Here is a 288,358-nt window from a genome sequence, read left to right as displayed (position 1 = left end):
ATAGTCCAAAACAGGCTACAAAGATCCCCAAAACTATGCACAAACATCAAAAATCATCAATTTCTAGATTTATCCTATTTTAAGGTAAGTATTTGTCTTCTATTTATTTCAGATTTCAAGTACTTACTTCTCAAATAGTAAGACCATAGGTTTTCCTTTCTCCCTATTCTCCATCTTATTCAACCTTTACTCATGAACATGATAAATAATCACCTCCAATAGAAGCTTTACACGATATGTACACTAAGGATATAATATGATAACTAAACAAGGTTATAAAAGTTTAGGGCTTGGAGTTAATGAACATGTTATTAAGTATCTAGTTCATTTACCCTCTAAACTAGATTTGCATGGTGTTGGTTGTTTGAAATCTCAAGTTAAGATAGGTGATGTTATCCATCATTCTCCTCTTCATAAACTTATTCCTATACCTACTTTATATAACTATGATATTCATCAAGAGGTGGCTAAATAGGTGTATATTGAATTATGAATTCCAATAAAGAAATCTTTGAACCTATACTAAAATATGTCTTATCCAAGTACAAAGTACTTTTCATTACCATAATACACATTTACTTGTTGATTGTAGACATTTCAAATTATATGTTCATGGAAGAACTACTTTAGGAATTATATCTTACTCTTGCAGTTTTACAATTCCTTCATAGTTTTGATATAGGGGATTCCCCTCCTTCTAATATAATATAGATCTCTTCTCCTCTTGTCTCTAGACTAGGGGGCAAGACGGGTATTTTCATCTAGTCTCCTAGGATCCATTAGGCCTTTTCTTGGGCTTAATTGATAATCTTTCCTCCTTTTTTTCTATGATTTTGTATTTATACTCATTCATAGAATCTATTCAAGATAACTTTTCTGAGATATTTGTTTTGCAAAGGTATTCCTTGCCTTCCTCCTTGGGGGGCAAGGTTCTTTCTTCTTTCACTTTGACTAGGGAACTTCTTTCCTTAGCTTAGTGGCATTTGTTTATATTGCAATATTATTTCTTCATATTGACGGATGTTTTGACTATGGACAATCTTTTTATATGAGAGATTGTTGTCCTACATCATCACCTCTTCTTTATGTTGAAAATTATGTTTATTAATAAACTCTTACCCTTGCTTTGGTGTTAGAGTTTTTTCCTCAATCCAAAGATTCCTCTTCTTTATAGGGGGCTTGATAATTGAATCTTTGTTCCCACTTGGTTTATCTTTGAAAGATGGTATTTTATCTAAAAGTAATCCTTTATGGTGGGGGTCTTGTTGATAAGATCTCTTTCTTTGAGGATTCTTTTTCCATAAGTGACATATCTTTCTCATATTTATCTATGCTCTTGGATGTAGGGGTCAATATCCCTCATTAAGAATATGGTATACATTATTGTTAAATAGGATATCTCCTTGCCTTGTGAAGTAGGTATCCTCCTCCTCTTCCTTATCCTGACTAGTAGACAACTATGATATGGAGGGGGGCATATATAGGGTCTCCCTTATACTATAGTTTTTAATTTATATGTTAAATCTCGGAGGGCAAGGCACATAAGTTGCTAAATATTGAAGAGACATATTTTTCAATTTTTATATGCTAAATCCTCTAAAGGTAACGCACATAAGTTGCTAAATCTTGAAGAGATGCATTTTTTAATTTCTATATGCTAAATCTTGTAAAGGTAAACACACAAGTTGCTAAACCCTGAAGAGACACACATTGCTAAATCCTCTAAAGGTAACAACATAAGTTGCTAAATCATAAAGAGACATACATTGCTAAATCCTTTGAAGGTAACACACATAAGTTGCTAAATCCTAAAGAGATACACATTTTTCATATTTTCAATATGCTAAATCTTTCGAAGGTAACGCACATAAGTTGCTAAATCTTGAGAAGACACGCATTTCATATTCATAGTGGTACAAGAAGGTGGATCTATGGGTATTCCAGAAGCCATTAGAAGATAAATCATAATTGCAAACACAATTGTTGGTTGAACTATTAGATTTTGCCACCTATTTTTCTCTCCCTCTATCTCTTGGTGATTCATGGTAAGGTGGGGGTCTTACTAGGTGAGGTAATCACTTCTTTTCTTTCTTTTTCACTTTCATGTTAGCAGGACTGGATCATGAAGCTATGTTATTTATAGTGTTGCTCCTATCTTTCTTATGTAATCACTTATTCTCTTATGATATCTTTCCAAATATGATATTAGTATGAGAAATATTTCTTATCAAGTTTTCTTGTGCTAGTTGATGTGGGTTTGTTTAGTACTAACCCTCTCTTTTATGGCATTTTAGTTTTTGTACCCTTGTACATGTATGTCGAGTTAGAATCCTTAGCTTGGGGGCTTGTGTCCGTAGATAATTTTTATTTTATCTCATTAGGAATCCACTTTGATCTATTCTTTCTTCTCCTTTACCAAGAGTTTGCATTGAGTTCATACTCTTGCTAAAGTGGGGGGCTAAATGTACCATCTAAAAATATAAGAAATTCCATGTTGAGAGTGTTTAGCCCTCTGAGTAAGTGGTTTGGGGTCATTTCAAGTGCCTTGAATAGGTTTTTGCATGGATTTGGTTGTTTTCCTCTTGTTTTGCTTCTCTCTCTTTATTAACAGCCTATTTTTAACAACTTTCTCTATGAAACTGAGGACTTTGACTTTCTGGGTCGAGGATGACCTTTTAGGTTAGGGTTGATCTCAACCTTGACCTAAGTCAAGGATGACCTAGACCCTAACTCCAAGTCCAAATTTGAAGTTCAAGGAGTTTCAGGATATCAAGCTTCATAAAGTTTCATTTTCTCACTTTCAGGTCAGTTATTTCGAGTTTCGAAATGGTAGACTCTTGAATTACAATTAATCTAGGTCCATTTCTAAGGGTTAGGATTAATTGGGATTTAATGCTCCCATGTCAGCCTTCTCTAAAAGTTTGTGCCCTAGATATCTATATAAGGAAGCCTTCTTCCCTCATTTTGACATCCATTTATTCATGAGCACATACACTATTTTGGAGCAAAGTTATTATCTACTTTTTATGAAGAGCATCTATGATCCATTATCAAACATTCATTTTCAAGTGAGCAAGCATTTTATCATTCAATAATCCAAGTTTTCCATTGAAGATCAAGGATTGAAGCATTCAAGCCTTTGAAGGGATTTGGTTCAAGCATTTAAGATTCATTATTTAAAACCCTAGATCTAGCCATCATGATGGTGTGATCTTCCTTCAAGATCCTTTGTTCATCTTCAAGATTTATTCATTCTTCTATCAAGGTGGATTCTAAGCATAAAATCATGGAGGTTTTGATTACATTTTCTAATATTATGTTCAAGCTTTCATATCAATATACTTATTTGCATTTTGAATACAATTGCATATTTATTGAGTATCATAGATTCTTTGTTAGATTTGCTTCTACTACTTGCTAGCATTCCTTATTACCAAGGAAAACCCCTCATCCAAACAACAAAATCATTTTTCTTGTAGATACAAGTGTGGAACAACGAATTGAAGAGCAAATTTGGATCCCCTCTTCATCGAACTTGTGGGATCATGAACAGAAATTCTATCAAAGAAGTGCAGGTCAAGGTCAACTTTTTAGGGTACAATTGTGCCCTCTGGTAAGATTGTGCCCCCTCTATCCAGGTCAAAGTCAACCTGCCTTCAAAAGGACAAATTTGTTTGGGTTTTCTCTATCTCAATGTTTCTAGTCTAGAATATGTTGCAAAGATCCTTGAAACTATACACAAACATCAAAAATCATCATTTTCCAGATTTATCCTACTTCAAGGTAAGTATTTGTCTTTTATTTATTTCAAATTTCAAGTACTTAGTTCTCAAATAGTAAGACCATAGGATCTCCTTTCTCCCTATTCTCCATTACATGATCCATTTATGCATTGATCACTTTCTTTTGTTTAATTGATTTGGATCATTCCTTTTGGGAATTTGGATTGAGGATAGGTCCCATTTTCTTCCTATTCACCAGTATATATGAGATCTATGTAAGAAAATAATGAGATTAAAAGGAAGATCTACAAGAACTGATTCATAAGGGGTATATTCTTCCAAGTGCATCTCCTTGCAGTAGCCCAATTATACTTGCAAAGAAAAAGGATGCAACATGGAGACTTTGTATTGGCTATAGAGCATTGAATAAGATGGTTATACAAAAAAGCTATCCAATTTCTTAGATAGATGATCTATTGAACCAACTTAGAGGGGAAAACTTATTTTGTAGAATTGGTTTAAAATTAGGGAACCATCAAATGCCAAATGATCTAGCACATGCATGGAAGACTACTTTTAAATCTAAGGAGGGATTGTTTGAACGGTTGGTAATGCATCCTAGCCTAAAAAATTCTCTAGCCACATTTATGAGGATGATGAATGATGTACTCAGGTCATTCACTTGTTCTTTTGTAGTGGTGAATCTAGATGACATTCTCATTTTTAGTAAAACTTGGGAAGAGCATCTGCAACATGTGGAACATGTATTTTCTACCTTGCAAGACCATGGACTCTATGCTAACAAGGGAAAATGCTCTTTTGATATGTAGAGTATTAAATATTTGGTCTATTTCATGTTGATCTTGAAAAGATACAAGTAATTAAAGACTAGCCTTCTCTAATGAATCTCACTATGTTGCATAGGTTCTTGGGGTTGGCTAACTTTAATCATAGATTTGTACTTGGGTTTTCATAGTTTTTTATGAAGGATGGTCCCTTTAATACCTTAAATACATAACATAAAAAAAGAAATAAAAATCAATTTGCGAGAATAAAATATGGGGTTCTCATTATCATTGCAAATGTAAGATTACAGAATTTAGAATTACATTATATTAACCCACATGGGAACCTTCATTATAGAAATCTTTAAGAAAAAGATGTCATTAATGACCTACAGATGTCTTAGACAATGTAATGTTATCTCTAAAATAGGCAATTTTATGCTACCCATAAATGTTCTAGACACTCAAACTTAATACCTGGGGCTAAAAAACCATAACAATAGATATAGAGTCAGCCAAATACACCTTTGAAATTATTTAGAAGTTTTGGTTGGCCCAACTTCGGAAGGCCATAACTTTCAAACTGTTTCTTTGTCAAGTTTTTGGGCTTCATCCAGGCATGTTTAGGCCTTTAATGGTGAGCCTGAAGTTTTTATACCAAAATTGCACACCAAAAATCTGTAATAAATCCATGAATACTCATGATATGATATTGAGCCTCAACTAGTAGGCTGATATATCCAAGATGACATCCACCTTTGAAATTAGTACATACTAACTTTGTATGACTTACTTACTAAGTAGTAACCCTTCAAAAACAACAACTCTACACTGAGACAACCCATACTCGAGAAACAAAAAGGAAATATTTTTGGGTGATGCAAGATTTCTCTGACACATAGGATGTTTCTACATCATTTTTGTTGGCCTCTAAATAAGTCACTACAAGGAGAAATGCAAGAAAAATTCAAATGGCCAGGTGCTCATCAACAAGAATTTGAGGAGTTAGAACAAAGGTTATGCTCTACACTAGTTTTATCTCTTTTTGATTTACAATAGTCTTTTGAAATACAAATAGATGCATTAGAATATGTGCTAGGAGAAGTCCCCATGGAACATGGACATCCAGTTGCCTACCATAGTGAAACATTCTTTGATATAGTACATAGTTATCTTTCCTCTGATAAGGAATTATATGTCATTGTTCGAGCTTGAAAACAATGGAAGAATTATATTCTAGGAAAGGAAACTCTATTCCATAAAGATCACCACCCCTTTAATTTTTTCAAACACAAGGAAAATTGCAAAATGATAGACATCAAAGATGGCTAGCCTATCTTCATCAATTTCAACTCAACATTTTTAATAAGAACAAAAGCACCAATAAGGTAGTAGATTGCTTGAATAGACTCCAATTTCAGGAATAAGTATGGTGTTAGAATCATGTGGACACCAATCAAAAAATTGGACTCATCTATATGAACATAATAATGAATTTATTGACATACATACTCATCTTGGAGAAGGTAAACATTTGAATGATTTTATTTACAAGATGGAATGCTTTGCCACATTGGCCAAATTTGTGTACCTAGGGTAGAATACAAGAAATCAATATGGAAGCTCACTACAACAAGGTCGTAGGACATTTTGGAATAGGTAAAACTATTGTTATACTTCAAAGATATTTTTAGTGGCCAAAAATGAAAAATGATGTGATTGCATACATTCAAGCATGTATAACATTTTCCATTGCAAATCTTGCAAATCTTAAGTATGGTTTATGTAAGGATTTGTCTTAGGGAAAATTCACCCAAGATAAGAGAACTCAAACACAAGCACAACTGTAGACCAAAAAGAGTATGATCAATATATCATAGCATGTCCTGATACATCACTATGTTTTTAGATGAGTGTACACACTTGGAGTGCATGTATATAAAGGCCTCTAAGATGCATCTAGAGTGTCTCTAGAAGGTTCCAAGAGATAAGCTTGACAACTAAGCACACATCCTCTATTATGCATGAATGTATGTGCAAAAATGAGAGGATAAGCATGATAAGGTGTCCCACATGTGGAGTGGTTGTAGACACCATGTGCTCAAATAATGTGCTAACTCCTATGCTATAGACACCATGTGCATAAATGAAGTGTGTACTCCTATGTTGTCAACATGACAACTCACAAGAGTGCACATACTCCTAGGTGACTAATAAATAAATATTAAAATACTGCATTAACATAAGTAAATAGAAGTAAGTGTAAATAGTGAATACTTATTTACAACAACACCCCCCTTAAGTGCAATATAGGGGAATGCCCTTAAGCTTACAAAAACTAGGATGAAATGCATAATGGGTCTCAGCTACTAGGCCATGTTAGGTACCCATGTACAAAATGAAATGCAATCTCTCATAAAGCAGAGAAAGAGGGAAAACCTTATGGGAAAAACCCTCCCCCAAAAAGAGAGATAAAAAGACAAGATCCATGGATGGATGGAGTAATCAAGACACCCCCATTAGGACATACATCAAGTATATACAAAAGAGAAGTGGAAGGACAAAACCCCTTAAGAGAAAAAAGTCCTCCATAAAAGAGAAGAGGAAGGAGACAAGGTAGTTCCCCCCTAAAGGTAGTGTACTGATCAATGAGAAATGCTCCAATGTAGAATCTGATCCAAGACTATTGAATAATGTTCCTCCCCTTTGGAAGAGACAATGGTAGAGGTACATGTGAGACTCTTCCCTTGGGTGTGGAAAGAATCTCGATGATGAAAGGTGTCTCTGAAACTTGTTCAAGTGTCCCTATGTCAATATTGATGGTGGCTCCTTCCAAAACTACTGAGAAGAAGTGCAAATCTAGAAAGGATTGTTGTAGAACCTATTTCAAAGAACCAACAATCTCCTCAAATGATAAAGAGACCTCCTACAACTATTGTAAATAAGGATCCACAATCATGTTAGCCTATAAAGATAAATCATGTAGAGAATGGACATGAGGGTCAAAGTGAGCCCTTGCAACAATTGGAGAAGAATTATCCTCATAGATAGAAGTGGTATATCATCAAAGAAGTCTCCCAAATTGGCTATGTGTGACTCCACAAACAAACTTGAAATGTCAGTCAAGACATCATCACCTGAGGCTAGAACTAGAAGACAAAGTGTACCTTGCTGTGGTGAATTACATGACTCATTTACTATTGTAATGTATGAAGAATTTTCCTCAAAGAGAAGACGAATATCATCGATGATGTCTACCACATCTTCAATGTGAGACTCTAGGAATAGCACTGCAATGTCTGGAAGGAAGTCATCACATGAAGGTAAAGTAGGAATACATGAAGGTTCCTGCTACACTGAATCTGAAGCATCTATGGTTGGAATAGGATCAATAGGAGCAATAAGAGCATTTGGAGGTGTGATATCATCTAGAGAGGATGCAGCTACAACGGGAGGTGAAAAATCTTTTAGGATGGAGGAATATATGGATCTCCATACGTCTCTCAAAGATGAATCCAATACACATATGGATTAGATGACTTAATGTCCTGAAGTGGATCCATAACCTCCATATCCATAACTAGAAAGAGAGCACGCCAAATGAGGGAAATTGTGTCTTCATTATAGGTAAGTCCTCTTGTATATGGTAATGCATTGTGCTGACTGAGATATGGGATAACCAATTGACTCCATTCTTGATAGTTGTATGGTGTCAAGATAATTAAAGCTTCCTCTTCCATGATGTACTAATTAATGTAACCCCCAAAGATGCAAGATAAATCAAAGAAACCCCCTCCCCAAATGAATGATTCAGTGCTTTAAAAGTGGTGCGTGTACAATAGGCCACTTGTCAAAATGTACAAGGTGGACTTTTGATTTTGCCTATCAAAACTACCTTTTGAAGCCTAAATCTGGAACTAAGCATTGTAGCTTAGATACACAACAATTCTAAAAAGAAATGAAAGTAATACAATGCAAAAAAGGTCGTAAGTCTGAAAATGATATTTCTATCCATACAACCCTATTATCTGAATGTAGATATGGAAAGTAGACATAAAATAATGCACTTTCAAAAAAATAGAACCTAAAAAGGAGTCCACTAGATGAGCCTGTACAAAGTGTTTCAATTTTCAAAATGCAAGATTGGACAGGTATAAACACCAAAAGATGCAATTTCTGAAAAATATATACACCAAAACTAGAAAAGAGTTGCACCACTAAAAAGTTCAGGAAATTCTACCCAAAACCAAAAAAAATTACACCTAATTTTTAGTCTAGATGACCAAGTTATGGCCTCGCAAAGTCGGGCTGCCAAACCAAAACTGCATCTGAAGAGGGGTCTAGGGAGAAAATAGAGAACTTAAATTTTGTGGTCAAATGGCTATCATAACAGTTATAAAATGCCTAGAAATGACGGTCAGACATCCATCAAATTTAATATCGTGTCTGGCTGACATTAGCAAAAAATAGCTACCTGGGTAACATGGCAGTATGGCTTGCTGACATGTCAGCATATGGATGCGTTGAGTCAACTACATAGAAAGGCTAATGCAGATGACACATGGCACCTACATGTCTGATGAGTTAGCTTGTGTGGCAGCTAAGGTGGTGTTGGGTTGGTGGTTTAAAGGTTATTGATGGGCGCCTGTACGTACTCCACGTGGCTGGTGAGTCATCCTGTATGGAAAGGTCAATGGAAAGGTGTCATTTGACATGTCAAAGGACACTACTAGTCCACCTAGTGGGAAGGGAAGCCACATGGGCTTTTGTGACTGGGCACTGGGCTATCTGAGTGAGTATGTATGGCTCTACTGTCTTGGCTGGAAGGGTACAATAACAGGCTAGAATCTATTTTTAACGCCAGAGAATTAACCATGGGTGCTAGAATCGCAAGAAGCTATTTTCGGGAAGGTTTTTACAGTGCTAAAAATGGTGTTGTAGCCGAAAAACCAAAAAAACGTTATCGTTGATTGGGGATCAAAAATCCCACATTGATGCAAAAAGGGAGTCTTTCGTTGTTTAAAAAACTTTCCACCGTAGAGATATGTAAACTCAACTTGCCCACCAGTGAAAGGTTGTGCAGTCGGTAGATGTGCTCGACCAGTAGTTGTAAGCCGATCTAGAGGGTATGAGTACGCCATCAAAAAATATGAAATTCGGCTACTAAATTGGAATATCCCGCGATTCGAATAGAATATTCACTGATGTGCAGGGATGGGATGTAACTACCTAGTACCTGTACAAAATAAAATTCTCCGCAAATCTACCTAGCCAAAAAAAAATCAAAAATTCTATCTAAAAAAGAAAAGAAAAAATCAGATCTGAAAAATAATTAGTTAGATCTTAAAAATGACCATACCCAAATTGCAAATTGGACCTTCGGGTGCCGATTTACAAAAATATTTTGCCTCACAATCGACTTTGGCCTGGGGTAGCCAAATTTATAGCCTATTTTCACTAAATCAATTTTTCGGATGCAATGGTGAGGTTCGTTTTAGTTTTAGACGCTCCCAATGACTGTGATACTCCAAATTCAGGATAAGGTGTTGAAGCAAGAAGATGGTCTTGAATAGCTATGTGAAGAGAAATTCTCCAAGAGCTCTAATACCATGTAAGAATTTGTCTTAAGAAAAATTCACCCAAGATCAAAGAATTCAAACACAAGCACAACTGTAGACCAAAAAGAGTATGATCAATATATCATAGCATGTACTGATACATCACTATTTTTTTAGATGAGTGTACACACTAGGAGTGCCTATATATAAAGGCCTCTAAGATGCATCTAGAATGTCTCTAGAAGGTACCAGGAGATAAACTTGACAACTAAGCACACATCCTCCATTGTGCATGAATGTACATGCAACAATGAGAGGATAAGCATGATGAGGTGTCCCATGAGTGGAGATGTTGTAGACACCATGTGCTCAAATAATGTGCGAACTCTTATGTTGTAGACACCATGTGCATAAATGAGGAGCAAACTCCTATGCTATCAACATGACAACTCACAAGAGTGCTCATGCTCCTAGGTGACTAATAAATAATTATTAAAATAATGCATTAACCTAAGTAAACTTAAGTAAGTGTAAATGGTAAATACTTATTTACACCAATAGTTTGTATCTACCACTTCCCATTCCAAAAAATCACTGACATTCAATTTCTACGGATTTCATGTGTGGCCTTCCTACCACTAGATAGGGCCATGATTGCGTATATGTTCTAGTAGATAGATTTTCAAAAATATCATTCTTGGTAGCTTGTAGAAAGGAAATTTATGTATAAGAGACCACAAAGTTCTTCTTTGAGAATATTTGGATTCATTTTGGTCTACCAAGCAATGTTATTTCAGATAGGAATAGTCAATTTTTAAGTAAATTTTGATCTTCATTATGGGAAATGATGGACACGAAACTAACAAAGTCTACTACATTCTATCATCAAACATATGGTCAAACTGAGGTTTTCAATTGTATGATCATTTAAATATTGTGTATGTATCACTCAAAACTTCCTTGTACATGGGATGAAAGTCTTCCCTATGTGCAACATAGCTACAATAAGGCAAATCACAACTCAATTGGCCATAGCCACTTTGAATTTTTTCTTGGATATCAGTCATTGGCACCAAAAAATATTTCTATTCTATCTATGCAACCTAATTTGACACCATGATTGGATAAGGAGAAGGAAAAATTAATGAAGTTCATTGATAGGATTCACCATTTGCAACAACAGATTAATGAGATTTTGGAGTTGTCCACCAAGAAGTATAAACAAAGGCATGATGAGCATCAGACTCTTCATAATTTTTAGGTTGAGGATAAGGTATGGTTGCATTTTCAGAAGGAGAGATTGCAAGGACCTGACCTCACATAAATCATTATCACCTTCATTATGGTGCATACAAGATTATCAAACAAGTTGGTGAAAATGTATTTGAACTTAATTTTTCACTATTCTTGAGTATTCATCTAGTCTTCAATGTTGAACTTTTAAAGCCTTACTTTCCTCCATTTGTAGACATTGCAAATGTTGCTAAGGAGATGAGTCATACAAAATTAAATAAAGAAGTGGCTAATCCACTCCAAAATGATCAAGTTGTGGAGAATTCTATGAACTTGAGGAACTAGACTATTTATGTATATTGTGTGGTGCAAGCAAGTTAGTTTTCTCATTAGGGGAAGTGGCTTGCACGTGAACAAATTCATATTCATTTTCTACACCTGCTACAAAGTGTGGATGCAATGGGGCACATTTTCTCTTAAAGGGGGAGGAATGATCATAATATGGTCCATGATGATCCAGAGGAGGCTGGAAGAACTAGAAATGGGAAAATATCAAAATCTAAATTTTTGGTATTTTCTATGATCTAGTAGTTAGCTTTTTTGGAGGTCCTCGGGGCATTTATGGGCTCTAAAAGCCCTAAAATTTTCCAACATGCTTGGCTAAAGAAAATTGGAGATATATAATTTGATTATCTTTCCAACAGTGAGTGGCATATATGTTTGAGCTATGTGCTAAAAGTTATGACTTCTACAAGTAGATATAAAATTTAAAATAGTTTTCATAGTTTTGAAATTTTATTTTGTAATAAACATTATGTGGATTGTTTATTTCTTTTCAAAGGGATGTCAGTGGACCTTCAAATTCATCATACTTTGTATAAAATTTATTCTAAATGAAATGAACCACTTTTGTCATTCATAATTTGTTGTCCCAAAATTGTTCTATTCACATTAGAATTAACAATACCACAAATGCCACACCAAGTGTTGTAGTTTGGAATCATAATTTGGATCAATTTTTTTGATGGACTAAAACATAACTTATTAAGTTTTTGACAACTTGTTGATAAGAGATATCATATACAATTCATTGAGAAGAACTGTATAATCAAGGACATAATTGGTAAATTGATTAGAATAGGTACAAGAACCAGAGGTGATGTTTTTCAAAATTGAATCTTGCTAAAATAAGTCATTTGGTTTCTAGAGTTGATGATAGTTTGTTGTGGCATAGAATATTTTGTCATATAAACTTTGATAACATTGTGAAGATAAGTAACAATAATGCAGTAAGAGATCTACCAAAGATTATGAAACCTTCTACCATAGTATGCAAGGAATGTGTGATGAAAAAATAGAAGAAGAATTTGTTTTCAAGTAAGATATTCACTACATCAGAAAAGTTAGAGATTGTTCATACAGATTTGTGTGGGCCTACAAAGACAAGAACATTCTATGGTGAAAGGTACATTATTCCTTTCATTGATGATTTTACAAGAATGATTTCAATAGAATTTTTAAGAGAAGACTCAAAAGCTTTTGACAAGTTTAAGATATTCAAGCATAAATTTGAAAATGAATCCCGATTGAGAATCAAATGATTAAAGATCTAATAAGGGTGACACTAAAGTATGTTGCAAGGAATCACCTTGAGGAATAATAAATTGGTAGTGCAAACAAAGGAGTATTAACAAGAAATAAGGTAAGAGAGGAAATATGTTTGATATCATAGGTTGAACCAAATACTATAGATGAAGCATATAGAGATGAATATTGAATAGAAGCTATGAGAGAAGAACTTAATCAAATAGAGAAGAACAAGGCTTGGGAGTTAGTTCCAAGACCTAGAAATAAGAATGTTATTGAAACTAAATGGATTTTTAGGAACAAGATGAATGAGCAAGGTGAAGTAGTAAGGAACAAGAAAGATTAGTATGCAAAGATACTCTCAACAAGAAGGCATTGATTTTGAGGAAGTATTTTCCCTTGTTGCAAGATTGGAAGTAGTAAGAATATTCTTAGCATATACATCTAAAACAGACTTTAGGGTATATCGGATGGATGTTAAGTCAACATGTTTGAATGGAAATCTTGAGGAAGAGGTTTACATTGAACAACCTAATGGTTTTCCACTCACAAAAGATAAAGACATGGTTCGCAAACTAAAGAGGGCATTATATGGGCTAAAGGAAGCACCTAGATCTTAGTATGCAAGGTTAGAAAAATATTTACTAATATTGGTATTCTAGAAAGGTAATGTAGAGAGTAACATGTTCTTAAGGATAAATTCATATGGGTTGTTGATCATTCACTACAACATTTGAGGTCAAATTGTGAATGCAATTTGCGATGAGAGTACAATTTGTGTGTGTTTTTTATGCTTTTTCTTTTTTGCAAATGTTCCCAACATTGTCATAATACCAATGGTGTCATCATTATTGTGATGCTCGCATGATTATTAACCAAAAAAGGAAAAATGAATGGCTCATTTGATATATGTCAGGCTAGGACAAAGTCACAAAGTTGAAATCAAGACAGGTGTCACCATCGGCTACCTCGTTCATAGGTAAAGTTTTCAGCATTGACTACCCCATTTTTCTTTTGTGATTACAAAGAAGAAACAAAAATAAATTTATTGATTTTATGATATGGATGATTAGTTTGGAGATCTTCTCTTCTTTTTATATGAGTGAACTGGAAGCGAAAGTAATAAAAGAATAGATGCATTAGATTGTATCAAACAATAATTAAAATATAGACATTCTTTGTCATATTACTTTCACCACTCATTAGCTCATTCAACACCTCGGTTTCAAAAGTGAAGTTTCCAATACAATCTATACAGGTCGTCATGGTATTGTTTATATAATTAACCCTCTCTTGAAGTGCATTACCACTACATATTGTTTGTAGCGTATTAAACGACTCTCCAAGCTTCTTTACAATGTCATCAATGCTCTCATCATAGCAAAAAATTGGCTCCTAATTTGGTGAGATCATAAAAATAACAGTTTGCAAGCTCAAAATGACCTTGGTAGATTAAAATGTCTCTACAAGACAACATGTCATCCGTTTCCAAGAAGATGGGACCCTGATGGCCACTGTGGTTTGATTTGAGGGCCAATGTTGTGCAAAAGCAACATGTTCATCCATAAAGCATGCTTTTGCCTCAAGTGCCCTCCAATGCACATGGGCACTTGTATCATCCTTTCTCAAGCAATTGGGAGAAGGCATGTATGGGTATACCATAAAATCAGGGCTACAGTCTAGAGATGTGTGTACATCAGTTTAGATCTCATTAAGCAGGGCAGACCACATAATGAAGAGAACAATAAACTATATATCTATCTCATGGTATTAAAAGAAATAACGATATATTAATAGTCTACTCAGAAATAATCTGAGAATGTCAATGATCTCAAAGACGTGTATCATTATCCTGGTTAAGTTGTTTTCATTATTTGTTTTTATATTGTGTTGTATTAATGAGCCCATCAAGTGTTACTTATGATGAATGTTGGTATTGTGAGGCATCAAATAACTTATGATACATAACTTTACAGACATAAATAAGAAGACCTTAGCTGATCTACAAGTTGATCGATTCTTTTGATGTGAAATCCAAAGTGTAATGTTACTTGGTTCCTTATAGATAATGCATAGATGTTGTTCAAAATTCTTGAATAGCAAAAAAATCTTTTATAAAGAACATATACTATAATTTCTTCTTTTCACTGATTTGATTTATGTTGAAAAGCATTGACTAGGTTTGTGGTTAGCATGCATGATAGTTTATTTACACTAACAATAATCTGATATTTCTTAATTGCTTGGATTAATAACTAATTTTGTATTTAGTGTTCAAGAACACCATTGTAATGTTGCAGTATTGAGTAGAATAGGTGATTTTGACAAATTGATTACAAGGGCACTAACATTCTAGTTGAAATTGACTCAATCCCATGGGTTGAAGGCACTATGATCTTGAGAAATGTGGTTGTAAAAGCCTTGTCAAAAGGAATTGGATGGTGAAGTCAGTAAGTTTACTTTTAACATAATAGTATGAAGGAATTGATATTTAGTAGTGGTAATGATTGATAAATAGGAAATATTTCTTATGGTAAGTCAAATTTTGATATTGTTATCAGAATTAAATTTTGTATTTTTTGAGTCAAACTCACTAACTCATGCTTTATGAGAAGTAGTTCACAAGAACACATCTCTCCTAATGATCATAGAGATAAAGCATCATGTATTTCTAGAAGTCATACATCCCAATACTACTCCAACTCAAGTGTGTGTAATTAAAGAATTTCCTCTATGGTTAAACCCATTGCCTTCAACAAGTATTGTACCTTTTAAACTATTTATTGAAAATTCATTTAAACTCATCAATTAATCAATTTAAGAACAAATCAAATTTGATATTACTATTTCTTAGCAATTTCATCAGTATGAAGCATACAAATAAAGCATAAGAGGCTCCCTCATGATATTATTATTAGGTAGAAACAATCTCCAAGAGACTCCCTTGTGAATAAAAATCCTTTATGAAGATGCCAATAATGTATGGATGCCACAACATGTAGTATGAAGAGTTTCAAAAGTACAACACCATTTATTTATGCAGGTTAATAACAAGCACCAAAAATATTGAGAAACACAAGACAAAGATTTTGGATTTTGCACTCTTGAATGATCTGGAAGACATGGTGGTGATAGAGATTTTGTGCACTTCAACATGTATTGATAGAGGAGGAAAGGACTAAAGGTAATTAGTTGGGATAAATGACCTCAAAGACAACTTCCACATATCTAATTAAAGAACATTTTATATTTTATTTAATGAATTCCCACACCAAAATTAACTGAGTAGAAAATGTCAAGAGAGATACATACTTCATAAAGTGTCTTCATCTATGTTCATAAGATTTAAACTATAAGACTAGCACTTGCATCTTTAAAGGATGCAAGGCTTAAACCAAGAGTCTTATAGTCTTATGGAAAGTTTCCCTCTTATGATTAGTTCTAAGGTCTTGATTGTGATGTTAGTGCCCTTTAAATGATGGGCTCACATCAGTCTGTGTTCATAACTTTTGGCATAGATAATTTTTAATTTTGTGTGTACCTAATGAATTAGCAATTGTTGATAGAATTTAGTTTCAACTTCAAGATGAGATTGCCTTGGTGAATGTACCTCCTATGAACAAGGCATATGAATGTTCCTTCAAGGTAAAGACACAACCAAATGGAAAGTCAAAATTGGTGAGTAAAAAGGGGTAAAAATCCACTCACCTTCTTGGTTCCTCATGTTACACACATATAAAAAAGGTGAAAACATTGACATGAAAAGAAAACTATTTGACTTGAGTGGTTTGGGAAGAGTGTTCAATACTAGATTCTCTAAACTTGGTTATAATAGTAATTGTATTAAAGTAATTACTAGATGCAAAGTAGGTTCTAAAAGACTAACTTGTTCAAAAATTCTACCACCTTCAAAACCATATGTGCAGGTATAAAAATTAAGTACACCATGTCCATTATTTTTGCAGATATGCACATTAATTACACCAATTTTTTTTTCAAAACCATATGTGCTAATATAAACATTAAGTTCAATATTTCTAATTTTTTTGCAAATATACACATTAAGTACACCAAATTTTTTCTTTCAAAACCATATGTGTAGATATAAACATTAAGAACACTATGTCAAATGTTTTTTCAAGGTTTTCTCTCTAATGTCAATATGTATATTGAAATGGTTATCAATGATAGATATAGAAAGTACAACCAATTCAATAAGGGTACAAGAATAAGTTATTCCTATGAAGAAGAATCATGTCAGATAAGACAAGGGGATTTGATCAAAATAGGGACACAATCTCTATATAGTTGTCTAACTTTCAAAGAGAAGGTGATGACGAATGTTATTCCCCTTGCAAGAGTTGTAATGGCTTAAAGATAAGAAGAATCAAAATCAAAACAACAAAGAGACATTGTAGGGAGAATGGTTGCATTGAAGGGGGTGTTTAATTATCATCCATTGGTAAGTTGTTTGTTATATTGTTTTTGCAATTAATATGCATACAAACCATAGAAGGGCGGTTTGATTATCACATTGAAGGGGGGTTTGATTGTCATCATTTTTATATAGGTTGATCTCCCCAGGGTAGTACATGATATGGACCACCACATCTCGAAGGAACATGGAGGTGTGAGAATTGAAGGAGAAGATTATGATCCCTTGGAAGATGATGATCATGTGCCAAAAAATACATTTGAAGATGATGGTATGAATGTAATGATCCATGACACATATGGTACTAGTGTTGTTGTTTCTACTGATGATAATGATGATTATGATGAGGATGACATTGAGGTTGTTCATGATATACCTCTACTTGAGAAGGAAAACATACCCTTTACAAAGGATCCCAATCAACTCTACTATATGTTGTATTATTGTTGGTAATTTTGAAGGTTATGAATGGTTTATCCAACATAACAATGTTGCGTATGCTAAGGTTTGTCATATATATCATTATAGTCTATAAAAGGTGAAACATGTACCATTAAGATCGTTTATACTAATGACTTATATTTTTTCTGTAGATTGATAGGTGACTTTTTGTTCCCACCATCATATGTTCTCCCTCACTCATATCGAGAATTATGTGACACTATGAAACATATTGGAATGGAGTATCAAGCAATAGATGTCTTTCCTAAAGATCATGTTATTTATCATAAAGAACATGATTATTCAACACAATGCCCCAAATGCCATACAAGCAAATATCGAGATGATCAAGTGACAAAAAAATTTGTATCGCAAGGTTCTACATCCCCATTATTCCACTTAAATGATTATTCAAGGTAGTAGCTTGACACAATTTATGGATTACCATGCACACAATAGAAGTTGAAATGACATTATTCACATGCCTACAGATGGTTCAGCATTTATGTACATAGAGAAAAGGTGGCCACACTTTAAAGAAGAACCTTGAAATCTAAAGCTTTTTCTGGCAACTGACAGTGTCAATCCATTTGGAGAGATAAGATATGCTTACTCGATGTGGTCTATTTTTGTTATCAACAATAACCTTCCTCCATGGATGTCAATAAAGAGGAGCACATTATGTTGGCAATGATTTTTCCACGTATTTTATTATTTTATTTTTATCTACGTGTAATTATAAGTCTTGGAGTGAAATGACCACAATAATTATATGATGTTGTTTTTCATTCAACTAGGTAAGTACCAAGTGAAAGATATGAATGTATATATTGCGCCTCTTATTGATGAGGAGTTGTTGTTATGGAATGGTTTCACTATGTATGATATCTCTAAACCAATCGGACAAAACCATTTCAATTCCATGCAATGCTTGTGTGGACAATTCATGATACCCTAGGGTTAACACAATTCTATGGTATGTAATGCTGAAATCTAGTTTTATGCGATAATACTAATTCTAAAAATTAACATATTTAATCCAATTATATCATTATCTTCTAGGTATTCAAACAAAGAGAAAAATTGCATGTCCAATGTGTGGTCCGAATATAAAATTTCATCATTCCAAAAGTTTAAGAAAGTAGGTGTTGGATGAGTATAGGAACTTCCTCCACAGAAACATAAGTATCGAAGTGTCCAAAAAATATTATCAATGGGAAAGAAGAGACTACATCAAAACCATGAAGAATAACACCTCACCTATGGCAATTACAATATAATAGAATTTGAGGTAGTATTGCTCCAACTAATGGTTTATGTTTGGAAATTATATATTTTGATTGTGTTTTGTTGGCTAATATGTAATTGGTGATCATGAAGGTCGCCAAGGCATCACTGACCACCCTCCAAACGGACTAAAATGTTATCCTAAAGAATTTAGTAGGCTACCCTACTACAAGTAGATACAAATTGTGCATTTATTTGATACTAAATATATTGGAAAGAATGTAACAGAGACATTGTAAAAAATATTGGATGGAAGGTGTGACAAAGAAAAAAATTTCAAAATTTGTAGTGATATTCATGATTCCAATCATGTAATGAAAAATATCATTGAATCAAATAGCAATGGAGACCATATTAATGCAAGTGTCCTTCCTTGGCTATTAACAGAGTAGCAAAGTAATGCCATAAAATAAACCATATGAATTTCCTATAGGATTTTCTATGGATATAAGCAATCTCATATCAAAGAAAAGTGAATTTTGGCCAGGGCTGAAAATACATGATTGGCATACCTTCATCAAGGTAAGTCACGATATTTTGTATTTGCAATATATTTGTGAAACTGCATCCAATTTTCATTGTATTATATTAGAAAAGAATAAAATGAGTAGTTGACAAATTATTGTAGTATGTGCTACCCTATCGTTCTAAGACAAATTTGACAATAATATCAAACAAGTGATATTTGATCTTGGAAAACTCATGAGGTAAGCAGTGATATTGTTCAATATATCAAACAAGTGATATATTGTAAAGTCTCATATTTATATATTTTTTGTCTTGAATTTTTTGTAGGTGGTTGTCATCTAAAGAAGTTCATAAAGAAGATATAAAATATTGGAAGAAAAGAATTTTTCAACTAATGTGTGAAATGCAAAGGTGTTTACCTTCAACTTTTTTCAATACACAAGAACACTACCTCGTACACCAAGTTGAGGAGATTGAATTGTGTGGACTTGTATAGCCTAGGTCACTGTGGATGGTTGAGAGACACTTGAAATTTTTGAAGGGTTTGGTTTGACAAAGAGCACGTCCTAAGGGTTATATGGTAGAGAAGTATATGGTATACTAGATGATGGTGTATGTTACTCAATATCTTCCTAATCTTACAACAAAGACCCATATAGATTGCATTTGGGATCTCGACTCCATTAAAAAATTCAAAGGGGAGTACTTGGTGGGGAACGGTAGATTTAGGAAAGTGAAAGGTAATAAATTATGAGATGTTATTGTAGTTAATTAATTCTTAATTTTCAAAATAAATCTATTGTAGGTCATCTATTTACTTTTGTACAGTTGCTAAAGAGTGGGATGCAATACATTTGTTTATTGCAAACAATCAAAGATTGGATGATAGTATGGATTGAACGATGTCAAAATTATGGTCATAGATTAAATGGAAATTTGTATCTTCATTGGTTATACAAGTTCATTGTAATGGATATCCCAATGTTACACAAAAGAAAATAGATTTAGCATATGGTTTAAGATATCTCCAGGTACTTATAAGTTTTTCCATCAAACGTATTCTTTTGAACTCGTGATGCAATAATTTATACATGTTTGACATTATTGTAGGTGAAGCACCATAAGGCTATGTTATGCAATGGTCATAAATTTCACATCAAAAAGTTGGATGACATGAAGAGAACTTGTTCTTATGGGACAAGTGTAGTCTTCTAGGTGACCAATATTTCATCTAGAAATTACTTACATCCTCAAGAGTCTCAAAATTAATACTATGGCATTTTGATTGATAAAATTGACTGTGACTTTAATTGCTTAAAATTAATTCTCTTCATCATCAAATGGTATAGACTACGGCTCAATCAAAATGATCCTGATAGAACTGTTGTTGAGCATGAGAATGAATTTTCAATGATTAATACAAGGTTGTTTGAACCAATTGGGGATGAGCCTTATGTTCTTCCTAGCCAATGTGAGTAGGTATTTTACTCAGAGGTTTCACATAAACTGGGTTGGTCATTTTTTGTTAGACATGATCCAAGAGGGAGCTCAAAAAAGTATAATGCGATGGAAAATGATACCAAGGAAGAGGATGAAGTGGATCACAATCGAGAGTTAGTCAATGATCCTCCTGATGAAATGATGTTGCTACTAATGATCATGATGATGATGCTACCAATCATGAGGAGGAGGAGGAGGATGGTGATGATGATGATGATGATGATGATGATGACGACCACCACCACTACCATGATAGTGGCGGTAATGATGTTGACGACAATGATGATCTTGATGATGAGATGAATGAAGAATAATATCAATGATGGGGAGGTTGATTAGCTAACATTGAAGGGAGGTTTGATTATCAATGACATGAATGAAATTTATAGTTATGTGATCAATGCCTATGCTATTTAATATTGAGTTCTTGATAGATCAATGATTAATCTAATTAACTTGTCATGTACCTTTTAATGTTTATAATTCATATGTGATGTTAATATTCAATGTAATTTTGAGTATAAGTATCATGAATTTTTTAGCTAACATAAGACAATTGATTTACATATGCAGAAAACTAAAACACTTTCACAAGCATCCCACACAGTCTCATGGATCATTAGGTATAAGTCAGTACATCCCATAGAGATTAATGTCTTCTACCAATTGTAAAATATCTCTCTTGTTTCCACCTATCTCTCTTATTTTGTGGAGTATAGGTACTAGCAAATATGTATTTGTCAATTTTTTCTTCCTCAAGCAAGGAAAGTGTAGGAATGGCAGAAGAAAGTGAGACATTTAGTATGTCTAAATCAAGGAGATTGACTTGAGGTCAAAATATCAGAAAGAAATTCAATAAGCACATGAAATTTTTTCTTGCTCAAGGGGGGTCATGTTCTTATGATGATGAGAGAGAAGGCGACTCTAATGTGCCCTTTGAGTAAAAGCATCTATAGAAACAATGGGTCCCTGATGAACTTCCTCCAATAAACACTAATTTGTGTATTGGAGAGAGGATATATCACATAGCACCATCCTCATAACATGGTTTGGGGCTATTTTCCATGGATGGCATAAAGGTCTCTTACAAAAAGCTTGTTGAATTGATGGAGTATGTCAAACCTTTCTATGATTACAGTACTTGGATGCAAATTGTTAGATATTAGAAAAGTAAGTGTAAGTATGCACTCACAGAAAATTATATACAACAAAGGGTTAGCAAAAAAAGTAAAACAAAAGCTATTTACATTGATGGAAGGCAAAAAGCACTAGGGAATATTGTAGGTTTTATAAATAGTATACAACCTGTGTCAACTAAGAAGCAACCCAATTGCATATTTGAAGCACATGAGGGAATTCGTGTATTTGTATGTGTGATAAAATATATACATGGAGGCAAAGAGCTTCTTATTGATTATAATTTGAATCGCATAGATAAAAAGAAAGCCACTATCATGGGTGAGGTGGTACATACTATGCATATTTAAAATTAACTCCAATCAATGAATCCAACACACCATTAAATTTTAATTTTTTTGCTAACTTGGAATAAGAACACATGTGTTTTAACATGTCTCAATAATTTTGTTTTTAAAGACAAGGTTATAGTATGGATCAACAACCACACGATATGCACGGTGATGATGGTTCTCATGGGACTTCTTCTTCCTGACATGTAAAACTCATTGTTGTTGTACAAATTATATACAAGAAATATATTAATGCGTATTTTTTATTATGTTTTATTCTTCACTACTATTTTGGATTGATTTTAAATATAGCATTATAAATATTGTTCTCACACACAAGTGATGATCAGGAAAAGGGAAAGGAACAAGTAGTCCATGAGGAGCTGCAAGATGAGCATGATCCATTCATTATTGATTTTGCATCATTCGTTGATCCTATGGTTGCACTGCAAAAGGTCCTTTGTTCACTATCAAGAGAGTTAACTCAATTGGCATCAATTCAACCTCAGACTCCTCAAATACAAATGAGAGAGGACGAGTTGATGCACCTAGTTCAGACTTATACGGTAAGTATTAATGTAGTTTTTAATTATAACAAAAGTTCAATAATGATTTTTATAGTATACTCTTTTATTTATATCATTAAATAAAATGCATGTGTTATTTTTATAGAGGATGCATAATAGGTTAAAGGGCCATGCCCCAGAAGTAGACATTTCAAGTAGTTCAAGTACATTGCATGTTCTATCCTACTCTTGTGTTTTGCTTGAACAATTTTTTTAAATAGCTCTAACAATCTTATTTTTTATGCTCTAACAAACTTATTTTTTAGCACCTAGCATTGATCCTATGTTCAATATGTCACTTGCTACAAGGAAGAAAACCACAAAGGTGAGGTCGATTACAACATTAGCAGCATGTAGCATGGCCACACATGCAATAGAAATGCCTATTGGTAAGTAGATTCCTCTTTTTCTCTCTCATTTTCCATGTTTTTATTTCTCTTGACCTATTATTTCTTAGGAGGCATTTTGTAAATTAAATTAATTTTATGCAGGAGGCGATCAGGACATTTCTAGATGTATCTGTGTTAGATGTACAAGAACAATAAATAATTGTGATCAATTTCTCGTGAGCAATGAAGATGGACTTCCCCTAAGAGTAGCCCAACTTCCAGGTACTATAAAGATTAATCCTTTCTTTTACTATACAATCTTATACTCATAATAAAATGAACTAACCTCTTGTGCAGTCCCTTGCAATAACTACTAATCCCATTATTATTTTGCATGGAATAATCTATTTTATGAAAAACTTAATGATGAATGTTTACGCATATTTGGGTCAACCATACACACAAGGTATCATATTTTGATTGTATTCCTAGCCTAGATTTCTTTTGATCCTTTTCTTCAAGCAAATAAAAAGTTATCTTCAATTCATTTATGAATGTTAAGGGATAAACTCATTAATGCTATGACAACACTTTTTGGACCCTGCATCTTTCAAAAACTTAGGCTCCTTGAGAAAGTGGGCCAAGCTTTGAAGTATATTAGGTACAACTACAGGACCCAAATGAAATGAAACCCTTATTATGAGTAGCCCCCTTATATTCCTATTATTGAGTGGGGGAATCTTAAAATCAATGTCACTAAGAAAAGTGCAAGACATGGTGGAGAAATAGTACCACCCAAGGAAAGAAGGTATGTATTAATATTAAGAATGAAATTATGTTCTAATTAATCTTAATACTTATGTTTTCTAACATATTTCAAACTTCACATAGCTTGTCTAACACATCATAGGCAACTAGAGGAAGAAAACATAAGCACGGACAACACAAGCTCCGCTCAAGTGGATATTCAAAACTTGATGCATGAATTGTAAGAAAGTAAATGAGAAACCATATGCAAATATTTATAAATTGTAAACAATTTGGTCTTTGATGAAATTCACTAGAAAAAAAAATTCATGCTACCAAGAAAAAATGTAGGCCTTGGAGTTTACATAAACAATTTCTGAAGAGGACAAGAAAATAGTCTATAGTCATGGCTATACAATTGTGGTTGAATGACTCTGAGCACCACGGAGGCTACCAAGAAAAAATGTAGGCCTTGGATCTATTGATCAGGTAAATAAGTCAATTGATTTTTATTTCAAATTGGATACTTTACCAATTACTATATTTGATATTAAGTTCCAAAAATATAAGTCATTATATTTGTTTTAAGTAAGGAAACAATGATTATATATTTGTTTAAATCTTTATAGTGAATTAATTTATATGATTTAAAATGAATGATTAACATTTCTCAATATTTGTCTTGTATTTAAATGTATATATTGTTGATAAATGCACTAATTATTTACATTGGATTGTAGCCTACCAATCCTTATACATCATTCGAACACCATGGAGGCGTCAATTTGAATGTGCATTGTAGTACCCAAGGTATATATTTTCTACTCAAATTTTGATTTCTAAATTATTAGTACAAGTAAATATTTTAAATTGAATTTGTTGTAGTAATACAAATTTAACTATAATATGTGTTGGGATTAAGAAAACATCTTGTATTGCAATTGTAGAGAATATTAAACTATTCTCAAAACCAAGTGAATCTCAACATTAATCTATGATTGCATGACAACTAACTATGTCAATCTCTTGGTTTTAGGCAATGCAGAAGGAGGCCATAGTTCAATATGCAATCTCAATTCATATGCATAGGACATCAGGTGGAGTTGAAAAATGCAACAAGTTTGCATTTTTGTTATAGGTCTTTAATTAGGTATTTTAAGTTATAGACCATCACAAACATTGTAACTTTGACTCTCATAGATGAGGGTAATGTCCTTAGCATGCAAGAAAATCAAGACTTTCTATGTGTTGGCTTGCTGAGGACATTCTCTCGGCCATTATAGCTAGAGTTCTAACATTCATGATGGTCTATAATTTTAAAAACTCATTAGACCTATTAAATAAACGTAAACATGGTGCATTTTTTCAGCTCCACCTATTGTCCATGTATATAGAATGCAGTTGCAATGCATTCTCGATTCAAAGCGACAAAATCTTATTTTGGATGCGAGGGAAAAGTGGCATGCACTAGAAGATGGGAAAATGATGTCACTTTTGCAGGTTTGGAGCCTTCTTTTGTTATATTTTGTCACACATATCCACATGAATATGAACATTTTGTCACACATATCATTTAAGAACATTATTTCCTTCATATTCCAAGTTGAAAAAGGTGTATTTTTTGCATTGATCATCTTGTAGTCCCTAGATAGCTTAGATAATCCACTTCACCAAAGGACATGTGTTACAAGGTACATGTTCTAGAGTAAAAAAAATTCATGGATATATTTTTTTCAATATTTTTTCATAATGGCATTAATGGATATATTTTTTCAATATGATTTATATGGAATGGATCAATAGTTACTTGTCATTTTTCCATCACTTGTTTAGTAATAAAAAAAAGAGACACTTTCAATGTTGTAAATGATGAATTCATGCATGGATTTTTTCGTGTGATATTATTGAATAAAATAATAAAATATTGATTAGATGGAATGGAAATGGAAGAATGAATAGACATATTTCATTCCTTCTTTATCCTGTTTGAAGAGAAAGAACGATTACCTACTTTAGATGAAATTATCTCTGAACAAATAGTTGTATCTATTCATTTGTTTTTTTGTGTGCACATTGTGATTGATTTTCAATGTAGACAAGCATTCACATAATAAAAATGTGACTGGCAAATAAAGGTTAGTTTGGAAATTTATACACTACAATCTCTTCATTCCCTGAAAATCCTTACAGATACATTCAAAATGGTCCTTTGAACATAACCTTTCCTCCTTCATCATTCCACCATCTTCACATGCATTCCAAATGAAGGCCAAATGCTTGAGTCTTCAACTATCCTGTAGGAATCTTGGTGACAGTCAGAGGCATAATAAATTTTCCTTTACAAACTTCCTCTAACTTGCACACCACATCTTGATTTGACCATACCAATATTGTTTAAAGAATTTTCACCCTCATACATTAGTTACAACTTCTAATGACTATACAACTTCCACTTTGAACTACTTAATTTATCTTATTTTTTTGTGGTTGTTGGTTACCTGGTTGAGTGGATTCCATGGTTGCATATTCTAAAACCTTTGTCTTGTAGCCCATCTTATCTATGATACCCTCCATCCATCCAGATATAAAAGGCTTGGTAATTTCGACAGGGGAAGAAAGAGTTTGAGAATAGTTAGGCTTGGTGAGCATAAACGAAGGCTTGTTTTGAAGCTCAAAATCTATGCCAAAGTTGAAGCTGAAATTTTCTACGCATGTGAAATCCATGCTTTCAAGAGTGAGAAATTCATATGTGAATATGATGATCAATCTTTACCAATATGATGAAATAATTCCAACTATATTGAGATTTTCCTTTTTAATTGGAGTGATACTTGAGCTTTAGAAAAACCATAGTAGACTAAATTTCAATCTTTGAAATGTGTTAGTTGTATGTGTAAACACAGTCATGGGGATCAGAATTATCAGATTTATTATGATGCATTAAATATTTAGATGAGTTTCAACTTTTTCATTTGTTCTTTTGATGATGTTAAATTATGGTTTAGATGTGTAGCTTTTTCATTAGGAATATAAATTGGAAAACACAACTTAGATATATTCATAGGTGTTCAGTAGATTGGTTGATTGAATGCATTTCATAGCTCTCTAAATCAATTCACATTATCCACTGAATTTCTATCTTGTTGTTAGCATATCCAAATTTTAGAATGTGGGGTCTTTTCATTATTGACATTTTAATACAAGAAACAAAGCATATTATATATATGTTGCATCTCTAATGAATTATAAAAAGTATACATGTAATCAGCTCTTGGACCAAATAGCCATGCCAAAGTCGTTTCATTTGGATTTTGTTTTTTGGTTAAAATGGTCTTGTGCATATTCTCGAGATGTAAAGCAAACAAAGCTATATTTTTAGATATTTCAAACCCAATTATGTCTCGGAAGATTTTCAAATATTCATGGATCAATTTTCTATGATACACACATTAGACAACATATTAAGTGTAGAGAATTTCGTTTATCACTTTTAATCTAAGATTTGATACTTGGTGTGTACATGATTTCAACCAATCAAAAATATGTAGATTCAATATTTGTGTAAAATTGTTTGATATAAAGAAATTATAAATATATAATCAATTCTAGAAATCTTCTATATTAATGTGATGCGGTTACATTGCACTAGAAAAAAAGTATTTGTGTGTATTAGAGGTTAAATGTTTAAGAGCTTAATCCTTGGGTATGATCTAAATGGTTAATGCAAAAACTAACATATAATAAAAACTAAGAAATAATCTCCCAACTAATTCATGAATTGTGACAAACTAATGCATTTAATGTGTTAAGTGTTTACAACTTGGTGCCAATTGCAAAGCAAGATATAGGAGTGGAAGTCTTGCATTGGGTCAAAATTTCTTTTGCCTATTCCCTTGGAGTAGACATTGGTATGCACAATGTATGCTTCTCTAGACTTGTTGCCTAAGAACTCAAAGTTGAATTCATCATGTTGGTCACCTTGTGAAGATGTATATATGTTATTCAATTCATTCATTAATTAAATCAGAAGCACAATGAAACAAATCAAGCCTTGGTTTTAGCATAATGGTATAAATCAATTAAATCAAGGTTATTATATTTTTACAATTTACATAAAATATGATATAGTATCTAGATTTTATTGTATGAGAACTTTTCAAAATCAATATTATGGATCATACACTCTCACATTGTGACATTGAATTACTAAATATCATGTGCAAGAGTGGAGATGCATCTCTCTTCATTTTGACTATAAAGTACGAAATCTAATTTGCCTACTTATGTCAAAAAATGACCTAAATATATCATAGAGAACACAAAGCCCATCTAAATTTTTCTTGGATAAATTAGACAACTTAGACTATGTGTTTGCAGATACATTGATGGAAAATAGGTGGCACGAAACACCAAAAAAGAATATATAGGAAACTAGAAATTCAATTAAGAAACTAGAATCTGTGTCAAGAAGAAAACTAGATAATAAATTGTGTGCAAGAGGGAAGATGCATTTTTCTTCAGTTAAATTGCAAACCCTAATCAACATGAGAAAGCATCAAAGATGAAGAGAGTATGAAAAAAGATACCAAAAATGTTGTGGAGCTTAAGATTGATCATTTCACCCTCATACATGGCATGATCCCCTGCCCAACTGGAGTAGTAGAAGTCATTGAACTCAATCAATCTGATCTTGAAATATAGGGTTTCATACCCTACAACTTACATATATTTTCTTCGGCAGAAAAGGAAATCATAGGAAAAGCCCTATTGCATGTTGCTAGCCTCTGAAATAGAGTAAATAGGAGCTCCCCTATCGTTACAAATCAACACAATAAGAGTCTTAGAGGTGGAGCTCCCCCATTGTTAGAATAAAGATGGCCTGCAAACAATGTTGACCGGGATGTTTTCTTTAATTAAGTTTTTAATAATTCAACTATCTATCACAATTATGACGACAATCCCTTGAAAGCGACGGTCAATTCTAATGGATATCCATCCCTTGAACAATACAATTGTGACTTTGTCACATAAGCACCACATCTACGATGACAAGGCTTGATGGATAACCTTCGCTTGTACAACACAGTTGTCACATAAATGTTGCACATGCAATGGCTGAATCAAATTTTCAACCATCACAATTATGATGGAGAATTGTCATAATTACAACACCAGAACATGAACTCTTGTCCTTCCCTTCTTCCAAGTTATGACTATTTATTTCATCACTATTACGACAGATGTCCTTATCGTTGCAATTTGTGATAGCAAATTCCAACCGAAACCTACAGGAGAGTTTGTCGCTAGGGTGACAGTTGGACATCACAATTGTGATAGTTTTCCATCGCAAAATGACCCCAAATGTTGTAGCAATTATTTTATTTGTTTATGGCATTATATTTGGAGGCAATAATGAGGCTAGTGAGAAATGTTTTAAAGAAGTAAAGAATGATTTTGAGATGTCTATGATTGGTGAAATGAAATACTTCTTAGCATTGTAGATAACTCAGAGTAAGGATGGAGTTTCATATCATATATCAAGCATCTCAAGGATCTTTTAAAAAGGTTTGGATTGGAGAATTGTAAACCAATTGGAACACCTATGGTTATATGATGTGATTATCAAGAAATGATGAGTCTCATGGTACTATAAAAAAGGTATAGATCAATGATAGGAGGATTCCAATATCTAACTTACACAAGGCTAGACATAGAAATTGTAGTTGGAATTATTGTGAGATTTCAAGCAGACCCCAAAAAGACACATTTAGCAGTAGTAAGAAATATATTCAAATATTTGAAAGGAATTTATTTTTTTGGTATGGTTTGATAGATCTAACGATTTCACTTTATGTGCATACACATATGTTGATTGGGAAGGTAATGTTGATGATACCAAGATCACAAGTGGTAGTGCATTCTTTCTAGGAGGAAGATTAGTTTATTGGCTAAGAAAGAAACAAGATTACATTTCACAATCTACATAAGAAGTAGGATATATGGCAGCAACAAACAATTGTAATCATGTCATATGTGTGAAGCAAATGTTGAAGGATATAAGTATTGAGTTTCCAAAACCTATTATTTTATATTTTGATAACACAAGTACAATAAGCATGTCAAAGAATCCAATTTTTCACTCAAAGACAAAAGACATTGCTATAAAGTATCATTTTTTGAGAGAGCAAAGTTTCAAAAAAAAAAAGATCGAATTGGAATATGTCAGTACAAAAGAACAAATAGAAAATATCTTTACTAAATCATTGGATAAGGATACATTTGAGTACCTTAGAGGTTTCTTTGGGATAATGTCCCCACCTAATTTAGAGTAATTGATGTTGAATTGCACTAGTCCAATACACTTAGAGAACTACTCATACATATTCACTAAAAGCTTGATGATATTCCTATGGGAGAGTGGTCACATAGAGAAGAGTTAATATAAGAAATCTTGTGAATATTTTAGTATAACAATGTGTGTTCACATTTGGTATTTATTTTTTAGATTGGTCAGATCCAATAATGAGAGCACTTCAAATTTTCAAATCAGCATATTGACACCTTTTTCATTGATGTCAATGGGGGAGATTAATACATGAAAAACTCAAAAATGCAAAGAATGTATGTTTATGGGGGAGAGTGTGCAAAAAGGGAGAGTAACAGATATATCATAACATGTATAGGTTGAATAAGTTGAGGATATTCAAAAAAATTGTATTCAAATGATTGAATTTCAGGGAGATTGCTTAGAAAGTAGTATATGTTTTTGGGCTAATGGTTTTTCATCATATGTTGTCATCAATGAAAAGGGGGAGATCCTTAGGATTACTAAGGTGGTTGGCACTTGGATATGTTGGTTGTGTGTTGTATTGATGATAGGTTTTTCATTAATGTCAACATATATATGTTTGTATTCATGACAAACACTTATTCATGAGCTGGGTTGAGTTGGTTGATGGTGTTGAACTTCAAAGGAACTTTTTTGGCAATCAAGTTGTAGTTTTTGTCAATTCACTTTTTGGATTTGTTATCTTGAAGTTTTTAGTATACAATTGTTAAAGCAATTCGAATAGTGGGTTTGGTTCTCTTCCTTTAAGCTCTTCATAGGGCTAGAACCTTCTGACAAGGGTTCAAAGTCTCCTAATAGGGACTAATATATTGATTGTATTATATTTGTCTCTTAACAGAGTCACGTCCTTTCACAAGGAATATTTTTATATTAGTTCAGCATCTTGTGTGTTCCATCCTCATTAGGGTTTAACCTCTAATCAAGGGGCCCTAGTAAACAAGTCATTGTGCCATAGTGCATGTCTTACCTACTGGTATCAATCACTATTTTAGTTATTGAAGTTGGATTTAATAGGTTGAATTTAATTTTGATTGGCACAAAATTGATTCATCTCCCCATCTCTTAGTTTTCTTGGTCAACTTTACTTTCTAGTTGAGGGAGAGAGAAAGGGAGTTAGGGGTTAGTCAGAGAGATGTTAATGGTTACAAGTTAAAGACAAAGAGGTTAGGAGTTAGTGATATAATAAAAGAGGTTATGAGTTAGTAAGAGAGAGAACTTAGTAGTTAGTAAGTGTGTGAGAGAAAGAGGGGGGGTGGGTGGGTGGGTGGGGTTAGTATTCGAAACATGTTAGAATTCATGTTTATCTATTCATTGCATGTTTGGGGAAAAACTAACTACATGTTTTAGACCATTCTTGATTCAAATAGATAGAAAAGAAAACTTTGATTCTAAATTTGTTTTTCCAACGTTTTTAATTAGAGCCATTCGAACTTTAGATGTGAAAGTTATGGTTTTTGAAGTGGAGCCTATTTTTATTTCTCCGTAACACGATCAGGTGTTGAAGGAGTAAAAATCATTTCTTTATAACCCAATCAAGTTTCATATCCTAGTCTAGTTATAAAGATATTTCTTTCTTTTTGTAACCCAATCAAGTTATGGCTTGGTAACAACATAGGGAAATGGGCCAAACGCTTCAGAGCTCATTTTCCCTCCACTTGTTTCCTTTAGACATTTTTTGATCTTCTAAGATGAATTCTTATCTTTTCCTTCATTAGTTTTGCAAATGGTGGAGTGAGTATCTCTAAAATCACCACCATAATCTCACAAGTCTTCTTAGCTTTATAACCATATATTGTTTTCTATTTTTGGACAACATTAGCATTATAACTTTAATTAATTTTACTAGTACCTTGACAATCCTCACACACGTTTCTACATTTTTTTAATAACTTTTGATATACTTAACCAAATTCAAAATAAATTACATATTATTGTTCTATAGTCAATTATATATACTTTTTATTAAAAAAAAAAGGTTTTTATTTTCAATTATTTCTATACAAGTTATGCATAGTGCAACAAACAGGTACTAGAAATTTAGGATGTGGCACTTAGAAAATTCATTAAAAAAATTAATCATAAAAAAAATTACAAAATTTACACAACATCTGTATCTCACTCTTACCTATCATCCTACCAAAGAGAATTCAAAATACTATATATAAAACTATGTCTTTTATGTAGCGCATGGAAACAACTATGTTATCTTTTTCTAAAAAAATCAGGAATAGGTTTTTATCTACATGGGGTTTGACCCACTTAATCTTATCCAATTTTTTAAAACTTTAGTAGTTTACAAACTACATTCATAGCACTACATTTTTCTCATTTTTACACATCTTTTCATTTTGAGTGGATGGACCTCAAATATAGCTTTCAAGTTCAAGATTACCTAATTTCAGAAAAAAAAATATAAATAAATAAATAAATAAAAGATGTCCACTTATACCCCCTTTTTTGTTCCCCATCTTAGTGCACTTGCCCACTAACAATGTGTGATGATGTGAGAGAATGCCATGTGGATTTGGTACTATATATATTGTTAATTCTATTGCATGTTGTTCAAGATGGAACTACTACTATAGCGCAGATAGCTTGCCATGGAGCTAATGGGGCCATCTTATTAAATCTTGAAATCATTTTAACATGTTGTGTTGTGAAACAATACCACGTGGACTTGGTACCACCAGTACCCCATTTTATAAGAAATAAATATGAAATAATTTATATATTTAAAGATCAATTATTGATGTTCAAAACTACAATATAGGGTTTTTTTTTTAATGTTGTTAGTTTGCATGTATGGTCCATATTGGTACATTCCTCTATTTCTTGTCAAACAAATTGCATTCAGTTTTAGATAATTCAATATGTATGAAGAACTATAGGTGATCAGTTCATATAATTTAGAACTCAGAGCACTAGCATCTACTTTGACTTTGCTAAGTGTGTTATCAAGTAAGTTGGTGTCATGTAGTTTAGTTCAATTTTTTCTATCCGCATAAAGTATTAGTATTGTAATGTGGAGCATAATCAAACTCAAAGGTTTATTCAGTGCGGTTTCCCCCCAAATTATTTCTATGGGGGTTTGGGGGTAGCACCCCCAAGACGGGGTCAAGGGGCAGCGCCCCTTGCGAGGTCTTGGGGCAACACCCTAGGTGCACTCCCTGTTGCAATACAAGGTGGGGTTGAGGGGCAATGCCCCTAGGGAATTTTCGAGGGTAGCACCCCTGAAGCCAAAAATGACTCTACCATTGTAAAATGTGTTGACTTCTATTTTCTATTGGATGACTTATTCTAACCCTAATTTTGAAAGTGGCAAAAGCTTGTATAAAATGGCTTAGAGTTAGGGATTTCATGATGTATGATAAGATTTTAGCTTCTTGAGGCGTTATTAAGATGTAAGGGATTGTAGGTTGTAATCACTGGATAATAATAACGAACTTCTTGTTGGTGGACATAGCCCAAGGATCGGGTGAACCACGTTAAATATTTGTGTCTTGTGTTCTCTTTTGTGGGCTTTATTATTTTTTGATATTGATTATATTTACATGTAATTGTTATTTATGTATGTGGTCAATCTTAACAATTAGGATTAAAAAGACAAAAATAACAATTACATGAAAATATAAGTAATATCAAAAAATGAAAAACTGCATAGAAGAAAACAAAAGATGCAAAGATTTAATGTGGCTCATTCAATCCCTTGGCTACGCCCACCAATAGTGAGTCCAATATTCCTTTTATCTAGTGATTACAACCTAATTACGATATGTAATCCCTTATAACTCAATACCTTGGCAAGAAACTACAATCTCATCATACTTATGAAATCCCTAACCCTAAGCTATTTTATACAAGTTTTTTTCCATTTACAAATTAGGCTAGAATAAGCCGACCAATAGAAAAATATAACTTTTGACACCATTTACAATAGTTAATTCATTTTTGGCTTTGGGGTCGTTTCCCCCCGACCCGGCCTTGTATTGTGATAGGGAGCATGCCCGGGGTCTCTTTAGCCCCACAAAGGGCGCTGCTCTAAGACCTTGCAATGGGCATTGCCCCTTGACTCCTAAAGCATGGGGGAGCTGCCCCTGAACTCCCATAGTAAAATCTAGAGGGGAACCATGCTAAATAAAGTGGGGGAAATTTTACCTTTGAATATGATTAGGATCCACATCACAACATAAAGATTTTTTCAAATTTTTAGGATTTGAATTTTAAAAAGAAGTCTTTTGATTGCAAGTTTAGAGGAGCTAAAATTTGGAACATTCAGTTTCATTTTAGAAGCATTATTTGTACATTTCTTAAATAGCATAAATACGCCAAGTTTTAATACGATGAGTGGAAATTCAGTAAGAGCCTCAACTAAGAGGGGCCTAGACAATAATTTCATTGTTCAATTACATGGTTCTTCAAAAAAAGGTAATGTATACTTGGGGTATGGAAATTCTATCTCATATGCTTGTAGACAAGGGTCAACATATTGTGGGAATTCTTACACCCAATTTAGGAGGGATTTATTCGTGTCTTTTCACAACAATAGTAGATCCCCGACCCTAGTGAACAATGTATAGAAATTGGATTTGGGAAGGTTTGTCGTCTCAAAAAAATTTGACAATGTAGACCTTATTAGGGTTGTGGCAAAAAGTTATAATCCACATAACAAGTCTGTCTTCATAGAGAAAAATATTTTGCTGGCCAAGTTTGACAGGGAATCTATTTATAAAATACTTATATTAAACTGTAATGCACAGGTGCCCATTGATTTTGTATCACTAGGTACTGAATATAACATGGACAAAGGTAGCTTCAAGGTTACAGACGGAATGAGGATAGGAAGGCTATTCCATTTTGGAAAACATATGTTGAGCCCTTTGATTATGAAATTTTTTAGGATTATTTCAAGTACACTTACTTTGCACGTTTTCAAGTGTTTGGAATCGATGGACAACCCATTATAGATGTGCTTCTTACAATGTTGGCCACCAAAATCCAACACACATATAGCAACACCTTTGATTTTTCCTCATTCATGTTTAATGTTATTGACAAAACCCTTTTGGATATCCAAAATGGTATCCCTCTTGTGCGTTCCAGGTGTTATTCTATACTGTACCATATTATTTTGTATACTCTGATAAGTTATACGAGAGTAAAAATGTAAAATATTGGGAAGATATGCACCAACAACAGAATGAAGACATAGGGATAACATACACTGTTAGGCTCATCAGAGTAGCATAATACTATCAAAGAAGGAAATTTAGAGTCACACAAATGCCTGATGGTTTAGTTGAGATAACCTATGCCAATGGATATCCCAAGTGATAAAGTACGATCACCAGAGAAAGTCTTCCTGATATAGTTATCAAAATAGTTAATGAAGTCGGTCTAACAAGGTAAACATTTCTTTTATAGCCGATAGGCTTTATCGAAATAACCTATGGAAACATGATACCATATAAACAATGCAACTATTAGGATATCTCATGGCGATGATCAGAATAGCTTTACACTGTGGTGAAACAAAACTAAACATACTCCAACATTCGATAAAACTATCAGAATAAGTTATGGCAATAAGTGGAGAAAAGAATAGTGGATTCTGTAATGTCAATGGAGATGTTGATCATAGGTGTACAAGACCATTGGGAGAACACGTGTCAATTTGACAGATTGAACATCAGAGTAATTTATACTGATACAGGAGCATCAGAGTAAGATAGCACAAGCAGAATAACAATTTTAATACTGTACTAACACCCAATGAAGTCATCAACATAGCTTATAATGATAACATGATCATAGAATCGATATAGAAATAAAGTTATTATACCAAGCTTATTGGTTATGTTGATGACTTTTCTCAGGGAAAGCTATGTCGACAGGGTAAGCAAAAAAAATTAAACATATTTAAAAAGAAAAATGGGTATTCATCATTATTCTGACAAACTGGGTTTGTTGAAATTCTGACCAAGATTGTTGTACCTGCAATATTTATTTTCATTACAAGTATAAAAACCTTGTTGGTACTTGTGTTTAGTCTTCTTGTCGAAATTCTGACGAAAGACAGATTTTTAGTCACTTTTTCGATGACCACAAACTCTCCATGCATGGATCTTTTCTGACGTTTGTTGTCAAAATTTCAATGTATATTTCCTTATAATTTAGTGACACATTCTTTTTCCAACATTTTTCTGACGAACGCTCATCAAAAATTGACACCAAATGTGTTAGTGTGTTACACACTGCAATTTTTAACATCTTTAACAATTTAACACAAATGACACAAGAACTCTGTATAAAGACTTTTGACACTTTAAAATGGACTATGAATGGCCCTTTACAACATTCTTACCCTTCCATGGGCATATTTGCATGATTTGACCCTCTTGACCAATTTAGGACCTTTTGTACAATTTTGACAATTTGTTACAAATGAATAACATTTTTCTTTCCATTACATTCAAGGGATTCATTACACTTCAATGACATCAAAATGACCTCATTAACATTCATAGACTTAAGTACAAGTTATATGACCTCGGCCTTGACAAGGTGCTCTTGCACTTGATATTAAGCAAACGGTGGGTGTGGGAGACTCTCAACCAAACCCTATATAGCCTCCTTTAACCCTCTTAATAAACCACTCGATGTGCACCCAGTATAGGTTCATCTCCCCATTCTTCCACTTCATGTTTTGGAGAATTCTTAGTTGGATGACATAGGAAACTCTAATGATTGTTTCCTAAAGGTGAATGATGCTATGGCTTTGACGACTTCGTATACATTTTCTTTCATTTTGGTTGACATTGACATCTTCACATTCCTTTTGTGGAATTTGGTTCTCACTTTTTTGGACATACCATGGACCCAATCACTAGATTTTGAGGGCTTCCCCTTTCATTGTAGGTGGTGATTCTCTATTGGTCATTTGGCTATAAATTGTTCTCTCTCTCATTGTAAAGATGTTTCTACTTGGTGGAAGGATGAAAATGTTGATCCTTTGACTATCTTGGCCTTCGACTCTTCCTCTAATGACTCTTTATAGGAAGAATATGTCTCTCCTTGGGGTGGTGCTCTATTATTATGGCCTTGTTTGTCTTTGTGGAGAGTTCAACACCTCTTGTTGCTAATATGACCTCCTCCACTGGCATGGAGCCTTCTTCAACTACTATTGCTCCTAATCTACTTTAGCCTATGGTCATTGAGGTTCAAAATTGTCAACTCTACCAACTTCTCTTTATGGTGGGAATCCTTTTGAAGGTATCACTTGGATAGTAATTTATTGGCAAAGGAAGATTCACTCTATAATGTTGCATTCTCCTCCCCATGTTATGGGTAATTTATGTATGCACTCTTAATGTGGATAACTAGTTGATAATGATCTATTGTAAATGGTCTATTCTTGACCTTGTTGTAAATAATTGCTTTCATTTGTTGTTTTTACACCTTTGGAGTATGGTTTTACAAGGGACATCACCGTCGTTGTGATATTACTATCAGGATTTAATTGTGTTGTTTTTGAGTAAAACTCATTGACCCATGTTTCATGAGTAGTGATTCAACATGAATCCATCTCTCACGAGAATAAATGGAACACTTAGCACTCATTGGATCTAGGAGATGCTTGTAGAGGTGAAGCATTGGGACTTCCCGAGAGGTCGCACATCCTAGTACTACTCCAACTTGAGCGCACTTAGTGCTTTTATTATTAAAAAAAATGACAATGTTCAAAATAGTGACTATGATAAGATAGTGATATGCTGGAATGACTACAATAAAAATGAAAATCTAGCAATATATTACATGTAGGACAAACCTCAAAAGGTATTGTTAATTGCTATTGAAATTTAGTGATGTTTAAAATGTAATGATTGATGTCATCAACTGAATTATGTCAATGACAATATGAATACAATACAAAACTGAGGGAACTAAAGGCATCTAATAACAATGAATAGAGAGAAATTTTCATGTCAATTGTGTACATTATCAAAGACAAAGGAAGACTGAAGAAGTATTCATTAGATGTTGGGATACAACAGTCATCACTAGTTATGGAGGAATCAAAGGTTTGGAAGTAGCAAGATTAGCGGTGCATATCAATGAAACATTGCTATATGTTGAGAGCACTACTATATGTTCAAATATACTAGCACTAATGGCCTTGAAGATGAAGGTCAAATGTCTTGAAGCTCAAAAAAATAGAGGTTAAAATGAATTGAAAACAAATGGTTAAATGATGTAAAGGGATAATGTTAATATCAATGAAGGAGCGCCAATAATGATGTCAAGGAGCTTAGGTTCATCATTAGAGTAAAGGACACAATGACAACACCATGCTTTTCAATTCAAAATAGAGATATGTTTGAAAGAAAACATGGAAATCAAGATGACACTCATATAGGAAGTGTCAATTGAAAGAAAAGATAGTGGACAATGATATGTCAAAACAATGAGTTACATTATTAAGGAATTGTGATTTACATGGTTCAAAGATGGAGTCATTGAATGAATAGAAATAGTATGGTATAATGAAGGATCACTATGATTAAAATAAAATTATGGTCATGCATCAATAACAACACTAACTTAAGAGACAAGCTTGGAGACATTGTAATAAATGGACATAATAGTGTTCTCATGTATCAAAAGGCAAGTTAAAAAGGAAATATTGAACCACTTTGACAAAGATATGACTCCTATGAAATATGTGACTACTCCAAATAGAGATCCATTACTATTTTGTTCAAAATTTTGACTATCTCATTAAGAGAATAAATTATAATATGGACATAGAGGCTATCAAGTTTTAATAGTAGAGAAGATAGTGTTCATTGACAAAGATCAAGCGAATAATAAAAAAATTAGGGAAAGGTACAATTACCTTACCAAGGTAAGTAGTCACCAAGGGCATGGGTATACTGTCATCATGGTCAAAGAGTCAATGAAGATCTAAGGGGAGAATGCATGGAATGGAAAATTGTGAAGATGATGTCTTATTAGCAATCAATGGACAAACAAACAAGATGAAATAGAGAGGAAGCTTAGCCTAAGATTCATTATCATAGAGAAGATGCTTAATATGAAAGAAAACTCAAGTGCATCAATGAAGGACACTTAAAATAGTAGTAAACGACTTCAAGACAGTGATAATCAAAGCATTGTTATAAGGAACAATGAAGGACAGAGAAGTGAACATCAATGCTGGATTGATCAAAGTAACAAGACATTAATTGCTAATAAGGAGATGATAAGGTGCCATCATAAATATGAAGGCACAATTGAAGATAAAGGCAAAAAAATTGAAAGCTCCATGAACTCATTTTTTCAAAGATAATGCAGTCTACTAAACATTAACAAGAGATTCCATTTAAATATGTTACCGCATAAGGAAAGTTTTGATACTACACTTAGCAAGTTTTTGGCTATTATGGTCATTCTCTTTTGAGCAATTCAAAGTTGCCCAAACAAAAAATGATATACTAGTCAAATTTAGGCATCGCTCCAACAAGTTTCCATCTCTTCTTGCAGATTTCTAGGCCTTCTTTCTATAAGGATTCCTTATTTTTATTTTAGTCTCTAATTCTTTCCTTTTTGGCTTATTGCACACATTAAAAATAAGACAATGTAGCATGAGAGCATTTTTCAATTGTACCAAACTACTTTTGGTTATCAATAAAAGAGAAATAATTCCTTCACAAATACATTTTCTTTTATGTTGTGAATGAATGATTTTGACAGAGTTATTGTTGTTTGTTTTAGAATCCTTTAATTTTGTCACATTCATGTAGTATAGTGATAAGGAGATTGATGTTTAATCCAAATCATAGGTTGTGATAAGTAGAAAATAGTAGATTATAGTTGTGAAAAATCATTAATGTTCCTTTAACAAGCATTAGTTTATTGCCTTCCTATGAAATTCATGTATTAGATGTCATATTATGAGTTGTGAGCTGAGGTTTCTTTCATTAGACAATATTGTAAGTTTGAGAAAATGTTAAGCCTTCTCACAAACTGGGGCAGTGAGTTTTTTTTTTCAAAACAATATCCCTACCTTTTTCCCGGAAAAATTCCAATAGTTCTAAGAGGTATCTTAAGAGAACCAACCCATCTAGTGATTCACCTTCTTTGTGAGTAAACCCACAGGCGTGATCATGTTTCCATGGTTCACACGATTATTGAGCTTCTAATTTATCATCCAAGTGCAATCGTCATGATAACAAAGCCATAGAAGAAAAGTCAACATCTCGAGGGGGGAACACCCACAAAACCCAAAAAGGAACAACAAAAAACATCGTTGCCATAATCCATAGTCTCAACATCCTTGGAATCCAAAGAAAAAAGATCATCCTCCTTTGAAGAGACTATAGAAGCATACAAAATACATGCATATGGACCCATGAGATCTACCCCCTTTGACATAGCTACGCTAGGAACCATAAAACAACCCTAGTCACCCAAATAAACAAAAGTAAAGAAGCAAAAAGATTGTGAATCCTACCTCTCCAAACCCTCTTAGCCTAGTCATCATCCACTACCTCTACAAATGCCACACCATTAAAAACCTTACCTTCTTAGTATAACCTTTTGTATCATTGATCTACATCATGGTTGGTGGTTTCTTATAGCCTCTAAAAACCCTAGCACTTGAATGCATGCCACTCCCACTCTTGCACTACTTGAGTCCACCCATGATCAAGATATTTTTTTACTAGGGTAAAATAGGTTTTGAAGGGACCTAAAACCCTTTACAATCAGATTTTGATAGGGATCTAGTAACCACAAGAAAAGATAGGTGGAAAAGTAAGAACGCTTGCAAACAGCAACTCACAAACAACTAAGAATCGACAAGCTACAAGGAAATAACCATATGTTAGTTCTGGTATTTTTGAGTCACCTTGTATTCATTCTTAATGTATATCTAAACTAATGGCTTTGAACCATCAATTCAAAACCGAGTCCTTAATGTTTTCACACCAATTGTTTGTCATCTTTAGGCACTGCTAAAGAAGCTTCCAAAGAGTTTGTCTGTTTTTAAGTTGGATCATGTTTATGTGAGTTAATGTTTTCAAGTGAAAGGTTTCGAACATTTCAGCCTTTTTGAACTTTTTTACTCATTTGAACTATTTGAACCACTTTGAACTTGGTTCAAAATGGTTCAAATCAATTTGACAATGCGAGTGTATCTCAAATGTTGATGATAGCAGGTCCCAGTGCTCAACAACTGGCAGTTAAACATTGTGGGGATTCAACAAAGAACAAGAAAATTAGGGAGATGTGCCAAGTGGGGTGGTACAACAAAGATGGTGTGGCAATAAAAGGAGTGGAGATCTCACCGTAGCATTTATGTATGATAATCATTTAAATTTGAGGTTAAAAGAAAAAGTACATGACAAGTATCATGGGCATAAAAAGGATTGTCTCCTGCAAGGTAATCATAACGCGATGAGGGTAAATGAATGAAAAGGTTGTTAATTGATTAATCTTGTTGTAAAATGTGAAATCAAGCAACGCTCATGGCATGTAAGTCTTTTTAAATATCAATCCTTGAGATTTGTTTTAATTCCTTTGTCAGCTTAAAAGCTACACTCCCAAGGTGATAAGTTAATTATCAATTGCAAAGGTGAGGTACAAGGAGTTCAATGTTTATGTTGGCCAGTTTTAGCAAGTTCAAGGTAATCTTTTGCAACATTCTTCAAATTTTTTTTCTTGCAATTTTTCCTTTGCATAAATATTGGGTTGTGGTTGCCTCTTTGCAAATGAATCATGAGGTCATCCCTTCATTTCTTTGGTAATACTAGCAATATGAATTGCAGGGGATCGTTAATCACTAACACGAACTTAAGGGGTGTGGATGTAGAAGTAATGCATGATAGGTTGTATAAGCATTTAGAAGACCCCTTTGTTGGTGAAATCCTTGACAGTAATGTGTTAATGGTTGCATCTTTCCCTCTCGCAGCTATAAGCCCTCAGCCAATACAAGAGTATGTAAGCCATTGTGATATTAATTACATGTGTATAAGGAGAAATGATGGAGAAATATTGATCTTTGTAAACCGTGAAACCATGATGTCTATCTTTAAAATTCCTAAACAATCTTTCACAAACTTTACTCCCACACGATCTCTTGCCAAGTTCAATGAAGCTCCTGACAAATATCACAGTGGCATAGCCAAATATTGGACCCAGAAATTCTATAGAGGTGGTTCACGTTTACCTATAGGTTTGAACAAAGGGCATATGAAATCTCACATACATGATTTAATTCTCCTTCTGCACAGAGTAAGAGGTTCTCTTGATGCCTATCTTTTTTACAAATTTGTGTATTTATACAGAGATATCATATTAGAAGGGAAACAGTATATCAATTGGGGAGAATTGATTGCAAGTTCATTAAGGGAACAATTGAAGTTGACCCAAACATTCAAAAAGGGTTTCCTTATGTCTTCATATTTGAAGTATTGTTTGGCATGCACACAAAATCTTGCAGCTATTCCACATGAATCATGGGATGAGAATATCACCATTTATAGCTATTGCTCCTTGTTACAAAAAAAATCAAATTATTGCCAACTATAGGAGGGTTCATGGCATATTTATTGGTAACCTTTATTTTGAACTAGCTAGTGTGCCTGAATAGAGAATCTCACTTGAAGCTCAACAACTCGTTCAAACCTATGGCAATGTTTACATAAAAGAAAGGAGAAAATATCTATGAACCAATCTGAAGGAACAAATAAAATCCCAAAATGTTTCCCTATTTCTAACGTAATTAGTTTCATTGATCATGGAAGTAAGAAAAGAGGTTCAAGGGAATCAATTTTTGGACTAGTTGGAAATCAACCTGTAGTCCAAAGAACTAGATCCAAAACCAAATCCTAGAGGTAAACAAAGATGGCAACTCAAGAAACTATAAGGGTAGACCCAGATAAAGACAAGGAACAAAGGTATCATGTCCATGGACAGTGAACAACAAGATCAAGGTTTAATGGATAATGGTGTCCAAGTGGTAGATACATTGGTAACCTCGGTAAAAGATGTGAGGAAAAAAGACTCATAGGTAGTGCCAAAATGGCTTACTAGCTCAGTAAGCAAGAAGTGCAATCTAGTTCCCATGTCAATACCAGTGCATGACATGGTAAGTAAATACACAACAAGGACCCTAAGCCAAAAAGAGTGAAGAATGTAGTGAGGCTCGTTATAGATTCAAAAACAGGGGAGGTCATAGCAAAAGTTTCTCTCTATAAGCCTAAAGAAGGGTCTAGTGAACTAGATATCAATAACTTTGAGATGACCAAAGTAAGCCAAGGGGTGTTAAACATGAAAACTAAAGAACATTGGTTAGAACATTCAACTCAAAACATGCTCTTACAATCACAAAAGGATGTCAAGGAGAAGAGAGAAGTCAAACAAATAATAAATAATATGGTTGAATACATTGATGCCCTCTAAGATTATGGAGCACTACCCTTGGTACAAGCATGCACACTTTTGATCCGAACTCCCCAGACATTAAGAGGCTTCTGAACTAGTTACAAAAAGGCAAGTTTGTAGAAGTTGCAATGGATAGTTGGATAGATGGCATGAATAAAGATGGAGTAAGTTCATTCAAGAGTCCAACACAATCTTTAATGATGCAGAAGCTTTGCTGGGAGAAGTCCAAACCCAATTACCAATTTGGGAAGCCTATGAAACTAAGTGGACTATGATAGTCATTCAGATCTCGAAGATAGAAGACTGTGACTTTCTAGATTTTTAATTGAAAATTCCATAAAAATAGTGGATGTGGCCATGTTGTATATCATGAAAAAAGAACATGAATTAGAGATGTTCAATATACAAGTTTGCAGTTATAAGGGCTCAAACTATTGAAAAATATATTAATGAAATGTTTAACAATATTATAAAAGATATGAGGATCATCAATCCAACTGGTATACCGTAGTATGAAGGGAACCAAGATTTAGAAGCAATGGTCAAGATTTTTGAAGAAAATATGAAGGCCACAAAAGATGAAATGAACCCTACAACGATGGACTTCACTAGGATAGCTCGAGTGGAATCTATGTTATGTTTGAGTATGGATCACCTACCTAGTTATACCAAACAAATTGTGAGAATGAGATGAGACAAATATGTTTGGAAGATGAGGTTGTTGAGCTTGAAGAATCCCAACTCAAACATTGTGCAGGAGCTCGTAGGCGCATATCGAAGTTGGAAATTGGCACTTGATACATTAGGTGAGGATGGACAAGATGAAGAAACCAGACACAATACTCCCACTTAGTTTTAATCTTTCTTGATACAGTTTGAACATTGGGGATAAGTGTCCTATAAAAATTTGTTTAGTTAATAAAATTGTTTTCCTTAACTATCAAGAGGTTAGGTTTTCAGGGAGACCTATTGGTAATCTAAAACTATATATGTGGAATTTAAAGCAGATTACAAGTTAGAAAAAACAAAGGGAAAGAAAAGACATCAGTGTACTTTAGCAGTTAGTAAATTTTGTTTTTGGTGACAACCGGACTGAGATAATGTGTATGCTTTGAATTAGTTTATCTTGAACTTTGACTTCTGATAATTCAAGTTGATACATGGGAATGATTTGAATCTTTTGTGTTTGAATGAAACAAATGTTTCTTGGTGGATGTTTATTCTCGTATCCTATGTCATCTTACTATTTTGAAGTATGTTGATGTTCAATGTTCAATTATTATTGTGAGTTCATGTGTGATTGGTAATTCATAAAAACTTGAGAACTGTATTCTTTTTCTTGCTCTTGTGGTTATTCTAAAATTACTTATATCATAATCTCTTATCTAAGAATAAGGAAGGCAGCCTTCGTACTTTCTAGTAAAAAGTACATTCATTAATTTAGGTTAGGAATTCACTGAAGATCTAACAAGGGAGTTGTACGTTATATAATTCAAAGGGAAGTAAATTGTTACAACTTACCCTATTGTAGTGAAAGTATTATGTCTTCAAAGAGAGGGTAATAGAGTCTAACTTATTTGTTTGTGTATGAAGACAAATCTGTTCACTAACATATTTTTGGCGACTCTACTGGGGACTCATACAATAGATGACCTAATGTGTTACAAAAGTTTTGTAATATATAACCATGGTTTTGCCACATAATGACATCTTCCTAGTGTTACAACCAAATTTAGGATTCCTTGATACACAAGAAGACTTGAACTCAATGGCTTGGCAGTTAAGGAGAAATAATCAATAGTATCAGCAAGTACTAAGAGTTATTGAAGAAGAGGAAGAGATAGGAAAAAGCTTGAAAGGAGTTCTCATGCTTCAAGAATTGGTAGCAATTGTTTGGATTGCTCAAGCTCTTGCTAGAAATTAAATAAAAAGGTTGTTCATTTGACAAGCTAGCAAAAAGAAGATATACAAGAACCAATAGGGATAAAGGACTAGTAGACAAAGATTTTGAGGCCTTATAGAATTTGAGCTTTGTCTCGGATTATCCTTTCAAGAGGAAGAACAAAATCAATTTTTTTATTAAACCGTCATCTCCACCACCAACCACTCTTCCCTCAGCAGTCATTCAGGCGTTAACTATCCCTAGAACTATAGCAGCCCTCTACATAAATATCCAACCTTTGAACTTCATTTCTCCCAATATGGAAGTTAATCTTGGGGATAAATGGTAGGTCCTTTGAATCTAGGAGGAAATCTTCGACCATTTCCAAAAGGAACTCAAGACATATTTCCCAAGTTCAGTGGTGATGGTAAAGTGACAACCGAGGATCACTTGAGTGTTTTCCACTCAACCTGTGAGTTGTGGATGTACCAACAAAAGATGTAGTTGTTAGGCTTTTTGTACATACATTCACAAATATTGCAGCTGAATGGTTTTATCATCTTCCCCACAACTGTATAATTTCATGGAATGAAATGGTGATTGCATTTGAAGCTAGGTTAGAGACATCGAGTGATGAACACACCCTATTGTTGTAATTAACTCAACTCAAAAAAGAGATACAAGAACCAATGAGAGAACTTGTAGCCAAATTTAATAAGATCTTGTAGAAAATCTTTACGACATCAAGACCTAATGATGAAAATAAGGGCTTTTTCTTGAACATCATGTCTCTTGATATCAGTTTCCACTTGAGAAGAGGTAGGGTTGCACACCATGTTGCTGCTCAAAGATTGGCAATTGAACTAGAGGATGATTTAATCATGGTTGATAAATGGAAGTGAGAAGATACAAACTCTAGGCGCTCAAGCCTCTACCACTACTAGTTTAGTGTTGTAGAGATTGGTAAATGATGTTCTTACTTTGAAAAGGCAATAGCATAAAAATGCCCCACCCTATCAAGCTTCCAATCAAGATATAAGTCACTATTAGTTCAATTAGCCATATGGAAAGACACCGACTACACAGGCCTCAAAACCTCGGTTGCAAATTGAACCAAGCCCATGTAAAGAGACAATGTGTTATGTTCACTTGACTATAGCTCATGATGGGGAAACTTGTCCCGATATGTTAAGGTGTTTGCAATTTCATACCACTTAGTATCAACTTGGGCTTGTAGCTGATGAAGAAGAAGAACAAGCAGGACCTAGTGGTTTTGGCTCCATTTACCTAGAATACGAGTCACATTCAGATAAAAGAGATATCTTAGTCACTCTTAATCATCCATTGTGTATTGTTCTCACCAAAAATCAAAGAACTCTGAAGTTCACACCTAGTACCAGTTCATCAAGTATTATGCCAAAAGGCCAATATCAAGTAGATGGTGTCACTTCTTCTAGTACAAAGGTACCTGATGTTAAAATTTTGTAGAAAAACATTGTAAGTTCAACTCCTTCCACCTTTGATATTGTTGAATTTTGTAAACCATCTACTATAACTATGTCCATTGTTGAATATCTAAAATCAACCCCAAAAGAATTAGATAGATTGGTCAAAATGTTAAGGGAGAGTCGAGTTCAATAGTTCAAGGCAATCATTTCTTTGAAGAAGGTTTAACATCTCAGGAATCAATTGTTTTTGTTTCCAAAGACCCTCCAAATCAACCTTAAAGCCCTAAGCCATCACATGTGTTGAAAACGGATGGGGAAAATAGAAAACCTAATCCTTTCATATCTCCTTGATGTTGAATGGTAGGAGATTAAGAAATTGTATCATAGACCTAGGGACATTAGACAATATCATGCCTTCTTTTGTTGCCAAGACCCTAGTTTTTAATGCTTACTAATATCTTTGGGAGGTGTTACTCAATGGACAGAAAGAAAGTTCATCTCATGGATTGGGTTAAGGATGCCCAAGTTGTGTTGACCACTTGTCCAGAGAAAAGAGTAAAATTGACTATACTTGTCGTTGATATTCCAACAAGTTATGGAATGTTGCTTAGTAGAACCTTATGTAAGGACATGGGTGGAGAAATTAAGATGGATTGGTCTAAGGCAATTATTCTTGTTGGGAAAATGAAAATCAAGCTTGAACTTGAACCCAAAAATATATATACTTTCCCATCTGATGATCCTAAAGCCCAAATATGATATAAAGAGTGTCGGTTCATAAACTACATGTCATCTTGTTAGGAGAAGGTGATGAACCAGTAGCAGATGCACAAAGAGAAGGGTTGTCGAACATGGAGTTTGATGGAAGTTCCTAAAACTCGGGTTCAGGTGCATGGGTGGTGTTAATATCTCCTACAAGTGTTTGCATGTCATTTTCTTTTAAGTTAGGTTTCAAAAACACAAGGAACACTACAAAGTATGAGGCCCTGTTGCTTAGATGCAAGAAGCAAGGCACAAAGGGGTAAAGTTGCATGTTGCTAAATGAGATGTTGAACTTATTGTTAATCAAATGAGAGGCTTGCACATTATTAACTATAGGAATCAAGTATGGCATGAAATAAAAAAAATTGATGCATTCTCTGTTGAATCTATCAGTAGAAGTGAAAACACTTGTGAGGATTCCTTAGCTGTATTAGCCTCACTAATTTTGCCTCATCCTAATTTTAAAACATGCAATCACAGAATTGAGATGATTTATCAGTTAAGTGTTCCTGAAAATGTACATTGGTGGCAATTATTTGATAATGACTCAAATAGAAAATTATTGGCACGTGTTGAATGTTTTCCACGTTATATTTTGAAGGTTCAAGCAATGAGTACAAAGAATTATGTATGGATTCAAATATCAAGGATGGAGTCATTCAATTGAAAAGGAACAAGATTCCTAAAGGCTTGATCTCTTTAGAGCACTTATTTTCTAGAAAAGATGACAATTCGGTGATGGGAAGAGTTCCACATTCTGAAGTGACTAAAGAGTATGACAAGATCAATTTGGGAATTGACATCAAACCTAAATGGATCTCTATTGGTAAATCTTGTTCTCCAATGGAAAGAGATAAATTGAAAGAATTGCTACTAAATTATAAAGATGTATTCACATGGGGATATGAGGACTTAAACAATTTAAGGAACATGCAATTTAGACACCATATCCCACTAAAACTTAATGGTGTACCATTTAGGCAAAAACTCTGAAACTATAATCCAAAAGTGCCTGAGGCTATATTAAAAGTAGATAAAATGTTCAAAGCTAGGATAATATATCCCATCCACCATTCAACCTAGATAGTCAACATTGTGTCTGTCAAGAAGAAAAATGAAGAGCTAAGGATATGTATGGATTTCCAAAATTTCAACCAAGCAAGCCTAAAAGACAATTATGCCTTGCCTGCAATGGACATTGTACTTCAAATAGTAGCAGGTTTAGAGATGATGTCTCTATTAGATGGGTTCTCAAGGTATAATCAGATAAGTATGGCTGAAGAAGATCAACAACAACCTCTTTCATAATGCCTTGGGGCACTTTTGCCTATAGTAGGATGCCTTTTAGATTAGTAAATGTCGAGGCTACATTTTAGAGGGCCATGAATTCTTCATTCTAAGACTTGAGAAATAAGATTATAGTAGTATATCTTGATGATCTTACAATGTTTTCAAAAAGGAGAAATCATCACCTTAGAGATTTATGAGTGGTATTGCAAAGGTGTGGGGAGCATAATATACCCCTGAACCCGAAGAAGTTAGTGTTCTTTATGGAAGAAGGTAAGCTTCTAGGGCATACAGTTTCAAAGAAAGGGATTGGAATAGATCCCAAAAAGGTTAAAGCCATCCAAAAGTTGAGTCTACCTTCTATTAGAAGTGGCATTAAGTCTTTGTTTGGCCAGATTAATTTCTTCAAGGTTTTCATACTTGAGTTTTCAAAGATAACTAAGCACATCATCGACATGAAGAATGAAAAGAAGCATTTCAAATGAAACGAGGAAGGTTCAAAGGCTTTTGATGACATCAAGTTCGCCATAGCACAAGCTCCTACGTTGGTTAGTCCTGATTTTAAGAAAGATTTATCATTTATTGTTATGATTTTGAGCATACCCTCTAACATTCTTACTCAAAAAAGCAAAAAAGGAGAATAGGTCCTATTGCATTTATGAGCACTCTTCTAAAGAACCAAAAACTTAAATACTCTCTCATAAAGAAGCAAGCCTTTGTTGTTGTCAAAGCGACAAAGCACTTCAAGTGTCATCTTGCATTCACACTCAATTGTGTATGTTCCTAAAACCACAACAAAGAGCATTTTAACTCGGCAAGAGGTAGGTGTTAACAAAATGGCAACCTAGGTTGCTAAGATCCAAGAGTATGACTTGACACCTCAAACTTGGGTCACTCAATCAATACAAAGGATTGTTACAGGCTCCTTCAAACTCAAACATGAACCAAGAGTTTTTCCAAGATCCCTAAACCAAATGAGTTTTAGTAAGACTCCTATAACCTTTACTTCCAAAAGAAATAAGATAAAACAAATTATACTAGCTACAGAGAACATCCCCTTCTAAATAAAGAAGAGGAACATAATGTCTTGAAAGGCTCCCCAAACCAATCTACAACCATTCATAAGAACTTTATAGAGGTAGTAGAGGGACAAACCACCAAAGAAAAAAACCACACATGATCCAAACCTACATTCAAGTAGCCAAACACAAGAAGAACCTGCATCAACTTGCAAACTCCCTCCCTAGACAAATCTCCACCTTTATAGAAGACACCCTCACCTCAAAAGAAAAAAAGAAAAAAAAAAAGAGGACGAAAGGAGCAAAGAAAAGAAAGGCCAATCAATAGTCCCAAGAATCAACCCCACCTTAAAAGGAAAGAACTTCATCTCAATTGGAGTCACATAGGGACAAACGAGGCAAACAAGAAGTTTAGAAAAATAAGATAAAAAAATGTTTGGCTAGAACAAGAGTTAAGAAACCCCCAAAAATAAAAGAAGGTTCCACATATCTGATAAAGACCAAGAAACAACACAAAGAAGAGATACTTAGAAAGCCCCTCACTAGACAAACGCACTAAAAGGGAAGGGTTACAAAGAAGCAGACCCCAACCAAGAAGCCCACCAAGATTATGCTTCAACAAGCGCCTAAAGAGGGTAACCCACTCAAGGAGGTAAAATAGGGGACAAAAAAACCATATACAAAGTATACTCTAGAACAATAGGGGGAATCCTTAAACAAATCAAAGCACCCAACTGTAGAGGTACTCTAAGCAACAAAGAAAGGCACAATAGTCCCATGAACAAAAATAGCCCCAACAATGCCTTTGCAAACATCTACTACCATCCTCCTTTGTTGCTAACAAAAAAGCACTACAAACTAGCATTTTAGGAATTACAAAGGCAAAGTGTGTGTCAAAGGCACTAAAAGACAAGTTGTCCATTAAGCCCAAGGAAAATTGGAGTTGTATCCTCGTAAAGAGAAAGCAACAATTGCACAAAAAGAGCAGCAACAATGGCTATGCACAAAGAATGCACCTCTCAAATGGAAAAGAATGCCTTCAACCAAGCCTAAGATAAACGAGAAGAGAAAGGGGTGGGGTCCCTTCAACCACACATAGCTGCAAACCAAGCTCAAACCACGAGCAAAAAATACCCCTTCACAAATTTCGAAACCCCTTAGCAAATTCATCCGGTCTAAGAACCAAAAGAGATAAGTCACACAGAAACAACAGAAGCCACCACCGGCTTCCATCACTTTAGCCACACGTGATCCAACCAAAGCCCTCACAAAAAAGCTCAGCAAAAACAATAGAGGCCACCACCACCTTCCAAACTCACATGGAGCCACCAAGATCATCATTATCATCATCAACTTCCTCCCCCTCTGCATTACTAGATTTTGAAAACCCTTTGCTCTTCTTCCCACTCTCCATCTGTTACATTTTCTTTCATTTTGTGTGATCAAAAATGTTAATTCTATACTCACATTGAGTTCAAGAATTGTATTATTTTAATTAAAATTAAAATAAATGGAAGCTCTCAACCCTCATAACATGAATCAAACCTGACTCTAGATCGTATCATAATCATTCATAAAAATTTCCTATAATCAATAATTTTATCCCATTTCACATTGTTTGGCATCAAAGATATTTCTTTTTTATCAAAATTCTACCAATTTGTCATTTAAGAAATGCTAATGTTATCAAATTAAAAACCCTCCATAGTGAGAAAAACTTCACAATTAGATTAATTTAAAGTTTGCATGTGAAATTTTAAGAGTTGAACTGAGTTAATTTTAATGTTATCCATAAAATGGAACTATTCTGAAGAACTTGTCACCACAAACTACATAAACCAAATATACTTAGTTCTCAAAATGCACAAGTACAAAGCATTTCAAATCATGCATGTCAATGGCATACGCCCTCATTAACCCATGGCATTTGATGATTCTCTAGCAAGAAGGTGAGTTTAACAAACATGTAAGCTCTATACACATCACTATATTAGGCAAGTTTAATATTAAAAAACCAGCTCAGATTTAATTCGTAAACCAATCCCAATTTGCATAGTGGTTGTTAGTATTGTCATATATGTCTGATATGTCTTGATCATCTATGGTGGCCTCCACTTTATGCACATAACTAAATTTACTTCTATAAGAAGCTGCTACCTGTTCCGCTTCTTCAAATACTCTCTGCATGAGAGATGGCCATCAATGAGAAATGCTTGACATTACCAAGAATAAAACTAAATCTTAACGCATATGATCCCAAATTCCAAATTGAATCTAAACATGTATGACCTTAAATAAGTATACAGAATGGATAAGTACCTCTTTATTAGATAGAATCAATCCATTCTCACTCTCCAACTTGGCCGTACTGTCCTCAATAATATGGATGATAAACATAAGAATATAATGCATTTAGTTGACATTTTATAAACATAAGATTAGCAAATTATATCTATGTACATATTTCACTATTTGGTGTACAATAAAAAATGAAAATTTGATTTTAATGTATGTTCTTATTTGAAATGAAAAGAAATAGCACACGCAGATGACCTTTTGACATAGCCAATAGCTATAATTCATGAGAAAGCATTTGAACGGGACATAATACACATTAATGAGTAATCCAACAGTTCATCAAAACACCAAGTTTGCTTGGCAAAGAACAGACTAGCATGAGATTTGATTGCAACAATTCACAGTAGGTCCTAGACCCAACATCCTCAGTAGAAAATTGTAAAAGGACAGTTATCATATTTTCAAAAACCTTTTGAGTTTTTGATGATTCTCAAAATAAATAGCTTTCGTGTTCCTTTCTTGTCGTTCTTCCTCTCTCATTCACACTTCAATTTTCCTATATCACTTTTGTTTATTGTCATCAACCAGGTCATGTCAGCATGAATGAATGAATCTCAGGTAGTCCTCTTGAACATACTATTTTCAATATATATTAATTAGTAACTATTAATGTATAATTACTATTAGAATAGTACTCTAAAATTTGATTAGTAGTTCTTAACAAATTCAATTCAATGTTCTCAAAGGTGCCAGATTATGTTGCTCACTTGGTGAGGGTTCCTAATGCCACCTTCCTGCCAAGTTGCTTAAATGCATCTGTCCAGCTAGGGATTAGATCAATATCTAACATGGACTTGCTCGTGCATTCTAGCATGGGTTGACACTAATGATTAGAACCTCAAGGTCCTGTCAATATGAGTGAATAAATCCCAGGTAGTCCTCTTGAACAAACTATTTCTAATACAAATTAATTAGTGACGAGTACCATATAATTTAATATTACAATAGTGCTCTAAATTTTGAATAGCATCCTGATTTCAATCCAGCTAAGTTTTTGAGAAATTTCCCGTATGGGCTACCCAATTTACCCTTACATCTTTGGTTTGATTCTTGCCTTGAAGTAGTAGAGGGATGCCTTGGGAAAATTTATAATGATTGATGAAGGATCATCAAATCTGCTTCATTCTACCTATGCTCGGATTCTTGTAGAAATGGAAAGTGTGTTGACCCTCCCAGATGAGATTATGATTAAGGCATCAAAAGGCAGTTGGATCCAACCAGTGGATTATGAAGGGATCCCCTTCAGCTGTAGGATTTGTTTTCAGACTGGACATGTTGCAGCCAAATGCAATAAGGGAAAAGTTTGGAAACCAGCAACATTATGGACGGATGCTGAAGCCCACCACTATATGGTGGAAAAGAGAGAAGAGCATTAAATGAGCTTTGCACAAGCTATCTCTAGGGAGAAAAAACAAATGCCCCCAAAGGTGACGACTGAACAAAAATCCAGTAACATCAGGGATGAGAAAAATGCTGATGAGGAGGCAGTGGTGAATGATGGGGTTGCTACTCCAGCTGGAAAAGAGAAAAAAACTCCAGTTGGGACATGGGAATTGGACAACCTTGAAGCGGAAAGACATCTCTCCCAACAACAGAATGAATGTGTAGATGAGCAAGCCCAGGAGAATTTTGTGGAGGAGCGAACTCATGATTCTTCAATGGATTGGCATACAGATGCAGCGCAGATGGAAGAGGGTTGGCACATTGTTAAAGGCAAGAAAAGAAGAGAAGGAACGCAAAGGTGGTGTCTTTCGATATGAGTGTCTGTTCGCATACAAAGGGAAACAAATTCAGAAAAGCATAATATGGTTGTGTGTACCTATGAGTAGGAGGTTGTTGGTAGTGTTATGAGTCTTTTGATAGTATGCTTGGAATTGCTTGTGTTTAGGTAGACACTATAAGGGTGTTATGGATTTGTGGGTTTGAAGAGGCTATATTGTGTGTCTGATGGTCTTAGGTGAGGCTATGATCTTCATGTATTTTCTCTTTCCATTTAATAATACATATCTATTAGCGATCAAATATATCAATATATATATATATATATATATATATATATATATATATATTACAGTTTCTATTAACATTATAAAATGACCAAAAGTGGCTGAAATAGTCACTGAAACATTTGGTGTGAAGTGCATGCACTCCAAGTTGTCTACATGAATCTGCACCCTACGCATTCAGAAGTCTGACACAAAAGGATCAGAAGTAATTAAAGGACACAGATTTTGTAGGAAGCCTCTTGATCAGGAAGTTAGAAAAAACATACCAAGACTCCGTTGAAGATGATATGGACTTCCAGCCATTATGATTGATAACGGATGAGACAGGAACACTTCCCATGGTCACGATCAGTCTTAAAGAAGGGCGACATTTGGCAATTGATAATGCCATCTAGAATTCAGTTTTTTTCTCAAAATACAAGCTTCTTCTATTCAGATGAGCAATTACTTTCTCTATTTCCATCCTCAAAGTAACAATATCAAACTCTAGTTTCTCACAATAGTCTTCCTATGTCTTGAGCTGAATTCTCATTACCTCTTCTATCCTCTTTGCCTCTTCTAGTTGAATCTTCAAGCTAATGATGGCCTTCTCTATTTTCTCAAGGCTTTGAGACATTTTTCCTTTCAAATTAGAGTCCTCTTCTTCATATTTCTGGAGCAGCAATTTATGTTTCAGATTTTTTTCTTAAGCTTCTTGATCTCACTTAGGGCACAATTGAGATCGGATATGCTTCTTCAATTTCAGCATCTTCTTCCTCTTTAGAATCCATCCTCAAGGTGTGAATTGCTCAAGGAGTTGACCACAAGAAGGTGAGCCAAGAGCAGGTTCAATGTGTGTTGAAGCCTCTTGGGAACGCTAGGTGAGTGGACCATCGGATGGTGCCAAGTTAAAACCCAAATAAGGGCGAACCCTAAAGGATTTTTGATGTGACCTAGGCCCTCTGCATCATATTGGTATCAGAACCAATTTGTGGCATTGATTTTGGTGTATGTCAGAATTAGAGAACCAAGAAGACACCATCTTAATGCCTCCTAAGGTCTAAAACCTCAAGACCTTAAGGAGACGGAACAAAGAATGGGAGAGAAGTGAGAAGCCAAACTCAAGAAAATGATGAAGAAACTTAAGGGCAAGAAGAGCCAAGCGGAAAGTAACTTTGAAGTCTCTGTGGATGAGACAGAAGAGGCAGATGAAGAAAGAAATCCAACCCAAGATTTGCCTATAGAACACAAAGCTTTTGTGAATGCGATAAAGGAAGCACATAGAAAAGGTATTGAGGCTAAGATGGATGTTTCTACATTCAGTGTGAAGTTGGATGCAGCTGTACTTGTTGACTGGATAGAAGCCCTAGAGAACTACTTTGAATATAAGGAGGTGGCAGATAGTAAAAAGTCATATTTGAAAAGACAAGGCTGAGAGGATCTGCCTTACTATGGTGGAATTGTATTCAAAATGAAAGGGAAAGACTAGGAAAGAATATGATCAACAAATGGAGTAGGATGGTGACCCTACTCAAAGGAAAGTTTATGCCTGCAGACTATGAGATCCTAAACGTCAGAAAGTTCCACAACTTGAAGTAGGACTTAGATGTGTTTTCCTACACAGAGGAATTTCACATATGAAGCATGAGAGACAAATATTAGGAAGATGAAAGGGAAAACATGACCCGGTACATGAATAGGAGTATGCCGTACGAGATGAAATAAGTTTGGTGATACCAAAGATAGAAGATGAATGGTATCTGTTGGCAAAACGGGTTGAGGAGAAGCTTAGGAGAAAAAGTCAAGTGGATAGTGGACAAAAAAGGGGGAAAGAATTTCAGAGGAAGGGGAAGCTTTGGAGGAAGTAGTCAATTTAACTAAAACATTGAATCAAACCACCAAGAGTCAAGTGGAAATTCAAGTTCCAGAGAAGGAGGTTACAGAGGTAGAAGACCCAATGGAAGGACGAGCAATGCCGAGGAGAGGTCCTAGTGTCTTATGTAATGTTTCGTTCTTGGTAGTACTTGACAAAGGTATTCTCAGAGGCAATTTACCTAGAAATTCTTTTACCAGCTACACTCGAAACAACCTTTGGATCCTTGTACGGCTAGAAGCAGACAATGGTCACACGACTTGGCGATGGGCGTATGATGAGTAAGAGTCATACAAAAGTAGCCAAGACTGATCATATGGTGTGTGGGATCCGTACGGTAGTGAGGACTAAATAGGTGTGCAGGTCGTACAATAGTGCGGAAGATAGGGTTGTACTGTGTGTGTGTGGAAGTCATACAGTGGTGGGGAAGATGGGGTCATACAGTGTGTGTGGAAGTCGTACGGTACAGTGGTTGGGGCAAAGTGATGACTATACAGAAGGGATGGAACAGTGTGATGAAGATAAATGGGGAGGGGGTACAATGAAGGTGATCTCCCTCCAGTGGTGGAAGATGTCATACAGCTGTACGGATGAGCTTACAATCATCTGATTAGGCTGGGAAGATTCACAATGAAATCTTAGATGACCACAAAAAATGACTTGTCAAAGACAGTGATTGAATGAAAGATGCAAGTATCACTCCACAATATATTGATTCTAGATAATGGTGCACAGATTTGCCAAACCCATGCAAAATAATATAGAGAACGAAATAAGGTGACGGTTGAATCCCACCAAAATCGGGAAAGCCAAGTAGGTAAGATCTTTCACTTCCGAAATGGCGAACAATACAAAACTCTAACAAGAATTCGCAGTACAAAGAAATAATCCAAATCGCATACCAACTACTACCTACATGTTGTGCTTAAATACCCTTCCGAGGAACTTCCCGAGGGTTTACAAAGATAGCCGACGGCCACACCTACGGAAACAATTGAATAAAATGGGTTCGAGATATACTAAATCAGTCGACCCATAAACAATGGTTTGATTAATTATTTATTTTATGATGGGAACATTACACTTTACAAGGAGTTGCTATAATTGTTACCAAGAAGGGCACACTATGAATAAGTATCCTGAGAAGGCCTCGAGCTCTCATGGAGGAGAGAAAAGGAACCACCTCAGAGGAAGACACTTTTCAAGACCACCTGGAAAGCTTATGGAAATGCATGCAAGGTTATAGTAGATTCTAGTTCAACTAAGAATGTAGTTTCAATAGAAATGGTAAAGAAACTAAGGCTAAAAGGATTGCCACATCCTAACCCTTATAAGGTTTCTTGGTTGAAAGTGGCAAAATGCTTTGAATAATAAACAAGTGTGAGTTGATTTTGAGATAGGAGAGTCTCAAGATAAGTTGTTGTGTGATGCAATTCCCACGGAGGCTTGTCATTTGTTGTTGGAGCATCCATGGTAATATGATGTGGATGCTCAACACAATGGGAAGTAGAATTCCTTCCTCATAACGAAAAATGCCCAAAAGTTCAAAATGGATCCATTACCTAATGAGGGGTCGGAAAACAGGTAGGGTCAAGTGACATGTTAGTAAAGGGTAAAGAATTCCTAAGTATCACAAGGAAGAGGACAACCAAGGATATGCTCTGATCTTGAAGCCCAAGGATAGGTTTGACTTAGAGGATAGTAAAAGAAAGATGTACCTAAGGAGCTACAAGGGTTGTTGGATAAATATAAAGGTATAATTGAAGAGGAATTACTTAATACACTACCACCAATTAGAGACATTTGTCACCAAATTGACTTCATTCAGGGTGCAACTTTTCCAAACAAGCTAGCCAATAACATGACACCAACTCAAAATGCAAAGATTGCTAGACAAATACAAGAGCTTTTGGACAAAGAGTTGACCAAAAAAAATTTGAGCCCATGCGCAATTCCCACAAACTAGCCCCCAAGAAGATGGTAAATGAATATTGTGTACTAATTCAAGGGCCATTAACAAGATCACCATTAGGTACAAGTTTCCAATGCCTAGAATTATCTTTTGGATTACTTGCGAGGAGTTGGCTACTACTCCAAGATAGATTTGAAATCTAGCTACCATCCTATCAAGATCAGAAATGGGGATGAGTGGAAATCTATATTACCCGAGGACACGTTTCCACCCCTAAACCCTAAGTTTCAGAAACGGGGATGGTTTTGGGGATAGGGGGACGGAAGGGAACGTTTCCCAGATGTCCCCACCTAGAGAAGAAAATAGGAAACGCATCCCCGAAACTTTGAAAATGGTCAATGAGTTTTTGACCCACGTTGACCATTTTGAGGACTACTTTTCCATTTCCTAACGTCCCGGGGACTACATAAAAAGTTTCCTATTGCAGGCCCGAACTTGTGGAAGTCAATTTTTTATAAAATAATAACATAAATGATTAGCGGCAGCTGTCATAGTATCTTTGTTTCCATTTTGACGCTTGGGATGATAGTGATAGTGACTTTGATATGGATGATTTGGGGTAGCTGCCATAGTATCTTTGTTTTCATTTTGACTTTGATGTTTCAGACTTTGGAGTGTTTTGTCTTGACATTATATGATCATTGATAGTTGATATATTGCTAGAATGATTATATATCAATATGATCATTGATAGACTATAGTTGATACTTTAAAAGTTTAAAACTATAAAGTTTGAGTCTTTATCTTTTCAATGTTCTCATTTTATTGATAGTTGATGTTTTTCATTCTCTTATTTCATTCATTTCATTATGTACTAATGGTATTTTAAGTACTTAGATGATGATTGAAAATGATGCTAATTAGAATTTTCTATGATGATTCAATTAGATGCTGAAATGTCCCCTCTTCCGGATTAGGTTTGAATGTTGTAACCTGCAACCATTTGTTAGTATAATATCAAAAATTGTATGTGAAACATATAAAAAATATTGGATTAAGTAAATATTAATCTAAATACTACCCAAGCTACCCTCTGGTGAGAACTATATCTTGATTAGGTAATTATCATAAAAAAAAATCTTCCTTAGGCCTCTTTGGGATCTCTGGTAACATTACTTGGTAGAGATCCCAGCTCTAACCAAGTCTCTTACCTCTGACATATGCATATGTTTGACCACCACAATATATATTGTCTCTTAAGAGATTTCTTCATAAATCTCTCTCTGGGACTCCAATCCCAACATTCATTTCTGAATGCCCTATAATCCTCTGAATTTTCTCCTTGAGAATTTGATATTCATTTACGAATATCCTCTACCCCTTTGTTGTGTCTCTCTCTTGTGAAAGTTAATATGCCCTCCCTATTAATCAAATAATCATAAGACAAGTGTTTGTGTACCTTTACAATCTGGATATTGATTTATCCTTAACACTTTATTTAATGTTCTATATCAATATTTCACTATCTCTATATCTGATACAAATCTCTTATATTCCCTTATGTTCTTTCCACTTCCAATTCTAATGAAGCTGGTTTCTATGAATGATGTCAATGCTTCTATACTTCCTCAATTATGGTGATGCTGACTATGCTATTTTTTTCACTCTCTTCCGTTGAATATCTTCAGCGTTACTTATTCCCTTATTCTTCTATTCACTGGTGTGGTGAGTAAACTTCCACGTCATGCCAATTTGTCTTCTTTCTATCAAGCCTGAGAGGTTTGTCACCTTTGTGTCTAATTGTGTTCTCTTGCTCGGTGGTAGTGATTTACTCAACTGGTTATTACTCCCGCCCATGGGTATGAGTTGTCTTTCTTCTTTGGTTATGTCCACTTCAGAGGAGACAACGTTGCCAGCTATGTATTGATTTTACTGCAATGTGCATGCTCCTTATACAAGTCAATTGTATATGCCAATGTTTGCATTCATCCTCCCTTGATGGTCTCTTAATTGTTGTGGGTATAAAAATCTTTGTGACCAATATTGATTGCCTCTAGCTGTGACTATATCTTCGTACTCATTTGTGTTGTTCTCTTTGTAAATTCCTTGATGCAACTCTTTCATAAGCTTCCCTCATTCTTCCTTCGATAATTCTCTCCTAGTTATTTACTATTTGTCGCCTCTTCCCTCTTTAAATATCATTGAATTTAACTATGGTTTTCTGCATTGGATATGTTTTGATCTGCATCGTGTTCGACTCTTCCTCTTTTTTATGGATAATAAAATAGAAAAAAAAAAGGAGAAAACAGGAATTTCTATTTTCAAAGTGCATGGGTGGCATAAATAAAAAAATAGTTGTCATTCCATTTATCGAAGTGTGTAGGTGGCATCTTAGAAGTTTGTGGAAAGTTTTTTAAATCATGCATTTAATATTTGTTGTGATCCACAAAAGATATGTAATTTTCTAATTGGGCCACATGGTGGTGCTTAGTTGTATTTGGGTGGGACTTTAATATTTGCTTTAAGGTAGTTGTATTTACCTTATTATCCCACATTGGTTGTGTTTATAATGTCTTGGGTTGGAAGTGCCTATTTAAGCAAGGCTTATGATCATTTGTAATCAAGTTGGGGAAGTGTAAGCTCTTCTTGTAGAAGCTCTTGGTGTGCAAGTTAGTTGGAAGCCCTTAGTGAGGAAGCTCTCTCATTTTGTAAGAATTTGGAGTTCTCTTATTTGGAGTATATTGTAAGGATTCTCAAGTATAATAAAATTGCTTGGGAAGCATTTTGTCATCTCTTTGTCTCCATATTGTTGCATTTTTTGTTGTGAGTTGGTAAGGGTGGTGTGGCCCTTCATCAAGTGGTATTAGAGCGGGAGTTCTTGAGTGTGTAGATAGATCACCTAAGCTGAGGCAGTTTACACCAGGACTTGGGTTGGAGAAGTAGATCTAAGTTGATCTTGATTTGGTCGTGTATTGTTCTTTCTAGAGCCCTAGATCTCTGGGTTGCGAGGTGGCAGATCATGGTTCTAACTTGCAACTGTAGACGGCTTGCAGATGGATGCCAAGATGGAAGACTGGTCTTGTTGAGGCATGATTATAGAGAGCTTGTGGATTGCAGATCCATGGTCCTAGACTTGTGATTTGGTTCCTAATTGTTCATGGGAGGTGGCAGGTTGCGATCTGACTTGCAAACAATTCAAGGTTGTCACAAAGAGCGCGGGAAGGACTTGTTGAAGAGGGTTTACGAAGACCTTAGTAGATGGCTCTGAGAGGATTGGACCCTGAGATGATTGCAAATCTCTGTGATGTGGTGGAGAGGAGGTTTTCTGAAATGACTACTCGGCTTGAAGCTAGCTTGGCTGATCAAGTTAGGGATGGGGTGAGGAAGGAATTCCGTGAACGTTTGTGGAGCTAGAGTCTACCGATCCAGAAGAGAGTTGATTGGCCAATTAAGAGACTTGTTCGAGAGAGAAGACGACATCGCAAGGTTAAGGTGGAAGAAGTTGGTTTTGTTGATCAAATTGTGGAGTCTGATACAAAACTTGCAGAGCAGCTAGAGGTTGTTGCTGAAGAGATTCCTAACCTTGTTGATGTTGGGATGGAGATTGGTTTTCATGATCAGTTGGTTGAGTCTAACATGCAGATTGTGGAGCACTCAGTTGTGGATGATCTAGTTGTTGTTGGTGATGATTTGTATGTTAACAATGAGATTGCTGGTGTTGTGAGTTTGGCATGTGTTGATGAAAATCTACATATTGCTGCTGATGTAGAGTTTGTTGCTGTTGATGTGGAGTTTGTTGTTGCTAGTGTGGATTCACTAGTTGCTGATGTGGATGAGGGTTTGTTGATGAAGCATTATGTTCAGTTTGTTCTTGGGAGTGAGCATGCTGATTGGATGATTGATATTCTGGTGTTTGACAGAGTGATGCAGATGTGGAAGATTTGCATGTTGGTTTTCTTGTCCCTATTGAAGTGGAAACCTTTGGTGAAGATGAAGATGGTTGCAGATCTTTCTTTTGGCGTCAAAGTGTGGGGCACACTTTTTTTAATCTACTTGGGGAGTCTAATGCAGGAGCATCTTGCATGGAAAAATTTATATTTAAAAAAAAAAAAAAAATTATGGAGGAGAAAGGGTAACGAAAATAGAAAGAAAAATAATAATAAAATAGAAAAAAAGGAGAGAAGAGGAATTCCTATTTTCAAAGTGCATAGGTGGCATAAATAGAAAAATAGTTGTCATTCCATTTATCGAAGTGTGTAGATGGCATCTTAGAAGTTTGTGGAAAGTTTCTTAACTCATGCATTTGATATTTGTTGTGATTCACAAAAGATATGTAATTTTCTAATTGGGCCACATGGTGGTGCTTAGTTGTATTTGGGTGGGAATTTAATATTTGCTTTAAGGTAGTTGTATTTACCTTTTTATCCCACATTGGTTGTGTTTGTAATGTTTTGGGTTGGAAGTGCCTATTTAAGCAAGGCTTATGATCATTTGTAATCAAGTTCAGGAAGTGTAAGCTCTTCTTGTACAAGCTCTTGGTGTGCAAGTTAGTTGGAAGCCCTTAGTGGGGAAGCTCTCTCATTTTGTAAGAATTTGGAGTTCTCTCATTTGGAGTATATTGTAAGGATTTTCAAGTATAATAAAATTGCTTGGGAAGCATTTTGTCATCTCATTGTCTCCATATTGTTGCATTTTTGGTTGTGAGTTGGTAAGAGTGGTGTGGCCCTTCATCAATAGCCCAATTTCCTATTTTGGTGCTCCCTGATTTCAATAAGCCTCTCACTGTGGAATGTGATGCAAGTAATGTGGTAATAGGAGCAGCATTAAGTCAGGAAAGAGGAACAATAGCTTTCTTCTCAGAGAGATTAAATGATGCAAAAAGGAAATACTCAACCTATGATTTAGAACTATATGCAATGGTCCAGGCTCTCAAGAAATGGAGACATTGTCTTTTGCCAAAGGAATTCATTGTCTTCACTAACAATCATGCTCTTAGTTTCCTCATTGGACAAGAAATTGAATTGCAAGCACATGAAGTGGGTTGAGCAGTTGCAGGTTTATACTTTTGCAATCAAACATAAGAGGGGGCAGGCCAATAATGCGGCAGCTGCACTAAGTAGAAGGGTGTTAACCATTCAAGATGTTCACTTGCAGAGCATGGGGGTGGAATCCCTCAAGGAGTTGTACAAAAATGACCCTGATTTTAAGAGAGCATATGAGGTTTGTTCGAACTTTTTGAACACTTGTCATGTGGAGTTTTCTGAGTTTTGGTTCCAGGCTAGGCTATATTGTTCAAAGCCAATCAACTTTGTGTACCAAAATATTCCATGTGGGAAAACATCATTAAGGAGAAGCACAATGGGAGTCTAGGTGGTCACTTTGGCCTAGACAAGACCCTATAACAAGTTAGTGTTAAGTTTTGAAACAGTAAGAAAAAAAAAACAACACTTAAACAGAGATCCTTTATCCTAGGAAAAACCCTCCTCTCCAAGAGAAACAACCCAGCCCCCTAAAAAATTATTCCTTTATTATAATAATGAGAATTTACAGAGTCTCAGTCTGATAATCAAGATTTCAAGAGTAAAATTGTTCTCAAACACCAACCACAAGATAGTTCTCACAGACTTATAGAAAAATATATAACTCCACACAGTAGTCACATCTACACTCTGAGACAATACAACTTAATAGCGCAGTTAATAACAACATATGACAGATTTGCAAAGTGTTGCTGATACTGTAGAAAAACTGGGAACTTATTACTGAAACTGTAGAATGACTACGAACTTGTGTTTGAATCAAAATCTGTTGAAAACATTGATCACTAACCAATAATCTGTAGAATCACTGAATGCTTATCAAAATTGTAGGTATTACTGTGCGCTGCTCTTCTGATAATCTTCCTTAGTATTTTTCAATGCAAATAATCATGATTGTAGATCACCAGGTATCCTTCTAATCATACAGAAAATGATATATCTGAAAATCAAAGAGTTGTCGACAAAGAGACCAAAAGCTACACACAAGAGACACTACAGGTAACGTAAAAATGCAAGACTGTGATTCCACACCCGAAAGAGACACGCCATCACCGCTTCATGATATCCAAAGAAAGGGCGAAGACTTTGAATGTCAACCGACTTTACAAGAAGACACAAATAACTTGCAGCTGAAGACTAACATTCAACATAGGAAATCTGACATAGAGAGCAGACACAAATAAGACAAGACTGATGGTTAAGAGTGAGGTGTCTTCATCAGAACTATTCAACTGCTGCTGTCGATAACCTTGAAGATAGTAACTATTCAATCAGCCATCAATAGCTAAAGTGCAAAGACAGTGAAATCAATTGTCGCAAATGAACAAAGGCAGAGCCAGAATGATACAATGCCATCAGAAGACCAAACAGAGGAAGATCTTTCTCGCAGATACATCAAAACTCAACACTCACTCTTAGCAAGAGAGAGATCTTTCAAAAGATCAACTTATGACAGAAGCACTTCGCTGCAATCATCAGTAAATTCGATACATATCTCATCAAATATTAATATAATAGTTTAACTCATCATGATGAACAAATTGTTATCTCAACATAACAATAGTCAGATTTCATCTCATAAAAATGTATTCATCATAGCTACTCCTAGAGGGTAAAAGAAAAAGAATAATAAAACAAGGAGTCACACACACAGATTTCACCATGCCTACTTGCAGAGGGTGAATTCACCATGACTACACAAAGAGGGTGAAGAGAAGAGGGCTTGCAACTCAGTCTTTTCCTAGAGAAGACTGCACTTCCACCATGCCTACTCACAAAGGGTGGATCCACCATGCCTACTCGCAATGGGTGGAATGAGGATTTCTACCTCAATCTTCTCCTAGAGAAGAATGCTTTCATCATGCCTACTCGCAGACGATGAAACAAAAAAAAAATCTTAATCTGAACTTCTCTGGCAGAGAAGTACTCACCATGAATGAGTCACTGAACCTGAGACTCTTTCCCAAGGATATCATTCTCCAAGGATATCATTCTCCACAATGCCAAACTTCTTTCAGAAGTAGGTGAACTTCATCCTAGGAAGAGACTTGGTGAGAATATCAGCAAACTGCTCTTCAATAGAAACATACATGAGCTCAACTGCTTTCCTTTGAACCACATCTATGAGATAAAGATATTTAATTTCTAAATGTTTGGATCTGTCATAAAAGACAGGATTCATAGAGAGTTTTATACAACTTTGATTATCACACATAATCGTTGTGAGATTAGGAATTTCACCAAAGAGACCAGCAAGTAGCTTACGAAGCCACACAACTTTTGCATCCATGCATGCTGCAACATATTCTGCTTCAGCAGTGCTTTGAGCAACACAATTTTGCTTCCTGCTGCACCAAGAAATCATGGCTGAGCCCACGCTGAAGCAATAACCTGAGGTACTTTTCCTGTCAGTAACACACCCGACACAATCTGAATCAGAGAAACCTTTTAAAGTTAACATTTGGTGCAAAATATAAACTATATCCCAAGGTACCACGAACATATCTCAAAACATGCTTAGCTGCAACTAAATGAACGTGCTTTGGTTCACACATAAATGGGCTCAAGGTATTAACAACATAGAAGATATTAGGCCTTGTGTTAACTAGATACATAAGTGATCCAATGAGTTGTCTATGCATAGTAGTATCTACCAAATCTGAAACAGCAGCGTCCTGATGAAGTTTTTCCAGATTTGCTTCCATTGGAATGACCATGGATCTGCAATCTAACATACCAAATATTTTCAGTATATCTATAGCATATTTATGTTGGCTTAGAAGGATACCATTAGAAATTTCGCCACACTTCAAGACCAAGAAAATAATGCAGGGACCAATGTCTTTCATTTCAAATTATGAAGTAAGACATTTCTTACACTTATCAATCAGATCATCATCATCATCAATAAGGAATAGATCATCCACATTGAGCACAAGAATCAACACATTGTTATCTTGATGTTGGAGAGTTTTTCTATTCAAACATTCTATTGTCGAGTAACTAGAGTGTGGTTTGAGCTCAATGTTTTTGTTCTATTCTCAGATATGGTTTATGCTCGGGCTGGTTGGATCTCACTGTCATCCGGAGATCTTAGGGTCATTTTGGTGGGTTTTGCTCTACTTTCTCAGGTCACAGGGTTCTGATATCCCCTACATCTCTACTCCTTTCTACTGTGTCTCGACCTTGCTCTGTCGTGCATGCAATTTGTGCATTTGTTGTTGTTCTCCGATGTCTAGAGCATACATTTTATGTATGTGCTTGTTCTGCTATACACAAATACACCCAGCTCCATGATGGTGGGTCAATCAGTTGCTGCAATGACCACAGCTGATAGCTGCCCGCCACTAAATCAACCATTGACCTGCCAAAGGTTATGTGACCGTGTCAATAAGCTTGAGGCTGACAATACTTTGCTTAGAGAACAGGTTGATGCATTGACAGTAGAAATTCCAGAGCTCAAACTAGTTACAGAACTGAATACCTCGCAATCAAACGCTTCTCCAATACCTTCATCTCTGAAACAGCGGACTTGAAATCCAATCTTGAATCGGTTATTGAACAACTAGATGGGCTGGAAAAAATCAAGGAACAACAAACTGAAATGGCTACAATACACTTTTCTCTAATTGCTGAAACCGGACAGAAGGTGAAATCATGGGCCTCTCTCTGCACCAACATAGATACTACTGCACCCTGGTTGAGCTTAGACAAGACTGTCTAGGGAAAGATTGATGATGAGCACGTGCGACGTACACATGAGCTCAATTTGCGGGTTCGTGGTCTCTCACCCACTTCCGGCCCTCTTGCTGCTGGACACTCTTTCCTCTCTGACTAACTCAGTATCTCCAATCTCACTTTAGATTAAGTGTTGGTTTGGTACGGGAGACACCGTTTCCATCAAGTTTTTTTCTTTTGCTAACAGGCTTTGTGCTCTTAGAGTGAAGAGAGAATTGTTCTCTCTCCCCTCTAAAATTTACCTAAATGAAGATCTCAGTAAGGCATAGGTTACAAAGTTGAAACTTGCTTGAGGTATTGTGGCAGAGGCTAGGCAGGTTGGTAAATGGGCAGTGATTAGGAATCTTAGAGCATTTGTTCGTGATTCTCCTCCTAGTGGATGGGAAGCGAGGACGACCTCCAAAACCGCATGACAGTTTCAGCAGAAGTTTGACAAGAGGAAGTCGTCTTCTCTTCTTGTCAACTACTGGAATGGTAATGGCTTTTTATGGTCATTACTTGGTCTCTTTCATGATGTTGTGGGGTCTGCCAATATTTTGGCCATTACTGAGACTCACAAGAGTCCTATGCACCCTCTTCCAGGGTATCTTGGATATCAGTGGTTATCTGTTTGCAGAGAGGAAGTTTGTACTTCTGGTGGGGTCCGTGGGTTCGAGGGTGTTGCTTGTTTGATTAGAGATGATATTTTCAAGTCCACATCAGTTGTTCACTTTGACACCTTTGCCAGATTCATGTGGGTCCATATCGGTCGTCAAAATCACTGGCAGAGGGACATCTATCTTGATATTTGTTATTTTCCACTAACCTCTTCTCCATATTCCATTCAAGATGCCAAGGATGGGTATCCTTTTGTTGACCTTCAGGAGAGCATCTCACAGTTTGCAGATTTAGGTGGTATCATTTTTCTTGGAGACTTCAACGCTCGTACCAAGAATCTTCAGACTCCTATACATGATTGTGGCTCTGATTCAATCTACACTTCAAAGATAGATCTGACCAGTATGGACTTCAGCGTACCTCAGATGATGCCCTTGGACCACTCACTTGTTATGGCCACCACATTCTCCAGCTCTGTGAGTCATCTAGTTTGTTGATTCTGAATGGTTTATCCTTCTTCCCTGGCTCTGACCTCTTTACCTGCTGGCCACACTGTGGTGGTGCGAGTGTTGTGGACTATGTCAGCACCTCTTCCTCCTCCATTCCCTCCATTCACAGTTTCACCATTTCTTGTCTCCCCTTTGTTGATCATGCTCTCCTTAGCATTGCTATCTGTGGTTCATCACGTTTATCGTCTTCTCCCCAACCCTCCCACATCTCGTCTGACACTGTCTGCACACCTACTCGCTTTTGCTATATCAAAGGGAGATGGTGAGCTCTTTTCATACCATCTTAAGAGACTTCTGACACCAACTAATTTCAATGATTCGAATGCAGCCTCTGCCATGTTTGGTTTACTTACCTCTACCATTTGGGTTTCCGCTCTCCTTTCTATCCCTCACCGCTCCCCTCCCTCTCCCAGGTCTAAGCATCGGAGTACATGCCCTATGAATCAATGGCTTGATGTTGATTGTAAAGCTTTCCATCGCTCTGTTCGCTCTACTTTCGAGACTCATTCTCCTTCCTTCAGCCACTTGCGCTTATCTTTGTTTTCTTCGTCATAAGAAATGTTCTTTTGCTTCTTCGCAGTGTAGGTCCCTTTGGTCCACGCTTATTCAAAATCTCCAAATCTTCTGGCGTACCCTTTTCCCTCATCCTCCACCCTGCACTTTTGACTTCCACTCTCTGACCTCCCACACCATTACACTTTACGATATTCCAAGGCAAACACTTCTTCATTCCAATCCACCTCCCTACTGCAATTTGTTCACCCCTTCCAGTATTTATGAGTCCATTAGATTCATGCAATGCAGTAGAATGATGGATGAGGAAGGTTTTCAAGCTGAACTTTTCAAACTTGGTGCTTCGGTCCTTGGATCCTACCTTCCTACACTTTTTAATAAAGTGGTATGCAATGGGTTTCCTAATTCTTGGTCGAGGCATGTGATTTACCCTATTCATAAGTCTATATCTATTTCTGACCCAAGTAACTACAAGACTATCATGACCAAGCATATGTTTGCCAAACTTTATGCCACTACTCTAAACACCATGCTATCTAGAGAGCTTGACTAAAAAGGGTGTAAAGCTAAAGGTCGGGCTAGTTTTTGAGTGAACTATTATACTATGGACCATATCTTCACGTTACAAGATATTATTGAGGAGGATAGACACCACTCTGAGAAAGTCTATTGTTGTTTTGTGGACTTTTGCAAGGCTTTTGATTTTATTCCTAGGATGGCCTTATTTCAGAGACTTAGCGAGATTGGGATCACAGATATGCTGTTGATTGCTATTATGAGACTATATGAGAAGGTGATTGGTAGACTCAGGAATCCGGAGGGCTTTTCTATTCCGATTCAAAGTACCATTGGGGTGAAGCAAGGTTGTCCTGTTTCTCCCACCCTATTTGGGTTGTATATCGATGAGCTCGAGGATTTCCTTGTGAACTCCTCACAACCTAGCGATAAGTGCTACTTACATCAGGTTTTGATCTCCATTCTCTTTTTTGCAGATGGTGTTGTTCGCTTAGCCTCTTCTCTTGACAGTTTACAGAGACTCCTTGATGGTTTGGCCTCTTTTTTGTGACCAGTGTCAACTCATGGTTAATCTAACTAAGACTCGAGTTATGATTTTTAACTGTTTAAAGACCTCTCATCTTCATTTCTTCTTCCTTGGGTATTAGGTTGAGATCACTTCTTCTTACATGTATCTCAGGGTGAATTTTTTGGGGCCCCACTTCAGCTTGAGACTGGCTATTCAGTCCAAAGTTAGTAAGGGCATGGCTCCGTGGCTATGCTTGAAAGACAATGTTTCAGACATCATTTTCAAGACATTTCATCCAATCTGTCCCTCTTAGACTCCTTAGTTAGACCGACCATTATCTATGGCTCGGTGGTTTGGGGACCTTCTCTTCTTGCTTCAAATTGGGCCTCTATTGAGTGTGTTCAGACGTTGCTTCTACGGCGTATCATTAGATGTCATAGACTCACCCCCCACAGCATTGTCTTGGCTAAGTTTGGTGCTCATCCTTTCAAACTTGAGGCCATTTTCGACTTGATCTAGTTCATTCATCAGCTTCGAGGCTTTATGGATTTGGATATTGATTGACACAGATACTCTCATCTAGCTTACTATTCTTCTGTTGCGATTATGAGATCTGACACTAGCACTTGATCTCGCTGTTGGTACACCCTAGCCACCTCTTTGTTGGGTTCAATCGGGATTCATATTGATCATCTTCCTCCTTATCAGTTCTCATTGGATGCTCTTGCTCACCTCCTTCCCTCAAGATAGGAATTGAAAATGTCAAACAAGATATCTATAGAGAGTACATTATAACTACCTGGAGTAATCCTTCCGGTGATTACGTCCTAAGATGGCCTTTTATGCTAAGCATTTTCTTGTGATTCAAAATGGTATTATTGTTCGCCCTGCTTATCTTTATCGATGGTGGAGTCACACTCTGCGATTCTCTTTGGGCTCCTTCAGAGTTGGCTCTCACCATCTTCAAGTTCAAACTGATCACCATATGGTTAGAGAGGATCGGATTTGTTGATTGCATACTTTGGCAGAGCTTGAGACTGAGACCCACTTTATATTTCGCTATCCTATCTATTATGAGATCAAAGGGAGATTTTACTGCCTTTTCAGAGATTATTTTTCTCTTTCAGCATTCTTCAGTTATATTGACCAGCGGTGTCTTGCACTTTATTTACAGGAGGTCACCCAGCTTCGTGAGCATACCTGCAGTCACTCATACCTCAGGGTCATATCTCAAAGCAGCTCATCACCACCTTTTTTTCCCCCTTGTCTCCTCCATAAGGCGCGAAAAGGCCATCCAGTATCACTCATTCCAGATCAATCAGACACTGCACCAGTCTTTCCAAGCAACGACACTCCTCCAGCAGTTCTCAATGACGATCTGACTCGAGATCATTCACATTTATACCATAGTAACGAGACTTGCCGCGAGTCGAGCGAGTCATTCGAGTTAGCGAGTCAAATTACCTCAGTTGGGTCAAAATGACCCGTTGACCCTAGCTCGGCGGGTCCACTCAACTGACTCGCTTGACTCGCTTGACTTGCCTGACTCACCTAGGTGACTCGGCTGACTCAACTGACTCGGCTGCATTTTAATTTTTTTGCCTTTGTAGTTACGTAATCGATGTATGTTACGTATGTGATCAAATCACCTTCTATTTCATGATGTTATTGTGTCTTTAATCTTTAGTCAAGAATGGGTGCATGGAATTAATTTAAATCCAAAAAAATCTCTAAATTTCAAGGGTTTCTCATCACTTTGTCGAGTTACTGTCAAGTCATAGGCAAGTCCAAGCCAGGTCACGAGTCAAGTTACCCTTGCTGAGTCCGAGCCGGGTCCGAGTCTCGTTACTTTGATTTATACCCTTCTATGATTGATTTCTTTGTACCAAGGAAGGATCTTTAGTCCTTACCTTGGTTTCTCTGGCTTTGTGTTTTGTTTTGCTTCTTCTCAGACACCATTTGGTGCTCCTATTTTGGCCAGCTCTTTTGTTTGTATACTCAATCCCATAAACCCCTGTGGTTTTTTGTTGGACATTGATATTATTATCTTATCAACATCATCCTTTTCAAATCCCAGACTAAGAAGGTAGTTGCCAGTTCTTTTTGGAACATAATACTAACTAACTAACTAATAGGTATTATCTAAAAGATCCCAAAAGGATCCTTTCACTGAACTTCTATAAATTTTAATTAAAATAATAGATTTTCCTATGCTTTCCTTGTGATCTTAGAGAATTAGAAAAAAGTTGCAGAAAGATTGTTTCTTCTTTTTTGTATTTTCCAGATATTAGTAAAACAATAATTTAACAACAGTAGCAGATAATATAATATTCATTCAACCAGAATAGATGCAAATCGTACCATGCAAGATATATAATCAGTATGCCAACAAAAGTGTTAACAAACAAAGAATGATGACGCCAGCTGCAAGAATACACCAGCCACGCACCAAAAGGGCAAAGATGGATGACGTAAGCCAACCAACAAATCACGTGTCAGCTGAAAGGCAACCATACGGCTGCTATAGTCACACCAAGACAACAAGAAGATCCCAATGTGCCAAACAAGACCCTCAACGTGCAATGCACAAGCACCCCAAACGCTGAACATAACATTTTTTGTCAACTGCTGAAACAATACTATAGAATGTTGCTAAAACAATCTATTGGGGTTTGCATCCCAATTGCCAAGCTCTAGGGTTTGCGTCCCAAGCCTCTAGAATCGCTCCTCGGAGAAAAATCGCAAATACCAAGAATGAAGATGTAAAATATAATGAAAGAATGAGCCAACATCTCCTTTTATCTCCCTCTCAAAGCCAATCGAACCCTAAAGCGAGAATATGCCTTTCCCTTTATTAGAAAATGACATCTTCTAAATCGAAAGGCCTTTATATATAGGAAAAATACCCTGTTCCTCAAATAACATAACTCTAAGTGTCTGAACATCTCAGGATGATGAAAATAAGCTATAATTCAAAGCATTTCCAACAAGCTATAACACATAGGCTTGCCTGAGCAGATGAAACCAAAATCCCCTTATTATTCCAATTAGCTATATAAATAGCTTTATTTTAATTTATTTAAATGCAAACTAGAGCTATTAAAAATATTTCCTTTTATTCAACTGGAAAGCCAAATTCAACTAGAAAGTCAAACCAACCAAATAATCAATGAACAGGTCTTGTCACCTGCCTGTGACTGATGTCGAGTAATGTGGGCCAACTGGCAGTCCCATCCCTAAAAACTAGGGACGCTTCTAGAAACTAGGGAATCTACCCTGTCACCCTATAACTAAAACCGTATACTATTCTCGAGGAGCCTCAAATCCAATCACTGCCACAACTTCCCAAATTTTAGGAAAATCCCTAAAATTAAGAAACTACCCCGACTGGCTCTCAAACTGATTGTAGAACCAACTCCAGTCACTGAGTATCCAATATGAATCTCTATCCACCACTGCTAGCCTACAAGACTCCAATAATAGGCCAACTCTCATGACTTTGCTAGTTAGACTAGAGAGTGGACATGATAGTCCTCCCCTCTCGGAGATGCTTGCCCAAGCAACTACAACGCTAGATGCTACAAAATGGACTCACCCTCCCAGGTGGGATCCTCTATGGGAGGACATCTCCAGCTCACCAAGTACTCCTGAATCACCCTACTCCTCAATCGTCTCTCATTGACCTCCAGAATCTCCTCAGGGACCAAAGTCAATTTACCCACTTCATCCAAAGGAGGTAAATCGCATGATGTTGTAATATGTTGCCCCAATGCCTTCTTCAGGCATGACATGTGGAACATATTATGAACCCTACTATCTGGTCATAACTCGATCTCATAGGCCACCTCTCCAACTCGCTTGAGTACTCTGTAAGGTCTATAAAATGAAGCTTGAGCTTTTTAGCTCCTCCCCGTTTAAGGGTGCTCTATCTGTAAGGCTGTAAACGAAGGGAAATCATGTCACCCACCTCAAATGATTTCTCCGTCATGTGTCGATCAGCGTACATCTTCTATTGATTATGAGCATGATGCAAGTTCTCCCTGAGAGATCTCATGATATCTTGGTTCTCCTACAACCAATCCTGTGCCAAGAGAACTCTATTGTCACTGAAAGCCAAATCAACAAAAGATAATGGCTCATAGCCATAAAGAGCTCTAAATGGAGTTATGTCAATGGACATGTGGTGTGTTGGTTGTATTTGGGCGAATATCCCTGAGAGATCTCATGATATCTTGGTTCTCCTCCAACCAATCCTATGCCAAGGGAACTCTATTGTCATTGAAAGCCAAATCAACAAAAGATAATGGCTTATAGCCATAAAGAGCTCTAAAGAGGTCTAAAGGGAGTCATGTCAATGGACATGTGGTGTGTAGCATTATAATAATATTCGCCCAAATACAGCCAACGCACCCATGCCTTATGCTACCCTGACGCATAATTACGCAGATACCCCTCCACCCACTTATTAACTACCTCAGTCTGTCCATCCATCTAAGGATGGTAGCTGTTGGGGGTCACCTCTATCTCTGCTAACCTGAAAAGTTCCTGCCAGAAGGAACTCATGAACCTATTGTCCCTATCACTCACTATGGTCTTGGGGAGACCATGGAATCTAAATATCCCTCCGAAAAACAACTGGGCTACCTGTGAAGCTATAAAGTCCGCTGCAATAGGAAAGAAGTGGGCATACTTAGTCAACTTGTCCACCATAACATAAATACAGTCCTTCCCTTGAACTCAAGGAAGATCTGTAATGAAGCCCATAGATATCCCTGTCCACTTTTGCTCCGATATAGGCAGAGGCTGCAACAATCCACTCAAAAAAGTATACTCTGACTTGTTCTACTAAGAAGTCATGCATTCACAAACATGGCGTAAGACATCATCCTTGAGACCCTTCCAAGAGAATCTCTCCCATACCACCCTATAGGTCTTACCATAACCCAAAGGTCATGTTGTAGGAGTATCATGGTGAGCATGCAAAACGTGCTCCTTCAACTGTGATTCAAGAACAAGGTAGACCCTGTCATTATAGTAGATGACATCATCCACTACACTATATCTGTCATCCTATGTCAACCCATCCATGAACTCACAAGCACGCTGAATTTTCAAATATCAACTAAAAGTTGAGCCTTCCAATCTGCCGATATCTCGCTCAATGAACATAGGGCAGCAAGTGATGGCTTCTTGGAAAGTGCATCAGCAACAATACTATTGTTCCCCTTGATGAACTCTATGTCTACATGAAAGGCCTTGCCATCCTAAGGTGTAGGTATTTTAGACTTCACAAAACGTGTAGCCCAAAGTATGTCATCATGAGGAATGATAGTCTCCAGCCTGTAGGAAGTTTCCTCCTTAGGACCACTGTCTGAAGTTGCCCGCAAGATAGTCTTCTTCCTTCCAGAAAGAAACTCCAACTACATGCGGTGGTGGTCAATGATGCATCACCCAATACGCTGTAACCACTGCATGTGCAAAACTACATCATAATCCTCCAACGGTAGCATATAAAAATCATCAATCAGAGTATAGTCCCCCGTCTAGATGCTAAGCTGAGGAATCCTCCGAGTACAACTCAAAATAGCACCATCTACAATCTTTATTCCAAAACCAACAAACTCCTCGAACAAGAACCCACGCCTGTCAACTAGCTTCTGGTCAATAAAGTTGTCTGTGGCACTGGCACCTATGTCTACTAAGTTCATAACCCGTTGGCCTCTCAATGTACCTTTCAAACGAAAGGCATGAAATCTGGGATTACTGGAGAGAGCAGCCATAGTCACTTTAGTTGACGCCAAAGGCTCTAGAGTGTCTAGCTCTAACTGTGGGTGTTCTTGGTCAACCTCCTCTGGACTATCCTCAGTACTAGTATCAAGTATCTCCTTATCACCTATCTCAGACGTCACCTTTATCAAATGAACCTTGCCTTTACCAAGGTAACGATGTCTAGGCTCCAATGGCTCCTTACAAGAGAAGCATAGTTTCTTCCTCCTCAACTCATTCCTTGACTCCTGGTCCATCCTAGGTGGTCTAGAAGGTGGTTCCCCTCCGTCCTAGGAAGTTTTGGCCTTCTAGGGAGGCCGAGAATCCCTAAAAGGTTTCTTATCTGCCTAATAGGGAGTTGGAGGGGTGTCCAATCTAAATGTAACATCAATGGCCTCCTCAAGGATGGTTGGCCTAAATGCTCGTACTAGTCCCTTCAGCCTATCTTGTAAACCCTCTATGAATAGCATCACACAACGACTATGAGCCATGTCCAGAACCATGACTGCAATACACTAGAACTCATTCACAAAAGACTCCACATTCCTTGTCTGCCTAATATGTGCCAACTCCTGGTAGTAAAGCTCAGTGTCTTTACAATCAAACCTAGCAATGAGCCGCTCAGTGAATTTAGCATAGGAGTGAACCATGGTGTGATCCTGGGTGACCAATCCATGGTGCCACCAATCATAGGCAACCCCGTCTAAATGCAAAACTGCAAACTATATAGCAATTCTCTCAAGCATAGGTCTCAATGATAAATACATATCCAACTTGTGCACTGTAAGCTCGTGCACTCATATCACCCATGTCATCATAGGTAGCCAGTGTGATCTTCCTAGTGGCTCTACTGAGGTCATTGTTCTGTTGTAGTTTGTAGCCCCTATCTCCAATGAACCTAGTGTTATCCCCACGTTGTGCACAATACTATGGAAAATGAAAAGCATCCCTAACCTCTGGGGGTAGGGCTCTCCACTCAGCTGTAGTTGCCATGACTGAATCTTGGAATCCAACCTCAGGTGGCTCCACCTGTGTCAGCTGCTCAACTTGCCCAAACTGATGCAATAATGGTATATCTGGAGCAAGAATACGCAGATGTTCCTGCCTATGGGAATGAAGGGAGCTCTCTGCTAAGACATGGGATTGATGACTATGTTGGCTTCCCGCAATGGAAACTGACATGCTCCTTCCCTAATGCAGGGGCATCTGATGGTCATAACTTTTGACTCGGACGTGAGTTTTGGCTGAAATTTTACAAGTAGTTGCAGTAGGGGTTATTTGGATTGCCATTTGAGCTTAGCTCAATAGGTGGCCATTTCAACATTTTTCCGGGATCCTGAAAACTCATCTTGACCTCTGAAATCAGCTTTTAGTGTTTTTTCCAATTTTCTTAGAATTTTGTTTTTGTAATAAATCCGAAATCATATCTTTGATTTCATTGATTAGTTGGCAATTCGTCTTGCCTTAGTTGGGGGCTTTTCTTGGAAAAAATCGGGATTTATAGGATAAGTTTTAAAAATTACCAAAAATGGAAATTTTCGTTTTTCCTAAAAATCTGCCAAATATGGTAATTTTCGATATTGTAATAAGTAGATTTTTTTTCATTGTAGAGGCGGAGTAGAGTTGGAGAATATTTTTTTATGAAGAGCTTGGTTATTCTGGAACACTTATCTTGTGTCAAATTCAAATTTGTTGTTTAATGATATTGGGGTTACATCATTTGGTATCAGAGCAGTAAGATGGCTGGGAGAGGAAGAGAAAGAGGAAGAGGAGGCATCACGCCGATGCAAAGATTGGTACTAGATATGCAAAGGGAGATTGACCAACTCACTGAGCAGCTAGATAATCAAGAAATACAAAGAGGAAATGATACAGATGAAGAGGGAGAAAATGAAGACGAGAGACTGGGAGAACTGAGCTACGAAGATAGAGTTCTCAGGGCTTTAGAAGGAAGGAGTGAAGCAATAAAAATTGATGTTTCAAACTATGTTGGTAGTCTTAAGCCAGAAGAACTAATAGACTGGCTGAATAAGATGGGAAAATTTTTTGAATGGAAGCCCATGACAGAAGAAAAGAAGATGAAGTTTGCATGCACAAAGTTAAAAGGACATGCGATGATATGGTGGGATCACCTCCAAAAGGAATGAGTTAGAAATGGAAAGCAGAAGATTAAGACATGGATCAAGCTGGAGAAAAAGCTGAGAGAAAATTCTTACCCATGGATTATTCACAAACCCTCTTTCGCAAATTCTAGAATTTGAAGCAAAACTTGTCTTCAGTGCAAGACTATACAAATGAGTTCTACAAGCTATCCATGCGCATAGAACATCAAGAAAATAATGAGCAGATGGCTGCTAGATATGTTAATGGATTGAAATTCTCTATTCAAGATGAACTGAGCATGCATCATGTTAGCAGTATGGAGGAAGCCTACCAACTAGCTCTGGAGGCTGAAGAAAAGTAGAATAGGCAATATAACCAGAGGAATAGAGGTGGTCAAAGGGGCACGTCAACTCCATTTCGGGGAGGTTTTAATAGTGGCCGGGGAGAAAGTTTTCAAGGCTCTAAAAAAAGTATAGATGCTACACAAGATCCTCTGAATCAAGAAAGAGGAAGGGGGTTTCAGCGAGGTCGGGGCTACGGAAGCGGAAGAGGCTAGAAAAAACAGAGAAGGCCTTTCACTTGTTTTAGGTGCAGAGAAGAAGGCCACAGGGCTTTTGAGTGTTCCAATTTCAACATGCAAGATAGAAATCAAGGAGGACCATCCAAAGTGAACCTAGCCCAGGCTGACAATGAATCTGAACAAGAAGTACCTCCAGATATGGGAGAAAGCCTCATGATGAGAAGGACAATGATTATTCCAGCCAAGGAGGATGTGGAGGAGAAAGGCACAAATGATTCATGGCTCAGGACCAACATATTTCAGACAAGGTGTACCTCAGGGGGAAAGGTATGTCAGGTAATTGCTGATGGAGGTAGTTGTGAGGATATGGTTTCTAAAGAAATGGTAGATAAACTAAATCTCCAGTGTGAAAAGCACCCTTGTCCTTATCGGATTGCATGGTTTAAAAAGGGAAGTGACGTCACAATGGATAAGAGATGCCTTGTTAAATTTTCCATAGGAAAGGTCTACAAGGATGACCTATGGTGTGATGTGATTCCGATGGATGCATGCCACGTCCTCTTGGGTCGACCTTGGCAGTATGACCGAAAGGTTGTTAATAATGGGGAAAAGAATACTTACACCTTCCGAAAGGATGGATCTAAGGTAGTCTTATTACCTCTAAAAGGTGATGGAAAAACTGAAAGTATGCTATCTGAAAAGGAACTTGTCAAGGAGATGAAAGTGACACGATGTTGTTATGCACTGGTAGTACAAAAGGGGAAAGAGGAAGACTTGACTATACCACCAAAAGTAGCTGCAGTATTGGAAGAATATTCAGATGTCATTCTAGAGGAGCTACCTGATGGACTTCCCCAAAACAAGATATCCAACATCATATTGATCTTATTCCAGGAGCAAGTCTTCCCAATCAAGCAGCATACAGAATGAGTCCGAGTCCGACACAACATGCAGAACTAGACAAACAAGTGACTGAGCTCATAGAAAAGGGGTTAGTGCAAGAAAGCATGAGCCCTTGTGCTGTCCCAGCTTTATTAACTCCAAAGAAAGATGGAACATGGAGGATGTGCACAGACAGTCAAGCCATCAATAGGATAACCATCAAGTATCGTTTTCCTATCCCACATTTGGATGACATGCTGGATGTTCTTGCTGGAGCGAAGTATTTCTTTAAGATTGATCTACGAAGTGGGAACCATCAGATCCGCATCCGAGAGGGGGATGAGTGGAAACAGCTTTCAAAACTAGGGATGGTTTGTATGAATGGAAGGTTATGCATTTTGGTTTATCCAACGCACCTAGTACTTTTATGAGACTCATGAACACTGTGTTGTGTCCCTACATTGGTAAGTTTGTAATAGTTTATTTTGATGATATACTGATTATTAGTAAGGGAAGGGAAGAACATCTGCAACATTTGAGGATAATATTGGGGGTATTGAGGAGAGAAAAACTCTATGCTAATTCAAAGAAGTGTAGGTTCAAGCAAGAAAGCTTGGTTTTTCTAGGATTTGTCATCTCTGTAGATGGTGTCAAGATGGATCTAGAGAAAGTTCAAGCCATTGAGTGGAAACAGCTTTCAAAACTAGGGATGGTTTGTATGAATGGAAGGTTATGCATTTTGGTTTATCCAACGCACCTAGTACTTTTATGAGACTCATGAACACTGTGTTGCGTCCCTACATTGGTAAGTTTGTAATAGTTTATTTTGATGATATACTGATTATTAGTAAGGGAAGGGAAGAACATCTGCAATATTTGAGGATAATATTGGGGGTATTGAGGAGAGAAAAACTCTATGCTAATTCAAAGAAGTGTAGGTTCAAGCAAGAAAGCTTGGTTTTTCTAGGATTTGTCATCTCTGTAGATGGTGTCAAGATGGATCTAGAGAAAGTTCGAGCCATTCTTAAATGGCCTAGTCCACGTAGTATCACCGAGGTGAGAAGTTTCCATGGCTTGGCTACTTTCTATAGAAAGTTCATTCGTAATTTCAGCAACATTGTAGCACCTGTGACACATTGCACTAAGGGTCGAGAGTTCTCATGGGCCAAAGAGGTTGAAGAGAGTTTCCAATACCTAAAGAAGAAGGTCATTGAAGCTCCAGTACTAGCACTGCCATATTTTGACAAAGTGTTTGAAGTGGATTGTGATGCCTCACATGTGGGCATTGGTACTGTACTTAGCCAAGAAGGTAAACCCATTGCCTTTTTTAGTGAAAAATTGAATGATGTGCGGAAGAAATATTCTACATATGATATAGAATTCTATGCAATTGTGCAAGCTTTGAGGCACTAGAAGCATTATCTCATTCCCAAAGAATGTGTTGTTTACAGACCATATTGCTCTGAAATATTAGAACACATAGAAGAAATTGAACACTAGACATGCAAAGTGGGTCTCTTTCCTACAAGGGTATACCTTTGTTCTAAAGCATAAATCAGGAAAACAAAATCAAATTGCAAATGCCTTAAGCAAGCGTGTTGTTCTTCTGAATATCATGGAAATAGAGGTGGTTGGCTTTGATGCAATCAAAAACTTGTATGAATCCAATAGTGACTTTTGGGAAGTTGTTGATCAGTTGAAGAATCCAGTACCTGGACATGCAGACACTATTCAAGGTGATTATCTACTGCAAGATGGTTACTTATTCAAGGGAAAGCAGCTACGTGTTCTTGTAGGCTCCATGCGAGAAAATATTATTTAGGAATTTCATAGTAGTGGTATAGCTGGGCATTTCGGGAAGGATAAAACAATAGCTTTGGTGGCAGATAAGTACTATTGGCCAAAGATGAAGCGAGATATCACTAGGTTTGTGGAAAGGTGTCGAGTTTGTCAAGTACCCAAAGGGCACTCCTAGAACACTGGATTATACATGCCATTACCAGTACTAGTTAAACCGTGGACAAATTTGAGTATGGATTTTGTATTGAGATTACCACATACACAGCGAGGTAATGACTCTATTTTTGTAGTTGTGGACAGATTCTCAAAAATGGTCCATTTCATTGCTTGTAAGAAAACTAGTGATGCTACTAGGATAGCTGAGTTATTCTTTTCTGAGATAGTCAGATTGCATGGGGTTCCTAAAACAATCACCTCTGACCGAGATACCAAGTTCTTGAGTCATTTTTGGCGGACGTTATGGAAGAAAATGGGAACAACATTATAGTTCAGTAGTGCTTACCATCCACAAACAGATGGTCAAATAGAGGTTGTCAATCATAGTTTGGGTAATCTGTTGTGATGTATTGTTGGAGAAAAACCCAAACAATGGGATTTGGCATTGCCTCAAGCAGAATTTGCTTATAACAGCTCAGTGAACAAGTCCACTGGTAAGTCACCATGTCAAGTTGTTTATGGACATAACCCTCAGGGTGCTCTCGATTTGGTGCCGCTTCCTTTGGGTGATAGAGTCAATGATGATGGAGAAGCCTTTGCAGAGCAACTCCACCAGTTGCAAGAAAATGTAAGACAGAAGTTGCATGACAGCAATGAGCGGTACAAAGCTTCTACAGACGCTACTCAAAGGTATCAGGTTTTTAATGCGGAGGATCTAGTGATGGTTTACTTCAGAAAGGAGAGGTTTCCTACTGGGACTTATCATAAATTGAAATATAAGAAAATTGGTCCCTGCAAGATTTTGAAGAAGATTAATGATAATGCGTATGAGGTAGAGCTCCCAAGTGATCTTGATATATCTCCTGTGTTTAATATTTTTGATTTGTATACTTTCCATGTTGATGATACCTCTGTTGAAAAAGAGGATGAGGTAGACTAGACACACACCATACCTATCAAAAAGAGAGAAAAGGTTGCACAGATTCTAGACAAGAAGACTGTTCAGACTCATCAGGGTGACTACAACAGATATCTTGTATAGTGGGAAGGGTTGGCACCGACAAATAGCACTTGGATTACGGAATGGGAGTTGCAGAAGCTGGATGAGCCTAAAAGGAAGCAATTTGAGGACCGGAACTCGCAGGAGCTTCATTCTTTTCAAGCAAGGGAGAATGATGCAAGGGCATCCGAGGGTCATAACTTTTGACTCGAATGTGGGTTTTGGCTAAAATTTTACAGGTAGTTGCAATAGGAGTTATTTGGATTGTCAATGAGCTCAGCTCAATAGGTGGCTATTTCGACATTTTTTCGGGATCCTGAAAACTTATCTTGACCTCCGAAATCAGCTTTTAGTGTTTTTTCCAATTTTTTTAGAATTTTGTTTTTCTAATAAATCTGAAATCATATCTTTGATTCCGTTGATTAGTTGGCAATTCGTCTTGCCTTAGTTGGGGGCATTTCTTGGAAAAAATCAGGATTTATAAGATAAGTTTTAAAAATTACCAAAAATGGAAATTTTTCGTTTTTCTCGAAAATCTACCAAATATGGTCAATTTTGAAATTGTAATACGTAGATGTTTTTTTTCATTGTAGAGGCAAAGTAGAGTTGGAGAATATGTTTTAATGAAGAGCTTGGTTATTCTAAAACACTTATCTTGTGTCAAATTCAGATTTGTTGTTTACTGATATTGGGGTTACATCATTCCCTGTCTTTCCTGTCTACCTCCACGCCTATCCAATTCCATGCGCTCCAGGGTCTCCAATAATTTGTCCAGTGTCTGGACTATCTTGGGCTGCAAAACAATCAGAGTTCTCATGAACCCTCTCTACCTCTATAGGCACATCATCACCAGCAACACTTGTGCCTCACCCATAACTGGTGTCTCTATGTCTCTTGCGGCCTTTGCTCACCACTGGTTTCTCCTGTGCTCGTAAAAACTGTGTATTTCTCCATCAAGATGCATTGTATTTCTCCACCATGATGATAGAAGATATATAAAAATAGATGCCAAATGTCGAAATGAATTATCAAACCCTTTTCTGTAACCTGCTATGATAATTTCACTAAAACCCTAAGGGCTGACAGGATTCTAGCTCTGATAACACTAAAAGATCCTAAAAGGATCCTTTCACTGAACTTCTGTAAATTTTAATTAAACTACTAAAATTTTACTGTGCTTACCTTGTGGTCTTAGAGAATTAGACAGAAGTTGCAAAAAGATTGTTTCTTCATTTTTATATTTTCCAGATATAAGTAAAACAATAATTAACAACAGTAGCAAATAATATAATATTCAATCAACTAAAATAGCTACAAATCATACCAGGCAAGATATATAATTAGTATGCCAGCAAAGGTGTTTACAAATAAAGAATGATGATGCCAACTGCAAGAATGGATCAGCCATGCACCAAAAGGGCAGAGATGGTTGATGTAAGCCAACCAACAAATCACGTGCCAGTTGAAAGGCAACCATGCAGCTGCTATAGTCATGCCAATGCTGCAAGAAGATCCCAACGTGCCAAACAAGACCCTCAACGTGCAACGCACAAGCACCCCCAAACGTTGAACTTAACAATCTTTGTCAACTGCTGAAACAATAATGTAAACTGTTGCTGAAACCATCTATTGGGGTTTGCGTCCCAATAGCCAGGCTCTAGGGTTTGCGTCCCAGACCTCTAGAATCACTCCTCAGAGCAAACTCGCAAATACCAAGAATGAAGATGTAAAAGATAATGAAAGAATGAGCCAACATCTCCTTTCATCTCCCTCTTAAAGCCAATTGAACCCTAAAGGGAGAATATGTCTTTCCCTTTATTATAAATGTCATTTTCTCAATTAAAAGGCCTTTATGTAAAGGAAAAACACCCCTTTCCTCAAATAACATAACTCTAGGTGCACGAAGGTCTCCGGAAGATGAAAATAAGTTATAATAATTCAAGACCTTTCCAATGAGCTATAACACATAGACCTGCCTAACCAAATGAATCCAAAATCCCCTTATTACTCCAATTAGCTATATAAATAGCTTTATTTTAATTTATTTAAACGCAACCTGAAAATATTAAAAACATTTCCCTTTATTCAACTGGAAAGCCAAGTTCAACTGAAAGGCCAAACCAACCAAATAATCAGTGAACCGGTCTTGTCACCTGCCTGTGACTAATGTCGAGCAATGTGGGCCAACTGGCAATCTCATTCCTAAAAACTAGGGATGCTCCTAGATACTAGGGAATATACCCTGTCACCCTGAAACTGAAATTGTATACTATTCCGAAGGAGCCTCAAATCTGATCACTGCCACAACCTCCTAAATTTTAGGAAAATCCCTAAAATTAAGGAACTGCCCCAAATGGCTCTCAAATTAACTGTAGAACCAACTTTGGTCACTAGGTATCGAGTACAAGTCTCTATCCACCACTACTAGCCTACAATAACAGGCCAACTCTCATGACTCTACTAGTTAGACTAGAGAGGGGACATGACATTATCACTGATGGCAATTTACACATTTGCCAACAACAATGCATAAGTGGCTTGCTTAAGACCATACAATACCTTTTCAGCTTGCATACATGAGAATTTTTATCATTAATAGTGAAACCTTCAGGCTGCTCAATGTAGACTTCCTCTTCAATAGTGTCATTTAGAAATGTTGTTTTAAAGTCTATTTAATGGAGTTCCCAGCCTTTTACTGCTGCAATGCTTATTATTGCTCTAATGGCAGAAGAGCAAGCTACAGGGGCAAAAGTCTCCTTGTAATCTATGCCCTCCTTTTGACAAAACCCCTAGCAACAAATCTAGCCTTATATTTTTCTATACTACAATCAACAACATGTTTAATTTTAAATAGCCAATTGGAAGAAACCATAGATTTACCTTTAGGTCTTGGAACAATTTCCCAAACATCATTTTTAAGGATGGACTGATATTCTTCTATCATTGCATCTTTCTATACTTGCAACTTAGAAGATTCTTCAACACTAGAAGGTTCTGAAGCAATTATGTGATTCATTAGAGCAACATAACCAACAAACTTTTGTGATCTCTTACTTTCTCTAAAGGTGCTACAAGGGGCTGAATAGGGTAAATTTTCTTCCATCAGGTTCCTAGCTCATAGAGGACGTCTCTTCCTTGCTGAAGAAGAACCAGGACCTCCTGAAATATCAATAGGATCAGGAGGACCAGCATTAAGATCAAAATCAGCAAACTCCCTCTGAATCTCTAAAGGAGCATCTAGATCAAACATGATAGAGTCATGAAAATTTTCAACTTCTTCAATATTTTCAGAACTTGAGTCTTTGGATAATTTACATGCTTTAAGTTCAAGTAACATCTCTGCTAATTTCAATCTGTTTCTGACCTAGAACATAGACTCTATATGCCTTAATGAGTCACTATAACCAAAAAAAATACCTTCTTTCCTGAAGGTTCCAGCTTAGATCTTTTCTCCTTAGGGATATGCATATAAACTGGAAATCCAAAGATCCCGAAATAACTAATATCTGGTTTAATGCCTTAGAAGGCCTCGTCTAGAGTCATGATACCAAGAATTTGATGAGGACAACGATTTTAAATATGTACTGTTGTTCTGCAAGGTTCAGCCCATAAGAAAATAGGAAGACTTAGATCATGAATCATTGTCTTAGCTGCTTCAATAACACTCCTATTCTTCCTTTCAGCCACACCATTAAGTTGAGGATTATAGGGAACACAAAACTCCCTCTTAATCCCAGTCTCTGCACAAAAGTTGTGAAAGATTCCAAACACATATTCTCGATCATTGTCTGATGTTTAAATCTTAATACTCTTGTTAGACAAATTCTCAACCAATGCCTTAAATTCTTTGAATCTAAACAGCACTTCATCTGATTCTTTAGATTTCAAAAAGTAGATCCAACACTTGCGAGAGTAGTAGTCGTCAATGAATGAAATATAATACCAGAAACCACTAAGCGAAGCAACAGACATCGGACCACATAAATCTCAATGAATTATTTCTAAAATTTCTTTAGATCTAGATTCACTACTATGAAAGGTACTCTAGATATTCTTACCTAATGCACATCCTTTGCAGACTTCTTCATGATCTTGGTTAAGTTTGGGAAGACCAATAACAGCATTTTCCATAGAGGATAGAGATCTGAAATTTTAGTGCCCAAATCTCTTGTGCCATAATTCATAGGAATCAGATGAATCTAGAGTAAGAGCTTGAAGTGGACAAGTGGAAAGTTGATAAAGACTATCATTATGAATCCCAATTTCACTAGCAGATTTAAAATCAGAAATCTTTTTCCAAGCCAATACTTTGCCATCAGCAAAGGCGCCACAATATCCCTTATCCTCTAAAGCTGAAATGGAAATCGGATTCCTTTTTATACTTGGAATAAAAAGTACATCACTTAGATGGAGAGGAATACCAGAGTTCAATTTTAAAGAAGTAGAACCAGCACCTATATAAGAATAGCTAGCATCGTCACCAATAATGACATGCAGATGGGTGTCTTCTTCTTTTAAATCTGATCAGTGTTCTTTAAAACCTAAGTAGCCGAATCGCTCCCCCCAGCCCATCGTTTCCGGGTACGAGTCGATTCGGAATCAGAAACCGAGGGGAATCGACTGTGGGCACGAACAGGAATCGGATTTTCATTTCGTTTCAAAGCGATTTTGTGCTGACGTGGTGATTCCACGTCGACTCCAAGTCGACTCCTTGACTTTGACCGCGCGTAAAACCCTAAAATATCTTCTTAAACATAACGCGGCGCGGCTTTTTTTTGGGTTATTTTCACTTCGCGCGGCCGCGTTTTATTTTCTCCTACATGCGTTTGTGTTTGCCGAGTCTAGGGTTTGCAACTCTCTTGCATTTGCGCGGACGACCTCCATTAATGCGACCTCTACCTCGACCTGTGTCTGCAATCTTCAACCACGACCTGTGTTTGCAGACTGCGACCTTCAACAACGTGACGCGACCATTATCCAAGCAAGTCGGCGACCTTCATCTGGTTTTTCCGACTCCATTTTCGACCATGGATTTTTTAAAATTTTTACTGCCACAGTTTCATTTGTTTTCAAGGATAGTTTTAATTTTTACTACCATAGTTTCAAAATTATTATTTCATTTTCGGGTTCAAAAATACATGTTTATTAAATTATATATTTATCATTAGAAATATGATAAGGTTTATAATTTATAAACTTGAGTTTATAGTATATCATATAGTTTATTTAAAAAGGATATACTATATATAGTTTAGAGTATATCATTTAGTGAGTTTATAAATATGATAGAGTTTATAGTATATCATATACAAGTTTATAAACACTAAAATAATCATATTTTTATAAACATATATGATATATATATATTATTAGACTATTACTATTAGTAAATACTAAATGCTAAATAAGTATATTAAATACTATTTATTTCAAATTTTATTATTTTACTATTGAAATTAAATTATCTGTTTTAAAAGTTATTCTTGTATGAATTGCAGGGTGCTAGCAGCTATTCAAATTTAACATGGCAGACACTACTCCTGCATTTACTGTCGACCCAGCTTCACCATTATGGAGGCATGTGAACATATTAGAACATGTTCCTGGTGGAGGGACATGTATTTGGATATGTCCCGGATGTGATGTGCAGTATACAAGTTCATACAGCCGAGTGAAAGGGCATTTGTGTGCGATTCCTGGAAAGAGAATCAAAGCTTGTCCAGGAAAAAATAAGGTACCCATACCGGTTTCTAAAATAGCAGCATATATTAAGGAACAAGAGGAAGCGGATGCAAGAATTGAAAGTAGGTATGGGCATCCATTGTTGAAGACCAAAGGAAGGGGCTCACGGAAGTCACGTGCTTCATCATCTCAAAGCTATACACCTAGTGCTGCTCCTGATATTGTTGTAGAAAGCCATCCATTTATGACGAGAAATGAAGATGAGACTAGTAATCTGAAGAGAGCAAGAGGACCATTGGAGATGGCATTTAGTAATGATTATAGAGATATTGCTGATGAAGCGATTGCTAGGTGCCTCTATGCAAACGGTTTATCATTCAATGTTGTCAGATCGCCCTATTGGCAAGACATGATAAGAAAAATAAATGAAGCTCCAAAGGGGTACACAGGCCCAGGTTATGAGAAGGTTCGTACCACTTTATTGACAAAGGAGGTCAAGCATATAAAAACTTCATTGGCTCCTATTAAAGCCTCATGGAAAGAAATAGGGGTGTCCATTATTTCTGATGGGTGGAAGGATGCAAAAAACAGACCCTTAATTAATGTGATTGCAATGTCCCCTAAAGGGGCAATGTTTCTAAAAGTTGTTGATTGTGAGGGTGAAGTAAAGGATGCACAATTCATTGCGAACATTCTCATAGAATGCATTAATGAAGTAGGCTCTCAAAATGTTGTCCAAGTTGTAACAGACAATGCAAAGAACTGTAGAGCAGCTGGTATGTTAGTTGAGAAACAATTCCCACATATATTTTGGACACCTTGTGCCGTGCATTCACTCAACCTCATGCTACAGAAGTTGGGTACTAAAATAGCTTGGATCAAACAAGTTTATGATGAAGCTCAAGATATCCAAATGTTCATAACGAACCACCACTTCTCCCAAGCCATTTTTAGATCATTCTCGCGCCTGGAGCTATTGAAGGTAATCCAAAATTCAAATACTACAATTTTATGTTTTACGTTAGTTATAAGTTTATAACTTATTATCTTATTTATTTCAGCAAAACTATATATGTACATATTCTTTATTTTTAATTACTTGTTTTTTTAATTTTCAAATAGGTTGCTGAGACTAGATTTGCATCAAATACAATTGTCTTGAGACGGCTTGTGAAGGTTCAAGAGGCACTTTCTAGTATGGTGATCAGCCACCAATGGAACACATGGAGGCAATCCAATAATGAGAGGGCAATTGATATTAGGAGAAGGATTTTGGATGAAACTTGGTGGAGTCGTGCAGAATACCTTCTTAGTTTCACAGAGCCCATCCTAGGTATGATACGCTTTACTGACATGGATAAGCCATGCTTGGGGGAGGTTTATGATGGAATAGACTCAATGATTGAGAATATGAGATCTGTCATAAATGCAAAAGAGCAAGACCCTGAAGAAACCTTCTTCAAGGAGGTGCAATTAATATGTGTTGAGCGATGGAACAAAATGACCACCCCACTCCATCTTCTTGCCTTCTCATTGAGTCCCAAATATTATAGTGAAGAGATTCTTGCTTTGCCAACAAGGGTGCCACCATATCGTGATGCAGAAGTAGGTGAAGGGGCTAGGAAAGCTATTTCTAAACTCTTCCCTGATATTGAAATGGAGGATGCAGTTACAAGTGAATTTGCTGATTTTGTATCATCCACTGGTCATACTCTTGCTGCTATTCGTGACAAGTATAGGAAGGATGCTCACTCTTGGTGGTACCTCAATGGCCACAAATCGCCAAACCTCCAAATTCTAGCAATCAAAGTTCTATCACAGGTAAGTTTGTATATACTATAAACTCTAAATCTGGTTGTCATTTTGAAATTAACAAACTCATTTGATTTACTTAAATTTTAGAGACTCCAATGAGATCTTCCTTTGCTTCATTAGGTTGCTAGTTCATCTTCAGCTGAACGAAATTGGAGTACATACTCCTTCATCCATTCAGTGAAGCGCAATCGGTTGGCATCAAGCAAAGCTGAGGATTTAGTCTATGTGCATTCAAACTTGCGACTTCTTACTCACAAATCTGATGAGTACAAGGAAGGGGCAGCAAAATTATGGGATGTAGAACCGGAGTCTACTGACTTTGATCTTCCTATTGGTGCACCAGCTTTACCAATGGAGGATTTAAGTAGCCAGCATATTTTTAGTGCAAATACCAGTGGGATTCAATCATCTAATGTCAATGTTAATGACAATCTTTCTATTGATGATGACCCATATGGTTCTGATTAGTGAGCTGATCAGTGATACTGATTTCTAGTATTATTTCTATTGCAAACAATAACTATATTTCATGACACTAGCTCGATCTTTTTTGATATCGAAAACTGAATTTCAGATTAATTACTTATGCTAATTAGTACTTATGTTTCAAAGTCTGAAATTTATAATGGTTTTGTTTAGCTGCTAGCATATGTGTTGGTATTTAAATTCTAAATTTAATTTGTTTTTGATATTGGTATGTTTTCTAGCAGCACACATACATATATTTTATCTATATATATATAGATTTTTTGTATATATATGTGGACGTACCCGTACCCGTACCCAACACCTAAAAAGAATTCTGCCGTACCAACGTTTCGTACCCACGTACCCGTACCCGTTCCTGTTCCCGATTCGGCTACTTAGTTTAAAACCAATGATGTGATGAGACTCTCCACTATCAATCAACCATGTATCGCTGTTAGTAGGTACATTGCTGGAAAGAGCAGAAATAAAGAAAACTTTTAGAATTATTACAAGATTCCTTTTTAGAAGAGGTGTTCTCTACATTTGCAATAGCAGCTCCTCCAGAAGGCTTTGGTTTCACATAACAATCTCTGGCAAAGTGGCTGAATGTGAGAGAGATTTCTTTTCGTTTTCTTGAAGTCGGGAGAATAATCAAAGCTTTTCTCTCTGAATCTTTTAAAATTACCTTTCTTTCCTTTTCCTTTGAAAGTATGAGCAAAAAGTACATGATCATCTTCAGAGAAGGATTTTCGACTAATGCCTGTTGCTTCCAGCCTACGTTCTTCTTGAATACAATCTCCCCTTAAACGATCAAACTTAGGAAGTTCACCTCTACCACTCATGCCTTGAATAAATGACTCCCATGATCGAGGAAGACCATTCGTAGCAATCATAACCAGATCTTTATCACTAAAATATTCACCTTTGGCAGCAAGCTAATCTTTTTGTTTTGTAATTTTCATGAAATAAGAGACCACAGGATTCTCCTCTAGACATCTTTACATGCAACAATTGACTTCTCAAGGCAAGGGCTCTGCTGGTAGTATTGATTTCATATAACTCCTTCAAGGTGTCAAACTTTTCTTTACCTGATTCCAATTTGGAGATAGCTAGAATCAGATGATCCTTAACGGAATCTAAAATTCTTGCTGGCCACCACTTTATTTTTCTTCCACTAAACCTTAGTAGCCTCATCAGATGGTTCTGAAACAACATAGTTAACATACTCCAATAGATCATTTTCTTCAAAAGCAACTAGACTTCTTGGTTTCCAAGAAACAAAGTTTGAGCATCCTTCCAATCTATCCTCGACTTTAAGTCCATTTGTCATCTTTATATTCTGAGAGGATCAGGGAGATTGTTTATGCCAATATGGTAGAGAGTGTTGCCAACAATATACAAATATATAATTTACATGTACTACCATCACATTCATCTTAGTAACTAGAACAATACACAGAATGGTAAAATGACTTTTATTAATTGTACCAATTGAGTTAACATAGCATAACCAACAACCATCCAAAATTACCATCTCATTCTATTCCGTCAGCATACTACATATAGTGCTTGGGTTGGTTACTAATACCAACTGACGCAACCTTTGGTACAAACTTCTCCTACCGACTACTTTATTACGAAAATAACCTCTACATTATCCCCCCCAAAAAAAAGTTGTTTCCACACAACTGTCACACTCAAGAAGAGGGATGAGAGGAGGTCCAAGCAAATCTCCAATCTGCTTTATGCTCACTTCTGCTGCTTCCAATCTTCCAAGAAGAGTTTCTCTGGTAAACTTTTTAGTGCAAGGTATCACTTGCTCAATCATCTGCGTTGTCTGCCTAAATGGTGGTGTCAATGTTTTTAGGATCTTCCGTACAATCTCATCTTCAGCTTTAGATCCATTGCAAGACTTAATTCCTGTAACAATTTGTGATATTCTACCAATATAGCTTCTTACAGATTCATCTTCTATCATCTTAGCATCTTGAAACAAACATATCCAACTCTGTAATCTTATTCTCTTAGCATGTTTATCACCTTCAAAAGTAGATTCCAAGGCTATCTAAATTTTATGAGATGTTTCTAAGGATTTTACCCGATTGTATTCATTCCTAGGAAGAGCTGACAATAATGCTTCTCTAGCAAGCATAATGCACATAAATAGATCTCTTTCAACTTCACTACATTCTTCAAGCTTGCTTTCTTCCACAATCTTCTTTTCATTTTTGTCATCAGCCAGTATCCTGGACCCATACATAGCAAATGAGTCTTCATCTTCTCTTTCTAGCTGTCATAGTTGACTCCATCGAACTTAGGACATTCTTTTCTGAAATGACCCACCATTGATCTACTTAAGTTGTTAAGTTTTTCTTTCAAGGACCTGATGCTCTGATATCAATTGTTAGAAAGTAAAGTCCACAAAGATAAATACAAAGGGGGGAGGGAGCGGGGAGGGTGGTGGTGGTGGATGCAGGTGTGAATCAGTTATCAGATGAATATAACTTTTATCAACCTTATTAAACTTTAAGCATGTGAACAATATAATCAGCAACCATAAGAAGATACATATACACAATAACACCAGATATGTTAACTAAGGAAAACCCCAGTAGGGATGGTACCCATAAAATGATGCACTAAAGTCCACTAAGCTAGTACATTGGCAACTTGTGTTGGTTTCAAGGGGTCAAGAATTGAGGTGTTAGAAGTGTAAGAGACATCCACATTAGTCTCCCTGCAAGCAATGGTGTCAAGATCCTGATAAGCTAGGGGGTGGGTTGTATTGAATGCCTTTAGGGAAGGTGAATGCTTGATGTGAGAAGTTGTATCTCACGAGATGAGTGAATTGCTCAAGGATATGGTCACAAGGAGGTGATCCAAAAGCAAGTTCAAGGTGTGTGAATTGCTCAAGGAGTTGATCACAAGGAGGTCAGCCAAGAGCAAGTTCAAGGTGTGTTGAAGCCTCTTGGGAAGGCTAGGGGAGCCGACAATTGGATGGTGCCAAATTGAAACCCAAATAAATGCACACACTAAAAGATTATTGAAGTAACCTATGCCCCCATCATCAACTTCATTGCTAAGTTAGATCATATGAGACATTTTTAGATCCCATATATATCTAAGAAAGCACTTGAGTTTTTAACAATGTTACACTAGTATTAGAGTACGTCGGGATGCAGGGACGAGTTTCTGGGATGGGGGGGGAATGGACCTCATTTTTGGGACGACAGGGGGACGGCCACAAGGGGAGGACGGGACAGGGAGGGGTGTTGTACAGTATATATATAGAATTTGAACAATTTATATTTTGGTAGAACATACCAAATTAAAATACTTGAACCAAAGTTGCATGGATACGGGTACGGTTAGAAATACAGATATGGTATTGGGTACAAATATGGCCATTTTTTAAGAACACCAATATGGATACGGCTGGACACAGCAGTAATAAATAAAACACACACATATATTAACATAGTTTTAAAGTTATTTACGGAGATTTTCATTACTTCAAAAGTGGCATTGACACATAAATAATTATAAGTTAATTTAACGCTTCACAATATGTAAACATAGTAGAGTTGCATTAGAAGATAACCCAAAAAATGGGTTGCTGAAATAGAAAAACATTTTATTTGTCTTTCTCATTTTGTGCAGGTTTTGTTTAAATCATTTTTTCTAAAATTGCCTTAATAAAGCTTGTTTGAAATCAAATTTGGGAAGATTTATGTCAAATCTTTTAAAAAGTCAAATCCAATAGAATTTGGCATGGTTGGATACTCAAGTTTTTTTAGGCAGACATGGGTACAATATTTGACGTGTATCCAGGCAATATCAGATACGTTTCCAAATTGGATATGGGGATACGAGTGCCTAAGGAAGGACAAAGGAGTTTCTAGCAACTCTGACTTGAACATAGCAAAATTGCAACATGAACTAGAACCATTGAACATTCAACATATTAACATATTACATACCCATTAATAACAATTAAAATCAAAATTCAAGTAGAAATCCAAGTACCCAATTCTAGTGGTAGCATGGTTGTGGAATGGTGGATGTGGGGATACATGGGTAGATAAGTACCCAGTGCGGGGGCGTCTCGAGGACGGGTACTTCAAGGTTTAGAATGGGGGTACGAGTCCCCATGTTACAGTGGTTTTTAATGTCTTGCAGAAAATCATTTGAAAACCCTCATTAGATTTGTAGTTAATAAACATTAAGCCCCTTTTTGTGAAAGAAGAATATACATTGACTGAGTTATTTTGTAAGGCCAAGACCTGGCAATATTGACCTTGGGGTAGTCATTTTCCATTTTCTAGGATTTGATTCTATTCAAAATCGATAAGGTACTCAGTATGTGTCTGTGTTGTTGTGTGCAAAATTCACCATCAACACATCCATCCTTGGCATTTAATTTCCATAAATAGCATTTCAGTTTATCAATTAAGCTCCATAATCTAAGTTAATTTGGTGCTTGGTGATTGTAGTTCATTTGAGTAGCAAGGCTTATTTGTCTGAAGTAATTTATTAATATTTCATTATAATTATATTCCTGAGTGCCATATTAATTGGAATTCATGTAAAAGAAGCTCTCTATGGTTTCAGTTCGCATTCTTGGTGATTTTCCTCATCTAGCTTTATTGTTTTGGACGAAATCTTTCTAAATTCTGATGATTCATCTCAACTAAAACTATGATGCTTTTACAACACAGGCAACAATACTCTCAATTAGACAGATTGGCTCTGGTTCTTTCTTGGATACAAAGACATCAGAAATGTTGTTCATTAATTTAATCTAGTTTTCTCTACAATCTAAGATGATCAAATGTAGGTTGCAACTTGCAACCATCAAAACCAAAGAAATAAATGGCAACGTCAGTTCGGGATAAAACCAGCTTTTGCCAGATCCTTATGAAGTCAACAGAATTACATCTTGAATGCACATCCTCCCTTCTTTCATTTGAGCATTTAATAAGAGCCCAAATATTCTTCATAGAAAAGCATATGCATGATTTATTGGTAAGAGGCCATTTCAGGTACATTTCCTTCAAATCACATCAATTAAACATTTTTGAGGAACAGGTCTTGTGAATTACCTAAAAAGGAGCTTGTTTGGTAATTTGAAACGATGCACCATAACTTTCACCCTTTCTCCAACTGAGAATAAATCACTCACAGAAGAAATACGTTTACAAGACATTTCTGAAATGTAAAGGAAACCACTGTAGACAACAAAAAACATTGTCATCCCAAGGTGAATGGAACAAATTATACCTACAGAGGAAATTACTGATGACATGAACATTTAGAAATTTCTAAATCAATTTCAAACTCGGTTACAAACAGCCTTAAAACCATAAAAAACAGAAAAGTTCACATCACCAAAAGATAAGTTATAATGTCCAATGAAAGCACAGCCACTGTATCTACGATAAGTCCATAGATTTCTTTGTACTGGTGTATTTAGGAGCATCCAAGCTGTAAGAACAATCTTGCATCGTCCAAGAATATTGTTTCTTTTTCAATAACAATTAAAAATGGCAGGGTTACTACTTTTAGTAAGTTTTCATTTGTGCATACTAGAACATAAAAACTGACCCCAAGGTGTAGAATGGCAAAATAAAATGACTACAAAAGAATCATGTCAATATCATAATATCATTTGGGAACATATTAATATTTTAGGGTTTTAGGGTTTAAAATGCTATAAATTATTTAACTTGAATCTCAGACCTTTAAATGATCAAATGGGACCTCGATGAATCTCTAATCAAATGATGATCTGGTAAAAGCATGGTGTAGATCTCTTTAATATCTTCAGTTTAAAACAAAAATGAGTTCAATTGAGTGATTGCCTATTCGGCATTATTGGTTTCATACAGATAAAGCAAGATCAGGAGCATCCAAGCTGTACGACCAATCTTGCATCATTCAAGAATATTATTTCTTTTTCAATAACAATTAAAAATGGCAGGGTTACTACTTTTAGTAAGTTTTCATTTGTGCATACTAGAACATAATAAAAAAAAACCCCAAGGTGTAAAATGGAAAAATACAATGACTACAAAAGAATCATGTCAATATCGTATACCATTTGGGAATATATTAATATTTTAGGGTTAGAAAATGCCATAAAATATTCAACTTGAATTTCAGACCTTTAAATGATCAAATGGGACCTCAATGAATCTCTAATCAAATGATGATCTGGTAAAAGAATGGTGTAGATCTCTTTGATATCTTCAGTTTAAAACAAAAAGGAATTCAATTGAGTGACTGCTTATTCGGCATTATTGGTTTCAATCAGATAAAGCAAGATCAGAGATGACACCTTGTTCCAAGAATCAATCAACCATATCAGAGAGCAGCATTTTACAAAATTGCATAAGCATATCAGCTTATTGGATATAACAATTAATGCTTAATTGATTGCATGATTTGAAGGATTGCATTAGGAACATCAACTATATCACTATAAGCAATAATCAAGGATCAGACTTTGCATGTTCTAATAGTTATATTAGAGACAGCAATTCGTATTGCTATAGGCAAGACTGTTACATCTCAATTGCATAATTGCATTGCCATATTTGACATGTCAAGTAATCATTGTAGAACACAGATTTACTACTTCGGCAGTGGGGAGGGGGGAAGAGAATTAGTAGCAAATAAAACTTATAACAATTATCCAATTCAATCCTTCAATCAATTCTCCTTAGAGAGATTAGGCAGCAAACTGGATATAGAAGATAAGCACCACAAAGCAAAGAATCCAAACACAAGAATATGATGAGGAAGCCCAATGAGGGAGAAAACCACAGTGAGAAATGCTGTGAAGATCTACTGTGCTAACCCATCCTCACAACTTGAAAATTTTACAACAATTTCAGGGCATCAATCCCCCAAGGAATCACCAAACACCTTTCTTCTTAAGAGCAACTCTCTCATCACACGAGCACCCACCCATACAAGCTAATCATCAACTCAGTTATAAATTTCAGATGATTCCAAAGCAAGGAGTATCTCAAACCAAATTTGAATCAATTGCAATTATCTGATGTTTGTTTATACAAATATTAATGAACTGAAATTCTGATAAACAATTCTGACAAATTCTTGGCAAAAGACTTTAATTCTGATGTAGCACCATTCCTTTATAATCTGAATTCTCCAACACATATTAAGAGGACTATTTGCAAATAGACTTCATCTTGAATGACAGTATATCTGATAGAAATCTGAATATACAAATGATATCAATGCAAGTTTGTCCCTAGCTGTTTGCAAAAATATCCTGACTGTAATTATGAATAATAATCAGATTTCAGAAAACAATATACCTGATTCAAGTCTCAAGAGAATCAAATCAATTACCCAGTGAACGTATCCTGACTGTGCTTGCTCTTCAGAAAGATCTGCAAATTCTCAACTCTTTACTGTAACAATATACAGAATATTGCTTTTTATCTCTCGTTAGCACCATTTTCCACAGAATTCTTCTCGCATTCGAATAATATAGATTCATCAGCAACCTTTTTATTCAGTCACATATTCTGAAAAACTTTTCATTGACCACTTTGTCGTTCCATTTACTCAAATGAATAAGCTTTTATAGAGACCTTCAAATGGTTCAAACCAATGAATATAGTTAACATAGTTGGACAAGTTACAGTCTCTTCTAAACAACTGCCAACTGTTTTTTGACTCTTCTTAACTTCCTCATTATTGTGGCTTGTCTCTAAACCACTCAACTTTGCATTTAAAAAACAGCGTAACATTCAAAGACAATGAGGTTTGTCTTATATGGCCTTTTGTTAAGCAATACCTTTAATCTCCAAGGTTTTTTTGTCCTTCAGATACAAGTGACAGCTGTAACTGATAATTACGTTACACGGGAATATTAAACAACTATTGTTTATAGACAACTTCGTGATAAAACATTATGGACCCCAATACATATATTTTATTCTTGATTATCCTCTGGTAGACTGATATCCTTCCTTTTGGTATTTTGTACAGATGTCAACTATAAAGTCTTTGTTTGAAAATGTCTCTGAATAAAACAAAAACTACTTTGTTTGATGTCATTAGCATTATATTTAAACATCGCTGTTATTGTAAGTCTCTTCGATACCTCTTTAAAGGACAACGGACTTGTTATTTTTACTTCTGAAGTCGCATGCACCATGAATATGGAATCCGACAAGCAAAGCATCATGTATATACTATATACATCCTTTTTCAGACACGATAAAGTTCTTCTAAGCTGAACACTTTCAAATATGAAGACTTGAAATAGAAGACAATACAAATAATTTATTCAGTTCTGATCAAAAGTTTGTTTATATCGCACAATAGGAGTTCTGTCCACATGATCAACTGCTTCTTTCACAGAGGTTTATTCAACTGTTAACTGTTACACAACAGCATATAGATTGATATCCATTGCCAAACTGAACAAGTGCAATCCTAAGTTTACTATATTTTGCCATCAATGGTACTTATCTAACAATCATTTCACTAAGTACAAGTAATATCAATTCACTTTAGCATACATATAAATGCATATAACAGAGGTAGCGACATTGTCTACAATTGTTTTATACACATTTACCTTCATATTATCCATTAAAATAGATTTATTGCAAAATCATATATTGTAAGCTTCGATATAATGCTTCTTTAGGATTTTGCATGGTGCAAACTTCTTTATCTTCAAGTTATTAAATATTCCCATTGGATATCTTTACTTTCTCAAATGAACCATGATTTCATCTCCAATCTGAAATTTGTTGCATCTTTTCTTTTGATCTGTCTTAGCCTTGTACTAAATATTCATCTTATTAATATGTTTTCTCACCTCTTCATGTAAATTCTTCAGGTGTTCTGCAAAGTCTTCAGCTTCAGCACTATTCTTTTCTTCTTTGTCCAACTTCCTCAACTCTAAAGCATTTCTAGGACTACTCCCGTATACAATCTAGAATCGTGATTTACCAATGCTCATATTGATAAAATTATTGTATGCAAATGTTGCTTGTGGTAAAATTATTAAGATAATATCTTATACTTTCTATAATAGTCAACTACTTGTCTGTAGTCCATCTTTCAGTCTAGATAGGAATGTTTCCTATCTCGTCTCTTTTTTCTTCAGTCCAGATAGGAATGTTTCCTATCCTGTCTCTAGTTTTGTTTCTAATTTCGTCTTCGGTCTACGTTGTTTCTTTTAGAAACAACGTCCTTGTAATTCTTTATAAGGAACACATTTGTTCCTCTGTTAATCAATCAATCATCCGGAAATCCGTTAATCTGCCAACTCTTCTTGAATCTTGTAACATGGTATCAGAGCTATTACTTAAATTTTTTCGAAAAAATTTATAATTTCTTCGTGAAATTATTTGTTTAAATTTTTTCAAAATTATTTCTATTGAATTTCTCTAAAACCCGCTTAGGGTTTTCGGCCTAGAGAAATTCCCGAACTCGGGTCTGCCTATGTTTGTTCAGCACACTCTAGCCCCATTCATCCATGCACATCGATCCTTGAAGAAAAATCTGTCATTTTTTATCAAGAAATCTTAAGTTTTCTCAAGCTTTTTTCAGCTAGGGCCTTTTTTTTCGAAACCCTAATTTTTGGGGTCGGAAAAATATTTTGTTTGCAGATTCTTGGTGGGTTTTTCGAGACCTCAATTGGGTTGTCGTCCATTTTTCTGGGTGCCTCGATTTTCGAGCCAGCGGATCCAAAAAAGACCAGATTCTTTCTATGTTTTTTGAGCTCTCTTCTGGGTCATTCTCTGATTCTTCTGGGTCTTTCGTATTTTTGCCTCGAAGAACGTGCCTTCACAGATTTTCACAGTTTTTCATTGAAAAACGTGCCATGGCATCTCTGACAAATATTATGCTCGAACATAATTCCAAATTCAATGGTCGCAATTATGGAACCTGGAAGCAGCGCATCATCGCAATCTTTGAATATCGAAACACCGATCAACTTGTTCTGGGTGTTACGCAAAGTCCGACTTCTCCGGATCTTGATCAAGATACATGGGATCTGAACAATCGAGAGGCAGTAATGCTTCTCAAACTATCCGTAACTGATGACCAGCTTTCTCAAATTCCATCCGGCAAGAGAGCTGCCGAAATCTGGACACATCTAAAAGGTCTTCATGAGACTTCCGACAAGAGCAGAGCCTTCTGAATTTGGTTCTGTTTTTTATGGGTTTGTTGATTTTCTCCTCAAAAATCATTTCAAGTTGTCTGTAATACGCAAGGTTGCGTGAGATTCTGGGTTTTACCGTTTTTTCCACAAAAATGAAGTTTTGTAATTGCAACTTATTTTGAGTCATAGCACTCTTCTGGCAAAGCTTCTTGGTTTCAGCATTCTGTAGATCCAGGGAGGTCTCACTTATCACAGAATGTTCCGACATCCGTACGTTGACCATTAAGGGAGGGTATTAAGATAATATCTTATACTTTCTATAATAGTCAACTACTTGTCTGTAGTCCGTCTTTCAGTCTAGATAGGAATGTTTCCTATCTCGTCTCTTTTTTCTTTAGTCCAGATAGGAATGTTTCCTATCCTGTCTCTAGTTTTGTTTCTAATTCCATCTTCAGTCTACATTGTTTCTTTTAGAAACAATGTCCTTGTAATTCTTTATAAGGAACACATTTGTTCCTCTGTTAATCAATCAATCATCCGAAAATCCGTTAATCTGCCAACTCTTCTTGAATCTTGTAACAAAAATCAAATCCCATATTGTGGGTTTATCTCCTATTAAGCATCTCTAGTTCCCTAAACTCTTACTCACCATGTTCCTGCCCATAAATTTGTAGATGATGCGCTTAATTGAGCTTCAAATCTATCTTCAACTTTTTTTCACAATGCCCTCCAAAAGTACCCAATAAACTTAGTATCTCAATCAAAAGTTGTGCTCTTGGTTAGACCATGTAGCCTCCCCACTTATCTAAAAAACATTTTTTGCACATGAATATCATCATTAGTCTTCTTACAAGGAATAAAATGTGTCCTCTTTGAGAACCTGTCTACCACCACAAAAATGAAATCATGTCCTATTGGGTCCTCGATAAAACAAGAACAACGTCCATACTAATATCCTCCCATAGCCTCTTTGGTGCAAGTAATGAGTGATATCTCTATCTTTTGCTAAGCTCTTTTTGCTATCTAACATATTGTACAAAATTACACAAACTTCATAACATCTTGCTGAAACTATGGCCAATAATAATGTTCACTAACCAGAGCAATAGTCTTATCTTGACCAAAATGTCCAACCAATCCTCCACAATGCTTCTCTTTGATTAGGTTTTTCCTCATGAAGCTCTTTGGAATGCACAACTGGCTTCATTTGAAAAACATCCCATCTTGGATCACAAAATCCATTTCCTCATGAAGCTCTTTGGAATGCACAACTGACTTCATTTGAAAAACATCCCATCTTGGATCACAAAAGCCAACCACCGGGTCTTGTCTAAAGTAACATTCTTTATGCAAGCTCTCTAGACCTTACCAAAATTAGGATCCTTTGGAGACACTCTTGATTTCATGGAACCCAACAACTTCAATTTACAGCACTATCAACAAATTATGTCTCCTCTCAAGAATATGCAACTTTGTGGACTTTTCACTCCTATGCTTCAAAACAAAAGTGTAACCCTGCAAAAACTCAAACCATTTTAAATGTATTTTATTCAACTTTCCCTGACTATTTAAATGTTGTACAACTTCATTATTAATAAATAAATAGGACTCTTTAGCAAAAGATAATGTGTATACCTCCTCAATGTCTACAGTTAAACCATAGCATAAAACTCCTCCTCTTTTATTTCTGTCTAACTAGACTTCTTTCCACCAAATTTTAGCATAACTATTAGCTTTGTCTTTGCAAGCTTGACCCTCTTAGGATCTCATACTTCTTCATAATCATAATACTCTTACATATCATTGATCCAAATGATCAACACTTCTAGTGGATTAAGATCTTTAGAAAATGTGAAAACTTCAATATGGCCCTCAAAAACCTAGCCTCAATAGGATTTCTAGTCACTTCTTGCTATTCCTCAAACTACCCTTCTTTAGATTCATCCTCACTTTCATCTCTTTCCCTAATATCAGCTCCACTTGTAGTGCTTGCACCTGTCTTTGGAGAGCTCTAAAACCTTTTTCTATCACACTAGCAATTCTTTTACTATGGTTCCTTTGTGGAGGCATCTTTCTCGCTTATCTCCCAAGCCCACTACCACAGTCTTGGTGCAAATTGCCTCACGTTCAGCGATCTGTTTACACCAAGAAGCAATGATCTACAAAAAATCCCAATTAATCATAAATCCTAGAACCAACTGATTTATTCCCTAAAAACAATTTGATTCAAGAAAAACTTTTTGACCCAATTTTCAATGTTGTTTTTTAATGTAAAGCAAATTAAAATCATATGAAAGTCCATAAAAAACGGCAAAAAATATTAACAGTCATGCGAAACCCTACAACACGCTACAAAAATTTCACACTTGACAAATCACTCAAAAATACAATTGATTCCAAAACGAAAGCAAAGACAGTGTGGAATCAACGTGTAACAATTAATTATTTTGTCCCTAGGTTTATTTTTGACCTTTAGAAAGCCCCAAACAAAGGAGTGAGAGGGGCAATGATATCATGGACCAAATTTGTAAGGGCCTTAATCATCCTAAATTGTGCGAGGCATGTGAGATAGTCTCGCAGTAGCTAATGAATTTGCTCTAAATCATGGTTTCGATTACCCAATCTCTCTGCACACCTAGCCCTATTGATTGTGAAGCGATCAATATATAATTATTATATAGTAATTTTCAAATTATAACAATAGATAGAAAAATTATAGACTAATCGATGATTTTTTCAGCTCAGCAAGTTTCTCAGAGAAAAACTCGCAAGTTAAGGAGAACGAGTTTTTAGAAAAACTTGCCAAAAATTAGGGAGTTTTTGAAAAAAACTCACTAGCATATCTTTCAGCTTAAAAGAAAAAACACATCATTTTGGAAGCTCAAATCTTATTTGCAGGAGGATTTAGTCATTTTTTCAGTTTACAAATAGGAGGATTTATACAAATATAACATTTAAGTATATTATACTTTAAGTTACGTTTGTATAAATATTGTCAGAATGTTTGAAATAGGTTTCAACTTCATAGGAGTTAAAATGCAGATTCTAGATTTTGAGAGTTTTCAAAAATTCTAGGCTTAGCCAAATTTCAGGATTCAACATGCCTTCAACAATGTTATTTCCCACAACCTATCCTATTTATTTGAGGTCAAATTGAAGCTGGACAAGGATTTTCTAATGATTCTAATTCATTTTCTTACAAATCACTTGATTTCAATTCTATATTCCTAAGCCTTGACAAACTTACCTCAACCACTTGCTCACACCCAAGACGAGCATTACTTTCTAGCAGGCCAAAATTGCTCAAACTCACTCTTGGACTATTTTGCTATAATATATTTACTTCTAGTTTTATAGAAACTATTTACTATGATGTATTTACTTCTAGTTCTATAGAAACTATTTACAATATTGCTTCCCGCCATCCGCATTTGCATTAGAATGCAATGTCATACCCACTTTGCATTTAAAAATATCTAAACTTTGCTTGTTTCTTTTCTGTTCTCATTAATAACTGATTGGATGCATCTTCTCATTTAATTTTACAATAAAAAATGTACTTTTACTTAAATTTGAGTTGTTTTTTAGGTTCTCGAGTTTTTTTAAAAACAAGTCAAATTTTTCTTTAGACTTTTTTGGGGGGCTTAGTGAGTTTTTGCAGAGTCAAAGTTTTCCATCCATAATTATTATAACTATTATGCACTATTATAGATGTCCCTTTAACAAGGAAGCAAAAAGCCCTTATAGTTTACAATTGATAGCTTTCTCAGATATTGAACTACCCCTACAAAACTCCTTGCCTCAATTACAATGAAATTCTTGGATCACTTCAAAATGTTTTCCACTTTTGATAAATTCATAATGGTAGCAAGATTGTTTTTTGATAGATATTTATCTCAGTTATTTCATAGACTTGGCTAATGTTTGGTCTCAAACTTAGACAACTATTTGGTGAATGCCCTTTTTAAAAGTCTACTAAGTATTGATCTTAGACTTAGACAACTATTTGGTGACTACCCTCTTAACAAGTTAACTAAACATTTGGTAACTAAATAGTTGGAAGACTCACCGAGTAGTTGGTGAGTTTTGAAAACTCACCAAGTTTTTTTGCTCGACAAGTTTTTCTGAGAAAAACTCGCGACAAGGCCATGATTAAATTTATCAAGTTTTATGCAAAATATCACTGGGTGATTGAAGATTTTTTTTAAAACATCTCAACCACACACATCTGCTAGCGGATTAAGGAAAAAAACAACATTTTTTATGCCAGTTTGTGTTTGCAACAATTTGAGGTTTGAGTAGAGGAAAAAAGGCTTCCAAGCCCTTGTTAGCTGATTGCAAAATATTGAAGGCGGGTTCGAGTAAATTTCATGCGGATTTCAACTGGTTTTGAAGAAAAAATCTCATTCCCAAGTAGGTTTGTTGAGTTTGTTTTTATACTTTTAAAAAACATTCTATTGTTTTTTTTGTTGCATGTAAATGAATTCAAATTCATTCCTAAGTAGTAAAAAATGATTTTGAATCATTTGAAGACATTTCAACACTATTTTTGACAAAAAATTTGAATCTATGGCTCTTTTTTTGAAGAGTATGTAGCTTTTTAAATTTAAAAAACCCTAGCAATTTGTTTAGTTACTGTTTAACTTTGAATGATGTCTAAAAATAATCAAACTAATTTACAAAGTTTCAATTTATAAGTTCTAACTTTGTTTAATTATTTTTCTTAAAATTTTAATTTTGGTTTCAAATTTCGATGTGTAGGGCAGCAATTAAGCATTAAATAAGCATGGCAAGTTCAAAGGAAGAGTGGCCACTAACACCATGCCCATCTGGATATATAGGGACTTGGCCTAGAAATGCAAGAGACAAGGCATGGAGGTATGCTTATAAAGCTCTAGATGAGCTTGAGAAGGTGATATGCATTCAATGTGAAGATGTAATTTCTCGAGGCACAAACCACCTCAAATACCACTTTGTAGGCATAAAGAGACATGATTCAAATCCTTGAGACAAAGCAACCAAAGAAGTAAAAAGATTTATTAATTCCCTACTTGTAGCTGGTGAAGAGAAAAATTTGAATAGGGAGGGGAAGATTAGCAATGAGGGCAGCCATCGCTGAAACTTAAGGTGCTGCTTGTAATGTCCCTTTTTTCTGGGACATTATAATTCTGTGTGTTGGCTCACTTCGCCTAGGTTGCAGGACCGGAGAGGTTCTTTACAGGGTTCAGTTCGAGGTTTTGCCTAGGCATTTCCAATTTCAGACCCATCGGAGCAATTTTGGCAGGTTGTCCAAATACTTACTATTTTTAGTAAGTAAACAGAGCACAATATTTTTGGTACCTTAGTGTTGGTTTGGAAGCATCTCGCCAAGAGCTTTCCAACGAGCTATTGCATGTGATTATCTGAGTTCATTTGGTCAGCTATTTTAATTCCTGATGATTATATGGTTTCCTAACTAAGTGACTATTAAAGTCATTTAACTTGTCACTTTATTTTAAAAAGTTACTTTGTTCACTTAAGTGACTAAAGGACAAAAATGGTGTTTTATCCCACATTGCTTAAAAGATTGTGCATCACATTAGGAAAAGTAATAAAGGTACAACAGACTCCACATGGGATGATATATGAAGAATATAATATTCAGAAAAAATTTTAATCTGGGAGCTGGAAACAATTGTTGGTTATTTCTTCTAGGACGCAAACCCTTAAAGAAGCATTTGAAGGTTGGATGCAAATCTAGCCTTCTTACAGGTTTTCATCTACATTGCCAATCTGACTGTCATTTTTGTTTATAAGATTGGATTACTTGAAATTGTTGCACGTTATTATATTGTTGTTGTATAATACAGTAACGCATTGTGGTCATTTATGTTAATTCCTGGTTTATATATGTACTTTCTGAATATTGGTGAAATAAAACAAGTTTTCTGAGTTTCCTTGCATGCAAATCTATGGATTACAAGTCGGATTAAGGTTTTAGAATTTGTGTTAAATATTGGTTTACTGTTCGGATTTTAAATCTGGAAATATATATCACGGGTTTTTGGTAAAATATCCAAAAAGGGATATTATAGTGGTATCAGAGCCAAGAATCCTGCCATCTTGTGGAATCACGCAACACACAAGAATTTGTGAATGAAATATTGAGAATTCTGGTTGCTTATATGTGACTGGTTAAACCTTGAGAATGAAAACTTTCAAGTCTGAAGTTTCTAAGGGAGGTTGGACATCACCCCAAACTTCCTTCTAATCCGCACTATTCAGGTTGGGCAAAAGAATCAGCAAAGCAATAAATTTCAATGAAAACAAGATATGGAAGGTAAGGAAATCTGAGCCACTTGATCTTTTCATAGTCTGAATGTTCTTGCAATCGAGTTCCAATGTTAGTTTGTTGTTATGAAGAAGTGAATCCATGCAAGAGGAAACCTTGGCGTGGAGTAGACACCAAAACACCTTTACCTTGGTCGGCATTAATGGGAACTGCCGCGTATTACCTTAACAGACCAGCATTGGTGGTTCTGGGAGCTTCGTATCAGTTTTAAGCGACTCCTGTAACATAGTCGAACACGCTGGATATACAGTGGGAATTCATGTCAGCCTTGGTAGCCAGTTGGGAAATACACATTTATGACTGTGGGTGCTGCGGGAGTTCAAGAATCATGTCTTGGGACAGAATATGCACGGTAAGCAATCGCAGGTAACAAGCATTCCGCATAGAGGGAGGTCATTAGCGTAAATGGAGCATTCATAACAGGTGTCAATATCTTGTGAAAATGTGAACTTAAAAGCAAACCATTTCCAGTTTGGTTCAGCGGACATAGGTTGGTAGTGTGGCCATGGGTGTGAGTCACTTCTGGGTAGTATCTCCACCAACTCACAGCATCTGAACACCTTGTTGGGGCAATAGCAGTGAACCACATTAAACGTGGGAAGATTGTGCAGGTTTTCAGAACATTCTAGACGCCGAAATCAGCACATTTTCTCTGTCATTCGCAAGTGCAGATAACTCCACTGGGATTTCAAGCCAAACTCCAAACTTGATATTCAGGAAAAAAACACGGGTCTATACACTCTAGTCCATTATAGAGTCCATGCTGTTGTTAACCTATATATTCCATGTTATATTTTAATTTGAGACTTTCCACATCTTCCTCAGTAGCAGATTAGGACATTTTATATTGACTGAGTTATTATTGTTAGAAAATCTAGGTTGGTTGAATACTATTTCTTCATACATTTGGTGAATACAATCAAAAAACATTTATACAATCACTAATGGGAAATGTATTTAAATGCATGACAAGTTTTTGGTGCAAAGTCTGAACTCATTCATAGTGAAATTAAACATACCAAGGTTGCCCTAGAACTGTTTGACGAAATTCCTCACAGCCATACTATTAGTATTTTTACTCTAAATTTGAGGCTCAGAATATTACGGTGGTATCACTTTCTTGTAACCGGATGGGACTATTGCATGGGAAAGACAGTGATGTAAACAGTTTGGTCATAGTGGGAAGAACCTTTAAACTTCATCAACAATCAACTGGTGTTGTTGCATACCAGTTTAATTAACATATGATCTACATTTCGAAATTTGTGAGAGAAGGGTTTGTAGAGGAAGTGCATTTGCTAATGCTGAAATTGGAGAAGGAAGGATCTGTTTGTCTTGGCGTTCAATCTGTGCATTTCCCTTGCAATCAACATCATTTCCTTGGGGATTTTTTTTTGGGCTGCAATTCACTTGGTCTTAGCAATATTCAATTATATACAGCTATGTGGGTTTCCCTAGGGTCTGTGTTCTCAATAAAGGAGCCATGTTTTTTCAGCAGCCATTTTTCTAGTGGTTTGCGACAACATTTTATAGCAAAGTTTGAATTATATGGTCTGCAATTCTGATCTTGAAGCTATGTTTGAGAATGAGAAGCATCTACAAATGGTTCAACAACATTTCTACTCGCTCTAGGTTCCTTAGTAATTGGCAGAGACTTGAAAAGGTGTTAATTGGAAACATCAACATACATGATCACTGCACAAACTGAAGCATCATATCAGCAAGCTTGCAAAATGCTTAATGGGATTAAAATGGGGAAAATACCTAGCTATAAGTTGCAACTGCAGTTAGCCCAAAATTTCCAATCTGATATGAGGGTCGAAATAATTAGCATATATGATGAGTACAACAAATTTCCTCCACAGATTCAGAAAGAATTACCCTTCATTAATTATGTGGACTTTCAACTAGAACTGCAAAACAAGACGGATATGATGGAAAACAAATATTATGAATCGGCTCAAGATCTCCTTGCAAAGGACAATTACAAAGATTTGCATAGGGAAAATATCAATCTACCTGATAGTAGCACTAATAATGACACAAGTATACTAACAGGTAATTAGGAGACAAAAGTATCTTATGGAGCTGTTTACACTAGTCCTTCTGATGAGCAGGTTAATGGCCCATGCAGTAGAGTTGACCAAACTGCCAACGTTGGAAACTCCAACATCTTATTTGGTGACATGGAAATTAACTTAGATGAATTTTACGGTGGCACCAGGCTGGAAATTATTTCAAATTTTGAGTAGCAAATGGACAGCGATGTTGGCTAGACAGATGATCTAGCACACGTTGAGTTAAGAGGATATATCTGAAAATATTGTTTCCCAAGATGCTGAAAAATTAGAAGATTCTATGGAGAGCAGCCCACTTCTGTTTGAAGGAGATGGTCAAAAACCATTTTCACTCCTTGACTTATTGGATATGCTTTTGGTCAAAGAGGACAAGATTGTCCAAGTGTTGACAATAATGGATGATTCTTCCAAATTGGTTGAGGATCTCATGCGGAAGGTTGTGATAGAAGAGAAACATGGGAATGTATGTGGCGTCACAAGTCCACTTTTACATACTATCTTTGAAATGTTGAAAATGATAAAATATGAGTACTTGCAACTATTAATGGATAGAGATCTAGCAATAAAATTTGGAAGGGACAAGGAGAGTGAGGTAGATGAGCTATGCCTTCAATTGAGCTTAACACATTATTCCATCCACCAAGCTGAAAATCAAACAAATGGGGCAGCCACTTATGAAAAAGATGACAGTGGTTCAAGGGCACAAGAAATCACGAAAATCATTGAAGGAATTCATAAAGTGGGTAGATGTGAAGGCAACTAATGTGATTCAATCACGTATTTCTCGTTTGAGACTTTCTATGGTGAGAAAAAATTTATGGATCAGCAAGTTGATAAGTCTGAAAATTCTGATTTTTATGACAGCAGCTGTACATTTTCATAGGAGGACATGGTTAGTGATACAACAAGTGAGGATAACTCAAAGTTTTCAGCTAATGGTGAACCATCCTTTTATAAAGACTTTGACATAAGCGAGAGTACTTGTTCAAATTTATCCTTAGCCTGCTCTGAGGGAATCTTCAGCTTGCCCAGAGTTTTATCACCTAGTTCTTATGAGATGGCCATGGCTTACTTGTTAATTGGTGATTTTTCTTATTGGTATATTTCCCCTATCAGTGATTTGCCTGTGTATGTTGGTAATATATTTGCTGATTCTATTTGGCCTTCCAGGGTCAATGAGTTATTTGCAGGTGAGTGGAGAGATCACACATTACCCTACATTCCACATGAGTTGTCTACATTTTTTATTCAGAAGGGTATCGAAGGCAGTGTTAGCACTCATGATGTTGGTGACTCACCCACCACACTTTCTTTTACCCAGGATCATGTTGCTTGGGTAGTTGGGAATCCAGGTGTTATTAGTATCTTACATCTGGAGGATTATGTTGTGTTGCTACACAGTCACATGATTATGATCTGTGTTTCAACTTTCTAACATATTAGAGTTCCAGAGATTAGGATTACTCCTTTTTCACCAAAGTGATATGGTGGTGGAGTTGGATTGGCCGGATCTATCATTGACATCGGAACAGATATTGCAGGAGTGGTACAGTGATACAGTGGTACAGATATTTCAGGAACTGGTCAGTGGTATCTCAGACAGCGCACGAGTCCTCACTTGGGATCCAGGTGGAGTACCACTAGGTATTGCTTTTCATCGAGGAGCTAGGAGGAAAGTTTGGTTGTTATCACCTTGGGGTAGATATGGTATATTATCGAGCTCCCATCTTCACTTGACAGTAGAGACTCGCAGAGTCACTCATGGAGTGAGGCCTTCATGTTGACTGAGGGTTTTGTCACACAAAGCAGCAGCACATGGCAGTTGGTGTCCCTTTACGGTGAGATTTGGGATCCTGGCATTCAGTTATTTGGCACATTGATTCCTATTGTACTAATTCGCCATTCGAAATTTGGGATGATGCATGTTGAGTTACATCGACTGAGGAGTAGAATCTCCTTCTCAAGGCGAGTATGGGATCTTGGCATTTGGTTTCTGCAGATATGAGCGGATTGCTTGAGGGCAAGCAATCTTTGAGAAGGGAGGCTTTGTAATGTCCCTTTTTTCTAGGACATTATAATTATGTGTGTTGGCTTGCTTCACCCAAGTTTCAGGGGCGGAAAGGTTTTTTATAAGGTTCAGTTCAAGGTTTGGCCTAGGCATTTCCAGTTTCACACCCATCAGAGCAGTTTTGGCAGGTTGTTTGGATACTTACTATTTTTAATAAGTAAACAGAGCATAGTATTTTTGGTACCTCAATGTTGGTTTGAAAGCATCTCGCCGAGAGCTTTCCAACAAGCTATTGCATGTGATTATCTGAGTTCATTTGGTCAGCTATTTTAATGTCTGATGATTATATGGTTTCCTAACTAAGTGACTATTAAAGTCATTTAACTTGTCACTTTATTTTAAAAGTTACTTTGTTCACTTAAGTGACTAAAGGACAAAAAAGGTGCTTTATCCCACATTGCTTAAAAGAGCGTGCATCACATTGGGAAAAGTAATAAAGGTACAACAGACTCCACATGGGATGATATATGAAGAATATAATATTCAAAGAAAATATTAATCTGGGAGCTGGAAACAGTTGCTGGTTATTTCTTCTAGGGCACAAACCCTTGAAGAAGCATTTAAAGGTTGGACGCAAACCTAGCCTTCTTACAGGTTTTCATCTACATTGCAAATCTGATTGTCATTTTTGTTTATAAGATTGGATTATTTGAAATTGTTGCACGTTATTGTATTGCTGTTGTATAATATAGTAACGCATTTGTGGTCATTTATGTTAATTCCTGGTTTATATATGTACTTTCTGAATATTGGTGAAATAAAACAAGTTTTCTGAGTTTCCTTGTATGCAAATCTGCAGATTACAAGTCGGATTAAGGTTTTGGAATTTGTGTCAAATATTGATTTGTTGTTCGGATTTCAAATCTTCAAATATATATCACAGGTTTTTGGTAAAATATCTGGAAAGGGATATTACACTGCTATTGATGTTGAAGAAGAAGAAATAACACTTGAAAACATAGTGGGTTCTCTCTGTGGCCGGCGGATCTGCAAACAGAGTGCCTTTTCTACTGCTTCCTCATCACCATCACCATCAGAGATTAAGCAATTGTTTTGTGCCCGAGAACACACATGGAGCACAACCATCATTAGAGTTCACTAGATGGAACAACGAGGTCCATGAGAAAACTGATATTACATGTGTCGATTTTTGGTTTTTCAACAATCATCTCAATGAATGTGGTTGATAGTCCCTATTGGCTGAATTTGCTGACCGTATGGACAGTTTGAGAAAAGGGTACAAGGCCTCTTCTCACAAGGATTGAGTGGAAGGTTAGTAAATAATTGAAATCCACTTGAGTTCATTTTTATATTTTAAATTTCAATTGTTATTTCCTATTTGTTAGATCGAAATTGTGTACTAAGACTTGATTCACTGAAAATTTCTAGGTTGCTTGACAGTGCAGTTGATAGGACAAGAGCAGTGGTGGAAGAACAAAAAAAAGAGTGGAAGAAATATGGTGGCACTATCCTATCTGATGGGTGAACAGATGGGAAGAATAGAACCATTATTAATTTTTTGGTTGCATGCAAAGATGTAGTGTTTTGAAAATCTGTTGATGCCTCCAATAAGGTGAAAAATACACACATTGGCATTAATGTTGTAGAATGTGTTTCCCATATTGGAGTAAATAAATTAATGCATACAGACAATAGATAAGAACAGAAAAACTCTTTGTATTATTCGCATATGCCAAAGACATTACATTATGCTTATAATGATTACAATGATCCCAAAGGGTGTATATATACTTTCTGAAGAACCTTCTCGAAGGGGTCCGTCGGCTACATGACAATTACCAAAGGGTCCGTCGGCTTCATAAGAAGAACCTTCCCGAAGGAACCCGTCAGCTACACAATATCTACTAATGACATATATCCTGTCGGCTACACAATATTTACCTACGACAGAATGTTGTCATGGAGATGGGAGTAGCGAATGCGGTGCAAATCGTCACTAATAATGCGGCAACATATGTGGCAGTAGGTAATTTTAATTTTTCATGTTGCATATGAATAATGAATCTAATTCTATAGTATTATTCAACTTAGTTTTGATGTAAAATATGGAAAGTTGGCAACTAATTATTGATTTTTTTACTAATATGCCGGCTAGAATCCTCCAAAAGAAGCACCCCACTCTTTTTTGGTCATCTAGTGCAGCACATGTCCTTCACCTTCTTTTGGAGGACATAGGAAAATTTGATTGGGTAACTTCAATTGTGGAAGATGCAAGGCGAGTCGCCAAGTATATCTATAATCACCCTTGGGTTCTAAATTTGATGAGATTCTTCACTAAAGACAAAGACTTGAAACCTGCAAGGTCTAGAACGGTTTACTTGACGTTGCAAAGTATTATCAGCACAATATTGCCTTTGAAACAAATATTTGTGGGTCCTAATTGGCTTGTGTCACCTCACTCAAAGAAGTTTGAAGGAGAGGTTGTGGCACAAATAGCCTTTCCCCAAAGTTTTTTGGACAAGGCTGTTGAGTTGTGTAAATAACTTCAAAACATTAATTTTTTAATTGTTCTTGAAAGTTGATTCAAGTCTCATTATTGATTTGTAACTTAGTATGCTAGTAACTTCATTAATTAATCATTTTGTAAACTAAATTGTATTTTTCAAATTTCAATTGTAGATGTCTGAGCCCCTAGTTAGAGTCTTGTGCTTAGTTGATGGGCAACAAACCCCAATGGGATGTCTTTATGAGGCCATGATAGGGCCAAAGAGTCCATTAGAAATTACTACAACATGGACAAGCTCAAATTTGATCCCATTTGGGAAATAATTGATAGGAGGTGGAACAATATGCTCCACCAATCTATTCATGCAGCAGGTTGCTTCCTCAACCCCCATTTCAAGTACTATGATTCTTCTTCAGATTTTACTAAGACTTCAATTTATTTAGTTTTTTTAGGTTGTATACTTGTTAAGTTTCAGGATTTGCACCCTTTACTGAACTGGAGACATTTAGTAATCCTTACCTAACATGGGATTCATTTCACTATGTGAGACTGGATAATGAAGTGAAACCTCCAGATTCTAGGCCGGCTCCTATTAGATCCTTCAGTGATAATCTCTAAAACTCAATGAAAACTTGAGGGAAAAGGGTAAGAAATTACTTAAAACAAACCTACAACCTAAAGTTTAAACTAAGGAGGTGATACACCAGAAGTTATTATGAAGACCCGAATACACTTGACAAAGAGGACTATATAGCTCTAAGAAATACACATAAAGCACGACATTCTGTAAAGGCTTGCACAAATGATTTATAATGAGGTTTCAGTACTGAAACTACAAAAAGGAGGATGAACTAATGCCTCACTTTGATTAATTTCACATAAAAACACATATTATAACCTACAAGCAAACTTACTTTTCTACACAAAGGTGTTGGAATGAGACAGAAAGACAAGGAATACTGAAAACATTCACAAGTTATCCTATCAAATCATTTGAAAATACACACAGGATTTGCAAAAAGAAAGAAGGCTTAATAATGAACACCCAAAATAACATAATCACCTTTGCTATCATTTGTATTGTATCTCCAAAAATGAATTACAGACTTTGCAAAAACAGTCCAGGACTCAGAAGTAGTCATAGAAACTCTATGCATAAAATCAGAACTCCCTACAATGAGTTGAAAAACTCATACTTATGCACTTTCCTCCAACTGCATTTTGAAAGCCATAAATGCTGGGTCGGATTCAGCCCCAAAGGCCAAACTTGAATCCTTGAAAAGACTTCAAAAAGGTGTAAAAAATGGCCCAAAAGGCATGGCCTGATAATATCATCAACTGCCCTTCATAAATGCAGTTATATCTCCAAGCAAACTCCTAAATTTCTCCAAATTGCAATAACTCCTCTTTCTAGAAAAAATCTTCACCCTTGACTCAACATTTAGTCATAATGATTTGCAAAATATCTATCTTTTAACCCTTTTTTAAAAGGAAATCAAATATTTATTTCTTTGCATAACAATATTTATTAAATGATTTATATTTTGAAAATAAGATATAAATCATTTAATATTTATTAATTAATAATTTATTATAATATAATCTATTTTTTTTTTATTTTAACAAATATTAATTATTTTATATAAAATAATTGATACTGATTAAAGTAACAAAAATAAATTATATTATAGTAATTTATTATTGCAAGGAAACATACATAATTTGAAAACCCTTTTTAAAAAGAATTAAAGAAGAACAAAACTATGCAAAACGAAAATGAATAAAATGCTAAACATAATAAAAAAAATCCCCTCCTTAATCTCTCGGACTTCAAAAAGATCTCCAAAACAATAAAGGGCATGGGGAATTGAAAGGACCCTAAACTATTCTCATTTCCACATTCTGGAAATTTCGAATGGTGAGGAGAGGGATGAGGGTTTGAAGAGATTTGCATGGTCGGCATTTTGCATCTGATTTTACTGTGGCTTCTTTGAAGGGAGGCATGAAAATCTGGAAGCCATCATTCTTCTCTTTGCTGGAACTTCAAATTTGAAAAGCTTCTCTGATATTTGAAAGCCGCCATCAACAAGTTGGCTGGAGGTAAGACTTATGTCATTTTTTTTTTGTTTCATTCTGTTGTTGCTTCATAACTTCATCTGGTATGAGGGCTTCCATGCGTAAATTTGAAACAATACATACATATCATTGCATATTTACTGGTTTTCTTATTTCAACACGTCATTTCTTTCAAAACCCGAGTGGGGTTTGCTTGCTGTGTATTACCTTGACGCCATATCTACTAGAACTTGCTATTTTGAAACCCAGATGGATTCTCCCTCTTGTCATTATATGATCCCTTTTTATAGCAAAAAGTTTGATCCGGGTTTTATTTCCAGACCCTTGCTGATTGAATTCTCATAAAAGAAATGTATGTTTTAGCTTTTGCGCTTTTTAAGCTCTCTGTACTTTAAGCTTTGCATACACTTGTTGCTGTTGTTGTTAACAAATAAGTGTTTGCAAGATGATAAAGCTGCTGCTATCACATAAATTCTTCTCTTTGTGCTAAGTTGAAATCATTTTCCAAAACCCGTACTGGGTTTTACTATGACTGTAACAACACTTAATTTTTATTTTTATTTATGGCTTATCAAACCCTCATACTGCTGTATGGACATTCCAGTTGCATTTGGCTGCTATGAAACACATTTATCTCTGCTGGGACCTTTATTTGAAGGAAGAAATGATTTTGAAACTTATAATGCTGCTGAAACTAACAGCAAACTTGATAAATTTCGCTTGGAAACCGAAAATCTAGCTTTGAAATGGTCTTCTTCCTTTACTAGTGGCTATTATATGTATCATTGCTGTTTCAAAAAGATATATCTGATGTCTTTATCCGTCACTTTTAACAAAATTTTGAAACAGCAAGTCTAATTTCCTTTTCCTTTTTTGAAATTTCAGTACAAACTGATGTAAATCTTGAAAGACCCGAACAGAAAATTCTTGGTTGCAAATCCTGAGAGTATCTTGTTGTCCTCAGAATATGAGATAAACACTTGAAAACCACTCTTTCTTTTCCCGATTTGTGCTGTAGCTGTTCATCCCACACCTACATTTTGAGGTTTTGGAAACATATTTTCCGTAGCATGCTTTACATTTGCAATGAAACTCCCTAACTCTTAGCTTAGCTTGAAGTATTTCCGGTTGATTATCTTTCATGATAGTACACATGTTTATAAATGATTTGATAGATTGCAGATGCTTCCAAATGGATTTATTATTTGGGTTTTGGAGAATCCTTCATGGTCATTGCACCATATAGAGTCTTTATTCTTATTTTTCGGGAATCCAAAGCTTCATAATACAGATTTGTTAGTCTGTTCATCTTTTCTTTCCCTGTTTTATATATCAAATATTGCTGCGTCGGTACAGATAATGATTGTATATGCTCTTAGTGTCCATTTCTACCCATAAAACAGTCGTTCTGTATTATATCACTGTTTTGTCCTCTGATATGCATGCTTATTGTTTTGGAGTTTGTAATATTTCATCATGATATTGGTCAGTGCTTCTTTGCTTGTAAGCTTTTTCTATCTTGTTGCATGTTTTATGAGGTTCGAGCATGGGCTCGTGACACTCACAAATGATTTGATTTCTTTTAACACTAAATTTCAATATCATTGCTTACTTTTCTTTCATGATGAAATGCATTGACAGATAAGGTATGTATAGGAATAGAGATATACGGTCATTGCTTAGATCCCTCGGGATCTAATACCAGTTTTTTTCCTCTTTTTGCAGCTGCTGGAGAGCGTGGACCTGGAAGATAAATGAATGCGCCAAGGAAAGAGTTCATAACCAGTCAAAGCGGCAGGCAATGACTGGTTATCTCTACTCTTTATTTCTTTCATTTATATATATCTGTTCGTGTATTTCTTGATGAAAGAAACTTAACTAGTTATACTCACGGCTTGTGTGAGATCTTCTCTATTCAGCATATTAATGCTTTCATATTTTATAAAAATGAAAATTGTACATATCTGTTGATGATCTATACAATGAACATTGTATCTCTTTTGCTCATGATTTCATTTATGATTGCAACAATAATGGAATATAAATGAATAAACAAAGTATGCTTTCCTTCTACATGTTACTTGGAGTAAAATTTTTAGCATGTGTAAAATTTTGGTAACAATACTAAGATTTGATTTCACTTTCTACTTGTTTTAGGCATGATGAAGAGGTCCTGGAGGACCTCTCTGTATGCATTGAGAGGATGATATCCAATGTTGGCAGAGAGATCTTGTTGTGACCGAACACCAAAAATATGTGGAATCAAAGGGTATTTTGTTCTCTTCTAAGCTAGCAAAGAGAGCAAGAGGCACTCAAACCCCAAGTAAACCATAAAAGATTAAACTTTAAAACATTTGCAATTTGATAAGTTATGGTTTCTCTTTTTTCATTGCTTTATAACTTATTAATATTTTATTTTGCAAATGCCAAGTGATTTAAGTTGGGGTGGCAAAACCCCTGATCTAAAGCAATTTGCTCTTAGAATCTTGTGCTAGCCTTGTAGCGCATCCCATTTTTAATACAATTGGAGATTATTTGAGTCCATCCACACAAGAAAAGAAACAAATTGACTAAAGAATGCCTCAATTACCTTGTTTATGTGCAATATAATCTTAAGTAGCGCATGGAAAAAGCACAGTGTACAGTACTTGGTCCACTTGATTTGGATGATATAGATCCTTATTCTAATTGGACGGCACAAGAGTCGGATCCATTGTTTTCCGAGGATGACATTGCTGAAATAAAGAGGCAGGACATGGATGAGGAGGGGGCTCTATTGGATTTGACATTGGATGACACTAAGGAGGAAGACGACAATGAGGAATCAAATAAGGAATCATCACTAGTGCCAGGGGCAGGAGAAGATACATCCAGGATGGAGAGTGAATTAGTAGGGCTACTAAGCGAGAAGGCACAACTACAAACTTCACAGTCATGCACAATGCAGGGTTCCTCTTCTAGGACTAGACCATTTCCCTTTTATGCTAGTAGATCTAGGAAGCAGAAGATGTGATTGTAATGATGTATTCACTTTTAGTTTGACATAAACTATTTACTATTTTGCTTCCCACCATCAGCATTCCGCATGAGAGTGTGATTTTGTACCCACTATGTATTTATATATCTCTAAACATTGCTTGTTTCTTTTGTGTTCTCTTTACTTATTACATGCATCTTCATTGAATTTTGCAAGAAAAAATGTATTTTTAATTGAACTTAAGCTCTTTTTTAGGTTCCCAAGTTTTCCCCTAAGCTATTTTGAAAAACTGGCCAAATTTGTTTGGGGGGTTTGGTGAGTTTTTGTTGAGGGACAGTTTTCCATCTATGATTTGTACTATGATAATATTTCATAATATATAATATTAGATAATGTATTTGATAAATATATACAATAATATATAATATTTGTACTTTAATTATTTAGTAAATTTAATATATAATTATAGATATCAAAATATATTTATATTAATAATTAAATTTTGTCAACTTAATTATAATTATGTAGCTTTTATTATTAAATTTTATCCTCTATTTTTATAATCTCATATTTTTTACTCCTCCAAAAAGAAGGTATTACAATATCCTTCAAAAGCAAAGAAAAATTTGGATAAAGATCACCATTAAAAGGATAATGTGTAATAAATGCTTAAGGAGGGATAATAAACTTGACCTTAATCCTGTTCCATCAACCATGACTTTTGCTCTATCTGCATATAGCTCTTTAATTGTTCCCTGCAGTAAAGCGCCTTCACAGAAATTCTTCATTTTCTGAAAGAAATTTCAAAAAGAGTGTTTCATCAGCTCAATATAATACTTGAAGAATACCGAAGTTGAAAATAGATTTTGGCTGGAATTATAGCTGTATAAGTAGCAGACAGTGTGAATCACAAACACAAAACCTTCATATCCAAAGCCATCATAAGTGCAGAACAAATGTGCACTGCTCTGTTTCAGAAAGAGAAAAGGATCTGTTTAACATCACATCTAAAGTGGGTTAGCATCACCATATATACAGAAAAAGGGGTGACGTTTGCACTTCAGAAGGAGATAGGAAACTGTTTTATCTCACAATGTGATATGTTTTGATAACTCTATTGTGCATATGCTGTTCAAAAGGAAACTGGTTTATCTCACAATGTAATATGATTTGATATCTCTATAGGGCATATGCTGTTTGACAGAAAAATTGAAGTTCTTGATTCTCAATGTCACCTGTGTCCATTTCAATGTCATCCTTCGCTACATCAAACTTGGAACAAATTACATATAATACTACAACACAAGTAAAAGGTTTATAATATTAGTAAATACAAATAAATTAATAATGTGCTCAAAAGGACCAGATTAGAGAGTCACACAAGTGAATATTGCATAGGATTTCTACATATTGCAGTATTATAAACCATCAATTGGGCATAAAAAAGTTTATCAGATCTGCGAGTAACAATTAATAGAGACTAAGAAATATTTTAAATAGATGGATCTAAAGTATTCATGCATGATTAAAAAGCATTATCAAGGGATTGGATTGGTGGAGCATCTTTATTGCATGGTACATCAATCATAGATGAAGTGTTACATGACCTCAACTTAATACTTCAAGAATACTAAAGAAGAGAAGAGATTTCAGGAAATAAAAACAAAAGCTTGGCTGGAATTATAGCTGTATGAGTAGCAGACATAGTGAATCAAAAACGTGAAACCTTCACATCCAAAAGCATCATAAGTACAGAACAAATATGCACTGCTCCGCTTCAAAAAGAGAAAAGCATCTGTTTAACCTCACATCTAACGTGGGCTAGCATCATAGTAACGAAAATCGCCCTAAAATCGCCGGAATCGCCGGTTTCGCGATTCAGTTCATGGCTGCCAATTTTTTTGGAACCGGTGAATCAGATCACCAAATTTTTTTGGCATGAATCAGCATGCAAAAAATCAGATGAATCAGCTGCGCAAATAGCCAAAAAGTGAAGACATTTTTTAATAAAAATATATGTTTTATTAACACATTTTTTTGCCATTCCTCTTTGTTTTAACCATAGTAACAAGACTTGAGGCAAGTCACCCAAGTCAGTGAGTCGGATTACCCTTGCTGAGTCAAAATGACCTGTGACCCTGACCTACCAAGTCATCTAATATTTTATATTTCTCTAAGGTATTTCTACTAATATACCCTATGTAATGATCACGTTCCGTACAACTTTTCTGAACACGATCTTTCTCCCGTTAGATACTGAAAATATCAATCAAATGGAGCTATTGTAGAAGTCGTATGGTATACTGGAACTAGTACGGCTAGGTTGAGATGTTGTATGGATGCCAAAAGAGGATGTATGGTCAAGGAAGAGGCCATACGGTGTGGTGAGGGGCAAGAGATGTGTCGTATGGTGGTAGGAAGTGATGTACAATGACCAGTAGATGATGGGGCCATACAATATTAGATTGCAAATGGCAATACAAGGAAGCCAAGGACAAGCCGTACGGTATGTCTATGATGTCGTATGGTAGATTTTAGAAAGGTCATACAGTGCAAAGTAAGCCGTATGGTATGGTTATGGAGGTGCCTTGTGTGCTAGCAAACATTTGTACGGTTGTGTAGATGTGCGGATGAAGTCATGTGCTCAATACAACCATGAAAAAGACAAAACCCAAACAAGCATGGAAAAATGAACACAGAAACATTCAATTAATATTTACCACAAGATGGTGCTTCGATTTGCCAAATCCAAGCGAAGTATTGTTGATGTCAGTTTTTATACCACATAACATATGAGCAATTGAATATCTGATACGGTGTATCAATTCCTCTCTTGGAAAGTTAATGCTCATGGGATATGAGAATAACTCCACTGTTTACCAGCGGCTCCACCTCCATAGATGCAATGATTCAAATGAAAATAAAGTAGTCTACCACACAAGGCTTCCCAACAAGCCGCTAGGATGCTAGTGGTCTAGTATTGATACCTATCAAATATCTACTAATACTACCATGCAACTATCCATCTATTTTACTCTTACTTAACAACTTGAAATGCAACCAACTTTAACAACTTGAAAAGAAATTTTACTCTAACTATTTGGAAGTAGAAACCATGCAATAATACCAAAGGTTCTTAATCACAATGCAAGTCACAACAATGAGAAAGAAATAACGAATTTTGGCATTATCTTTGCAACAATTTTCTCCGACCATTACAAATGAGAGCAAATGGGCTTATATAGAGGCCAAAATGTACAACCGACAGTAGAGATAAAGAGGCAAAACCGACGATCCAGATTGAATCCTAGGAACCGTAATTAGGGTTGCCACCCCATCAGCCAATGAGAAGACGCCACCTCGTCAATGGACCAATGAAAAAAGTGAAAAAGTGGCAACCAATGAGAAGGCACCAAAATGGTGGCCAATTAGAATTAGACACTTGTCCTACCCTAGAAGAAAGAGAAATTGCCACTTGGGCTTACATCAAATGATCTTCTAATATAAATCTCCCTTTTTCTTTCATTCTTTTAGCTAAGGCAATGAACTTAGCTAGCCTTTAGTTGACTTCTTCCATGGGAGGACAAGGTGTATGCTTTATCTTGAGCTCAGCCGATTTCATCACGTTGCTTGCTGCTTGTAGTGTCTTCTCATGGTCCTTCTCATACTCTTTTGCAAATCCGATAAAGGCATCGAGGGAGGAAAGGGTGCCCAAATGTTTCTTCTTGATAGCAATATTTCCCAACTCATCCAATCTTGATCCAAGTCTTGTCTCATCAATGTTCTCTTCTCTGATGTCTTCAAAATCAAGTGCCACCCCAACGTCACTCATCATGGTCGAAATGAAAGTGTCGACATTTGGGTTGTGCTATACAACTGCCATCTGTATCTCCTCAAGTGTTCTCAATCTGGTAGTCAAGGCACCAAACCAAGACTCAACCGTACTCAATCCTCTTTCATCAACCAACTTGGCCCTTTCCAAATATGCCTCAGGAAGCCTGATGAATGCCTGTAGCCTGGGAAAAGCCAAATCCTTGATTGCAAGGAAATCCTTCCACTCCTCTTCAAATACTCTGAATTTGTTTCTAACGATCACTAATGACCGAAATGTTGAGATGAAGGGAGGCAAGAAATTTCGCCCATCTTGGATTGTATCATGGATCCAATCCCTGATTTCATGTAGTTGAGCTGATATTTCTTCTAGGTTGCTCTCGTTGTCTTGAGGAAGGGCTACCTAGTACAATTGTTGGATAGGCTAGCAATCTCTCTAATATTTGTTCTCTGCCTCCAACTTTACAATCATTTCATTCGTCTTCCTCAACCTTTAGGGCCGCAATCTCATCCACTACCTTGTTGACTGTAGGTATAGCAATTTGAACCTTTCAGTGACCATCATTGTCGCTCTGGAATACCTTTGCCACTGTCTTTGCCATTTGTTTATGGTTCTCACCATCACCCTTTTCTATTAGTTCTTGGATGTCTTCCACTGTTCAGGTAGTTACTACCTTGCCTTTTGGCATAAGCATTTGCCTTAACCATAGTGGTGCGGTGCATCTACCCAAATCTGAATTTGGTTCGACTAAAAAAGCATCAACAATGGCCTCGGGTGCCTGACTTATTGCCTCAATGTCAATCGGCCCATCATCTTCTCCACAAGTTATTGCCATATCATCTCCTTGTTGGTTTTCTGAGAGAGGGAAGTACTCGGTGCTCTCACTGTAACCACTTGATTCTGAATCAGAGCTCAGCTCTACCGCAGCCCCATTATCACTTGAATTGACCTCTTGGCTTCTAGCCTCAATTATGCTTTCTCTTGACGGAGTTGTATGCTGTCTCTTGGCTGGAGGTTCCAGATGTCCTTTGCTCCTCTCAACCTCCAAAGCCCTCTTTTTGCTTCTAATTGTTTCTTGTTGTCGGCTACTTCCTTCCCCCTTTTGTCCAATTGATTCCGCTGGACCTTCTTTTGGCTTCATTTTCTCATAAGTAAGGGGAATCCTTTGACTTTGTAGCTTCCTTAATCTTTCATTATACCACGACTCAATATGCAAATCCACTGCTCTTGTAACTGCCTCTAAGGAAGGATCTTGATGATCATCCCAATCTACTGGATTCAACTCTGTTCCTTCTACTGTATCATAATCTTCTCTCAACACATTTTCATCATCTTCCAGTTGATCGGGAATATCAAGGCCTCTCCATTTGATATCTCTCATCATGTTCATCGACAACCTTGAGAGAGCAAGCTTTCTCACATGAAAGTCATCCTTGGCATTGCCCCAAAAGTTTTCTATAGTGGGAACATGCTTAAATACATTTCCATGAGATACCTTGATAAGACCATTAGGATAAAATCCTTGCGTTGCCCTGTACCATCTTAGATGATACCATTCCAATTCCTTTTCCGCAGCTGCAAAGGCAACTCGATTGGGGCAACTATCATTGCCAATTCTGAATGAGAAGGTAATCCCTGTTTTACCTTCGTTTTTCTTTATTCTATCATAGTGCTCAAGTTGCCTAGCCAATTCCATCAAAACTACCTTGTCGGGTGGGTATCTTGGAAGCCTCTTGGGACAAACTGTACTCCCTACTACTCTAATGTAGGTGAATTGCGGAAATTGGATAAACCAACTCCCATACTTCTTTATCTTTGATTCTGCTTCCGGTGAAAGTCTCTTAGCAGGTGTCCCTTGTAATACCCCTCCTGTCTTCATGGCGAAGGCATCACAAAACATTTTACAATCCTTGTTGTTGTGCAAGTGAAGCTGCGGATAGCATTCATGCACCAAATATTGCCCCGGCCCACTGCTAACCTCTCCTAAGGCCTTGAGTCTCGGACTCTTATACAATTTAGCAATTATGTAAAACGGATAGGATCTCATGTAGAATTGCTTCTGGTTTTGTACGGTTCTAAGTTGCAAATCTAGTTTCTCGCTTATGATCCTAGCCCAATCAAATCTTCTTTTTCCTTTTTCAATGTCATCAATAAAGAAGTACATCTAGTTTTCGAATTGCATACCTTGAGCTAGGCCCATGATCCGGCTGAGAAGCACAATAAGATCTCCATATTCTGATTTGAAGTCCGCCACTATAAGCTTTGATGATCTGGTTATGCCTTTCTTTCCCTTGTGTAGCCAATCCTACTTTAGATGTGTGAAGTAAGCCTCCTGGTTATCCTAAAATGATTTGGCTACTTGATCCATCATCACCACTATCATGCTCTTGTACTAGGGAATGTTAAATGCTTCTTCAATCGATTGTCCACCAATATTGGCCAACACCCTCTTCCCTTTATCAAAAATGATGGATTTATTGATCAGATCAAACTCGGATGCGCATTCCATAACCAATTCTAGACAGGGCAATGTAGGAGGAAAAGTTGCTGCATGTACAATTCTACTCCTGTATATCTTCTTTGCCAAGGGAGATTGTCCTTCCTTTAGTCTGTCCTTTACCTATAGCATATTTACTGTTCCGACATTGGTATCGGTTATTCGCCTCATTTTCGAGAAGAAAGTTGTTTTGGGCATTATATCCTCTTTGTCTTTCTTAGTGTTTGTTACCTTAGGGTTCTTGCTTGCACTAACATCTACCATCCTAAACACTTATTCCTGCCCCTTTGTTCTAAGTGATATGGACTATCCTTATCGATCTCCAACCTTCTTTCTATTGATGGATTCTACACTTATTTCTACCTCGCCAAATGCCCTATCACTAAACTTATCAATCTCCAATCTTCTCCCTAGGGGTGGGACTACCACTAATTTCTGCCTCGCCTTTGCCTTAAGATGGACTACATTTATATCTCCCTCTCCAATACCTAGGGTGGTCTAGTTTATTTCTACCTCTTCGAATGTCCTATCATGTATTCTACACTTATCAATCTCCAAACTTCAACCTATGATGGGATGATGAAGTGGTGGATGATGAATGCAAGAAGAACAAAGGGAAACAATATCTAGACAAAAACGAAAGAGAGAAATCAGCTTAAAGACCCCTTTCAACTCTAAATGATTTGAAGTTACCTTTACCAATAGCCGAATCTTCTTTTTGGAATTTAGGGTCAGACATAAAGAATTTCAAATCCTTTGCAAATCTTGAGGCCCTAGCTGAAAAAAATCAGAATTTAGTGCTCTCGGTATTGTCCACCATTTGCCCAAAATCAGACTTTTATCATGTGTTTCTTTCTCCAAGGAAAATCGCCCAAGTTAGGGTAGAAATCGCAGCCCTTAGAAGATATAAAATCAGACCTCAAAAATTAGCTAGAGCACGGAAAACAAATCGCAGCCCTCTAGCAAATACAAAATCAGACTTGAATAACAATCAATCTACCCTCCAACTTTGCAATTCTGAAAATGTTTCCCCTTGCCAAAACAAATCGTCAAGAATAGGAAGTCTGATCTGCATTAGAGAAAATTGCCAATCATGGAAAATTTGCCTTTAATCATGAAAAATCGCCAATGGCGCAGATCTGCCCTCAATCATGGAAAATCGCCAAACATAGAGATCTCTACCATGAAGAAATTTGCCAACAATAATGCCAATCTGCCCTAGCTGGAAAGATCACCCAAAGAAGATGCTAATCTGCCTTAGGAAAATCGCTCAAAGAAGAGAAAATCTGCCCTTAGCCAAAAACCGCCGAAGCACCAAAGGGGAGGAGTGAGGAATGAGGAGAAAAGGGGAGAGAGTTTCCTCTTATACCCTACTTGCTCATCCTTCCTAGCTGGCTGACTGGGACCCTAAGAGCAAAAAAATAAATAAATTAGAACACAAAACTAGCTCCCAATTAAATGCTTAGCCCGAAATTAACTTTGCCAAGATGAAATTTACTCTTTTAAATTGCCAATTAGACCAAAATTGCAAAAATAAAGTAAACAATGCCTTGGAGATGCTAAATGTTTCCATTTAATGATGATTTAGCAATTAATATATAATTAAAATTGGATTTTGGCTAGCCAAAAGCCATTTTTTCAATATTAAATTATCAGTTTCATTAAAGGCAAAAAAAATTTCAAAGCAATTTTAATCCATTAAAGCCAATTTTTGCAATTCAATTCAAATCGATTTTGCCCAGCAATTTAAATTTTTGACAAAAATAAAAGCATTTCTAGAGTCTTAAATCGATTTTGCAATTTGATTTCATCTTCACAAAAGAAATTTTTTTTCTCACCAAAGAAATTCAAGATTTTCCAAAAAAAATCAACTCTAACAAAATTTCACTTTTTGACAATTGTCCAAATTTATACTATTACATCCAAATTTTCAAACAAATCATCTAAGTACAAAATTTACAATTTTATCTTGCCAAGTGTTGCTCTTTGAATTTTTTCCGGCCTAAGGATGAAATTGGTTGTTCTGGAAAATCAAGTTGAAACCAAGTGAAAATAAATCTAACCTTCTCCCATCTGCCCCTAAAGGTGTCCAAGACTTGAAATTTCCAAAAATTGATTTAAAATTTTTTGAACAACCTAAAAACTTTGCACAGGCAACCGAAAAAAGGGGGTCCCCAAAATTTTGGGGCGATGGTGTGAGAAACTCATAACATCTGGCGACTCCATAGGTGAAATGTTCCTGAACATTTCAAGAATAAAATAACTTAGAACAAAAATCTCAGGATGGCTTGCCCAAAAACCTACTTAAGGACAAGCACTCAGCAAGGGAAAGAACTCTCAAGTTGGACTTAAGCATCCTGACCATAAGTTACCCATGTGTGTGCAAATGATCTATTCCCCGCTCGTCAAGAACTTGATAATCTCTCAAATCCATTAAACTTAACTTATTATAATATCCTTACTTCAAAAGCAACTTGGATAGAGCCCCGATGCCAGTTAGGCATCCATAGCCTCGATGGAGTTATCGTTGTGGCACCACAATCATGTTTCTACTTTTAGTGATTATTTTTATAGCACCGGTAGAGATGATTACACACCCTTGAACCAAATTTTATCTTTATTTTCACTTTGATACTGCTTTTTTTTTCTTTTCCCATGATATTTTCTCTTTTTCTTTTCTTTTCAATCTTTTGTTTGGTTTGCAGGCAATGAAGCTTGCGGAGGGTTTGGAAGACCACAGTGGCGCTGAAGCAGGTGTATGATTTTTACTAAGTCCAATTTCACTTCAAAACATCAAGAACTCAGAGCAATTAAGTGTGAGTAGAATGTTGTAACTATGCCAGAGATAACTCAAGAACCTCTATCAAATTCGACCCAAATTTGGTACAAGTCCTATCATAGACCAACAACTAAACACATCCTTTAATCTCTGAACTTCATCAAATATATTCAAGAAATGAACAAGACGGACTCCATTTTTGTCACCAAAAATGTAAAATCTACACATCTCGCCCACAAGTGATAACATGGACCCCCCTTTTGCACTTGCAAAGGCCCAAAACCAAAACTGCTTTCAAACTGAGGGAAGCTAGGAGATCCCAACTCAAAAGGCTTGATGCAAATTAAACTTGAGCTCCCTCACCAACCTAAACTAACAACTAAAAGATAACTACTCTAACCAACTAAAAGGGAAACTACTCTAAACAATTGAAAGGGTAACTACTCTATCTTTTGGGCCAAATGGTCCAAAACAAATTCTATTCTTAAAAAACGAAAAATAGACTGACTACTAATCGAAAGCAAACCTATTCTAACTATGTACAAAAGGGACCTCGGACAAAGTCCTAGGCTTGGAGATAATGCTTGAGGAATTGCCCATTGACAGGCAATGGGACATCCTCACCAGTAAGTGTCTCAAGTCTAAATGCATTATCTCTGATGATCTCGGATATCTAGAAAGGACCCTTCCATAGTTTATCAAATTTGTCATGTTGTCCTTTCCTCTCATAGGCTTTGTCCCAATATAAGACCAAGTCAAAGATCCTAAGGGCCTTACTTTGTGCTCTTCTATCAAACCAATGCTTAACTACCCCATGATGTTTTGCAAATTTCTCTAGGGTTTCATCTCTTTTCTCATCTAATTGCATCAGTTGAGCCAACCTAACTTGGACTCTGTCTTCGTTCTCATCATAGTATTCCTGTATGAATCTTAAAGTTGGAATTTCCAATTGAATCAGGAATATAGGGCCTTGTCCATAAACCAAATGATAAGGTGTGATTTCTATGGACTCTTTAACCCTTGTTCTGTCTGCCCATAAAGTGTATCCTAACTATGTGTGCCAATCTCTTGCATTCCTATCTAAAAGTTTTCCAATCATAGTCAAAAGGTTCTTATTTGTGGATTCTACTAGGCTATTTCCCAGGGGATAGTAACCTGATGAAAATTTTAATGTGATCCTGTGGTCAAATGCTCAAGTATGAAATTTCAAAGAAGTGAAATCAGAACCATTATCACATACAAAAGCAGGACACCCAAACCCGGTAGTGATCTTTTCCTCTAAGAATTTAATGACAGTCTTAGCAGTGCAATTCTTGAAAGCTTGAGCTTCTAGCCACCGAGTACAGTAGTCAGTTGCGGTTAGAATATACCTGTGTTGTGCTGAGGAAGGTGGATTGATAGGACCAATGAAGTCAAGTCCCCACATCACAAAAGGTCTCACCTCAATAATTGGCCGCAAAGGCATTGTTGGGTTTCTTTCTCTCTTTGTCGCAGTTTGGCAAACATGACAAGTCTCCACATGCTCATGAGTGTCCTTGAACAAAGTTGGCTAGTAGTATCCGGCTCTTAGTATCCCATGTACCGTAGTCAAATCTGATCCATGTCCTATTCCCCATTTATCATGAAAATGTTCCAAAATGTTCCTAGCTTCTTCCTTTCCAATGCATCTCAAAAATATCCCTTCATGATTTTGCTTGTATAACACTGCTCCTTGTAGCATATATCTTCTGCTCTTGAATCTCAATGCCCGATTTTGTATTGGATTCAAATGTGAAGGGCATCGGTGATTCAACAGATAGTTGATTATGTCCTGATACCACTCGTCGAGGTGTACATCCTCCAATTCATAAACTTGTTGCACAAGTTCGGGCCCCTCTGATGCCATGGTCTACGCCAATTGTTGTCCTCTGACCAATTTCATCGGTTGAATCTCTATGTCATACTCTTGGATAGTGGCGACCCACTTGCCTCTTCTTTCTCCAAGCTCATTTTGTATCAAAAAAGTCTTCACTGTTATGTCCAGCACAATTGCATGTACTTTGCTTCTCAAGATGTAATGCCTGAACTTCTTTACCGCTTTCACCAAGGCATAAGCTTGTTTCTCCACATTTGGGTAGTTCAATCCGGCCTCCCTGAAAGGTGCACTCATGAATGCAATGGATGCTCTTCATCTTCCTTATTCTTTTGTGTTAAAATGGTTGCACATGCGTGATCAGAGGCGAAAGAATATATATTGAATGGCCTCTCATAATCTGGACTTACTAGAACTGGTGCATTGATGATAGCATGTTTTATCTCTTCAAATGCCCTCTTAGCTGCTGGCATCCAATCCATTCTTGCATCTTTCTTTAACATGTCATTCATTGGCTTCACAATCTCAGCAAATGCAGATATCAACTTCCTCACGAAGTTGATCTTTCCAAAGAACGATTTGAGCTCTTTCTTGCTAGCTGGTATGCCAAGTTTGGAAATTGCTTCCACTCTCTGTGGATCTATCATGATACCTTTTTCTGAAATCACATGTCCGAAAAGTTTTCCTTCGGTAACCCCAAACATACATTTCTTCAGATTTAAAGAGACTCCAAACCTTCTACATCTTGTGAAAACTTTCCTCAAGTCCATAATGTGATCTTCTCTGTTCTTTGAAAATACCATTATGTCATCCATGTAAATGATAATGCATTTGTTTTTTAAGTCCTTGAAGGCATAATCCATGGCCCTTTGAAATGTTGCACCTGCATTGATCAAGCCAAAAGGCATCCTCCTATATGTGAATGTTCCCCACTTCGTGGTGAAGGCCGTTTTCAATCTGTCTTCCTCTTTGACAATCACCTGATTGTACCCCAAGTATCCATCCATAAATGACATTATTTTAGCTCCACTTACAATTTGCAAGACCTCGTCTAGTGATAGCAATGGATAATTGTCCTTTTCTAATGCTCTGTTCAAATTTCTGAAATCAACACATAGCCTTATTTCTCCATTTTTCTTCCTGACTGGGACAAGATTGGCGACCCATGTTGAATGCCTTACTAGGAAGATGATCTGCACATCTAGCAAATTCTTCACTTCTTGAAATATCAATGGTTCTAACAAAGGGTTGACTAGCCTTTGTCGCTGCCTGAATGGCTTACTGCCTTCCTTCAGTGGAATTGTGTGTGTAATGATGGCGGGATCATATGTTTTTAAATCTTCATATCCCCAAGCAATCACGTCAGGGAATTCCCTCATTAAACTCAATATATCTGCTTTCTCCTTAGGTGTACAAACTTTCCCAATGTGGACAATTTTGGGACAATCCTTTGTTCCCAAATTTACCTTCTCGCACTCATCAACTCCTGTAAGTTGATACTACATTTTGTGGAATTGGTCCATGTCGAATATTCTTTCTAATTCGATCATTCCCTTTGGAATAGTATTTGTCTTTAGGCTCATCACTCCTATGTCAATTTTTGCTTCTTCATTCACCTCACCATCAATGATTTGAACTGTGAAGACACCTGAGTTAGTCAAGAACTTGAGGATATGTCTGTCATCTTCAAACACCTAGAAATTCTTGACATTGTCTGGTACCGATGGGACTGATGCCAACTCAACTCTAAATTTCTTCAAGCCATCCAACTTAATTGGTGCTAATGAGCTTGTGGTCTGTGCAAGGGCATTGGCCACCTGATTGTCTGCTCTATAGCTAAACTTGATATTGAAGGCATCGAAGCCCTCTATCAAATCCCAAACTCTATTTCTATATCTCTTCAATCTCTTGTCATGGCAGGAAAACTTCTGCTTTATCTGCTCAATTACTAAATATGAGTCTCCAAGTACATGGAGTATCCTGGCACCTTTCTTGATAGCACACAAGCAGCCTAAAATCAAAGCTTCATACTTTGCCATATTGTTGGTGCATGGGAATTGCAATCTATGTGCCTCCAAATATGTTGCCCCTATTGGGCTGACTAACTCAAATCCGGCTCCAGCTCCTTGCTTAGTATTGGAACCATCGAACCTTAGAGTCCATACTCCATTGCTTTCTTGATACTTCTCTTTTTGGGAATCCTTCGACTCGTCTGTTTCATCACTTCTCTTCATTTCCACATTGGGTGGTGCAATTTGGTTCTTTGTTTCACCCATCATGCTACTTTCTGCTTCATCAACCTATAGAGTCTCAACCCTTTGTTTGTCGCACTGATCATCTTGTTTCAAGGCCCCTGGGATCCTCTTTTCTACTTGTTCCAAGGCGACTGTACACAAGGAGCAAGATAACTCCGAATGTAATGAATTATGAATTCTGCACCAATTGGGTAATAATAAGTCTCTCACTGGTGTTCGGTTACCCAACTCCATTCCTTGCTGCCCAATTCTAGTCACAAAGTTCTTGAAATTCTCGAACATGCCTTCATCCTCGTCGAATGAAGGATCTGGATCTGACTCAATCAGGATCTCAGTGGAATCCCTTCCTTCACTTATGATGTTCATTGTCAATACTTCCACCTTCTTTGGTCTATAGGTGCTCATATTTGTTTCCACAAACAATATTTCATTTGGTTCCCCATATTCTATAACTATCAATCTCAACCTCGGGGGTGCTATCGATTCTGATCTGGTTGGCAAGCCCTTTCCACGGAAGCCACATGTGAGAGAAGTCAGTTGCCATGTATCCATTCAATCTTCTAGCCCAATCTCTACCTAGGATCAATCCATAGGTATCGGCCACATCTACTACTAAAATATCTACCATGTGTTCCATTCTAGGATCAGATGCCAACTGCATGTGTATGTTGTGTAGTTCACCCACTACCGGCACCTCTATCTTATCCAATTGGGTAACCTTTATGTCTGATCCCAAAGGTGTGATTCCTAAACTTTTGCAAATGTTCAAAGGCATGATGTTACTTGATTCTCCTGAATCTATCAAGCAATTGTGAAGCAACTTCCCGAATATCCATACTGATAGCAAGAATGGGGCTGGCTCATCCTTCCCTTGATAATACACCACAGGTGTCTTATGTACTTGCTTCGGCTTCACTCCGAAATCTGTTGGTTGAGCTGCCTTTCTTTCTTCACCTTTTCCTTATTGTTTGCCAGGTCTTGACTCCTTTGAGTTTGCTGTTCCACAAGCGTTGATCCTTGAGCCACATAAATTGGTTGAGACCGTGGCTGTCTATTGAATTCATTGATATCACCATATGCAGTCTCTTGTGTAGAGCTTCCTATCTCTCCGTATGAGACGTCTTGAAATTAGTTTGTCATGTTCACTCCTGGAATGTCTTGGATCACATGTACCGAGTTAGAAGAAGGCCTCCCTTGAGTATGTGTTGTTGCACCATGAGTTTGAGATCCTTGTGTTTTATTATCTTTCAAACTATCAAGGAACATATCTCTAATCTCTGCTACCTTCAATAATTCGAACAAAGGGAGATTGATTTTGACCTTTTTCATCTCTTTTGTCACACTTTCTCCTAATCTCTTCAACTCTTCATTGTTCACCGCATTGTTTCCAGTTCATTCTCTATTTGCTTCTTGTGTCAACTGGACATTTTGCGCTCTTTGAGTACCTTGATTGTTCTATTGTGTGCTTTGTTGAAAACTCTACTGTCTATTCCCACTGCCATGGTTACCTTGTCTGTATTCAAGTGTATCCCTTGAAGCATTCGGTACATTGCTTGCATTGGGATGTGGAGGCGTATTGAAATTGTTTGGGGGTATGGAGGATGTGAAGGGTCCATCATTTCTCTTGTTGTTCCTCTGATAGAACCTTGCATTGCTAGCCGGTTGTTGAAATGTCTGGTTCCCACCTGTCCCTTGAACTAGAATAGTGTCTCCCAAAGGTGGGAAAGAAAAATCTGACCCATTGTTATACCCCTTCTGATCCATTACCTCATCAACTGGCCCGTTTGCTGACTCATGAGGAAATCTCCCTTGGTGTTCTTCATATGCTTCAAATTCTAGCGGAAATGAAAACTCTTCAAAAGTCAAACATTGATCATACCTGGGGATGGGACAATCTCATACCCCGTAACCTTAACATCTTCCTGATTATTCAACTCATCTATTATGTTCTAAAACAAGTTGGATGCCCTCTTGAATTCTGCACATCCTAACTCAGAATGTTGATCAGTCTCATGAAATCTGCAATATTTAGACATGGTGGACTCAGCTAAGAATATCTTGTCCACTGGTCTACTATCTGCTAAAGCTTGATTATCAAGTGGCGACACTACATTTCCATTGTTTGGGCTTGTGTTTCAAGTCCTCTTCTAGTTAGACTGATTGTTGTATCCTTGGTCTTGTGACTGGTTGTTACCTTGATAGTTATTGTTTTGATAGTTCCTTTGATAACCTCCACCTTGATTATTTCTTTGGTAGTCTCTGTCTTGATAGTTCCTCGGGTATCCGCCTTCTTGATGATTCCTTTGATACCCTCCTTGATAACTTCCACCTTGATTTTGGTAATTGTTTCCTTGACTATTTCTACGGAAACTTTGGAGTTAATTGTTTTGGTTTCTCAAACAGGTGACTTCCGTAGACAGCTTCTTGACTTGGTCAATCAATTCTTTCATCTCATCTTTTTCTTCTTGCATTCTTGTGGAGGAACTTGTGCTTTGCAAATAAACTGGCACTAATGGTGGTGCTTGAGATAATGGGGGTCCCGGATGTACCACCAACTGATTTGTAGGTGCCTGGTATGCAAGCTGTGGAATTGGATTGTTCGGATACCTAGCACCTTAGGGTTCCATTCCTTGTTGGCCCAATTGCTTCCCTATTTCAATTGCTTTAGTGTAGGCCTCAGTCAACGTTGTGGGAGCAGGATTCGCCATCCTTGTGAACATAGTCATCTGGTTGTCTAAGGCACTATAGTATGCTTCCAATGCACCTACCTCTGTCATTGTGTAAGGGGCTTGCAATCTCGTGTAAGCCTTATGGAAACGATCATTGAAGGAACTTATTAACTCTCTATCATGTCTCCTTATGTCCACAAACATTCCATGTAACTCTAGTGGTGTGGTGGGCATGCCAAATTTTGCAACAAAGGCTTCTCTGAGCTGAACCCATCCCGTTATAAATGATGCTGGCAGATTGACAAACCAGTAATAAGGTTCTTCCCCTAATGAATAAGGGAAAAGCCTGCATCCTACATCTTCGTATTGAATTCTTCTGTTGCACAATGCATCTTCAAACACCTTGATATGCTCCTCTGCGGTGCGGTTAGGGTCATTAACAAAAAACTTGGAGCAAAATGCCGCCGGATTCTTCGGTAGATCATGGTATTATTGGAATGAAATGGGTGAGGCATTGTTTTGAATCCATGGTGGTTGAGCCATCGTTGGTTGATTGACCTAAGCTCGAACCAGTTGATTGACTTGGGCCTGAACCGGTTGATTGACTTGAGCTTGAACTGGTTGACTTACTTGAGGAGCTAGCTAAGTTTGAGGTATCAGCTACCCAACGATTCCTTGATTTCTTGTGAAATTCAAGTAAGTCCTCTTCTTGGTGTGGTGTATTTCTTAGTATCCTCTGCCTCTTATCAGCTTTTAGTTTCTCAAACCTTTCGAGGGAAAAAGACCTAATCTTTTTACCCAACTTGAAAATAATCCCAACTCGATTGACTCTCCAATTTGAGTTTTCTTCAACAATAGCTTGAGTATGTCTTTGTGCTTTCCTTTCTCTTTCAAGCTTCCTTTCCAATTCTCTTTGACGTTCCAACCTCTTTTGAATTCTCCTCTCAATAGCTCATGCTTTCCTTTCTTCTTGATTCAACACATCAACGATGTCCAGATACTCTCTAGTGTTCTCACCTTCCTCCCAAGCAGTTGAGCACAAACTTGCTACAATGTGGTCTTAAAGTGTTTTCCAAGTTGCTCTAGGCTGATTTGATCTAGGAAGTACCATTCTTCATAGATGAATGCCAACAAATCCTCAAAATAAATTTTCAAGCCCTCCTTCTAGCGCCAAATAATATTGATGTCAGCTTTTGCACGACATAACATGTTAGCAATTGAATATCTGATATGCAGTATCAAACGTACAATTCCTCTCTTGAAAAGTTAATGCTCATGGGTTATGAGAATAACTCCAATGCTCCTTACACCTGTGGATACTAACTCAATTTTATCGATGTGATTTGCTGGTAATCACGTAGGCGGCCTTACGCTAATTGTTGAGGATGACTTGGACTTTGGTGGGATGATGGAGATGGTGATTCGGTGTGAATGTTCGATGGTGTTGGTGGGGAAAGTGATGGTGGTGGAGGATGAATGGTTCTTATGACTAATATCTTTCTAAGGGATAAGCTTGATGAGACACACCATCGCCCCAAAATTTTGGGGACCCCTTTTTTAAGTCGCCCTGGCAAATTTTTTAGGTTGTCAAAAAAATTTTAATTCGATTTTTGAAAATTTTAAGTCTTGGACAGCTTCGGGGCCAGAGGGCAGAAGGTTAGATTTATTTTCACTCAATTTCAACTTGATTTTCCAGAACAACCAATTTCATCCTTAGGCCGGACAAAATTCAGAGAGCAACACTTGGCAGGATAAAATTGTAAATTTTGTACATAGATGATTTGTTTGAAAATTAGGATGTAATGGTATAAATTTGGATAATTGTCAAAAAGTGAAATTTTGTTAAATTTGATTTTTTTGGAAAATCTTGAATTTCTTTGGTGAGAAAAAAAAATCTTTTGTGAAGATGAAATTAAATTGCAAAATCGATTTTAGACTCTAGAAATGATTTTATTTTTGTCAAAAAATTAAATTGCTTGGTAAAATCGATTTGAATTGAATTGCAAAAATTGCCTTTAATGGATTAAAATTGCCTTGAAAAATTTTTAGCCTTTAATGAAACTAGGAATTTAATATTGAAAAAATGGCTTTTGGCTAGCCAAAATCCAATTTTAATGACATATTAATTGCTAAATCATCATTAAATAGATACATTTAGCATCTCCAAGGCATTATTTACTTTATTTTTGCAATTTTAGTCTAATTTGCAATTTAAAAGAGTAAATTTCATCTTGGCAAAGTTAATTTCGGGCTAAGCATTTAATTGGGGGCCAGTTTTTTTTTTTTTTTTTTTTGCTCCCAGGGTCCCAGGATTACAAAATGTATTGTGATGCCTTCGCCATGAAGACAATAAGGGTAGTACAAGGGACACCTACTAAGAGACTTTCACTGGAAGCGGAATCAAAGATAAAGAAGTATGGGAGTTGGTTTATCCAATTTCCGCAATTCACCTACATTAGAGTAGTAGGGAGTACAATTCATCCCAAGAGGCTTCCAAGATACCCACTCGACAAGGTAGTTTTGATGGAATTGGCTAAGCAACTTGAGCACTATGATAGAATAATGAGAAACGAAGGTAAAACAGGGATTACCTTCTCTTTCGGAATTGGCAATGATAGTTGCCCCAATCGAGTCGCCTTTGCAACTGCGGAAAAGGAATTGGAATGGTATCATCTAGGATGGTACAGGGCAAGGCAAGGATTTGATCCTAATGGTCTTATCAAGGTATCTCATGGAAATGTATTTAAGCATGTTCCCACTATAGAAGACATTTAGGCCAATGCCAAGGATGACTTTCATGTGAGAAAGCTTGCTTTCTCAAGGTTGTCGGTGAACATGATGAGAGATATCAAATGGAGAAGCCTTGATATTCCCGATCAACTGGAAGATGATGGAAATGTGTTGAGAGAAGACTATGATACAGTAGAAGGAACAGAGTTGAATCCAGTAGATTGGGATGATCATCAGGATCCTTCCTTGGAAAAAGTTACAAAAGCAGTTGATTTGCATATCGAGTCATGGTATAATGAAAGATTAAGGAAGCTACAAAGTCAAAGGATTCCTCTTACTTATGAGAAGATGAAGCCAAAAGATGGTGAAGTGGAATCAGTCTGACAAAAGGGGGAAAGAAGTAGCTGGCAACAAGAAACAGTTAGAAGCAAGAAGAGGACTTTGGAGGTTGAGAGGAGCAAAGGTCATCTGGTACCTCCAACCAAGAGACACCATACAGCTTCGTCAAGAGAAAGCATAATTGAGGCTAGAAGCCAAGAGGTCAATTCAAGTGATAAAGGGGTCGCGGTAAAGGTGAGCTCTGATTCAGAATCAAGTGGCTACAGTGAGAGCACCGAGTACTCCCCTCTCTCAAAAAACTAACGAGGAGATGATATGGCAATAACTAGTGGAGAAGATGATGGGCCAATTGGCATTAAGGCAATAAGTAACGCACCTGAGGCTGTTGGTGATGCTTTGTTAGTCGAACCAAATCCAAATTTGGGGAGATGCACCGCACCACTATGGTTAAGGCAAATGCTTATGCCAAAAGGCGAGGTAGTAATTGCCTGAACAGTGGAAGACATCCAAGAACTATTAGAAAAGGGTCATAGCGAGAATCAAAAACAAATGGCAAAGACGGTGGCAAAGGTAATCAAGAACGACAATGATGGTCACCAAAAGGTTCAGATTGCTATACCTACAATCAACAAGGCAGTGGATGAGATTGCGGCCCAGGAATGTGAGATAGTGGAATGCAACTTGGGAAGGAACACGGATGACATGGAATGTGAAGAGATCCAGGAGGGTATAGCTTCAATCAGAGAAAGGTTGAGGAAGGCAAATGAAAGGATTGTAAAGTTGAAGGTTGAGAACAAATATTAGAGAGATTGCTAGCCTATCCAACAATTGCACCAGGCAGCCCTTTCTCAAGACAGCAGGAGCAACCTAGAAGAAATATCAGCTCAACTACATGAAGTCAAGGATTGGATCCATTATATAATCCAAGATAGGCAAAATTTCTTGCCTCCCTTCATCTTGACATTTCGATCATTAGTGACCATTAGAAACAAATTCAGAGTATTTGAAAAGTGGAAGGATTTGCTTCCAATCAAGGATTTGGCTATTCCCAAGCTATAGATGTTCATCAGGCTTCCAGAGGCATATTTGGAAAGGGCCAAGTTGGTTGATGAAAGAGGATTGGGTACGGTTGAGTCTTGGTTTGTTGCCTTGACTACTAGATTGAGAACACTTGAGGAGATATAGAAGGCAGCTGCGCAACACAGCCTAAACGTCAACACTTTCATTTCAATCATGATGAGTGATGTTGGGGTGGCACTTGATTTTGAAGACATCAGATAAGAGGACATTGATGAGACAAGACTTGGATCAAGATTGGATGAGTTGGGAAAGATTGCTATCAAAAAGAAACATTTGGGCACCCTTTCCTCCCTCGATGCCTTTATCGGATTTGCAAAAGAGTATGAGAAGGAATATGAGAAAACACTACAAGCAACAAGCAGTGTGATGAAATTAGTTGAGCTCAATATAAAGCATACACCTTGTCCTCCCATGGAAGAAGTTAACGAAAGGCTAGCTAAGTTCATTGCCTTAGCTAAAAGAATGAAAGAAAAAGGGAGATTTATATTAGAAGATCATTTGATGTAAGCCCAAGTGGCAATTTCTCTTTCTTCTAGGGTAGGACAAGTGTCTAATTCTGATTGGCCACCATATTGGTGATTGCTAATTGGTTGCTACTTTTTTCATTGGTCCATTGATAAGGTGGCGTCTTCTCATTGGCCAATGGGGTGGCAACCCTAATTAGGGTTCCTAGGATTCAATCTGGATTGTCGGTATTGCTTCTTTATCTCTACCATCGATTGTACATTTTGGCCTCTATATAAGGCCATTTGCTCTCATTTGTAATGGTCGAAGAAAATTGTTGCAAAGATAATGCCAAAATTCGCTATTTCTTTCTCATTGTTGTGACTTCCATCATGATTAAGAGCCTTTGGTATTATTGCATGGTTTCTACTTCCAAATAGTTAAAGTAAAATTTATTTTCAAGTTGTTAAAGTTGGTTGCATTTCAAGTTGTTAAGTAAGAGTAAAATAGATGGATTGTTGCATGGTAGTATTAGTAGATGTTTGATAGGGATCAATACTAGACCACTAGCATCTTAGCCGCTTGTTGGGAAGCCTTGTGTGGTAAACTAGTTTATTTTCCTTTGAATCATTGCATCTATGGAGGTGGAGCCGCTAGTAAACTTTTATTAGATTTGATCCCAGTCCATTCGGTAATCTTTCATCCACAGGAGTAGGAGTAGGATAGCAAGTAGTTTAGGACTTAGAATTTTGAAGAAGGGAGTTAGAAAGATACCAGTCATAAGAACCATTCATCCTCCACCACCATCACTTTCCCCACCAACACCATCTAACATTAACACCGAATCACCATCTCCATCATCCCACCAAAGTCCGAGTCATCCTCAACTATGAGCGTAAGGCCGCCTACGTGATTACTAACAAATCACATCGATAAAACTGAGTTAGTATCCACAGGTGTAAGGAACATTGGAGTTATTCTCATATCCCATGAACATTAATTTTTCAAGAGAGGAATTGTATGTTTGATACTCCATATCAGATATTCAATTGCTAATATGTTATGTAGTATAAAAACTGACATCAACAAGTATTACATTCAACAACGAAATAGGGTGAGAATTGAACCCACCGAAATCGCGCGAGCCAAATAGGGAAGATCTTTCACTTCCGAAATGGCAAACAATCCAGAACTCCAACAAAAATTCACAGTACAAAGAAATAATCCAAATCACATACCAACAACCACCTACAAGTCGTGTTTAAATACCCGTCAGGGAAACTTTTTCGAGGATTTACAAAGATAGCCAATGGCAACACCTATCTATGGAAACAAAAATAAAAATGGGTTTGAGATATACTAAATCAATCGGCCCATTAACAATGTTTGATTAATAATTTATTTTATAACGGGAACATTACAGTCCTCTCGTCCCAAATTTGCTTGTCCTCAAGCAAATGCAATGTCGGATGCTGTAGAATGTGCTCGTCTTCCCACGTTGCATCATCCAACGGCAAGTGTCTCCAACGTACCAAATATTCCTTCACCGTGCGGTTCCGCAGGTCTTCTTGCGCACTTCAATGATCTCGGTCGGTTCCAATATGAGCTTCCCTTCTTCATTGAGGGGCAGAAGGTCTACCTAAAAGTCTAAAGGAATGGTGATGAAATGTGCATACTTTGTCAATCTATCAACTACCACGAAGATACAGTCTTCCCCATTCACCTTAAGGAGAACAGTATTGAAGTCCATCGAGATACTTTCCCATTTTTGTTCTAGTATAGGAAGAGGTTGCAATAACCCGACAAGTAGAGTATTTTCGAGTTTGTTTTGCTGGCAAGCAGCACACTCTCTTACATACTGCAATGCGTCTACTTTAAGACCTTTCCATGAAAACCTCTCCCTGAGTTGTCTATAAGTTTTGAGGAAGCCTGAGTGCCCGGCCAAGGGTGAGTCATGTACCTCCTTCAAGATTTTTTGCTTCAATTTGGATTCAAGCACTAAGTATATCCAATTCTTATAGTAAATGATGTCATTCACCACTTTGTACCGATCATCCCGAGTGTTGCCATCCATTAGCTCATAGGCAAATGTGTTTTTGGAATATTCCACCAACAAATGTGCTTTCCAGTCAGCTGAAATCTGAGTTAGTAAGCAGATTGTGGGTTTCCTGGACAAAGCATCTACAACCACATTGTTCTTTCCCTTCACATATTTAATGTCAAAATTAAAAGCATGAACCTTGCTTACCCATTTTTGTTACCTTTCGTTCAATTCCCGTTGCTCCAGAAAATATCTCAAGCTATTATGATCAGTACAAATGACAAACTTTGCACTCACCAGATACTATTGGAACTTGGTTAGTGCATGAACGATGACCAACATCTCTGTCATAAATGGAATATAGATGCTCTGCTTGTGTAAGTTTTCGACTCTCGTAGGCTATGGGGTGTCGATCTTGCATCAATACCGCGCCAATGCCTTCTCTGGATGCACCACACTCCAGAATGAATGGTCGAGTAAAGTCAAGTAAGGCGACCATTGGACAAGTGCTCATTACTTCTTTCAACTTATCAAAACTACGTTGCACCTTTTCATTCCACTAGAAGGATCCCCTTTTTTGTCAGATTTGTTAATGGTGCATTGAGCTAAGAGAATCCTTCTACAAACCTTCGATAATAATTGCACGGTCAAAAAAATCCTCGCAACTTAGAAAGTGATTTTGTGGTGGACCAATCAAGGATAGCCTAAATCTTCTCCTAATGAACCTGTACTCCATATTTACTGACAACGTGCCCTAGGTACAATATTTGTCATACCGAACTCACACTTGGATCGCTTGGCGAACAAAGACTGATCCTTCATGATCCTTAGGACTCCATCTAGATGCTTCAAGTGCTCTTCCCATATCTTGCTATAAATAAGGATATCATCAAAGAATACCAGTAGGTACTTACGAAATTGTTTATCGAATATGCAATTCACGCATGACTGGAATGTAGCGGGTGCATTTGTTAATCCAAACGGCATGTCCAAGAACTCATAATGCCCGTAATGACAACGAAAGGCCGTCTTCTCCACATCTTCTTCCCTCATGCAGATCTCATGGTATCTGAAACGGAGATCTATTTTTGAAAAATAAACTGCACCATGTAATTCATCCTACAACTCATCGATCCTCGAAATAGGCTATCTATTTTTATCGTCTTTTTGTTCAACACATGGTAGTCCACACACATGCGCATCGTCCTGTCCTTTTTAACCACTACTACTGATGATGCAAAAGGGCTAAGAAATGGGACGGATCCATCCTTTCTCAAGCAGTTCCTGAACCGTCTTTTCGATCTCATCTTTGAATTCCTTGGGATAGCGGTAGGGTGTGGTTATGACTGGCTTGGCACCTACTTCCAACTCGATAGTATGTTCAAACCCAGGATGGGGAGGTATGCCTGGAGGAATGTCCATAAAAACTTCATCATAAGCACTCAAGATATTCTGAAGATCGTCATCCTGGTGAGGTGTTTGTTGTCCTTTTACGGGTTCTATCGAAACAAAACAGTGTGCAACTCAAGTAGCATCATCATGCCGAAAGATTGCCTCCATTCGATGTGCTGAAACTTCCTTTGGTCCCTCTGTAATGTCCCTGCTCAAATCTAATTGAAAACTTTTGATTTTTGGCCTTGGAAATTTTGTCAAACACTTCACATGCAAGGGCCATATGACTAATATAACATTTCAATTTGCTTTAATGACTCTTTTCTTTAATTAGCATCAATGAGAATGCTTTCAAGAAGACTCAAAATTGACTAAACAATGACCTACCATGAATGTGCAACTTATTTTGACAATATTCAATGCATATATGTGACTGAAACTACTTGCAATATGCAGCTACAGCAACTAGTAATTATGACAAACACTTTGGATGCAACCTAAGATGGCATTAATGCATTTACAGCCAAGTGGCATTAATACAAACACTTGGTAGGCAAAATTATAACATTATTTATGCTAAAAAGAGAAACTACAGCCAATTGACATTTTGTCATACAATTGGCATGCAAATTAATAAGTTGATCATGAATGATAGAAACATATTCAATTTCAACTATATCAGCCCAGCAACTTATGTCTCCTTTATTGCACATCTAATGTCAACTACAATGCTAGAATGAAATGGCCAAGACTCTGGGCGGAGGCACTAGCTCGGTTGGCTAAATCTTCCCTGTTGCAGGGGGTTGGTCATGGGTTCTAGTCTCCCCCGTCCCCGTGGTACCGGTGGGTGTGTCACGCCAGCGCTACCAGTCACGTTAAAAAGTTTACCCGGCGCACTACAGTTTATAGGGGGGGCCGTGCTGCACATGATTCCTGCAGTCTAAAAAAAAAAAAAAAAAGAAATGGCCAAGACTCTGGGCATTACAAAATATGCAAACTATGTAATTTTCTGAGTACAAATGCAGTCCTCGTATGAAATCTAAAATGCAATATATATGCAACAATTGACTTGAGAAAACCTGGTACACAAATTGTAGAAGAGCTAAAGACTTGATTGTAACACTTGTTGATGATGAAGACCCCTCCAAATGAAGAAATCGACTCCCTTGAAGTGTTGTCCCTATTCTTGCCTAGCAATACTTTAGATAAATAAATGCAGACTCTAGGCTCCTCGAATTTGTCCTTCAAATAATTGTCTCGGCGATAGCAATTGAATGCAACAATGCCCAGAACCATAGGATGCTTCAATGATGAGCTATGAACCAAAATGTCTTGCCAATGGTGCCCTTTCTGTAGTATATCAGACCACGGAAATTATTTACCAGCAACCTGATAGCTACTCCAAAATACACCAAAACAATTGCCAAGCTCTCCCAAGATGAATGCTCAAATACCCACAAAGAAACAATACGCGAATGAGGCCATACAACAAAAAATCTGAATATGATATGCAAAATTGTCCTCCATTAAAATCTGAAAAAGACTAATAACTATAACAGCAATGTGCAATAAATGAAATCGACCCAATGATGAAATTCCAAAGCTTCAAAATGCCTCCAAAATCTACAATAGATTTCCTCAAATCGATACCACCAAAATTTGGCCAAGGGCCATAAAATTTTGCTTTGAAGTACAAGTAGAAAGTCTGAAGCAACTTCTTCAACTTTGCAATAATTCAAGTGATATTTCACACCTTCAAAATTGCTCACCAATTGAAAGCTTTCACTCTCAATGGCCAAAGACAACTGCAGAAACCCTAGGCTCCACAACCATCAAACATCAACATCAACAACAACAAATTTGCCTGGTGAGAATGAAGCCAAGGATGCCTATTTATTCTTTTTTCTCCACTTTCTCCAAAAACTTCTAGAATATTATTTTATTTTATTTATTAAGTGACTTTATAAAATATTTTATAATTCAAGTCACTTTATTAAATTAATTAAATATAAAGTTACCTTTTAATATATGTTTATTTGATAACTTTATAAATAATTAACTTAATACCACTTATTTATTTAATTAAAATAATTAATTAGTCATCCTCATAAAATATTCATTATTTTGGACAACTTAATTAATTTAATTAATTTAATCAAATTACCTCCAAAGCGGGGACATGACACCCTCATTGGCCATTCCGCAGAACAACCTTCTTCCCATCGACAACAAAAGTGAAGTCCATTTATTTGAAGCTCTGAGTGTATTCATCAAGTGTCTCAATCCACTGTATGCCCAAAATAACCTCCTTATCATCTAGGTCCACTATGAAGAAATCCTCTATCATTGTGTGGTTAGCCACGGTGATATTTAGTTGGGGAATAAGGTGTGTACATGGCAGAAGAGTCCCTCCGGCGACCTTGACCTGGAATCCTGTGTGCGTCTCAGTAGGTAGACCTCTTCGTTTCACCAAAGATGAGTTTATGAAGTTTAGAGTGGCTCCGCTATCGAGCATCACCATGATCCTTTGTCCTTGAAGGATTCCCCATACACGAAACACCATGCACCTCGGGCTCACGGCGACGGCGATATCCTCCGTGCCGTAACAATGCCCCAATTCTCTTTGTACAGTTCAAACTAACCATTTTCGTGTCCTTGTGGGGATGGTTGTCTTCGGAGGGTAGATCTTCTTGTTCGTCCTCATCATCGGACATGCCTTCAATGTAGCGAATTTTTCCTTTCCCTAGGCATCTATGCCCAGGTTCCCATGGTCCCTTGCAATTGAAACATAGTTTCTTCCTTCGAAGCTCCTGTTTGGTAGCTTCATCCAACGATGGCTTCTTTGGCAGAGGTTTATTATCTTTCCCCCTCAGAAACACCAGCAGTTTGGAATGTGAGTACCCTTGAGAGGCTGACGTCGATGATGATGCCATATTCCGAGCCTTCTTTATGGCCTCCAAAAAGGTGGCAAGATTAAACCCTTTCACCGAATCGTTCAGTGGTTCTGTCAATCCATCAATGAAAAGCATTATCTGTCTTCTTTTAGAAATGTCTGTGAACAAAACAGAGAATTTTTGAAATTCCGTAATGTACTAGTCAACTGATCCAATTTCCTTCAATTGTGCCAATTCTTTGAAATTAGGTTTCGGATTTATACCATCAAATCGATCTATCAATCTCTTAGTGAATTCCGCATAGGTATTTATTTGGTCATGCCTCAATGTGACGGTGTCGTGATGCCACCATTCATGCGCTACTCCCTCCAAGTCTAATGCCGCAAATTTAATTGCTTCTTCTTCTGGCATAGGATTAAGTTGGAAGTACGTATCGGCCTTCATTACCCATGCTTTCATAGATATGGATTCAGATCCGTCAAACAGAGACAAATTTACTTTACTCAACTTCCTTCTGAGATCATCGTTAAAATATCCTTGGTTTCTGCCTCCCGAATATCTCATTCTTAGATCTGTGTGGTGTTTGTAAGATATATCTTCCTCAAAATTTGTATTCTTCCAGTCTTCTCTCAACTATTCTTGAACTTCCTCAAGGTTTGGCTACTTCCATCCATGTGGTGCCTCTGTCCGTGGGGGAAAAGACGGTATGAAAGGTTGTGAGCGTGCTGAATGAGTATTTGCTTTACTCGACATCGAGTCCACACTGTGACCATTTTGTTTACCGATACTTTATTGTCTGCCAATTTCTTGAGAGTTTTTTCCATGAGTCGTTGAGTATCATTGATCTGTGCCTAATTCCTCGCAAGTTCTCTTAGTAGCGCTACGAGTTTAGCAACCATGGGTTCTGGTTCTACCGTCATTCTATCAACCGAATGGGATCTTCTTCTCTTCCGGCTATAAACTCTCATTCACTGTCCATAGGCTGGCAGGATTGAAGCTCTGATACCACTGTAATGATCTCATTCCCTATGACTTTTCTGGAAACAATCTTTCTTCCATTAGATATCGAAAATATCAATTAGATGGAGATATTGTGGAAGTCGTATTGTATACTAGAAGCAATACGGCTAGGTTGAGATGTTGTACGGATGCCAAAAGAGGATGTATGGTCAAGGAAGAGGTCATACGGTGTGGTGAGGGGTAGAAGATGTGTCATACGATGGTAGGAAGTGATGTACGGTGACCAATAGATGATGGGGCCGTACAGTATTAGATATCAGATGGCAATACGGGGAAACCAAGGACAGGTTGTACGATATGTCTATGATGTCGTACAATAGATTTTAGAAAGGTCATACAGTGCAGGGTTATGGAGGTGTCTTGTGTACCAGCAAACATTTGTACGGTTGTGTAGTTGTGTGGATGAAGTTGTGTGCTCAATACAACCATGAACAAGATAAAACTCGAACAAGAATGGAAAAATGAACACAGAAAATTCAATTCATATTTGCCACAAGAGGGTGCTCCGATTTGCCAAATCCGAGCGAAGTATTAAATGCAACAACGGAATAGGGTAAGGGTTCAATCACACCAAAACTATGCAAGCCAAATAGGGAAGATCTTTCACTTCCAAAATGGAGAACAATCCAAAACTCCAACAAGAATTCACAATACAAAGAAATAATCCAAATTGCATACCAACAACTACCTACAAGTCGTACTTAAATACCTATCAGGGAAACCTTTCCAAGGGTGTACAAAGATAGCTGATGGCAACATCTACCTATGGAAACAAAAATAAAAATGGGTCCGAGATATACTAAATCAATCGGCCCATTAACAATGTTTGATTAATAATTTATTTTATGACGGGAACATTACACCCTGACTCGCCGAGTCACTACCGAGTCGTAACCAAGTTTGAGTCGAGTCACGAGTCGAATTGCCCCTGCCAAGTCAAAGCAGGGTTCGAGTCTCATTAGTTCAGTTTTAACCCTAAAGGGTCTTCTAATTATTTAGCATAAGTAAAAGAGAGGAACAGTGAGAGAAGAAGAGAAAGAAAAACCATGGGTTTGCAACCAGCAAAAAGGAAGAGCACCAAAGAGATCAAAAGTCCATTTAGGGAGGCCATAAGATTGCATTGGGAGCATTAAGGAGTGAATAGCAACACTCCTCAACTCATTTGCAAAAAGTAAGTGTTGATTTTATTTTTTGCATATTAGTGTATTATTTATTTTGTTAATTTTTTTTAGTTTTCATTTGCAAATCTTGAATGTTTTTTTTTGTTTTACTAAATTGCAAAGTAGGCTTTGTTGTTTTGTTTATTAGTTTGAAACTTTGAGGTTTTACTTGAATTTTTTTATTGCGGCAGCCTTAACTTTCATTTTCCACAATGGGTAAAAAAAATGAATGTTGGAAATATACCAAAGACTTTCTTGGAAGCAGAAAATTTCAAAGAAAATGTATGTTATGTAAAGATATAGATTCAAATACCACATTGTTGCTATACCTGGACATGATACTACAATTTGCACTCAACTAATTGTTGAGGCAAAATGCACTTGTTTAGTGGCATTAGAAAAATATGAACAAGAGAAATTAAATAAGAAAAAGCAACTTGAAGGGTTAAGTGTTATTGCCTCCCATGCTCCCGTAGCCGCATCTGCATCCACATTAATATCCAGATTTGTAGGTTGTGTTGGAGAGGGTTCTTCTAGGCCTCCTTTTCATCCTAGTTCTACAGTCCATGCTAATGTTGATGCTAGTGCTAGTCGTTCTTATACTGAGATTGAGCACAACCTATTGCAATCTAGAGTGCGGAAGGACAAATTGGATAGTTACTTTGTGCCCCACACTACTCTTGGCTCACAACCCACGCTTGAAGACATGGGTTTGAACAAGGGGATTCATGATGTTGCTAGAAAAGAAATTTGCAAATTTTGGTACTTTTGCAACATTCCATTTATTGCAGCCAAGTAATTGATTATGTTTTATTTGTTTTCATTAAGGTTACAGTAAAATTTTAATTATATCTACTTGTTTTATGATTCATTACTTAATCATAGATTCACTTTACAAGCTTACATAATGATTTGTCATCTAAATTTCTAATCATAATCTATATGTAACAAGGCTCCTTATTGGCAAAACATGATAGATATGATTGTTATTTGTGGTCCAAGGTTTAAAGCCCCAACTGAGGCTAAGTTGAGTGGATATCTCTTCCATGAAATGGTGAAGGATATGAAGGTTGAGCTTGAGGACTACCATAAGGAGTGGATCGAAAAGGGTTACACCATCATCACTAATGGTTGGACGAATAGGAGGAATAGAACACTCCTCAATTTTCTTATTTCCTCTAGAGGTGATTGATCATTCTACTTTCCTACATACATTGTGAATTGTGAATTGTGATTGAATAATTCAAATTTTGATTTGTTGATTGCTAATCTGTTGATGATCCATGATAATTCTTTGTTTTGTAGAATATACTATGTTCCTCAAATCTATTGATGCTTCCGCTCATATCAAAAGCAACACATACTTATGTAAGGTTATTGAGGAAGTCATAGCAGAGGTGGGAGAACAAATGTGGTGTAGGTGGTGACGGATAATGCAGCAAGTTATGTTGCTACAAGTAAACTTTTAACTTTTCAAGTTTTGAAGAATATCTTATTTGAATTTTGAACTTTTTTTAATTCTAAATTTCCTAACATGTCTAAATTTCTAATTAATTTAAAATTGTTGTAGATAAACTTTGATGGAGAGGCACCCCACCATATTTTGGTCTCCTTGAGCGGCACATTGCCTTGACCTCATGTTGGAGGAAATCGACAAGATTGAGTGGGTCAAATCATATGTAAAAAGGGCAAAAAATAAATGCAAGATTATATACAATCATTCATTGGCCCTTAGCACAATAAGGGACTACACAGGAGGCAAGAAGTAAGCTTGTTCAGGCATTACGAGGTTTGCCTTGAATTTCATCACACTGCAGTCCTTGTTGACATCAAAGGCAGAATTGAGGAGCATATTTGTTGGGAGGGAGTGGATTACATCTTCCTATGCTATGACCACTACAAGGGTAGATGTGGTGAATTGCATCTTTGATGAGGATGGTTTTTGGAAACATGCTAAAGAAATCCTTCAGGAAAATTTGTTACAATTTAACATTTAGTATTTTCTATTTAATATTTATTATTTAATTGTTTAATGATTTAGTTTTACTTATAGTTTTATATTTAAGTTTTGACTCAAATATTTTTGTTTACATTATATGCAGGTTACTGAGCCCCTCATATCTCTCCTATGAATTGTTGATGGGGAGAAGCTCTCTATGGGCTACATATATGAGGGCATGGATAGGGCCAAGGAGGCCATTAGAGCCCAGTATGCAGGAGTGCAGAACAAGTATGCCCCTATTTGGGAGATCACTGATAGGAGATGGCAAAATCAGCTCCACTAACCCATCCATGCAGCAGCTTATTATTTGAATTCAGCATTCCATTTCTGCCCTAACTTTAAGACGGATATGAGCTTCCTCCCAACAGACTGAATTTGAATGTTGCCTTTACCAACAACCGTGTACTCTTCTCCACCACCAAAGATAACAGAATCTGAATAAGGCTGGTAGTCAGTAAACTAGTCTCTGCGGTGAGTGAAATGTCGAGAGGCACCTGAATCAATGTACCAGGCAGATGACTGTACATGATCTGCGGGTCTTTTAGCCATGAAGGCATAAAAGGCAGATTCCACCTGCTCAGTGTGCTCTGCACTGTTCGCTTTGGGTTGCGAACCTGATTGCTTAGACTGGGCAGCTAAGCGTTTCCGACATGCAACCTTCATGTGACCATACTTGTGGCAATAGTTGCATTGAATGTTCTTCTTTTTGGTACCATCGGATGCTGGAGCAGAAGACTTCTGCTGAGATGGTTGCTGAAACTTGCCCTTATCCTTCTGAAAGGATTTCGTAGCAAAGGCTTGCTCAGTGGAGGTGGAACTGGAGCTGCTACCGAACTGTTGTTTCCACCGATCTTGCTGAAGTAGCAGGGTGCAGAGATCAGTGAACTTTAGATCAACACCAGTAGATGTGATGTTGAGAGTCTCGATAAAATGCTCATAGGAATTTGGTAAACTTCGAAGAGTGATTACCACAATATCCTCTTCCTCCATCTTGCGACCGATGGCAAGTAACTGATCACGGATTTCCTGAATCCGATTCAAGTGTGCCTGGAGCGAGGTGTGCTCATCCATGACAATAGAAAACAGAGTGTTTTTCAGAAAGAAGGCTCTGCTTTTGTCGGAAGTCTCATGAAGACCTTTTAGATGTGTCCAGATTTCGGCCGCTGTCTTGCCGGATGGAATCTGAGAAATCTGGTCATCAGCTACGGAGAGTTTGAGAAGCATTATTGCCTCTCGATTGTTCAGATCCCATGTATCTTGATCAGGACCCGGAGAAGTCGAACGCTGCTTAACACCCAGAACAAGTTGATCGGTGTTTCGATATTCGAAGATTGCGATGATGCGCTGCTTCCAGGTTCCATAATTGTGACCATTGAATTTGGAATTATGCTCGAGCAGAATATTTGTCAGAGATGCCATGGCACGTTTTTCAATGAAAAACTGTGAAAATCTGTGAAGGCACGTTCTTCGAGGCAAAAATACGGAAGACCCAGAAGAATCAAAGAATGACCCAAAAGAGAGCTCGAAAAACCCAGAAGGAATTTGCTGTCGTTTTCTGAATCCGCTGGCTCAAAAATCGAGGCACCCAGAAAAAACGGACGACAACCCAGTTGAGCTCTCGAAAAACCCACCAAGAATCTGCAAACAAAAAAAAATTTCGACCCCAAAAATTAGGGTTTCAAAAAAAAACGGCCCTAGCTGAAAAAAGCTTGAAAAAACTTCAGATTTCTTGATGAAAAATGGTCGAATCTGCTTCCCAGAGCACGATGACAGACTGAGACGGCTAAGAGCATTGAGATTTGATACAGAAACATGCAAATTTTCACCCCAAAAACGCGAGTCTTCAAAAAATGGCCACGATTTCCACGCGATTTGCAGACTCGTAATTCGGGAATTTTTCCAAGCAGAAAAACCCTAGGTGGGTTTTGGAGAAATTAGCTGAAATAATTTTGGAAAAATTTAAACAAATAATTTCAAGAAGAAATTATAAATTTTCCCGAAAAAATTTAAGTATTTAGCTCTGATACCATATTACAAGGTAATTGGTAAATACTTGCTTATTAATAACAGAGACCGAAAGGTCAATTTATACAAAAGGAAGGGACGATGTTTTCTTAGAAAACGATCGTAAAGAATAGAAACATTCTATTCCAGAGAAAGCAAAAAACGAAAGCAAACTAAAGCTAAAGATATTTACAAGATAACCATTAACTAATAATAGACATCTTATCTATTATTGTAATAAAGGTTCTCACCGGCCTATATGCAGTGATCCAAAGGTTGAGTAGTGATGAGGATTGTGTAGCTACAACCATTGAGCTATACAAATTCAATAATAGAGAAAGGCCAATTTTCTCTAGTAGGATGGCCATAGATGCTCGGACAACATTACAGCCAGGTAAAAGTAATATATTCTTGAATCTTAAGTTTATGGCTTATAAGTTGTGCATTTTAATTTTTAATTTTGTAATTTTCAAGTTGTAAATGAGACTAATTGTTTTTGTTTTCCCTTATTTCAGATAGATGGTGGCAAATGTTTGACCCACAACCCCAAAACTTCAGAAAATTGCCATCTGTATTCTAAGTCAGCCAAGCAACGCTTTTGGATATGAGCTCAGATGCTCCATGTTCGAGCATATCCATTAGAAGAGGAGAAATAGGTTGTTTGTCCAGAGGTTGAATGATCTTGTCTTTGTAACCTCCATCTTAGGATCAAACAGATTTTGGGCAATGACTCCTCTCTAATCATTCTGGAGGAGATTGATGCAAAATTAGAGTGGCTAACTGAGGTTGTGGATCCAGTCTTCACTGAGGAAGACCATGAGTGGGTTGACCAAGTAGATAGAGAGGCTAAGGCTATGGCCAAAGCAAAGGAGACAGCTAGAGCACGTTCAAGCACTGGTCGATGCACACGCGCATGCACAAAGACAGGCCCTAGTGATGTTGTTTGTTACCCCATGTTACATGCGGGGGCTACAGCTTAGTAGACCTCTAGGACCTACCTTAGACGCCTTTTTAGAAGGCAAACAAGATATTTAGAGGCTGAAGCTGAGGCTGTGGCCGAGCTTGAGGATGATGGTGAGAATGATGATGAAGCTTGGGCTAGAGCCTTGTTTTTTCTTTTTTTTTACAGATACTAATAGACATACATTTCATGGATCTTCATCTTAGATTCTTACTTACATTTATGATTTGATGTCTTATGGATCTTCATCTTGCATACTTCTATGATTTGAATCATTATGATCCTATGATTTCTATTTACTGCAACTGTAATCTACAATTTACATTTTACGTATAACATAGTTACGTATGTGATGGATTTATCATTTATGTTTCATGTTTATGTATGTTAAGTTCTATTTGATGATGTTATAGAATGTTTAAGTTGTATTCAATAAAGGGTGCATGAAATAAGTTTTAAATTGTTAAAATCTCTAAATTTGAAGGGTTTTTTAATTTCCCGATTCGTGGCCAATTCGTGGTCGATTCGATTCCGAATCATGGCTGATTCGCGATTCAGTTCTTCCTTGCCAATTCCAATCCGATTCCGATTCTCGTCACTTTGGTTAGCATTATCATATATATATACAGAAAAAAAGGGTAAAGTTTTGCACTTCATAAGGAAAAAGTAAATTGTTTTATCTCACAGTGTGATACGTTTTGATATCTCTATGGGGCATATGCTGGTCGACAGAAAATTTATTGTTCTTGATGATCATGTTACATTTGTCCATCTCAATATTATCCTTCTCTACATCAAACTTGGAAGGAATTACATACAATACAACAACACAAGTAAAAGATTTATACTATTAGTAAATACAAATAAATTAATAATAGGTGCTCAAAAGGACCAGATTAGAGAGTCACACGAGTGAATATTGCATAGGAATTCTACATATTGTGGTATTATAAACCAGAAATTGTGCATAAAAGGGTTTATCAGGTCTGAGAGTAACAAGTAATAGAAACTTAAAAATATTTTGAATATAAGGATCTAAAGTATCCGTGCATGATTAACAAGCATTATCAAAGGATTGGATTGGTGGAGCAACTTCATTGAATGGTACATCGATCATAGACGAAGTGTTACATGACCTCAACTTAATACTTCAAGAATACTAAAGTGGAAAAGAGATTTCAGGAAATAAAAACAAAAGCTTGGCTGGAATTGTAGCTGTATGAGCAGCAGACATAGTTAATCACAAATCCAAAACCTTCACATCCAAAACCATCATAAATACAGAACAAATATGCACTGCTTTGCTTCAGAAAGAGAAAAGCATCTGTTTAACCTCACATCTAAGGTGGGTTAGCATCATCATATATACAAAAAAAAGGGTAAAGTTTTGCACTTCAGAAGGAGAAAGAAAACTGTTTTGCACACAATGTGATATGTTTTGATATCTCTATTGGGCATATGCTGGTCGACAGAAATTTTGAAGTTCTGGATTCTCAATGTCACATTTGTCCATTTCAATGCCATCCTTCTCTACATCAAACTTGGAAGGAATTACGTACAATATTACAACACAAGTGACAGATTTATAATATTTGTAAATGCAAATAAATTAATAATATGTGCTCAAAAGTACCAGATTAGAGAGTCACACGAGTGTATATTGCATAGGATTTCTACATATTCTGGTATTATCAACCAGAAATCGTGCATAAAAGAGTTTATCAGATCTGAGAGTAACAATAAATAGAAACTAAGAAATATTTTAAATAGACTGATCTAAAGTATTCATGCATGATTAACAAGCATTATAAAGGGATTGGATTGATGGAGCAGCTTCATTGAATGGTAAATTGATCATAGACGAAGTGTGGGGTTGACTGCATTTCTTTTAATGTGAACACTAAAAATCTGCATATTACATGATATTCGTGTATTCCAAGCCCCTAGGTAGAAGTTATGGCATTGAAATGTACAGTTTGCCATCATCAGGGAATTAGCTAAGTTAACGGTTCGAGTTCGGGTCCAAGTCCGAAGTTCGAGAACCAGATAGCAAGTTCGTCACAATTTTGGAAAGGGGTTTGGGTACCTTTGGGTTCATTGGTACAAAAACATGTAAAAATTTTATATATATATATATATAGACACACACACACATTTATGAAGCATGAATTAAAATTAGTATGTAGCACAGTAGCATAAAAATAGTTAAACAACAAAAGCACCATAAACTTGTAATCATAGTGATCATACCATCATATAGTTCAAGTAACAAGTTCAACATCAAAGGTTCAAAACATTAAAAATATAATCATAGCATCAAGTTCAAGTATCATTGTTCACTTTCATTGTTCAACTAATGGAATAAAAATCTATTCATATCCTAAGTTCTTCAATCTTCATCTTCTTCTTCTCCGGCATTAGTTGACTCAACAATAGAGCTAAAGCCAATGGGATCAGCAACAGCAACAACAGTATTGGCATCAAATTCTTCAAAATCATCTACTGTAAGCGGACTAGTGGAAGCATCCAAGTTCGCAACCTCTGCACCTACATCCCACTTCTTTGTCTACTCTTGTGTGAAAGAAGGCACAAGTTGTAATGCACAAATACCTGGTTCTCTATTCTTTTTTATTGCAACCTATTGCATAAAAACCACTTTCTTGCCGTCCGCGCGACCCAAAATTCACATGGTTCGAACTTCATTCGCTAGTTTTCGGCATGGTCTGCTAGAGTTCGAACTAGATTCCAAGCAGCTCAAACCAACAAGGAAAAAATTGAACCCTACCCGGACCACCCAACAAACCAGCCCCAAACCATGGACCAGTTCGAACCTAGGCTGGTCCAGGGGGTCTAAGGGCGAACCCTGGTAACTTGCGCAATTGGTGTCACCAACAGCATTAGTAAACAATGGTTGACATCACCAATCCACTCAAAGTGGTTATTATTCAACATAATGGAATCTCAATGTCCACTAACAAAAATAAATGATGTATCTTTGAAGGAGGTAGAATAGTCTTCTTTTTGCATATTCATTATAGTCCACACTACCTAGTTTCTCTAGTTGGTCTTAGAATTTTCCCTAAAATATCAATTGCTACAAATTAGGGTTAAGCTTGCATCTTACTGAATAATCATTCATCAATAATCACAATCCTTGATTTGGATCCTACAATCATAAAGAATATATACAAATACACACATGTATATACAACTAGGGTTAGCCAAGCTGCATTATATTTAGAAAGACATTAGGGGAAGAGACTTGATGGGTTCCCTTGAAGCCATTTCTACAATAAGCCTAAGAGTGGATGTCTACCATAGCCCTCTTGCTTGGCAGATTTTACCTGCTTTCCCCAATCATGTCTCATCTCCCAACAAACAGTTGCTTTATGGAGTTAGGCAAAGGTCGTAAGGGACTCTATGAATTCCCTCTTTGTCCTAGGTTGCAAGAGTCCTATTAGAACAGCCTTCTTACAGTCCCCTCACCACCCTTTTCTCACAACTTTGGCCCTCTCTCTCACAAGGCGGGCTTTAGACAATTGCTTAACTATTCTCCATTGCCATCTTGTAGAGTCGAGCATAGGTTGGATGGGGTTACTTGACTCTATATGTGCCCTATTTTTGCTAGGCCACAAAGGTCCTATGTAATGTTCCCGTTATAAAATAAATCATTAATCAAACTATTGTTAATGGGCCAATTGATTCAATATATCCCGGACCCATTTTTGTTTTGTTTCCATAGTTTGTGTTGTCGTTGGCTATCTCTATACACCCTCAAAAAGTTTTCCCTGACAGGTATTTAAGCACGGCTTGTAGGTATTCACTAGATATGTATTTTTGAATTATTTCTTTTACTGTAAATTCCTGTTGGAGTTCTGGATTTATTTGTCATTTCGAAAGTGAAAGATCTTCCCTATTTGGCTCATGTGGTTTTGGTGGGATTCAACCCTCACCCTATTCCGTTGTTGCATGTATTACTTCACTCGGAGCACCATCTTTTCACAAATATTAATTGGAAGTTATTCGTGTTCAAATCTCCATTGTTGTTTAGTTTTGTCTAATAAATTCGGAATTAGTAGTTTATGGTGTATAACAAGACTCATCTTCCCTCCATAACGCATTTGAAACTCACAACCTACAGTTCCACTCCCACATCACCTACCCGTACGGCCATAGAGTTCAGCCATACTGCCTTCAATCCTACTGTACGGCCTTCATTTACATACCGTACAGCCTCCATTTACATACCATACGGCCTCCACATATCAACCATGCAACCTCCCTTGTCACCGTACAGCCATCACCTTGTCTCTTCCTACCATACCATACGATCTCACCCTTTGGTTCACCATAATTAGCAATCATACCGTACAGCCAGAATATTGACTATGCCTGTTTTACTGTACAGCTCCAATTTGACCATATCTCTTCTTCCTGCACACCATATGGCTATTTCAAGGTTGATCAGTCCACCATACGGCTTCCGTCTCTTCACCTTCCAAGCAACCATACGAAAGTCTTCCCGTATTGTACGAACATTACCATTCATTTCAATCAATTGGAATTTGGTCAAATGAAGGGTGAAAATCCTTAAGCAAAAGAGCACATAGTGAAACGGGTCATTACAATAGTATCAGTGCTTCGATCCTGCCATCCTGTGGATAGCGAATGCGAGTTTATAGCCGGAAGAGAAGAACCCATTATGTTGATATAATGGCCATCAAATCGGAACCCACAATTGCCGAACTTGTGGCATTACTGCGAAAACTTGCGAGGAATCAGGCACAGATCAATGATACTCAGCGACTCATGGAAGAGACTCTTAAGAAGTTGGCAGACAATAAAATATTTGGAGAACAAAATGGTCACAGTGCAGACTCGATGTCGAGTAAAGCAAACCCTAATCCAACACACTCTTGACCTTCCATGTCGTCTTTTCCCCCACGGACAGAGACACCACCTAGAGGGAAGCAACCGACCTTTGAAAAAATGCAAGAACAACTAAGAGAAGACTGGAAGAATGTGAATTTTGTGGAAGATATATCCTACAAAGATTATGCAGATCTGAGAATGAGATATTCAGGAGGCAGAAACAGAGGATATTTTCATGATGATCTCAGAAGGAAGTTGAGTAAAGTAAATTTGTCTCCATTTGACGGATCTGGATCCATATCTGCACAAGCCTAGGTAATGAAGGTCGATACTTACTTCCAGCTTAATCCCATGCTAGAAGAAGCAATTAAATTTGCAGCATTGCACTTAGAGGGAGTAGCGCATGAATGGTGGCATCATGGTACCATTATATTGGGGTATGATCAAATAAATACTTATTCAAAATTCACTGAGAGATTGATAGATCGATTTGATGGTAAAGATCCAAAACTCAATTTCAAAGATTTGGCATAGTTGAGGCAAACTGGATGGGTCAACCAATACATTGCAGAATTTCAGAAACTCTTTGTTTTGGTCATGGACATTTTTTAAAGAAGACGGATAGTGCTCTTCATGGACAGACTGACAGAACCATTGAAAGGTTGGGTAAAGGGGTTCAATCCTGCCACCCTGTCGGAGGCCATTAAGAAAGCACATCATCATCGACATTATCCTCGCGAAGTTACTCACATTCCAAACTGTCAATGGTTCCAAGGGACAAAGATAATAAAACTCTGCCCAAGAAGTCGTCATTGGACGAAGCTACCAAACAGGAGCTCTGAAGGAAGAAACTATGTTTCAACTGCAAGGGACCTTGGGAACCTGGCCAGAGATGCCTCAAAAAAGGAAAGATCCACTACATTGAGGTCGTGTCTGATGATGAGGACGAATAGGAAGAAATACCCTCCGAAGACAACTAACATCACGACAACACAAGCATGGTTAGTTTGAACCGTATGGAGAGAATTGCAGCATTGGTACGGTGCGGAGGAACTATCGCTGTAGCTGGTAGCCCAAGGTGCACGGTATTTCGTGTGCATGGAACCCTTAAATGACAATTATAGAGACGCACGCAAGATTTCAGGTTAAGGTTGCCGAAGGGACTCCTGCGCTGCACACACCTTGTTCCTCAGCTAAGTATCACAATGGCGAATCACATGGTGATCGAGGATTTCTTCATAGTGGACTTTGATGATATGGAGGTTATTCTAGACATACAGTGGATGAAGACATTTGATGAATACACTCAGAGCTTCAAACGAATGGGCTTCATATTTGTTGTCAATAGAAAGAAGGTTGTTCTCCATGGAATGGCCAATGAGGGTCCGAAGGAAGTTTTTGCACATCGGATGGAAGCAATTTTTCGGCGTGATGACGTTGCTTGGGCTACACATTGTTTTATTTCGACAAAACCTATAAAAGGGCAATGGACACATTCCCAGGATGATGATCTCCAAAATATTTTGAGTGATTATGATAGAGTTTTTATAGACATTCCTCCTGGCATACCGCCTCATCGAAGGTTTGAACACACTATCAAGTTGGAAGCGGGAGCCAAGCCGCTGATAACCACACCCTACCACCATCCCAAGAAATTCAAAGATGAGATTGAAAAGACGATCCAAGAGCTACTTGAGAAAGGATGGATTCGTCCCAGTTCTAGCCCTTTTGTGTCATCAGTGATATTGGTTAAAAAGGACGAAACAATGCGCATGTGTGTAGACTACCGTGCATTGAATAAAATGATGATAAAGAATAGGTATCCTATTCCGAGGATCAATGAGTTGTATGAATTACATGGTGTGATTTATTTTTCAAAAATTGATCTTCATTCCAAATATCATCAAATTCGCATGAGAGAAGAACACGTGGAGAAGACAGCCTTTTGATGTCACTATGGCACTATGAGTTTCTGGTCATGCCATTCGGATTAATGAATGCACCCGCTACATTTCAGTCATGCATGAATCGCATCTTCAACAAACAATTACGTAAGTACTTATCGATATTCTTTGATGATATTCTTATTTATAGCAAGACATGGGAAGAGCACCTGAAGCATCTGGATGAAGTCCTAAGGATCATGAAAGATTAGTCCTTGTTCGCCAAGCAATCCAAGTGTGAATTTGGCATGACAGAGATATTGTACCTAGGGCAAATTGTTAGTAAATATGGAATTTAGGTTCATCAGGACAAGATTCAAGCTATCCTTGATTGGCCTCCCTCAAAATCACTCTCCAAGTTGCGAGGGTTTTTTGGACTATGTAGTTATTATCGAAGGTTTGTAAAAGGATTCTCTCAGCTCAGCAATCCATTAACAAATCTGACAAGAATGGGCTCCTTCTAGTGGAATGAAAAGGCACAATTCACTTTTGATAAATTGAAAGAAGTAATGAGCACTTGTCCTGTACTCACTTTACCTGATTTCACTCAACCTTTCATTCTAGAGTGTGACGCATTCAAAGAAGGCATTAGCGCGGTACTGATGCAAGATAGACATCCCATAGCATATGAGGGTCAGAAGCTTACACAAACTGAGTGCTTATATTCCATTTATGACAAAGAGATGTTGGCCATCATACATTTACTGACCAAGTTTCGACAGTATCTAGTGGGTGCCAAGTTTGTCGTTCGTTCAAATCACAAAAGTCTGAGATATTTTCTAGAGCAACAAGACTTGAATGAAAGACAACAAAAATGGGTAAGTTTCAGGGTTTTGAGTTTGACATTAAATTGTTAGAAACAATAGTCCACCAATATAACTGAGAGGAGGGGTGAATCAGTTATCCAACAATTAAAACAGTCATCCTCTTTAAACAAACTTAACCATTCAACCAAAGTAAACAGCAACCATGAAGATGCACATAAACAATTACACCAGATATGTTGAGTAGGGAAACCCTTGATCAGAGGGAAAACCCCGGTGGGAATGATGCCCACAAGATGATGTACTAATATAAATATTCCTTGTTAGAGGATGGACCTTCTTAGGAATCTATTACAACATTTAGTACAAAGAGTCCCTATTAAGAGATTCCAATCCTGTTAGGAGTTGTGGAAGACAGCTGAACCCACTGTTCAAACAGCTTCAAGATCAAATCAATGAACCCACTATCCAATTGACCTCAGTACTATTCCTTTCAAAATAATAGATATGAAACAAGCTTCTACTTCTTCCTCTGTCCAGTACATTGGATGACTTCTCCCTCAAACCATGCAATCAAATCTGGAATTCAGTTCTCAATAACAATAACCCTTAAGGTCACTTACATGCATAGGTAAATCACTCTGCTTCCTCAATAGTTTGCAAGTCATGTATTCTCTATATGTTAAACATGGAAAAATATCTTTCCTTTATACCATGCCCAATAATAAATCCTTGAGTCGGCTTCCCATTTAATTAAAATGTCAATTAAATGAATACACATTTAATTAATGCTATCCGCTCACAGTCATAAGCAAACTTTTACTCATGCGACTTTCGTACATGCGCATTCTCTAACGTCATAACCGGCCAATATACTGTCTCCAGTTAACTGCGCAACCTTTCATTACATTTTTTATGAACTGCAGCAATGACACACTAGGAACTGCTTTCCTAATACTCTGGTTCCATAAGGTTCTTTGTAGATCAATAATATCTCTCGTATACTGTCAATTCAGGTCTCGCGCACTTACCCTTGTAACACACACATACTGTAGTGTACTTTGACAACTGCGCATCAATAGATGAGTAATGTATTATTCTTAATACAAAGATCATAGTTTGTTGTTCTGTCAATCTTCACAAACTTATTACCATGTTGTCGTTAATGACAAACATAGCCATGAATACATCGTATCAATGTTTTGCAATGCTCCCTAATAGTGATAGCATAATCATTCATGCTAACAATCTACCCCTTTGGCATTGATGGCAACATAAATGAAAAACATCTAAGTTCCAAGAATACCAAGTATACAGGTCAATCAATTCTTGCTTTATTTTCCTCAAGCTATCATCATGCATCATGTTCTCATTACTTCCCCACAAAATGTTTTTCATGTCACTCTCTCCCCCATTGATATCAATGTCAAAAGTTAAGGTGTAATACACAAATAGTTCAATTGCTCAAAGATACAATAACCTATCAGCACGACCACAAGCTAGTTTGTTGCTTTACAATAAATCCATAAACAGCTCAAGTGTCTAGAGACACTATTGCATACTAATTGCCAATTACCAAGAGTCCTTTGCTGACTTTGTGCATCACAGATACTCCCCCATTGAGGAAGCATCAACATTCAATTCACTCTAACAATGATGCTATGTACCCTGGACTGATGCACTTTTGCATCTTCTATTCTGAAATAGGCAGGGGCATAAACCCAAGCATACCTCTTAGGTACTCAAATGTGTCCTTTGGTAAGGCCTTTGTGAAAATGTCTGCAATCTGTTCCTTAGTATTAATACACTCCAATCTGATTTCTTTCTCTACAACTTTCTCTCTCAACACATGATACTTTATAGAGATGTGCTTAGTCTTAGAATGCAAAACAAGATTTTTAGACATGCTTACTGTACTTGTGTTATCATAGTAAACGATAACAAGTTCTTTGAATGTAATTCCAATATCCTTCATCATCTGCTTCATCCATATAACTTGATTACAGTTGTTTGCTACTGCAACATATTTTGCCTCTGCAGTACTCTATGAAGTGCAATCTTGTTTCTTGCTGAGCTAAGAAACTAATCTTCCACCAAGAAAGAATGCCCCTCCACTGGTGCTTTTTCTATCATCCATATCTCCTGCCCAATCAGCATTAGTATAAGTGCAAAGAGTAAAATCATTGCCTCTATCATACCAAATGCCATAATTAGATGTCCCTTTCAGAGATCTGAATATCATTTTTACTGCTATGTAGTGATGTTCTTTGGGATCAGCTTGAAATCTTGCCACAATTCCAACCACACTAGCTATATCTGGTCTACTATGAGTTAGATACTGCAATCCTCCAATCATAGATCTGTACTTCTTTTGTTCAACAGCAAGTGTCTCATCCTCGCTAGATAACTTGTGACCAGTTACCATAAGAGTTCCAACAGGTTTACAATTCTCTAGTCCAAATCTTTTTAGCAAATCTTTCAAATACTTGGTCTGAGAAATAAAGATACCTGCTTTGTTTTGAACAATTTGCAATCCTAAGAAAAATTTCATTTCTCCTATCATATTCATCTCAAATTCATTCTTCATATCTTCTGAGAATTTGTTACTGGCTTCATCGTTTCCTCCAAAAATGATATCATCAACAAATACAATGATTATCAGCAAACCATTTTCTATTTCTTTCAAGTACAAGTTGTTATTTGTTGTTCCTTTAGCAAATCCAAGCTTTGCTAAGTATTTATCTAACTTTGCATACCAAGTTCTAGGTGCTTGCTTTAATCCACACAAGGGTTTCTTTAATCTGCAAACCATATTCTTCTCTTTTGTCAAGGGAAAACCTTATGGCTGCTCAATATAAACTTCTTCTTCAAGTTCTCCAATCAAGAATGCTGATTTAACATCCATCTGATATACCTTGAAGTTTTTATTTGCTACATATGCCAAGAACATTCTGACTACTTCCATTCTTGCTACAGGTGCATATGTTTCCTCATAGTCTATTCCTTCTTGCTAAGAATAGCCTTTGCATACTAGTCTTGCTTTGTTTCTTATTACTTCTTGTTCATTCATTTTGTTTCTGAATACCCACTTTGTGCCAATCACATTCTTGTTCTTAGGTCTAGGAACTAATTCCCATGTGTTATTCTTTATTGTCTATTGAAGTTCTTCCTCCATTGCTTTCATCCAATGATCATCTTTGATTGCTTCATCTGCGCTCTTTGGTTCTACTTGAGATATTAGACATAGTTCTTCATTGATTCTGCTTCTTGTCATTACTCATTTTTCTTTACTTCCTATTATCTGATCAGCAGGATGATTTCTTATCATATTCTTATTTGGGGTACGATTGCTGCCTCAACTCTTATTTCTGGTACTGCGTTATGTTCTCTTATTTCTTCAGTTTGCACATTATTCTGCAAGTCGTTGTTAGTTTTGAGAAATAATCCATTACATCTGTTGGTCATCCCAGAATAATTATCTTCATCATCTTTTCTTTGGTGCCAAAGTTTTCATCTATTCTCACATTTGCACACTTTACTATAGTTTTTGTTCTATAGTTGAAACATCTGTAAGCTTTACTTTTTAATGAATAGCCAAGATACATACCTTCATCGCTCCTTGGATAAAACTTACCAATATCATCATTCTTTGATGTAACATTTGCTCCCAAAATTCTCAAATATTTGACTGATGATGAGTATCCAAACCATAACTCATAAGGTGTTTTCCCCATACCTTTTCTGATATGTACTCTATTCAGAGTACATATTACTGTACTGATTGCTTCTCTCCAAAATGTCTTTGGTACATCATTCTCGAATAACATAGCTCTTGCTGCTTCAGCAATTGATCTATTTCTTCTTTCAGCAATCCCATTTTGCTCAGGTGAATAAGGTGAAGATAGCTGTCTCTTAATTCCATGCTCTTCACAGTAGATATTGAATTCTCTAGAAGTGAATTCTCCTCCTCTATCAGATCTTAAGCTCTTGATTTTAACTCCAAATTCATTCTCTACTTTGTTCTTAAATATCTTAAATTTCTCAAATGCTTCTAATTTTTCTTTAAGAAAGGCTATCCACATCATTCTGATAAAATCATCAACAAGAATCATAAAATACCTTTCTCCATAGAATCCTCTTGTTCTTGAAGGACCACTTAAATTTGTATGGACCAATTCCAGCTTTTCTGTAGTACCAAACTTCTTGCTAGGAAATGAAACTTTCTTCTACTTAACCAAGATACATTCCTTACAAATAATGTCAGTAGGTTTAGTGATCTTAGGTAAATCTCTCACAGCGTGTGTATTACTGACTTTCATAATGTTATCAAAGCTTATCGACAAAATATTTTGTGCCATAACCAACTGTTGTCAACGTTAGCTACTAAACATTTTATTTCGGTGGTGTTCAACTAAAATACATTACCTTTGGTTCTTGTGCTAGTACCAAGCAATTTTCCTTCCTTGTCCTTAACGATACATGTGACATTACCAAACTGTAATTGGTAACCCTTGTCCATAAGTTGTCCAACACTTAACAAGTTATGTTTCAGTCCATCAACAAAGTAAACATCATCAGTATTTGTTTTATCATCAAGTGTGATAGATCCAATTCCTATAATGTGACAGGCTGCATTATTCCCTACTCTGACAATCCCTCCATCATGACTTCTGAACTTGACAAATTCGCTCATATCACCAGTCATGTGATGTGAACAACCACTATCAATGATCCAATCTTTTCTTTCAACTTGTGAGATCAGCGCACTTTCTTCTCTGATTTCTTTGTCAAGATCATCCTCCTTTATAGCTACAAATGCCAATTCATCTTCACTTATACTTTGATTGGATTCTTCTTCTTCTTCTTCATTAGCATATAAGCAATTTCTAGATTTTCTAGGTCTAAATCTATTCTTATACTTTTCTCTTTTAGAACACTTAGATGCATAATGACCATATTCATTACATGTCCAACACTTAAAGATATTCTTACCATCTTTTTCTCTTTCCACAAGAAGAGCCACTCCTTTGATCTTTTCCTCAACAGTCTTGCTACTGCTAGCAATGTCTCCTTGCGCTTTTGTGTTCTTTGCTAGACCAGGTTTAATATTTAATGCACTAAATGTTGTCTCAACTTTTGCTAATTCTCCAAATTGTTTCAGATTGAATTCTGCAGCTTCCAATCTACCAAGCAATGTTCCTTTGGTTAAATTATTAGCACAAGGTATCATCAACTGAATCATCTGTGTTATTGTTTTGAAAGGTGGTGTTAGACTTTTCAAGATCTTCCATATTACTTCATCATCCGATTTCTTTCCACCATGAGATGTGATTCCTGCAACAATCTTAGATATTCTGCCAATATAGCTTCTTACAGATTCATCTTCCATCATTCTAGCATCTTGAAATGCACAATGCAAATTTTGTAATCTAACTCTTTTTGCATGTGTATCACCCTCATAATTAGCTTCTAAAGTTTTTCAAATGTCATGAGATGTTTTGAGTAGTTTTACTTGACTATACTTACTTTCAGGTAGAGCTGACAATATTGCTTCTCTTGCCCATATGTTGCACATAAATACTTCTCTCTGCTCCTTAGTACAACTTTCAAGATTGTCTTCTTCTGCAATATATTTAGATACCTTGGTTACAAGCCAATATCCTGGACCCATGCACAAAAGATGAGTCTTCATCTTATCCTTTCAGCTATCGTAATTGGTGTCATCAAATCTCGGACTTTCCTTTCTGAACATGTTTTCCATGGATCTCCCAAAGCTATTAAACTTTTTCTTCAAGGACCTGAAGCTTTGATACCAATTGTTGGCAACAATAGTCCACTAAGATAAGTGAGAGGGGGGGTGGGGTGAATCAGTTATCCAACAATTAAAACATGTATCCTCTTTAAACAAACTTAAAGGATAAAACAAACTTAACCATTCAACCAAAGTAAACAGCACCCATAGAGATGCACATAAACAATTACACCAAATATGTTGAGTAGGGAAACCCTTGATCAGAGGGAAAACCCCAATGGGAATGATGGCCACAAGATGATATACTAATATAAATATTCCTTGTTAGAGGATGGACTCTATTAGGAGTCTATTACAACATTTAGGTCAAAGAGTCCCCATTAGAAGACTTTGAATCCCTGTTAGGAGATTCCAACCCTGTTAGCAGTTGTGCCAACCATGTTAGGAGTTGTGGAAGACAACTGAACCCACTATTCAAATAGCTTCAGGATCAGATCAATGAACCCACTGGCCAATTGACCTCGGTACTATTCCTTTCAAAATAATAGATGTGAAACAAGCTTCTACTTCTTCCTCTGTCCAGTACGTAAGACTTCTTCTCCCTCAGACCATGCAATCAGATCTGGAACTCAGTTCTCAATAACAATAACCCTTAAGGTCACTTACACGCATAGGTAAATCACTCTACTTCTTTAGTGCTCTGCTTCATAAGCAAACTTTTACTCGTGCGACTTCCGTACATGCGCATTCTCCGATATCATCACCGGCCAGTATACTATCTCCAATTAACTGTGCAACCTTTCATTACATTTTTTATGAACTGCAGCAATCACACACTAGGAACTACTTTCCTAATACTCTAGTTTCATATGGTTCTATAGATCAATAATATCTTCCGTATACTATAAATTCAAGTTCCACGCACTTACCCTTGTAACACACACATACTGTAGTGTACTTTGACAACTACGCATCAATAGATGAGTAATGTATTGTTCTTAATACAAAGATCACATCTGTTGTTCTGTTAGTCTTCACAAACTTACTACTATGTTGTCATCAATGACAAACACAATCATGAATACATCATATCAATGTTTTGCAATGCTCCCCCATAGTGATAGCATCAGCATTCGTGCTAACATGAATATGTGAAGGGAAAGAACAATGTGGTTACAAATGCTTTATCTAGGAAACCCACCATCGGCTTACTGGGGCTTACTGACCCAGATTTCAGCTGACTAGAAAGCACATTTGTTGGTGGAATATTCCAAAAATATATTTGCCTATGAGCTAATGGATGGCAACACCCAGGACGATCGGTACAAAGTGGTGGATGACATCATTTACTATAAGAATTGGATATATTTACTGTCGGAATCGAAATTGAAGTAACAAATCTTGAAGGAGGTACACGACTCACCCTTGGCAGGACACCTGAGCTTCCTCAAAACTTACAGAGGTCTCAGGGAGAGCTTTTCATGGAAAGCTCTTAAAAGGGACGTATTGCAGTATGTATGGGAGTGTGCGGTCTGCCAGCAGAACAAATCCGAACATACTTTACCCGTTGGGTTACTGCAACCTCTGCCAATTCCAAAACAGAAGTGGGAAAGTATCTCGATGGATTTCATTACTAGACTTCCCAAGGTGAACCGAAAGGATTGTATTTTCGTGATGGTTGACAAATTCACAAAGTACACACATTTCTTCGCCATCCCCTCAAACTTTCAGTCCGCACAGGTAGCTGACCTATTTTTCAAATAAGTCTTTCATCTACACGGATTACCCCAAAACATTGTCAATGATCGAGATAGACAATTTATCAGTATCTTCTGAACAGAACTGTTTCGGCTAGCAAGAACAGAATTGACACTAAGTACTAGTTACCACCCTCAAACAGACGGACAAATGGAGATTGTGAACAAGTGGCCTGAAGGCTACCTTCGAAACTACGTTTCGGCAAAACAACAGGCGTGGGTCAAATGGATGCACCTAAGGGAATATTGTTACAATAACACTTAACCCATGTCCATCAAGATGGCAGTTCAAAGCACTATACGAGTACAAAACCCTTTCCTTCATTGACACAGTTTTGAGTGACAATCGCGCACCAAGGGTGAGGGAGTGGCTTCAAGGTGGATAAGACATCCTAAGATGCAATCATAGGGAGGTTTTACTACCTTTTCAAGGGTGCTATGTCTTTCCTCCTTCGAGTATACTGATCAACAGTGCCTAGCTCTTTTACCTTCAAGAGGCCACGAGGCTTTGGGACCACACCTTTCAGATCCAGTCTCCAAGACAAACCATGACCCAGTTCATCACCTCTTTCCTAGTGGTCACACTGGCTCGAGGTATCAAGCGGGTGCTTGGTCCCCCAACCCTAAAGCACACTAGATCTATGAGACCTTTCCCAAGTTACTCTCACTGGGGAGCCGACAAATCCTATCATCCCTATCAATATGGTGATCTGTTGGAACATTAAGCCTATGAAAGCCCACCCTGAAAGAACATAATAAGATGTGTAGCGTGTGTGTCCACTAACAGGAGAGGTAAGAAGGTATTAATGGTTGCCATACAAAAGTATCACCTCCGTTCCTCGCAACAAAGTCTAGTAAAGGCATCAAAAGTGATTACATCAGAAGCAATTATAAACTATGAGACTAATGAAAGCATGTAAAGTTATGGATAATACATCTAACAATACAAAGATGGGAAGTGGAAACCAAAAGACTGTTCAGAGGCCATTGTTTAATTCATCGATGCAGAAGTTTTTGTTTAATTCACTCTTCTCGAGTCTATATTTCAACTCTGAGTGAGGGTATATTCATTGTTGGCGAAACTAGAAAGCGGCCTTGACAAGATCTTGCCTTGGCAAGAACTAGGCGGCACCTAGTAGAGAAAACATTGCACTAATCCGTATAAGCCATTGGAGCAATCACCCTATACCAAAATTTTAGTACAAGCACTACGACATAATGGGGTTTATTTTTCGAAACAACATTTGTGGTCCCTGTACAACACCCTCTTATGAAATTCTCACATATTGAACATAGGACAATTTCAACACTCTATTTAGAGATCCCTACATCCCCGCATGTAGCCAGTTTATTCCTATGTACTCCCTACGTATGGATCTCAAAAGATTTCGTACAATCTTTGGAACTCTCATATGGTAGTGGATCACTGTAGTCAATGTACGATAACTTTTGTACAACGTACGGTCTAGTCCATACAACAAGAGTTGTGTTACATCCCAATTTTTGACCTAGTTTAAAATGTAGCCGTTGAGGTTCACATGAAGTCAGTTGGCAGTTTAATTCATTATAATTTTGTGAAATGGTAAGATGGTTAGTCGTTATAATTTCAAGTGAAGATAACAAGCTAGTTGATCATTTATCACGAATTCATGGAATTGAGAAGATGGTTAACCGTTGTGATTATTTATGATTAAATAATTAATTATGATAATATAATTTAATTGTGGAGAATTTCCTTATAGGAAGCATGTCGAAGGGGTGGAAGCATTGTCAGAAAAGAATTAGGCAAGAGATCACCATCACTGGGCAGATGGGTTAGGACCTAGCGACTTGAAACAGGATACATCTGTGGAACCTGCATGAGCTATTTAAATAAATAATTTGAGAAATATAAAATAATTGAGTTAAAATATAATATGTACTTCAAGGATTTTAATTTATCTTTCATCATATTATTATAATAAATATTTATATACGTGCATACAAATATAAAAATGAAATGGCACCTTATATTATAACTTAATATAATGATGTCACCCCATTGATATACTTACATGAACGTATGCAAGTATATATTACAATAATAATATTCAAAATATAATAACATTTGAATTATAATATTCAAATTATAATCTTCCAACTCTATTCTTTCCATTTTAATATTCTTGCTTTTAACTGATTAACACTTGGCATGATAAATCGATTTAATATTTGGCAATTCGAATTGTCTTATAGTCTTTCCAACTTTATCTTCCAACCTTGTATTATCCCTCTTTTTGTTTTAATCGAATTAATGCTTGGGAATTAGAATGGACATCTTGGAAACCGTTAGTAGTCGAGGAGTCTCGGCAAGCCTTTAAGAAGCCATGAATCGACTAAGGCAAATCATTCTTTCCTCACTTTTCTATTATCTGATACATTTTATATTAAGCCCCTGACAATGTTTCACCTCTCCCCAAGTTGTCAGACATACAACAAAGAAAGATAAGTTATACATTCAATTGTTTTGAAAACAGGCATTTTACTTTTATGATGTACATGCAAGACTAAGGTAAGATTAATTGAGTTATTTTACATTTAGTTGCGAGAGATAGGTTTATCTGGTGGATTGTTATCTTTCATTTATATGAATAAGAAATATGAGCATATCTTTTAATCATATGTTATTGCCACAGTTAAGCAATCAGAAGGATAGAAATGATACAATGGTATCTGAAGCCCTAATTGAATCCGTGGTATCTGAAGCCCTAATTAATATAGTGGTATCTAAAGCTCTAGTTGATCCAATGGTAATCGAAGCCCTAATTGATACAGCAGTTTGTGATGACCTAATTGATACAATGGTATCTAATGCCCTAAATGATCCAATGATAATTGATGCCCTAGTTGATACAGTGGTGTTTAATGGTAATCGTCATTTGATTCTGATATAGCAATTTTGGATGGTAGTTGTTATTTGATATTGTTATAGTGGTATTTGTGGACTAATCTGGGTGGTTGCAGAAGCATACCTACAATGATTTTTGATTTCAAATTCTATGGTATGTGGATTTTAATTTCTATAGTGAATTCATTGGTGGTGTTTTAAGTTCTTAGTTAAGAAATTTTATTTAACTGATTTTTAATCGTCAATCCCTTTCATATGAACGAAACTGATTTAACTGTCTTCCTATGAAAATGAAGTAATAACTGTATTTCTTTGAGTATGTTAGTTGTTAATTCAAGACCCAGGAAAACGGGATGTTACAGGATGCAATCACTAAAACACTTATTGTGCAACATATGACATTCATATGCAAGCATATCTACCATGTAGTGTACAAACTCATATTGTGTTGTTTTTACGAATGTCAATGCTACCATACAACATATGTCCACAAACCTTCATATGACATGCGTAGTCCCCAAACTCTCGTTTAATTTTTGAACCACATTTGTTGAATTTACACAATACAAGTCATTGTCTATACTCTTGTCAGGAGCCTTCCTATATATTACTTGATGTATACTTGTCTAGAAGAAAACTTTTTATTTTGTGGGGATGTTGTCGACATAAAGTGCTTATCAAATGTTGATAATATTGGTTCTCTACCAATGTATTAATTGTCATGAATGTACTAACTGTCCATTAGTTGTCACCCTCTAAGTGTTGGTTGGTTAAAAGTTGTGTCTCCCTTGGAAACCGTCTAGTCATATAAATATGTTGTGTACAACCAAGGAAGGACATACTGTATAGTTGGATGAATTCTAATCCTTGGCCAACCATCTTTGGTTTTCTTCTCTATAATGAATTCATGACCTACAGATACATATTTTACAGTTATATATGGTACGCACAACCATCTATATCATTAGTCATGTATGTAATTTACCAGGTATAGCATGAAACACTCCACTTTCTTACTTCATCTGTATCCCCTTTCAATTGAACTCTCCTCCCTTTTATATCTTATGTTGAGGGAATCACAACTCTTCATTATGTATCTCTTGGCCATTTGTTAACTAACTTGTAATTATATTTAAATATATATTTATTTTTATTATCATAGTTACCATGAGATCCATCTATACCCCATTAGATGTGTCTTGAAGACCTCTAATACTAGAGACATCCTCGAAAACATCCCAATTCATAAAGTTCTTCTAGTTGTCATCTCTCGCCGTCTCCAAAGTCTTATGACTAGAAATTGACATCTATTGCCAAAAAACATGGGGCATAGGTGTTATCAAAACTTTAATTCTTATCCATCATTATGACCCTTACAAAATCATTATAACTAATATGTTAATAATGATAATCATAATGATAGCCATTATAATTGTTTGATCAATCTGCGCAATTGTATCTCTAGAGAGACTCGTCAATAATGCACAGTTATTCACTTTTCTTGCAATGTCATGATTTACTAACCCATGTTCTTTTATAAAAGGTCACAAGAATGGCAATAAAAATATCTGTGTAACATCAATTCAACTGCTTGAAATAATGTTAGTCACTGAGTATCTCTAGCCTCCTCAAATATCTTGTAGTGCACGTCCATGAAAACCTTCTCCACTCTCATAAGAATACTACAAAATTTCTCATAACCACACATCTCATATCCTTCGGTATGTGTATCAGCATCAAACTATCAATATTTTTTAATTTCAATATATAACGATAATCTAATATGAAATATGTATTGTCAGATTTGAACTCTGACTGTTTGACACAGTGACATTTGACTTTTGTCTATTTATACTTAAAACTTCACCACTATTCTAGTTTTCAAAGTTCTGCCATGATATTTTCAATAAATTTTTATGTTAAAAAATTGACATCTCCAAGTACGCCGGTCTCCTATTTTTGTCAATTAGTAGTACCGATACCGCTACCAGTGTCCGAGTACCCGTCTCCTAGTACCCTGAATATTATCTATTTATTTATTTTAAAATTTTAATTTCTTTATTATTATCTCCTACAAAAATTTAATTTATTTATTTATTGTTCAGCATTATTGGTTTACTTTCATATACATGTTTAAGTAATTAATACTATCCATGGAATCTCAATGTCCACTAACAGAAATAAATGAAGTATCCTTAAAGGGGGCAGAATAGTCTTCTTGCAGAGATTTCAAATCATTATAGTCCTTGAAACTACCTAGTTTCTCTAGTTGGCCCAATGATTTGACCAGACACGTAAATGTATCATGAGAAAGGGGTGCATATGTGAATGATAAACTAAATGGATGAATACGTAAATGGAAAAGGGTATGTATGGATATATGCATTGCCAATGGTGAAAAACAACTAGTGCTGCTCACATTAATTTTCCCCTCCTGCCTTCAATTCTTGCACCTGAATATTTATATTACAATTGCATATTGCACTGAATAATGTAAACATTAATTGCAAAGTGATGTAAATATCAATTAATCGAAGTATATAAAACAAGCTGACTATGAGTAGGGCGTGCATAGAATGACATTGCTTATGAGAATGGATGGGGTTTATAGTTATACCATTAGTTTTGTGTAGCAGAAGTTGAAAATGACAATTGAAGAGAATAATAAACTTACCCACGCAGTTCTTTCACTAACTACTAGACGACCTATTTCTTCGTTCACCTCAATAATAACCACTTCCATCCTTGTGCCAACCTGCGACAAATTATAATCTGCCTCTGTCAAAGTGAACCTATGTCTCAACAACCAAATCAAACATTCATCTAACAGCAAAAAACACCTGTCTTGTAATCTGGGATGTATTATGTGCAGAATAGAGGCAATTTTTAGAATATAATGAAGGCTAACACATACCCAAAATTAGATAGACTTCTGTCCAATTTTAGCTCAAATACTATTGTACATATATCATGTCAAGAATTCAACCCGTAATAATATCCCTAATTTACAATGTATTGAGGTGCAAGATATGTTGTTGGCTTACATATTCTTTTAACACTGAGAAATCATGAAGAGGTACATTAAGCAATTCAGGTCTGGGAAGATATCCTCTTAGCCCCTGAAAAATATATCTTTGATTAGGCTTACACATTAAACTTGATATTTTTCTGAAAATTTGGGAGATAAAAAACAAATAATTCTACACACAAGAATAAGTAAGAGAGGCATAAATCAATCTCCTTCAAATAAGCTTCTAACCTTCTCAAAATTTGAAAGGGAGCTTTGGCTAGCACTGACTATACCTCAATTCGCGAGATAAGGCCACCCATGTTCCATTCAGAAATTGTGATTTCAATTGGTTTGTTTATATGTTTTATCTGTAAATCACAAGCAAGCAACACAAAAGAGTAGATGAATGAATCCATTATTAAAATCAAACAAAATGTTAACAGTTGAATAATGTCAATAAGTTTTTCAATGACGAGCACCCTGCAAAAATAAAATATAGAAATATCAGCTTCCCTGATTCAAGTAGAACTTGACTCTAGAAAACCTAAAAATATCTTGTTTGGATTTGGCATTTCGTAATTTTGTCATCGGTATCCTATGACCCCCAAAGCTATTAAATTCCCACATCCCAAAAGTAAAATTTATTCTTTTCTTTTGTAGACAAATTTATCATTCTCTAGATCATTAATTGCTATTTATCATTAAACTAGTAAACTATTAATGCAAGTATATGAAGGTGTGCCTCTCATAACTTTATGAAACAAAAGGTGAAGGCTATGATAGCTATCTAAGACCCGGGTTATCTTCATACATAAGGAATTGATACATTTGCCTAAGCAAAATACAATGAGACTAGTGAGATCACAGAAAAGTGGAATTTAAAGACTGGTACGTGAAATAGAATGTTTCTCATTGTTGATGAGGTCTATCTTCCTTTCAGAGGGTCCCATGCACCAAGTTGGCAGGCCTAATAGCAAGTCTGAATTACTGGTGACTATGTTCTCCTTGGTTGGTATGCTGGTCTGAGAGAGTGAACATCAAGAAAAAAGTGATTTTAATTAAATGGCTGATTGGGCCAACCTGTTAACATCAACAAGCAGCAGTTTATTTGCCTTAAAAAATAGGGTTAAGTGATTCCTTTTTTGCTTCTCTTCCATGACCCAGTGGTCTCTCAATAGCTATAAACAAGGAATTATAGTTTCTGTTCTTCATAACTTATTGCTTTCCCAACATAACTGATTAATGTCGTCACTAATTAAATCAATAAACCCATCAAGGGGATAATCAGAAATAAGTAAAATTATCTCAAGAGTAATTGGTAACTCAGGCCGAGGTAGTGTAGGGATCATGTTACATTCCCATTCAGGTTCTTTTGTTAAAAGTAGTCCTTTCTGTAGACACCTAAATTTGATTACACCGCTTTGGTAATCCTATTTAGTTATCTCTAAAGGCATCATTAATTAAATTCCTATTTAATTAATCCTTTGCCATCCCCTAGCTGATTAATTTAATTAATCATCTATAGTCCTAATTGATAAATCAAATAACCTATCATTTATCAATTAAATCCTATTCTTCTATCTAATTCAAAAATCCTCATTTATTAAATAAATCTATTTGATAAATAAAACCCTCAAATCTAATAACCCCTAAACTATCCTAAACCCCTTTTTTAGCCTAATCCACCCCATCCACCCATACTAACCAAGCTTAGCCACTAACTCACCCACCCTCATGAATGCCATCCACTTGCAAATCTCTAACAAGCTTAGTCTAATCCTAAAAAACCTCTAATCCCCCCCAACCTTGTCACATTCCCTAAGCAAGCTTAAGACTTTCTTAAGCCAAGCAAAGTCAACAATCTCAACTCCCTCCAAAATATCTCAACCACCAAGCCTTCAATGCTCTTACAAAAGCCATAAAGACTCTTACAAGCCCATTCATTGCTCTTACAAGCCATTATGAAGGGTCTTTATGACGATATTATCCCTTGAGCCTCCTTTGTTGACTCATCCATCCCCTTGCCTCCATCCACTCACCCTGTGACATGTGTCACTCCCTGGTTGGTGCTAAACAAGCACAATCCATGTGCTCCCCTTTGAGTACATCCTAGCCCTCCTTAAGCTTTCATCTCTCCTTGCATCTTAACCCTCCATCCCTCAAGCCCTTAGCCTATAAATTGAATCCCCTCCCAAGCCATTTTATCACAATCTTTGAGCTAAAGTTATAATGCCATTTTGAGAGCAAATTTTACATCAAATCCATTCACCCAAGCCAAAATCCATCAAGAACACCATTGAAGCTAGTTTGAGAAGCTTTGAGCATACATCCCACATCCATATAATAGACTCGTCCCTAAATCAAGTGACCATCCTCATTAGGAGAGCCATTCTATGACTCATATTCTCATTTGAGGGTTTCACTTTGTCTCTCATATATGTTATGGTTTTTATGCTAGTTAATGCTTTTGTTCTTTTAATAGATTAGTATTACTTGCTAACATATTTTTCATATACATTTTGGCACGCCCGGTGAGACCCCACTATGGGTCATTTAATCATCCATTTCTATCTATATGTTGTTTTTTCTAATAATCTAATGTTTCTTGTTGTTTAAGTGAGTTGTAGGGTGTTTCACTTGTTTTTGCAGGTTGAAGGGCGCACTTGAGAAGAAGACATACCCTCAAAAATTCGAAAATAACAAAAAAAATTTAAAATTCTGAAAAAAATCCGCGCATTTCAATTTTTTCTGCGCAGTGTCGTCTTTACAGATTGGCGTCTGCGCCTGCAAATTGTCGTCTTCGCCAGCTACTCTGTCGTCTCCGCAACCAAACCGACGTCTCCGTAGATCAGCGTCTCCACCTGGTCTTCTGCTGTCGGCGCCGCCACTAAACTGTCGTCTGCGCATTCTCAACTGTCGTCTCCACCGCCACCTCTCTTGTTCTGTCGTCTACGTTGCTGCCAACCCAAACCGTCGTCTCCGCTTGTCTCCTATTTTTTGCGCCGCAAAACTGACCTGTCGTCTCCGCTTCTTTCTTTGTCGTCTCCGCAGATTGGCGTCTCCGAATTTTGGCGTCTCCACCTATTGAACTGTCGTCTCTGCCTATTTTTGTTGCATTTCTGTTTTAGCATGTCAGTTCCTGCACTTTTTATTTTAATAAAAAATAAATAAATAAATAAAAGAGAGTATAAATCAAATTTTAACTTTTGGTGGTTCTATAGAATAGAAGTTTTTCTAAGCATTTTTACACTTAGGAAAAACAACAAAAAAAGTTAAATTTTTTTTTTCCCATAGTTAAGCTTTCATTTTGGAAGATTTTGGGTGACTAATCAATTTTCTTTTTTTATTGCAGGTTGGAGCAACAAATTTAATCATGGTTTTTTAGGTTTTTCGTGGAATGAACTTGCATGTTTAAACACATTTTCTTTTGAATGTATGTTGCTCAAAACACACTCTTGAATGCAATGGATTAAAATCAATCTTTCTTGGAATGCATGCTTAAAACAAACAAACTCAATCTTGAAAGCATAAGATCAATTAACCATTGCAATATCTCACATTTCAATTTTTGGGCATAAAAAGAATCTAAATCCACATTTTTGTAATCTTCTAAGTTATAAAAACAAATAAAAACGCTTTGAGTGAGTTTGTCATTGGACTCACCCTCTTTAATCAACCATCAATTTAACCATTGGTTGCAATCTCAGAGCCATCTATGGGGATGGGTCCACCTAAGAGGGTGTTAAGTGCTCCACAAAAATCAAACTCTACTTGTGTTTTTATTAGTTTTTCTAAGTTAGAAAATTTCTTGAATGCACATTAGGTTCGCTAACACTTCATTTGGGCACTAAAATTCAACAACCAATTGACGTGGAGGGCCTCCGGGCATGCGCTTGACAATCGAGTTTCACACATCTTTGTTTTGGGCTTAAAACAAACTCACACTCAATCTTGAATGCCTAACAATCAATGAACATCACATAGTTTTGACGCATTTTCAATGACGCTCGCATTTCTTATGTTGACGATCTCTCGACTTCCATTATGCTGACGACACTGTCAAGTTGGAATGAACATTGTATGCCATAATCACAAGTGTCTTCAATCATAACTTGCAAAATCTAAATCATCAACTGGAATGAACGCGTGTCTTTTAAAACCGAAGATCATGTATGTGGTCTTGTTTTACACTTTTTAGGAGGCCTGCTTGGGGATTTCATCACCCCTTGGACGACCTCAACTCCAATGTTCCGGCGGAGTATAAAAATCGGGAGGTGAATCCAAAGACACCTCTCTTGGAATCAAGATTTTATCACTCGGGCTAAGCCTCAAGGAACTTTATACCCTTGAGAAGTGAAAGAGGAGAAGTGGGTTACCGCTCCTCTCGGCTGTGTGACATTTTTTTGGTTTCATCTACGGTTATGGGCCTTACATACCTTGCGTATATCGAGGACTCCCTAGCTAAACCAAATTTCATCCTTGTAGAAAGCTTCCTAGGATGTTGGTGTGTTTGACGTGCTTGCTCCAAAAAATTTGTCTGCTTGTTTGTTCATAGCTTTTGAATGAATGTTTGCCAACTTTGGTCAAAATCTAGAAAAGAAGAAATCTCCTAGCTCAAGGCATACTTAGCGTAGTCACTGCCTCATCAGAAAATCATCCAAGCTCCCCCGCCGCAATCGAATCTATCTAGTTCTTTGCTTTAGAACAATCCCAAATCCAAAGTTCATCCAAATCATCCCCCACCCAGCTAGCTAGCAACCCAATCCAAAATCACACCCAAAGCCTTTAAAGAGTTGTTGTCACTCTGCCAGAATTTTGCTATCTAATCAATCCTACCAATCAACCCAATCTCACCAAGGCTATCCCTCTGACAGAGCATTGTCTAGGGTAATCCAGCTTTGTCACTTGTATCCCTCATCACCTTGAGCTAAAGGTTGGGATCCACAAGTGGTCAATCTCGTGTCATGCCCATAGGATCATTAGTCTATCCTTAAGTTGACACAATCTCCACCAATCCAGCGCATAGGAAAGCAAAACTCTCACTTTTTGACAGCATGCCCTTGAAGTCTTCCATCCACAGGAAAGCCAAAAATCTCCAGCCAATTCTCCTTAGGTCTGTCATACAGCTTTGACTCTCCCTAGGAAATCCTTCATCAACCAATCCACAATCTGTGCTTAATCCAAATCCAACCATGAGCTTCCGTGTTCATCCATATGCAAGACCCCATACCCATCCGACTCATCATTAAAACATGAAATCCCAAACCTATCATGATGTGTTCGGTCATATTGTCCTTGCTCCCGCCACCTCCTATTCCAATGATGATGAAAATCTTGTTGACTATGACGAGTATATTGAGAGCCTTAGAAACATTCCCCCAACTATCCCACAAAATCCCTGCATTCTTCCAAACTATCTAGTCATGCCATCTGATATCCCAGCTTCTCCTCCATCACCCAATCAACCAAGCTTCCAATCTTCCACTCCCGTCACACTAGCTATTCCTGTCAATCCACCTCCACCTCCGACACATGAGTCTCCAAGGAATCTCCTAGAGGAAATACAAGAAAAGCTGCCTCCAACAGTCGATAAGCCATGTCATCTAATCCAACCATGTGAAGTAGTCAGTGATGAAGCTTCCCCATCTATAATATCACCTCCATCTCCCATAGCTATCATCCCCATACCATCCATCAAATTGCTTAAAATCCTTCCACTTCCCGCAAGCATCAAAATCCCACCACCTGTCAAATCCCTCCAAATCCTATCCACATCCCCTCCAAGCATTTCCCAAATCTCCCGTAATGACCCTTATGCATCCATCTTCTACTCACCCATCTCCACTACCGAATCTCCCATCTATCCATCCGCTGCCTTTGAAGAATCCATCCCTTCACCTCCTATCGCACCATCCACTCCAAACCAATCCTATCAAGATCCTGCCCAAAAGCATGTTGACATCCCCCAAAGCATAAACGAAGATATCATCATATCATGTCTTCCATCCATAGTGCAGTCACAATCCCCTCCATCTCCAAAACCTCAAGCCATACCTCCTCTACTACAGGATATCTTTTCATCTCATCAGCTAAATCAAGATCCTATCCTACCATCTCCCCCACTCCATGCTTCCATCTTACCACCTACCCAAGCTATTCCACCATCTATAATCTACCCTCTTGGTTCACTTACATTCATCCATGGTGGCCTCCTCTCAGCAAAAGAATTAAGAACAGTATCTCCCTGTTGCAGTACATCTGATAAAGCACTTCCACCATTTTTCGCAAGCAAAAAGTATCCTCAGCTAGTTCAAATGCTCAATCAATGGCATTATCAAGGTCGAGGTTTAGGACCACAAGAGCGAGGAATCAGAAAGCCTATTATTGCACAAAAAAATCTAGGATTTCATGGTCTTGGATATGTATCCAAAGGCTCACCATCTAAAGGTGTTGGTACACCACACCCCCAAACCAAGCCTATCTCCAAACCCACCATGCCAGCCTCCCATCACTCCTTCAAGAAATCTTATGTCATCCCCCCTCCACCACCTTTGCAAACCAAAACAACCTACCATATCCCCCCTTTATCCGCTAAATCCATTTTGGGTCCCTATGTCCCAAAATCTACCATCCTCCATCCTCCTATCAGCCATCATAAAAATCCTATTCCCTCCATTCCTATGCAAGATCAACAAAGGCACATATCAGGGCACATCATCCATCATCATCCCCCTACACGCTCTTCCATATCCTCTCCATCTCACAAAGCTTCTCCTAACCATCTTCCCAAAGCTTACCATAGCAATGTGAATGCTAACTTCAAAATGCATAAAGCTAAAAATCCACATCCTAGGCAATCATATGTCTATTCTAAAAGACATACTCCAAAAAGGAAAAATCCAATCAAAGAATGCAAAACAATGCAAAAACCTATGAAAAGAAAATCCAAAACCATGTGGATCCCAAAGAAAAAAGTTGAAACCCAATGCATAATAACATCCACCATTGCTAATCCCCCATCCAGTGACTCGTGTCCCCCATCTCCTAACTCCATCTTGGGTGCCTATATCTCTAAGAGCACTTCCGCAAATCCTCCATCAAGCCAGCATCTACCATCTATCCCCCATATGCTTTTTTCACACCTGTCCCAACATGTGCCAATGTTGATCCTACAAGCATCCCCATCCCATGCTCCTTTCCAGCCTTTTCATCCCTCCATCTCCTACCATCAATCCCATCTAGTCCGATCTATTGCATAAATCACACATTCGGTGTACCAACAGCTAGCAACAAAATTGAACATTCTAATAGCCAGTGAAAAATCCCAAAAAAGTCAAAAATAGCTAAAGAAAGCTAAAATCATTCCAGCTAAGTCCAAAGTCAAAAAGTCAAAAAAATAAAGAAAAATAAAGCGTCCACTAGTGAAAACTTGGCAATTCAAGCACCTTGGACAAGTACCATGATGAAAACTTGGCAAACAAGCGTCATGCATAATCCAACCATCCCCAGCTTAGCCTATCATCCTCATGCTTTTGGTCGTATCTTGACATCCAACTCCATCTTCCAATCTATCCACGTATCCTCCACCCTCCAACTTCCATCTCACACCGTCCACTTATCTTCTGCAGCTTCAGCCAATCATCCCAGCTATCATCCATCTCCGTAGCACCTTCAGTTTTTCCATCCTAGCTTCAATCCTATCACATCCATTGTAAGACCTCCTTCCACATGTCATCTTTTGACTGGGGGCACTGTATTCCTTGGAGATCTTGTCTTGTCCATCCTCCCTTGTCATTGGTATCTCGTTCTAGGCTATCCTCATGCAAATCCAATGTCATCCTCTCATTAGCCATTCACTCTAGCGCCATCTATTTAGCTTAGCTACCACCAACCTTAGCATTGTCCCCATCCTTGGTCGCATATCTATCATCATCATTGGATGCATCCTCCCCAAATCCATATCTTCTGCTATCACCCCATCCTTAGCTTTCGCATCTTGCACAGCATCGAACCATCCCGCTATCCTATCATCCTGAGCTTTTGCCTGCTTGTAACTATCTTGGTCAACTTTCGCTTGTAAATATCTTGGTCTGTCAGCTTGTACAACCTCTTTTGCTTAGTACCATTGTATCTATCCAGCTTTCGTGTCAGTTCCTCCTTGATCAGCATCTTGCACACATCGCACAACCCTTGGTTAGCTATTCCAATGCATCCTTTAGCTAGATCTCCTGTCACCAAAGTGTTATCCTTCTTAGTTCAGCTTGCCAGACGCATCACTCATCCAGATCCATCAGCTTAGGTGCTCTCCAATAGATCCTTGCAAGATATAGCTTTCCTCATGTCTGATCTTGGTCCGTTAGTACCTCGTCCTACCCATCTCGTTGGCAAACGGTTCTCTTTTGGATTTTCACTTTCTTTTGATTTGGAATCTTCCCTTTGGGTCTTGAAGTATCTTTTCCAAACAATCTTTTTGTTCCCTCCTCAAAGTTGCCACGATCTTCCATATCATGATATACTGCGAATGGGGCAATCTAGGCGTAAGGTCTTGATCAAGTCTTTTGTTTGTTTTTCTTTTCTGCTTGTGGGTTACCCAGTGTCGGTTCCACTCTGATTCTTCTAAGATTCATGTGTGATGCTGGGGCAATCCTTGCGTGTTTGTTTTGAGTCAGTTCGTCAATCCTCTGGACAGTTGGTGAAAAGGCCTTGATGTTCTTAGTAACCTTGGCAATTAACCAACAGTCCTATAGCAAATCTAGTGCTCAACTACATGGTGGTACTTCTCTTTGAAGTATCCCCCTGCTCGAAAGGCTTCAATGGATTCCCTTCATCTCCATTATCCCCCATCCATATCCAGCACCTATCCCAGCTTATGCATCAGTATCTCTTTGAATCAATCTTCACTTTTAGCTTTAAGGATCCACAATCCTAGTCTTAGGGATCCACCAATCCAATCAATCCACCAAGCCTCATCTTTCGAGATCCACAATCCTAGTCCTAGGGATCTCCGAAAACCATCTTCCGCCAATCTGACTCTTTGAAATCCTGTTGCATCAGCTTTATCATCCCATTATCCATCTTCCTATCCTAGCGCTCTGCTCCTTCATCCTCCCCCCAATCCTGAAAGTCTTAAGCTTGCTTCCTCTTGTGCCTCTGATTCTCCCTTTATCATTCTCCCGTAGTGAGAGTTTGAGCTAACTAAACCTCTTCTCTTAAGCCAATCTGAGTCTCCTTGCTCATCTCAAATTCTTGTACTTTTCAAGAAGCCATCAAGCCTCGCTTTCTCTTCCCGCCGCCTTCTTGAGGGGGCATCATCTAAGTCTAATCTCTCCTCTTCTTATTCGAGACTGGGGCAACCTTGTTGCTAAAACATCTTCCTCGTGTCGTCTTCGTTCGAACTTTTTTGAAATAGTGTTGTCTCAACACTATGTCAAAGAGAGGCAAAATGTAGACACCTAAATTTGATTACACCGCTTTGGTAATCCTATTTAGTTATCTCTAAAGGCATCATTAATTAAATTCCTATTTAATTAATCCTTTGCCATCCCCTAGCTGATTAATTTAATTAATCATGTATAATCCTAATTGATAAATCAAATAACCTATCATTTATCAATTAAATCCTATTCTTCTATCTAATTTCAAAATCCCCATTTATTAAATAAATCTATTTGATAAATAAAACCCTCAAATCTAATAACCCCTAAACTATCCTAAACCCCCTTTTTAGCCTAATCCACCCCATCCACCCATACTAACCAAGCTTAGCCACTAACTCACCCACCCTCATGAATGCCATCCACTTGCAAATCTCTAACAAGCTTAGTCTAATCCTAAAAAACCTCTAATCCCCCCCCAACCTTGTCACATTCCCTAAGCAAGCTTAAGACTTTCTTAAGCCAAGCAAAGTCAACAATCTCAACTCCCTCCAAAATATCTCAACCACCAAGATTTCAATGCTCTTACAAAGGCCATAAAGACTCTTACAAGCCCATTCATTGCTCTTACAAGCCATTATGAAGGGTCTTTATGAAGATATTATCCCTTGAGCCTCCTTTGATGACTCATCCATCCCCTTGCCTCCATCCACTCACCCTGTGACATGTGTCACTGCTTGGTTGGTGCTAAACAAGCACAATCCATGTGCTCCCCTTTGAGTGCATCCTAGCCCTCCTTAAGCTTTCATCTCTCCTTGCATCTTAACCCTCCATCCCTCAAGCCCTTAGCCTATAAATTGAATCCCCTCCCAAGCCATTTTATCACAATCTTTGAGCTAAAGTTATAATGCCATTTTGAGAGCAAGTTTTACATCAAATCCATTCACCCAAAGCCAAAATCCATCAAGAACACCATTGAAGCTAGTTTGAGAAGCCTTGAGCATACATCCCACATCCATATAATAGACTCATCCCTAAATCAAGTGACCATCCTCATTGGGAGAGCCATTCTATGACTCATATTCTCATTTGAGGGTTTCACTTTGTCTCTCATATATGTTATGGTTTTTATGCTAGTTAATGTTTTTGTTCTTTTAATAGATTAGTATTACTTGCTGACATATTTCTCATATACACTTTCTACCTGGGATCAGGTCTCAAATTAGCCAAATGAAACACTCACCCATGTGCAACCTTGTCGATAGCATCAGTGTTTAATTAGGAGGATATACTTAGCCTGTTGATTGAAACATGTGCACTTTATGTTCCTTATTTTGAAGGATTAATGTATTATGTAATTCTTGGATGGATTGGCAGCAAAGTTGGTATTATTAATGGATTACATATATGGAATGCAATGTAAGTAACTATGAAATTGTGTTTGATGTGTCTACACCATCTGCATGATGAGAAGTTGCATTTTCATGTTGCTTCAGCTATATAAGTTTCAGTGATTGTATTTGAAGTTTATTTGAGTGAGCAAATGATAAGTTAAATCATACTGGAATCAAGGGACTTATCTCATTGCAGAACCATATGTTACTAATCGAGCCTTGTAATGTCTAAAGTATTGCATATAGTCAAGTAGATAATATGTGTGCTCTTCAATGAATACATGGAAATCAAGCTGTGAGATCTTATGTGAATATGCCTCTGGCTTGGTTGAGTTTGGTAATGTGAACATTAAACCTAATTTAAAACAAATCAGACCCATTAAATTGAGTTCCAAAATCAAGATTGGCACAATGTGTCTAACAAGAAATAAGAGGGGTAGGAAGATGCCAATTGTCAAATGCAGAATAAAAGTTGGGCAGTGTGTAAAAAGCATCATTAAAAAGAAATGAAGTTGGAAAAAGATGAAGAAATGACATGAGCAAGATGACAAGAAGAGAGAATGCTAAGAGACAAAGAGAATCTCTGCAAGCATTAATGAAGGAAGGTGAAGCAGACTTGAGAAGACGTTTACTTTTAATTAAAGATTGGATGGTTGCCTCAAGATTGAATCGGACGAATAAGAGGAATAAGGCACACTCAAGTTGAGAAAGAGCAATAAAAATAATGATTTTGGAATGCTATGAGGAAGTAATCAAGATAAACAAATATGGAATGGCATCGCTATGAAAATATCAGCAACATGCTTTTACTGTTGAAGCAGTAACAAAGAGGGATAATGATGTTTGACCAATTCTAGAAGATATTTGGAAGGAATATTGAATCATTTGCATTTCTAAATGAGAGGGATTGAAGATGAGGAGTTGTCAAATGTTTATTGATCAAGAAGTTTCACAGAAATGACTTCTAAGAGACATGCTTTTATGGCATATTGAGATAGTGAGAATTGGCAAGGAAAGAAAATCTTTGCAAGGTCATTCAAGGTTTTCTTCCTGGGTTCCCACTACTTCACTTGCAGACCTCATAGTGGTGGGGCCAGCGTGGTTGATTATGCACTCTCCAACGGGTTGTTCCTCCATTCCATCTGCCACTTCTCCATCACCCACATTCCTCTTGCTGATCATGCCCCCCTTAGCCTCTACCTCCTATCCAACCTCCCCACCCTGTCTTCGTCACCTACCTCCTCCCCTATGCCTTGTTCGGTTTAAAGACGGGGACCCCGACCTCTTCTCCCACCATCTAAGACTTCTTCGCCATCCCCTCTCTCACTTCTCATTTGAGTGCGTTGCCTCCATGTTTCTGCGCCTCTCCACCTTTATCTCAAATGCTGCTTGTTTGTCCTTTCTGCACTTCACCATTCCCAGCATAGCCCCTACAAGTTGAGGAGCACTTGCCCTATGAACAAGTGGCATGATGATGCTTGCAAAACCCTCCATCAGATTATGTGTTCTACTTTTAGTCTTTTACCCATCAACATGCCTCCCTCATTCAGTTGCGGATTCATTACTGCCTTCTTTGACACAGGAAGCGCCTCTTCATCTCACATTGTAGGAGAATTCTCTGGACCTCCCTCGTCCACTTCCCGAAGTCTTTTTGGCACAACCACCTCCCCGTTGCTCACCCTCCTCCCTGCACTTGAACTTAGCCAACCTAATTTCCCACACCTCTGAGCTTTACGACATTCGGAGCCAGCACCTCGTCTAGGCCACCCAACAACCCCACCCACCTACCCAATGTCATATCTTCACTTGCACAAATGTGAGGAATGCAGTTAAAATCACGAATAGCAGCAGTGCAACCGATGAAAAGGGGATCAAACTGAGTTCTTCATACATTGCCTTGTGGTATTGGGTGGGTACTCAGCTGCTCCCTTCAATTAGGTGGTCTGTTAGGGGTTACCCCCCTCCTATTCTCATCACATTATCCACCTGATCCACAAAGCGAGTTTGGTCTCAGATTGCAACAACTACAAGACTATTATTATTGGACATACAGAAGGATGATTTGAGGACAGAGAATAAACAACTAGAAAAGTATGTACAACATTTGATAAATCCTATCAGTAGAAAACAAACCTCATTCTCCTCATCATTCTCCTCATCTTTGGCTCTTCCACAAGAATCAATTGGTGAACTCAAGGAAGTAAAAGCACTAGCTAGTGTGACAAGAAAGTGGATTAAAGACAGCAAAAACGGAGTTATCAGATTTGTGGAGGAATTGGCAGCAACATATAATCAGACCACCTTTTCTTTCAACAGGATTCAAGAGATAAGAGTTATGGGAAGATTTTCATAACATCCACAATCTAATGCAGGCCAAAATAAACACCTGACTTAAATAATCCACAAACATAAATTGCAGCAGAAAAAATTCTACACTTCATGGAGGCATGAGCTGCCTGCATATAAAAACCACACATAAAAATGTAACAGCAAATATGCACCCAAAAACTCTCATAAAGCAAGATAACACAATTTTGACAAAGGTTCACCCATAGGGGAAAGCTGTATTAATTCATCATGCACAATCTCAATCTATATCCAAAGATTACAAATGTTCTCCTTATCTACTATAAGGGAACTATAACAACATTATAACCCAGCAAAATAACCCTGGACACGGTAACCCCGTCATAATAACCCAAGGAAAATATAACCCAAGGTCATAATAACCCATGGACAAAATAACCTATGGTCAGTTTAGATCAAGCTAGTAAGCTAGAAACAAAATAAAATAAAGAGGCTAGTAAAAATAGAAGGGATTGTGAGGCACCACAGAGGCTATTTAGGCTAGTCTTAGACCATAAATCCTTAAAATAGCCCTAAAACACCTTTAATATGCTTAAATTACCTATAAAATGGTAAATAACTCTAAAAATAAAGGCAACTTCGTGGGAATAATCTAATTAAGAGTTATAATGACAAAATATAAGTAAAAAGGCATTATGAAGAGGCATTAAGAACATATATAAAGTGGTAGAATTAAGAAAAGTGAGGAAAGAAAGAAGGGAAGAAGTAAGATTGTGTATAGTGAAAAGAAAAGGAGAAATCAAAATTGATAAAAGAAGATATTTTGTACAATGCCTCTTCAATTTTTAACAAGTCAAAAAAATAAGAAATTACCTTTTTTTTAATGATTACACATTTTTGTTTCATCGACAAGGTACCAATAATATAATTTGGCATTGTGTAGAATATTTTTAAAACAAAATGTTCATGTTGGTGTTATTACGATACAAACAAGTGGTGTGATTAGTAGTACAGAACATAATCATGCTCCAAATCCTGAGATGATCATTGGCAAACACAAATTGAATGAAACGAAAGACATGGAATGCTCGACTCAAGATTCTACAAAATATATCATTGCTTTTTCATGTTCTAATATTTCATTACCCATAGCCAAAGCAATACCATCAACTAATGCATTATTCAAAACAATTTGAAGAAAAAGATTAAGATTTGAAGCACCACCACCAAATTTGCAAACATCAACTTATCTTATCTTACCAATTGAATATACAATTACCAATTACCAATAGAGGGGAAAAGTTTCTTTTTCATGACAGTAATGATGTGAATCGTCCTTTAATATTCACCACCACACAAAATTTGCAATTACTGAAAGAATCTGAAAATTGGTTTAGTGATGGTACATTTAAAACAGTGCCAAGTATTTTTTCAACAATTGTATACGATTCATGGCTTAAAAATGATGCAATATTTCCACTCATTTATATTGTTAGGACCACCAAAACAAGAACTACTTATACAGAAGTACTTCCAAAATTAAAACAACTTCAACCTAAACTAAACCCAAAAAGTTTACTTATTGATTTCGAATCAAGTTTCATGGGAGCTACTTCTGAAATTTATCCAAATGTCACTATTCGAGGATTTTTTTTGCCATTTCTCTCAATACTTGTAGAGGAGAATTCAAGAAGAAGGTCTACAAACATGTTACAGTGCTGACGGAGTATTTGCATTTGAGATCAAGAAACTTGTTGCATTAGCTTTTGTGACTCATGTAGATGCAATTGATGCATTTGAAACACTTTACAATCTCCTTATTTTATAGAAGATGAGGAGACTCTACAACCAATTATTGATTATTTTGAGGAAACATGGATTGGCAGACTTACTAGAAGGAGGCAATAGATGATCACCCAAGTTTTCAATCACAATGTGGAATTGCTATTCAGTTTTCAAGATGATCTTCCAAAAACCAATAATAATATCGAGGGATGGCATAGAGGATTTAGCAATCATCGCATAGCTCAATCTGGAGATTTATCAAAGCATTAAAAGAGAATAAGGTTACCAAGAGAATAAAATTGAGAAATAGATGGTCAGATACACTAGGCAACCAAGCAGGAAAAAATATCGTAAACTCACAAAAAGACTAAAAAGACTAGTTGATGGTTCTGACAACCATAACATTTCAGATTACATAAGGGGCATTTCTCATAATTTGACACTTTAATTGAAAATTTGAATATTTATTTTTAGCAACAATATATAATTTATAAATTTTATTTTTCCCTTCTTTATATTCTTACAGGAATATTATGTCCATGGGTTATTTTGGCTTGGATTATTATGACCTTGGGTTATTTTGTCCATGGGTTATTATGGTTGGGTTATTTTGTCTAGGGTTATTTTGGCCGGGTTATTATGTCTTGGAACCTTATAACAACCATTATCCTCTCCTTAACCATCTCCTAATATATTTCAGATCCACCAAGTCCTCTATCTTATCTCTATGAATCAATACATAAATTCCTACCCGCAATTTCTCCACTCCTTATTTATCTTCTAAGGGTTACATTTATCTTAATTATTCCATTATCAATCATTAATAATTCTATCATATGCATTATGTCTCATATCCCTTTTGAATGAATACTTTATAATTATTTTCCATTCCATTTTGTTTGGTCCTTGAAATTTTCCTTTATCTTCACACATTCCATCTCCCTGGATTTATGATCTTCTTCATGTGTCCTCCATGCTTACACCCCATTCCTCCAAAACACACATGTTGTTGAGGTCCATAAAAAAGAGCTACCATCCACCGAAATACATGGGATGTCATTCACTGTATTTATTGAATCTCTAGGAAACTCTTTCTCGCACATGGTCCATCATCTATCTTTGCATTGCAACTACTTTTTACCTATACCGATTTTTCCCCTTTCATCTTTGTCATCATCTTTCCCTTGGGTTTCTAGCTTACCCATAACCTATTATCAATGCTCTTGCATTAGACTCCCATGGAGCAAAAACTTTTCATGGACTCTAGTCAATGTGCACTGCAACCATGTTTAGCCAATAGGCTAGTTATGTTGGAACATCCCAACGGAAAGTCGTGATGTCTCACTTGCAATTTTTTATTGCCAGTCAATTATTAATTTTTGGGGTCCTCAGAAAGGTGTATAAATTGCATTTTTCGATGATGGGACACCCTTTATCGCTAAACCCAAACTCTTCATTGACCACGTCTCAACATAGTCCCTTAAACTATCCATAAAATGAACTGCTTGTTTCCTATCATTGGAGAGGTGTGTCGATCATAGTAACATGTGTCGAATCAATGAAACTTCAGCTCCACTTGTTAAATTTGAAAAGATAAATTTTGACTGTTGTTTATTTACACTGTGATTTGGATAGATCTCAGCTGTTGGTAAATTTCATTGGGTTGCAGTGCCGAGAAAATTGTTGACAAGTGTAACATACGAATTTTCTTTACCAAACTATACAATCATAATTAACTATTTTTAAGAGAATAATACTAAAAAGTAACTGAATTCCTTTCACATGACATTGATTTAAACCATCTGATTATAACTATAAGTAAATCTACATAATTTTGACATATTAAACTATTTCTAATAATTCAACTGAAATCAAAATAACGGCTATCTAAAACAATTGAAATTCACATAAAGTAAATGTTTTCTCTATCTTGAAAATGAAAATAACCATCTATCATTGAAGATAATGAGTGTAAGAAACATACTATAAGAATGGAAGAATTTCTTTAACTTGTTGTCTAAGCCTCGGCATTAGTGAGAGGAGAAGCATTGTCATAGGCTTAACCTCCTAACCACGGACCATTACTTATCCCCACACATTCTAAATAAATAGAATGGCCCTCCCTACCTCGAGATCAAGATTGGGAAGTTCATAAGTCCAGCCATCAAAGCAACCCGGTGGGTTGAAGTCCCAACAATTATTCTCCAAAATAACTGAAGCATATGGACATTCAACAAGATCACATGTTCGGCACATTCGCCTAAATTCCACCTTGGCCAAGGGTTTTCCAATTAGGTCTACAAACCCGATCTCCACCACTTGACTTGACAACTTATACATATCTGGAACATGCATGAGCTCATGTAGTATTTTAATTTATTAATCAAATCTTATGTCATTATTTTCCTATGCAGACTTTGTACACCTCTTCACCTTCTCAAGCTACTATGCCAGTGATTCCCAGGTGCTCATGAGTCATATCCATCACACACCTCTCCACCTATTATGGCATTATCGCTGGTGAATTCCTCGGTGTGGATTCATTATCATCTCAGTATGAAAGAAAGGAATGTATTATGTTCTAATCAAAATTATTATTCAAGATTATTGTGGCATGTTCAAGGTTGATACTCTAAGTTAAGAAACAAGATTATCAAGGAGATATTGAACAAAACAATTAAAAAAGAATCTTCTCTTATCAAATCGATTTCAGACTGAAATGGAAAAGGTGGCTTCAGTATTTAATTTAAAATGTAGCACATTCACATCTTGAAATGAGTTTAATTATAACTTGTTTTAAACTTCAGCAGGATTCCATCAGATAGACAAGCTTACAGTTAGTATAGCAAAATGATACAGTCGGCATGTCAAATGATATGCATATAGTCGGCATAGCAAATGATAAAGATTATGCATACAGTCACCATAGCAAATGATAAGGATTATGCATAAAGTCGGCATAGCAAATGATAAGGATTATGCATACAGTCGGTATAGCAAAATGATAAGGATTATGCATACAGTCGGCATAGCAAATGATAAGGATTATGCATACAGTCGGCATAGCAAATGATAAGGATTATGCATACAGTCAGCATAGCAAAGTATATTAAAACGTGCAAAGAAAAAGAAATACCCTTACATGACTGTTCCTATATTTTGCTACGGCAAGATATAGACCCGAGCCTAGCTTGATTCGCAGTTCTGAGGACGTGAGATTAATGTGTAAAGAAAATAGCAATCGGAAATACTTTGCAGTTTTTCTCCTTCAAGGATGTGAGTTGGGATTCATCGAAAACTGAGAGGAAATGGTGTATGAGTCGATAACTCGTGAGACTCTAATATAAAGTTAATTTGACTCATCAGCTTCCCAACAATTACAAGAACCCATTCGAATATCTTTCAGATCGATATAAAAAGAAAAGAAGGAAGGAGGGAAAGAAAAGAAGAAAAATCGGAAGTTAAAGGGTTATTGTTAATTTATTATCATTATATATTCTTTCCTACGTTCATGTGTACATATTGATAAGGTGGCACCATTAGATTATGATTTATAATGTATTGGTGTCAACTTATTTTTATTTACATGTGTTCTTATTAGAGAATGTTTAATAATAATTAAATAATAATAATATTTGATAATTATTTTAAAGGTAAGAATTTATGTTTATTTTATACTATTTATTTTAATGTTCCCTTTATAGCTCATGTGGTTCCACCATGTAATATGTTGTCAAGTCCTAGTAATCTTGCCAAGATAGCTTTTAGGACAAACTTGTCGATTCTGATGACTAAGCTATTCGACCATCCCCTTCCAATGATCCTGTTTAGCAATGCTTCCCCTCTCTCTTCAGTCTTCTTCTTGCAATCAATCAAAACAACATTCTTGCCAAGACATCAATTCAAGATTTACAAATCGTTAATTCAAAATCATCTAGTGACCGTTTAGATTTTCATCATCGTCAAAATAACTTTCTTTCTTCTCATGTTCATGAAAATATCTCATCATCATACATGTACTTCAACTAACACATTTCACATGATCGGAAAGAATTAAATTGATACAACGGCTATAATTAACTCACTTTCTCATGATTGATGCAACGGCTATAATTAACTAACTCATTTTCACATGATTAGGAAGAAGTAAATTGATATAACAGCTATAATTAACTAACTCATTTTCATATGATCAAGAAGAAGTAAATTGATACAACGGCTATAATTAACTAACTCATTTTCACATGATCAGGAAGAAGTAAATTGATACAACGGCTATAATTAACTAACTCATTTTAACATGATCAAGAAAAGAAATAAATCAATACAACGGCTAAAATTAACTAACTTGTTTCACATGATCAAAAATAAATTGTTTCAACGGCTATCATTAGTTTAAAAATTTTAAGCAAAAATTGGGATGTAACAACAAGGTGGAAATTGAGCATTCTTATGCCCTGGCCATATATCAAAGTTGGCTAGGCTAAGGTTGAAACAACATTATCTAGTGAATCCGATGAGAGGATCGTCATATAAGCACGTTGAGAGCTTGCTTCGCCCATTCTCCTTTGACACTGTTGCTCCTGATGAAGGAATTGTCTTGAAGATCTTCTCGCATTCAACTTTGAAGAAAAATGCATAGATGATTTGAAGAAATTAGTAGAGAAGCCCATGAGATTGGACCCTTGGGCGAAGCAGATTGCAGGTAGCGAAACATTTTAGGTGTTGGTGATGGTAGTGAGATGCCAATGGAATCCATCTGTCATCTAGTCCGTTTGGTGAGGATAACAAAAATGAAATTCTAACAATCACTACTATATAGATGTGTTGTCTGCCTTAACGACTTAGGTTTTTCACTTTCTAGAAGTGGGGGAAGATTTGGATCTCGTATTGATCTTGAATTTTTCGGAAAGGAGAGGTTTTTTCAGGCCAAATATGTCATCCCTGTATGGGTAACGTATCTTGTTTAATTTAAAATAATAAACCCTCCGGTTAATTGGTAAATCTAGATTCATTATACATTTACGACTAGACTAGTGAAGTGTCTCTGCATTTAGGAATCGCAGTGGTCGTGGAAGTTATTAGATATTGTGATTTAATTACTTGAATTTTATATTTGATTTAAATTTATTTTATATCACCAATAATTTGTCGTAGCTGAATTCTATTTAATTGGAATTACCTGATTTTATCTGGATTGAAAAAGGGTTAAATTTATTTGTGTTGTTTCTTTCTCCCTTATAAGTCACTTTGTTTAGAAGTACATATATGGCCCAAAACGTGAAAAGAGACTTCACTTCTCACTTTTGAATTTAAGAATTTTGGAGCAAATCCTCCAAACCCCTTGTGAGCATTTTAGAGAATTGTACATTGTGAAAGCTACGATCATTGGATTTGGAGCAGAAAACTATTTTGTCGAGCGTTTCAGCGCTATTGGCATCTTTGTTATTTTGTGACACCTATTCTTATTTTAGCCCATTTGGCTATAAGGTAGGGCCTTCCCATTTTAATAATTTTGACTCATTTTTGTTTCTATTTTCGATTGCTTTATAGTTGGAGGATAAGAAATAGTGTTCCCCACCTTTTCACAAGTTAATTTGGCCCGATTGGACGGGAATGAGTAAGTAGGGCTTTTAGTGTATTTAAATTAGAAGTTCATATTGTTATACTGGTCATTTTTGCCTACAAACTTGGAATTTAGTTTTTATTGGATTTTTGGAGGTTTTACCCCCATTTGGAAATACGGTTTTAATTTCATTGGCTTTTTGTAATGTCCCCGTTTTTGGTGAGTCTATACAGTTGATGGAGTTAGCTCATCATAGCTACCCTCGTGAGCTGACAGGGTGTTTTAGGGGTCCCAGTTGTGAACTTGCTATTTTTAGTAAGTCTATTTTTGGTAGTTGCTATTTTTGGCAGTACAGTGGGTGGCTCTGGCAGTTGATCGTCACCTGCAATTGATCGGGTCAATAATTGCATGCACTCTTAGTTATTTTTCATTGAGTTGCATTACTATAATAATGTTTATATTATTATAATAATGACTTTAAAAGATATTTCTAAAAAAGTGTGTTGGAAAGTTTCTAGTGTTGATTTCTTTTGGGAAACTTCCACAATTTCTGAAGTGGAGTTTTTTAGGAAACTCTGCCCAACGAAAGGTTATAAATAAGAGCTCATTTCATTGGGAAAAACACACTTGAAAATATTTTTTCTTGTCTTTGTGGCTTTTTTTATTTGACCTATGAGCCCTTGCTGAAGTATAAGGGTCTCGTCTAAGAAATTCTTGGCAATTGTGCTTAAGTATACAATTGGCAGACATACTCCTACTGTATTTCTGTGGCTAAGGAGAAGGATCTTGAATTATACATTTTCTCATTGATTGTCTAGCTAAGGGTTTGTGTGAAGTTTCTGAGGATTTTCCGAGAATTGTCGTTTGCTGCAAACCATTGCTAAGGTATAACGATATGCATATCTCCTTCGGTTCATGTTGTGTCTCGGAGATTGTTTAATAGCTCTGAACTGAAATTGAGAAGTAAAATCGAATTACTTCATTTTGATGCCTACAAGTTGGGAGACGAGTTTCGGCAATGAAGAAGGGACCGAATTTCATCTGGAGGCAGCGTTCTGTGCATTTTAATCATGTTGACTGAATTCTAAGCTGAATTCATCCATCAAGAAATCAGACAGCTTTGTCATTGGATCTGTGATTTCATTGCCAGCCATATGTACACTTACCTCCAATCATGTGAGCTCATTGAGGGTTTGTGTTTTGCTGCTTGTTGCTTGGTGATTGTAGGTTGGAATTAAGAAGGCCGGCTTGCATATTTATTAGTTGTAAATCATATTGGATGAGCAAGCAATTAGCACAGGGGCCGGCAGGTGTATCCTTGAAGACCTGCATTAATGTTTCTATGTCCTGCGATTTGAATTTGGGACCAGCAGCCAAGCTCTATGGCTCGTATATGATACTGGGTGGGCTGGGTGTTTTGGAGACCTCTTGAATACAATTCATATAAGTATTTCAACAGTGGTTCAGCCTAAAAGCTTAAGGCCACAGCATTGTGACTTACAGTGAAGGAATTCTCTACACACCGATCTGCTCAACTGGAGTATTGCTTCAATACATGTCAGGTTCTAATTATTTGTATGATGATTTGCTTTGCTTATGCACTCAAAAGAAATAAAATGTTTAGCTATTTAAATTGGTTGTGTTCAGAATTTCATTGAAGCAATTTTGTTATTATAAAATATACGTTCCAAAACTTTGAAAATTTAAAATACAAATACAAAGTTCCAAATTGTGCATCACCATTTCAGTCGGAAGCTAGTTGTGATTCTTACACTTTCGACAACTTTTGGTTTTTAGCAATTTTTACATCGCCTCGTTTTGTGTGCCACCTAGCTTTCTCGAGTATTTCCTGGCACCAATTTTGGTCGTGGATTCAGAATAAATGCTAGGTTTCCAATCTGACCACGGTTCTAGTATGCTTGCATTGGGATTCGTGCCAAATCCATACTCCCGACAATATGCTCAGTTGAGTGAGTTTTTACACTTGGTGTTTCTGGTTTTCTCATCCAACCCTTGTTTATCATTGATTTAATGTGGATAGTTGTGGCCACACCTGAGCACGTGCACGTGCATATTGACGGGATCTTGTGAAACCCAAACTCCCGAATTTAGGCCGGTTGAGGGATTGTTCATTTGGGGGTTGGGTTGGGAACTTGCATTGCCTGCGAAAACTCATCATGTGATGACCATCAGTGTGTAGGGTAGGCGATGGAGTGGCTTCTCACATGTACCTCAGCCCAAAAGTGTGGATCTAAGGATACCACGTGATTGGGAGGTGTAGCTACCTATACCACTGCTAGGGATCAGTGTACAAAGATGGTCTACTTCCAGTTTGAGGCTGGTGTTGGATGTTCACTTGGTACTTTAGTGTATCCAAAGTATGTTTCCTTGTGATTTATGCTTTACTTTGGATGCATTTGATATCATGTTTAGATGATGTTTAGCATGTTAGTTGATCCATTCCTTATCGTGATGTTGTATCATATTGCTTAGTTGAGATTTCTTACCACTACTTTGGATTAGTGATGCTATCAGTAGATTAGCATGTGAGATGTTTCTTGTTTCATGTGATGTTATTGTATGCCTTATTGGTAAGAAAGATCTCACGAGACAACTCCATCTATCTTGTTGGCAAACTGAGATTCATGCTCAGAGGTATGGTTAGGATCCTTAAGATCTCATTATGCCATTATGGTAGGGAGGAAAGGAGCACGGTTGAATTGAGCTGGTTATATCACATGTGTGTTCTTTCCTTTTCAGTGCGATGTTGTTTATGCTCATTTGTATATGATGATGTTGGTTAGATGGATGTATGTTAGCACAATGTGTATTTGAACTTTATTTAAATTATTAGATTTACTTTATGCTCTCGAGTGATCACTCCTCGATTTACGTGGATTTGGTACTCTCGGTGTGGAGGTTCTCCTTTTATTCTTGCTTTCATTTTGTTTTTGTACTTTGCTATCATCATAAGGTCGTACGAGATTGCAAATTCTCTTACGAGCAAGCAATTCCTCGGACGAGTTGCAAAGACTCATACAAAATTTGGGTGGCTCATACGATCCTGAAGGTGTCAGTCGTATGATCTATGAAAAAAGCTCATACTAAGGTCATTCCTGACTCATACAAGACTAATAGGTTGTTTGGTCATATGGCAAACAATGAGTATTTTCATGCATGTGGAGAAGATGTGACTTATGGTTTTGGATACCCTTTACGGTCTTGCATATGCCTATATGAAAACAGATCAATGACAGGGTCTATAAAATATATACTCTTCTTCCTTATACTTAAGATATATTTTATACATATGAGACAATTCATTTGAGATAGGTTCCAGCCCTCTAGGGTTAAGATAATAATTTAGAAATTTTAAGGGCTTCAAGAATTCACACTTAACCAAATTTCAAGGCTTCAGGATTTCAAACATAGCCAAATTTTTAGGGTTCAGCATTTGTCTTTCAGCATGTTGTCCAATAGATGAGTGATTGTAACCTCGAACCTTCATCTTGTGCTTGACCGTTTCAAAGGTACTACTTATTATTCTTGATTATGTTATGGTCAGTCGGAAATGGACATGTATATTTTACCATGCTAGGAACTTTTACTTTGGATTTAAAAGAACATCTCCTTGGGTATTCTCATGATTGGTGTGGTCTTGGATTCTTAGTTGGTAAGTAATGACGCTTGGAGATCTTTGGCATTTGGTTAGTGTTAGTCTTCCATTGCTTTTTGATGTAAGTTGTTCTTGTTGCACCTTACTTTTTGTTCTTGTTGCACCTTACTTTATTTTCTTTTTTCTTTTTAAATTAGCTTTTATTTATCCTTCTTCCAAGGATCTCCGAGCAAGGCATTACATCTGGTATCAGAGCCATGTTTCAACATTGGGATCTCTTTGTTATGTTCCCACTATGATAGTGGATATTGAATTTGCTCATGTATTGATATAATACTTAAAGGTTTCTGGCTTGATATTCTTGTACACTTTTGTGAGTATCTGATTCTTTTCTTGTCCCTTAAAGGACGCCTTATGGACGTAGACCGGTTGGTCAAAGGAATACCCGACAAAATAACTATGGTGAGGAACATAATGAAAAACACCATGGGAAGAACGCCAAGAAGAAAGGGAAAGACAAGATAACAATCTGGGTGGAATTGAGGCATTGGTGCCTTTGCTATAGGATCTTATAACTCAGTTGGGACCTCGAGTTGAGGGTTCTCAACAAGGTGGTGGACAGGGAGAGGGATCACAAGGTGCAAACTCCCACATGTCAAAGCATGTCGATAGAAAGGAGCGTGAGTGTTCTCACACACCACCTGGTGGCAGAGGGTACCATAAGAGAGGCCGAGACTGTGATGATGATGATATTCGGATTGACATGATGAGAGACCTTCAACAGTCGAAGCCACCATACTATGATGGTAAAGGAGGTGGCCTGAAGGCTAACACTTGGTTACTTGATATGGGACGTTGATTTTCTATGCATTCTTATGAAAGCAACTTGAGAGCCCGTTGTGCTATCATGCAACTAAGAGATCACGCATCGGTTTGGTGGAACATTGAGGGGAAAAAGCTCCAAATCAGTGTAGCAAATCTCACGTGAGAGATCTTTGAGGAGAGGTTCAGAGAGAGGTTCCTATCCATTAGTACAGAGAGGCTCGGGCTGATGAATTCCATGAGATTAAACAAGGGAACATGTTGATAGAGCAATACAAGATGAGGTTCTTTGAGCTAAGGCAATACTCGAGCTATAACCAAGATGAGCTACTCCTCACTCAACATTTTGTTTGAGGTCTTAAGGACTCCATCATTGGTAATATTGTATGCATCAACAGAGGACACTTGCCTTTGTTGCTGAGAAGACGAGGATTGCCGAGACCAATGTGGCTAGAGGGTTCAGTAGTAGAGCAGGATTGCAAAGTCATAGTGCACGGCCTACAAGGTCAAGTGCACCTTCTTCTCAAACACAGTCTGCGGAACAAACTCCTACCCATTCAGTGCCTTCAAGGCAAGCACAATCGGAATGGTAACCAACACTTCTTCCAGAGTCAACAGGGTGCCCAGAGTTCAGGTGCCACAGGAGGAAAAGGACGAGATTGCTCCCGAGATAGGCAACCACAAAGGAATCATCCAGCTCAGAGTGGACAACAAGATTCCAGCAAAGGGAGCATCCAGCAATTTAGTGCACCACATGGAGGACATTGTTATGGATATGGCAGTAGGGCATGCTTCTCTTGCGGTCAGCTTGGCCATAAGGCAGCAGTATGTCCTCAGAAGAAATCAACAAGACCAAGCAAAGGTGTGGCCATGTCAAAGCCCACAATAGGGGACGCAGATAGATCTCGCATAGCTTTTGCGGTGGTTGACAACCGTCAAGCAGACCCTCAAGGGTAAGAACATAGAGCTGGTAAGGGTCCCATGGGACCCAAGTGATGAGACCTTGGCTATTTGGGAGGATGCCACTCGATTAAGAGAGATGTACCCCTATCTTTTGCAGGCTTCCAAGAGTAAGCCCATACCTAGTGGGGGAGGATGTAGTGCCTCATGTGTTTGCATTCTATACCATGGCCTATTTTGTTCGATGATACTTTGCGACATTCATGTTTATGTGCATTTGAGATGCTTCGATGTTTAGACATTATTTTGATTGCTAGTATCATAGCTGATAGATGTTGCTAAACTGTTCAGTTTGATCATATATGCATACTTAAGTCAGCAATGTGACATGATGCTTTATAATGATATTTGGTTATTTTGTATTCGGATATAAACTTTGTTTATGGATATATGATGGACTTTATCAGATTTTGGGTTTTGTGTTGTGCCACGGATATTTTTATTGTTCTTGCAGTAAATTTTTATTATGGTTCAAATGAATGATTTAAATAGGTTATTTTAATGAAATTAATTAAATAATTATTAAGCAATTTCACACAGTATTGCTTCAGCTATATTATCATTGTACCATCTACGCTTGATCATGTTGTTTATTGTGTGGGACTTATATCCTTGGCAGTGGCACATGGAGTTATTGGTTTGGCCGTTCATACCTAGCCAATGGCATCCCTGTATGGGTGACATATCTTGTTTAATTAAAATAATAAACACTCTGGTTAATTGGTAAATCCGGATTTATTATGCATTTGTGACTAGATTAGTGAAGTGTTTGTGCATTTAAGAACCCGCAGTGGTCGTGGAAGTTATTAAATATTGTGATTTAATAATTTTAAGCGAAATTTATACTTGATTTAAATTTATTTAATATTATCAATAATTTGGCATAGTTCGATTCCATTTGATTGGAATTACATGATTTTATCTAGGTTGAAAAAGGGTTCAATTTATTTATGTTATTTATTTTTCCCTTATATGTCACTTTGTTTGAAAGTGCATATATGGCCCAAAAAGTGAAAAGAGACTTCACTTCTCACTCTTGAATTAAGGAATTTTGGGGCAAATCCTCCTAACCCCTTGTGAGCATTTTAGAGAATTGTTCGTTGTGGGAGTTATCCTTGTGGGATCGACGCGAGAGTAGGCTCGTTGGATTTGGGGGGGGGGGGGGGGGGGGGAATCCTTTGTTGCGCATTTTAGAGCTATTAGCATCTCTCTTATTTTGCGGCGTCTGTTCTCATTTTAGCCCATTTGGCTGTAACGTAGGGTCTTCCCGTTTTAATAGTTTTGACTTGTTTTTGTTTCCATTTTTTATTACTTTACAGTTGGAGGAAGAGAACTAGAGTTCCCCTCAGTTTTCACAAGTTAATTTGGCCCGATTAGGCGAGAATGAGTATGCATGGGTTTTTGTGTGTTTTAAATTAGAATTTCATTCTGTTCTACTCGTCATTTTTGCCAACAAACTTAAAATTTAGTTTTTATTGGATTTTTGGAGGTTTACCCCCATTTGGAAGAAGGGTTTTAAATTCATTGGTTTTTGACAACTTTTGTTTTTGAGTGATTTTACATCGCCTCGTTTTGCGTGTTGCCCAGCTTTCTCAAGCAATTCTTGGCATTGATTTTGGTCATGGATTCGAAATGAATGCTAGGTTTCTGATCTGTCCACGTTTTTACTTCCTTGCATTGGGATTCGTGTCAAATCTGTACTCATGACAATATACTTGGTTGAGTGAGTTTTTACGCTTAGTGTTTCTTGTTCTCATCCAACCCTTGTTTATCAATGATTTAGTGTAGATAGTTGTGCCCACACATGAGCACGTGCGCACGCATAAGACGGGATCTTACAAGACCTGAACTCCTAGATTTAGGTTGGTTGAGAGATTGTTCATTTGTGGGTTGGGTTAGGAACTTGCATTTTCTGCAAGCACTCATCATGTGATGACCATGGGTATGTAGGGTAGGCAGTGGAGTGGCTTCTCTCATGTACCTCAGCCCGTAAGTGGCCGACAAGGTAACGTGAAGAGGTTCCAATAAGTGATTACCAAAATTAATTTATGGGAATAAAACTTCATGATAAGATAAGAGATTACTTGTATTGTATGTGGCCTCCCAAGGGAGTTGATTTACCACAAGGGTGCATCGCCTCCAATTGGAGTTGATGTTACCGCACTGGGTATGTGGCCTCCCGAGGGAGTTGATTTACCATACCAATTTAGGTTAAGCTTTTTGATACTAAGCGACTTACACTCCACTTGAGTCTCTACATAGTTATCCTTAGTGGGTTTGTCTAGTGATTTGTTCTACTACATTATCATCTTGATCATATAGATGTTGGTGTCATATTCTTGATTGGCGTGTCTGTTGGCCATGGGTGATTGTTTTATATGAGTGTGGTCGGGTCACTATCTCCATGAGCACGGCGGGTGTGGGCCTACGGATACCACATGGTTGGGAGGCGTAGCTACATATACCACTATTGGAGATCGATGTACAAAGATGTTCTACTTCCAGTTTGAGACTGGTGTTGGATGTTCACTTGGGAGGCATAGCTACATATACCACTACTGGAGATCGATGTACAGAGATGTTCTACTTCCAGTTTGAGGCCGGTGTTGGATGTTCACTTGGTACTTCAGTGTATCCAGAGTATGTTTCCTTGTGATTTATGCTTTACTTTGGATGCATTTGATATCATGTTGAGATGACGTTTAGCATGTTATTTGATGCATTCCTTTATTGTGATGTTGTATCATATTGCTTAGTTGAGAGTTCTTACCACTGCTTTGGATTAGTGGTCCTATTGGTAGATTAGCATGTTAGATGTTTCTTGTTTCATGTGATGTTATTATATGGCTTATTTGTAAGAAAAATCTCACGAGACAACTCCAACTATCTTGTTGGCAAATTGAGATTCATGCTCGGGGGTATGGTTAGGATCCTTGAGATCTCATTATGTCACTATGGTAGGGAGGAAATGAGTACAATTAAATTGAGTTGGTTATATCAGATGTGTGTTCTTTCCTTTTCACTGTGATGTTGTTTATGCTCATTTGTATATTGATGATGTTGATTAATTGGATGTATGTTAGCATAATATGCATTTTAACTTTATTTAAATTATTAGATTTGTTTTTATGCTCTCGAATGATCACTCCTCGATTTACATGGATCTGTTACTACACGGTGTAGAGGTTCTTTAATTCTTGCTTTCGTTTAGTTTTTGTACTTGGCTGTCATCTTGAGGTCGTATGGGATTGGAAATTCTCGTATGAGCAAGCAATTCCTCGTACGAGTATGCAGAGACTCGTACATACTTTGGGTGGCTTTTACGAACCTTAAGGTGTCAATCATATGACCTATGAAGAAAGCTCATACTGAGGCCATTCCTAACTCGTACAAGACTAATAGGTTGTTTGGTCGTATGGCAAATAGTGAGTATTTTCGTGCATGTGGAGAAGATGTGACTTATGGTTTTGGATACCCTTTTGGGTCTTGCATCTACCTATATGAAAACAGATCAATAACAGTGTGTATAAAATACATACTCTTCTTTCTTATACTTAAAATATATTTTATATATATGCGACAATTCATTGGAGATAAATTCCAGCCCTCTAGGAGTTAAGATAAAGAATCTAGAAATTTTCAAGGCTTCAAGAATTCAGACTTAGCCAACTTTCAGGGCTTCAGAAGTTCTGACATAGCCAAATTTCTGGGTTCAACATTTGTCTTTCAGCATGGTGTCCAGTAGATGAGTGATTGTAACCTCGAGCCTTCGTCTTGTGCTTGACCATCAAACTTTCTTCTACTACTGCCTAACTGCAGATCTCCAGAATATATCTCTATTAGAAGATATAATGCAATCATCAAAAACTGCTTAATAGTTACTCTGTATCTGTACTGCTCTCTGTAAATCACTTACAACTTCCACATGACTTCGACTCATGTTACGCACATCGAACCTTATCATCAAGACACAGTAAGGAACACGTCCTTATCTACGCATCACCTGACAATCAAAAATCTGTTCGTACGACCTTGATCTCTATCAGCTACTTTGCCAGTCTTCATAGACTTACCGCTATGCTAACACCAATGACAAAAATGGTCATGAATGCAACATGTCAATACAGCCACATGCTCATGAATGCTTAGGATACTCCCCCAAAGGAATACCATCAGCATTCATGCTAACAAACTCCCCCTTTGGCATTGATGGCAACATAGATGAAAAACCATCTAGGTTCAAAGAATACCAAACAGTATTTTGCTGCTGCTGCTCTCATCTTTTCAAATCCTCTTCATCAATGAAATCTCTGTTATTGTTCTCATCTTTTCAAATCCTCTTCATCAATCAAATCTGAAATCCTCTAGAACGTTGTTCTATTTTGCATCTCCCCCATACATCAAAAACTCTTCATGCTATATATCTCCCCCATTCACTTAGAGGATGTTTTTCATGTACATTTCTCCCCCATTGACATCAATGACAAAGGCTTCATTATGTTAATTTACTTCTCCAAGTCTTCACCCAGCTCAAGTGTCCAAGGACACTATTCAATACCAAATACCAAGAGTCCTCAATGACTCTGCTCATCACAGATACTCCCCCATACAGGAAGCATTAGCATTCAGTCGAGTCAAACAATAGTAATTTGTACCACTGAGCTGATGCAATCTTTGCATCATCTACTCTGAAGTAGGCAAGGGCATAACCCCAAGCATACCTCTCAATTACACAAATGTATCTTTAGGTAAGGGCTTTGTAAAGATATCTGCAATTTGATCTTCAGTACTCGCATACTCCAATTTGATCTCCTTTTCTACTACCTTCTCTCTGAAAACATGATACTTAATAGATATATGCTTAGCCTTAGAATGCAATACAAGATTCTTAGACATACTTATTGTACTTAAGTTATCACAGTATATGATAACGGGTTCTGAAAATTCTATCCCAATATCTTTCAGCATTTGCTTCATCCACATAACTTAATTACAATTATTTGCTACTGCTACATACTTTGCCTCAACTATACTCTACGAAATACAATCGTGTTTCTCACTTAACCAAGAAACCAATCTTCCTTCAAGAAAGAATGCTCCAGCACTAGTGATCTTTCTATCATCCATATTGTCTGCCCAATCGCATCAGTATAAGTACATAGAGTAAAATCACTTAATATGTCATACCATATCCCATAATCGAATGTTCCTTTCAAATATCGGAATATCCTCTTTACTGCTGCATAATGATGCTCCTTAGGATCAGCTTGAAATCTAGCTACAATCCCAACTACATTTGCTATATCTGGTCTAGTGTGAGTCAAATATTGCAAACCTCCAATCATGGATCTGTACTTTTGCTCAACTGTAAGTGTCTCATCTTTGCTAGATAACTTGTGACCATTTATCATTGGTGTATCAACAGGCTTACAACTTTCCAAGCCAAATCTCTTCAACAAGTCCTTCAAATACTTCGCTTGTGAAATAAAAATGTCATCATTGTTCTGTACAAGCTGCAAACCTAGGAAAAACTTCATTTCTCCTATCATACTCATTTCAAACTCATTCTTTATTTCTTCAACAAACTTATCACTTGCTTCATCATTACCTCCAAATATTATGTCATCAACAAATATTACTATTATCAACAAACCATTCTCTATTTCTTTCAAATACAAGTTACTATCTATCGTACTTGCCAAATATTTGTCCAACGTTACATACCAGGTTCTTGTTACAAGAATCAAGAATTGGCGGATTAACAGAATTTTGGATGATTGATTAACAGAGGAACAAATGTGTTCCTTATAAAGAATTACAAGGACGTTTCTAAAATAAACAACGTAGACTGAAGACGAAATTAGAAACAAAATTGAAGAGAGGATAGGAAACATTCCTATTTGGACTGAAGACAAAAGAGACAGGATAGGAAACATTCCTATCTAGACTGAAAGACGGACTACACACAAGTAGTTGACCATTATAGAAAGTATTTAACTAAAGAGATAATATCTTAATAAAGATATTAAAGATAGTATCTTAATAGTTCTTGGTGCTTGCTTCAAACCATATAAAGCTTTCTTCAATCTGCATATCGTGTCTTTCTCTTCTGCCAGAGGTAAACCTTCAGGCTGCTCAATGTATACCTATTCTCCATTCAAGAAGGTTGACTTGACATCCATCTAATACACTTTTAATTTCTTATTTACTACATAAGCCAGGAACATTCTTACTACTTCCATTCTGGCTACACAGGCATATATCTCCTCATAGTCTATTCCTTCTTGCTATGAATATCCTTTGCACACAAATCTAGCCTTGTTTCTCACAACTTCACCTTGTTAATTCACCTTGTTTCAAAATACCCATTTGGTTCCAATAACATTCTTGTCTTTAGGTCTTGGAATTAATTCTCATGTATCATTCTTCACAATCTAATCTAATTCTCCCTTCATTGCTTGAATCCAATGATCATCTTTACATGTTTCATCTGTACTCTTAGGTTTGACTTGAGAAATCAAACATATCTCTTCATTAACTCTATTCCTTTTCATCACTCATTTGTCTTTGCTTCCAATTATCTGCTATGGAGGGTGATTCTTTATCAGATTCCTGTTAGAGGTAAGAGTTGCTAACTCAACTCTTACTTCTTCTCTTGGTTCAGATCTTTCTCCTCTTTGCTCAACAATTTGCACATCATTCTGCAGATCATTGTTAGTCTCAAGAAAACTTCTACATTCTATCTAACAATTCTAGTATTATCTTCTTCTTCATCAGAATTATAATCCATCATCTTTTCTTTGATTCCAAACTTTTCATCAACTTAAACATTTGCACATTCAACTATTGTGTTGATTCTATGATTAAAATATATGTAAGCTTTACTTTTCAATGAATAACCACAAAACATACCTTCATCACTTCTTGCATCAAACTTACCAACATCATCATCTCTCTTTCTATAACATTTGCTTCCAAAGATTCTAAAATACTTTACTGAGAGTAAATGACTGTTTACCGTAGTGGTAAAGAAATCAACGCATACAGACAATGGAATATAATAGCAGAATAATATTCGCAATAGTAGATGATAGATGATTTACAATGATCCCAGATGGGATATAAATACTACCGCCGAACCTTCCCGGAGGAGTCCGTCAGCCACAACATTACATCCGCTACAAACTATTTACCTGTTGGCTACAAAATACAAAACACCGACAATAATCATTCTGTCGGCTACAGAAACACCACCGGGACCATCCAGTCGGCTGACACCATCCCCCCCCCCAAAAAGAAAAGTTGTCTCCTGATGACTGACAAAATATTTGAGACAAATTAACAAACAAAATACATTAATGGACTAATTACAACAAGATAAATCTGCTTCTAACACATCACTGACACCTTCGTCCCGTGCCTGTAGCCTCTGCTAACACAACACTGCCTCCTTGATGAAGCTGACCTTGATAGCCACCTGTGCTGCTTTCTCTGCTTCCAACACTGGGTCCACTAAGCTAAGTGTTGCTGCACTGCCTCCAACTGGATGATTAGCTCCTCCCGAGCTCTCTACGCATCCACCAAGATAGCCTCCTGGCCAACACCTACTCCCAGTGCCTCGATACACAAACAATCCATGCTTGCAGCAACTTCAACTCTTCTCAACTGGTCAGACTCCCACGACCGATATCTGTAACGACTGGGGATCCAGGGGGCAATGCCCGTCCTGGGGCAGCGCCTCGGGCAGTACAGGACAGGGTCAAGGGGTAGCGCCCCTTGCCACCAACACCAAATTAGCACTTCGAAACTCACACAGAAATGCACGGAACACACCATTTCTGTCATTTTCTGCTGATTTTGCACTCTTTCTGGCAACCACGGATGCGTCCCCTTTCCTTTGGCATCATCTGTAACTCATTCTGAACAATTTGAATCTGTCGTCTTTTTTTTTTTTTTTTTTTTTTTGCTAATAAAAAAAAACGCTCACACCCATCTTCTACACAAACTCAAACAAATGAGAAACAGAACTCCAACAAACTTCCGGTGAAACGTCTCCTCCAACAATGAAAACCAATACACAAACAAGCCTTTCTCCACTGAAAATATCAAACCGAATTGCTCATCAAAATCCATCCTCAAACGCTGTCGGGTTGCCGCTTCAATCTTGATCAATGTGATAATTGTGATATGAATATCAGGATTTAACTGTGTGATTTTGAGTCAAACTCGATGACCCATGTTTCATGAGTAGTGATTCAACATGAATCCATCTCTCATGAGAATAAATGGAACACTTAGCACTCATTGGATCTAGGTGATGCTCACAGGGGTGAAGCACCGGGACTTCCCGGGAGGTCACCCATCCCAGTACTACTCCAGCCTGAGCGCGCTTAACTACAGAGTTTCCTCCATAGTTAAACCCAAAGCTGGAGGAAACTCTGTAGTTAAGCGCGCTCAGGCTGGAGTAGTACTGGGATGGGTGACCTCCCGGGAAGTCCCGGTGCTTCACCCCTGTGAGCATCACCTAGATCCAATGAGTGCTAAGTGTTCCATTTATTCTCATGAGAGATGGATTCATGTTGAATCACTACTCATGAAACATGGGTCATCGAGTTTGACTCAAAATCACACAGTTAAATCCTGATATTCATATCACAATTTGACTAGCTGTGGAAATTATCTCCTACTTATCAATGTGATAATTCCTGGGACTGGCCTCGAAGCTTCGAGCGAGCAGTTACTTCCTTGCATCTGACGGAACAGTAATGGTAGGGCTCTTGCAGAACCCTATCACATGTTACGTAGGAATTCCCCTGTCCCTTTGATAATCGTGACTGCGGTCTCTGGTTCAAGAACCCAACCCTTGCACTATTCGTGATATATGTCTGCACTAGAAAGCAGTCGGCTGAAGAAGAAATCAACGCATACAAACAATGGAATATAATAGCAGAATAATATTCGCAATAGTAGATGATAGATGATTTAAAATGATCCCAGATGGGATATAAATACTACCGCCGAACCTTTCCGAAAGAGTCCGTCAGCCACAACATTACATCCGCTACAAACTATTTACCCGTCGGCTACAAAATACAAAACACCGACCACAATCATTCTGTCGGCTACAGAAACACCGCCGGGACCATCCAGTCGGCTGACAATGACCAAACCATAATTCATAAGGAGTCTTATTGATACCTTTTCTAATCTGTACCCTGTTCATAGTGTACATTGTTGTATTGACTGCTTCTCTCCAAAATGTCTTGGATACATCATTGCTCTTGCTGCCCTTGATACTGATCTATTTCTTCTTTCTACAATCTCATTCTACTCAGGGGTCTTAGGTCAAGATAATTGTCTCTTAATTCCATTCTCTTCATAAAACATTTTAAATTCTCTAGAGGTAAACTCTCCTCTATCTGATCTCAAACATTTTATCTTAACACCAGATTCATTCTCAACTCTATTCTTAAATATCTTAAACTTCTCAAAAGCTTCAAAGTTCTCTTTAAGAAATGCTACCCACATCATCCTAGTGAAATCATTAACAAAAATCATAAAATACCTTTCTCCATAGAATCCTCTTGTCCTGGTAGGGCCGCTTAAATCTGTGTGAACAATCTCCAGCTTCTCTGTAGTAGTGAACTTCTTGTTGGGAAATGATACCTTCTTCTGCTTAGCCAAGATACATTATTTGCAAACAATATTAGTAGGATTTATTATCTTAGGTAGATCTCTAACTGCAAATGTGCTACTAAACTTCACAATGTTATCAAAGTTTATATAACAAAATCTCCTATGCCATAACCAATTGTTATCCACTTTTGCAACCAAACATGTCATCTCAACGGGATTCAACTGAAATACATTACCTCTAAACCTTGTTCCTATTCCAATCAACTTACCATCCTTATCTTTAATAATGCAAGTCTTTTCTGTGAATTGCAACTGATAACCTTTATCCACCAATTGTCCAACACATAACAAGTTATGCTTTAATCCATCAACAAAGTAAACATCATCAGTGTTAGTCTTTCCATCAAGAGTAATGGATCCTATCCCTGTAATATGACAAGCTGCATTGTTACCAACTCTAACAATACCTCCATCATGATTCTTGAATTTAACAAACTTATTCATATCACCAGTCGTGTGATGTCAACATCCAATGTCTATTATCCAATCAAATTTCTTTTCAACTTGAGATACTAGAGCTTTTTCCTCTCTAATTTCTATGTCAAGATCATGTTCTTTAATGGCTACGAATTCTAGCTCATCATCACTTTCACTCTAAACTTTTTCATCAGATTCCTCATCTCATTTGCATACAGACAATTTCTAGGTCTTCTAGGTTTAAACTTTTCATTATACTTTTTCTCTCTTTTAGGACATTTAGATGCATAATGACCAAATTCATTACAAGTCCAACATTTAAAGATATTCTTACCATCTGGTTCTCTTCTTACAAGAAGGGCTATACCTTCTTCATCTTCTTATCTTCATCAAATCTAGTTCTACTGTTGCTAGCAAAATCTCCATGTGTACTTGCACTTCTAGACAAATTTGGCCAAACACTTAAGACACTGAAAGTTGTTTCAACTCTTGTCAATTCTCCAGACTATCTCAAACCTGCTTCTGCTACTTCCAATCTTCCAAGCAAAGTTTCCCTGGAAAACTTCTTAATATAGGTATCAGTAGTTCAATCATCTTGACTGGTGGTGTCAAAGTTTTCAAGATCTTCCACATGACCTCATCTTCTTCCTTGGTTCCACCATAAGATGTGATTCTTGCAACAATCTCAAATATCCTACCAACATAGCTTCTTACAGATTCATCTTCCATCATTTTAGCATCTTGAAACGAACATATCTACTTCTGCAATCTTATTCTTTTTGTATGTGTATCACCTTCAAAAGTAGAGTCCAATGCTTTCCAAATTAGATGGAATGTTGCTAAAGATTTTACCTGACTGTATTCATTATCAGGAAGAGCTGTCAATACGGCTTCTCTAGCTCTCATATTGCACATGAACAGATCTCTCTCCGCTTCACTGCATTGTTCAAGCTTTTCTTCTTCAACAATTGTTTTGTCATCTTTTGTCAAAATCCAATATCCTAGACCCATACACAGCAAATGAGTCTTCATCTTCTCTTTCCAGCTATCATAGTTAAGTCCATCGAACTTAGGACTATCATTTCTAAAATGGCTCGCCATTGATCTCCCAAAGTTGTTAAGCTTTCTCTTCAAGTACCTGATACTCTGATACCGATTGTTAGAATATATAGTCCACCAATATAACTGAGAAGGGGGGGGTGGGGAGTAAATCAGTTATCCAACAATTATCAAAATTATCAACCTTAATAAAACTTAACCATATGAGCAATATAATTAGAAACCACAACAAGATACTCATGCACAATAACACCAAATATGTTAACTAGGGAAACCCTTGATCAGAGGGAAAGCCCCAATGGGGATGATACCCACAAGATGATGTATTAATATAAGCATTCCTTATTAGAGGATAGACCCTATTAAGAGTCTATGAAAACATTCAGTACATATCAGTCCTTGTTAGGAGTTGTGCCAACCCTATTTGGAGTTGTAGAAGGCAGATGGACCCAATGTCCATACAGCTTCAGGGGCAAGACCAATGAACCCATTGTCCAAATGATCTTTGTATTACACCTTGCAGAATAATAGAATTGAACTCTACTCCTTCCTCTTTCTCTGTCCTGTCAACCGGACTTCTACTCCTTCTGATCTCGATACCAGATCATCAACTTGGCGTCCAATAATCCCTTGGATCACTTACTTGCATTTACCAAATTCTCTGCTCTTGTTCGCACTTGCTTGAATACTTTGCACTTCACTTACTTTTTCCAATCGCTTACTCGCATTTACCAAATACTCTGCTCTTGTTCGCACTTGCTTGAATACTTCACACTTCACACACTTTTTCCAAACAAGAAAAACATCTTTCCTTTATACCCTATCTTCAAAATAATTCCTTGAGTCAGCCTTGAGGCTTTCCCAATTAATTATAATAAGATAATTAATTATTTTCTAATTACAATAGCATTGTCAGCTCACACTCTATAAAACTTCTCACATGTGCAACACTAAGGCTTGCGTTGATGTCACTATCAAGCTGTCTTCTATTACTGTCTAACCGTGCATCTCCAGAATATATCTTTGTTAGAAGATATAATGCAATCATCAGAAACTGCTTAACAGTTACTCAATCTCTGTACTGCTCTCTATAAATCACTTACAACTTCTGCATGACTTTGACTCATGTTACGCACACTAAACCTTACCATCAGGACACAATAAGGAACATGTCCTTATCCGCACATCCCCTGACAATCAAAACTCTATCCATACAACCTTGATCTCTATCAGCTACTCTGCCAATCTTCGCAAACTTACTGCTATGTTGACATCAATGACAAGCACAGTCATGAATGCAACATGTCAATACTGCCACATGCTCACCAATGCTTAGGATACTCCCCCAAAGGAAGAATACCATCAGCATTCATGCTAACAACAGTATCCATTAGTTCTTTTATCATTAAATTGAGACTTGTACTCTTGTGCCATATGACCATACTAGTGGCAATTGTGACAATATCCATCAAAGGTACATTGGATGCCAGGTGATACCTATTTGTGCCAGCATACCATAACAATAACAAGTGGGCTGATTGGGTTTCTTACCTTTTAGCAATGTCCTTCCTTGCATCTTGAAGTTCAGGTCTTTTGTTCTTAAAGACTCACCCTTTTCAGTCTTGTTGTCACCCTCATATCCCAAACTAGTTGTGCTCTTGGTTTTCCTTTACACTTTGAGTTGCTTATCTATCTTTTCAGAGTTGTCATTGAACTTCTAAAGTTTTTCATTCCTCTCATTCGTATTTTTCAGCTCTTTAGTCAGCTTGCGTATTTGTTCACCCTATTGTGTGTTTTCTTCGGTCAGGTAAGCTATATGCTCCGTGTGGTCATGATCATGCTCAAGCAAGACATTGTTCTTCCATCTTGTGTAGTGATGTTCATCCTCTATTTGTGTCATTGTGCATATTTATATCTCACTACTTCCTTTGCTATTTGTTTAGCCTCTAGGGCTGCTCCCAGTGTTGTACTTCTTCCTTAGTCAGAACAGCATGACATTTTTCATCCTTACCGCTTTTTCTTCTTGTTCCTTCTTCAGCAATTGGTTAACTTCTCGTTGTCAGCCATGAGATCTATTATGGCCTCCTCAAATTCATCACACCCACTTTGGTCTTCAAGTTGCTCCGTGAGTTCTTGACTCTCACTGAGTTTCTTTACCAATTTCTTTCTCTTAGTCAAGGAGACCCTTATGTCCCTTAAACCCTCAATGGCGGTGAAAGTTTCCTCAAGTTGCTTCTGGAGTCTGAAAGCTTCCATTAGATCTTTGCTCAAGTTGTCAAGCTCATTACTATTAGGACCTAAGCTATAATACCAATTGTTATTTTCCAAACCAGTATTGAGAGGGGGGTGAATCAGTACTAGCTTACAAACCGTAGTTAAGCTACTTTTTCAACTAATTTCAATACCAGTTGCTTAAGTGGTCAAACAATAATAAAAGCAACACAATAGAACCAGGTAACCTCACACAATAAAGCATACATGAATGACACATGGATTTTGTACATGAAAAACCTCAGTGTGAGGATGAAAACCACAGTGGGAAGATCAAAGGGTGCCCAGTTAAAGGCTACAGTTGTCCCTTCTAAGAACACATCCAGTTCTAAATGTTGATAATCTAAGAGGATTACAAAAGCCTATCAAGACTACCTTGTAAGAGGATTACAAAAGCCTGTCAAGACTACCTTGTGAGAGGATTTACAACATTCCTTCTGGGAGGTACCTTGTGAGAGGATTTACAAATGCTTACTAATGAAGCATGCTCGGTTAAGAGTTTACATAATAGATGCAATGGTAAGAAAGCAAACTATAAAGGTTAATCTGATAGGTAGCACAACTTGCCTTATAGATCTGTTGTATAAACCTTAAGATCCCTTGATCTCCCCTTTCTGCCTCGGCTTGCCCTATGAACACCTTGTGTCATCTTCTACACCTGTTGGTTCCTTCCAATCTCAAACCAACATGTATGTCTTTGGCTCTGTGCCCTGCAACTTTGATCTCTTTGCTTCACACAAAAAAAAATGAACAACTCCTTCAAAATGAAGTCTACAAGCTATTTCAATGTCTACATGCCAAAACCCTCATTCACAAAATCCCACTTAAACCAAATTTAAATAGCATAAATGAGCTAGTCACATAACACCCATGACTACCTATGAGTAGGTACCTAGACTGGTAGGTCTGCCAGGCTTCCCATGAGCCTATGTGTAGCTTTGTGAACCTATGCGTAGCTTTTGTCCTTCAATTCTATGAACATTCATACATGGATGCCTGTCACATCACGCTGCCTTTCTTTCCTACTGTTATGTCACATCACTAGTGACTCGTCATGCTCACTCTTCACCTGACTGTTCATTCCACCTGTTTGCTTGTAATGACTTTGACATAGTCACTGCCCTTGTTCTAACCGGTGTAAGATCCTACTTGTGGTCATTCTGACTTGAGGTCTTCCTCCTCTTTAGCTACCAGTTGCCAATCAATGACAACACTTCAGTATGTGATGCTAAGTATAAGTCATCACCATTCTTCATTCATCATGCCAATTGACTTGATAGGTCCAACAGATTCATCATTCACTAAGAAAAGAGGAAGAAGATTCATCAACTCTCATCATTCATGATAGAAGATTCATCATTCACAATTCATATCTAGAGGAGAGTGGATTAGAATGAAAAGAGGAAGAGTATATTAAGAAAAGTGTTAATGTTCTCATCTTCTCACAACAAAATACCTTATGTAATAGAAGGAATTGTACAAGAGGGATCAAAGCATATAGGGACATGGATAGAGCCAAGTCAATATCACATGCATGAAAAGGGACACTAATAGTGCTTTGAATAATGCTAGAAAGTGAACTGATAAAAGAAGATAACCAATGCATTTTAAAAGGAAAAAGCTGAATTTAAAAAACAATGTATTATAAAGTTGGCCAAAGGCATCTTATTTCCTAATTGACAACACAGAATGGGATTTGAAGCAGCACAATGGAAAAAAAAAATTGGGAATGAGAAATCTTTGATTATCCATTTTTTCAGTAAGGCCTGCTCAAAGGAATGATAAATAATGCTTTTAAAAATAGTGCAGAAGTAGCATTGACATCCAGTTCACCAAAATGTAGTGGAGTAAATCTGACAATACAGAAAGGAAACTATGTTCCTTTCAGAGCCAGTTTCACAACACATATTTAGATATGTCCAACTATATGAACTAGTGACGGTATCTAATTATAGATAAAGGAAACGAAGACTTCCATTACAAAATTTGAAAGTCCAGATGACAAGGAGTTCTTGATCTAAATCAGAATGTCTCGAACAAGGATACTAGCACAATGTGCAGATGTCTATGCAGGGCACTACAGTCCCATACAGACCTAAACAGAAAAGACTCAAAATTTGGCAAAAGCCCAAGTTTGCACTTGAAGTAACTTTCAAAATTCAATACTCAGGGGCATAATAAAAGGTCTTAAGTAACAGAGATAGAAGGGAAAAAAATGTTTGGGGATGTTTGGAGAATCGCCTCAGTCAAGTCCTATTTTTGGTGTTTCCAACTCCACAGCAACCAGATAGATAGATCAAATAGATGAATAGATGAAACGACTTGATCCATATGGAATGATAAATCCAAGATGCTCAATGGATCAAGATAGATAGAAAGGTATTACCAAACAAGCTTAAGAAAACCAAGAGATATGCGTAGACTATTGTTGTGAGAGTGTTGTAACGAGAGAGAGAGAGAGAGAGAGAGAGAGAGAGAGAGAGAGAGAGTTGTCAAAGCCAAGACAATGTAAGGGATTTTGTGAGAGCTTCTAAGAAGCTTGAGTGGAAGAAAAATATGTATTTAAAGTAGAGAATGAGGGAAAAAGAGACTTATCAGCTGCTCTAGAAGATTCCAAGCCATTTCCACCTACCAGAGTAGGTGATAGGGGTTAAAAAAGTCAAAACCAGTATTTGAACATTATGATGTCACAGGATGCATCCATGGTGCGTGGACATCCACATGGCATGGCCGTGTCTAGACAATTTGTGCTAGAAAATGACAAGCGGCAAAGGCAACACGCGGTTAATGCAAAAGGAATGCTCAAAGATAACTACTGAAAAGGGACCTTGAGCATCCTAAGAGCGAAAATATTGATGCAAGAGCTGAAACGAGTGGTTACAAAAGTGTAGGTAAAACTGCAAAGGGGGTATGCAATTTTTAACTCTACACTTGCAATTACTCATGGTTTAAAAACTAATTAGTGCTTTGCAACTCAGTGAATACTTGCAAGATTTGCAAAGCATACTTGAAACACGCTTGACCCCCAAGGCAATGAACTAGTCTTGGTTCCACTCACCAAAGGAATCATTACCTACTTCAGTATTAAAATAAACAAAATCATGTAATCTAACATCCCCAACACATTGACATTTTCTCAGGTCACAAAGTTGGAATCCCACAATCCTAGAGTACTAACCTATCACTGAGGCCAAGTAATTATCTTTGTAAGAATTTGGTATAGCTCTGATACCATGTAAGAATTTGCCTAAGGCAATAATTCAACACCAAGATCAAGAAGCTCAGTAGATAGCACAAGAGAGACAAATGATGATCAAATGAAAATGGATATTAGATAATTGGATAAATACATTATAGAAGTGCCTTGTATATGAAGGCAACTGATATGACTAGGAGTCAACAAAGAGATAAGCATAACAACTAAGCACATGTCCACCAAGAGTGGATTATCCTCCATTATGCATGAATATACATGCAACAAAGAGAGGATAAGAATACAAAGGTGTATCTCATAAAAAGATGTAGTAGACAACATGTGCTTCATTGGAGTGCAAACTACTATGTTGTCTACATGACAACTCATATGAATATGCAAACTCTTAGGTGTCTACATGACAACGAATATGCTAATGCATTAACCTAAGTAAACTTAAGTAAAGTGTAATTAGTAAATACTTAATTACACCAACACTCTTCAAGCAGATGAGACATGGCTTTTCAATGGATTTTGGATGACTAAAGGCCAATTTTAAGAGTAGGTATTCTCTCCTTCATTTTGGATTTAGCTTAATTAAGGAGGATATTCCTCGAGAGTATCCTTAACAAGACATCTACCAAATGAATGAATGTGACTAAACTAGTAGCAGATTAGCACGTGACTAAATCGGCAACCGCTATACCCAATGTATAATAAACCCAAGATTGTTACTGGGCAAAAGACTAACTAGCCACTTGTAGGGCCTCTCATTCAATTGATAACTACATCCTTGCATCTACAGCAACAAAGAAATCTCCAAATAAAAGGAATGTAAAGGATAACAAGTTTGTAAGAAGAAACCACAAATGTCATGAGCGTTCTCAAATACTAATGATAAGTTAAGAGAGCACAATGTTTGTATAGTTCAGACCCGAGACCTGATATCTTACTAAGGTCTGTAATATAGACCAGTTAAATATATGATAAATCTTCTAAATTTTAAAGCCACGACAAGAGCATTACAATGTCTAAAGATAAGTCAGAGCACTTAAGGCAGTGTGCTGTTGAAAAAATCGAAGATAGAAATGAACCTGCCTGAGTCGTTGCCATGCAATCTTTTTAGCACAAAGCCTGGACGAAAGCAGAGCCTCGCCATTAAATGCACGACCAAGAACTTCAGCATATATAACAGTTCCCTCTACAATCACAGACTGTGTTGCCGCAATTCCATTCATCAGAATACCCATCCTTCCATTCGCAAAACGGTCACAGTAATTATTAACAGCAGATGAATAAGAAGATAATGGTTCAGGTCGTTTCTCTGTATCTATGTCCGCGGGCAATTCACAGGATATTTGGGCGGTCTCAGATTTGTTAATAGGGAGAAACTCACTCAAATGCATGGAAGCGAGGCTTTCGGAGCCTATATTGATCTTCATGAGTTTATTGTCATTGCAGGAAACAAGAACACCAACAACGAGGTCTCCCTTTTTGGGATTATAATACTCCAAGTCTTCTTTGTTTTCTTCTCTGTCAGGTATTAATAGGCTTTTGGGTTTCAAAATTGACTTGGCTGTCTTCTTTCTATGTTGTTTTCTCTCCAGGATTATCGCACTTCCTGGTTTAGTAGAGTATACAAAAGCATTTGCGTGAATATGATGGAAATTAATTATCATATTTCGGGGGGGGTCGTCTGTTTTGTAGAGTATTTGGGCCTGGCTTTTCCGGAACAATCTGCATTGTCGAGAATTTTGAATAGGAGTGAAGATAGTGCGGGAAGTTGAACGACTGCAATGGGAGATGTGAGCAGCCATTTTGACAGAGTAGGGTTTACCCGAGGTTTTAGGGAAGAATTGAGCAAAGCGGAGAATATGCAATACAATGAAGTCCCAGCTATCAATGCAGGTTACACGAACGTTAGAAAGAAAATATGCTTAACGCCCAGCAGACTAACCCTGGGGTACCATGGAGGTGCCTGGGCTCTATATCGAAGGAGCTAGAGGTCCCATGATAATATTTTGTAGGGGCTAAAATTTAATTTGGAATCTTTTCCTATTAACTAGGTTCCCCTACTTTTTAGTTGAGCGGATGCAAAAAGGAGGGCTGAAAATAGCCCCTACTGTTTAGGAAAGAATTTTGTCACTTGGCAAGAACCTACCCTTCATTTTCCCTCCAAATTGAAATCATCCTGCCAAAAATTCTAAAAATAACAATTTATATTTTTAATATTTCCTTCAACTTAGAAGCTAATTTTTTTAAGCAGATTTATATGTAATGCCCATGGGACCATTCCCCTTTAAATGTTCCTAAAAAAGTTCAGCGGCACCTGCTTTATTTTTAAGCAAGCGAGTGCCCATGGGACCCCAGCTTAAGAATTGTCTACAACACAATTCCCTGGTAAACATGAATAAAATCGCTGAATAAAATTATGTGTTGCAGAAATTAGTTTTCTCCTATTTTACTCTTTACAAAAAAAAAATTGAATATCATTTTTGTTTTGTTTATCTTTACACTACGATTTAAATGAAGATGTTTTAATGATATTTATGAAAACATAAAACTAGTATTTGCACTTAAAAGAGGTGTAATATTTATGTCTAGAGAGATAGAATGACATTTTATTGCTCTTATTTAACTTTTTTAATTATCTTCTTTTTATTCTCCTCATTTTTGCTTATTTTCCTATTCTTCTTTTTCCCCACACCTTCTCTTTGTTCCCCCTCTTCTTCTCTTTATCCCAATTTTCCTTGATCTTCTCCTTTGTGGCATCCTTCTTCACCACTTTCTCCCTCCTCCTCCTCTTCCTCCTTGCCTTGCTTCTTGTCTTGTGTCTTATTCTTCTATCTTCTCATTTTCTCCCATCTTCCTCCTCTTCCTTATCTTCTTCTTCACCTCCTCCTCCTTATCTTCTTCTTCAACTCCTCCTCTTTCTCTTTGGCACATTTTCCATCCTTTTTTTTTATCTTCCTCTTCCTTAAAGTAAGCAAGTTTCCACAATCCATTATATATGCAAACTGTTTATTTGGGTGTGATTGTGTTCCAATTTTAACCATGAAAGTTTCGGATCATACTCAATGATCCATCATTAGGATGAAAGAATGTTAGAAATACAAAATAAAAATTTGAATGACTAAAATGAAAATCTAAAATATAGAACTTCATACATTAGGAAAAATATACCACCTATGCCAAATCCCAAATCAAAATCAAGAAATATAGAATACAACAAATATAAAAATTAACAGATTACTAGTCATGAACTAATATTAGACAATGAAATGAGGTAATGAAGATTTTCACGGCCGAAATTTGGAGAAAAAAATGGTAAAGCTAATGCCCTGAGATTGTCGTCGGGGAGATTTGATTAGTGCATTTATGCAATTGGAAAACCAGGGGAATCTCATTATGATTGATCCAAAGAATAAAAAATCAATGCTTTGAATTTTCTTTGGCAGGAAAAGGAATTTGACAATTAAAATTTGTGGAGCTAGGGTTTGCCGCTAAAAATTTATGTAGCTAGGGTTTATAGATTTCTAAAGTGAGAAAGGAAAAGACACAGTCACTTTGATTCTTTATCTACAATTTATTACTCAAAAGTTGGAAGAACTTGTAGATTAGAGAATCTATCGCAATAGTGCATCATAAGATTGGTCGATCCACTGAGATTGTATTGATTGGAAGCGAAAAATGGAAGGCAGAGAAGATTTTATGAAGTATGCAAAAGTTGCAAATAAAAATATACAACGAACCAAACATGTAAGGCCTTTCAAAAAATCAGCACTTGTGGTGACCAATCCAAAACAGACTCTGCGGGCATTTAAAATGCATCCAGTGCTTCAACAAAGAACATCACAACAAAGATCTGGCAGGGAAGTAGATAAGATTGGAATTCCTAATACCGACCCCCCACATGTCAATGTTCCTCTGCGTGTAGATCTTTGATTTTCGGTTAAAACATCGAATCCATTTGAAGCCTTAATTGGTTATGATGATTTCAAGTAGTTTATTTCTCTGCGAGCAAAATACAATAAGCAAACTGGTAATAAAAATGTAGGCATATCCACTAAAATGCTAATAGCAAAATCCATGCAAAGATTAGGGTTGCGGCCAGTGGCAAAAGTCAATAAGAACAACAGAGTAGGATCCAAACTGGAAAAGAACTAGGTTAATCCATCCCAACCCTCACCAAATCAATATAACGCAAGTCAGACTCTGGTACCTCCTCAAAACATTATTCGAGATGATCTCTTCAAATTAGGCAACACATCAACTGGGTATGGGTTTTGCCCTAATATCATTTTCTCCACTGCAAGCTTAAACAAACAAATTTTCTTCTTTAATCATACCAAATATGCAGCACAAAATAGTTTATCTCTTTATTCCCAACAGAAAGAATTTCTTGCTAAACCTAATGCTAGGACCCATGAAACCAATCTTAGAATGACAAAAAATACTAAACCCCAACCACATATTAAATCTATATATATCCCACCATATTGCAGGAATGGGCCCTCCATTTACCCATGTCATTCCCCCACTCAAACCCTTATGATGTCGCAAATCGCTAATGATAAATCTGAAGAACAGATGTTGATTATAAGCAATCAGGTCAGCAAAGAGTGATGGTAGGAATGTCAGAAGGTTGGTGTATTTGTGTTTTGGAATGGGCCAAGACAGGAATGACCAATCTCATTGGCTGGATAAAGGAATTATGTGAAAATTAGGTAAGTATATCTCACCACTATGATAGATTGTTATATATTCACTGCAATAATGAGCATGTGAAAAAAGATTTCCTCTTTGTTTTTTATTGCTATTATAAAGGTTATGCTATCAAATTCATTGAATGGATGCCAAATTGTAAGGAAGAACAGTTAAACCTTTCCATGCCAACCTAGATGACCATTCAATCATTATCTCTTGAATTGATGCATTTAGAGATTCTTAGGAAAATTTGACGTTCTATTGGTAATTTGATGGGAATAGATGCTTCTTATAAATATTGCAATACTATTAAAAAAATTATCAATGATAAGAATAAAAATCTAAAACAATTAAGTTAATCTCAAACAAAAGAGCTATATATAAACTAAAATATGTTAGATTTCAAGGCAAAATATCAGAAATAATTAGATTAGACAAGGAGAGAGATATCATTTAAAACTTTTCAACCGACGTCAAATCTTAAGGATATCTTCCCCATGATTAATATTAGAAATAAAAAAGAAAATAGGGGAAGATCATAAATGAGATAGATTTCCTGGAACCTAGTAAGTTTACATCAAGGAAAGTAGAAACAGAATTGAAGGATGGGGAAAGTAGATTTGGTAAAATAACAACTATGACTGCTACTACAGAAATGGGTAATAGTTTAAAACCCACTCCCAAAAAAGATCAAAAGAAAGAAATGGAAATACTACAAGAATCAAAAGGAAAAGAGGCTCAAAACATAGAGAAAGAAAAGATTTTAATTCCAAAAATCAATAAAGAAACTATTCAATTGTTAAATATGGAAAAGGGTAAGGGCTCTACCCCATAGATGACTCTAGAGCTTACGTATGCAGATCAAAATGATAAAGAATTAGGGATTACTTTAGTGGTGAATCTTTGCCTTTTGGCAATCTCGTCTAATGAGTCAATCATCATTTGGCGAATAGTGCATGCAACGTAGGTCAACCGCATCGTCGGATATTTATCAGATTTGGGTCCAACGCCCAAGGTAGTCGCCCATTAGTTATCACATGATTGGTCAAAAATATCAGTCCAATCGCCAATGCAATATACATTTTGGATACATTTATTTTAAACATATCCCAACCTTTGCATGTTCTTTCTTATTGGCCCATGTTCTTTCGCTATTACTACAACCACATAATTTTCCCTTGGGTTGGGTGTCGCCAACCATTTTACTGACGTGTGTTGATCACTAGCCCCATTTAGCCAACTATTTCCTACTGTGAGCTTGCATAGGAAGGTGTGTTTCACCTTCATTTGACATTCTGCTTGTTAATCCCACCTAATTCGCCAACCTAGATTGGACTATAAGATATTATTATTCTACACAATTTGTTATTTTCTGGTTTGGAGACTAGCATTTCTTATTGTTGCCGAACTTTCAGAGTGTTGAGTACATTGGCCATTAACTCGTGGACCCTGGTTTTTGTAAAAGACAAGTGATTTTTAATTCATTTTTTATGTCAACAATGGTATTGGACCACTGGTATAGTGGTATTGGTTATTTTTTTAGTTTTATTGTCCAGTGTCCGCTAGTGATTGGACATCTCACATGCTAGGATAGCCTATAGGTTTGCAAATTATATTGGGTAGTACTGTAGACTATAGTACCGTAGTAGTACCCTTTTTTTGAGAATGAATCATATTATTGTTATTATATGTTGTCTAAGTTGTTGAGTCTTTTGTTCAACTAAGTTGATATTTTTTTGTTGCCTTTATCAGTTTGCCATGTCAAACAAGAGGGGTAACAGGGGTTCCAGTAGGATCCCTAAAAGCCAAGAGAGGCCACCATTACCAAAACGCATAACCATAGCGGCATATTTTGGTGGTGGAAATGTTGGAAACCTACAAGATTCACAAGTCAGATCTCCAGTGGTTATTGAAAAAGGAGATTCATCACAAGTTGGACCCTTGGATCGTATTGAAGTTCAAGTTGGTGAACCTAATATCTTAGTCGAGGATGAACTTGAACAAGATTTGGAGGCACTTCCCCTGAGTAGGGAGACACAAACTGAGGTTATAGAGTTGGAGTCGATCCCGGACTAGTTGGGTGAGAAAACCAAAACTGATTCCATAAATCGTGTTCATGCACAAAAGGGGAAAAGAAAATTGGAATCAACGAAAGATCGATCTCGCTAGGATCTATCCAAAAGGAATTTTTAGTTAGAATGGGTAGAAAAGTACTGGTTCATTGAGCCAGTGCCCAATCCAATTGATGGTGAGCCTCCTGCAGAATGCAGATGTAAGATTTGCACAAAGATAACAAAGAAGGAGAAGAGGTTGCAGCTTAAAATTAATACCATAGAAAAGCATGTTGGTAAAGTTTACAAGAAGGAAACTATAGATGGAGTTGAAAAATCCATGCTAACTTGGAAAGCGGAGGAGAATTGTCTACATATCAGGAATGCCGAAATATACAAGTTACACCAGCAATTACGGGAGAAGCATTCCACAGTAAAATGTTCCATTGAAGATTTCATTGAGAAAGCAATAGAAGTGCAAAATATGGAAAAAGTAGTTTAATTAAGTGTGGTGTTTTATATATTGAAAAGAGGATGTCTTAGGATAGACTACCCTTCAATTCTTGCCTTATTGCATTTTTTGAAAACTCGAAACTATCCTAACAGTCACTGGTCAGTAAACAACAGGTGGGAATGGGCTAGATGTCTTGCACAGGTTGAAAAAGAAGATATGAAGGACAAAAGCAAAGACTATAATTTCATTGCATTGTCTCTAGATGAAGTTACAACAATTGATAATACTTCTTGGGTGTGCATACATGTTTATACTGTAAACAATCTTTCTCATCAACCATTTCTACTATTTGTTGCTAAATTGAATCGTAGTGCGACAATTGAAAATTTATATGAATTATTAAAGACTACTCTAATTGAATCCGGAGGTTTGGATAGCATGAAAATTGCCAAAAAGTTGGTGTGTGTTGGAGCGGATGGAGCTTTGGTTATGCAAGGTCATAAAGGCAGTCTTTGCAAATAGATCATGAATGATTTGGCACCCTACATTATTCTCATTCATTACATGGACCATCGAATGAATCTAGCTTTTGGAATTGTCAGCAATTTTGGTTATGTAAGTAAAGTGGAATCTCTAATCAAAGAGATTTACCAATACTTCTATCAAAGTCCAAAACGAATCTGAGAATTTCAACACTTTGCTGAAGGACTTATTGATGGGAAGAAGCTTCTTAAAGACAATGATACCAGATGGATCTCTTTGGATGGACTGGTGCATCGAGTAATGTCTGAATACCCGTCATTGCTTAGACTAATCCACTCCATGCAAGACAAATTCCCTCAGCTATATTCAAGCCTAACTAATGTTAAGGTACTTTTAACTTTAGCAGCTATTCTCTCCATGCTATAGGACATGAGAAATATTATAAAAAAGGTTCAACAAAGAGCTATGTACATTTTCGAATATAATAAGCTGTGTAAAATGACATGTAGTAGCTTGGATACTCTATACCGATTAATACCATTAGATGAAACAAAGTTTGTAAAGTGGTTAGAAATCTCAGATTTGAACAATCCTGGGAACTTTTTACATATTGGTGCAAACGATGAGGTATATGGCAAGGTACGTGGAGTTGACATACCAATGTAGTACTATGCCTGCGTCAACCCTGAATCCAACCCCAACAAAGTAGGAAGCAAAGTTGAATCAGTACCAGAGAAGGTACTTTCACGTGTTACAAGTGAAGACTTCAAGAAGATCAAAGACTCTGTGCTTGATTCTGTCAAGCGAGTTTGCTACAATCTTTCGTCAAAAATTAGATTCAAATTCCCTCCAAAGGAATTGCTCGAAGCAATGTCAATTATTTTTCCACAATATTGGTCTCTAAACTATTCGACTTATTTTTGAAGAAGGATGACGGCTTTGATTCAACATTTTTGCAAACCTAAAGTAATTAATGGAGTCACTATAAATGAAATTTTAGATGAATCTCGATTGAGAGATCAATCATATTCTTTTGCAAACATAATGAGGGAACAATATGCTCTTATGGATAACCCAAATGAAGAGGGAGTGGTAACAAAACTTTGGAAAAACCTTGGTGAGAGCAATCAGTTGAGAGAGGCAATACCAAAATATTTCAAGCTTACTGATTTATGTTTGACAATGATATTGGGTTCAGTGGAGGATGAGAGAGTTTTCAATACTTTGGGCTTCCTGAAGTCAAAGGTTAGAAACAAATTAGACAAAAATTTGGATAATTGTCTGAGGCTCTATAATTCTAGGTATGAGGTAGAAAATTTCTCTTATGACAGGGTTGCTAGCATTTGGAGAAACCAATGTCAAAGAAGTGGGATTGCCAACATTTCAAACCCAAGTGGCAGTGGCAGTGGCAGTGGCGGTGGTAGTGGTAGTGGCAGTGGCGGTGGCAGTGGTTCATATCCTGATATTGTAAGCAATGAAGATGATGTTGACTTTGGCATGCATAGTGAGTCTGACGCTAACAATGAATCTAAAGAAAACACAATGGACAATGAAATATTGTATGCAATAAATGAGGATGATTCTGATGATAGTGATGTTGAGCCGGTCCAGGCGGAATGGAAACTATAGGAGCATCTCAACCTCAAGTTCTAACTTTTGTGTGAGTCAAGTAATAGGCTAGTGGCACTGATCTAAGACTCTACCTACTAATTAATTATGTAACATGTTTGTAGAAGTTAATTTATAGCCTTCATTCACTGTCCCTTTATAGATGCTTAAATTATTATTTTTTGAACATGTTGATGTTACAAACTTACATGTTGAGATTTTCATTGATTGTATTTTTTTAACATGTTGAGATTTTCATTGATTCTAGTTTCTTTAAGAAATTGTAACATAATACATTTAATAGAATAAGCTCTATTTAAAAAAAATTTGTGTTATAATTTATAATTATAAATCAACCTGCAACATAATACATTTAACAATTGTCAATTACAAACAATTACAACTCTTTGCAAATGACTCAATGTCAAATTGAAATGACCTTAAATTCCCTTTTGCAGATATAAGAGAGCAACAATAGTTGTAGGTCAGTTTTTAATTGTATATATAATCAGATTATTACTACATAATACATTATGTGTATAAAACATAGTTTCAAGAATCACGATGATTCACATGATTTGACAATTCGATTCATGATTTGGTTCGAGCTTGTCGATTCTAATCCGATTTTGATTCTTGTTACTTTGGTACTATACAATCACATTGCCAATTGTACAATTTTTTCAAGTAGTAGGACTAGGGAAATTTTTTCCATCTACTATGTGTAGTAATAGTATGCTAGTTCTTGGCTGCCCAACTATCCTGATATGATGACTCTTGATTCTTGTAACAATTAACATTAAACAAAGTTGAAATTAAATCCAAAATTTGAAATTAAAGAGCAACAAGTAACAAAATGATTATAGTACTATCACTTACTAGGTTGTTACTTCTTAGTGCTATCAACTATGAGTCATGACTACTAATGACAACAACAATAACAACTTCAGTTTGAGAAGATGACCCAACTTCTAAGAATTTATTTAGGGCACTCCATTCTGGAAGCTCCATTTCTTTGAGGTTGTAGCTAAATAGTTGTAACCTCGTCAACAATAAATACTTCTGAGAGATATTTTTACATGAATCCAAAAATTTATCTACAACTTCATTCATTGTTGATAGTTGTTTGATGCAACTTGCAATTCTTTTTGGAGTGGTTTCCTCGGGCAAGTTGCCTAAATCATAATCCATGATGTCTTGTAACCTTTTCATGTAATTTTCTTTTCCAATGAATTTGCCATCTGAGTCAACTAGATTTGATAATTTATCAGTCAACAAGTTTAGTATGATGTTATTCATCTTTTTCAATTCTTTGGAAACAGATTTGAGAGCTTCACCTATTTCCATTACTTGTTCATAATGGTGACCGACTTCAACGGTCATTACAGAGGCATCCAAGCGGTTGTTTATTCCACGGTTTGCCAAATCCCTATCACTAGATATCTTTACTTTATTAAAAATTTGGTCAGAAAGATTTTTTAAGGAATTGGTGAAGATTTGTCTTTTACCAAAAATATCACTTTTTACATTTTCATAGACAAGTTTGATATTGCCATTTAAATCAAGCCATTCAAACAAACTATCATTGTTCTTCATTATTTTGTTCCAATTTTCTTGTTTGATAAGCTTAACCGTGTTTATTATAGTATCCTTCACATGATGGCCTTCGGAAGAGGTCGCTCTATTGTCTGCCATTACATTCTCCATCTTTTTTTTCATTTGAGACATCTCTTTTTCACTCTTTTTTTGTATTTCCTCTAGTTTCCCTTGCCAATTAGTTGCTCTCTTCCTCTCATCCTCCAATTTCTTCTTCAAATCTTGGATTGTCTTTGCAGTAGTTACCTCTTTTTTCTTCTCATCCTCGAGTTCCCTTTTCAAATCATGGATTGTATTTGCAATGGACTCCTCCTTTTTCTTCACATTGTCCAATTCCTTGTTCAAATCATGAAGTCATGTAGAGTCAGTAGACTTCTCTTTCTTCGCGTTCTCCAATTCCTTTCTCAAATCGAAGATTTTCTTTGCAGCTAACTCTTCTTTTTTCTTTGTATTCTCCAATTCCCTCCTCATGTGGTGGATTGTGTTAGTGCTTACAGTAGCACTAGACTCTATTTTCTTTGCATTCTCCAATTCCTTCTCCAAATTACTGATAGTTTTTGCAATTGACTCCTCTTTTTGTTTCGTATTCTCCAATTGCTTATTCAAATTGTTGATTGTTTTTGCACTAGGCTCCTCTTTTTTCTTCTCATTTGCCAATTCCTTTTGAAAATTAAAAACCATATTTTCCCTAGACACCAAATGTTTCTTTTCATTCTCCAATTTAGTCTTCAAAATATTATTTTCCTTGACAGCATAGTCCAGGTTAGTTTTCAATTTATTGTTGACCTGTGCACTACTCTCTACAGACTTGAACAACTGTGCAATAGAGGCTTGTTCATGCTGAAGTCTTTTTTGGCACTCATCCAATTCTTTAGTCAATTTTTGCACTTGTTCATTCATCTTTTCTTGCTAGACAATTGCCTTTGTAGGAGAAGATTTCTTTATCCTATTTTGCAATTCTTGGAACCTATTGTCTGTTGCTTTCTCCTTTGCCTTCACATTATCAAGGTCTACCTGTAACTTTTCTATTTGCTTTGTAAGCCTTTTGTTTTCCCTCTCCACTTTTAGAAGTGTAGAGTAGACTATTTTGTTGCTCTCTTTTGATATATTGATTTTGTCAATATTTTTCACTTTTGACAAATCCATTTGAATACTGGTAACTTGTATATCATTAGGATTTATTACATTTTGTGGTGGATTATTATCTCTACCTAGGGGCATAACAGCCATGAAGTTCATCATTTCATTATTTGGATCATATGTTGGAAATATTCTGTTAGTAGATCCCTGACATTCAGCAACTACATCACTTTTCAAAGTCTTCATAATTTGCCTATTTTTTCGCTTGTCTATTCAAACTTTGATGCAAACTTGTTCAAACTAAAATTTGGGTTTGTTGAGACAATTGAGTGTTTGAAAGGTGAATTATCAGTTGTATCCTTGTGTGCTCCTCCAACTCCAGTTAAACTTACTCCACCTACAATTGTATTTTGAGCATTACCAACAGACTGAAGATTGCCCATTCCAAATCTTGGCATTTTAGGACTATTTTCTGAGTTTTGTACAGAAGCTACTGGTGCATACATTGGTGAAGTAACTATTACCTAATTTTACCCCCGCCAAAATTTGAATTTGAACATTTGAGCCCACCCAACAATCTTCTTCCATATTTAAATATTATTTAAATGGCATGGAAATATCAAAAATAAAACGGTTAAACTTATGGTATTTCTTTTATTTTGTTTCCACTGATCCACAACTTTTCGCACTGTCAAATCTTTGGTGATCTACCGTGCGTGATTTTCTGCATTTTCAAAACAAATGACTATTAAATATTGCAGGGAAGCCCCTTCACGACGCATGGTAGGTGGGTCTGTCTTCTTTTGTGGGCCGCAGAGGGAAGAGGTCTTAGTCTAATTGGCAGTTTGGTTGGCGCCCACTTTCTCGCATTCTGTGTTTTGTCAAACTTCCTAACAATGTGGGCAAGCGCTAGGTCGCCACGTGTCCTTGCGGGCCCAAAGGAATAAAAGCTAAAGCTGTAGTGATGTCACATCTTCTCAGTTGTACCTTCCACCATCAAATTCAAACAGATCAATGGCTGATGCTTACCCACAATAAGAAGTTGCAAGGATGTTAAGTAATGTGGGCATGTGCCTCACTGCCACATGTCCTTGCGAGATCAGGTATGTTCCTTGTGCTGCAGTTGGATGCCAAGGTGGTGCCAGGTCATGCTGAGTCAGATGTTGAGTGTTTGTGGGCCCAAACATTTCAAAGAGCACGCCCAGTATATGGAGGATCTTTCACGATTGTTGATCTCATAGAGATCAACGATCGGTGCTTTCCTGCAATATGAAGATGCAAGTAAATTAAACATTGCGGGGAAGCACCTGAAGGACACATGTCCCAGCAGGTTCAGCTAAGGCATTAATAGTTAGAGGCTGGCAGTTATGTGACCGCCACGATCAGGGTCTTGAGGAGGTGGTGCAGTTAGTTATGAAGATGTGGTCAAACTTGGGAAGACTTTGTGGGGTGGTAGAAAATTGAAAGACTATTGGCCCACGTGACTCATCCTGGTGGCAGAGTTTGGTTGACTTGCTGACTTTGTTGATTCACGAGCCAGAAATGAAAGAGATCGAGTTTTGTTGCACGATTTGATCCTCATGATCAATGCCAACCACTCTCAAATGAATGTTGAGTCTAGTAAATAGCAAGAGAACACTCCACCACCTTAGTTCATCCATCTACTTGGTCAGAATGGTTTAATGGAGATGTTTCTATCAGAGCACTATTTCAACAAAATATCAGGTTCATTGTATCTAAATCTGTACCCAGATCAAATTTTCTCTAGATCCTTATCAAGACTTAATGGTAGTGGTTGTGGAATAAATTCAGAGAAAATATCTCAATTATGCCTGAGCTATAAAGGTAATTTTTGTAGATTTTGTTCTGGTCGACTCTTCTTTGACTTCTCTAATATTTGCTCTGCAATTTCACTGTAAATTCCCTTTGTCTCTAAACTGTATGACATTCTGCCTTATCTCCTTCAGCCATTGATGTGAAGTGCAAGAACTATTTGCCTCTCATTGGTGTATTGTAGAGATTTGCAATCTTGCATGACTGTATCTCTTTTGGCCTATGAATGATATATAAGTGAATCCTCTCTTTCCTTGTGTCATTCATTTGGGTTTTCTGATCTGCATGTGATTGTTAGATTAAAGCAAGTCTACAAGTGCATATCTCTTAGTGTCATGATGGTTCAATAGTGCATGTATGGGCAGAGATTGGTTTGAACTCTCTATTTTGGTGCATCACCCCCTTAGGCTAGAGTAGGTATATTTGCTTTCATGCATTCCTTCTCTTTTTTCCTCTCCAAGAGTAGTTAGGTGCACCCTGATAGTAAAGGAAGCCGGCCTTCTCCGGAGACTCAACCTCACAGTTAAAGTCCCACAGCTTGGAGGTTGTTTCCATGTTTCACAAGGTTGTCCTTAGGTAAAAACTTTGGACAAGGGTACAAACCTTTGTAACAATAGTAATCGCTGACATTGCTAGCAGTGTAATTGTCATAACTTTTTTTGTTTTTTGCACAAGGTTCATCCATGCTAGTGCCAGTACTAGTGCCAATGGGATCAACTACAACTGGATTCAAAGATTTAATAAATAATGTTTTGGGATGACCTTTAGAAGCAGAGGCATAATATTTTTTGCCCTTTCTAGATGAATCATCTTCATTCTCGGAGAGTCCAATGATTGGTTTACATCCTCTTTTGGGTGGGTTTAGTACTAAAACTGGATTCCAAATCCCTTCACCACTTGCACCAATGGGTCCTATACCTGCAATCCATTTTTTGTATCATAGTTGCCCCTCTACTATACATTTGTTTAACAGAATCACTCATTTGAAATGTAACAATATCTCTGCCCCTGGTTGACCCAAAATCCTAAATACCTTAAATGTCAGCATCAGACTGGAGGTCCTTCTGCCTTTCATTATCACTATCACTGCCAAAATCATATAGTGCAGTTAGATGCTCTTTATTCCAATAATTGCTGAAAATTTCATCCTCCTCAATTTCATCAAAACCAGCTGATGTCATTGGTTCACCCAAATTTTGCCTCATTTTCTAGAAATCAATCATCTTAGTTTGACACCACATTTCAACTACGCATGCCTCTTTAATTTTTTTAGGCATAGACCTCTTAGAAGGTTGAGATGCTTTCTTGTAGAAATTTAAGTATGTTAGAAGCTCTGATTTGTGCAATGTCGTAATTTGGGATGAAAATTCTTGCATTGAAATATTATTCTCTGTTGCATGTTTCTCCATCTATTTCTTAACCTCATCCCACAAATCCTTGTTTTTAAACTTTTCTATCAATGGCATCTCCTGATGTTGATATTTGCTTATAGAGTTCCCATTGGCAATAAGTCTAGTTTTCATTATGTTCAGTGGATCATAATTCCAGTGACTGACAAAATCAAAGTAAAAAAAAGTTACCAATTCATTTGCCAGTTTGAAAGCTTTCATCTCAAATGTGAGGCCTCCAATTGCAAAAGGCAAAAAAGGAAATATTGTTTTCTTTTGTTGTCCACTAAAAAGTTCATCTGCGCTCTCCATCTACCATACATATTCCAGTGCAAAAACCCTTTTTGTAACATGCATTGGAAGTTTGCAGGGTTCAACCACTGAACTGTAAAACCTTAAGATAGTGTACTCTTCCATGAAGAACCAGTCAGCCAATTGAATCTAACTTCCCAATTGAATGCAATCTTTACAAGACACAGACAATCTAGGCATCGAAGTGCCTGTGATTTTTTGGTAAATAGGTGCCAAGAAGAAGTCTACAAAATGGTTGTAGTTTTTATTTGCAGCAGTCATCCTCATCTTATGTGTCCACTCATATACTAGACTTGGAGTCACTGGTTTCTTCTGGGTTCTCTCATCAAACTTATAAGCCTCAATATCAAGCTTGTTGTTCTCTGTCTCAAATATTGGGCGATGCTTTGCTTAAAGAAGGTAGCACAAGTAACTTGTGAATCTAAATGTCTTGGTCTTGTTTATAGTTGTACTTTGTTTAATCATTAGTAATTGTTGTTGCATAGATTCAACAATGTGTTGAACAAAATTATATCTTACATCTACCTACTCAACTAACTTACCTCGACAATGGATATTATAAATCATTTCAAGAACACTGGCCCCTGTTTCCTTGTTACTGTCCAATCCCAGACAAAATGATAACAAAGAAATAGTATTCTGAACCCATGGCACAAAAATATCATACTAATAAGGAGGCTTAAGGTCTATGTCCAGTGTAACACTAGTAGAACTAGAGGACTCTGAGTTTATTAAACCCTTAATAAATGAATCTTGAAAAACTTTTTCCAATTTTTCATAAGCCTGTGCTAGTTTATCCAAGTCAATGCGCTTGTTAGAGCTTTCTGGTTTAAACCCTAGACCTAGGTCCAACAGAATGAAAAATTCACTCTCAATTATGAATAAAATTTCCTCTTGAGTGTTTTGGTTTGCAATTGTCTTTCTATTTTTATCATAATTCTGAGTGCATAGCATTACAATTTCAAGGCAAGGGAATACTTCAAGTACAATGAGGTTTGCTAATCCAATAACCAAAGCAGCTAGTTTATTTGTATATGAACTAATACTGTTGTTATACTTGTAATAAATTCTCCCCTTCTGTGGATCTTTCCACTTATTAAACAATGAATTTCTAATTCTCATGATTCCTAAATCTCCATGGATAATAGGATCAAAAATATCATGACATTCATCGGTGAAATATGGGGTTTGTAGCACTTGCCTAAGTTCTATAATGTGTTTTTTTTCCTTTATGCTTGCACTCATATAGGAGGCTTTTGACTTTGTTTTGCCCATGCCTGCTACTGGTTATTACACAAAATTCTTCTTCAAACCCTATTTAAAATAATTATGAAATGTAAACCTAAGACAATTAAAATCAAGATTTCTATTGCTGCAAATTGCAATGAATAAATTTTTTTAAAATTTAAATACCTGGAATCGAGATTGGTTAATTGGTGTTGTTGTTTGATACTCAAGTTTCACACTTTTAGTCTTCAGAACACAAAATGAAATTTTGCCAGTCTAAAAAATTTTGAAATTCCTACTGACATATCACACTCTAAAAAACAATGAACATATAGGGTAGGGTTAATATTTTAAATGAAAGTATTAAGCAATTAATGGTTTTAGGTACTTTATTATTAGTATGTACAATGTACATGTAAATGACATAAAGAGTCAAGACTCAATAATTTAGTAATGTACATGACAATAATAATAAAAATTAAAAAGAAAAGATTTATTACATTGATATACATTTGAATAAATTTGTTCATTTTAAATAAATTAATTAATAAAAATAGAACTTAATTAGCAATGGTTCGATATGATTTTCAAGTGAATTTGTGGAGTGATATTATCACGTGTCCATCAATTGTGACATCATGACACTTGTCAAGGACACGTGTCACAATTCTAGATGAATCTAGACAATTGGGAGAGCATTCCCCAAATCGGCCCAAAATTCATCTTGGATCGTCGATCTTTCTTTTAGTCAACGATCAGGATTTCAATTTTTGGGTAGAATCTTGTAGCACACGTGTCCCAATTTTTAGTTAATTTAATTATTGATATTCAATGAAGATATATTAAACTTTATAAAATATAAAGAATTAATGCTAGAAAGCATCAAGGTTTATGCAAACTATTATAATCCAATAGTGAATGTTTATTTAAAATTAATTTATTAAATTGTATTTTTAGATGTGAAGAATATTATATCTATAAATTTTTTTTTTTGAATATTTATTATATTTTATTAATTTATTTATCAAATTATTGTTTTAGATATATAAAGCTAATTTTGTGCATTATTTATTATTTAATTTTATTTGTGATTTTTATTAATTGGACTTCTTATTTATTATAAGGATTGATATTAAATATTATTTTAATTAGTTTCTAACAATAATCATTCAATTTAGTAGTATATAATTTTAATAATAAAATAATAAAAAGAAAAAAAATAGAAAATGATATTATACACAATTGAATGATATTATAATAAGTCTATTTATTTCTAATATAAAAATATATTTATATATTTAAAAATAAATTATATAACTTATATTGACTTTCACAAATACTATATATATAATTAAACTATAATACTAATGCTAATAGGCAAGTACTTAGCCACTACGTGGCCACTTGTTACAATATAAAATATTAAACCAATGCATTTACATTAAAAAAAAAAATTAATGTTAATGAATCACATTGAAAATGAAATATTTAGCTCTTAGCCCTAAGCCTAGTAGCTACCGACAAGTACTAATAATTATTAATAAATTATAATGAAAATAGTTTAATTAAAATAATTTTTTTAAAAAAAATTACAAATGTTATATTTTTATTCATATTTATTATTTAGTTTCAAAATAAAAATGTAATATAGTTTAATTATCTATAAATTATTAACATATATTGATAATTGTGATAATTGTTTATAAACATAATTATTAATAATAATATTAACTGAGTCTTCCGATTGGCAATGACCGGACACGTGTCAGGATTTTGGATGAATCTAGGCATATGGAAAAACATTCTCCAAATCGGCCTGAAATTCATCTTGGGGCGTCGATCTTTCTTTTAGTCAACGGTCGGGGTTTCAATTTTGAGGTAGAATCTTGTAGAACACGTGTCCTAATTTTGGGTTAATTTAATTATTGATTAAAATATTTCAATTGATAAAAATGTAATATAATTATATATTTTTGTAATGATGTTAATTTAAATTTAAATTTTTTTCATAAATATATTATAATAGTAGATATAAATCATATAGTTATAATTATATTATATTATAAATAAAAATAATAATATTTTTATAATAATAAAAAATCATAAATAATTATATAATATAAGTAATATTATTTTTAATTGAATGACAAAAAAAGCATATTATAATTTATAAAAAAAATACATTATTACACTATGAAATATAAACCAATGTACTTACATTAAAAAAATAAAAATATTAACCGAGTCTTTCAATTGGCAATGACCAGACACGTGTCACGATTCTGGATGAATCTATTCGCATGAGAAAGCATTCCCCAAATCGGCCTAAAATTCATCTTGAGTTATCGATCCTTCTTTTATGCAACGATTGAAATTTCAAGCAGAACTTATTATCGATCAAAAAAATTATTATAATAATTTTAATATATAAATAAAAGATTTTCTTTTCTATTAGAGAATTGATTTTCTTTTCTATCATAACTATAAGCTTTTTATTGTAAAGATTTAGATGATATGAAAAATTCAATGAAGATATATTAAATTTTATAAAATAAAATTGGTGCAAGATATCATGAAATAATAATAATAATATAAATAAAATAATTACAATTAAAAAATATAATTGCAAATGCTATATTTTTATTCATATTTATTATTTAGTTTCAAAATTAAAATATAATATAGTTAAAATATCTATAAATTATTAAAATTTAACATATATTGAAAATTGTGATAATTATTTATAAACTATTCTTCATCATTTAAAAGATTTCATAATGAAAAAAAAATTAGGAATAGATGACAAGATAGGTATGAAATAAAAATTTGACACATAAATGATCAAAATTAGATTTAACTTTGTTAAGGTTATAATATATTAATCTTTAGTTTTCCTTGAAGCTCCATTTGTTTTAACCAATCAGATTAAACAAAAATAGTTAATTATTAACAGTTAACTATTTTTAACAAAGTTGCTGACTAACAGTAACATTTCAACAGTGCATTGAGAATCAAGGTACCAAAAACAAACTTACAAAGATGTAGACTAACAAGAACAACAATTTGAAAAGCCAAAAACTATTATTTTCATTGATAATATTTTAGATTGTACAATGTACATAGTAATGATTCATATTTCATAGCATAGATATTCAAAATAGTTGATTAAATTAGTTTGGTTTAACTATTTTGTAATTTACGAAAAAGGGCAAGGCCCAATGCAAAGAAAAAATTAAAAATACAAATATCTTTAAAACATTTTTTTGCCCTAAGGGCAATGGGTAAGGAAACAAGTTACAATGTTCGAAAACAAGGCTGAGGGAACAGGGAACTAGGGAACCAGGGAGGCTGGAAGCATAAGCAGGTTGAGGGGCTGAGAGTTTGAAGCCTTTAATCAAAAAGGTCTTCAGGTTCGTCTGTGAGGAATCTGTTGGAGAAGATGATGTCGCTGAACTCATTCAGCCATGTGAAGTCAGTCTTGCTGATGTCATCCAACAACAACCATTTTTGTAGAAAATTCCTTCTAAGCCACACCCACTTTCAATGGTGAGTCAATTGTCATTCGTTCGTGCCAAGCAAGAAAGGATGCTTATGTATAATGCACCCTATGCCTTCCTCCTAGCACTTGTCTGCTACATCTGCAAAAGGGATGCCAATGCCTAGCCCTAGTATCTGCTTGGCCAATACAAGAATTTTGACATCATCTTCTAAAAATGTTTCCTTAAAAATGTTATGTAGAAGCATCAGCATGTCTATTTGACTGCCTCCAACGTCGAGAAGAGACGCAAGGAAGCGAGAGGTAATATCTGTGGACACACGGTACCTCTTATCGTTTCTCAAGTATTCATGGCCGAGTACCATGAATATAGCATGGCAGATAAAAGGACTCCGGGCATTTACCTTGTAAACTATAGCAAGGACATCGTCAGGAATCCTGCCTAGAAAGGGCTTTTGCAGAGCCATTGTAGTGCATTTAAGGCAAATTGGCGTATCCATGACTAAGATTCAAGAAACTCTGCAAAATGCAACTGCAAGATGAATTCATATTGAAGTCTGAAGAATATGAGAAATGATAATGAAAGAGAAATTGAAGAGGCTATTTAATGGGCCTTCTAGTTCCATTATGGTACTTGCATTTAATTTTTTGGCATTCGCCATCTTTCATATCTTGATTTTTCGTATTCCTATTAATTTTAAGTGTGTGAAATGTTGAAATGTACTAGCATTAATGTCAGACAGTTGATAGTGCCTGACATTGAGTAATTATTTGCATACAAACCTTTCCACGTGTCTCCATTCTGGAGAATTACATGCAACTGTAGGTCTTTTCAAGTGAGTGGCCCCGAGATGCATCTTCTATCATTGATCTCCAAGTAATCAATGGTCAATAAAACTATTGTATTTAATATTAACAATACGAAAGTGATGGTAACAAACTTGGTAATAGTGATACTGACGTAATGATGTTACGACATTATTAATAACACACCTAAGACAATACACAAGTTGATACTTGAAGTGACTACTCAACAATCAGTACTGTCACTAGCCAATACATGTGCAAATTTTTCTTTCAGATTAAACATTTTTTTAGTTTAGCACTGAAGATTAGCCAAGACCGTTATTATTCATTTTCCTACAAAACAAGTAATTCGCCTCTGACATTATTAATTCATTTTCGACAAGGGGAAAAATAGCCATTGTTTATTTATCTGTCGGCCAAAAAAAAAATTAATTCACCACATTTAAAATGATTTTTGCTAGGGCAAGACAAAAATTGCCAACATATAATATTTTATTTCCCTATATGGAACAAAAAAATTGCCCTCAACATTAAAATTTTCCTGCTCGCAAAATGTTGGATTCGCTAGCATTTTAGGCTTTTTTTTTGCGAGGGGTTTCTTGAAGTTATCCTTGTAAAGAAATCAACAGGAGCAAAGAAGAAATAATAGAAGTCGAGATTTCTAAATTAAAGAAGTTAAGAATAATCAACAACAAGAAAAGATTAAGCAAAAAAAAAAAAAAAAGAGGAAAACACAGAAAACTAAGAGTATTAAGGATATAAATGGGAAATGAAAAATGAAGGGAAAGGAATTGAGATTCCAGGAGGAAAAGATATTGGAGAATAACAATCAGAATCTTGAAAAGGCAGAGAACAAACTTCTTTTCACTGAGGAGTCTCCATAACGAGGAAATGTTAAATGCTTAAAAGGAATAACGGAACCACCACAACAAAAGACAAAAGAACTGGTGAAAGAGAACACAGACACTAAAAAAGAGGCAATAAAATGATGCACCAAATTTTGGCAAACACCAATCACAACTCAAGAATCTCCTTTCTACAAGATACATGAGCACAATACAAAGGGAAAGGATCAAAGTAAGACAAAAGGAATTATTACACAAGATTTTCATGGCTTTTTGAATAATGATGCACCAAAGAATGAAGATATGGAAATGATAATTTCAGATGAGACAGAGAAAGAGAACCTAGAACTATTAACTGATGAATTGATCCAAGTTTTTAAGTTTGACAATATTGATAATAGTAGCGACTTACACAAAGAGGAGTTAATATAGTGAGTATTAAAAATAGGCAAAGATAATTACACATTTGAAGATTTGAGAAGAGACATGCTAATCATTGAGGATGAAGATAAGAGAAATAAAGTCTTACAAACAATCAAAACTGGAACAATAACAGATCAAGGAGAGGGTATGGAGTTAGACAGAACATGGTGTAGTCCACCCTTAGTAGATGATACTCATATAGGGAATCAAATAAGACTAGCAGGACAAATAATGAAAGAATTAGAAAACAAAGAAAAATGTAAGAAAGAGGGAAAGCAATCTGAAAGTGCTATAAACACACAAGAGAACATAGAGCAACTAGGTAATTTGATGAATCAAGAAGGGATAAATTCTCCTAAATATGGCAAAGTGAAAGCTAAAAGAGGAAGGAAGTTGCTGAAAGAACTCAGAGAAGCAGATGATCGAGCAAGAGAACAACAAAAGATCAGTCAGTTACTTAACACAAGGAAGGGGAAGATCCTTCCCAAGGCAGCATGAAGATCACTACCTGGAATGCTAGGGGCTTAAATACACCTAGCAAGAAATTATTACTAAAACATAATTGAAAACAATTTGATTATAAAATTATAATGATACAAGAAACAAAACTGAATAAGGAAGAAGGAACTAAGCTAGAAAATATATTAGGTAATTGGAATGTCAATTTACTTGAATCCAAAGGAGCCTCGAGGGGATTAGGAATGATTTGAAATCCTAGGAAAGTAAGTCTAAATGTAATACACTTGAATAATTCTTGGATGAATAGCAGAATTAAAAGCATAAAATTGAACTTATAGTTATTTCTAATAACCATATACGGATCGACCCAGAACATAGCTAAAAAAATGCTATGGGAAGAAATAAGTAAAGTTATAAAAAACTATAGAAATGAGTGCATTCTTATAGGTGGAGATTTTGATACGATCATAAATTTAGATGAAAAATTTGGAGGTGTCCGACAAAGTTCTCAAGCATCAATAGAATTTTAAAAATGGATAGACATTAATAATCTTATTAATATTCCTATTAACAACGGTAAATACACATGGAATAATAGAAAGAAATACTTTGCATTTATAGTTGAGAAACTGGACAGATTCTTGTTCAAAAGTGAATTAAGTGAATTAGAGTTAGAGTTACAAGCATCAATACTACCTATAGCAGGATCTGATCACTATCCTGTTAGAATTGAATTTAGAGAGACTACTAAACCTATCAGAAATCCTTTTAAATGTGAAAAATGTGGTTTTTAGATAAAAAAATTCTTGGAACTCATAAGAAAATGGTGGAATCAAGGCAATTTTAAAGGCTCCAAAATGTACATATTTGTATATAAGATGAAAATGATAAAAAAGAATATACTTCAGTGGAATAAAGAACAATTCAACAATATATTTAAAGAAAAAATAGACATCGAGGAAAGCCTAAAAAAATTAAACACAAAAGTAATTAAAAAAGGTATGAATAACTGGACCTTTGTCTTAGAAAAAGATCTACTAGCAAAATAGGAAAACATTCTTACAAAGGAAGAAGTCTTTTGGAGGCAAAAATCAAGAAAAATATGGTTAGAAGAAGGGGGTCACAATACAAAATATTTTCATAACAACACTATATACAACAAAAGGAAAAGCAAAATTATAAAAATTAAATATGTGTCAGGTTCTATTACTAAAAATTTTTAAAATATAGCAAAGATATTTGTAGAGCATTTCAATAAGCTATTGAGTAATTTTGATAGTTCAAACATGATAGCTCAAGTTAAAATGCTTGGAAACATAACCAAAGTGGTTTCTATAGAAGAAAATAAAGCATTAAATGCACCCATCTCTTTGGAAGAAGTCGAAACTGTTGTATTCAACATGAATCTTGATAGTTCACTAGGTCCAAACAGATTATATGCTTTCTTCTATCAAAAATGTTGGGATATTATCGAAATAGATCTCTGGAAAGCCATTGAAGCTTCGAGAAATGGTGGATCATTACTTTTAGAAATTAATAATACCTTTCTCAACTTAATACCCAAAAAAGATTATCCTGAAATCCTAGGGGATTTCAAACCTATAGCTCTCTACAACACCATTTATACAATCATATCAAAAAAAATTTAAAATAGAATGAAACCAATTTTACATAAAATTATATCAGAAGAACAAACGGGTTTTGTACCAAGAATACCAATTCTAGATGGGATAATCATTATTATACAAGAAACATTACACATAGCCAATAAAAATAAAATGGCAAGCATGTTCATGAAATTAGATATTTAGAAAGCATATAATATGGTTGATTGGAGGTTCTTATGCAAAACACTAGAAGCCTTTAGATTCTTGAGCCAATGGATTAATTCGATGCACCAATGCATTTCAACAAGTAAAATTTAAGTTCTTATCAATGGAACTCTTGAAGGATTCTTTGATACATCAAGAGGAATAAGACAAGGAGACCCCCTATCTTCATTCCTATACATCATCATGGCAAAAGCCTTTGGTAGAGAAATCTCCAAAGCCTTCTTGAACAGTAAAATTACTAGAATTTCAGTAACTAAGAATGTTCCTAATATAACACATCAACAATGTGCAGATGACACCACTCCATCAAGAGAAAGTACAATAAAAGAGGCCCTAAACTTCAAATCAATCATTCAACAGTATATGGAAACTTTAGGGCAAAGAGTGAATGCTAAGAATCATAAAAAAAAATTCATTAATACTAAACTTAAAAGAGAAAACCATATTTGTAATAGCTTGGGTTATAAAAGAGGAACATTTCCGTGTAAATACCTGGGAATAGAACTAGAGAAAGGTAGTAGAACTAATAAGGGTTGACATAATATTCTTGAAAAAATGGATAAGAAGATAGGAGGTTGGAAAGATAAATGGCTAACAAAAACTGGTAAAGCTATAAAGATCAAAGCAGTCTTATTGACCCTTCCAACATACCCTCTTTCCTACTTACCTCTTTCTAAAAGTCTGAATAAGAAGATTGAGGCAAAACTCAGAAATTTCTTCTGGAATGACATGGAAGAACACAAAAAATTGGCTCTGATAAAATGGGAGAAATTATGTAAACCTAAGGAACTAGGAGGTCTAGGTATCAAAAATTTATGTTGGCGAAATGAAGCATTAGGGGCTAAACTGACATGGAGATTATTCATAAAAAGAAACCAAAAATGGGCAAAAAAATTGTTTAACAAATACCTAAATGTAGTTAATCCTTATTCCTTGTTTAGAATGAGGATCCTTCCTAAAGGATCCAAGAGCTAGAATTTTATAGTTAAAATCAAACCCTTCGTTAGCAAATATCTCATGTGGGATGTTGGTAACGGTAAGGAAGCTCTCTTCTTGGAGGACTCTTGGGATGGGCATCCCCTAATAGAAAAAATGAGTATCCCAGCTGGTCTTAAAGACCCTTTAGTCAAACTCTGGAGGTGCAAGGTCAGCAATTATAAAACCAAAAAAGATATTAATGGTAGTATAAGCTAGGAATGGAAAACTTTAGATAATATTGAATTAGAACCAGCAATTAAAAAGGTATATGAAAATAACATTAATAAGTGGAAAATAAAACAATTAGTGAGAAATGAAAAACTTATATGGGCAACATCAAAAGGTGGAAGATTTAACATGAAAAATGGATATAAAGCAATCACCTGGTCTCAAAGATGGTAAGAAGTTTTCATTCCCCTTATACTTTGTTGGGACTCTTCCTATCTACCAAAGGGAGGCTTCTTTCGTGGAATACCTCTCAAAATAGGATTCTAACTGTTGACATACTTAGAAAGATGGGTGTTGAGGGGCCTTCTAGATGTGTGCTATGTAAGAAAGACAATGAAGACACAAATCATCTATTATATAAGTGCCCATATACACAACAATGTTGAGAACGACTTAGACATATGTTGGGTTGGACCGCGCCCTTGCCTGAAACTTTGAACGATCTACTTAAAGGTTGGCCCACTAATAGTAATTGTTGTATCTATGGTAACCTCTAGAATATTTTTCCTTATATCCTTGTTTGGGAAGTATGAAAAGAAAGGAATAGAAGAATATTTCATGATCAAGATATAACGGTTTGTGAGATTACTAATAAAATTGAAACCTATATAGTTGAAACATTAAACTCTCACCTTAGGAAAATTTTGAAAGAGGAAGGATCATTTTCATAATGGGATGGTTTTATGAAAAAAGCTTGAAAAACCTAATTAACCCTTCGCTTATGTATAAAAACAAGAATAAAGAGGCAAGGAACAAATGTAGGTGGATCCCACCCCAACAGGATGGACCAAATTAAATTTTGATGGAGCCTCGAGAGGCAACCTTGGTATTGTTGGAATAGGATGCATCATTAATGACTCTAGCAATTGGATCGCTAAAAGCGCTAAATTTATTGGATCAACCACTAACATCACCACTGAATTAGAAGTCCTTTAAGAAGGTATCCAATTTTTCTTGGATCTAAGTATATCAAAACTGATTATTGAAGGAAACTCACAAATTATCCTAAATTCCATCAAGAAAAGGGAGACACCAAATTGGGTTCTTAACTCCAAATTGGAAGAAGCACTATATCTTCTGGACCATTTCGAAGAAATTCAGATTCGACATATTTTCTAGGAAGGTAATATAGAAGCAGATCAGTTAGCAAATATAGGAGTTGATGGAAAAAATTTCTTAGTATTTAACTGTAAGTAAACTTATCGAAAAGCAAATAGAAGTAATAAACAAAACTGGATAATGTAACTTTAAGTCCTATTAGTTAAATTAGCCCTGATGGATAATGCAGATAATAAAGATACAAATAATATAATACCACCATAACTTTTAATATATGTTAGAGTTTGAGTGAGATCATTCACAAAATTTACAACTAATTTTAGTAATCTTATCCATAATGTTAAATGAAAGAAACCTAGTGATTTCTAGCCAGAAACTCAAGGATATCTAAAATGTTGTTTTTAACCAACAACACTAATGGTCATTTTGAGTTGCATCACTAATCAATAGGTTAGCAAGGTGTAACCATCATATATAATAACAAAAGAAGAGGTTTTTACAAAGTATATAAAGATCTCGTTGATTTGTCACACTCATCTCAGATAATGAATAATATAAGTAATTGTGATAGAGATCATTGGAGCTTACAAAATTTAGAGAAGAAATCTAGTCATTTATTTTGTATTTAAAAAAAAAAGTTGAAAGTTGGTAACTGGGGTAAGCCCCTTTTAATAATGTAATAATATAGGACCATAGTCTCGGGCAAGACTAGAGGTGTTCTTCTCTGTTCTTTCCTACCAGTGCCCGCTTGAACAAAGATATTTTGATGTTTTTTATTAAATTAATATAATCAAAGGCTTCAACCATTTACCAATTTTATATATATATATATATATATATATAAATTAATAATAAATTTTTTTTAATTTAAAAAAATTATCAAACATACTTTAAAAAATTTAATTTAAATTCATATAATATTATTAAATGTATAATGTATATAGAAAATAAATTTAATTTGAAATTTATAATTATTTTTCCATTTTAAATTATATAGAATAAATTTTATTGTGAACAAAATAATTAAATATAAATGTTTGTGTAAAATTTAAAAAGTTAGTATAGTAATTCACATTATATCACTAACAAACTAAGATGACTCTATGAAGATTTTGATGTTATTTAAATGCCTCTCATTTTTATTAATTATTATTATAATTAGGTTTTTTCTCAAATTAGAGAATGAGAATAATTTTCTAATTTTATACTTAGATTTCTCATTCATATTATAATTAGATTATTTTCTTTTTTTTTGCAAATATTAAATTAAATTATACATTTCAAATAGATATAGTAAAATATTTTTCAAATTCGGCCCATTCATGGGTGTATTGGGGTTAATCCAATCTCAAAAAAGGAGAAGACATTATGGATACCTCCAGAGGAGGGATGGGTCAAAATTAACTTTGATGGGCTGGCAAGGGCTAACCCAGGTGTATCAGGGTGTGGATGTGTGGCAAGAGACCATAAAGGCAACATAGTTGCATTTACAACCAAATGATTGCTAGATGGTACAAATAATATTGCAGAATATTTTGCTGCCAAGGAAGCTTTGGGGTTATGAGTAAAAATTGGATGGACCAACGTATACATTCGGAAGGAGATTTGAAAATCATTATCAATGGCATTAAGAAATGAAATATGGAGGCATGGCATCTAAATCAAAGTATATAAAAAATCAAGGAGTTTCTTTTGGACTTCGAGGATTTTAAAGTTTCACACTACTTAAGGGAAGCGAATAGAGTGGCAGATCAGCTAGCCAATTTAGGTGCCAATTCAACACTGGGTCCTCAATATGAAAATTTTGAGGAATTTTGTCATCTTGGAGAGTAAATAAAGAGAGAAAATTTGATGGCCATTAGATTTAATAATTCACTCATGGTACCTCAATTTGGAGTCTAAAAAGAATGGCATAATGATTTTGACTCATGAGGACATTGATCATCCCTAGGTAAGTAGATATTTCCATGTTACTAAGGTATCCCTCATGTGTGTCAAAGGAGTGGTTGGTTTGCTTTGGTACTTTGTTTTAGAGAGTTCTAAGGATGTTAAATTCAAGTTGAATGTAGGGAAAGGTCATTGTTTTTCTCTGAGATAGAAATTGAGGCAAATTTTTCTCTTGGTTCAAATTCGTAGATACTGACCTATGAAAGTTGGATATCTACACGAAGCTTGAAACACATCTTCATTTTTTATGATCCAAGCTTGTTGAAAGGCATTCAATAGTTATTCAGGCTAGAGTATCTAGATGATATATGGAAGAGGAGGTCAAATTTGGATGTGGCATCATTGTTTGTGGCATTGGCTTTGATGGTTGGGGGATCAAAAGATGAGGTTCATCGAGTTGCGGTTGCAAGTGTCAATAGACAATGGCTTCTGGAACTAGATGAAATTATTGAGTGAGTTGTTCTGGGTGTTGGAATTGAAATGGGTATTGAACCCTGGTGGCTGATTAGAGGTGGTGACTCCTCCATTCAACCATTGGTGGTGTGGTTGTCTTCAAATCTACAAGGCATTCATATCCTCAAAGAAGAATAGGGATGGCGAATGATCATGGAATACCTGGCTGAGAATATTTGGGTGATGAAGGAGGAGGGGCAAAGTTTTATGAAGGCCATGCTAAGAAGAGTACTTTGGCCCCTGGACAACAACTTCACCATTAGATCGTGAAGAAACCTCAACTAAATGAGGGGGCATCCACAACAAAGGGAATGTGGGTTGATGCTTCTCTACTTCCAAATGAAGGAAAAGATAGTGGAAAGCGGTATAGGATGGGTCAAGGATTATCAGTGAAGGATGATCATGCTACCCCAACTTTTATTCGTCAGGAAGCAACAAATTAGTTCAAGTAGTAGCTAATAACAGAGGTGGTGGCTCTTCTTTTTGTTATAAGATCAGATAATGTATGGGTGGGTGTTTGTAACATTACTTTAAATTTTGATTCAAAATGTTTTAAATTTATTTATTTACAATATGTAATTTCTCTTGGCACCTTCCATCTACTAGTTTCACATCTTAGACAATGAAAGCTAATCTTGAATTGTGCAATCCAAATGTTAGCTCTTTTCCCTAATCATATATTTCAAATAAATTTTTTCATCATGTCGTCACATGGGGTTAATTCTTTGATATAGTATGTTTTTTCATGCAATTTTTTTTTTTGTCCTTGTGGTATTCCTACAAAAATTTATCGCCCACTTTTTTATCACCTCATTAATGTTAGGACAATCATTGAGATTTATTTCTCACTTTTTCACCAACTTCCTATTATGTTTCTCCCAAGTCTTTTCCTTACAACTTTGTTCCTTTCCAACTATTGTTTTGGCTAGTGACCTATTGATCCACATTTCCAATATTTTTTAAGTAGCATAAAATTTGATTGATTATTGAAACATCAATTGGTAGCATACATGTGTCAACTAAAAGAGTCTCATTCTTGGACCTTGTATAAATTTTGCAATAAGAAAAATGTTATTTGCATATAATAGTAGTTTCACCACATTACCCACTAATTGGACACCTTCTCCAACATTATTATATAACCACTCTTCAAGTTATCACTATATAAACCAAACAAAGTGGGGATAAAGGACACCCTAATTTCACTACCAAGACGCTTAGGCATACCCTCCTCAGTTCAAATGTTAGCTCTAACCTTCTCATAGAGTTTAAAATTAGTTGTTGAGATAATAACATATTTGTCTATGTTATCCTTAAGGCATCACACTCTAAAATGAAATGCATTTTTATTTCCACTTTTCTAGGAGTGCAAAAGATCCACACACTTTCTTTGTGAAATTCTTAAGATCATGAGGTCATTTGTCATGGTTGTCTTGTCTTAGTGATAGCTAACATTTGTCTTGGCATTTTTTTACACCCTATGGTTTTATGATAAAACTTCTTTTCTTTTTTTGTTATAGCTTGTAATTTTTTTAGTGTACAAATCAATGTATTTATTAGTTTTAAATTAACTATTTAAAACTTAGGGATCATTGTAAATGAAATTGAAATATCACTTATTTTTAATTTTGGTTTTTTGTAATTTATCATATATAGTTAAATGATTGTATTTTCTACTCTAGGGTGTTTATAAACAAATAGAAGAATGTTTGAGGAAAAACAAACATGAAAGTTACTGTGATTTCTCATTTTGGAGTAAGAATTTCAAAAACTCATTTAATGCAATTATTTCCATAGAGATAAGTGGTATGTAAGAAGATCTAAGTTAGTTTTTGTAAGTGTTTTATAGAGTTGGTAGTTCGTATTATTTCCCAGAGATTAGTATTAGGAAGAGTTTCATATAGTTAAATTTACTCATTCATGGATGTCATCTTAGTTTGTGTTGAATTTGCGTTTTAGATGTGAGTCGTGAAGAAAATTAGTGCTCCAAAAAAAACTTATAAGTGTCTTACTCCTTATAAATTATTGAATATCATTTTTATTTTTTTTACTTTCACATTATGTTTTAGACCATTTAAGTTTAGTTGTAGATTTAAGGGAAACATTTTTATTTCTATTATAAATGTGATTTAGTGAGTAGGAATGCTACAATTTCAAATAGAGCTCAATTAGTGTTGACAAAATAATACAATAATGTGTTATTGGCAAGTAGAGCACATGCATCCCAACTAAAGATTTAGTTCAAAGAATGTGGGAGATTTTAGAAATATTGGTTGCAATAGAGACAACTCAAATAAAGGTAGTTTAACTTCAATATGTGAGTGATGGGGAAGGGGAAGTTACTTTAGAATCTCAAAGAAGAAGTGGTGGATGCTACATAGACAATATTCCTTATAGCAATTATAAGTATTAGAGGTACACATAAATAAGAAATACCTTATTGCAATGGAAGCTTGAATGGTGACATGCCTCAATTGTGAAGTTTAAAATGCCATGTAGCATTATGGGGGACTTTGTGAAAGGTGGCACAAAAGTTGAAGGTTGCATTCTTACCTGGAAATTGTTAATTGAATTGTATTCAAAAGGTTGCAAAACTTGAGAAAAAGGGATGTAAATCTAAAGGAATATGTTGAGGATTTATACAAACTCACTATAAGTGTTGGACATGTAAAAGATGGCATAAAAAAGATAGTGAGGTACATGAATGGATTGCATAGAAACATGCAAAAGAAATTAGTTTATTTTACTTTAAGAGCATAGAGGAAGCCTAGCACAAAGTCTTAAAAGGTAGAAAACAAGCTATCTAGAAGGAACCAAAATAATTCAAGAGAAGGAATATAGTGAGTAAGGTCTTTTACTAGGTGAAAAATGAGTGGTAGAAAGGAACAACAAGCCTATGAAGAAGAAAATAGCACTTCACAAAATATTTTTTTAATAAAGGTAAAATAGAAAGAGGGAGATATTGGTACATAGAAGAGGTAGGCGAAGAGGCTTTACAATCTCATGTTACCAATGTTGAGAAGTTGCAATCAGGGCATTTTGAATATTCTAAGATACAATAGGACGATAGTAAAATGAGTGGTTAGAAATCATGTGCATGAGAAGATTCAAGAAGAGTTTTGTATCTCCTCAACATATATAAAAACTAAAATTGTAAGGTCCACCAAACTATAACATTAGCATAATCACAAAAACATATCATAAAGAGAAAATTATTATCATGTATTCAAATAAAAAGGATTAGATATACTAATTATATTTCATAATATAGATTGAGTACTTGTACCAATAATAAGGCAAAATATAAAAGGTCATTTATATTTGGAATAGACCAAAAGATCAATAGTAGTGAATACATAATTACCAATCATGAAGATCACCCTAATAGGAACTTCTAACATCTAATTTTTACCCTACCATGAATTAGTTACACTTCCCTAGAGTTTTTCTAGACACAAAAGATACCTAGTCCAACACATGGAATACTAGTAATGCAAAACTAGTAGGAGTCATAGAATTGTGTGTATTGTGGTATATTTACCTTCAATGCTAATGCGATGATACCATGAGCTCACAAGATGCAAATACCATACATATGAAAAAAGAAAAAACAATCCTTTCTATTTGATATCTTTTCATTGAGCCTATTTCCATCTCAAACATATACAAACATAGTGATAATAAAGAGTCAAGAGGACACAACAATACAATTATACCTTTTTTCATGGAGCTAAAATTTATCAAGTCATGCAAAGTGCATAACTATCATCAACAAAATCAAACATTTCATTATCAAGCATTTTTATTACATATCTAGCCTAATCCAATTTCATAAGCTCCAAATCCTCTTTAAATATTTTTTCAAACATAAGGATAATATTCACATGCATTATAAGGATTTATTTATCCTTATCCTATACTTCGAAGAAACTAGGTATGGAAATCATTTTTTATTATCTATAATTATTAAGAAATATTTTCAGTAGTGATGTTAGACTCTTCAAATAAAGATTGTAAAAAACACCCTTAGGTTGTTGAGCTAAAAGAAAAATGCAAAAACAAAATAAAATCTAAAAATGCAAGACACAAAAAAGATAAATTTTATAGTGGTCCATCTAGAGAACTAGACTGCATCCCCTCTCCAAGGGGATTCTCTAATATTCATAAATTTTGTTTTCTTACAAATTCTAGCAATCAATATCACAATATATTTAATTCAGTTTTTACATCATATAGTTACACACCAGTAAGGAGGGAAGATAAAACAATGGAATCTTCTTGAGTGCCAATCAGGGAATGATTGAGCTTCAGGTTGTTAGAACCATTACAATCTTCCACTTGATGTCCAACCAATATTGTAAGAAGAATTGCATAGAGATATCCCCCACTTAGAATCTTATGGCTATGTCTTCACAATGCCAAGAGAAGCTCTACAAACTTCAAACTTCTCTCAAAATACAACCTTTGTTAGCACATATGTTGAGTTAATTGTAGTATCAATCTTCTCTAACTGTAATTCTTTCCCTCTTCAAGAGCATGATAAATTAAATGAAATCTAGCCTCTATATGCTTTGCGCAACTATGGAAAGTTGAATTTTTAGCCAAATGAATGACACTCCTAATATCACAAAATAGAGTGAAGTTGGATTGTTTATACCCCAACTCTCCAAACAATTATTTTAACCTTATCAAATCTTTAGATCTTTCAACTTTGAGAGCAATGTATTCAGCCTTAGTAGAGGAAAGAGCAATAACTTATTGCTTACAAGAAGCCTAATTGATCGTTGCCCCCCAAAAAAGTGAATGCATAGCCTGTAGTAAATCTCCTCTTGTCTAAATCTTTGGCCATATCAGAATCAACATAACCAAAAAGATGAGGAGCCTTACTGGTAAAACATAAAACATGAGATGAAATACATCTCAAATATTAAAGAATACATTGAACTACCAATGAGTTTTTCCCAAATTATTCATAAAACTACTCACAACTCCCACTGCATAAGCAATATCTAAATGTGTGCTAACCATCACATACATCAAACTACCAACTGTTAAAGAATACATAACCCCATCTATATCATTTGCTACTTCAAGAGTGGAGGGACACATCTTAGAAGATAAGCAAAAGTGATCAGCCAATGGAGTAGCAATAGATTTAGCATTTGACATGTTGAACTTCTCCAACACTTTTAAAATGTATTTTTTGTGAGATAATCTAATTTCCCCTTTTTGTTTATTTCTAATTATATTCATCCAAATAATCCTATTTTATGCCCCTAAAACTTTCATGAGAAAATGAAGAGCCAAATGCCTCTTTAAATGATGAACAATTCTCACATTTGTTCTGACAATGAGTATATCATCAACATAAAGCAATAGAATGAAAAAATAACCATTGGGAAGCCGCATGTAGTAAACACACATATTTGATTCACATCAAATGAATTTTTGTTGAACCATAAAACTATCAAAATTTAAATACAATTATCATGGGGTTTTCTTAAGCCCTTATAAACTCCATTTCAACCTATAGTATAAGTGCTCTTCCCCCTATTTAATAAAGTTGGCGCTCCATATATAATTCCTCCTAAATATCACCATGTAGATACATTTTTTTTACATTGAGTTTCTCAAGCTCAATATCCCAAGCTACTACAATGCATAAAACCAAATGAATTGTTTGCATTTTTACAACTGGTGAGAAAATTTCATTAAAATTGATGCCCTTTTGTTGAGAAAAACCTTTTATCACTAATTTGGCCCTATATCTTTTCGGCCTAGATTAACCAGAACACTCGAAGCATTGACTACTTTGGTGGCTGATGTGGGCCCAACAATTCATCATCCCAGTCTTCAGTTCACTGCTAACGAGAGTCTTTTGGTGGATGTGAACACATTCAAATTTTAAACTCACTTCTCCTTCCTGCCCACATGTGCATGAGTTATGTTAATGCCCATAAATGTTGTCAGACATTGCTTTCCTTTATTTTTTAATGCACACCTTGCAGAGGAGAAAGAAGAAATGCCAAACCGCAAAGAAGCATCTTCTAATATACACATTTGCTAAATGTGGAAGGGAATGCAAACCATTTTATAGAATACTTCAGAAAAATGTTTTCACATGGAAAGCTTTGCTTGCAGGTTACCTATGAAAAATATTTCCTAAAAAATATCTACAAACTTTGAAGAAAATTTGATTTGCAAGCTTGAATCTAGACTACTCGACCTTTGTCAACATCCTCAAATTTTGGAACAAGATACTCATAGGAGTTTAGTTAGACGCAATCATCAAAACTGGTTTGGTAGATGTATGAAAAATCTAGAAGCAAAGAAAGGTAAAATTTAACTGGAAATAAATCTGTTCTCATAAGATGGTCTAATTGTAGGATATTCACAAAAATATTTATTTGGAGGCTTCTGAAAAAATATCAAGAAAAGGCAATAGGCAACTATAAATACATGCTCTATAACTTTTTCCAAAGTCTTGGCAGTGTATGTCAAATGGTGGTTTGGAACATTGTATGAATATCCACAAGATGGAGGGATTTTGTCAAGCATTATAGTTGCAACTGCTCTACCTATATAAAATTAGAGTGTTATTAATATTTTTATTTCATCTCCCTATGATGATGAATTATGGAAGAGTATATGAGGGTTACAAGCAATGTCTTACATCATCCAAAATGTCTTTCTTCACTTGCTTTCTTGTAAATTTTATTTACTTTTTAATAATTATTTAGATAATTTTATAAAGTTAATTGCATTCCATTATATTTATTGATCTAACAATTTCCTTGATCAATACATATTTTACTTTAATCTATCAATATATAATGTTTTATTTTTAAAATTTTCTACTACTATACAAATGTCTATAATTCTAAACTATTAATATACATGATAAAATAATAAATAGATTTATTCTTTAAGAATTTCCAACTTTCTAAAGTATTTCACAACAAAAGAATGTAGTAAAAGGTACTACTTAGGAGAACTTTTGGTATGAAATAAATTGAGATTCATTGATCCGTCTTTTACATGTTCATTCTCAAATATCCTTTCACACATTTAACATACTACATGTTGCCAAGCCAAAAAAATGTATATTTCATTTTATCATTATCATTTCTAAGAAAAGGGGATACAATATAAGCATTACATGCAATTGTTTGAAAGAAGTTAAATAAAATATTTGAATCAAGACACAACTTTGAACATTGTATTGCAATACCATTCATATTAATTGACTTGCATATTTGTAAAAGTTGTATGACATTTAGCATACTACATGTTGCCAAGACAAAAAATTGTATATTTCATTTTATCATTATCATTTATAAGAAAAGGGGATACAATATAAGCATTACATGCAATCATTTGAAAGAAGTGAAATAAAATATTTGAATCGAGACGCAACTTTGAAAATTGTATTGCAATACGATTCATATTATATGACTTGCATATTTATAATTAAATAAGTATGACGTAGAATTATGGGAGATTGTAACTCATCAATGATGGAGAATTGATAAAAGTTATATGATATTTGTGTAATTGTGTGTTTCTCATTACACTACATGGTCAAATATTTTTCTATTCATCCTCCATTTGTTACTTCATCAATGAGGCATCGACTTACCAATTTTGTTATTTCATAGTTACTATATCTTGTTTAGTACTCAAGTTGGGCCAGTGAGAAAATGAATGGAGAGATTATCTTTTCAAGATTCATGAGGTCTATCGATAGTCTCTGAAGAAAAAATACTCTAACATTTATGGATGCAATACAATCTAATTGCTTTTAATCCTAGATGGCTTCTCAAGTTTAACTAAATGCTAGCAAAAGGATAAGATAAGCATAAAATGGATCACATTTTTCTTTATAAAAAATTTAATTTATTTGTAGACAACAATGATAACATTGAAAAGAGAATACCATTGTAAAATATCATGACATGAATTAACTATATATTATTAAAATAATACACCTTTTTATCAATTGAAGAAGGTGCCTCATAAGTTTTAATCTTTTGGATTCTTGTTGAACCCAAAACAAACACATTGTCTCTAAGTAAGTTATAACTGTTAGTCCTAAAAATATCCAAGCTTTTCTTAGTATTTCACTTATGTGGCATAAAAGGAGCATGCAATATTTTTATATCAAATAACAATAATTCATAAAAAAAATTATATAGGCATAATAAACAAGTTAGTAAGTATTCTCGTGTTGAATAAGATTATTAAACATATCAAATGGATAAGAGAGGGTAAATAAGGATTTTTATATTAAGGATTCCACTTCAAAGGTACCAATGTTGGTTAATCTTAAGTTCTCTATATATTTTATCTTATATGCATATATAAGACAAGGAAAAATCATTAAAACTCTTATTCAAAAGGACAACATGGTCTATGCAAATTAACATTTCATTCCATTTTAGTCCAAAACTAAAAGAGAGAACATAAAGCTAAACCATCACAATATAAAACATAATATTATCAAAAGATTACAGTATAATTGATGAGGATGATATAATCATAAATTTAAATACTTATAAATATTTAAATCGGTGGTCTCTATCATTCTATCATTGCATTACAACAATATTCTCATAAGAAGTACATACAAAACAAATAAATAAATAATTTCTAAACCTTCAAATATGTATCATATTGAGACCATATCTTTGAGATCCAAACATATTGATTATATATATATATAAAGGATGATTTTGTCTTCTCTACAAATTAATGATGAAAATCGTAGGAGTAATAAATTTTCATGTGAGAAGTATGAAAAAGATCAAGCAATAGCTAATGAAGATGGTCATGTGTATGTGGACTATTTAATGGAAGTGGCATACAAAGATGGATTATTCATAAGGAGACATTCCTTTCTTTATAATCATTAAATAAATCAATTCTTCATAATTGTTTTTAGGGATTAATTCTCAAAATGATACATTACAAATCAATATAGTAGGCAATCAACTATAGAATAAATTTGCATATGATCAATTGAATAACTAAGAAGGAGCATCTAATCATAGATTGTGATTTCGAAAAGTGTAGGAATATCTTCTTAATTACTTGGAACACCGTCAAAATTCACATTCATGTACGTAATTACCCTACCCATTAGGGTTAGGATACAATGAATGGAAAATATTTGTATGTTGGTTACTTTTTACAACATAACATATAACAATTTAAATCTCTTCTACCTTAGTGATGACCCCTTGTTTCAATTTTGATAATATTTGGACAATTCGTGATCATCATATTGATTTAGCTAGAAGTTTGATAGTAAATGTTATTAATATTTTATCTAGTCTCTAGATCTTGAAGTCTCTTCGAATATTTAATATTGTTTCCATAAATAGACAATAAAATAATAACTATGAAAAGGGTTGTTTAGTAATGACTATATCCTTCTTTTTTATGATAACCACTCTATATGTGTGTGTGGTATGGATTTTTTTTATGATGTTTATAATGAAAATACCCTCAAAGATGATATAAGACTAGCCAATTGGAAAGATATATCCTATAAGAGTATAATGATAATAATTTTATTAAAATTATCTTAGTCGTGATACTATAAAATATGACTCTTACTCTTGATAAGATAATCCTCTTAGTTTCTATTGTTAACTTTTAATTGATTCCTAACAACAAGGCAACAACCTTTGTTATCACTTCCTAATATAATCTTGTATAGAACCTTTTATTGGTATTAGTAAGGAATTAATATTATCTTTCCAAGTAGGCTTGAACATGCGTTTTATTTCCAAGTAGGCTTGAACATGAGTTTTAGGTAGTATATAGTGAACTTCAAAAGAAAATAGAATCACACAAATATTCCATTATACTTGATAAGGAAATTGATGAGTAGATTAAGTTCATATAAAAGAATAGGAACTTAATGTACTCTATAAAATAAATTGAATATACATCAAATATATTAAATCAAGAGCTTGAATGAATTGCGTAAAAGGCAAGTAATCATAAAAATATAATTTGTTAATAAGACTCATACTTTTAAAGACATGTAAAATATTTGAAAGTTGTTAAATATAAATGCATGGATGTTATCATTTATGGAAACACTACATTTAGGTAAGGTCACATGAAACTCAAAGATGAAGGAAATTAGAGAAGGACATGCCTAGTAAAAGATGTATCTGTTGGTCTCTTTTCACCTCCCTCTCCAGTGAGTATCAATACTTCCAATTGCAACAGTGATATGTTAGATCATGTTACGGATGTTGCTGATGTTGATTTTTATTCATGAAAAAGTTATTAACATGATGTAATAATATATTAACTCACTCTAAAAGGCAAGCACTACTACTTGTCAGATATTTGAAAAGATAAAAAGGCTTTACCGAGCTTAAATGTGCAATTTTTAAAAAGATTTTTAATATTAATGTTATATTTAAAAGTTAACTTTTTTGGAAAGGGGGTAAATAGGGGTAAACATTCAAAGAGGTTTGAACCATGGTGGCAAGAGCAACATCATCATAAGTTCAACATCACAACATGCCAATACCAACATTTGCTTGGTAGTCATAAATTATTTGTTTGTACATAATTTTAATTGGAATAATATATTTTGTATGGTTGTTGGAGTTATATTCACCTCTTTATTTAATTTGAATTACTATAAACATAATTTTGGGCATAATGATAATACTCATGGGAATGACTCCAAGTCACCATAATAATCAACCTAAACTTAAAATGCTCACATGCTTCTCAACGTCCTTAAGTGTATAACCCAAGAGCATTATGCTCATGCTTATCTTGCCTTTCTCTAGCTACCATTTCTTTTGGTAACAAATCTAACTCCTTGATAATGAACAAACCAATATTCACTCAATTATAATTTGTTAGATGTTGCTTATAGATTAGACCTTGTGAAAGTTCTGTCATTCATTGTTTTGAGTCACACTCTAGAATCCAACATCACGATAAATGAGAACTTAAAAACACAAAAGACAATTCATTAAAAAATATGAACTAAAATATTGATTAAAAAATATGAACTAAAATATTGATTGAAAATTAGAAAGCAACATTTAATGTATTATATGATCAATTGTAAAAACTATTGTAATTATCATATAATTATAACTTACCTCCTTTCTTATATATAATAATAATAAATATAACTCTCATTATTGATTATTGATTGTCCAAATTTATCTCAATAAGAACATATCTCAAATGAGAATGCTGATCCTTCAAAACCTGTTCTATCCCATAATAAAAAAACTTATTCTCTTATTTGTCTTCTTCAACTTTATTTCAAAATTTCCTTACACAAACTCCTCTCTCCAAGTTTGTTTCCACAAATCATCTTCATAAAAAATTGAAAAAAACCTGCAACAGATTCCACCCAAACAGAGAACCAACATTGCTCAATCCGCGGGCAGTGGCGGGGAATTTGAGAAAGTTTATTCTAAAAGATCTGATGAACGCGCTCCCTTCCATCTTCAATTCCTTCCTCGGCAAGCAACCATGGCCATGGCGTTTTCAGTGCCAGAATTCTGGCCCTCGGTGATAGACGCAGGTCACGTAATGAGAGCCGCAACGATTGCAGACGGATCCGCAGGCCAAAGCGCTCCGCATCCGAATTCCGGCTGCGTGATCGCGCGAGGTCCAAAGGTCATATCCGAGGGTTTCCTTCACGCCAGGGGAGGCAAAAGTGCCGAAATACAGGCCCTAGAAAAGGCGCGAGAATACGCAAAGGGGGCAACGGCGTACCTAAATCTCGAACCTTTCACGACCGAGGCCGTAAATGCGCTCTGCTCCGCAGGAGTTTCAAGAGTAGTGATCGGACTACGGAATCCCTGCATAGATCCGCACGCCGTAAGGGGGATCGAAACCCTAAGGAGGTCAGGAACACTAGTTGAAACCCTAATGGACCAGGATGCACTAAAAGCGTGCAGATCTGTGAATTTGCCGCTGATCTACAGCAGTCTTTACGGGATTCCGTTCTCTGTGCTCAAGTACGCCATGACCTTGGACGGCAAGATAGCCGCTACCGGTGGCCATGCCGCTTGGGTGAGTGGTAACAAGGCGCGGAGCCGCGTGTTTGAGCTTCGCAGCCGCTGTGATGGGGTTTTGGTCGGCGGGAACACTGTGCGCAGGGACGATCCGTTGCTGACGACGCGTCGAATCGGCGGGCACAAACCGGCGCGGATTGTCATGTCGGCGTCTTTAGATCTGCCGGAAAATGCAAAGCTTTGGGACGTTGCGGCGGGTCCTACAATCGTTGCCACGGCCCGGGGGGTTCGAAGGGGGTTTCAGAGGTTTTTGGTTTCGAGAGGCGTGGAGGTTGTGGAGTTCGATCCCGTGACCCCTCGGGCCGTCATGGAGTACCTCTGTCGGGAACGGGGTTTTCTTTCCGTTCTTTGGGAGTGTGGTGGCGGGCTGTCTGGGCCCGCCATTGCAGACAGGGTTATTCACAAGGTTGTGGCATTCGTGGCCCCTAAGATTATAGGTGGCCACAATGCGCCTTGTCCAGTTGGCGAGCTTGGGTTTTTCAAGATGACAGATGCGCTTAAATTGGATGACGTGTCGTTCGAACAAGTTGGGGATGATATGCTCGTCACCGGGTACTTGCAACCTATCCCAACGAGTTGGTAATGGGTCCCGCGGGATCCTAAGGTAAGAATGAATTATTTTGAATAAATGATTTTGAATTATTTGGAGAGTATTATAGGGAATTCCTCTTTGTGATATGGGAGGGAGAGTCTTAGGCTGAAAAGTCCTCATCTAAGAGTGAGGATATTCATTTTGTAGAAGATAGTCTAATTGAAAGAGTCCTAGGTTGATTGAGGGTATTCATTTTGTAAATGATAGACAATACAATTGAAAAATTCTCGGGCTGAAAAGTTTTTGTCAAAGAGAAGAATTGAGGGTATTTGTTTTGTGAAAGTTAGATTCCAATCAAGAATAAGTAATGTCTAATTGAGATGAAGAATCTTAGGCTAAAAAGTCTTTTGTTTAAGCGAGGGTATTCATTTTGTGAAAGTCCAATTAGGACAAAATAATGGCCAATTTTTTTTGGATGTGAAATATTCAATTTTGTACAATCAAATTTCAAATATTTTGTCACACAATTGTCTATTATTACGAAGGGGTAAAAAATCTCTTGTTAGACACGTTTTGAGAGAAGAGTTGTGGCATTAGACTTGATGATGGGGACCATAAATTTTATGTCGAAGTAGGAAACTTGTCAAGCTTGTACATTTATTTTGTTTGATGCATTTAATATAACGACACATAACATTGATAAATAGAAAACTAAATAACTTTCTTGTTTATCATCAAATCTAGATAGTGATAAGAGTCTAAGGTTGAAAAATCTTCACTAAAGAGTCAAAGATTGAGGATATTCATTTTGTGAAAGAGTCCAATATGAACTAAATACATCCGGAAAAAACTTTTCGATGCATATTTAGTTTTTTTTGCAATCAATTTCAAATATTGAATGCAACCATTGTCTATTATAAAGAAGGGGTCAAAAGTCCCTTTTTAGACACATGTTATGACAAAATATTTGTGACATCAAACTTGATCATGCTGATGTTAAATCACATATTTGTGTGGTAAACTTGCTTAGTTTGTTCTTTTTTGGTTGGATTCATTTAGTATAATCATATATGATATGGAGAAGTAGATTTTGTTTTATTTTTTATTTTTGTTCTTTAGAGAGTTTTATATCAAATTCTCTAGATGTGGGAGTAAGGTCTTAGGTTCAAAACTCTTTAGCCATTGAGGTCTTCATTTTATTGAAACAATCAAAGATTAAATAACATTTAAGAGACCAATCAATCCATGAGATTGTGAATTTCAAGATAGACAACAAAGGTGCTTCAAATCTTCACACATCTACAAGATTATGTATTCCAAAAATCCGAAATATGAAGTTCATGGTCTTGTTTTAAGTTATTATTAGTGGTTATTTTTATAAGGTTAAAATATATGATTTTTCTCTTTTAGCTTTTTTGTTTTTTGCTGTGATGGCTTGAAAAACAAGAGACGCAATGCGTCAAAGTTCTTGCCAATTGAGCGGAAAGGGAAGATTAGAAGATACGAAGATAGAAGTAGAGAAGAAAATAGAATGTGATTGGATGATAGAAGTAGATATGAAGACCATGGAATGAGGATGGGAGAAGATGGGAAAAATGGGGAGGAAGAAGATGGAGAAGTAGACATGCTTTTAACTATGTCATATCCTAAGGAATGATAGTCCCCTTACCAATAGCAATGTTATTACAAATAAACTTAAAATATGACTAAGAAATAGAAATCTATCATGTTATTTTTATTATAAATATCTATAAGATTAGTTTATTTATAAATATTTCTTCAAATAATTTTTGAATAGTTATATTATAAATTAATTATATACATGTACTAGTATATTAATTTTAAATGGAATATGTCAAATTTATTTATTTGTATAATAGTAAGATAATTGTTTTGATATCTTCTGTGAATATAATCATCTCTACTTATCATAATAATCATCATTAGACAATAAAAAAATAAAAATTTAATATAGATAAATGGAAATGTTAACAATCATCAAAAATAGAAAATTATATTAAACTATTGAAATAATTGACAAAATTGTTGATCCTTATTTCATATATGATTAAAAGTAAATTAGTTATTACTTTTAAATGACACAAGAAAGAAATATTTAAAATGATGGAAAGACTATGAATTATCATCAATTTTATAATAAATTCAAAACAATTTTTTTTAAAGAAAATAGTGCATGTCAAAATCTCAATTAAAATTTGTATATTTCGACCTTTTGCATGTACCATGAACACCATGATGGAGACTTGAGCAATTAATATAGGATTAACAATATTGTACAAGATTTTAAGATTTTAATTAATGAGCTTGTCATCAATAATTTTGTACTATTTAACTTATAGAAAAATGATTTCTCTCCCTTTTTTTTTGTGTTGGCCAATAAAAACATAGGTAAATGAAATTTTTAACAATCATCAAAATGGAAAATTATATTAAACTATAGGAACTTTTTCTAAAAATTTAATTCTTGATTATGATTGGTTGAAATAATTGACAAAATTGTTCTTAATGATTCCATTAGTTCTTGCCAAGCAAGAACTAATAAGGCTAATCAAAATACTAGAATTGTGTTTTGAAAATAAGAAAATTGATGTTGTTTATAAGTTTATGACATTTTTATAAAGTTTTTAGATGCCTTTGAATTTTTTTTTAAAAATCAAATCAAATTTTGAACAACAATTATGTACTTGACTTTTGGATTGGTATGGACTATTAGGAAAAAGCTATTCTCTATATCTTTAATCTTCGTAATTAAATATGTCTCAACCAAACAATTTGCAACATGTATGACTTAATGCCAATCATTATTAAAATTGAATTGTTGATTATCAAACTAAAAATTCAACTGACTTCAAAATTATCTTTTAATAGCTAGAACAATTATCATTATTTTATTATGGTTTCAATTAAAATTGTGATGAAGGGTGCTCCCTTAATACCACATAGACACATAGAAATAAAGAACAACAAAATTTTCGCAAGAGGAGAAAATGGGCTTCTTATTATTGCCGCAAATGCAAAATTATAGAATTTTGAAATACAATATGCAAACCCGCATAGGCGCCTTCCTTACAATAATTTGTAAGACAGAGTTGCGAACTATCACCCAGGCTTGCTTAGACATCATAATAGGCCTTCCTTATATGGGCAATTTTTCACCGCTCGAGATCTAGATACTAACCCTAACCCTTGGGACCAAAAAAACCCCAATTAAAAATTATTTCCTAATTTATTACATAGGGTCAACCCTAATTATGTGTTTTGGTACCCCAACTTTCAGAGGCCATAACTTTCAAACCATATGTCCAATTTTCAACTATAAGAACTTTTTAAAATCGTCGTTTTTTGAACTACATTGCTTGTTAGCTTTGGCACAACCTCGTTTTGAAGCCTCGAAGGCCTTCAAATATGAACTTAAAGGTTTCGTACCCAAAAACCTCAATAACTTGTTTAATACATATGGTATGATAATGCAGCTCCTTTGGCACGCGGATATGACTAAGATGAACCTCCACTTGTGAAATCAACAAATTTCAAGATCGTATGACCCACTTACTGAAAATAGTAAGTTTCCATAAATAGTAACTTTGTATTGAAATAACTCTTATTGAAAATGACAAAACATAAATGTTTTTGGGTGATGCAAGATTGCCCCACCTAGGATGCTCCTACATCAAATTGTTATTGAAAAATAATTTTTGCAAGTCGAAATCACATCATGCTAGGAAGTATTTATGGTTAAAATCAAAATCATAATTATCTTATTCACAAATTCAATTCATTTCAATACATCCTCCAATGATCAACTTCTAAAGATAGTTAACTCTTATAAAATTTTAATATTGAATTCAATTAGAATCATAGTATCCAAAAATATTTTTCTTGTTGAAAATCAATTTATGTTAGACATTAATTACGTTAAAAATAAAAATCATAATTATTAATCTAAAAAAATCAAATTTCAAAATATTCTTCATTATTATAAATATTTTAATAGTTATTTAATTAAAATTATAATGTTAGAAAAGAACTTTTGTAAGTTGGAATGCACATTATGCTAGGCATTAGTAAAAGTTTTAAACTTAATGATAAATTAAAAATGCTATTATCTAATCTCCTTATAATAAATAGGAACCTTTTATAGTCGTGATCTTTGAGACAAAATCATGTTTCAAAAATAAGGGTTATTTAGTTAAAAAATACATTTTAATATTTTTATTAATATTTAATTAGAATTGTTAGATTGAAAAAAGTATTTTATAGTAGAAAACTTAGTTTCACATATTTTAGAAAGGGCATTGAATATCAAACTATGTGAAAAGATCAAGGGCAAGGAGGAGTCATGGTTTCTTTCTCCCAAATGTCTTGAAAAGGGAGTGGTTGGGAGACGTAGAGTGGAAACTGAATGATAGAGAGATAGTTTGCTCTCCAAACTTCATGTTGGGGGAGATCTCGCTAGTTAGGGTTTAGTGGGTTCAAGGTTTTGAGACACATGATTTATATAATTATACCACTTAGAATTATTTGGAAGATTTTCTTTATAAAAACATGCATGAGTAGTTGATGAGATTGAACAGTGTTTTTTTAAATAGATTCATGGACAATACAAGCCATAACGCTCCCTGTAACTCAATGAACCATTAAGAATCAACAAATAAGAAGAAATCCTCATCACACAAAAATTAGCAAGGGATAGTCCACTTCTTGCAAGTGAATCATACGAGTTTGTTAATTTCAACATACAAAGGTTACCAAGATGAATCTCATTTCCATTTTACAATAATAATAATAATAATAATAATAATAATATATGGATCCCAACAACACACATAATGTGCATCGGTTATAAAAAAACTCAGACGAGTAACTAAATCTACAAACTCAGACAATACAATTTATAAGTTCATGCAACAAAGTAAGATTCAGATATGAGATAGCCACCCAAGTTTTAAGGGCCTAATGGAAAGCATAATGAAATGAGAAGGTCAATATGACAAGAATAATTTGTATTCTTGTCAAGAATGCAAATAGGATGGATCATTGAGATTTCAAAAGATGCTACATGGTTATGTAGGCCAACACAATAATGCATAAAGATTATGACATGTGCCTTGATCTTATAATTTGAAATATGAAGTGATAACTTATCCCCAAAAGATGGAAAACTGATAAACAATTCACTCAAAATGGGAAGAATTTTATCTGTTCCTTAAGTATACTTAAGTAACATGTGTGATTAGGAATTAGGTGATGGACTTACTAGGAGCAACACCCCTTCTACACAAACAAACAATGAAGGGTTGTAAATAACCCTAAATATCAGTTGATTGAAATAGATATCCTTTGTGTCTACAGTTAGCTTTACTTGCAAAACATTTTAAAAACTTTCAACCTCTCTCATAAATCAAACCTTCTTTTAGTTTCTTCTTGTATGTTCCATGCAACAAGGTGCCTTGGAATGCAAATTTTTGAATCTCGTGACCTAATTGGGAAATTCAAGAAATTATGAATTGTAACCACATCTCCTTGATACTTATTTTCTGCTCATGTGGTTTCTCAAGAAATCTAATGCTATAATTTTGCCTATTTTGGGTGGGAATATGGTCTATGGTCCCACTTGTTATCTATAGTAAAAAATTAAATCATACAAAGAGCCTGATTGATTATCCTTTTGCAACTCTTGTTGCTACTTGTTGTGAAAATTTTCAACCATTAAGCACCTAAGTGCTAGCATAGATTTGGAAATAAAATATTAAATAATTTAATTATTTCTAATGGGATAACAATAATGAGGCTCTAACTGACCATTTCGCTAAGGCAATGGCCACACTCTAGATAACCAAACTAGCTAAGGCTCAAGGGATATCTAAGTTATGGTTACAAGGAGACTCTTTGAATATAGTCAATTGTCTTAATGGTGTCTCTCAACCTTCATGGAACATAGTTAATATCACTAGGGAGACCATTAACATTCTAAATTCTATGGAGAGCTACCATATTACCCATTGTACCATGAATCCAACATTTTTGCTGACATCATAGCCAATGTGGTGGTTAGGAGTGAAGAGCATATGACATGGCAGGGTGATGACAGATAACCTTTGAAAGTCATATCTTGCATTGATCACGATATAATTAATGGGAACTAATTCACAATTATTAGTAAGGATGGGCGCATATAGAAGTGATGTTTTGATGAATTCAATATGTAAGGATGAGAGGAAGGACGACGTTTGGTATAATTGCTTCTTTTTTCTCACACACTTTCTGGGTGATTTTGAGGGCTTCTACAATTCTCATTTCTTTGCATTGTCCTAAAAATTCTCTCTATGGTAGATCTTCACATTTCAAGAATTTCAATCAGGCCATGGGGGGACAACATAGACGTTGAGAACCATCCAACTGTGACAAAAAGAAGAGAAGAACTAAAGTCTAGGAAATTCTAGAGAGGGGTGGTTTGACCACTTCCATGGTGCATCTCCACAGTGGTAACCCGAATGTTACTCAACTCTTCATGCATAAGTGGAATGATGGTATTCTAAACTTGGGTGATAGGAATACCTCTATTATAGAGGACCTAATTTCCACGTTGACAAGAATTCCTATGGTTGGGCAAAATTTTTATAGAGACCATAAGTTCTTTGACTCTACTACTAATGATTTCCCAAGGATTTGGGTGAGAGTAAATCTCTGGTGAAATAAGAAGGTAAGACCTACTTCCAACCTAGTTGTATCAAGAAATTGTGGCATTTTGTGTTGTGAGTTATCATTTACTATGTGACTTCAGATGGTAGATTCTCTAGAATTTTTTCGCACCATTTTGTGTTGTTGAAACATTTTAGACATGGTATCAAGATTTCCATCCCCTTTTATCTTTTATCTTCTTTAACTGCTAGCATCAATGGTGTAAGGGAGAAGGTCCTCACTAACCCTCCCCTTCATGAGGGTTTAATGTTGCTCATTTATGACCACATTAAAACTCATTCCATTGATAAATTTCTGGAGGTTAAAGATGCAAAGGAGGTAGATGATAGTGATTCAAAGGAATCTCAAGGACTCGTTGATACTGAGGGTAGTGAATGGTTTCATTTGAAAGATAAGGAGGTAGGGTTTAAAGGAAAGGGGAAAGTTGTTCCCATAAAACCCCTATGAAGACTCCAAAGAAGAATTTACCTTCAGGGAAAAAGACGAAAAAGAAATTGGTGGAGTCAGACGAGGAGCTGTATGAGGAGGAATCTATAGATACTGAGTTTGAAGAAGTCAACTATAGCAAGAAAAATATTGGAAAGGGGACAGACAAGAAGAGGAAGGCTATGTCAACCTCGAAGTACGACATAACCCCTTTGCCCAAAAAACAAACCAAGTTGTAATTTCCTCAGATGAGTATGAAGACGACAGTGAGAAGATGGACCTAGACATTGGAGAAAAAGGCACCATCAAAACTGTGAATAGGGCCAAGAGGAAACCAAAATCTGACAAAGAGGCCCTGAAGGGTGGTTGAAGATCAGTTTCCCCATTGGACTTTATAAAAGACCAGTATGGAGATGCCTCTTCTTCAGAGAAACATGATTCTGATTCTAAGCCCACCCATACTAACAAGGATATTGCTACTGAAGGGACTTGTGCCCCTCTTAAAGGTAGAAAGATGGTTTGGAAAAATATGAGCATGCACAAAGCGAGGTTGGAGATTGTGAGGGAGAAGATTGACCTAGAAGTTGGTGAGGTGGTGATGTAGCATCCCAAGGAAGTCAACAATCCTATATTTAGGGGCTTCGAGCTCGGATTTGTGGAGTTATGGTTCCATGCAGCCGAGGTTGTGTTTGGGACATATTGGGCAACCTTGCTCTAAGTGCGCATAATGATTGGAGTTATCGTCTGAAAGTTAGAGCCATTTTGGTGACTGTTGGTTATGTGTTCCTAATTTACTGGTAAACTTTGGAGATTGTAGTTGTGAGCTTTGATCCAAGGGAGTTGGCATGTGCGCTCTTGGATTTGGATCGTTGGATGGCATGTGGACCTATGTCTAAGTGCGCAAACTCTTATGTGGTCTTTTGAGTTAGTTATGCATTGTAAACTTGGGGCATGTCCTTAGTATTTAATTATTTCATGTATTTAATGTTTGGTTCCAAGTCGACTTGTGGTTTGAGGGTGTATTTAATGTGAGTATTTATTTAATGTCTATTATGCTAGGCTGACATGTATCTTGGTTTAGTATAAGTAGAGGGTCTTGTGGAGTCTAAAAGGATCATTCATTTCTGATGGAGTAGTTAAGAGGAGAAAAGTTTTTGAGAAGAGCTAGTTAAACTGCGACTAGGGAAATAAGAAGGTTTCTTGCGAGCACAATTTTATATTCTTCTTTGAGTTTTCTATTGGATTGTGGATCTGGGCTAGCTAGAGATTGGATCTTGTGAGGTCTTGCAAAATTACTATTGTAATTGCATTATATTTGGTTGTAACCTAGAAGGCCTTACAATCGAGCATGTTGAATGAAAATATTGTGATTCTATTGAGCGAGTTGGCATAATTGGATCTAAATATATGTGTTATTGTTTATATTCCACTGTGTGGTTATTTGTCAGGTAACATAGACATTATTTATCGAGTAACGTAGACCTCCAAGCACTAAGTCTTGTCTTGATCATTCTCAATGACAACAAGAAGGAGGAGGAGGATATCAATCTTTTGAACAATGTTTGAAACAGTCTCTTGGACAACTTTAGGTCTATCAAATGGCTATTCCACCAGTTGATTGACTTGAAAGAAAGGTTGGGAACTATGGAAGGGAAGATTGAGAAAGACAACATTTAGGATGTTGATGGGGGGACAATACTCCTATGGGATCTCTCATAGACATGGCCACTTTCTACAAGCTGGAGGCTCAGGTGTTGGAGCTGGATATTAGAGTTAATAGTATTGAAAGCACCCTTAGGAGTATAACGGATCAAATCTGAAAAAAATTCTTAAAGCTTCCAACGAGCATGCACAAATTCTCATTAGTAAACTAAAAGGAAGTCTAAGGGAGAAAGCCATTGCCTATATCACTAATGATTATGGGATTGTTGTTGATAACAAGGAAGGAATAGAGAGGACTAGGGCAAACACCAGGAAAATGACTATTGAGGCCTCCTTAGATGTCATTCAGATCAAAGAAGCAACTGAGAAGATGGACCAGCTGAAGGAGCAGGTCATGGAGTTGATCAAGAAGATGGGATAGGTCCCTTTTGGTGTCCTTCTAGTCCCTTTTGTGTCTTTTTTTGTCTTTTGTCTATTTTGTTGTCCTTTTGTAGCTGGCTTTTCGTTGCTAGCTCTATCTCTTTTTGTTATATTGTTTCGATGGGCTTAAGGTAATATCTTCTGATCTCTCGTATACAAGGTTCCAAGGCCCCATCAAAATCTTCTTTCCTAATCAAGAACAATAACGAGGCTCTAGGTTACCAATGGTAAAAGTAAAACTACTAACTTAATTGAAAACAAAAACAAGACAAAACTTAGTCATTGAAAACCTCTTTTTTTTGTTGATGCAAGATTACCTTTTCACTTAGAATGTTTTTGCACTAAACATTGAGAGGATGTTTTTGTGAAGGTGGGCTCACAAAATGGAGTTGGGTGGTCATACAATCCTTCTAGGTTTCAAACAACTTACAAAAATATCTTTAGGTATGATAGATACTTGTGAAATATTCTTCCTCCTCATCTTCGAACACTTAGCTTAGACTAACTTCATTCTCCTCCAACAAGTCTCATTCCCACTATTTTCTCTTCTTAGGAAAATTGATTCATCAAAGTATGAGTCTCTCCTATAATATTTCTTTCCTCTCTTATTTTCTCTTGTGGGATTCATCCCACCAATATCTAACCCCCTTCACCAATTAGGAGTGACTATACCCCTTAGAAAATATGCATACAATTTAATATCTTCATCAACAAAACCAAAATATAAACCATTATCTTTACATTCATTTCTTGTCCTCCCTACTTCTATTTTGTTAGCATACACGTGCAACATAATTATCACAATCAAATGAAATTCTATGAGTTTTATTTTACCTCATGTCTTTTTTTACGTTCATCATGTGATCGATCCATGCCTTCCACAAGGCATGCTCTTACCATTGCAGCATTTTCTTAATCAACCTCTTCCATAGATTCAATATTTGCAACTTTTTGGTGGACTTCATCTAAAAATTTAACATTTTCTTCCTCGTGATCTTTATTTGCAACTCCTTTTACCACTTTCTTCATGCCTTCAATATGAAATGTTGTTTCAAATTCATCTTCTCCTCTATACATTCTCTAACCCTCTTAAATTATTCTCTTATTCCCTTTAACTATGCAATCACATAACTACAAGAACTATTTATTATATCCAATGAATTTTTTTATTTTCTTCTCTCTCTTTTCTATCTTCACAATCAACAACATATCAAAACCTCTATAAAGCTCATCTTACCAACAATCTCATGTCCTAGTGCATCTCACATTATATGAATAGTTTACACACTCAAGAACATTTGGCTATAATACCATTTAATATGAATGAGGGAACTTCTCTCAACTCAACAGATCATTAGGAATGATCAAATTAGATGAAACTAAAATCACAAGAAAATCAATAAGGGGTAGAAGGCTTGATAAGTTAAATCAAATATTTACACGTCTAACATATATAGGTGCGATGGAGGAAAGTAGAGTTTAAATGGCACTAGCAAAACTTATATTTAGGTCCAACTTCAAACCCCTAATAAAGTTGGGCACTAGTGGTTGATTGGGGATTAATTATCCCTCTTTTCATTTGAGCTTTTTGGATAATGATTGAAAAGTGACCATGCAAAAACTAGGGTAAAAGGTGTGAAATTGACACTAATCAACAAAAAATAAAAAACAAAAAGAACACATATCTAAAAATCAATTGAAATGTACAAAAAAAGGGGGGATTCAATGATGAACTTGTGCATGAAATATGAGCTTAAATGGCTTGAAACTATCAATAGGCACCATAGTCTTCTAGGTGTCTCAAGTTCACAATAGAAATCAAATTGGTCTTAGGAGCCTCCAAATTGCCTTCAAATCAAATTTTATTCTAGACCATGAGAAGTATGGTGCTAGGCCCCTTAGTTACTATAATGTATTATTCTTAATTGTCTATGTATATTATGCACTATGTCATTGTACTTCCAAACTGGATATAAAACATAAATATAATTTTATATCTACACACTTGTAAGAACCATGTATAAGACATCCCTCCTTGTTCATTTCAACAGAAACACATCTCTCATCCATAAGTTCATTCACAAATATTCTTCTCAAGAGCATATCTAAGAGAAAAGATAATTAAGCTCCAACATGACATCTTCGATTATGTTTCAATGATGGATTTTGTATTGATTTATCATGTTATTGCATCAACATTTAGAGGACTTATCCTAAAATCGTTACATCATCGATCAAAGGAATAATCATTTCAATCAAACCTTTTCATTTAAACATTTCCTTTATATTTACCCTTTTCCCTAGCAAGCGTAAGATTTCCTTTCTATCATCATTGTTGTAGGGTTAACTCTCAACCTAGGGTTTGCCTTAAGCAAGCCCCTACACAACCCAACACAATTTTTCTCTCCAAATGTTTGACTACATCAAAATACGATATAGCTCATTTTAGCCTCTTTATGATAGATTGCAAAATATAATCTTAAAAATTAAGTGAATCTAAATACTATCTTTACTCTTTTTCTATTTTTTGAGGATAAATCACTAAATATGACTTGAAATATAATTGAATCCAAATATTATCTTACTCTTTTTCTCTTTTTTGATGATAAATCATTGAATATGACTTGAAATATAATTGAATCCAAATATTATCTTACTCTTTATCTCTTTCTCATAATAAATTATTGAATATGAACTCAGAATTATAGAATAAAAAAACTGAATCTAAATACTATCATACTATTTTTTAAAAAAAAAATTTATCGTATATTACTGAATATGATCCAATCCAAAATACCAATTAGAAAACATACATGATTGAATCTGAAGCCTATCTTATTCCAATAAGATCTAACTAGTTCAATACCCACAACTCTAATTGTGTTTTGGTTTACGATAAAAACTAAAATGGGCACCAATAATTATGATTTGAAAGGCAATATTAAATTGGCTCACTCCCAAAAATGCAGGTGATGTTAGAAGCTTTCATGGACTTGCCATAATTTTTTTGGAAAATTTGTTTAAAAGTTCAGTCAAATATGCCCCAATTCTTGATACTATAAAGGGAGGTATGAAAACTAAGTTTGAATGGACTACCAAAGTAGATGAATCCTTTGAATGACTTAAGAATAGAGTTGCACCATTCCCAGTTTTGGTTCTTATTAATTTCAATAAGTTGTTCATTGTGGAAACTGATGTGAGCAACTTAGCTATTGGTGAAATGCTAAGTCAAGGAGGCAATCCTTTTTGAAAGACCAACCAAAACCCTTCCCAACTTCAAATGATTACTTTGAAAAGCAACAAACGTACTCAATCCATTCTATATGACCAATATGATTTAGGAGCATCTTGGGTTCCTTGGTCATACTTCTCGTTTGGATTGGAGTTTTCCAGTTACCTATTTGGACTTGCTCAGTAGTTGTTGTTGTTCTTGGCTCGGTGGAGTTATTTTGTCTTCTTTCACTTAGTTGTCCTAACATGGCTTAGTGCACATGTTTGCCAAGTGATTCTTCCTTCATTCACTGAGTGTGCTCGGTGGCTTATTTGAGTCTATTTGGTGATGTCTTATTCCTTTGTTCATCGAGTTGTCTATTTGGTTCTTCTTTGAGAGTCGACTTGTGTGTTTAATTATAGTTCAAATTCAATATATGAGATTGATTATTGGGAAATGTGTGGACCTATTTTGGGTCGTTGCTTTATCCAATGTAGATCTAGAATCTTTTGTAAGTCATTTTGGCAAGTATAAATAAAGGGGTATCAAGTCTTAGGTTTAAAAAAGGATAAGGAGGGTAGAGTTAAAGTTTTGAGTATGAAAGATCGTAGATCACACAAGATACATGTAGAATATTTTTTGTAATTGAATCTTATATTTGGTTGCAACTAGGAAGGCCTTACAACCTGACTTGTATGGAGTAACTTGTTGAACTAATACAAATCTATTGTGTTCCCTCCTTTTGGCATTGTTTCTTGGTTGTTTTGCTTTTGTTGTGTTAACTCAACAAGGTTGGATGGTAACTGGGTGAGCCTTTGGCCCTAGTTATCATCCTACCTTGCATCAAAATACAACATCCCTATGCTCCTAGATAACAATAAGGTTAATAATGCCAAAATCATGAATGGATTAAATTTGTCAACAGATTTGGTTTAGGGTTGAGTTCCCTAAAAGTGAGGCATAGTAGCAAAATGACCCAAATCTTTACCTATGGTTGGGAAAATAGTTTGAACATGTCTATCTAGGTCAAAGAACCCCAAATCAACCATTAGCTCACTTCCCAAAGACTTGCACCAAGAGTTGTGCAATATGATCTAATAGACAAGCCTAATTGTTATCAAGTCTATTCAGTCACTTCTTCAGGCCTTAACTTTCATTTTTCCCACACAATTCTATGAATACTTAGCATTTTATGACACCCATTTGGTAGTTTTAACAAACTTGGAAAGCTAGGGTTCTGAATCCAACAAGACAACTTCAAAATAACTATGTGATTAGTGACCTATTAGGCCTAATTGGACCTAATTTCCAAAGCAACTACTAATGGATGGATTGGTATAACTTCTCTAATGGCATGGATAGTATCCAATAGAATCCTTGACACCAAATCAACCATCAAATTTAGTCCCCCATTCCTTTCATAATCTCTACAACTCAAATTGCTTCAATTTGCAATCGAGCACATAAGAGATGCCCTGCTAGGGCCTTATGGGAAAAATAGAAAGCAACAACCTCCAGGTATGAAACATAGGAATCATAATGCACATGTACCCTACATTATTCACCCCAAGAGTTGTGGAATTCCTAGGGTTAGAAAGCAAGTCAGGGGCCCATTACTCAAAAACCCTTATTTTAGAAAGGGTTTCGTGTATTGAACTTCAAAAGATGAAACAAAGTGAAAAAAATGGTAAAACATATGTCTATACAACCATACAAAATAATTGAATGTGGCAATCTAGGGTGGATCATGTAATATAGCATAATAGAGGAATTTCCTAGAAAAATCACTATTTATTGTTCCAAAACACCATCAACTTCATACAATGATCAAAATCTATTTGTTTCAACTTTGTCAATGCTATATATACCTATCCCAATGACCAAAACGACTTTTTGAATTCATTAGGGACTGTTGGTTGAAGTTTTATGTTTTTGCATTTAAAAGTTGTCAAAGTTGCATAGACAATGTTTCAAACAACTTTTTGCTAGTAACTTCTTGGGGACTCAAAATGAACTTATTTCTATCCAAAACATTCTAGGACACCTAAAGTCCATGAAATTTATTCAATTTGAACCTTTTGACCAAACTTGACTCCAAGGTTTATAAGGGTACCTTGTGTCAAGTGGCCTACAAATAGGTTCCATTATTACATTTAATGGATCCAATGATTCTTATGACCTCCTAATCTAATCAAACCTATTCTATTACACCATGAGAGGGGTGCTCTTGCACCGTGAACCCCCTTAACACTGTATAACCAATTTAAATTTAGAGTTAATCTTATTTTTGTAATCATAATTACATAAATTTGTAATTTATTAAACACAAGCTTCCAGTATAATATTTAATACTATATTTCATAATCACTAACAATATTTTACTAAGATTTTAGTTATAATAATAATGTATAATTAAAATTAAGATATTTTAGTCGAAAAGTATAATGATAAAAATTGAGTTTAAGACTAATTCTATTAATATTATATTTATTTATTTTAATGGTAATAGTTTATATTGTGTTGATATAAAAAAGGGAGATTACACGAGTTGCTTTCCACAAGGGCACCATCCAAATTGGAACTATCTCAAAACACACCATGAAACCATCTAAAACCAACTACAAACTCCTAATTTTACATCAACATCACAAGCCATACTTAGCAAAATGTGATAGAATGTAATAAGAAACTAGAAACAAATAAGGAGCCAACACAGAGACCAACATATACATCCATTTGAACTAATTTGCAACATCTTCTTGGGAAACTTTAGACAAAACTTAACCCAATGTAGGCATCGTCTGCTCCCCATGATCACTTTCTTCACCATATAACTTTGCCCATTCATCCTGCAGTGACACATCAACCCCAGATCGCTTGATGTCATGTTCCTCGAGATTGCCACCCCCAACCCAAGCCTAACTTGCATGCAATCTTCGATGGAAGTTGATGAGATATCAGAGGGCACCCAACTTTATCCAAAGAGGTATTAGATTTTACTGCAGTAACCTTTCGCTCGTGGAAACACGACTCAAGCCCAAGGCCACAAGCTTGCATCAAGGATTCAAGAAACGATGTGAGTCGCCACCAACAAATGGACCTCTAGAGGGTCAGATGCAGACTAAATTAGGAGGGGCTGAAGTTCATCTAGGCCACCACCAATGATGCACTAGGGATGGTCACCCATGTGTAACCCTACTCCAATCTCAACCCTCCATATAATGTCCTTGAAACCCATACCCCGTTTAGAGACCAAATAGTCCATAGAGACCATATGAACTTCCATCTTAGAATTGACCACTATTAATCCCAAAGCCATGAGTAATGACAAAATGTCCAAGTTGGACTAAGGCCTCAAATGATTATTCAAATATTCCTCATCGAAAATGAGCTTGAGTGCTTCCCAAAACAAATCTTCGTCCAACTTTTACATGTTGCACAACCTTTTGACAATAATGACACCTTCAAAGGCCAAAATTTGGCCATTCATTTTCAGGAAAAGTTTGCCTTCATCGGCCCAAAGGTTCAATACTCAAGAGTTCAAAATTTGTGGATGCAAAAACCACGACAAATTTAGGGGATTTCAAACCCATCACAATCTCTAGAAATATCAAAATCATGAATCTATCGCTCACACAAGACTGTACTTCCCTTTTGTCATTCTTTAATTGCCACCATGCCAATATGCCTCCATTTCCTTAATGTGGGAATCCCAAAGCTTTAAAGATCGAAGATTAAGGATATCTATCACTTCATGGTTATCATTATTCAATGTGCAAGCCTAGGTTGCACATTTTCCCAGTGTGTAGTTATTAGTCCATTCATCTGATTGAGATATAAGTTCACTTCTAGCTCATTTGAGTAGATGTAAATGAAGTACACCTTGATCTTTTGGTCACTATCATACAAGGCTCTAAATCATTGCCCAAATTCCATAATTTTCATCTAGTTGCCAATTCATCATCAATCCAAATCAACTGATGAAATATTCCTATAGTCCTCCAAAATTTCAAAGTTCTCACCTCGATATTCAAGAGCTTATCTGCAAGTGAGTTAGCCTCCCTTGGTACACAAGTTACTTTAAATTCATCCACTTCATTGAATAATAATTTGATCTTCTTGACATACTTGTCAAGATACCAAGTAACAAAATTGCCTTTCATAGAGCCATTTATCATGATACAAGAATCCCCCTCAAGGTGTAATTTTCATACACCAAGTTTTATCCCTATCAACACAACAAGACACTCTACTTGGTTTTTTGAACCATCCATTCTCCTTTTTGCACAAAAAGCCATGATACTCCTATCATTAGATCTCGCAGCCACTCGAATTCTTGAGGGTGCCAAATTTCCTTTGGAAGATCCATCAAAGTTGATTTTCACCCAACCACTCTTAAGCGGGAACCGCACCACTTTATGTGTTGTTTACAAAGAATCAACTCTCAAAGGCCCATGAATGGGCCTATACTTAACCACAGGCCATCTTCTCTAAATAAAGGAGTCATTCTAATTAAAAGGATACTTACTCTGCCTAGTACATGAAGCAACATGAGAAACTACCTCCAAAATGGCCTTTTCTAGCCTTATCAAGAATCTAGGTGAATCCTCTGCTTTGTCCTAGAAAATCCATTTATTTTGTTCCTTCCATATCTCCCTTAAGGTGATGGATGGGAAAATTGTCCATAATGTAGAACAAGATGACGATTGGGTGCGTGTAGGCCATGCCTCCAACCAATTTTGAAGATTGGTTGGTATAGATCCATACCACTCCAAGTGCTTGAAAATAAATTGGTAGACTTCTTGGGAAAATTCACATCGCTGGAACAAATGGTCCAACGACTCTTTAACATTATTTCAGAGTACACTCCTAAATGGTCCCACAAAACCCAAGTGATGTAATTATTGGTCATTTTTGCCTTCCCGCCAAAATTTCCATATTTGAATTTAAACATGGTAATGTCCACATATTTTAAAATTTGAATAAAGTGGAGCGCATAAATATTTCATATAAAACTTCAGTTATAATTTATTTCCTAAGTGATTGCGCACTTTAATATTCTATGGACCTGCACCTTACTCATCGTTAAATCCTTCATCATCCATGGTGGTCGCTTTGTCGCTATGAGGAGTTGCATGACCTTTATTTCATGCAACATAGCGATGACTCAATGGACCCCCCTTTCCTGCTAGAATAGCCAGGCAGTTGTCAAAGCATGTCAGCATTTTGTTGGTTTCTCATTGGCCATGATATGACTATGCAAGGTGTGTGGGTTAGTTCCTTCCCACAAATTCCCCATCATCAGATCCTTCATCATCCATGGTGGTTGCTTTATCACTATGCAGAGTTGCACATCCATTACTTCATGCGATGTAGCGACATCGTGCCATGTGTCTATGTGGGTATGAGTTTCTTTGGTGAGTCAAACTGAGATGGCGTATGGTGGAATCTTTATTGGTCGAACCTCTAACATGTCTAGGTCATGGGCCACATGTTTTCAGTTTATACCTTCCATTGTCCAATGCAAACATATCAATGGTGGTCGCTTTGTCGCTATAGGAAGTTGCTCAATGTTTATTCGTAGCAACAAAGCGATGAGTTGATGTGTGGCAGGTGGGTTTGTTCCTTCGTGGGCCATGGTGTGGTGGTTCAATGTCAGATAGGTTGGCAAAGGACTATAATTCTATTGGTTGGTGTATTGGCAGGTTTGATGATTTTTGGGGACCATCAAATGGTGCGAGATCAATGCCTCTTGCTATGTTGCTATAAGAAGTTGCTCGACCTTTAGTCATAGAGATGTAGCAAGGATTCACTACGTATCCTGGTGGGCCCAATTTGGCAGGTGCAGTTAGGTCAACATCATGGTTAAATAAATAATATTACAAGCCATCATGGTTAAGTTTAAGGGTGGCACAATCAAGGTGATATGGTGGTCAAACATGTGAGAACTCCACAAGGTGGCAAAAGGAAATGATATGGTTGGTCCACATGAGGGTTTCTAGTTGCTTGACTAGGTTGACATGTTGACCTCATTGATTTGTAAAGCCTGAAATGAGAAGGATAGGGTTTCTTGCATGATCTGATCTTCATGATCAATTCCAACCACTTTCCAATGAATGTTGCACCCAGTGAACGAAGGAAGACTCTCCACCATCTTTGGTTTTATCCATCTACTTGGTCAGAGTGATTTAATGGTATCGTTCTGTCTTCTCAAGTCTCTATTTTGGCAAAATATTGAATTTCATCTGTACTAAGATCAGATTTTCCCTAGAATTGTATGATTATTCTCTTAAGCATTTAAGACAGTGGTTGTGGAGTAACTCCAGTTAGAAATATCTCAGTTATGCTTGAGCTACAAAGGCAATTTTTGCAATTTTTTTTAGGGTCAACTCTTCTTTGTTTTCTTGATATTGCTCTGCAAAATTCATTGTAAATTCCCTTTGCCTCTGAACCTATATGGCATTCTACCTTATCTCTTCAGACATTGATGCATTGTACAAAGACCTATTTGCCTCTCATTAGTGTGTTGTGGATCTCTGCAATCTTGCATGACTGTATCTCTCTTTGGCCTATAAATGATATATAAGTGAATTCTCTTCTCCCTTGTGTCATTTATTTGAGTTTTTTTTTAATCTACATGTGATTGTTATATTAAAACAAGTCTGAATGTGTATATCTTTTGGTGTCGTGATGGTTCAAAAGTGCATGTATGGACAAAGATTAGTTTGAACACTCTATTTTGGTGCATCACCCCTTAGGTTAGAATAGGTAGATTTGCTTCCATGCATTCATTCTTCCTTTTCCTCTCCAAGAGTAGTTAGGTACATCCTGATAGTAAAGGAAGTCAGCCTTCTCGAAAGATTCAACCTCACAGTTCAAGTCCCACAGCTTGGAGGTTGTTTCATGTTTCACAAGTTTGTCCTTAGGTAAAAACTTTGGACAAGGGTGCAAACTTTTGTGACAATGGTAACTAATCCCTAGATAAGATATAGGCATGCCTAGCTAGCCAAGTGAAAGTGCCAACCTTAGACAAACATGAATTGTGCTAGCAAAACTTATTTTCCTAGTCAATTAAAGAATGGTGTCTATCCAATAGAGAGTACCTAGCCTTGATTGAATATTGGTCACATTTTGCACCAAACCACCTAAGAGCATCTTGCTCTTAATTCTTAATCACCTTTCTATCTTTTAGAATCAATCTAAGAGCCTCTTGAACTCGAAGGGATAAATCCAAAGGTGCATGAACTTTCCATGCCAGAAGACTAATTGACACAACAACCACTTTCTCATGCTATGATCAACTAGTGACTACAATGACCTCCTTTGGGACATCCATATCTAATAATGACATCTCCCCATCTGAGAAATCAAACCAAAAGTTGACTTTTTCTCCATTTCCAACCTGCCATGTGAGGTGATCCATGATCAGGCTCCTACAAGTAACCAAAAAAAATCCATATAGATGAGCCACACAAGGGATTGGCGATTGTAAGAATTATTTCATCTTCCATAGAGTCCAACTATTTAACATGTAGGATTCTAGTCCACCTCTCATTGGGCTAAGAGTACATTTTCCATACAAGTTTGCACCTAAAGAAATATTAAGCAATTTCTAGTTTCTTAGTCCAACACTGCTCTACCCTTTAGGTTGGCAAATCTTTTCGCAATCCATCATTAGAAATTTGTCATGATCCTGCTTACCATTCTAGAAAAATTATGCATTCTTTGTTAAATGGCTGGTCAACCACCAACTTTTCCAACCATCCATGCGGAAACAACACCCATCGATTAACTCCTTCCAGTATTCTTTCCTTGTAATGCCTTCAAACAAGGGTGTCCCTACAAGTTAACCTAATAGCTTCCCAATTCAAACCCCAAATACATCTACAATGACATGTTGTGAACCAACCTTAGTATTCATAAATAATATTTCTATTTTACTCTAATTGATTGACTGACTAGAGGGTAAGTTGTATGCATCTAATATGTTTTTCATAGATCTAGCCTCAACCATTGTGGCCACCCCCAAAAAAAAGCATTGTTTGCAAACTGTGAATGAGTTTCTAGCTCCATGTCCCATGTAATTTGAATTCCCTTCCATTGACTATTATCTCTATGTTTGGATATCGGTCTACCCAAAACTTCTGCTATAAGGATGAAAAGAAATGAAGAAACAAGACCCCCATTTTGAATCTTCAAGATCTTTCAATGAAGCCTTGAGGGCTACCATTAACCAAAATTGAAGCTCGATAATCTAAAATCATACCCTTCATCTAGATGATCCAACCTTGACCAAAACCAAAATTTTCCAATACTTGCAATATAAATCCCCTATCCACTTTGTCATGAGCCTTTTTGATATTGAGTTTCAACAACATGTGCCTAGTCTTAGTGGACTAAGCTGAGTGAATGGCTTCATGGGCCACAATGATGCCATCAAATTTTTTTCTATTTACGGTGAAACTACTTTGTTCTAAGGATGTTAATTTTTCTAGTAGGGTGGAAATCATTAAGGTCACAAGCTTCTCCCACTTTAGGATGGGAGTAACAAAGGTATTATTGAAGTCCTTGAAAATTAATCCTTTCTTCAAAGATTCCTTCACCACATTCAAGAGGTCACACTTGAGAAAATCCCAAAACTTTTAGTAAAATACTGCCCAGGGGATTTCCCCTACCCAATCCAAAGACTAACGCTTTCAATTCTTTTAATAAAACTATCTCCATTAACATCTTGTTATCTTTTGAAGAAAACCAAATTCAGAATAACCTCCAATATTTCATCCTTTTCTTGTCATCTATTTGATGGATCATATATCTTCATGGATTTGAAAAAAATAATTATCTCCTGATTTATAGATTTCAAATCCTCTATAATGGAGTCATCTTCACAAGTAATTGACAATATCCTATTGAGGCCCTTACGAGCCTTGATAGAGAAGAATTTAGTATTTTGATCCGTGATTTCTACTTCCAATAGATCTCTTCCCTCTAAAAAAATTTCACAATATTGACACAATAGGACCTCCTCTATTTCAAAATCCACTTCGTCCATACCTTCCTCCATTACATTTTCAATTAGCACTTCCAAATAACCTTAAACTTTAACTTTTTCATTTAAGATGTCATCGAAGTGAGTTCTATTCCAAGCTTTCATATTTTTTTAATGAATTTTAATATTTCAAAAAATTGGAAAGCCAAGTTACTAAGTTTAACCAAACATGTCTCCACCAATAAGTTACCATTTCCATAAATTTTGGTTCTCTGAACCACATCTATTCAAACTCGAAGGGGCACCTTTGAGTAATACGATCTTGTTGAATGAGAAGAGAGACTAGAAAATGGTTAGATCCAAAAATACCTAAAATGCATGCTTCCTAAAGAAAAGGGAGAGAAGACCATGGACCAATCAGGAAAAAATGGTCCAACTTCTCAACTATATTAGAAAAGCCTTTCCTTCGATTTGTCCAAGTATATGAACCACCCTTCGCTTCCACCTCCTAGAGGCCATTCATTATTACAAAGTATTGGAAATCAAATTGAACTTGATCGGGGGCCTCTCTCCCTCCTTGCTTATCAAAATGGGACAATGTTGCATTGAAATCTCCTGCAACAATAATCAACTCTTAAGGATTTTCACTTATTAGTCTTGAGATTTAATCCCAAACCACACTCTTTAGATTGAGTTTAGAATAGTCTTATTTCAACAGTCCATCTAAATTCACCATCTTTGAAATGAATTTCATCAACTGCCAATTACGTGATTTGGATAGTAGAGTCGTCAAAAATGTCAAGGGGTCCCAAATAATAACAAAACCCCTAGACTTGCCCACTGGATCAAAGAAAAAACCTGACACTGAAAAATACCAAAAATACTACTTGCTAACTCTACTTTTACCTTTTTTCCCTGAACATAGATTATGCCTACTTTTGCTCGATCAAAACCTCTTTTGATTAGACACCTTTTGTTAGGGGCATTGCAACCACTAACTTTCCAAGTTAGGAACTTCATGACCACTCAGGAGAGATAGTGTCTCTCCCTAATCTCAGTTTCTTTTGCCCCTTCATGTTACCTGTGTCTTCTAACAGTCGCTAAATTGATTTTATTCCTCTAGATCTTTGGCTCCAATTATTCACTTTGGAAGGTTTTGCCTTGGTTTGCCCAATCTTTTGAGGTTTTACAATACCAACTTCCTCAGAAATTCCATAGAGGTGCTCTTCTTCCTTAGATTATTTATGTTCTTCATAGTACTCTTTTTCCCTTTCCAACAATGCCACATTAAAGTATGGACATGATAAGGAATCGATAACCAAGTCATGCTCTATAGGATCATTTGTGCTTACTAACTTACATAAGTTGGCATTTAACGATTGATTTGCTTCTTGATTTGGGATTTCAAGAGAGTGGTCATTCAAAGTACCTCTGATGATGATAGAATGAGTAGGTGTCCAATTCCCCAAAACATTATTCATCATAGTTTGTCCCTTGGGAGTAGATTCGTTCAAAGTTGAAACCTCGATGTGATTTGCAGGATCATGATCATCATTACTAATACCTTCGGGAGTGTCAATGATATGACCTAGACTTTCATCTAGGTATGTGGGTTGAGCTAGACAAATTGTAGGTAATTTATCCCCATTATGATTTTATGGCAATACCAAAGCTATTAACCTTTCTCCCAGAGCCAAAGCTTCCTTTCCCTTGCCAATTTCAGTAATGAGACAATCCACCTCAGTGTGTCCCCATTCCTCGCATCCTTTGTGTTCTTCTATGATTTCCTCTACTTGAATATCCTGCCACCAAATGCCCTCTGCCATATGTAGCTCAATTGGTTTTGGGAGTGGGAGGAAAGGATTCCACATTATGTAAATGGGGGCATGCATGCTAAAATCCTCTTTCAATATTGCTTCGTCTGATTTGACAAATTTCCCCAATTTGTCTCCAATATCCTTAAAGGTTTCTTCATTTCAATATTCATGCTACAAGTCATACAAACTAATCCAAATTGACACTTCTTCAATTGTTGTTTGATTTGGATTGAAATTGGGAATCCAATCCTTGATATAGAATCCAATCCCATCGATCATAAAAGGTCCTCCTCCGAGGATCCTCTCTTTCTCCTTCATGCTCTCCAAAATAATCATAAAGAATCCATTTGACAAGGGTTTGATAGAGGTGTGTTCACCCCAATTTTCATTAACTCAATTGCACAATACGGATGACCTAGATTAATCGTAGGATTCCATGTCTTGGCAAGAAATGAGGGTTTTGATTGCCCTTAATATGATCTGCCCTAGTGAAATGATAGTCATTGTGTGATCTCCATTTACCTTATTGTTGCCTTTGTCTAAAAAATTGACACATTTATGCTCTACTCCCATCGATCAATGGGAACCCTTCAATGATTATGCCATACTCCATACCACTCCTATGACTCTACCTGCTTTTATCAGATATTTGTCTACCTTTGCTGCTCATTCGTCTACCTTTGCTAATTGTTCGCATGCCCTCACCGATCACTCACTATTTTAAAATACAATAATATTATAAATTTTTAGTTTAACACTCAAGCAATAAATAAAATTAGTTTAAAATTTTTTAATTTATTTTTTGTAATTGATAACTGAAGTTGAAAATTTAATTAAGAATCTATAACACGTACTTACTACTTAATTAATAGACTCTTATATACTTTGCTACTACATATCACATAGATATACATAACCATGAATCTTTATAATTATTATTCTAAATTATCTATTAATATAAAAAATAAAATAAAAATAATATGTATTTAACTTTCTCCAAACAATATTCTAAAATATTTCTTATATCAATAAGAGTTTGGGAAGCTTTCTCCATATTGTTAGTAAATTTTTTAATAATACTAGAAACTAATTCATAAAAAATTTAAAACAAGAAATTAAAATAAATTATTTCAAAAACTTAAAAGCTAATATTTCGCATGATATTTACATGAATAGTATTTGCCTAATAGGCAAAAGCCTCCAACACTATGGTAAATTGTGAACCTCTTATCCTCTTGCCTATAAAAAATATATTAGTTGATTAAGTATCAAATAATTTAATAAAAATATAAGAATAGATTTATAAAATAATAATTTAAATTGAAATAATAATTTATATATGAATATTTGTAAAATTGTTGTATTTTATGTATTATTATAACATACACTTAAAGACTACAATATTAAAATACCAAAGTTTAAACTTACATGTTTATACATATTATTTTTAATTTAATAAAATAGTGATTTATTAAATTAATTGAATTATTAAGATTTTTTTTAAAGTTAGGTTTGAAAGTAATTTTAATATTGTTGTAATACCATTTAAGTATTTTTCAAAAATATATAAAATATTAAATAATTATGTGGTTTTACATTTTTAGTACAAGTTAAATAAATTGTAATTTAAAAGTTATGAATTAATTTAAGAGTAATAAGTTTTATAAATGTCGATACATTTTACAATTTTGTTAGAAAAAATTAGATAATAAAATTATTGAATTGTAATTGGTGGAAATTATACTTTTTAATAATCAAATAATATTATGTATTCTCTTACTTAGCTTAAAATTGTACTAATTTTTGAAAAAGTTCACTCAATTTTTTAGTCAATAGGATGCACGAAAAATAGTTCTCTAAAATGAAAAAATTAAATATCTTGTAATTTATGAGTGAATAATGCCTATAGTTTTACAAGAGAAACTATTAATAACAAATAAATTAGACATAAACTAAACTATCCACTTTGTTCATTTACAATAACAACTATTTCCCTCTTGAACGAAGCTTTGCAACTTTCTTGCTTTGCACCAAATCTGAATTTTGAATGTGCATGTCTGGTGAGGACGAGCCAAAATCTAACTCCGAGCCCCCAGTATGCTTGGATTTGTAGCTTGTGTTGACCTATTCATTGGGGGTCTAGTATGAGGTGGAGAATGTTTCAATTTCCACGAGGGGGTTGACTCTGGGCAAAATGACCCCACTGGAGATTCCTTGAAGGATGATTTGGCAATCTTGGGAAAGGATTCAAATGGTAGTGGGAAGGAACATATGACTTTTGCCAAGGTGGGATTGGAAAAGGGCCCTGGTTGGAAAATACAAGCCCCCCTTTAGAGGATCCCAAGATTTGTCTCAGAGTGGATGGGCTAAAAATATAGCTTCCTGACAGTATAGTAGACAACATCTCGTCATCCCTGCAACTCTGCTTAGTGGGATGTTTTATAGCTTTCAGGCATTCTATTGAGATGATTAGGAAATGGGTCCCTCAAAAGTGGAAATTGAAGGGCAGTGATAATGCAATGGCTATGCCTAGCTAACTATTCGTTTTCAAAATTTCAGTTGAGGCTAACTTGGCTATAGTCCTCTTAGGAACCTAGTACTATGGGAAGCACTGCTTGGTGATTTCTAAATCGCATCTTGGCTTTGCCCTAGCCTCAAAACTAAGTCAACTTGCCCTTGTTTGGGTGCGGCTCCTTGGTCTACCTCTACAATTTTGAGATGAGAGAATCTTTCATTGAATTGGGAACTCATTTGGACATTTTGTCTCAGTGGATGCTATCACCATCTAAAAATCAAGATTGGTGTATGCTTAGTTTTGTCTTAATGTTGTGGCCAACAAAGCCCTTCCTAACTTTGTGCTTCTAAACACCAAATGAGGGAAAAGGCAACAACCACTAATGTATGAGAATACTAGACTATACTGCCAAAAATGTTCAAGTTTGGTCACATGCTGGTGGATTGTAAAGCTCAACAAAATAAGGACACGGAGAAGGTGGACTCTCCAAGGATTGTTACGAAGGAATAAAAAAAAGGCGAATCTTCTACTCGACCACCCAAGGAAGATGAGAATGGTAAAGTCAAAGAAAAGAGAAAAGATTCCCTTGTTTGGCCAGGACATGAGGAGATTAGGGAAGCCCCTGGTATCAACTCTGGTATACATAAGGAAGAAGAGATTGGAGTCGAACTCCAAGTGGAAGCGAAAGGAAATAAGATATATGATTACCCATTTTTACAAGGGATTGATGATCTGTTGTCAATCCCAACAAGGACATGGGTGAGGGAAATGCTGAGACAAAAACCATTTTGGAAGAAGGAGAGATCCATGATATAGGAAGAAAATTAGGGAATAAGGGTGTGGGAGTATTGTGTGTTAGCACCTCTTTGGAGAAACTAGGGGATAGCCTGACCCCCCAAGGTGTGCTTTGACTATGAAGTGCTTTTATCCACCACTTAAGGAGTTGAGAAACTGACTGGTATGTGATATGTTCTTTGCACCCTCTTCACACCAAGAAGTGATGCGAAGGAATGACAGGTTAAGAAGAGAAGAGGTCAAGGAGGCAAAAAAGTGGATGTGGAGTGGAGGTCAAGCAAGGAAGACCAACCAATAGGAGCACAAGGACCAAGAAAATGGAAAGGGACATTGCAAATAGTAAGCATTCAACCTTGGATGGTGTCACTAAAGGTAAGAAATGAAGTTCCTCTCATGGAACATAAGGGATCTTAATGGCCTTCAAAAGTAGTTTTCTCTAAAGCAACTATTTATTCTTTAAGAATAGATGTTCTTATTTAGGAGGTCAAAAATTCTTCCCCTACTTTCTCCAAAGTTATTGACAATCTTTGGTCTAGGGCTATAGTTAGCTATAGAAAAGCTAATGGGTCTTCTAAAGGGGTGGCCACCCTCTGGAATCCTAAAGTGATGTCTGGGAGACTCTTCTAATAGGATACACATTTATTGTCACTAAACATGTTTCTAATAACATGTATTGATGTATTTTGAATATCTATGCTCCCAACACCAAAAGTGGGAGATGTGATACTAGGAAAACCCTATCCACTTTTATCAATTAACAATAGGGGTAAGAAGTTTTTATGTATGGGTGACTTTAACTCACCTCTCAACCACTCAAAGAAGCTAGAAGGGTTAAATGATTTTATGGATAGTATGCAGGACTTGGCAAACTTTATTAATCAGAATGATCTCATAGATGTGGATATACAAGGCCCCCCTTTTACCTAGTCAAATAATAAGAAAGGCTAGGAGCTAATCCAAGCTAAGCTTGACAAATTACTGGTCTTCATTGATTGACAACACTTGATCTCCTCCACCTTAACTGCCCTTCCCAAAATGGTTTCATATCATGGGCTACTATTGTTTAACTAGCTAGATGCAATTTTTAGTGGCCAAAGCTTTTAGATATGAGATTATGTGGCAAACACACCCTTATTCCAAAATTTGTGTGGAGGAATGGTGAAAAGTCAAAATTGATGGCACTATAATGTTTAGTCTTGTTGTTAAACTAGAGAATGTTAGGAGAAATGCCATCCAATGGGGGAAGTCATTGTTTGGGGATATTTTTAAGAATAAGGAAGAGATTGAGTCAAAAATAGATGAACTTCAGAAGATTATGGATGAGGGGGATTTTTCTACTAACACTATCAAGGAGGAAGAAGTATGTAGGAATCAATGGTAGGAGGTTATTCCCAAAGAGGAAACATATTAGAAACAAAGATCTAGGATCCAATGGTTAATGAAGGGTGATAGGAATACCATACTTTTCCATAGGCTAGCCTCCAAACAAAAGAAGAGAAATACTATCACCTCTCTGCATGATAACAACAATAATATTTTGGAGGACCAAGAGGAGATGGGTAGATGGGCAGTTTCATATTTCACTACTGCCTATAATAGCACAAATAGGAATGTGGATACAAAGAAGAGAGATAAACTCATACATAACCTTCTTGGAGTATTAGGAGAGGAGGAAAATGATCTCATCATTGGTCATGTTCTTGAGGAGGAAGTTAAAAAGACAATTTTTTCAATGAAGGCCTATAAAGCCCCTGGACCGAAGGGATTCTCCCTGACTTTTTTTTAGCACTTGTAGGAGCTTATTAAGGAGGATTTGGTAAGGGTTACTAAATATTTCTTCATAACTGGTAAGTTTCTTGTGAGGCTAAATAAAAACTTTATTTTCCTTGTTCCAAAGGTTAATGATCCTAAAAATCTTTTTAATTTCAGACCTATTAGCCTATGTAACATGATGTACCAATTTTTTTCTAAGATTTTGATTAGTAGAATTAAACTATTGCTGGAGAACTTTATTGGTACCCCCCATAAGGGGTTTGTCCCAAGGAGACAGATTCTTGATGCTATAGTTACCACACATAAGGTAATTCACTCAATGGACAAAATTATAATCCCTGGTATGGCCCTTAAACTTGATATTCCAAAGGCCTATGATAAGGTGGACTATGATTTTTTGTATATGGTTCTTAGAAGAATTTTTTTTAATCACAATGTTGTGGGTTTGATTAAGATCATGGTGGAAACTATAAATTATGTTGTGATTGTTAATGGTTGTATCATGTTAAAATGGAAGCACTTCCATGTGAAGAACATTTAGCCCTCCTTAGGGGGTGTTTTGGGCCTTCATCAAGTTGTCCCTTATTTTCTACCCCCTTCCCATCTTCAGTGCCTTTTTAGGGCTCTATTTGGGCCTCCCTAGGCACTATTTTCCCCTTATGGCTCATTTTCCAAACCCTTGGGTCAAGGTTGACCTCGACCTTTACCTAGGTCCAAGTCGACCTTGATCTTGATCCAAGTCCCCCTTTTCATTGGAAAGTTTTCTAAATGCGGGGAGAAGTTCAAAAGTTTGGTTTCCTGCTTCTGGATCGACTATTTTGGGCTTCAGAATGGTAAACCCTTAAATTGTATTTTATCTAGGTCCATTTCTAGGGGTTAAGGCTTAATTGGAATGTAATTCTCATATGTCGACCTCTCTAGAAATTTGTGCTCGAGACTAGTATAAAAGGAAGCCTTCCTCTCTTATTTTTCACATCCACTTTTCATGAGGATATATCTACTTGTCATGATCAAGCATCCACCTTCTATTAAATTCAAGCAAGCAAATCAAGTGAGTAAGCAATCACCTATTCAAGAATTCAAGCTCTCCATTGAATATCAAGGATTCAAGAATTCAAGCCTTTGAAGGGATTTGGTTCAGGCATTCAAGATTCATCATTCAAACCCTAGATCTATCCATCATGGTAGTGTGATCTTCCTTCAAGATCCTTTGTTCATCTTCAAGAGCTATCCATTCTTCCTCAAGGTGGATTTCAAGCATACAATCATGGAGGTTTTGATTTACATTATTGAGTCCAAGCTTTCATATCAATATACTTGTTTACATTTCAAATACAATTGCATATCTATTGAGTATCAGAGCTTCATTGTTAGATTTATTTCTGCTACTTGCTAGCATTCTCTATTTCAATTTCATTATTAAGGTTGATTCCAAACCAAGGTTTGACCAAGGAAAATCCCTCATCTAAACAATAAAACCCTTTTTCCTACAGATATAGGTGTGAGACATTGAATATCAGTGCAGATCTGGATACCCTTTTCACCCAACTTTCAAGATCCACGAACATAATTTTCGTCAGAGCAGTGTAGGTTAAGGTCAGAAATAAATGGGTAAGATCTTACCCCATATTTGAGTCAAGGTTGACCTAGCTTAGAAAAGAAAAATATTTATAGGTTTTGTAGGTCTCACAGTTTCGATTTAGAAATGTGAAAATCAACAGTTCTGAGACTATTTGACAGGGTTTTCAACAAATTCTTTTTTCCCAGATAAGTACTATCATTTCTTCATTTCAATATTATCATTTCTAGATTTACATTTCATCCCCTTACAATTCATCTATATGTATAAAAATATGGGTTTAGGGTCTCTTTCATGTGCATTATTCTAAATCTTATTCAACCATATTTTTATATCTTACAGTTTTGTGAACCCGTTTATGGAAACTTATTCTTTTTGGTGATATATTTGCATCTTGTGTTAGATCTTGCATATTTATAAAAGTATATTTCTTTTATGCTTGAGTTTCAAAAATATAATTTTTGTTTTTGTAAAATTTCTATAAAAATACAAAAATATTTACATTTTTCATGTGTTTAGTGTTACTCTGTGTTCAACATGTATGATTTTTATTTTTAATACTTTGATGAGGCTTTTATTACAAACAAGGATATATCCCTTAATGAGGTACATGGAAGTGAGGATGAAAATTGATTGAATGAGATCTCCATTGATCCTACTCCTATTTCATCTTCCTCTACAACCTCTTCAATTGATCTTTACCATAGGGTGTGTGCATGGTTATCTTCATGTTCCAGTATTTATAACATTTATGCACCTATAATGTTATACCCTCAAAATTCTGTTCATGCTATATACACCTTTAAGAAAGTCCTTTGTGATAGTGATCAAGGTGTTAATCTCCTATGTGGTATCAAACCTTTATTTCAAGAAGTTAAAGATTTGGGATTCACTCCTCCTGTCACAAGTGTGGAACCTTCTTCTGTTCCTTTACCTAGAATTCCTACCTACACTCCTCCTATTGTGGCTA

At 36.0% G+C, this 288,358-nt stretch overlaps 2 protein-coding genes and 1 pseudogene across 4 annotated transcripts; 2 read left to right on the top strand and 1 right to left on the bottom strand.

Moving 5' to 3' along the window:
• Positions 1 to 52,025: 52,025 nt before the first annotated feature.
• Positions 52,026 to 217,641, bottom strand: LOC149575542 (protein PIGMENT DEFECTIVE 338, chloroplastic-like). Of its 2 annotated transcripts, XM_089815311.1 has the most exons (8): positions 216,704 to 217,589; positions 173,443 to 173,517; positions 173,184 to 173,258; positions 172,814 to 172,894; positions 118,907 to 119,004; positions 95,160 to 95,285; positions 52,637 to 52,685; positions 52,026 to 52,498 (listed from the first exon to the last, which is right to left on the bottom strand). In XM_089815311.1, the coding sequence occupies exons 1-8, from the start codon at positions 217,424 to 217,426 to the stop codon at positions 52,343 to 52,345; spliced, it is 1,383 nt and encodes a 460-aa protein (XP_089671437.1). In that variant the 5' UTR covers positions 217,427 to 217,589; the 3' UTR covers positions 52,026 to 52,342. The 2 variants fall into 2 exon arrangements, with proteins under 2 accessions (XP_089671437.1, XP_089671438.1); XM_089815312.1 differs by lacking the exon at positions 95,160 to 95,285 and having other exon boundaries at positions 216,704 to 217,641.
• LOC149575543 (uncharacterized) lies at positions 87,617 to 90,181 on the top strand. The gene is made up of 3 exons (XM_089812322.1): positions 87,617 to 88,756; positions 88,897 to 89,595; positions 89,710 to 90,181. Exons 1-3 carry the CDS (start codon positions 87,617 to 87,619, stop codon positions 90,055 to 90,057), a joined length of 2,187 nt encoding a protein of 728 aa, XP_089668448.1. The 3' UTR covers positions 90,058 to 90,181.
• Positions 217,642 to 256,036: 38,395 nt separating the features above from the next.
• Positions 256,037 to 257,990, top strand: LOC149575541 (riboflavin biosynthesis protein PYRR, chloroplastic pseudogene; annotated as a pseudogene). Its single transcript, XR_016360179.1, has one exon. The product of XR_016360179.1 is annotated as a riboflavin biosynthesis protein PYRR, chloroplastic pseudogene (transcript).
• The last annotated feature ends 30,368 nt before the right edge of the window (positions 257,991 to 288,358 follow it).

The sequence above is a fragment of the Cupressus sempervirens genome, chromosome 2, assembly GCF_028749045.1.
Source record: "Cupressus sempervirens isolate cs-2001-9-10 chromosome 2, ASM2874904v1, whole genome shotgun sequence".
NCBI classification, from domain to species: Eukaryota; Viridiplantae; Streptophyta; class Pinopsida; order Cupressales; family Cupressaceae; genus Cupressus; species Cupressus sempervirens.
Note: the sequence above shows the minus strand (reverse complement) of the source record. Positions and strands in the feature narration are given on the sequence as shown.

Bases quoted from the DNA above. Each gene is read 5' to 3' on its own strand.
- LOC149575543 (XM_089812322.1), top strand. From the start codon at position 87,617: ATGGCAGACACTACTCCTGCATTTACTGTCGACCCAGCTTCACCATTA. The intron at 88,757-88,896 runs GTAATCCAAAAT...ATTTTCAAATAG, and splicing joins CGCGCCTGGAGCTATTGAAG to GTTGCTGAGACTAGATTTGC. The intron at 89,596-89,709 runs GTAAGTTTGTAT...TTGCTTCATTAG, and splicing joins CAATCAAAGTTCTATCACAG to GTTGCTAGTTCATCTTCAGC.
- LOC149575542 (XM_089815311.1), bottom strand. From the start codon at position 217,426: ATGGCTGCTCACATCTCCCATTGCAGTCGTTCAACTTCCCGCACTATC. The intron at 173,259-173,442 runs GTATAGTCAGTG...TATATTTTTCAG, and splicing joins GCCTTATCTCGCGAATTGAG to GGGCTAAGAGGATATCTTCC. The intron at 95,286-118,906 runs GTCAAGTTTATT...TGTTGTCTACAG, and splicing joins GTTGATGGAACAGGATTAAG to TGGTTTCCTTTACATTTCAG.